Source organism: Hippocampus zosterae, chromosome 9 (assembly GCF_025434085.1).
Source record: "Hippocampus zosterae strain Florida chromosome 9, ASM2543408v3, whole genome shotgun sequence".
In the NCBI taxonomy this organism is placed as follows: Eukaryota; Metazoa; Chordata; class Actinopteri; order Syngnathiformes; family Syngnathidae; genus Hippocampus; species Hippocampus zosterae.
The window spans coordinates 2,521,960-2,765,752 of NC_067459.1; the positions used below are offsets into that span (position 1 = coordinate 2,521,960).

Sequence of the window (243,793 nt, forward strand, 5' to 3'; positions counted from 1 at the left end):
GCGCAGAACCCTCAAGCTTCCTGGCCTCTGGTAGAAGCCCCGAGCTGAATGAGGGATGGACACCACCCGAGGGGTGGGGGGGGGGGGTTGAGACGAGGAATTTTATATGTATGTATACTGTACATATAGATATGTATAAAGATCTATCCATCCATCCATCCATCTATCTATCTATCTATCTATCTATCTATCTATCTATCTATCTATCTATCTATCTATCTATCTATCTATCTATCTATCTATCTATCTATCTATCTATCTATCTATCTATCTATCTATCTATCTATCTATCTATCTATCTATCTATCTATCTATCTATCTATCTATCTATCTATCTATCTATCTATCTATCTATCTATCTATCTATCTATCTATCTATCTATCTATCTATATTCGAGCTGTCAAACGATTAAATTATTTAATCTAATTAAAAACACACCTGTCATAATTAACTCAAATTAACTCATAATTAATCGTTTTGTGTAGACATCATTTCGGATAACTACACTTGGTTCGATGACAACACTGGAGACGTTTTTTTTCAGTGTGGTCGCTAGGTCGCGACCAATGTACTGCTGATCTCTCGACGTGCCTTAGCGCACCGTCGCTGTCAGATGAACACAGAGAAGCTCCACACCCATTATTTATATGGACACGGAACACGGTAACCTTCCACACAAAATAGTTCCAAACAAGTAACCATTGTGTCAGTGGCATACATCGTACTCAACAGGCTACTTGCTCTTTATTCACCAGAGGCTCATCAACCTACTCTCTTATTTCTCTCCCGAAACAGTGTCTTCTCCCGCTTGGTGTACCTTAGCCTTCTTCGCTTCGTACAATTTCTGTACATAGCTCGTAATGGAGGGTCTCGCTGGCAATCCGTTGTGGAGTCGTTAGACGCAATGCGAATGATTTCAGCTTGAGTCTGGCTGTGGACAATGTTGACAGGCTTGCATGCAGTAGCCACACATTTAACTATGGCTTCTGCAAATTTGTTGTTCGTCGTGTTATCCATTTTCTTCGCTTTGAAATGATCCATAGCTGTCTGTCTAGGCATGCTTGCACATTAACTAATTCAGTACCAGCCAATTCTGTACCAAGTCTGAAAAGACGTTTAAAAACGTCTTTGGAAGTGAATGAGTTAAGTGGTATTTCAGACTCAACGTGCGATGATGATAGACTCAGTTTACGACTGCAAAACATACAGGTAACTTTGGTCTTGTCAGTGGAACAATCTGGCAGCTTTTTAAAAGCAAACTTTCCATTCATAAACTCTTTAAGTATCCGTTTTCGGTGTCTCACGCTGCCGTGGCTGGCAAAACAGACATGGCATGGATTTCTGCAGCTCGCTTGTTGTTTTGTTGTTCTATATAGTACTTATGTAACTCTTAGTTTGTTTGACCACAAATCTGAAATCAAGGATGAGGTTATTTGAGTCCATTGTTTCTCCCCAATCATCAAACCTTTACTTCTCTGTCAATATCAAAATACGGATTGAACAAACACTACTTCTGTAACGACAAGGGGACGTGACGTGGTCACATGTGTCTCGTTGGCCAGATTTCTGCAAATCGCCAGTGTTTACTTTCATTTATTTGAAACCGGCAACTATGGTGCCTTCACTGACTGTTGGAAGTCGTAACTTTTCAGTAGTGCTTCGCTTGTATTGTGACGCATTGAGTTCAAAGAAAGGATAAGAAAGACTTGGCAATTAGAATAATTTCACAACACGGTCACAAGTAAGGTATAATGGGTAATAATACGTAGATTGCATTATATGTTGAGCCGAGAACAAGCAGCACTGAATGCAGCGAGATTGCCCTCCCCTAAAAAAAGAAAAAAAACCTCTCGCCTTCAGAAAAGCCAGAGGCGCTGTTTACAGCTTGAAGCCGCTCACTTGCTGCGGACTGGACTCCAATGGGGGGCAACTAGCCATCTCAACCGAGATGATATGGAACTTACATTCATGTTAAATTTTATGAGCACCTCCCCCGACGGGTATTTGCGTATACTGTGCTACCGACAATTGGATTGTTGACAAGCACTCTGCAAGTCCAAACTGGTCGAGAGTGGAATTTCTGAACTCCAACTTAGATGGATAACGTTCACTGAGCCTCCTATGAGCACCGGCTTCTGATAGGTTGGATTATATTATTCGGGAAAACGGGCAACTCCACAATACCACACCGAGGAGTAGGAAAGTATCTTTTGGAGAGGCGGAGGGCATAGCTGGACACGTAAAGGTGAGTGCCAGTGAACTAACCTTGAGGCTCGCTCAAAACTGAGTTCCGACGTGCATGTATGTTTAATGAAATCGCTGTACGTAAGTGTCATGTTGTGACTAATACCCTCCCGCAAATTTAATTCTTTTAAATACAGCTTCCTGAGACGTTGACCTGCGTGGCGCTAATTAAACTTTAAATCATGTAAATGTTGCGTTTGAAGACTCTCCCTAAGCAGTATAAAGGTCTGTCGAGTCTTGCTAACGCCAAGTTAGCCTGCGGCAGCGAAAAATTTGCCAGAGCTGCTTCTTTGAAGTCGGCTAAGTTTTACTCGACTACTTCATCGGCGACGTCGCCCCAGGCCAGCTTGACTCTGTTATTCAGGCTAAAATATAACAACTACAGCATGTGTTTCTATTTTACATATGCATGGCATCCCGTCTAAATTCTTAAAAAGTAACACATAACTCAGTAAATAATGGCTGTGACCATTGCAAGGCGGTCATTGGTGTGGCGTGAATGGTAGGCTACAGCAATTTTGATTCATGTTGATGCATAACCTCGGTGTTTCAAGTCTCTTGAAAGTTCCCACTGTAGTGGGATTGTACAGCTACTATAAATCTCTGGAGTATCACCTACTCACTGTGCAGTGTCTTCCGAAAACCTCAGCCATCTGTTACCATGGTCTCCCTCATGGAATTGGTGCCTTAGTATGACCCGGAAATGAGATGGAATATCCCCTCAGTGGTGATCATTTCATATTTTCTTTGGGAAACTTTAATTTGTGTCCACATCTGCCCCCTTGAAACTTGTCTTTGGATTGACCGTGCGTTATAATATATATAAATTGCAGATAATGGATATCTATTGATATAACAGCATTTCATATATATTATAGTTTCTAGTTTAAGTTTATGGACAATGTGTACTTTAATCTGAAATAATACACGATTGATCACCAAATTTAGCAGAAAGATCATTTCAGTCTGGAGCCAACCTGTCATAAGATCTCCTGTTGCTACTGGGGGAATGCTGTACAATTCCTGGCAAAAAATTATGAACTCGCCAGTACAGTGCACTCCGCTTAATAGAACACCATTGGGCCGAAGCGCTTCTGTTGTACTAAGCGGGGTTTCTATTAACCGGAGACACTTTATTAGGTACACCTTCAGACACGTCAACGACCAAGTTATGCACGCAGAAAACCCCCTGCTGACGAGTTAGAAGAGATATTTCGACTGTGGACGTCCATAGCTTTAATCAAACAACAACTTTAATCAACTTCAGTCAAACATCTCAAATCACGAGAAAAATTTCGTTACTTTTGTCTGGAAACAGGAGTCCGTAATTTTGCGGTTGACTTCCCTCTCAATGCGCTGGATAAGAGGGAAGTCCTGGAAACCGCAGGCGTACCTTCTGAGAATCCGGCAATGGATCGTATCGTCTGAGTATGTCCTTCTTATCCGCAGGTGATAGCCCTCGTCTCTTGAATGAAGTTGAAGCCATTGTGACGTGCGTGTGTCTATGTGTGGAGTGACGCGTGCTACCTGTTACTGTATACGGCTAGAACTACCGCGTTTTCTCGCGATAGTGGTACAGTATCGCGATAGCTACACTTCGTCTCTCTCTCGTCTCTTGAATGAAGTTGAAGCCATTGTGACGTGCGTGTGTCTATGTGTGGAGTGACGCGTGCTACCTGTTACTGTATACGGCTAGAACTACCGCGTTTTCTCGCGATAGTGGTACAGTATCGCAATAGCTACACTTCGAAAACCACTAGTTTACAATGTTCATTGCTTACGACCTGTTCTATTAAGCGGAGATCTGTTCTACTAAGCGGAGTATCTTTATAGGAAATTGCATTAGGCAAATCTGTTCCAGAGCCTTTTGCTCTATTAAGCGGATTACTCTATTAACCGGTGTTCTATTAAGCGGAGTGCACTGTATTAGTGGATGTTCATTCAGTTTGCTTACATATGTAGTGGAGGAAAAAGCAGATCACAGAAATGACACAAAACTAAAGTTATTCAAAATGGCAACTTTCCATCTTTAAGCATGAAATCAAGAAAAAAGTGGTATTTAGTAATAGTTACTTTTTGTGATTAAGCAGAGGGGGAAAATATAGAATCGGCCAGTTATCTTAGGCAAACATGGTATTTCCTTCCACTGCTATGTGGATGACTGTCAGATTTATGTCACACTTTAAGGCCACTTTTAACCTCTCCGGAGGAAATCAAGACCTGGATGGCACCAAATTTCTTAAATTTCAATGAAAAGCAGACCCAAGTGATGGTGTTTGGTCTTAGTGGCCATTGAACATTCCATCTTGCGGACTTAGGCCCCCTGGCTCCTGATCTGAAGCCAACAGTCTTGAACTTGACAGTAATTTTAAATTGGACTGACAAATTGGTGCCGTTGTTAAATCCAGCTTCTTTCATTTTAGGCAGCTGGCTAAAGCCCCTCCTTTCTCAGGGGCCCTTTGAAACAACAATTCATGCCTTCGTCACATTTCGTCCAGATTACTGAAATGCACTTTTCTTTTGAGTCAGCCAATCCTCCACGAACCGTTTCCAGTTGGTCCAGAATGCTACTGCTCACCTCTTGACTGGTACTCGTAAGAGGGGGCACATAACTACACTGGCATCCGTTCATTAGCTTCCTATACAAAATTCCCAATTTATCTTTACATTTCTTCAAGAAATTAATACTAAATCTGTCTGGACCTGGAGCACTATTTCTTTGCAGATTGTTCATAGCTGCCGTTATTTACGACACAGTCAGTGGTGAATTAAGAGTTGCAGTATCCTCTGATTTAATAGATAATAAAATGATTTAATGTGAAAATGACTCTATCATTGTCGTCATATAAGGTTTTGGAACAAATCACCACCAAATGTCAGCATGGAGGCATTTGATCACGTAGGTCGTTTTAACAATTTGCTCATGAATATTGAGCTGTCAAAATTGGGGGCGTAAATATTAACCAATAAATCAAACAAATCAATAAAATTATATGATATAGTAACCTGGAGACAATAACATATCTGCCATCTTTTTCAGAAATCACATTTAAGCCTTTATTCCCAAATATTTTCAATTTCACACCCCTGAACCGGTTGTCAGCCATTTGCATTCTATTGAGATATATATGTGATTATCGGGATATAAAATTACCGATAGTGCGATATAAGCATTTTGTCCATATCATACACTTGTAGGTGACTTTATAACTTGATAATTCATCAGTTGCCTCAATTTCCAGTATTGAAGTGATCATCATTCAGAGGTAGTAAACAATGGTAAAGGGTGACACAAAATAAAGACTTAAATCTGGGGTGTAGTTCATCATGTTATTCGTACACGATGATGTTATGTCTTTGAGATTTCGAAAGACACTTGACCCAGGGTTGGAATGTTGTCAGTATGGTTTGTATATTTTTACCATAACAGACTCTGTGTGTTTGGAGTAGAGATTAACTCAAAATATTTGAAAAGAATCAAACTGTAGCTCAGTATTAAGATGAGATTTCTTGTTTCCATGAAGTTATAATGCTCACTTATTTGGGTGTGTGTGTGTGTGGGGGGGGGGGGATTTGTCATTTAACTTAATGAGCTGCTGGAAACATTTGGTAATTGAACCTTTCATCCTTGCCCATCTTCCAAACAAACAGGTGTGTTTTAACAAATGCCATCACTTGCTTTGTATCCACTATGACATTCATATTGACAGTGTTGTAATGACCAAGTGAGGAGATGTCAAGGACGGACAAGGCTGGTAATGCTCTTCATCGCTTAAGTGTGGTAACACAGCTTCATGAGGGCGTAAAAGCTCGGTTATTCCTCTTTTGACAACTGTAAATCTGAATGAAAAAAGATCCAGTTTAATGCTGGTTTCCTGTAATAAATTGTGATTCTCCGGATCAGTGTTGTCTAGATACCAAAATTCTCACTTCGATACCAATCCTCTTTATAGCCTTAATTTGTATTTAAACCCACGATCATAACTGAATTGGAAACTAATGAGCCTGGAATTTGCTTAAATTTATCTTGACCATTGATAATGCTTCCAGAACAATGTTCTTGTGATGATTGTAATGTCCCTTTTTTATTTATTATTATTATTTTTTAACAAAATACCATTTTCATTCTTTAACAAATGAATACCAACAAATTTCCACACTCTACCTACAGTGAATCAGAAGGCTCACTTATGTTCTGGACCTGCTTTTCCTAAATTTGTTTCCTAAATTTGTTTATGTTGAGCGCGTGCGTTGTTTGCCGTGTTGTCTGTCAACAACATTGAATCATGGCGGCGGCCGTGATCTCCGACGACAGTTTAAATCGTGTTTTCTGTGTTCCATTCGCATGCTTGCACCGTATTGTTAAGAAAATAGCATTCATTGATGTATCGAAAAAATTCAGCGAACTATTTGATGAACACCATGGGCCGAGTATAAACCACGTGAAAATAGCACAGTGTCAATGCGCCAACGGTGCATTCTATGACATTAATGATATGGATATGTCGGTGTTTCAAGTTTTAAATACTTTACCTGACCTAAGATCGATTCGATTTAGATGTATAGAAAAAAAACACAAGAAACAGTGGCAAACACAGAAAGCGTAGATGTATTCGATGTCATGATGAACGCAGCACATTCAGAAAAGTAGAAGAACTAAGAATTTCAGAAGAAAACTCCCAAGGTAGGTGGGTCTACAACGTGTGACTTGACAGTTTTCGAGTTCTGAAACGGTCAGAATGTTTTATGTTTTATGGTTATTTTGTTTACATTTTTGATGAAAAAAATTAAAAGAAAGAAAGAAAAAGAAAACTTTGTCCTAGCTACTGACCCTATGCTTAAATTTCATGTTATATCTTCTTAGTTTGGCCTAAAACAGCCCACCATTTTTTGTGTGTATGTTTAATGAACAGCTAAACTTTACCTGCAGTATTTGTTGTACGTGCGCTACACAAAAGTATCTTATGCGTAATCTTTCTGGTATATTGTGCAACAAATTTTGTAGATCTAGATTCAAGTGTAGCAGGATAAAATTTTACATTTTAAATTGGTCAGAATTGCTTCAAAAGTGATCTGATCTTTTTCTTTCTCTTTTCTGTTGGAACAAGCATACTATAGAGCAGAGGTTGGGAACCTTTTTGACTAAGCCATGAAAGCAAACTATTTGGAAATGTATTTCAGTGAGAGCCATATGTATGTGTATATATATACAGTACTTCACACACACAAACTGTATTTTAAAAATAAATTCAAGAAAATGTCAGTATAATACACCTCTGAATGTATACCTTTCAACAATTCTGTTTTAATACTCACCATTAATGTGAATTGTTTTCCGTTCTTCACGATTGCGAAAGATCCAGCAATACTAGCGGGATTATAGTCAACTTGTCGAGTCTATACGTGTAGTTGCTGCTGGTGGCTCGCTTGGACTCTGCTCAGTAGCTTGCACGCTTGCTTTCTGCTCTCTCTCGTAGTGTGTTTTGATGTGAACGTAGCATGCCGCTTTACATTCATTCATTCATTTCATCGATGGTATTTTGTCATTGCAAATTAGACACACCATAGAACTTGTGCCCTCCACAAAGGCGAATCCTTCGGTCCATTCGTCCTAAAGTGTATCACACTCGTCATCTTTTTTCTTTTCGCCATCTCATTCGTTGAAGGATTAGCTTTGAGCTAATGACTGAGCGGGCTGATTCATTATTAATGTTGCCACGGCAACGGCTGATGTAGGCCAGTATCATCCAATTAAAATTGCCCCTGCCAACTACAGGACATGACCAGTGAAAAAAGTCAATGGATGTATTAAAGAAGGAGGAATATTTTGTTTTACCTGAGAGACAGATGCAATCATCAAAAGAACCATAAATGGCTCGCAAGGCATAGGTTCCCGACCCATGCTTTAGAGCTTCCATTTTATGCTATTGTCGTAAAAGTCTGCGGAGGGAATATTTTCTGCAACCATTCATTGTCTGTTGAAGTGGGCCATCAGACCAAATGAGATCAAAATAGCTACTACAGTATTTGGAAATGTCGCACCATGTGAACTGTGATCTGCCCAGCAGGGGTCTTGAGCTACTCTGCTACTATTGCCAGATTAAATACTCAATTTAATTATGTCACCAAGCATTAAGTCACTAACCTTATCAGTATGGCCTGCCTACTTAATGGGGCTCTGTAAACCAACAGATGCAACAAGATTAGGGACAATATGCTGCTGGTGCAAACCCTGATATGAGGTACACTCTCCTCCAAAACTATTGGAACATTGAGACCATTTTTTTCTATTATTGTTGATTGAAAATATTGGATTTGACATCAAAATATGACTTATCTCTCTCACACACATTAAATTGTGTATGTGTGTGTGTGAGTGTATCTATCTATCTATCTACATATAGTGTGTGTGTGTGTGTGTGTGTGTCTAGTGTCTTACTCGTCGTTACTTTTTCTTCTTTTAATAAATGATAAGAAAGCACCAATGTATTTATTTTAAGCTAAAATATATCCCTTTTTTGATGCAAACATCAAAGACAAGCAAAAACAATGGTAAGAATATGTGTAGTACATGTCTTCCACCCCAATCCTATCCATACATAAGGCCGCGGTGGCTGCAGCCATTTTGAATCATGTGATGGAGTTCATATTTTTTGAAATCTTTGAATTTCTCTATGTTCGAAAGTCATCATAAGCCATCCATCCATCCATCCATCCATTATCTCAACCGCTTATCCTCATGAATGTCGCAGGCATGTTGGAGTCTATTCCAGCCGTCTTTGGGGAGTCAGCGGGGTACACTCTGAACTGCGTGTAAGCCAATCGCAGGGCACACAAAGACAAACAACCACACACTCTAAATTTTAAGTAGGATTATTGGAGATTGAGAGTTTTCCTAATGCCTTCTTCTTATAAAATCTCAATTCTGAAATGCAAAACGGTATTTTTAAGCTCTGTCACACAATTCCAGCACTCATTTGTAGTTCAGAGAAACGAGTTACCGTATTACCGTATTTTCACGACCATATGGCGCACCGTATTGTTGGGCGCAGTCTCAGCTCGGGGCTGTGGTGAGTCGTCATTTTCATGCACTTTGAATTTGCATTGTATCGTATTTTGAAGGCATTAAACATGACCATCGCGATATGAGTGTTGCGGACAGATTTGATGCTCCTTGTGTTTATTATTATATTTCGAAAACGCCACAGTTTTCATGCAGCCCATAGCATATTATTTTGTTGTATTATTTCCGCCACACGTGCCGGTCCCTGAAAATATTGTCTGACATAAACCGGTCCGTGGGGCAAAAAAGGTTGGGGACCCCTGTTTCAGAACACTTAATGCATAGCTGTTTTAGGTAGCGTACCATTCCACAACTGTAGCGTGCACATAACACACTAGCATGGTTCCCTGAGTGCTTGTTGTCCTCCCCGCCCCCCAGTTTAATGGTAGTGTAACAATGCCCTCCCCGATTAGTTGGTTTAATAGAGACCAGCGAGGTGGAATAATGGCAAAACATTTCTGCCGAGAACTGGCTTTTATAAAGGGCTTTTGTCTATCACGCGCTACCATTACAATACCCTCGTTCCCAAGAACGACAAGACTGACAGATTCACATACTTCTCACTGAACTTGTGTTCCATTGTCTAATGAACCTCCTTGTAGACATAATAGTCTTCACTGGTATACTCTGCATGTTACACTATTACGTATAGTGTAATATATTAAAAATACGTTTCACTGGTGATTTGTTTTTTGGATTGGCAGTTACACGTTAATGTGCGTTGGTCTGGAGTTCTTGTGTCCCCTGCCTTGTACCCGCCGAGAGTGTCAAGGTCCTTTTGTTATGTTTCTGTTGGAGAGTAGCCTGAATAGAGCAGCAAACCGGAGAGGAGGATTTGGAGATGGGGGAGAGGGAGGGGACAGAGGGGGTCTTGCTGGTGTTGAGAGGTGAAGGCATTCCTCAGAGTGAAAATGACTGTGTTTAAATGCACAGAGTCATCCAGTTACTGATAAAGTTTGATCTCATCACTTTTCTTCCCACTTGTCTTTGATGTCTCACTTTACAGTACATGGACTGAACTATCTGCCTCTGAATGGTAGGTGGCAACAATGCTCCTTTCACCTGGCTTAGCTGTGTTTTTTTTTAACAAGGAAGAAGTTGCTGCAGCTGAGGTCTTTGTGGTCCCCACTTGCTTATTGGTCCAATGGTTCATTGGATGATGTCACAATTATTTAAATCTCGCGTGTTTTTAAAAAATAATCTACCGTATTTTCCGCACTAAAAGACGCACTGGATTATGAGGCGCACCTTCAATGAATGGCTGTTTTGTAAATTTTTTTCATACATTGGACGCTTCACATTATAAGGCGCAATTTACAATGTCTCCACGAGATGGTGCTATGCTCCTTCCATTCAACTCGAGGCACCCGTTCAACTTGAGAGGCGTTCATGACCGCCTCTGAAAAATGTAAATTTCCTGTTACTGTACTTAAATGAAACTACGAAAATTGAAAATAATGCATCAAAATGGAAAATCAAGCGAGGAAATCACAAAATAAATTCTATATCCCCCCTACAGAATTTATTTTGTGATTTCCTCACCTGATTTTCTTCGTGGTTTCATTGAAGTAATAATTTATTTACATTTTTCGGAGGCGGGCATGAATGCCTCTCGAGTGGAACGAAAGAAGGCACGGAGACGGACAAAGACGTACAGTACCTGTATTTGTTGCGACTGTAAAAACCATTAATAAAGTCTGCGTTTAAAAAATAATAAAACCACAGCTCTCCTTTTTTCAACAAATACAGATAAGTCTTTGTCGGTCTCCATGCCTTCTCTTATTCCGTTCAACTCGAGAGGTGTTGCTGACCGCCTCCAAAAACGCGTTGGCATTTCCTTGATCATAGTGCCACAACTACTACGATCAGATGTCAGGAGTAGTTATTTATTCCTTTGTTGTGTATTCACAAATGATGAAATCACAATATAAACTCTGGAGAAGTGGCTATAGAATTTTGTGATGTGCTCGCATGCTTTTCAGTTTTATTGTATTATTTTCAATTTTCGTAGTTTCATTGAAGTAATCATTAGTTTACGTTTTTCGGAGGCGGTCTTGAATGCCTCTTGAGTCGGACGGAAGAAGGCACGTAGACAGACAAAGATGTACCTGTATTTGTTGAGACTGTTTTAAAAAATGAACACCACAGCTCTCCTTTTTTCAGAGCTGCAACAAAACGTATTTAATAAAGCAGCGACACAGTTCACTGAACCAACAGCAAGTTATAACATTGGAAGCATGTCTCTAGGAAGTAGCCATCGTGGAGTCGATGTACAGTAATCCCTCGTTTATCGCGATTAATGGGGACCAAAACCAACCGCGATAAACGAAAATCCACGAAGTAGCGTCCAATTAACATAAACGGGTAAAAACATTTTTTTTTTCAAATTCCACAAACGGTCCGCGAGAAGCTGCAAAACAACAGCGAGTCACATAGAGCAACATATACAGTACTGTACTCCATATATGTAAAAAAAAAAAAATATATATATATATATATATATATATATATATATATATATATATTAACGTTTGAAAAAATCCGCGATGCACTGAACTGAACCCGTGATAAACGAACCGCGAATTTGCGAGGGATCACTGTATTACCGTAATGACCATACAAAAGACGCACCTGATTTTAAGGCGCTCGGTTAGCTATTAAGAAAATTTAAGACTTTTTGGTGCGCCGGAAAATACGGTCTTTATTTTTAATTATTATTTTTTTTAAAGATTTGTCCTGACTCATAGTTTTGGTGGTGCTCAGAAGCAAAAAATAAATAAATTGCTGTTTCAGTCAAACCTTTACTCTATTTTACAACAATAGTCTACCCATCCGGGGCGGCCTGGTGGTCAAGTGGTTAGCGTGGTCAAGTGGTGAGCCACGACCTCACAGTGCAGAGGTCGTGGGTTTGATCCCGGCTCTGGCCTTCCTTTTGTGGAGTTTTCTCCCCGTACCTCTGTGGGTTTTCTCTGGGTACTCACGTTTCCTCCCACATTAAAAAAAGATGCATGGCAGCCTGATTGGACACTCAACTCAACTCGACTTTTCATTCATCATCAACCGCAATTTCATTCTCTTTGACCATTGGCTTCATTCTGATTGGAGTACAAGGCTCCATGGAAACCATGACTGATATAAAGCTTCAGTCTGAGCTCAGTTTCACTCGTTTCAAATGATCTGTTCAGCAATTTCATTGGTCATATGTGATTAGACTATGGATAAATGTATTAAAGGCATGAAAAACGTTAAAAATACGTAAATTAACCGTGTCTTATTTAAAACCGCAGAGTTGAAAGCATTAGAACAAAGTAGTAGCTTGTATTCTGGAAATTATGGTATCTCTTGGTGCAAACATGATAAGTTTAGGAAATTTAGATGATATGCAAATGGTTCTTTGGCTTATAGTCAAATTTAGCATGTGCGCCTTAGTCAATACTGATGTATTGTAATCTTCATGAATGATAGGAGAAACATCAAATGTGAAGCTTAGTTTTTCGCCGAGTCTGTTTGACGTTTCATAGTGTTTAGACAAACATGAAAAGCAACATGGTATGATGACTTTTACTGTATATGGACAGCTTGTTGCTAGGTGATGCTGTTGGAAAAAAATGGAGAATTGCTTCACTAGAAACAACCATCTTGTTCAAGAATGCCGCCTAAATTGAGTCTCTTGAAGCACATGGGAAAAGAGGACCTTTATGCTGGGAAAAGCGGTTGCTATGTAACACACAATGTGAATGTTAAGGCATGTTAAAAGTTCAGGACCTTGGCTGAGTGCTGCGAGGAGTGCACAAGTGTAGCATGGTGTTCTCAGATATGTGAAGCTACCACGCTAGAGGCATGCAAGTAATAGAGTATTGCGAAATAATGCCCTTTGAAATCATGCAGTGGGGAATGGTATGGTCACATTAACAAGAAATGGTTCTTTGTTACTAAGATCCACAATGAGTGAGTCACGGCTTGAAAGAACAGCACTCATGAAGACTAAAATATGAAAGTAATATGCAATCGATGCACCATAAATCAAACTTTGCAGGAAAATCCAAAAAGTCAGTTTTACCACAATTTCAATCTTTTAGTTCAATAATATTCAGTATGGTAGTTCAGTACAATCATGATTTGAAATTGCATACATATTGCTGTTTCCATTTTTAATTCTGGTCAATACCATGTCACATCCTTTACTATGCATGGACCCTTATTAGCAAGCAGAGAGAGAGTGAGTTAATCTAGTTGCCACTTGTGCTCTGTCTAACTACTGTGAAGGATGTAAATAGAGAAAAACACATCCTGTGCTTGTTTTCCATTCAGGAAAACTGTGAATACACCCTGAAGTGCGGTATTCCGAACTTTAGCCTTTGAGTAGTAGACAAAGTTCGGTCATGGGTCCTCAAGTACAAACTGCCACGTGGTGCTTGAGTTGACAAAAAGTAATTTAAAGCAGTGGTCCCCAAGCCCCGGGCCGCGGACCGGTACCGGTCCGTGGGTCATTTGATACTCGGCCGCACCGAAAGAATAAATAACTTGCATTACTTCCGTTTTATTGATGTCACAATCTGAAAGATGTTTAATTTTGGAAAATTACCCGATTCTCTGTTACATCTGTCTCCAGTACAGTAAATATTCCCATCTCCGGAATTCTATGAAAAGGAATGTCTTTCACCCGTAATAAAAACCTATGCATTAACATTTTGACTATGATATAACGTGTTACCGGAACTTACATAAGTGGAAATTCCACTAGCCGTAACCTGGATGGAGGCGTAATGCCGCCAGAGCTTAAATAAACGCAACGCCCACCTGATGCGACGGAAAAGACAAGATGCTGAGACACGTTTTCACTTCGCGTTTTTCGATCATCAGATTCGAAACGACGACGTGGAAGTGAGTTTTTATTGGCGTGCGTTTTACTGTAATTGTGAATGATTTTAACTTTATTCACTTACGTCTCGTAGATAGCGGCACCGGCGTCATAAGCAGAACCCACTCGACATGACAAAAGAAACGTGTTCGCTTTGCCGTTTTCATTCATCCGATCCGAAACGACGACGTCTAAGTGAGTTTTTATTGGTGAGCTTTTTATTGTAATTGTGAATGATTTTAACTTTATTCACTTACGTCTCGTAGATAGCGGCACCGGCTTAAAAAGCAGCGCCTACTCGACACGACGAAAGCAAAGTGTTCGCTTCGCCGTTTTCATTCATCCGGTCCGAAACGACGACGTGTGAGTTTTTATTTGCGTGCGTTTTACTCTGATATAAATTACCAAAATAAGATGTCTTTCCTTTGTTTTGGTCTAAATAAGCATTAGGAAAATGTTGAAATTTAATGAACATATCTTTTACAAAACATTTCATGAAGTACCTTAGATTTCCTTAGACCAGGGGTCGGCAACCCAAAATGTTGAAAGAGCCATATTGGACAAAAAAAGACCAACAAAAAAACAAATATGTCTGGAGCCGCAAAAACAATAAAAGCCCTATATAAAACTTACAATGAAGGAAACACATGCTGTATGTGTGTAGGAGACTAGACTGTCTCAGAATTGTTTGTTATTCATTGCTTTGTGTGTTCACAAACGTCCCCATAGAATTTATTTTGTGATTTCTTTGCTTGATTTTTTTTGTTTTGGTGCATTGTTTTCGCTTTTCTTGGTGTCAGTGAAGTGATCATGAATTTCCGTTTTTCGGAGGCACGGAAATCGGACGTAGATGTGTCTGTTTGTCGAGACTATTGAAAGCATAAATAAAGTGTACGTTTTAAAAAACACCCAGCTCCCCTTTTTCGGAGCTGCAACATGTATCTATATCGATTTGAGCGATATTAGCCTACTATCTAATCTTTTTCCATTTTCAAACATTTTTTATAAAGCTCTAGGGAACCACTAGATGTCGCTAAAGAGCCGCATGCGGCTCTGGAGCCTTGGGTTACCGACGGGGGCCTTAAACAAATGTGCAATTTACTTTTATCATTCCCACTGATTGTACAAAGGAACAAAACTTTAACAAATAATATGGTATTGAAAAATATAGTAATGCGTTTTAAGATTAAACGAGATTTATAAACAAAGGAATTTTAAAACCATTTACACATGTGCATATAAAATCTAAATTTAATCCCTGCCTACACCTTACAAACTAAGGAGAGTGCTATTAAATTTGTAAAGACGAAAGTATTCACATGTCCTTGAGAGCGTCTGCTGTTGTCTTCCTCTCTGTTCAAAACAATGTTGTCTTCTAATCTGATCAAAATAGTGTGTCCCCTAGCTAATACTCCATGAATTGCACCTTATTAAAAATCTTAATTCTGTGTCTTTTATGCATTTTTTTTCACATTTAAATGATTCTGCGGGCTTTTTCGAACCTCATTGGGGGTCGGTTCCGGCCCACGGGCCGTATGTTTGATTCTAATGCCTTAAAAACTGAATTCATACAGTACATATTATCAATATTTGTTGCGTTAGATCAGGGGTCACCAATTGCCCACTATTTCTTATGATAGAAGAGGGGGGGGCGGGTACACTCCTCACCATGAGTGTAGGAGATAAAGATTTTAAAACGTAATGTTGCGCTTCTAACCAATTGCAGTCCAGTCTCACCCCGGATTCACTTCCGGGGTGAGAGGACGCTGGCGTGCATGTCGCCGCTTCTCATTCCAAAACGTTTCCAATCTTTACAAAGCACAGATTTTTCTTCTGATTTTTCCTTGCCCTTCTGTTTTTGGACTGTTTGGACTGTGATTGATGTAGCAAATCATAGCTTCACCTGGTCAACCAAACCCAAATCGTAACTTAGTCCATGGGCTAACGCCGCTAGCTTAAACTTACCGGCTGTCACCGCACCGGCATTTCTCCCTCGTCATGGCGCGGCACAACTTCGCCGCCTTTGGGTTATTTCTGATACTCCTGACGTTCTGCCATCATTCAGCGACCGGACTACTCCATTATTCTGTCGCGGATCTTCTCCGGATCCGGAGGATTGCACTGGAGCCTCCACCGCCGGAACTGCACTATCATTCTGACATCGCTCGCCTGCCTCGACGTCGCTACATTCACCGCGGGTCGCGTAGACATGTTGACTGCAAAAATGCTGGCTCAATCAACTCGACCTGGTCCACTTCTCGACGTCCTCCCAGGAACCGCGGCCGCAACACCACCGACTATGCAGTAGCCCGCCTGGCTAGGTCGGCTAACGGCACTGCCGCCGTCAAACACGACACCTCCGTTGTCAACTTTGGACTGCTGAACATCCGCTCACTTACGAACAAGGGACACCTCATTCAAGATGTACTCGCCGAACGCAAACTTGACTTCCTCGTTTTAACAGAAACCTGGCAACAAACAAACGAGTTCGCTGCTCTGAATGACTCCACTCCTCCCGGCTTTGTTTACATCTGCCGCCGCCGCGGCAACGGCCGTGGAGGAGGGCTCGCGGTAATCCACCGCGAGAAGTGGAAAGTCTTACCAGTCTCCGTTCCTGCATCAAGCTCTTTTGAATGCATGGTGTTTAAACTCCCTGGACCCACGCCAACCATCATTGCCACAGTTTACCGCCCCCCAAAGCCGCATAGTGATTTCATCAATGAATTTTCCAGTTTAATCACACACTTATCCACTAAGGGTGTGGAAAATAATCGATATTAATCGATACATCGATGCGCACGTCCGCGATCCGAGTGCATCGGCTCATTCACTGGGTACGACGCAATTGACGGGTGAAATCGCGATTCATCACGATGCATTGATGGGTATCGGTGAAATCGCGATTCATCACGATGCATTGATGGGTATCGGTAAAATCCGATTCAATCGCCGTTTTATTCATGTTAAACGTCACATATCTGCCCTTTCCTAGGCGCAATGAATGCACCATCATTGCTTTGCGTTTTGTGTTGAATACGGACGGTAGCCGTGCGTCACATACAGTCCAGTACACAACTAGCAAAACACTATGGAAGTTGGCGCACGCAGCAGCAAGGAAACTACTATATTTAATGCAGCCGCAATATTCAAATCTTATGTTTGGAAATACTACGGCTTCGAAAAGAAAGACGGAAAGCTTGATAGAACCTCCGTAATTTGCAAGGAATGTCGTACTAAGAAGCCATACAACGGCAGCACCACAAATATGCAGACCCACTTAAACCGATGGCACCAGATCACCGACAAGTTTCCCTCCCGCTTCCCCGCCCAGTTCCTCGTCGGACATCGGAGAAACTCTTGGTAAACCAGGTCAGGATCAGAAAAAAATTGCCTCTTATTTTGGGAGTCCCCTTGCAACTCACTGTGACCGCGCAATGGCTATAACTAAGGCCACTGCTTATTTCATATGCAAAGACCTCCAGCCTTAGCGTGGTGGACAACGAGGGTTTCAGACATCTCGTGCACGTTTTGGAACCCAGGTATAAAATACCAGACAGGTCTGTGTTCACTTACAAACATATTCCCGATGTGTACAACAAAGTGAGAAGTGAGATTACTGTGTCGCTGAACAGTGCGCAAAGAGTTGCACTTACAGTGGATGGGTGGACATCTTGCGCTAGAGATTCATATACATATATATATTATTATTATATTTCATATAAGACACTCAGTGAGAATAGTCTGTTTGTGTTTACACTATAGCAACAGCTGTGAGTCTCAGGTGCCAAATTGTTTACATTTTCTTTGCACAAAACCCAATTGTGAAAGGGCTTAAATAAGTTGTTTTACAAGTTCTACTCTTTATAAGGAATAAAGTGGTATCCTTTTTGTAATACCATACTGAATTCCATCTTTTTAAAAGCTTTTTTTCTTTGCTTATTTGCATCATGTTTAATTGCACAATATCGCAACAAATTGCATTGTATCGTATCGGATCGCATTGATTTGAACTTAATGTGTATCGAATCGTATCGCATCGTGACGACGGTGAAACGTATCGCATCGTATCGCCAGAAAATTCCACGTATCGTTTAAGTATCGCATCGCTGGCAGTGGATCGTGATGTGTATCGAATCGTCCTCAGTGCTGAGATTCACATCCCTATTATCCACTCTCTCGCCAAATTTAATTTTGCTGGGAGATTTCAATATTCACATGGACAACCCCGACCTGCCACTCACAAGAGACTTCACATCCTACCTGGAGAGTCTCGCGATACACTGTCTCACTGACTTCCCCACCCACATCAAAGGCCACACATTGGACTTGGTTTGCTGCTCCGGCCTCTCCCCCTCCAAGCCCACTGCTGATGTTTTTCCTGAAACCGATAATTTTCTCCTCACTTTTAACACCGTACTCCGTCTCTCTACGATCAAAACCTCCCGCCTCATTTCTTTTCGTAATATCAAAAATATCAACATTGACACCTTCTGCTCCATGATCGACCGTTCCCCGCCTCCAGACGCCCTTTCAAACCCGGATGACCTCACCGCCCACTACAACCCCTGAAAACCAGGACTGCTTCATTCTCTACATCTGCCCCCTGGTTTACACCCGCTCTTCGATCATTGAAATAAAAAAAACACCAACTTGAGCGACTCTATAAGAAAACCGGTCTCACCATCCATAAGGACATGTACACTACCCATATCACTAAATACAAGGACCAAATTGCACAAACCAAATCCAGCTACTACTCTGGCCTCATCCTCTCCAACGAAGGAAATTCAAGATCTCTCTTCTCCGTCATGAACAAAATCCTCCGGCCACCAAACTCTCTCCCCCTCCACCTGTACTCCACAGCAACCTGCAACTCCATAATGGAACACTTAACCACAAAATCCTCAAGATCCATCACCAACTCCATCACAACCTGCCTGCTCCCCCCCATCTGAAACTTCTTCTCCTTGTCATTTTTTCTCCAGTTTTGTTCTACCAACGACTGCTGAATTATCCGACCTCATACTCAAATCCAAGCCCACCACTTGCCAGCTTGATCCCCTCCCTTCATCCCTTGTTAAATCCTGCCTTCCTTCTGTGCTTCCTCACATGTCTGCTATTATCCACTCCTCACTCTCTTCTGGTATTGTCCCATCACTCCTCAAAACCGCTGCTATTACCCCCACACTGAAAAAACATGGGTCTGACCCCAACAACTTCAATAGCCTCCACCCCATCTCCAACCTTCCATTTATCTCAAAAATCCTTGAAAAAACTGTTGCTGCTCAACTCCACTCCCACCTGTCCCTTCACTCTCTCTATGAACCCTTTCAGTCCGGTTTCCACCCCCGCCACAGCACAGAGACTGCCCTAATCCGTATTGTAAATGATCTCCTCATAGCATCTGACTCCGGTTTAGTCTCCATCCTCATCCTCTTAGACTTGAGCGTTGCCTTTGACACAATCTCTCACCCTATCCTCCTCAATAGACTCTCCTCCATTGGTCTCTCCCACACTCCCCTCAGTTGGTTCCACTCCTACCTCACTGGCCGCACACAGTTTGTCCAGCTCAAATCATTCACCTCAAAGGCCTCCCCAGTCACCACAGGTGTACCACAGGGATCTGTCCTAGGTCCACTTCTCTTCATCATCTACCTCCTACCTCTTGGCCATATCCTCCGCAAATTTAACATCCACTTTCACTGCTTTGCTGATGACACCCAGCTCTACGTCTCCTGCAAGCCAAACTCCATACTCCCACCCCCCTCCCTCACCTCTTGCCTCTCCGAACTCAAAACATGGTTCACAACAAACTTTCTTAAATTAAATGCTAATAAAATTGAAGTCCTCCTTCTTGGCACCAAATCCACTTTATCCAAAGTAAACAGTTTTTCCTTCAACATTGACAGTTCCCTCGTGTCTCCCTCCCCTCAGGTTAAGAGTCTGGGTGTCATCCTGGATAGTATGCTCACCTTCCATTCACATATCAACACCATCACCCGCACTGCTTATTTCCACCTCCGCAATATTACCAGACTTCGCCCTTCCCTCACCCCCCGCACCACTGCTATTCTTGTCCACAGTCTTGTCACATCGCGCCTTGATTACTGCAACGCTCTCCTCTTCGGTCTACCTCAAAAGTCCCTTCATAAAATCCAGCTGGTTCAGAACGTTTTCCCACCAGCACATCACCCCCGTTCTCCAACAGCTCCACTGGGTCCCTGTTCAACATCGAATCAACTACAAACTGCTTCTATATACATATATGGCCATCCACAACCTGGCCCGTCCTTACCTATCTGACCTTCTCCAGGTGCATATCCCCTCTCGCTCCCTCAGATCCTCGTCCTCCCTCCGCCCGTCAGTGCCCCCTGCCCGACTGATCACCATGGGAGCCAGAGCCTTCAGTCACGCTGCTCCAAAGCTCTGGAACAACCTACCTCCGGACCTCCAAAACTGCACACCTCTTTCCACTTTCAAGTCTCGACTAAAAACACACCTGTTCAGAATTGCCTACAACACATAGCTCTTCCATTTCCTATGTTTTTATGATTTTATGTCCTGTTTTTATATAACATGTCGTTTACAAATTTTTACATTGTATTTTCTTATTGTTTGTACAGTGTCCTTGGGTGGCATGAAAGGCGCTTTTAAATAAAATGCATTATTCTTATTATTATCACCTCCAGTTGCCTTTCCTTGGTTCTTTCCAGGAATACAATATGCAATTTTTTTCCCCCTCAGTCATAATTTATCTTTAAACGTTGTCTTCTTGCCATATTTAATTTTCTTGTTTAGCCTATAATGCTTGAATGCAGAGTGTAGTTTGGACTTAAGTTCTAAATGAGTGACATACTTCACACACTTGTTCCAAACTTCTCTGTTTGCTGTCAGTTTGTCTTGTTGACAATGGCCTGGTCTTGTATCCCAGTTGTCAAAATTAGTCACCCATGGCTACCGTATTTTCATGACCATTCGCGCACATTATTGTTGGGCGCAGTCTCAGTAACGGGTGCTATTTCTGTGTTTGACACATACACAAAATGCACTGTATTATTGGGCGCAGCCGGCATGGTAAAACATACGCCAGCTTAAACATACGGCATACATGGACGCACGCTAAAAACACGTTAGCTTGAAGCATACGGTAGCATGCATGCGCTAAAACATACCAGGTATGTTAGCTTAAGCCTTAAAGCATGCGGTAGCAGCAGTGGCGGGCCGTGCATTTTAACCTTAGGCCTTCAGTGAAGGCCAAAGGTTAGGAACAAATACTAACTAAAATGTCACCCAAATTACGCTTTGTGATCTTAAACAAGTCTGTCCAATAAATTGCGTTATGTCGCAGTTTCATACAAGACACCAACCAAACAATAACAAAACAAATTCTTAAAAATAAAGTAAACGGATCATTAGCATTTTCAAAATTGGCGATACAACGGCAAATAACTGAAAATGTTGAGCAGCTGAGATTGAACGAACTTTCAGGCACGAAGGTGACTACAATACACCATTATGAATTGCAAGTGAGCAGATTTATTTGATACATTTTTGTATCTTTGTCATTATATTTCGTTACCATTAATTTAATACTAACGAAATAAAATGACAAGAAGAAATGTAAAATAGAATTTATTTACTCACCAATGTAGTGCCTGTTCACTGAGCTGCACATCTACTTGAGTGTCATCAAATGTTTATAAACGCACTGTAGTTTGTAAGTGCCCAGCCGTGCTCTGATGGTTCCTTGCTGCCTTGGTAAAACAATCCAGTGTGGCTCCAAACACCAAATCGGTCAGTTGCAAGCAATCAGCATTCCCAGCAGTACAATTTGCAGCGTTTCTCAGAGGCAGTGAGCCACGGGTCCCGTTCATTATTGCTCGTCTGAAAATGACGGACAAACCCTTTTCCTTGCTGGGTCAGGCTAGCTAGCGCAGGAGTTGGGCGAACTCTTCGCACAATATCCAGCTTGTGGAAGGTCCGTCTTGAAAATTGTGTGGAAAGTAGTTCAGCAACCAGATCAACGTCTTCTTCTTCAGACGTTTTGGGTTAAAATTCAGTGATAGCTCCCTCTAGCAGGCGCTAATCCAATCACTGAACACGCACGTCCAGTCTCGACGTAAGGCATTCTAGCTGGCCCTGGTGCGCAGACTTGTGATCTGATTGGCTATTGCAACCTGACTGTGCCCATTCATTTACAGCGCACAGGGGCCTACTCTGTTTAATCTGAAAGCCCCGAGCAAATTTAATTTACCTGGCAACACAAGCTATCTGAAATATGATTGGTTAAAAACTCTACCATAATAAATAAGTAGAGCTGTCAGTTTAGCACGTTTTTATTGGCATTAATTTAAATGAATTTTAACTGGGTTAATTTTTTTCTCACGAGATTAACGCGGCACATGTCACATTGTAAAATGGCTAAATGAAGTACAACCGAACTCAGTTTTGCCTCCGTTGCCTTTTTAAAAACGTGTTTTTAGTGTGCGTGCATGCATGCTTTATGTTTAAGCTGGCGTATGTTTTACCACGCCTGGCTGCGCCCAATAATACAGTGCGTTTTGTGTATGTGTCAAACACAGAAATAGAACCCGTTACTGAGACTGTGCCCAACAATACGGTGTGCCGAATGGTCGTGAAAATACGGTACTCTGTTATTGGTCAGTCCACACATGCGGGTGCTATTTTTACGAATGATTAAGCAATCTAAAGTGTGGAAAATTGATTGCTTTCTTTGATGATGCAATGGTAATGGCTGAGCAAATTTGGCCTTCCCGCCTTCTGAAAATGTGATGATTTTGAGGATACAAGGAGTCTTCCCAATGCCAGCGCAATTTTTTTACATTGTTTTGTTGGTTCATTGCAAACTACTTTACTGTTTTAACATTATACTATATAATGTACTTGTAAGGTAATTGTAATGCAATCTTCATTTTCTATGTCCAACGGGTTTGTTGCCTCCCGTGGTTTCTTTTATGAAAAGGTTCTAAACACCGGATGTGACAAACCGGATGTTGCCTAATGTCCAAAAACTGCCATCAATAGTCACCAATATGTATGTTGACTTCTTTACTTATCCTCACACAATGATCAACCTCTGAAAATATATGAAAATGATCACCCAAGTATTATGAATTTTATGAAGATGGCATACACTACAAAGATAATGAGAGAAGCCCTTTGTCCATAAAATGCAAACTACTGGGGAGATCATCGTGATGTTTTTAGAGGTTGTTGTGTGCATAAGTGGAGATGTCTTCAATCATTTTGTTGACCTTCACTGAAAGAGAAAGCGAACCAAAGACAGCAACAACACAGAGCCAAGCTATATGTGGATTTTTAAATGAACTCAGTCACTGCTTTCACTATGACCTTATCTGTTTGTGCTCACAAGAGTGTGAGATTTGGCACAACTGTGAGAGCTAGGGTGAGATTTTACGGCTATTCAAAGTTGAGACTATGTTTAGCAGTCGTTAGTTCTCTATTTAACAGAATGTTAAGAATCTACAGACTGTAACTCATGTTTGTATCTCTTTCTGACAGCATTCATATAAAGTAACCTTCAGTTCTTCTCCTTGAAAAGATAAAATGTGTGACCAACTTCACAAACTATCAGAACCAGCACTCATTTTATCATGTCTGTCTGTTTGTTTTTTTTGTTTCAGTTCTGGCTGGGGTGAAGGGTGTTTCCCTCCAGCTGGGGCACCTGTTCTATGTCATCATTAGCTTTGTATTTAAGGACTCTGACTCCTGTCACTCTTTGTTGGAATTACTGACCTTGTTTGCTGTTCATGCCCAAGTGTTGTTTTCTAGATCTCTCGATCTTGCCATAGTCGTCGTCTTGTGATGGGTCCATGAGGTTTCATGAAGCGTGTTGACGCAATGACACACTGTGTTGATACTGTGTTGATCCTGTGTCACTGACCACTGACACCCCCTGGACTTTAAAAATCTCTGCAGGCAACCCACTTGACAGACTGAACTGACTGATTTGATGGTGACATGTATACAATATCATTCACATCTATGTATTCATATTGTATTATTCAATATGTTTGAATAATGTGCAAATTATGTGAATGAGGATACTTGTGGGCTTTGTCTTCACACATTTTTATTCAGAAAATTAAGTTGCCTCAGTGTTTTGAATTTGATTCTGTTGCGTTTCTTGCATGCTATTTCCCCTGCTGTGGAAAACACATGCTCACATGGCACTGATGATGCCGGCGTACAGAGGAACTCCTTTGCGAGGTGGCAGAGGTTTGGAAAAGTAGTGTGTTTCTTCCAATATAACATCAGTTTTTGACTGCATACAATATTCCCCTTTGCTAGGTATCACTGGACTTCAGATATAGCATCTGCTGTTGCACTTCTTCCCAGTCTCCCCACCTCATTATCCAAATGCTACCACAGGTCATCTGAAAAACAAAACCCAACAAAATAGGCATTTAGAACAGTTTCCAAAAGCAAACTAATAATGATGAGTAACATGCCAGATGTAGTTGCAGAGGGCTGTGATGATGGTCCGGCCTGGGCTTCGATTGTGCGTCCAATGACATGCACGCACTCAGACCGCAGTCTGGATATGGCCTCCGGGCACATGGAGGAACTGCGGAATCCAAGTGATTTGAATCTGGGATCTAGAAGTGTTGCTAAGGTTAACACACTCATAGATTCCAGACTGGAAGCAGTGACTCAACGATTCAGGTGTTTGTGGATTTGTATGGCTGCCTGTGTGTGCAAGGTTGAAGCGTGACGCTCAAGTTCATGATAAAGCATTTTCATCATCAAGATGACCTTTTGTCAGAGATTTTCTCGGACAAAGTTAAAGAAAGGACTCGGCACACAGGAAAATTGTCTTCAATATCGGCGGGAGCGGACCTCTGAGAGCGAACGACGGTTGTTGCTCCGCGATCACACTCGGCTCCCTCTCCGCCGGTTCGAACTTTTATTGCAAAATACAAGAAAGACCCTGCCCCAGAGATTAGCATACCGCACCCCCCGGTCCGGCCCCTCGGTAGTGATCTGATCTACCCGAATACACAAGTCACAGACTTGGCTGATGACTAATGTCCACCTGGGCGCGACAGCTGTTCCCAAACTGTCTTTTGGTATTCAACAACTCTTTCTTCCCAATTTGTTTATTCCCACTCTGTGATTGAATCTAGCCTTCGCCCCCCTTGCTTTGACGTGATTACTCAAGAAAAAGGCCCTCCGCCCAAACGGCCGACACCTCTGCGCTGAGTACCGTATTTTCACGACTATAAGGCGCCATTAAAAGTCTTAAATTTTCTCCAAAATGGACAGGACGCCTTATGGTGCGGAGCGTCCTTTATATGCGCTGAGTTCCAAAATCTGACTGACAGCCGACACGCTGTTTATATAGAGAAAAGGCGGAAGTGACTGTGGCCAGGCATGCGGGAGAGAAGTCGGCCAATCAGGGAAGGGTGGGCGTGTATATATACATATATGGAGAGAGAGAGAGGGAGAGAGAGAGTACAGGCAAGCTAGTCCGCCAATGGTGAAGGGTGGGCGTCTAAGTGGACGCCTCAAGCCAGTACCAACACTTGTATAGAGTGTGGCAATGTGCATTGTTGAAAAAAAACAACTCCGGTTTTGGTTTCTAAGAACCCCTGAAAATAAATTCGACAAAAAGACACGCCTACGAAGCTCAGTTCAAACTTAAAGCCACCGGTTATGCTTTTGGCATGCGTGCCCATCTCACAGCAGCGGTGAAAAAACAAGTCAAGCAAATGAACTCTGAGCTTGCCGTTATTCCCGGAGGCTTGACTAAAGAACTCCAACCGCTGGACATTGGCATCAACCGGGCGTTCAAAGTAAAGTTGCAAACGGCATGGGAACAATGGATGATCGATGGCAAACACAACTTTACAAAGAGTGAGAGGCAGCGCTTGGCGAGTTACGCCACAATACGCAACAACGAGAGGGAACGCGGCGTTTTTGATGGATTACGATACTTGCACAATTGTTCAATTCTTTCTACACACACACGCGCTGCCACCATGTTTCGCTCTGTTCTTTACTTTCAAATGTGGGAAAGCTTCACACGAGAGAAATGTTGACTTTGCTGTTGCTACTCCTTCTTTCCGCTCGGCAATGCGTAGCAACTCACACTAGCATGTGATGCATTCAATGACAACTGAGATGTGCAGTCCTCTGCTTCTGATACAGAGGATGAGGACTTTGATGGATTTCTGGGTGATGATTGATCGAAAAACGTGAGAACATTGTACGATGGCTAAATAAAATACACCCGAACTCAGTTCTGCTTTCGTTGCCTTTTTAAAAACGTGTTTTTATCTTATCTGTATGTCTTGGCATGCTACCGTATGCTTCAAGCTAACGTGTTAGAGTGCGCGCATGCATGCCGTATGTTTAAGCTGGTGTATGTTTTACCACTGTAAAACTGCGGCTATTCGTACGATGCGTCCTGTGTATGTGTAAAATACAGAAATGTCACGCATTAATGAGACTGCGGCCATTAGTACGATGCGTCGAATAGTCGTGAAAATACGGTATATCCAGGTATGCCCAAATTAACCGAAACTTTAAACATGATACAATTTTGCTCATAGATTCTTCTAACATTCCCACCTCTGTATCATAATTAAAGTTTTGTCAAACGCCCAGGTGACATTGATATGCAATTGCACGGTTGGGAGGAAAAACTGTCCTGAGGGGAAGCGGGTGGTGGTGTAACAAGATCAGGAAAGAATACCCTTCCCGGGCAATGGCTATACATTCAATGAAATCAAAATCTAATCTAAACACACATTAGATAAAAAGTAAAACCTAACAACTACTAACTAACCAATGAATATCAAAATCTAACCTAAACACATAGTAGATGAAAACCAAAACCTAACCTAAACACACAGTAAACGGAACTCGAAAACACACAGTAAATGAAAATCAAAACTATACTAACTACTAGATACAAGGTAAGCCAACCCAAGACATCAAACATTCACATCTGCAATGCCTTTCTGTGAAGTCATCATACGGGCTTACATAAGGTTACAGTAAATCAATCACCAAAGTCAGTGTTAAAATAGTCTTCGTCAGACTCCGTGTGCACCTGTTGGTACTCCGACATGGCCACAGTCAGCTGAGCCGCCACTTCACTTTGATAGCATCCGTGAATTTGGTGCACAACCTCTGACCAGCGGGATCGCATAAGCGACAGGAAAACAGGAAGAGAAAAATATACCAACAATTGTCTCCTGCCTCCCGACGTCGAATCCCATGAGACAAGTCACTCCTTTCGTGGGCCTGTGTGCCCACCGTGACTTCTCTTAGGCCCATGAGGATGACGCCGGTGCCGATGATGCTGATGATGCATAGGCAACGCTTGACTGCCCTTTCTGTGGTCTTCCTTGAGAGGGGTGTGTTTACCACGGAAAACCCTCTCTCCCACTGTGGTCTTTCGGCGGCACGCAAGATCAGCGCACTTGGACTTAGGTGCTGATTCTCCTTCTTGGGACTGGCGTCGCTAGGCCCCTCAACCTCAAACCGAAGGAACTTGCCCCGCGAATGGTGGATCCAGACGTGGCGTCCTTCGATCTTGACCGCAGTTTTTGTTGCTGCAATCACTTGAGAGGGGCCATTCCAGTGTTCACTGTCCCAGAGAAGTCTTTTCAGCACCTTGAGGAAATTCTGTTCACCACTCCGGACCTGGCGAGTCTGTGGAGCAGAACACCCTGGCAAGTCATTGTGCCTATGCATCTCTTTCTGATCAAATTGTGTTTTAGTCTCTCTCAATGAGCCTGGCTTTGACAGTTCCGTTAGTGCACTCCACAAATCCAGTCGATTGCGGGTGGTACGCAGTGTTGCTTCAAATCAGTGTCCAACAATTCGCCCAATGCTTTCACGACGGTTCCCGAATCATCGCGAGCGCTCGAAGACAGTTCAACCCATTTTGAAAACACATAAACAATGACAAGACGGTATCGTTTCCCTTATGTTTTGTTCAAGCAGATTGCACAATGTCTACAAAAAAATTTTGGGTGAAAAATGCATAATCCTATGTGTATGATAATATTGGTGCACCTGTGCTATCATCGCTATCATCCCCCCTGTTGACACATGTGCCAAGCCATGTGTCAACCTCGCGGCACACTCAACGCTCCCTTATTTGTCCAATATTTTTGTTCTGTGTGAGGTGCTAAAATTTGTCTTAATTTCAAATCATCCTGTGTTGTGTTCTGTGCCTCTATTGTTAGTACGTCACGTGTCACTGCAATTTGTCAGCTGAAATGAACGGCCGGAGTAGTCATCACTTCCCAATTGATGGATTGACGCACCCAGCCATCCTGTGTTTCCTCGCACCCCGGATTGGCGGGGGAGGGGCTCCACAGGTGGTTTGGAACGGAACTCGCAAGGTTATTCATGTTTTTCCACTCACATTGCTCTGGTTTGCCGAGCGGTATGAAAATGTGTTGCCCTTGTGAGTTGAGGTCCTGGTGTCTGCTTACGTCTTAGTCACGTGCAGGTTGTTCGCCGTTTGCACGTTACCTCCTGGCTAGTGATGGGTCCATGAGGCCTCATGAGGCGTGTCGACACACTGACACACTGTGTTGATACTGTGCTGATACTGTGTCACTGACCACTGCCACCTGCTGGACCTTCAAGATCCCTGCATCCAACCCACTCAACAGACTTTACTGACTGATAATTTTTTTGTATATTGAACATATAAAATATACAATTCGGTAATAAATTGGCAAAAAGTGAAGGTAAGATATAAAAAAAGGAAAATAAAATAGTCATCATCGCAAATATGTGTTCAAAGGAGTAGAAAGAAGTAAAAAAACCCTAGAGTCCTACCCCTTCTTATATATGAATTGATCATTTTTCAAAATAGAAAAGAAAGTCTACATATCAACAAATGCTTTTACCCTTATGTATGCTGTACTTATACATTTTTACAACTTTAGGTTTGTATATACAGTACATACTCATTGGAGCACAAGTATATGTCGATTTTCTCATATTCATAATGGATGCTACATTTCATTAATATATTAAATAATCTCATCAATGTATTCCTGATGTATTGCTATATTTCATGGGTGTATCGAATTTATTAGCTTAATTCTGATTTGTGTAGTTGTCTTGTACTACTCTCAAATTCATTTTTAATCTCAGCAAGAGAGTTACTCATTTTACTGGTCCGTTTCAGAATCATTCCACAGATTTACACCTATTACAGATACACTCCTTTGCGTGATGTTTGTTCGTGTTTTGGATTTTTCTGTATAGGTTAGTACCCCTTAAATTATGACAACTTTCTCGAATTTTAAAAAGCTTCTGGATGTTTTGGCAAAGGAGGTTATTGTGTGCTTTGTACATTAATTGGGCGATTTTGAAGTCAACCATTTCATGAGATTTCATTGTTTAATTTGATAAACAGTGGATTTGTGGGTTCCGTCTATTTGGAGCCAGTGATTGTTCTGATTGCTTTGTATTGTAGTTTTAAAACAGTGTTTTACTGGCATTTCCCCATATTTCCACACAATAGGTCAAATATGGAAGTAATAAAAGTGTGTACAAGGATTTCTTATTCAGCACATCCTTAGTTTTGGGAGGATCCCTATGGTTTGGGATATTTTTCTTTTATTATCCATTATGTAGCTGCCAGCACGGTTTTGCATCTACAACTGTTCCAAGACATTTTCATAAGGTCATTCATCGATTTGATGAAGTGTATACAATATCATTCACATCCATGCATTCATTTTGCAACATTCAATGTGTTCAAATAATGTGAAGATCATTTGAATGAGGATGCTTGTGGGCTTTGATTTCACATTTTTATTGAGAAAAATAAGATGCTCCAATGTTTTAAACTTCAGCCTGTTGCGTCTTTTACAAGCAATTTCTCCTGCTGTGAAGAACACACGCTCACAAGGGACGGATGTGGCTGGCGTACAAAGGAACTCCTTTGCGAGGTGGGAGAGGTTTGGGAAAGAAGTGTGTTGGTCCTTCCAGTACAGCTGCTTCCTGGAACCTTGATTGTCAAACATGGAGTGGAGAGTCAACCAATAATTACTGATTGTCAATTAATCATCAACATAGCAACCGTGAAAAGATGAGTAAACGTTTGTATACCTGGCGTAATACCGGGTGTATCGCGAACTTCATTCTCATGCTTGGCCCGATAATGCCTCAGCATGGTGGAGGTGCTTCTGTTGGCGAATTGACTTGGCAAATTCGACATTTCACCTGTAATGAAATGTTGGCGAATTGACTTGGCAAATTCGACATTTCACCTGTAATGAAATGTGAATTAGAAGTAACTAAGAGTTATCTTGAAATGTATTCGGATTAGAATGGTACAACACGTCAATAATCTGAGAGGCACTCGGCGAGTGCCTCTCGCCGAGAGGGTCTCGGCGACAGAAGGCGATTTGAATAAATAAATAAATAATACCTTATTCTCCAGGACATCAAAATGGTCCCACACGGCGGATGATTTGCGTCTCTGCTCCATAATCGGCAAGGAAGGCAAGGCACGAACACGAAGTCTGCACTGACACGAGCTTCGACAAGCGAGCGTGAGTGAGGTCTGGCTTGTTTCGGCAGGTGTTCCTTATAAACACTGTGTGGCGGGCTTTTGCTGCGTCAACGCCCTCTGCACTGAGTCGACGCCCCCTGGACTAAGTGGCGCAGCCTGTACTGTGCCAAGCAGCCGATGCAGTCTAAACTGCACCGGTGCAGTTCACGTGTCAATTAGCAGCCTGGACTGTGTCAACGCAGCCGATGTGTCAATTAGCAGCCTGGACTGTGTCAACACAGTCGATGTGTCAATTAGCAGCCTGGACTGTGTCAACGCAGCCGGTGTGTCAATTAGAAGCCTGGACTGTGTCAACGCAGTTCACGTGTCAATCACGTGACGTAATGAGCCAGCACATGCATCGACACGTGGTTTGCTCTGTGAGCCCGGCGCATGTGTCAATGCATCGGTGTCGCTGGACCCATCACTACTCCTGGCTGTAATTTGCTACCTGCCAATCGAACTAGACATTCGGAACTCCGAGTTACGTCATCGTTCGGTAAATCGAGTGTCCAAAAATAGCGAGCATCATCTTGACTATTCCCCATGCGGGCTTCAACCTGGCCCTTGTGATTCACGATGGTGTAAATCTCGAGTTGCGTTTGAGCATCCCGTCCTAATAAATTATGTGGACAGCGAGAATTTAGCACGGCTTCGACGAGTGCCTTCCGATTTGGGTCTGTGGGGGAAGTAATGGTTACTGTTTGCGATAACGTCAGGGGCTGCACGGAGCCATGTGCTCCTTTCATGTGAATTTTGCCATCGCTTGGCTTCACAGTATCGCGATCCCAACGACCGAGAACAGTGATATCGGCACCCGTGTCAACAAGGAAGACTGTCGGGATTCCTTCGACCAACAACGTCATTTCCGGTTTAGTTATGGACGAGGTTTGACATCTCAGCAGGTAGTTCTCTGTGTCGAAAACATGGTTGCTACCGGCTAAGATGTCACCCTCGTCCTCACTTGAGGCGGGCGATTCAAACAAAGGCGCAGAGGCCTTTATCGCTGTCATAGCTACCTCCTCTTTTTTATTCTGTATTGTCTGTAAATCCTCCTCATCTGATGAGGAGGTCCCCGTGCTACTATCACGCTCCCGCACGCGCCTGCCTCCCTGAGGTGGGTCAAATTTCGTCCGGTATAAGCTCTTTTCCGGGGCTACGCCGGAGCTAATTTGCACGTGTGAACGCTCTACTGGGGCAGCCCCGGCGCAGCACCGGACAAAATCTTGCCGTGTGAACAGCCCTCTTGATTTCAACCCTATTTGCGTCATGGGTCATTTTTCCCCGAAGACCACCTTTATACTTTTTTTTGTACAACTTCCATGGAATAAAAAAAAAATTTCAAATTTTCTGCAGTTGGGCACAATCTAGGAAAAGTCATATTCCGTGACGGGTCATTTTGACCCGAGGACAACAGGAGGGTTAGAGGGCCGGATCAAATGTGCCGTAGTTTTTGGAGTCCTGGTCTATTGGATGCGATCATGTTTGATGCTGCATCACTCACAAGACATTTTACTTTGTTGGTTATGGCCCAGTCCTCCATCATGCCCCTTTTGACCTGGGCCAAATTGTCTGAAGTGTGATTCTGTGGAAGGTATTGTACTTCCAACACTGATGAACACAACTGCATATTCACATTGATGTAGTGACAGGTAACTAACCTGTCACGACATTACGATGCCAAGTAAGCCTCCATGTTCACAGAGGTCCACATGTCACTGCCACAGCTTGTTGTACTTCCATTTTGACTTTTTCCCATTCCTCTTGGTATTAGTTGCCCACCATTTTTTGATGGTCTGAAATATTAAACGAAAGGAAATAATACATTTAAATTAGAGGCGATTAATCTCATCCACATCATCTACTACTTTATGGAACTTTCACACAGACCTTTCTTATCAGCAAAACATATGAGAGTTCAAGGACCTGAATCAGTTCCTTGAACCCTTCACTCTCCACAATGCTGGGGGTCTGGCAGTCCTTGACAATTAAGTTCATAAATACCTCATCGAGCAACTGCTTCCTGGAAGCTTGATTGTCAAACATGAAGTGGAAAGTAAACCAATAATGATTACAGATTGCCAATTAATTATCAACAAACCAACTGTGAAAAGGTAAGAGAATGGCTGTATACCTGTCTTTATCCTTGGTGTATCGGGAATGTCATTCTCATGCCTCAGCATGAGGAGGTGTTTTTGTTGGTAAATAATTCTGTATGGCAAATTCGTCATTTCACCTGCAATAAAATATGTGAACGGTAAACCAAGAGTTACCTTGAAATAATTTGAATTAGAATGGAACAAGAAAAGTAAAAAAAATCTGACAGACAAAGACATGAATAAATACCTTTTTCTCCAAAAGAAGATCAAAATAGTCCCACGCGGCTGCCACTTTGCGTTTCCCCTGGAGCTGCTCCATAATATGCATGTACTTCCACAAGCAAGGGTGAGGTTTGGCTTGTTTCGGTGGGCGTATCGCGTTGACAGATGTACTTCCTTGTAACACAGTTTGGCGGGTTTTTGCGGAGTTGACGCCTCATGAACTGCTTCGACGCAGTTCATGCATCGGTCACGTGATTGTCTTAAAGCAGTACGCGCACTGACGCTCTGTTAGCTCAGCGCGTGCCTCGACGCATCGGTGTTGCGAGACCCATCACTATCGTTCTTGCTCGCTTCCTTCCTCATTTTGGAAGGTACTGTATAGTAATTTGATTTTGCTTTTGTTTGTCATGTGAATTGGACTCTTGTCATCTTATTTGTATTCTCGGTGTTCCATTACCTTCCCCTTTGCAATCGCCTTTTGTTGATCCTCGTTTTTCCCTGGATCCTCGTGACCAGCATTTTCTGTTTTGCATGTTGTTGATTTTGAGTTTTTGGGATCCGAAACATTATTCGGTTTGAACCTGACGGAATAATGTGACCATAATGGATCCGCAGATTCAGACAGATTTTGGAATGCTTTGGCCAACCAAGGACGACTGGTGGGTCGGCAGGGAACTGTGTGTGCGACACGGTCGCACTGCTGGCTCACAGGTTTCAAGAATTAGGCTAGAATTAGGCTAGAATTAGGCTAGTGCATTGAGCAGTTGGGCACTCAAGGGACACCCCCCCCCCCCCTTGGAATCTCGAACTGTCGTGTTGGGGAACTACCAACTACGATCATTTTCTGGGAACCAAAATTACCCCTTCACGCTATGGAGGTGACCCTGGACTTTGTGGGCAATTTAGTCACATGTACTCTTTGATTTTCGAGCAGGAACCAGGGTCACCGTGAACTGTCGGCCATAGTATTGGCACTCCAGGAATGGCATCACCCAGTTCAACTTCACATTAACCAATCACCAAGGATCTCGTAATAAAAAGACTGATGCTCTCTCCTGACTTCATGATCCAACAGTGGATGAGACCAGGACTGAAGCCATTCTTCCTGGCCATTGCATCATGATCATGATGATCATGGTCATCACTGGGAGATCAAGCAGTGAATCAAGGAGGCTTTTAAAGAAACATCTGTTCCTGAGGGTTGTCCCGAGGGCCGTTTATTAGTTCCAACGGCGTTCTGAGATGTTAAAATGGGGGGCATGCTTCTAAAGTGGCATGCCATCATAGAGGAAACGGCACAATCGTCACGAAAAATCAATGCTTCTGCTGGCCCGATTATCAAGGAGGCTGTCAAGAACTTGTTCAGCCTGTATGTGTGGCAAAACTTCACGACTGCTTCGGCCATTGCCTGGTCACTTATTTATTTGAATTTTATTAGTGGACTTACTGTGTCGCAAGGAAAATTTGTTATACTTGCCGTTGTGGACCAATTTTCCAAAATGACTCATTTCTTGGCCCTCTCCAAGCTCCTATCATTGTTAGACAGCGCTCAGCTGCTCAAACGTGTGTGTGTTCCGACTCCAGTGTATATCTTGGGACATTGTCTCCGATCGTGGGCCTCAGTCTCATATGTGGAAGAGATTTTACAGAGCTATGGGAGCCACGGCCAGCCTCTCGTCAGGCTATCATCTGCAGTCTAATGGCTAATGTGAAAGGGTCAACCAAGACCTGGAGACGGTCCCCCGGTGTGTCAGCTTTCATCAGCCTGCTACATGGGCCAGTCACCTGCCATGGGTTGAATACGCCCACACCGTCGCCTTGTCTGTCACATGTTGGGCCCCGTTTATGGCTGCATAACGTTACCAACACCCACTATTTCCTTCCCAAGAAGGTCAGGTAGACATCCTGTCCATTCAACTTCACTTGAAGTAAGCCTATCGTGTTTGAAGGGAGAACAGAGCAGCGTTATCGACCACTGCCGAACGCAATAAGTGAATTACAGAATGTTGACGATGTCCTGCATCAAGTCAAGTCGAGTCACGTCAACAGTATTTATAGAGCACTTTCAAACAGCCATCACTGCATACAAAGTGCTGTACATGGAGCGATTTAACATACACAATAAACAGTAAGACGAAATGGTAATAAAGGCGGTAGAAAGCACCAAGCAGTAAAATCATGCTGAGTCGAACGCCAAAGAATACAAGTGGGTTTTGAGGAGGGCTTTAAAGATGGGCAGCGAGGAGGCTTGTCGAATGTTCAGTGGGAGGTCATTCCAGAGAGAGGGACCACCAACAGAAAAGGCTCGATCCCCTCTGAGCCTCAGTTTAGTTCTTGGTACTTCTAACAAAGACTGGTCCACAGACCTGAGGCGCCGGGCAGGTGTGTAGGGGCGGATGAGCTCAGAGAGGTAAGGTGGCGCGAGATTATTTAGAGATTTGAAAACAAAGAGGAAGATCTTGAAAATAACTCTAAAATGAATGGGGAGCCAATGACGGGATGCCAGAGTAGGAGTTATATGCTCCCTCTTACGAGTACCAGTCAAGAGGCGAGCAGCGGCATTCTGGACCAGCTGAAGGCGCTTAATGGAGGACTGGCAGACTCCAAAGTACTGGGCATTACAGTAATCGAGCCGGGATGTGACAAAGGCATGGATTACTGTCTCAAAGTGTTCATGTGAGAGGAAAGGTTTTATTTTGGCCAGCTAAGGTGAAAGAAGCTGGATTTAACAACGGCACCAATTTGCCGATCGAGTTTGAAATCACTGTCCAGTTCAAGGCCCAAGTTTGAGACCGTTGATTTCAAATAAGGAGACAGGGGGCCCAAGTCTACAGGATGGAATGTACAAGGGCCACTGGGAGCAAACAATATCACCTCTGTCTTATTTTCGTTGAATTTCAAGAAATTTTGTGCCATCCAGGTTTTGATTTCTTCCAGACAGGATAGGAGTGGCCTTAATGAGAAGGCGTCTTTCTTGCTCAGTGGGACATAGATCTGGCAGTCATCTGCATAGCAGTGGAAGGGAATACCATGTTTGCTTAAGATGGAACCCAATGTCCATCAGAGTATCGCCCTGAACATAAGGTATTGCTTTCCATGCAGGATCTGCATCTGGCAGGCAACTCGCGTAAGTTTGGACCTAGGTCATCAGACCTTTCAAGGTGGAGGCTATTGTGAACCCGGTTTCTGCCAAACTCTGCCTTACACCCATTCACAAGATCCATCTTGTATTCCATGTGACACTGCTCAAGACCGCGGAGTCCAGTCCACTGGCGCCTCCATTGACCCCTCGACCTCCTCCTTGTATTGTTGACGGCGATCCTGTGTACACTGTCTGAGAGATTTTGGATTCCAGACGTTGACACAGAGGTGTGAAGTATCTGGTTGACTGGTAAGGCCACCGTCCGGAAGAGTATCAATAGGGGCCCCACTCCTGGATCTTGGATCCTAATCTGTGAGATCCATTCTGCTGATCCGTCCAAACCGGATCGGTAGTCAGCCAGGAGGCGTCCGTTGAGGGTGCAGTTGGGGTGAAGGGCGTTTCCCTTCTGCCGGCGCACTTAATGAGAGAAGCCCTTTGTCCGTAAAACTTACTGGGGCGATCATTGTGATGTTTTTAGAGGTTGATGTGGGGATAGATCGAAATGTCTCCAAACATTTTGTTGACATTCACTGAAAAAGAATCAAAGACAGCAATAACATAGCCAAACCATATGTGGATTGGAATACATTTTTAAATGGACAAGGGAGCTGCTTCCACCATGACCTTATCTGTTTGTGCTCACACTAGTGTGAGATTTGGCAGAACTATGAGAGCTTTGGTGGGATTTCACAGCTATTCAAATTTGAGACTGTTTAAAAGTAGTTACCTTCTCCTTCGTTAAAGAGAATGCGAATAATTTACTTGTTTGTTTTGTACTTGTTGTATAGGTATTTCTCCATTGCAGTATTTTATAAAGTAACCTTCAGTTCTTCTCCTTGAATGGATAAAATGTGACACCAATTTTAAAAACTATAAATACTGTTGACTTGACTTGACTATCAGAAGCAACAGTCATATTGTCGTCTGTGTGTGTGTGTGTGTGTGTCTAGGGTGTGGAAAATAATCGATATTAATCGATAAATCAATGCGCACGTGCGCGATGCGAGTCCATCGGCTCATTCACTGGGTACGACGCGATTGAAGGGTGAAATCGAGATTCATCACGATGCATTGGTGGGTATCGGTAAAATCCGATTCAAGCACCGTTTTATTCATGTTAAACGTCACCTATCTGCCCTTTCCTAGGCGCAATGAATGCACCATCATTGTTTTGCGTTTTGTGTTGAATACGGACGGTAGCCGTGCGTCACATATAGTCCAGTACACAACTAGCGAAACACTATGGAAGTTCGCGCAAGCAGCAGCGAGGAAACTACTGTATTTAATGCTTCCGCAACATTCAGAGCTTATGTTTGGAAATACTACGGCTTTGAAAAGAAAGACGGAAAGATTGATAAAAGCTCCGTAATTTGCAAAGAATGTCACACTACGAAGCCATACAACGGCAGCACCACAAATATGCAGACCACTTAAAACAATGGCACCACATCACCGACAAGTTTCCCGCCCCCTCCCCGCGCCTCCCCGTCCAGTTCCTCGTTGGACACCGGAGAAACTCTTGGCAAACCAGGTCAGGATCAGAAAAAAATCGCCTCTTATTTTGGGGGTCCCCTTGCAGCTCACTGTGACCGCGCAAGGAAAAACTATATATGGATGACTCTTTTGGACATTTCATTTTGACACTCAGTGAGAGTGGTCTGTGTATGCTACAATACACACAGCAGCTTTGAGGCTGTGACTGCCACATTCTTTCAATTGTATTTTTTTTCCTGTCCTATGGAGATGGATATTTCATATAAAACACTCAGTGAGTAGTCTGTTTGTGTTTACACTACAGCAACAGCTGTGAGTCTCAGGTGCCAAATTGTTTACATTTTCTTTGCACAAAACCCAATTGTGAATGGGCTTAAATAAGTAGTTTTACACGTTCTACTGTTTATAAGGAATAAAGTGGTCTACTTTTTGCAATACCATACTGAATTCCATCTTTTTTAAAACTTTTTTTCTTTGCGTATTTGCATCATGTTTAATTGCACAATATCACAACAAATTGCACTGTATCGTATCGGATCGCATTGATTTGAACTAAATGTGTATCGCGTCGTATCACATCGTGAAGACGGTGAAACGTATTGCATCGTGTCGCCAGAAAATCCCATGTATCGTTTAAGTATCGCATCGCTGGTAGTGCATCGAGATGTGTATCGACTCGTCCTCAGTGCTGAGATTCACATCCCTTGTGTGTGTGTGTGTGTGTGTGTGTGTGTGTTTTAGCTCCAGCTGGGGTGAAGGGCGTTTCCGTCCAGCTGGCGCACCTGTTCCCTGTCATCATTACCCTTGTATTGAAGGACTCTTGACATTTGTCACTTTTTGTTGGATTATTAGGGCGGCCCGGTAGTCCAGTGTTTAGCACGTCGACTTCACAGTGCAGAGGTACTGGGTTCAATTCAAGCTCCGGCCTCCCTGTGTGGAGTTTGCATGTTCTGCCCGGGCCTGCGTGGGTTTTCTCCAGGTAATCCGGTTTCCTCCCACATTCCAAAAACATACATGGCAGGCTGATTGAACACTCGAGAATTGTCCCTAGGTGTGAGTGTGGGCGTGGATGGTTGTTTGTGTCTGTGTGCCCTCCAATTGGCTGGCAACTGATTCAGGGTGTCCCCCGGCAACTGCCTCAAGACTGCTGGGATAGGCTCCAGCACCCCCCGCGACCCTTGTGAAGATGAAGCGGTTCGGAAGATGAACGAATGTTGGATTATTGACCTCATTTGCCGTTCATGCTCAAGTGTTGTTTTCTCGACCTCTCGATCTTGTCATCATCGTTCTTCCATTAATTCCATGTTTTGTAAGTATAGTCATTGTTCAGTCATTTGATCATCTCTGCATTTCTGGGATCCGAAACATTATTTGGGTCGTTTCGAACTTGCCACATAAATATGAGTTAAATACCTTAATTGTGTTGCAGCTCAATATGAATAAAATCCAATCTCACTTTAGTCCCAAGGGTGGTATTGATTTTCCACAATGACTTCCTGAACTTACATGCCCGAGGGAGGTAATCAAATGGCACTGGCCTTATTTTTTTATGTCATTGTCATGCATACATTATAAGCAATTTGTGTTTTCCAAAACATTTGTTCAAATGTTAAGGTTTAAAAGCTTTAAAATTGCAAATGCATAATGTGTTGTTAAACTGCATCAATGTGTAGTGAACAAGGCAGCTGTGAAGAAATGAGGTCCTTTTATTGTGGCTCACAGGTGTGATCAGCAAAAGAAGGAAACAATCCTCTTAGAAAATTGCAATTCATCTTACCATGATTCCGTTTATCCGTTTTACAGAAATCAAACATTTCAAGTGATGTGTCCTCGATGATGTTTAAGGATAATAGTTAATCCAGTTACTGTTAATGCACATTGGTTTTTGACAAAGTTTATTTGTATATACTGTATGTACACAGTCGAAAACCGAATTGTTCGAAAACCGAAACCATGTTTCCCATTGGAATACATTTTTTAAAAATCCATTCCATGTTTAAAAAAAAAAAAATTTAAACCACTTTTTTTTTTTTTTTTTTTTTTACAATTCCACACCAAAAACTGTACACATGTAATAAGAGAGCAGGTAATATGTAAAATACTGTACAAACAAACTGTAATATGTTTTAGTTTCACCAATTTTAACATCAACATAGTAACATAAAAATTGAAGGAACATCTCTTTCGGTCATGGGGCGTGCGCCTATCCCAGCTGTCATCGGGCAGTAGGCGGGGCACAATCGCAGGGCACACAAAATCTTAGAAATTTTTTTTTAGACATTTTTAACGTGTCGAAAAAAAAACACTTCTTATTCTTACAGTTCAGTACCTGTGGTAGCAGGGAGGAAGGTTAATTATTGGAAGGAGAATTCTCTTCTGTATCTTCGGGTAAGTCGACTCTAGCAATTTTCTTCAGTTGGGGAGAGTGCCACAGGTTGTTCCTTCCTTTTTGTAAAGAATTTCTCGAGTGTAACTTGTTTCTGCCTTCTTTTGAGAACTTTCCGAAAGTGTCTCATAACAATGTCATTAAATGCATACACAGCTCTACTGCTTGCGGCTTTATCTGGATGATACAGGTCCACAAAGTTTTGGATATCATTCCATTTTGCACAAATTTCTTTGATGCTAGCAGTATAGGCATCCTTCTTTCCCCATCCTCATCAGAAGACATCTAATTCAGTGTCTTCTTCTGCACTTCCTGAAGGTGCAGAAATTCTTCTGTCCTGAGCTCGTCACAATGTTCGGCGATTAGTTCCTCGACATCACTGATGTCCATCTCCAAACCGAGAGTTTGCCCCATATTCACAATTTCATTAATCAGTTGCCTATCCTCTTGCGATTCGTCCTCGACATCAGCAGCTGTGCTGGCATAGGTTGCTAACACTGCCCTTCAGATTCACGTCCAGAAACACAATCGGGCCACAATTTCCTCCATGCGGAGTTCAGAGTCCTATTTGACACTTGGTTCCAGCCTTTGTCGATGAGGGTGATGCAGTGATAGATATTGAAATGATGCTTCCATAAATCTCAAAGGGTTAGCCGAGTGTCACTAGTCACCTCTAAGCATCGTTGGAATAGGAATATTGTGTACAGCTTCTTGAAATTGGAAATTACTTGCTGGTCCATCGGTTGAAGCAGTGGTGTCGTATTTGGAGGAAGAAACTTGATTTTGATTAAATCAAAATCTGTTAAGTCATCCTCCAAACCTGGAGGGTGGGCAGGTGCATTATCGCCGCTCCACGCCGTGGTCTGCGGATCGGCCGCCGCTTCTGCCGTTGTCTCTGCGTGGCCGGCGGGAGGATGACCAAAAGGAGGTGATGCCCCAACGAGATCCGTGGCGGAAACACCTCCGGGGAAGGACGAGGGGTGACGCCCTGGAAGCGGTGCAGCGCAGGCGGGGAGCCCGACCACCGGAAGCAGAGCCCAAGAAGCCCCGCCACCGAGCACCAGTCACGGCAGTCCCCCCACGGGCAGACAAAGGAGCGACAGGACGGTTCACAGCAACACAGGCCCCGTAGACCCCCACCACGGAGGCAGAGGGGTGGAGAAGGCACCGGGTCCCGCCCGATAGCCGAACAGGCAGGACGCCGCGACAGCGCAACCGAGGACAACCGTGCGACGACCGACGGTCCAAAACTACAACGAATAGGAGTGTAGGGTTTCTCCCATCACGAGGGTAAACCGTAGAAATGACAGTAAACCGTAAAAAAAGGCTAAAAAAGAAAAAATGCGGTTGAGCAGCAGCAGCCCGACACGCCAGCGTTCACTCAACCCGAAAGTACCCCGGAAGAGTCATTTTATTTATTTGAGTAGCGAGTCATGTTCACATGACCAGATCTCAAATTCCACCATGCCAAAAGCAATCTGCCCTTTTTCTGCACATCTCTGGATAATTCCTACCCTGCTCCTCTGGCATCACCTGCCTCTCAGAGGCTTCCACACCCTACTGTTTGCTGTCCCACTGCCCAGCTACCAAACACTTGCGACTCCTCTATTATGAGGCACTCCTAACATACTTAAGATTTAAATTACCGTATTTTCACGACTGTAAGGCGCCATTAAAAGTCTTACATTTTCTCCATAATGGACAGGACGCCTTATGGTGCGGAGCGTCTTTTGTATGTGCTGAGTTCCAAAATCTGACTGACAGCCGACATGCTGTTTATACAGAGAAAAGGCGGAAGTGACTGTGGCCAGGCATGCGGGAAAGAAGTCAGCCAATCAGGGAAGGGTGGGCGTGTATATATACATATATGGAGAGGGAGAGAAAGAGAGAGAGAAGTCAGACGTGAGAAAGGCCAGGCATGCTGGGGAGCAGTCCGCCATTGGGTGAAGGGTGGGCGTGTAAGTGGACGCTAAAGGGACGCCGCAAGCAGGTACCAACACCTGTATAGAGTGTGGCAATGTGCATTGTTGCAAAACAACTCCGGTTTTGGTTTCTAAGAACCCCCGAAAATAAATTCGACAAAGAGACACGCCTATGAAGCTCAGTTCAAACTTCAAGCCGTCGGTTATGCTTTTGGCATGCGTGCCCATCTCACATCAGCGGTGAAAAACCAAGTCAAGCAAATGAACTCTGAGCTTGCCGTTATTCCCGGAGGCTTGACTAAAGAACTCCAACCGCTGGACATCGGCACCAACCGGGCGTTCAAAGTAAAGTTGCGAACGGCATGGGAACAATGGATGATCGATGGCAAACACAACTTTACAAAGAGTGAGAGGCAGCGCTGGGCGAGTTACACCACAATTTGCAAATGGATTGTGGCTGCTTGGACGAACGTGTCTGCTTGCACTGTTGTTCGAGTTTTTGGCATCATTTCTGTGGACCCGCCTGGCAATGAGAGTGACTCTGACAACGAGAGGGAACGCAGCGTTTTTGATGGATTGCACAATTGTTCAATTCTTTCTACACACACACGCGCTGCCACCATGTTTCGCTCTGCTCTTTACTTTCAAATGTGGGAAAGCTTCACACGAGAGAAATGTTGACTTTGCTGTTGCTGCTCCTTCTTTCCGCTCGGCAATGCGTAGCAACTCACACTTTAGCATGTGATGCGTTCAATGACAACTGGGATGTGCAGTCCTCTGCTTCTGATACAGAGGATGAGGACTTTGATGGATTTCTGGGTGATGATTGATCAAAAAACGTGAGAAAATTGTACGATGGCTAAAATAAAATACACCCAAACTCAGTTCTGCTTTCGTTGCCTTTTTAAAAACGTGTTTTTAGCTTGTATGTCTTGGCATGCTACCGTATGCTTCAAGCTAACGTGTTAGCGTGCGCGCATGCATGCCGTATGTTTAAGCTGGCGTATGTTTTACTACTGTAAAACTGCGCCCATTAATACAGTGCGGTTTGTCTATGTTGCATTCTGGGACTTCCGGGTAGAGTGAACGCTGGCGCATTTTGGCTGCCGCTGCTCTCCCACAAACTTTTGTGTTTTACGGTGTTTTTACGCTCGATTGTCTTACTGTTTCGCATGGAATCACGATCATCATCTCACAGTCATTCCACCCAGCCCCCATTCACGCCTGCCTTGCACTCTCAACTATCTTCGACTGTTTCGTCCCGGCGTCTCGGCATCCTACCTGTCAACCTGTCGCTCCTCCATCGACCTGTCAAGGGTCTGCTCCAGTACTCGTTGGCCGAGCTCCTTCGGCTCCGCTTCCAATGGCTGGACCCTCCTCCTGCTCTACACCGGCTCCCGGACATCGTTCGCTTTACTTCCCGGAAATATATTCATCGTGGGTCTCGTCGGGGCTTCTCCCTCAACCGATCCAACACCATCATCTCCTTCTGGTCTTCCTCCCGTCGGCCATCCAGAAACGCCGGCCGATCCATCGACCATCGTGCGTTAGCCGGCTTGGCTAGGTCGGCTAACGGCCCCCGCAGCAGCGAGACTGCCGCCGTCAACTTTGGGCTACTTAACATCCGTTCGCTTACTGAGAAGGGTAATCTCATTCAAGATATCCTCACGGACCGTAAGCTTGACATTCTTTGCTTGAATGAAACCTGGCAAACTCCCGGGGACTTCTCACAGTTGAACGATTCCACTCCCCCGGGATTTGTTTACATTTCCAAGCCCCGCGATTCTGGTCGCGGAGGAGGTCTCGCGATAGTATACCGCGAGAAGTGGAAAGTACTTTCGGTTTCTCTCCCGCCACTTTCCTCTTTTGAATGCCTTGCCTGTCAAATATCCGGACCCATCCCCACGATTATTGCCACAGTGTACCGCTCCCCCAAACCCCACCGCAACTTTTTAAATGAAGTGTCTACTGTCCTCACTCATCTCTCCTCTCCTCTCTGTCACCAAATGTAATAATCCTGGGAGATTTTAATATACATATGGACAACACTGCTCTTCCTCTCACCATTGACTTCACTTCTTCAATTAACAGTCTTGGTTTTGATCAATTTGTAGATTTTCCCACACACATCAAAGGTCACACCCTGGATCTGATCTGCTGCTCTGGTATTTCCCCCTCCAACTGTACTGCTGATGAACTTCCAATAACTGACCACTTCCTTATCTCATTCAACATTACACTCCAGCTCTCAACTGCCAAATCACCCCGGACCATTGTTTACCGTAATATTAAAGACATTAACATTGACGCTCTCCCTGCATGGCTGACCACCCTGACTCCGGACATTGACTCCACTCCTGATGATTTGGTTTTCCAATATAACTCTGGTCTCACCAGCATCCTCAATACGCTCGCCCCTGTCAAGTTCCGCTCTGTCCTTTTTACTCGGTCTGCCCCTTGGTTCACACCTCATCTACGTTCCTTGAAATCCCAAACCCGGCAGCTTGATAGACTTTATAGGAAAACCGGCCTCACTGCTCACAAGGACATCTATGCAGCTCAGCTATCCCTCTACAAGGATTCCATCTCTCAAGCAAAATCACATTACTACTCCGGACTCATCCGCTCCAATGCTGGAAATACTAAAACTCTCTTTTCCCTTTGGAACAGAATCACTCAACCTCCTGACTCCCTACCACCTCACTTTTACTCTGGTGACACCTGCAATGCACTTCTCTTTTTCAATGAAAAAATCAACAGAATCCACCAGCATCTGGGCTCCTCTGTACCTTTCCCCTCATCTGACCCTCTCACCCCTTGCAAACTGTTCTCTTCTTTTGAACTCCCCCATCTCTCATTAATTTCAGACCTCATCATTAAATCCAAGACTTCCTCCTGTCAGCTCGATCCCCTCCCCACAGTTCTGGTTAAATCCTGCCTACCCTCTCTGCTTCCCTTCATCTCAGCCATTATCCATTCCTCTCTGTCGACTGGATTTGTTCCTGTGCTCTTCAAAACTGCAGCTGTCACCCCGATCCTGAAAAAAACTGGTTCAGATCCCAATGACTTAAATAACCTACGCCCCATTTCTCATCTTCCCTTCATCTCGAAAATTCTGGAGAAAACTGTTGCCTCTCAGCTCCACTACCGCCTCACCGACAATAGTCTTTATGAACAATTCCAGTCCGGCTTCCGTCCCCGTCACAGTACTGAAACAGGCCGCATAAAAATCACAAATGATCTTCTCATGGCAGCAGACTCTGGCCTTATCTCCATCCTCATCCTCCTTGACCTGAGTGCAGCCTTCGACACAATCTCTCACCCCATCCTCCTCAATAGACTCTCTACCATAGGCATCACCAACACCCCTCTACATTGGTTCCACTCATATCTCACTGGCCGCTCTCAGTTCATTCAACTTGATTCTTTTACTTCACAATCCCTCCCCGTTTCTTCTGGTGTTCCCCAGGGTTCTGTCCTCGGTCTGCTCCTCTTCATTGTCTACCTCCTTCCACTCTGAAACATTTTCCGCAAATTTGGCTTACACTTTCACTGCTTTGCGGATGACACCCAGCTCTATCTCTCCAGCAAACCCGACGCTTCTCTCCCACCCTCCCACTCTAAACAAAGCCGACAGTTTCTCCCTCACAATTGATAATGCCACTATATCTCCTTCCCCCCAGGTGAAGAGTCTGGGTGTCATCCTTGACAGTTCACTATCCTTTCACGCCCACATCAATAACATTACCCCGTCCGCTCATTTCCACCTTCGCAATATAAACCGTCTCCGTCCCTCACTCACTCCGCACACCACCGCTATCCTTGTTCACAGTCTCGTCACTTCCCGTATTGACTACTGCAACTCACTCCTCTTCGGTGTCCATCAAAAATTCCTCCATAAACTTCAACTTGTTCAGAATTCAGCAGCCCGGATCATCACGAGAACCCCTTCCTTCCATTATATCACCCCCATCCTCCGACAGCTCCACTGGCTTCCTGTCAAACTTAGAATCAACTTCAAAATACTTCTCTATACTTTCAAAGCCATCCATAAACTTGCGCCCCCCTATCTGTCAGATCTTCTTCAAATCTCCATTCCCTCTCGCTCACTCAGGTCCTCATCCTCCATCCACCTTTTTCTACCCTCTGCCCGTCTCAGTACAATGGAGTGCAGAGCCTTCAGTCGCTTTGCCCCCAAACTCTGGAACTCACTTCCTCCCAACATTCGTAATATTGACTCTCTTTCCTTATTCAAAACCCAGCTCAAAACCCACCTATTCACACTTGCCTACCCACCTTAAATCTTTCTTTCTTTTTATTATTTTATCAGTGTTTTACTATTGGTCTTGGCTGTACAGTGTCCTTGAGTGTTGTGAAAGGCGCTTACAAATGTGATGTATTATTATTATAAAATACAGAAATGTCACCCAATGAGACTGCGCCCAACCGTACGGTGCGTCGAATAGTCGTGAAAATACGGTACCCCTAAGAGTTATTTTTAAGCATCCTATAGTCTCTTGAATTGTACTATGGTATTATTATTGTTTTATACATATACTAGCTGGTTCGCCGCCCTCCGGGCGGCTCATCAGCTAGTTCCTGTGGAAGGCTGGTAAGGTGGGCCTTCGGCCCACAAAAGCGTTGTTGCTTGGTTCAACTTTTTGTTCATCTTCATTGCTTATCGCGAAAATAAAGAGATGTTTAGCTCTACTAAATAACTAACAATTTCATTGCAATGGTTGTGGGTAGACAACATTTTTTCGCTAAGATGCCCACGCGATCGTAGTGAGCCACTGCCTGGGCGGCGCGCAACAGCGCGGTGAAGTAGGTACGTTTTGAAAAGGGAAGGACAGACCGCGTGTGGGACGACGCGCAATATATATATAATATATATATATATATATATATATATATATAATATAAATTCTCATCTCACCCCTCGGGTGGTGTCCGTCCCTCATTCAGCTTGGGTCCTCTACCAGAGGCCAGGAAGCTTGATGGTTCTGCGCAGTATCCTTGCTGTTCCCAGCACTGCACATTTCTGGACTGAGATGTCCGATGTTGTTCCCGGGATCTGTTGCAACCACTCATCTAGTTTGGGGGTCACTGCCCCGAGTGCTCCGACCACCAGAGGCACGACTGTCACCTTTACCTTCCAGGCTCTCTCCAGCCCCCTCCGTGAGTCGTCAACTTACCGTGGTGGAGGGGTTTGTGTGTCCCAATGATCCTAGGAGCTAAGTTGCCTGGGGCTTTATGCCTCTGGCAGGGTCACCCATGGCAAACCCATGGCCCCTCACCCATGGTTCTAGGTGAGGGGCCAGACAAAGCACGGCTCAAAGACCCCTGATGGAGATTAAAATAAATGGATCTAAGTTTCCCTTGCCCGGACGCGGGTCACCGGGGCCCCCCTCTGGAGCCAGGCCTGGAGGTGGGGCTCGTTGGCAAGCGCCTGGTGGCCGGGCCTACACCCATGGGGCCCGGCCCGGGCACAGCCCGAAGAGGCAACGTGGGTCCCCCTTCCCATGGGCTCACCACCCATGGGAGGGGCCAAAGGGGTCGGGTGCAATGTGAGCTGGGCGGCAGCCAAAGGCGGGGACCCTGGCGGTCCGATCCTCGGCTGCAGAAGCTAGCTCTTGGGACATGGAATGTGATCTCTCTGGCAGGGAAGGAGCCTGAGCTGGTGTGTGAGGCAGAGAATTTCCGACTGGATATAGTCGGACTTGCCTCCACACACAGCCTGGGTTCTGGTACCAGTTTCTCTCGAGAGGGGTTGGACTCTCTTCCACTCTGGAGTTGCTCACGGTGAAAGGCGAAGAGCAGGTGTGGGCATACTCATTGCCCCACGGCTCAGTGCCTGTACATTGTGGTTCACACCGGTAGACGAGAGGGTTGCCTCCCTCCGCCTTCGGGTGGGTGGACGGGTCCTGACTGTTGTTTGTGCATATGCACCAAACAGCAGCTCAGCATACCCACCCTTTTTGGAGTCCTTGGAGGGTGTGCCGGAGAGTACTCCTGCTGGGGACTCCCTTGTTCTGCTGGGGGACTTCAATGCTCACGTGGGCAATGACAGTGAGACCTGGAGGGGCGTGATTGGGAGGAACGGCCCCCCCGATCAGAACCCGAGTGGTGTTTTGTTATTGGACTTCTGTGACACCCTAGGCCGCAGTTCGATGATCGACTTTATAGTTGTATCATCGGATTTGCGGCCGCATGTTCTGGACACTCGGGTGAAGAGAGGGGCGGAGCTGTCAACTGATCACCACCTGGTGGTGAGTAGGCTCCGATGGTGGGGGAAGATGCCAGTCCGTCCTGGCAGACCCAAACGTATTGTGAGGGTTTGTTGGGAGCGTCTGGCGGAATCCCCTGTCAGAAGGAGTTTCAACTCCCACTTTCGACAGAGCTTTTCCCATGTTCCGGGGGAGGTGGGGGACATTGAGCCCGAGTGGACCATGTTCCGTGCCTCTATTGTTGAGGCGGCCAATCTGAGTTGTGGCCGTAAAGTGCTTGGTGCCTGTCGTGGCGGCAACCCCCGTACTTGCTGGTGGACACCAGCAGTAAGGGATGCCGTCAAGCTGAAGAAGGAGTCCTATAGAGCCTTTATTGCCTGTGGGACCCCAGAGGCAGCTGACGGGTATCGACTGGCCAAGCGGAACGCAGCTTCGGTGGTCGCTGAGGCAAAAACCCGAGCGTGGGAAGAGTTCGGTGAGGCCATGGAAGCCGACTTCCGGACGGCTTCGAGGAAATTCTGGTCCACGATCCGACGTCTCAGGAGGGGGAAGCAGTGCACCACTAACACTGTGTACAGTGGGGATGGGGCGCTGCTGACTTCGACTCGGGACGTTGTGAACCGGTGGGCAGAGTACTTTGAAGACCTCCTCAACTCCACCAACACGCCTTCCTTAGAGGAAGCAGAGCCTGGGGACTCTGAGGTGGGCTCTCCTATCTCTGTGGTTGAAGTCACCTATGTGGTTAACAAGCTCCTCGGTGGCAAGGCCCCAGGGGTGGATGAGATCCGCCCGGAGTTCCTCAAGGCTCTGGATGTTGTGGGCCTGTCCTGGTTGACACGCCTCTGCAACATCGTGTGGTCAACAGGGAGAGTGCCTCTGGATTGGCAAACCGGGGTGGTAGTCCCTCTTTTTAAAAAGGGGGACCGGAGGGTGTGTTCTAACTACAGAGGGATCACACTCGTCAGCCTCCCTGGTAAGGTCTATTCAGGGGTGCTGGAGAGGAGGGTCCGTCGGGAAGTCGAGCCTCAGATTGAGGAGGAGCAGTGTGGTTTTCGTCCCGGCCGTGGAACAGTGGACCAGCTCTACACCCTTAGCAGGGTCCTTGGGGTATGTGGGAATTCGCCCAACCAGTCTACATGTGTTTTGTGGACTTGGAGAAGGCTTTTGATCGTGTCCCTCGGGGAGTTCTGTGGGGGGTGCTTCGTGGGTATGGGGTACCGAACCCCCTGATACGGGCTGTTCGGTCACTATACCACCGATGTCAGAGTTTGGTTCGCATTGCCGCCAGTAAGTCGGAATCGTTTCCAGTGGGGGCAGGACTCCGCCAAGGCTGCCATTTGTCGCCGATTCTGTTCATAACTTTCATGGACAGAATTTCTAGGCGCAGCCGAAGCGTCGAGGGGGTCCGTTTTGGGGGCCTCAGTATTGCATCCCTGCTTTTTGCAGATGATGTGGTGCTGTTGGCTCCTTCAAACGGGGCTCTCCAACTCTCACTGGAGCGTTTCGCAGCCGAGTGTGAAGCGGTTGGGATGAAAATCAGCATCTCCAAATCTGAAACCATGGTCCTCAGTCGGAAAAGGGTGGAGTGCCCCCTCCGGGTCGGGGAGGAGATCTTGCCCCAAGTGGAGGAGTTCAAGTATGTTGGGGTCTTGTTCACGAGTGGGGGCAGGAGGGAGCGGGAGATCGACAGGCGGATCGGTGCAGCGTCTGCTGTGATGCGGACGTTGTATCGGTCTGTCGTGGTGAAGAAGGAGCTGAGCCAAAGGGCGAAGCTCTCAATTTACCGGTCGATCTACGTCCCAACCCTCATCTATGGTCACGCACTATGGGTCGTGACCGAAAGAACGAGATCCCGGATACAAGCGGCCGAAATGAGTTTTCTCCGCAGGGTGTCCGGGCTCTCCCTTAGAGATGAGGTGAGAAGCTCGGTCATCCGGGAGGGGCTCAGAGTCGAGCCGCTTCTCCTCCACATCGAGAGTAGCCAGATGAGGTGGCTCGGACATCTAATTAGGATGCCTCCTGGATGCCTCCCTGGTGAGGCATGTCCCACTGGCAGGAGACCCCGAGGACGACCCAGGACACGCTGGAGAGACTGTCACCCAGCTGGCATGGGAACGCCTCCGATCCGTCAGGAAGAGCTCGAAGAAGTGGCTGGGGAGAGGGAAGTCTGGGCTTCCCTCCTAAAGCTGCTGCCCCCGCGACCCGACCCGCGACGGTGAAAAATGGATGGATGGACATTCAATGTATTTATCCTCAATATTAATTTGATGCTAATATTCTATCTATCCATCAGTCAATCAATCAAACTTTATTCTTATAGCACGTTTCATACATAAAAATGCAACTCAAAGTGCTGTACAGTTAAAACATTTAAAAAGTACAACATAAAAAGAGGACCCCCTCACAGCAACATTCACAAATATATCACATCGCCAGATGAGGTGGCTTGGGCATCTGATTCGGATGCCTCCTGAGCCCCTCCCTGGTGAGGTGTTCCAGGCATGTCCCACTGGGAGGAGACCCCGAGGAATACCCAGAACACGCTGGAGAGACTATGTCACCCAGCTGGCCTGGGAACGTCTCGGGATCCCCCGGGGAGAGCTGGAAGAAGTAGCTAGGGAGAGGGAAGTCTGGGCTTCCCTGCTAAGAGCTGTTGCCCCCGCGACCCGGCCCCGGATAAGCGCTAGATGATGGATGGATGATGGATGGATTGATGGATAATTTTAGCTTGGTGTTTGATTGGTCTTGTGCCAAAAACAATTAACTTCGATTTTTTTTCAGATAAGTAACAATTTATTTCTGTCGAACCAGTTTTTTAATTTGTTTAATTCTTTTTCTTCGGTTGTCAGGAGCTGTTTCAGATTTATTCCAGAACAGTAGAAAGTTGTATCATCAGCAAATAGGACACATTTAAATAGTTTTGAGACCTTGCATATCTCATTTATATACAAGATGACAGACAAGTGACAGACAAATACTGTATGTAGCGACGCCACTCGAGCGAAGCGCGCCTCAGCAGTCGATAGTCTGCTGTTCTCTGCTGTGTGTGCCGTGTGCGTCAGCTAAGCTTAGCTGTTATTTCGGCGAGGCTAGCTTTTTGTTGTCGTAGATCAAAGCGTATTTGATTTGTGACGTCGGTTGCTTGGTTGAAACCAAAATACGTGCTCGTGCGTACATGTTCAGCAGAGAGCAGCGGACTTTCGACTGCTGAGGCGCACTTTGCTAGAGTGGTGTCCCTACAAATATTCCGGGACAATGCTATTTTCTAGTGGCGTGGCTGGAGAAGCCGGAGTTCCGTGTTTGCTGAGTGTGCAAAAAGGGTATCTCCGTGAGAGGTAAAACTTGTCATAGCCTCCTAGTCAAGTCAAATGCATTGAGGCACACAGCAAAACAGAATAAAATTGATCGCCAAAAACTTGCAAAAGAGTTTGAGGAGAAACTAAGTCACTGCCCGCGATTCCTAATTGTCATATCAGTTTCAGATTTGTCATTATAAAACATGTCTGATCATTGAAGGTGATATAAAGGAAAACAATAGGGTTGGACCATTTGGGATTTAGACTTCTGACATGCATTTCAGTATATCGGTATACTGGATACTGCTAAGATGGGCAATCAGTACTGTTAGTGAAACCAGATTTTTCTAAACCCTGTCCAGGTGACCCATATGACCATTAGCTGTGTTCTTAGAGTTGTGTTTATTCGAAAATAAATTAAAGTTTTATATTTAATTTTTTCTTTGTGTGTTTTATTTGAGAATTAATTGAAACGTTTTTTTTTCATTTTCCTACCTGTGATAAAGGTAGCAAAGTGAAAGTTTGACATACAGTATGTCAAATAAAGGGTTAAGTGATTGCCCCTAAAGATAAGATAAGATAAGATATCCTTTATTCGTCCCACACCGTCTTATCTTAAAATAAAGATGTGCCCTTCCTTTGGCAACAATTATTTGAACACCAGCTCAGTGATATGTGGCTTTTTGTTCAGCCCGTGTATTAAATTTATTTAATTAAATCCACCGTGAATCCCCCGCTGAATGGAGAAAAAGTCCTTAAAAAATGGCCGAATTGGTCCACAAAAGCCATTAAAAGGTCCATAAATAAAAAGCAAGTGGAAGAGTGGGAACCCTGTCTTATACGCAGGAGGTGATTGCTCATCAATCAGCTGCAGGTGTGGGAGCACCCTCCGGCCGAGCCAGGTAATTAAAGGGAAAAAAATCACAGAAGGTCCCTGGAAGTGGACTCTCCAAAATAAGAGCACAGAAGGAAGACGGTCTGTGATGATACATCACACAAATTCTCTCACCTTAAATGAGGTACAATATAAAAAAAATGTATGGATGGATGCATGTGTTTTAGCATCGGAAAATACAGAATTGTGTTCTTTAAAAAATCAGGAGAGCACAGAGCTATAGAATGTGTACTTAATACAAAAACATAAAAACATAACTGGTGTAATTTTCTAATGTCTTCGCGCATCACAGAATGAGCACAAAAATCTGCGAATAGGTTAGTTTTTCAGCCATTAGCTGAGGATGGCATCCAGAGAAAAAAAGATGAAAAAAATCAATCATGTTTTCGTATATGATGTTTATATTTTATTGATTGTATCAGCTTTAGTGTGGCAGTGGGAGCAGTGTGACACAGATAGTGATAGACGTGATTGACCATGACAATAAATGAACAGTCAGCAGGATAAAGCTCTGGTAGTACTAATTGCTTCTACAGACTGGAGAATATATGGCTGTCAGTATTGTTCTGCCGTGGTTAAACCAAGTAATTTTAGCCTTGGATAGCAATGTTAATTTCCATGAACCTGTACATGGCATTTCCCGTTGTTAATGTTAAAATGAGGCGAATGGATGTTATGCTAATAATCATGGCAGTGACACTGTGTTCCAAGTATTTTGAATGAACGTTTAAGTATGATAAACAGCTTGAAGCAAGAGTTAACCATATGCTCACATTGTTGGTCCTGTGGTCAGGGAAATATGCACATAAACCACACATTTGTTTAAGACGCAGTTGTTAATGCTCGGTAAAAAGTTGAGGTCTTAACTTTACGGCACATTTTGCTGTTTTTCCACAATAACATGGAGGCTGGATGGGCCTGGCAAACTCTGACCCGAGGACCCGCTCGGTTCTTTAAACCAGTGTCAGAGATTTTCTCGGACAAAGTTAAAGAAACGACTTGGCACACAGGAAAATTGTCTTCAATATCGGCGGAAGCGGATCTCTGAGAGCGAACGACGGTTAGTTGCTCCGTGATCACACTCAAAGTCCCATCTCCGCGAGTTCGACATTTTATTGTATTTATTTTATTGACATTTTATTGTAACATATACAAGAAGAACACTGCCCCCGATATTTGCATGCCGCACCCCCGGTCCGGCCCTCGGTAGTGATTGGTTACCTGTTTTTCAAACTTGAACCATCAGTACATTGGCGCCTTTTCTGTCTGGTCTACATCTAATTAACATGTTGCAGACTTTGCGGATGGCCAATGTCGCTTGGGCGCGACGGGTGTTCTCAACTCGTCTTTTGTTGCTCATCCGCTGTTCCCGAATTATTCATTCCCCTTTTGTGACCGAGTTTCGCCTTCTCCCGTGTACGTCACCTGTATTGACGTGCTAATTGTGGACTTCAACAGCCCTCCGGCTTTGTGCACAGGAATTTGGGAGTGCTGGATACGCACCCAAACGTTTAGATGTGCCCAGATTAAATGAATCTTTAAACATGATACAATTTAGCTCATAGTAAAGTTCCCCAGTTTGGGACAAATAAAGCATATCTTAATCTTAGATTCCTCTAACAACCAGCCCACAGAACATTTAAAAATCGGGGTCACCATCATGGTGCCTACACACACCATCTTCCCCCAAAGGGTCTTATCAGTCACCGGCGGACGTATTCTCATCAACATTGCTCACCAGTGATGGTAGATTATGAATACTTTGCAATGTTGTAGAAGTGATCATTTAAATACAGGGTTGCACAATACACTGAGAAAAGTAATACTTTGCCGTAAAAAATGACACGGTTCAGCATCACTTGTATTTCAAGAGTGCTTTAACAGAGTCGGGCAGCAGTCTGTGTAGCTGCAGAGACGGTCCTCTCAGTGGTGGGCAGCATGGAGTGCGATGTGGGAACATTTTGATTACACAACAGTCAGTCCGGGCAAGCCGAAACAGAGTACAAATTAAGCCTGATATAAAGCTGTGTGAACCAGACGAGGTAATGCCTCTAACAGTGTGACCAAAACTCCTGCTAAATGACATCAAAGACTTGAAACAGCAGCAAGTCACATCATGACTTTTCAGAACATATGTTGGAGTGACAATAAAATGTTTTTTTTTTTTTTACTGATCGTATTACAAAAAGTACATCAAATACTCTAACAATGAAACAAACAATTACATTGCTAAAAATGAATGTCTACACTTTACACTAACATAAGTAGCACACTATTAAATACTGAATTTTGCTGAATGTGGGAGTAAGCACGTTGCATGAATCTGTGAACAATCGAAACGAACGGTTTGGCAAGTTTTCACAAACTATCCTACCTCTTGTTCTGTGACTTAGATGTACTTAAATGGTCACAATCACATATTTTTATTGGTTCAAAACTGAGTTTTGCTATGCTATTTTTTTGTCAATGTCACAGATATAACGGATTATCGGTTAAAATGAATGTTCCATCGCTGCTGTTAGCGTTTTGGTCGCCACTTCACACCAACGAATGAAGCTGGCTGGGTTGCCAGATTTCTTTTTTGCTTTCTTTCCATAAAGGCATCAATCAAGGTGTGTTAAAATGCAGATTTTCAACTGTGAACAAGATGATTTGTCAAGTCATGTAGTTGAAGTCTAAGTCGAGTAGCTTTGATACCACGTCCCAAGTCAAGTCATTGCCAAGGTTTTGGCAAGGAAGTCGCAAGTCCTAAAAATAGCAACTCGAGTCAAGTCAAATGACTCGAGCGGCCCATCTCTTTTAGCATAAATAACGCGTTTAGACAGCTTACCTTCAAATAAAAGTTTCCACTTGTTGCATTCAATGACGCAAGCAAAAATGTTTGTAGCTCAGTACCACGAACTGCACATTTTCATTGGTCAGTCATTATTCTGTACATTTGTATGTAAAACACACTTTCATATCATGTTGTAACTGTATGGTTTATTATGGGAGAAATCAAATGCACCCAAATCTCTTTTTGAATGTTCCCTGTCTCTGCTTTGTTAGCTCAATGAAAGCATTAAAGGACAAAAGCGAACATGTGTATCTACACAGTAAGACAAGGTGACTTTCTTGGCGCGAGGGATCCATGCTCGCGGCAAGCGGGACGATATCAAATTGTGTCCTTTCAGTGTCCTCTCCCTCTTATCTGTCAGGAACTGAATGAGCCATGTCCACATTTTACATAACCTTGACAAATGAGACGGACAAATGACGATTCTGGACCTTCGTTTTATTTTTGTTGTTCTTTTCAAAGTCACCTTATTTGTCTTGTTTTTCTAATAGATGGAGCATGATACACGATCACGGCTTTACTTTTTTTTTTTTACATTTTACTAGATAATGCTTTCTATTTTTCCTTTCTTATTCACTAAATGGATGGATAAACACAAGATGGTCCCTGCCTTCGAGATAATGGACCCGGGCACACCTTGGTGTTTTTAATTTTCTGACATTGCAATAGCATTCTTAGAGCCATATAAGTTGATCTGGCAATTATTAGACTTTCTTGTGGTTATGTGCGCTTTTTACACGGTGAAATGGAATGTACATTCAATAAATAGATGTGTGACCAACTGGGGCAGGGACAATTGATTTCAATACAACAGAGTAGGAAATGAAGTGATCCTGGATGTTCAATTTCACACCCCTGTCACAGGGCTACGCAATTCCCTTTCACACCTCTGATACGGCTCTGGGAATACCCCCAGAGCTGAGAAATTGTGTCGCATAATTCCGTGGTGGTGCGTTTTACAAAGTACAGGAACTGTGTGGTTGTCAGTGTCTATGATTATCTGGTAAATAAGAGTGAACAGTGGCCTTTTTGTTTGAGTCTCAGGGTGTTCGCATTGAATTCAGCTAAATCCATCCATCCATTTTCCAATGCACTTCTCCTTACGAGGGTGGCAGGCATGGCAGCAGCCTATCCCAGCTGTCTTCGGGCAGCAGGGGTCACACCTTGAACTGGTTGCCAGCCAATTGCAGCATGCAGATTTTTTTTCTTCTCACAAGAAGTTATGTTTAAATTTGTACCATAAATGCTAATTATAGCTAATAATTACAGTATATCCATCCATCCATTTCCAAAAGCGCTTGGAGACTGGGGTGCCCATTACGTCGATCCTGATCTTCCGGTAGATCTAAGACGGGTCCCAAGTAGATCCGAGGAGTGTCGAGGAGAAAAAAACCAAACAACCATTTGTTTTTTTTTTGTGTTAATGTACGCTGCTCCCTAATCATCCTATCAGTCTCATTTTCACCCCCCCCCCCAAAAAATAATTAAAAAATAAAATAAAGCTGGTAAATCTTGAATTTACGATGGCGCGTGATTACATCATAGGAAGTTGTTAGCGCTCAGCAGTCTGCAATTGCAGCTTTTACATTTTACTACATAATGCTTTCTATTTTTCCTTTCTTATTCACTAAATGGATGGATAAACACAAGATGGTCCCTGCCATCAAAGAATAGGAATCTAGGAGGGTCCAGGGTAGCACTTTAAAACGGTACGTGTGAGCTATGATAGTTGCAAAAGACAGGCTGCAAAAGTGCATTGCGTGCCTCAGTTTCAGGCTGATTCTCATCGTGTGTGTGTGTGTGTGTGTGTGTGTGTGTGCGTGTGTGCATGTGTGCGTGTGTGCGTGTGTGCGTGTGTGCGTGTGTGCGTGTGTGCGCGTGCGCGTGCGCGTGCTGGTAAGGGTAGATCCCAGGAGGTTAATTGATCAAAAAGTAGATCTTCGGTCCAAAAAGTGTGGGCACCCCTGGTCTAAGATGACTTTACGGGATACATGGTGGATTGGTCGGCAGTCAATCACAGAGCACATAGATAGCACATAGCATCAAATAACTCCCGTATTTTCCAGACTATAAGTGGCAGTGTCAGAGATTTTCTCGGACAAAGTTAAAGAAATGACTCGGCACACAGGAAAATTGTCTTCAATATTGGCGGGAGCGTATCTCTGAGAGCGAACGACGGTTTATTTGCTCCGATGATCACACACTCGAGCTCCCTTACTGCCAATTCAGACTTTTATTGTAACATACAAGGAAAACACTGCCCCCGAATTTTTGCATACCGCACCCCCGGTCCGGCCCCTCGGTAGTGATTGGTTACCTGTTTTAAACATTGAACCACCTGGTTTACATCGATTTAACATGTTACATACATACATACATACATGCTGATGTTGCAGACTTTGGGGATGCCCAATGTCGCCTGGGCGTGACGGGTGTTCTCAACTCGTCTTTTGTTGCTCAACCCCCGTTCCCGAATTATTCATTCCCCTTTTGTGACCGAATTTCGCCCGCTCCCCTGTGATCCCACCTGCATTGACGTGCTAATTGTGGACTTCAACAGCCCTCCGGCCAGGTGGCCGGCGCCTTTGTGCACAGGCATTTGGGGAGTTAGATGTGCCCAAATTAAATGAAACTTTAAACATGATACACTTTTGCTCATAGATTCCTCTCACAGGCAGTTTTTTCAGTTAGGATTTATACTCTGGAGCGACTTGTGTGAAATTATTAACACATTATTGTATTATTATTTAGTATTTTTGTACAGTGATCCGTCACTATTGTGCGGTTTGTTTATCGCGGCTTCAGTGCATCGCAGATTTTTTCAAACATATTCATAAAAAAAAACATATACGTGTAGTAAGTACTGTATATGTTGCTCTTTGTGACTCGCTGTTGTTTTGCTGACTTTCGCAGCTTCTCGCGGACTTAAAAAAAAAATTGTGTACATGTACATGTATTTTCTTATTCATAAACTAACCTAACTTATACATGTTTAAATCTATTAGTATACAGCATAAAGTCTTGTTAATTACTTCAAAATGTACTTCTACATGCATGTATACCATTAAATTTGGCCTTTTAAATATTATGTACATGTACCTATATGGAGGGGGGGTCGCTACTTCGTGGATTTTCGTTTATCACGGGTGGTTTTGGTCCCCATTAACCGCGATAAACAAGGGATTACTGTATTTCACTTGTTGTTTTCACATGAAACCGCAACAGGGTGCTTTAGGTCTGTGCTGATAATTTCAACATTGGCGGTAACTTCAAATAATACTACCTGTACTGAAGAAAATGACTGAGAAGGGCTGAAGAAAAATGGCTAAAAAAAACATTATATCATGCAGATTGCAAGCTGCAAGTCGTGAAATATGCAGCTGAAAATGGTAATCGAGCAGTAGAAAGAAAGTTTCGACCATCCTGTAATGATTCAGAAAGGCTGAAATAATTGGAACTGCAACTGACGATGACTGACATAAACGACGTAGAAGAGAAAGCGCCACATTTTCTACCTTTGGAGCTGGCGGAGTTGTTTAAAAGTGAGACAAAGAATGAAGATTCCATAGCATTTAGTTATTTGGAGTGACACAAATGTTTTAATCAATTTTTTGTGTGTTCTTAATATTATAGTAATCGGAATAACTCTTAACTCTTATGTGAACATACCAGGCACATTCTCAGTTCATTGTTGATGCGTCACATAATGATAGCATATCCTACACTTATTCAGCCTGTTGTTCTCTATTTTATTTTAATTTTAAATTGTCTTTCAAGATGACATCTTTCATCTCAAACTGCTTAAAAGAACAAGGAGGGAAAAGTGGTTAGGATTGCACGACTGTCTGTTTTATGTTGTGTTGTGTTTATTATTTTACTTTATGTTAACTGTTTTGTAAAGCGCTTTGTTATAGCTACAGCTGTTGTGAAAGCGCTATATAAATCAGGATGTATTGTATTTCTGTTCTTGGTGTTGGATTTTATATTTAGATTTTATTTAATACATTTCCCTCAAAAATTGTGACTAAAATATGTTTTAATTTCTTTATTATGCATTTTATGGCTGGTGCAACTTATACTCAGGATACTAATGTTCACATTCAAACTTAATGTTCTTCGGTTAACCTGAGATGCATGTTTTTAGAGAGTCGGAGCTGGCCGGTTAGCTAGGGAAAATCCATGCAAGTATGGAGAAAACAATGCAAAAAAACAAACCTCAAATCTCACAAACGTGACACAGATATGAAGTACTAACCACTTAATACTTTGCCAACCCAAATTATTCCCTACCATCGAATATTGAATGAAGAGCCAGTAGAATCATCTCTTGGTGGAAAGATGGCTGCTAACAGCAGGAACCACCCTCTGTCACATACTGGACACTCGTGTTTTTTATCGAGCTTGGATGAGTCATAAATCAAGCGTATATGTTCTACCTCCCCCCTTTTTTAATCAGATGTGCATCTGGCTTGGATTGGATTGGTTTCTCTGGGAATAGATTTAGACGATCATGTGATGCAGAAGGAGGGGTGAGCACGATTATCTCGTCTGTTTTATAGCACAATCAGTCAAATGGATTTTCACTTGGAACGGACGTGTATGAAAGGGACAACCTAAATTTTTGGTGACAATGGAACAATAATGACCAGAGTACATGATGCATTTTGTCACTTCAAAATGTTGGTGGAATCAGATTCAAAAATGTAAACCGTGGGAAAAAAAAAAAAACTTGACAAGTGGGATTGAATGGGTTGACAACAAACATGCAAATTACCAGTGTAAGATCAACTACATCTGGCTGAGTCCAAGTGGCGCCTTCCAAGCTTGAAGGCTGCTCTTCATCTGAAATCCTCCTTTCTTCCTGTGTCAAAAACATGAAAACACATTAATGAAATGAATGAAGCAAATTAAATATTATGATGAGAAACAACAAATAAAACGGCAATCTTGTCACAAGGGCCTAAGCAGCTGTGGTGAGATGGAAATGTTAGATTCAGAGTAAGGTCTTCATTTTAAAATAAAACCTGGTCTGTATTTTAAAATAAACGGCTAATCTCTTTATTGTTTTTCGATGTAAAACACACACACGCACACACACACACACACGCACACACTTTCATGAATAACACCATTTACATTATTTCTAATCACTCAATACTAGTTTTAGATCTGATAATGGTGGATGGAAAGGATCAATTGTACATGTCTTTCTCATAAAGATAATAAAACACAACTTTCAAATGTTGTATAGAAAAAAAAAATCCAGGCATTAAAATGAATGGGGCCTTTTTTGATGTTGATGTTGTATTTCTGGAAAAAAGTAAATGATATACTGTACCTTAATTTTCCAGACTATAGAATGTACCTGATTATGAGCCGCACCCACTACATTTTGAAAGGAAAAAACATTTTGTACACACTTAAGCTGCACCTGTCTATAAGCCTCAGATGCCCACATTGTAACATGAGATATTTACAAAGAGAGTTGGTACGTAGGCGGCCGTGAGAAATATCTTTATACAGTGATACAGCTATTTCGCGGTTAGTTTATCGCGGATTCGGTGCATCGCAGATTTTTTCAAACATATTCATTAAAAAAAATCATACATGGAGTGCAGTACTGTATATGTTGATCTATGTGACTCGCTGTTGTTTTGCAGCTCACGTGGGCTATTTGCGGACTTTTTGCGGACTTAATTTTTTTTTTTTTACCTGTATATTTTAATTGGTTGCTACGTCGCGGATTTTCGTTAATCGCGCGTGGTGTTGGTCCCCATTAACCACGATAAACAATGGATTACTGTATAGGCCGCTTCATTAAATAAGCCACAGAGTTGAAAGCATGTGACAAAAGTCGCGGTTTATAGTCTGGAAATTATTTTGTGTGTGTGTGTGTGTGTGTGTGTGTGTGTGTGTGTGTGTGTGTGTGTGCGTGTGTGTGTGTGTGTGTGTATGTGTGTGTGTGTGTGTGTGTGTGTGTGTGTGTGTGTATATGTGTGTTAGAGCTGTCAAATGATTAAAATATTTATTCTAATTAAAAATGCGACTGTCATAATTAACTCAAATGAACTAAAAAATTAATCGTGATTACTCACAATTTTATCATTTCTGAATTTCCTTTTACATTTTTTGTCCTATTTTTCCCCATTTTAAAGTTCTCATCAACATGGAATCACGAATCAGTTTTCTAAGTGCCAAATGCAAATATTTACTGAAATAACAATTTAGATTTTCAATTTTACATGAACATTTTTCACTTGGAGCAGTTATTCACACAATCTCTCACACAATATTACTGTCCCATCAACAACAGTGAAAAAAATAATTTGTCACACAACAGCTGCTTAACTGCTTTTTTTATGAAATCAAAACAGAGCAATATAACATTATAAAGTGCACATCTAAGGTAAACTAGTACTCAACCTATAGTGGATATAGTGGAACGAGACACCGGACACCAGTATTCATTATGTGCGCTGTATTCAAAACTGCCGGCCGTACAAACAAGCGCACGCTCTTCCCCCGTGCTGCTGGGGCAAACCATTCTGAAAGAGGGGGGTTTCACTCCCCCTAACAGTCAGGCAATGTTGATTGTGTTGGTCCTTCTTGCGCGGAAGTCTCTCTTCGGTTTTGTGTAGACCTCATTTCGGATGACTACACTTGGTTCGATGACAACACTGGAGATGTTTTATTTTCGCTAGGTTACTACCACTGCAGCACACTGTCACTGTCAGACGAACACAGAGAAGCTCAGAACACTGTAACCTTCCACACAAAATAGTTCCAAACAATTAACAATCGCGTCAGTAGCATACATCGTGTACCTGTATGATACAGAGAGAGAGAAGAACAGGTAACTTTGGTCTTGTCAGTGGAGCAATCTGGCAACTTTTTAAAAGTTAACTTTCCATTCATAAACTCTTTAAGTATCCGTTTTTGGTGCCGTGGCTGGTAAAACAGACATGGGCGTGGACTTCTGCAGCGCTGTTGTTGTTTTGTTTCTAGTGTATTTATAGATGAACGTAACATTCGCTTGTGACGTGTGCCGCATTCAATCTCGCGAGAAAGTTTTTAATCCCGTTAAAATTAATTTAAATTAATGCCAATAAAAACGCGCTAAACTGACAGTTATATATATATATATATATATATATATATATATATATATATATATATATATATATATATATATATATATATATATATATATATAAAATCTTGGGATCTTCAGCGGAAGATCCTTCACGCAAATGCTGACCTCATACAATGATGAGAGATGATAAAACGAATGACATGCCGGCTCAGACGTCGCTCGGCCAAACAAGGTCTGCGTCAGGTGCTGGCGAACCAGAGCACCTTGATGAAAAATGGGCTACTGGAACAAAGCGGAGATGGGCGAGATGCGATAACATGGGTCTGTTGGAATGCTACTACTCAAGCAACCCTAGTCAGAGGGGTTACATGCAGAGAATGTGCGCTAAATGGTCACTTCGAAACCCACAGTCACGGTTGACCACGAAACAACTCGCAGCTCAGTGTTCAAACATCCACAAATGGCAACTGCTGTCACAACTTGAGATTGATGAGGCACAACGCAGGTTCCATGGTGAAGGGCCCCAGCATGCCAGATCAGAGGTGGAGGTCATACCAGAGATTAGGAGGCCAGCCCCAATAAATGAAATGCTGAGCGAGGCACCAACTGACCTGAAAGCTAAGATCATGTTGAGAATGAAAGCTGGGCAACCTAGAAACCGATTACATCGGCTATGTGAAGTACCACCTGAACGCCTCATGGAAAGTGTGAATGCAGCACTGAGGGCGATCCCGACTGTAACCAATGAGCCAATGAAACCAATGAGCTGATATACGCCTCAGCATCAGTGATCCAAGAGATGCTTGGCTATAAGAGCAACCATGGAAGCCATAAGATACGTTACCCACCATGGAAAAGACAGTTGGAGGCTAAGATCAAGGCGGCTTGGAAAGATGTGAGTCAATTGACGGAGACCCAGAGAGGTGTGATGAAAAGGCAGATACCCAAGAGGTACATCCAGATGACCATAACTGAAGCACTCGAAACTGCCAAACAAAGGCTGCAAGCCTTGTCCAGCTGCCTAAAGCGGTACACAAAAGAGAATGAGGCCAGACGAATAAACAGGCTGTTCGCAACACAACCTGCGAAAGTGTACGCTCAGTGGCAGGGTCCTAACCACAGAGCTGACCCACCAAGACTGGAAACTGAAAGGTACTGGAAAGGCATATGGGAGAAGGTTGCACATAACAGCAGTGCACAATGGCTGGTGACCCTGAGAGAGGAGCACAGCAACGTCCCTGAACAGAACCCATACATATACATACCATAACAGTGGCAGACATACAGGAAAGAGTCTCAGATATGAAGAACTGGACAGCACCAGGTCCGGACTTGGTCCACACCTACTGGCTAAAGAAACTCGCAGCACTCCATGAGCGCCTAGCAGCACAAATGAACCAGCTGCTGAGGGATAGGACTCACCCAGGATGGCTAACCAAGGGGCGTACGATCCTAATCATGAAGGATCCCTCAAAGGGTGCAGTCCCATCCAACTATCGGCCAATAACCTGTCTCTCCACAACATGGAAGCTCATGTGAGGCATCATTGCGGCTAAGATAAGTGAACACTTGGATCAATACATGAGAGAAGCACAGAAGGACATTGGTAGAGATACCAAAGGAGTCAAACATCAGCTCCTGGTTGACAGAACAGTCGCACAAGACATACCAAGTCCCGACATACCAACCTGTGCGCAGCCTGGATTGATTACATAAAAGCCTATGACTCGATGCCACATACATGGATCACTGAATGTTTGGAGGACCCTAAGAGCCTTCGTTGCGAACCCGATGAGGATGTGGAAAACCACACTTGAAGCCAATGGCAAGCCACTTACCCAAGTGTCCATCAAATGTGGCATATACCAAGGTGATGCAGAGGAAAGCCGTTGTAGTGGATGTAGCGCTCCCAAGTGATGGAAACATCAGAAACAAGGAACATGAGAAACTCGAGAAATACCAAGGGCTCAGAGAGGAGCTGGAAAGAGCCTGGAAGGTAAAGGTGACAGTCGTGCCTGTGGTGGTCGGAGCACTCCGGGCAGTGACCCCCAAACTAGATGAGTGGTTGCAACAGATCCCGGGAACAACATCGGTCATCTCAGTCCAGAAATGTGCGGTGCTGGGAACAGCAAGGATACTGCGCATAACCCTCAAGCTTCCTGGCCTCTGGTAGAGGACCCGAGCTGAATGAGGGACGGACACCACCCGAGGGGTGAGACAAGGATTTTTATTTTTTTTAAATACACAAATTTTTTCTATTTCCCCGAACACTTTGTCCTAATTATGTGGTGGTCTTAATAATGAACATTGGAAAACACTTCAAACTCATGTAAATTAATTGAGATGTAGCATTTTGGGTTGGCTTCAAATCCTGGGATATATTTGCCATAACAGCTTTAACAAAAAATCCTCGCTAGTGTTGCTCATCAACTAATTAATTATTCCTGCCTTCAAGCCAGATGGAAGCTGACCTCCAAGGTCCGGTGACTCAGACTGTGCGTAAATGCGGATGATGCTCTGTGTGTGTGTGTGTGTGTGTGTGTGTGTGTGTGTGTGTGTGTGTGTGTTGGGTGGGTGTGAGTGTGGTCATGTGTGTGTGCCTACTGTCTGTCCGTGCGTAGCAAGTCGTGGATTAGTGACTCTTGTGCTGTCTGGGACCGAATGACGAATGGACCTATTCAAGTGGATATATTGTATTTGATTGGAGGTATGGAAACAGAAACAGGGCTACTGGACATGGCAAATTAAAATGCAGGGCACATAAAAACGTGCCATGCATTCCCTTTGATTGTAATTTGTTCAGCCACGTAAAAACAAGTGAGCTCCATACTGAATATTAGTGTGGTATGACCTAAAATAGATACAAGAGTATTTTTCACAATTTAAAAAAAAATGCAATTTTTTTTCCCCGTTGGTGATCAGGTGCTTGCTCCATTTTTCTACTTGCTGAGAGAGAGGACTTATTTTAGTACAATATTTTACATTCATGATGAGTAAATATAATCAAATAATGGTACAGTGGTCCATATCCATACGCGTCGCAGACAGGTTTCCATTGGATCAGAAATTTTTTGTTTTCCAAAGAGGGCCACTCACAATTCTATTGAAGTGAGGAGTCTAAAGGCAAAGACAATTGCAGTCAAAATATAGAACTTTTACGGTCTCGATTTCACGAACCTCTTCTCTGAAACTCATAAACACACACACACACACACACCCATATATATATGTATATAAAAAGGAGTGTAAATTGGAAGTCATTATGCTTTTGCTTCAAGCCCAGGTGCATTACAATGTAGTCAGGTAGATATAAAAATAAAAAAGTGGAACAGTTTGTTTTGGATTTAAGGTCAATTCAATGAGAGCAAATAGTGAAACGAACTCAACTGAACAGCTTCCAAAGGCAACTTACAATATAAACAGGACTGCAAAAAAAACAACAACAAAAAAACAGTTTTGCCGTGGTTCTAAAAAAAGCATCAAATGTTACCTGGTTGGTGCTTGTTTTTTTTCCAGACCCACCGACCTCATGAATCAACTTCATTCAACAACACCTGGGCAAATTAGGGGGACTTTCTCGTTTGGTACATACTGCAGTGCAGTCAAGCATGCTGCCACAGCGATTGATCATGCTACACATTACAAAACATGGTGAGGTCCTACTTTGAAATAAAAACCTATAATATTAATAATAATATTGTACATTAACATCAATACATTAGGCTTTGATTTTTTTCACAGCAGTTGTGACGGCTGGCTAGACTCAGAATTTTCAAATGGAGGCTGGCCTAACCGCAGTCATGCTGGTGGCTGAGTTTCAAAACGCTTGGTATGCAAATGCAGAGTGACACAATTGATGTGGGTGCATGCTCTGATATCTCTGCACCTGTGCATCACTCATTCACAAGCTTGGTAATAAATTACAAAAGGTGTGAAACTTGCATCAGTGAAAGCCTAGGTACATTCCACGTGTAGCCAAGTAAATCCAAAATGAAAACTTGAATTGCTTTGAGGCCTATGTAAACATTCAAACAAATAAAACCGTAAAACAATTGCATGGGAGCATCTCGCTTGTGTTGACCACAAAAGTTCGTCGAAACAGAGTGTGTCACCAAGGGGAGTCAAAAATTACAACTGGTTCATGAAGCAAATTTGAAGCTTCATTATTTATAAATAAACTCTTAGATTTAATTGTGCTCCGTAGGTCTGTAATGTAGGATGAGTATATATGATTCACTTCCCCATATTGTTGTTCAGTCAGCCACATTATGGCAGCTGTGTTTGCATATAATTCCACAGTGAAAGTATTTTCCATCAAATCAAGCTTTTCTGACAATCTTCTTGTGTGCAGTTTGCTGGAGATGACAAATAACGATAAACACAATGGACTCATTTCTCTTGTTGTCACGGTCCATATTGTCATATCGGCCAGCTCTTGTGTGAACCGATACTGTATATTGGCTAAGCATGACAATGAACTGCAGTATTTATCTCAACCGTGTTAAAGCCCATATACAAAGGAACATATCTACACTCACTATTATTCAAGTGTTTCATCTGATGGTCTTGCTTTATTGTAAAATCACTTGGGTGATATAAACTTCTCTCAACTAGCTGCACACTGTATAACATTGAAGAATAAAATTTCCATAGGTTAACATACATTTCCTGTGAAGGTACTCAACTTACTGTATCAAGACACATTAAGACAAAAGAATAAAGTCAACTAATATGTGATTAAATCTGACAGGCTTTTGTTATCTATATTTTTAACATTGTATTGTGTCTGTATTTCATAGTTTGGGTGTTATTACTTTGTTATTGTGCTGTTTCTGTCAAATTAAAGCCTTTGAGTTACTTAAACCTGTTATTTTATGACTGCACTCCAGCTGAAAATAACATAACCACAACCACAACATTTCAAGCACTATGCCCATGCTACAAGCAACACACGCTGATGTTATTCCGTCAATTTTTTGCCACGGCTGAAACTTGTAATCTTCATTTTGTTTCTCAAAAAAGCTGTCCAGCAAAATTCTCATTTTCATTTCAGTCATTCAGCACATATGATTAAAAAGCCCAATTTCTCTTGGCTCATTTTTAAGAACAAGAATGGAAAATGTGAGCTTGTGAGGGTGCAATGTACCATATTTTCCGCACTAAAAGGCACACCTTAAAAGCCTTCAATTTTCTTAAAAGCTCACAGTGCACCTTAAAATCCGATGCACCTTGTGTATGGTTATTACGGTAATATGTCAACCCCAAAATGTCTCCTTGCAAGAGACATGCTTACAACGCAGAGTTCAAATGTAAGAGTTACGCAGTCGAACGCGGAAATACAGCACCGGCAAGAGAGTTCAATGTTCACGAGTCAATGTGATCATTTGCTGTTGGTTAAGTGAACTGTGTTGCTGCTTTATTAAATAAGTGTTACTGACATTTGATCGTTCTTTAGCAACACCACTCAACAGCTAAGCTATTTTAGCTGTTGTCATTTGTTCAAAGCTTCTTTGATCTGGATTGTGGATTGCGTAGGCGCTGATTGGTTGAACCATGTGCGTACGTGCTCTCGCTCGCACAGCAGAGAGCAGCGGACTATAGACTGTTGAGGCGCACGTCACTCGAGTGGCATTGCTACAGTTCTGTTGGCATTTACTTGAGCGTAGCTCCATCGAATGGATGCATTGTAGATTGCGTCTTATAGTGCGGTGCGTCCAATTTAGGAAAAACAATTCCAAAATGGGCCATTCATTGAAGGTGCGCCTCATAATCCAGTGCGCCTTTTAGTGTGGAAAATACGGTACGGTATTTTACTGCCACAAACAAGAAAACCGACATTGTGGCAAGTGGCATTGAAAAGCAGATTTAAAGAACAGAACCACAAATGTAAGCTTATTAAAGGCGTACTCACACACGTCGTCTGAACCGTGCTTGAGCCCACTAGACACCTCAAAACCATTATGTTAGGCTTGTAGGACTGTCAGGGGCGTCACTAGGTTTTATGGACAGAGGGGCCTTAACCCCCAGGAAATGTGCAGGTTGTGAACAAATGCAGTGTGCGAGCACATTTCGCAAAAGAGCGAACAAAGACTGATAATACTGTGTAAAAGTTTAAAATAAACTGATTTGATCTTTTATCCATCCATTTTCTGAACCGCTTTATCCTCACAAGGGTTGCAGGGCATGCTGGAGCCGATCCCAGTTATCTTCGGGCAGTAGGCGGGGGACACCCTGAACTGTTTTCTAGCCAATCGCACGGCACACAGAGACGAACAACCATCCGCACTCACAGCTAGAGACAATTTAGCGTGGTCAATCACCTGCATGTTTTTGGAATGGGGGAGGAAACCTGAGCACCCGGAGAAAACCCACACAGAACATGCAAACTCCACACAGGGAGGCCGGAGCTGGAAAGTCAACAGAGTACTAGTTTATTTACTTAGATGTGCACTTTATAATGTTACATTGCTCTGTTTTGATTCCATAAAAAGAGCTGTCAAAGCAGCTGTTGTGTGACAAAATATTTTTTTCAATGTTGTTGATGGACAGTAATATTGAGTGAGAGATTATGTGTGAATAACTGCTCCAAGTGAAAAATGTCAGTGTAAAATTGAAAATTGAAATTATTTCAGTAAATATTTGCATTTTGCACATATAAAACTGATTCATGATTCCATGTTGATGAGAGCATTAAAATGGGAAAAAATGGGACAAAAAACTATAAAGGCAAATTCAGAAACGATAAAAAATGCGTGAGTAATCACGATTAATTTTGAGTGAATTTGAGTTAATTATGACAGTTGCATTTTTAATTCGATTAAATATTTTAATAGTTTGACAGCTCTAATATATACGTAGATCTTCTTATTTTATATATATATTGCGCGTCGTCCCGCACGCGGTCTGTCCTTCCGTTTGTCCCTTTTCAAAACGTACCTACTTCACCGCGCCGCGGCGCGCCGCCACTGCGCCGCTCAGGCAGTGGCTCACGACGATCGCGCGGGCATCTTAGCGAAAAAATGTTGTCTACCAACAAGCATTGCAATGAAATTGTTAGTTATTTAGTAGAGCTAAACATCTCTTTATTTTCGCGATAAGCAATGAAGATGAACAAAAAGTTGAACCAAGCAACAACACTTTTGTGGGCCGAAGGCCCACTTTACCAGCCTTCCGCAGGAACTAGCTGATGAGCCGCCCGGAGGGCGGCGAACCACCACCTTACCAGCCTTCCGCAGGAACTAGCTGATGAGCCGCCCGGAGGCCGGCGAACCAGCTAGTACAGTATAATACCGAGAGAAAACCCACGCAGGCACAGGGAGAAACTCATGCAAACTTCACACAGGAAGGTTGGAGTTGGGATCGAACCCACAACCTCTGCACTGTGAGGCCAATGCGCTAACCACTGGACCCCTGGGCCGCCTAGATCTGCTTTTAATACAGTATTTGTTGCATTTAAATAAATAAAAAATACACTTTGTTACACATGCATGCAAAACTGGGGCAAAAAAGGGCCCACTGTATTGTCACAAAGTTAGCCATTGTCCATCACTTTCAATTAAAAAAGTCAAGAGAAGAATTTACCCCCCACCCACCTTAAGGCTGGGCTCTGGTGACGAGTGAGCGTCCGCCCACGGCATCATGCATGGATGCTTTTTTGGGGGGTTAGAGGGAGGACTGGTGAAATGCAAGAACGGAAGCACCTTAAAATGACAAGGATGGTGAGGGACGGAGGACCATTTCTATTTGAATAAGGACGGAGGGACGATGACAGAAGGGCACCCAGGTCACGGACAGTGGACCGGCAAAGTAGGGTCAAGTGCCCATCTCGTGAAAACTTTCTAGAACACATCTGTCAGGTTGGTCCAATTTGACACTCAGGAATAACCAAAAGGAGGAGACAGGAGACTCGATTCTGGTACCAGGAGGGAACGAGGAGAAGCGTTCGGTTTCAGTTCTTGGCACGTAACCCTAACGATCTCCCCCTTCACCTCCTCATTTATTGGGAAAGCTACTACATAGGTGTGTCCAACCTATTGTTTGACTATGTGTGTGTATGTGAGTGCAATTTACGTACATGTGTGCAAATGTCACATAAACATCACGTTGCAGCTGGTGTTGATGTCTCCATTCACTGTTCACCCTTGCTCACTGTTTAGTCTTAACAGTTATCTCTTCCCAACCACGTCCTCGGAAAGGTGGTTGCGACCCTAACCTTTCACACAGTACAGCAAGCAAAAGTGATCATATAATGAAGAATATATAATGATTATAGATGTGAGTAAATAATAAACGATATGTCTTTATTGAAAGCATAAGCGTTCTTCATTGCAGGCAAAGCCAACTAATGATTGCAAGCATAAGCGTTCTTCTTTGCAAGCAAAATCAAACTATACTGACAGGCAGAAGCATTCTTCATTGCGAGCATAAAATGACGACACGAGAATCAACCGAATAATACGTGAATGTATGATTACTAAAAAATAATAAATCCAACAACATCCATCCTTCATTTTCTTTTTCTCTCTTTTCTGCTTTTAATCACCCTATTTGCTCATAAGACAAGTAATAGTGTTGTGAGGGCGTAGGCTTATTTATGACCGGGCTAACAGTGGCGCAAATGAAGCCAACGGGGACCAGTTTGCCATAAATATGTGAGCAACCGCTGCACGCAAGGTAGCACAGAATTCATGGACTGGATTCCAGTTAATCTGGACGTTTTCTCTCTTGAGTAAATGGAACGAATTTGATAACAACAAAGGCTCGTTACCTTAAGACCAGGGGTGTCAAACATACGGCCCACGGGCCGGAACTGGCCCCCAATGAGGTTCGACCAGGCACTCAGGATTATTTAAAAGTGAAAATATGCATATAATACAAGGAATAAATATTTTTAATAAAGTGCAATTCATGGAGTACACAGGGGGACACACTGTTTTGATCAGAGTAGAAGACAACAGACTGAATTTTTAGTAATAAGATAACTTTCTTTCTTTCTATAACTCGGTGGTGGCCTCGGCCATCCATTATGGCATTGTCTGCTGGTCAGGCAGCATCTCAGCCCGGGACATAAAGAGACTGGAGCGACTGGTCAGGAAGGCCAGTTCTGTCCTGTGCTGCTCCCTTGACACTCTGGAGGAGGTGGGCAACAGAAGGATGATAACTAAGCTAAAAGCTATGATGGACAGTCCTTCCCACCCCCTCCAGCCCGCCCTGACAGCACTTGGTAGCTCCTTCAGCCAGAGACTGTTACACCCGCGCTGCAAGAAGGAGAGATACCTTTATTCGTCCCACACTGGGGACGAATAACGCTCGTTCCTACCGACTGCTGTCAGGCTGCTGAATAAGAATAACAACAATAATTAATAATAAAAAAACGTAAATGATGTGAAGGACAATTGTAAATAGCACTGCGATTTATCCATTTTGTATTTATAATGCACTTAATTGAACGGTGTTTGTTGTTGTTTTTTTTTCTTCTTTCTTCTTTCTACCTACATTCTTGCTGCTGGAGGCTGTAAATTTCCCCAGTGTGGGACAAATAAAGGATATCTTAATTCTTAAGAACACTCCCAACGAACAGATTGTATGACAACACATGGCAAAGGATGTCCTGAAGAATTTCCCATCAATTTCTGGTCATATTGAGGAGAATAATGATGAATTAATAATTTTCCAGCCACTTTATTTGCTACTTTTTGAAAGCATAAATACATACATGAATTAGTTTAAAAAATAATAATTCACTGATGAAAGTCCTCCGGATTTTCCCGGAATTCCGGATTTTCAAATTTTAATGAGAATTGAGGAAAAATTGCCTAAAATTAACCCGGATATTAGTTGACAACATTGAACGAAAACGCGTTTGAGTTCGTTGTTTTGCTTTCACTTGCGTAGCCGTGTTGAGGCACTAACACCAGTAATAGTAAAGATATTTTCGTTTCTTTATAAACACGCTTGCTAAACCCCAGTGGAACGAATAAAAAACGCCATGGACAAGACAGTTGTTGTCGTAAAAAATATATTTGGACAAAAAGGGAAACGCACAGATTGGCAGAAAAACGTGTCCGTCCGACTTCGAGTGTCGTCTTGGCTAGCTTAGCTTAGCTGTTGTCGTATGTCGTGTTGCCTGGCTTGCGTCAGCGCTGATTGGTTGAAATCAAAAGACGCTCTTGCGTACATGTACGCGCTGACGCACGCACAGCAGAGAGCAGCGGACTGTCTAATGCTGAGGCGCGCTTTGCTCGAGTGGCGTCGCCACAACAATAATACCCTTGGCGCATTCTCATGGCCTCGCCATATCTCAGAGATTTCAAAATTTCGGTGAGAACGGAAGCGACAAAGGGTGCACACAAAAGGAAGATTAATCATTGAATGTCTAGTATTTGAATAACATTTTATGCAAACGTCATCGTTTGCACAAAACGACGCCTGCGTCATCGGCCAGGCGTGTGTGTGCGTGACACACACATATATATTAAAAAAAAAATCCTCATCTCACCCCTCGGGTGGTGTCCGTCCCTCGTTCAGCTCGGGTCCTCTACCAGAGGCCAGGAAGCTTGAGGGTTCTGCGCAGTATCCTTGCTGTTCCCAGCACTGCACATTTCTGGACTGAGATGTCCGATGTTGTTCCCGGGATCTGTTGCAACCACTCATCTAGTTTGGGGGTCACTGTCCCGAGTGCTCCGACCACCACAGGCACGACTGTCACCTTTACCTTCCAGGCTCTCTCCAGCTCCTCTCTGAGCCCTTGGTATTTCTCGAGTTTCTCATGTTCCTTGTTCCTGATGTTTCCATCACTTGGGACCGCTACATCCACTACAACGGCTTTCCTCTGCCCTTTATCTATGATCACGATATCTGGTTGGTTCGCCATTACCATCTTGTCAGTCTGGATCTGGAAGTCCCACAGGATCTTCGCTCTGTCATTCTCCACCACCTTCGGAGGTGTTTCCCATTTTGACCTTGGGGTTTCCAGTCCATACCTCGCACAGATGTTTTGGTAGACTATGCCAGCCACCTTCACATTGCAGAGGTACCATGTTCGATTCCAGCTCCGGCCTCCCTGTGTGGAGTTTGCATGTTCTCCCCGGGCCTGCGTGGGTTTTCTCCGGGTGCTCCGGTTTCCTCCCACATTCCAAAAACATGCGTGGCAGGCTGATTGAACACTCTAAATTGTCCCTAGGTGTGAGTGTGAGTGCGAATGGTTGTTCGTTTCTGTGTGCCCTGCGATCGGCTGGCAACCGATTCAAGGTGTCCCCCGCCTACTGCCCGAAGACAGGTGGGATATATATACACACACTTTTATTCATCTTCCGAACCGCTTGATCCTCAATAGGGTCGCGGGGGGTGCTGAAGCAGACGTGCTAACCACTGGACTACCGGGCCGCCATATAGAAAGCTGGTTTGCCACCCTCCGGGCGGCTCATCAACTAGTTCCTGCGGAAGGCTGGTAAGGTGGGCCTTCGGCCCACAAAAGTGTTGTTGCTTGGTTCAACTTTTTGTTCATCTTCATTGCTTATCGCAAAAATAAAGAGATGTTTAGCTCTACTAAATAACTAACAATTTCATTGCAATGCTTGTGGGTAGACAACATTTTTTCGCTAAGATGCCCGCGCGATCGTAGTGAGCCACTGCCTGAGCGGCGGAGTGGCGGCGCGCAGCGGCGCTGTGAAGTAGGTACGTTTTGAAAAGGGACAGACGGAAGGACAGACCGCGTGCGGGACGACGCGCAATATATATATAGATATATATTTTTTCCCCGCAGAATTTTCAGGAAAGTCCACTTTCATCTCTAATCATTAAAAAAATCAAATAAATAATTTTGGGGAATATTTTAATAAAATAGTCCACTTGTAACTGCTCTGATGCAAAAAGGGACACACACCTGCATGCTTAATATGCGTATTGTCATGGTTTCTCTTACCAGTACCTCTATTCTTGATCATGCACAATACTGTACAAATGAACAGAATGGTGAAGAATAATCCACAGGCAAAAAAGTGCACAGCATGATTCAAATAATTTTGCAATAATAGCTACAATTCTCTTCACCAGATGTTGCCCATGAAGATGATTTGTTTTTTTAAAGGAAGTTAGCTGGAAATGTTTGGGTTGACTAAGATAATTTTAATGAAAGTACCACAATGTTTGGAAAATCTCAATTTTCTGCCTTGCCCTTCTGCTTAATAGAAAATATATGGGTGGAAGGGAAGAATCTAAATTGGCAACTAAAGTACAATGGAATCTCAGATTAAGAATTTAATTTGTTCCGTGAACCCATTCTCTCATAAAAATGGTTGCAAATTGAGGCAATGTTTCCCACGGAAACAAAGGGAAATACAATTAATCCGTTCCAGCCACACAATAACGTTGTATTTAAATTATTTAGATTGTTGTGTGGTTAAAAATGTAATTATGCTCAAAAAAGGGGAAAAAGGTGACGACTGTGGGTTTGCGAGCTGTTTCATGTCTTATCCTTTTTAGCGACAGTCATGTTTACGTCCATTGTGGGTACTGCTAGCTCTAAATGGCCACCACCTCACACAAAGCAGCTCTAATTTTTGCGTTGAATCGTGGGATGTGGCGGCCATCCTAACACAAAAAAACAAAGATACCTGAAGCGTGGAGCCAGTGATGTTTATGCACGGCAAGAAAAAGCACAAGGTTCTGAGCCTTTCATCACTCTGTTAAAAGAAATAGTGTGTAACCAAAGGTAATTTGATATTGCAAAAAATTGTTCATAAACCTGGTCATTTAGAAGGACAGCGCCCAGATTTGGACTCACAACTTCAAAGTGTGAGACAAATGTTCTAACCATTTGTCTACCATGTCCACCGTGCTGCCCCGCTGATAAAATACTAAAACACGATTGACATTGATGCGCGAGCATGTTATGTGTCACGTGTGTAATTTGGGTAGTGTGGCACATTTCAAGGGTACATAAATAATTGCATCCGAATGTTAACTTCCACGGGACATCGTGTCGTCGTCTGATAAGTGGCAAAATAAAAGCTCTCCCTCAGCAGCGTTATTATGGAATGCCATTCAATGAGGTGTTTGAAAGAAGCGTTTCTGTGTCATGGTAAGTGAGGAGAACGGGAATTGTGGCTTCTGAGACTTGTATTTTTTCTCCATCAATTGACACTAACCCTGATTAATAAACAGCCTGACGTGTGTCCTTCAGCATCTTTCCCCACTGTAGACAGCGAAGGTGATTCTATTTCTAATTGTCTATGGAGCATAGACACAGAAACCTGGAAAAAAACTAAAAATCTACGCTAATGGTCTTGCAAATATGAGTTCTTTGTCCCCAGTTGCATATCAAAGAGCAGATGTTAACATCAGTATGTTCTTTATTTGATATTTGCTCTTTCATTTCAAATCCATCATGTTATTTTGTGAGGCATGTTTGTTGAACCATGTGTGCCGCAAGTTGCAGTTTCACATGGCTTGCTGACAAAGGCCAGTCCAAACCATGATGGCAAGTCCACCTTCAGGGTGGCCCACTTTGGCAGAGCAGGTTTTTTGTTGGACATTAGTAATAGATTCAGACAGTGTCACAGTTCTCATGCTGCATTAAACTGATAGGTCGCTCGCTCTAGTTATCCCAGAGTTAAATTGGATTATGTGATACACACTGTGAACTTTCACAGATTTTTAAAAATGTATCCACAGAGACAAAACAAGTGCACTTGGAAAACTCGGAGTCAAACACCTGTGTCCTGTAGCTGGCGTTATTTATGGATCTATTTTCACCAATGAAAAAATACTGGACGCTTGATCGTAAGCCAGTTAGGTTTAGGCATCATTATCGTAACATATTATGCTGTGCAAACAAACGACTGTATTTTCACGACTATAAAACGTAAATTTTCTCCAAGATGGACGGGGCGCCTATTAATGCAGGGCGCTCTGTGTGTGCACAGAGTTCCAACATCTGTAAGTGTTGTGTGACTTCGATGAGGGGTCCGCTTGACTGACTGATGTTGTGCCAAGACATTGCTTATATATAGGAAAGGCGGACATGACTGAGGACAGCATGTGGACGTCAATTGTGATTTCAATAATCAAGATAATTGTAACTATAATTTTTCTACAAATACATTTATTCTACAAAACACAGAAATACAAAGTGATTTTTAAACGTACATAAAACTAACTGAAGACCCATAATCTCAATATTCCGTACACAAGCACCCTTGGCCAACCCTCACACCCTCAAAGCCATGGAGAGCAGTGTTGAGGATGTGATCGATGGCATAGTTGAATAAGGTTGGCGAGAGCGCGCAGCCTTGTCGGACGCCCGACCGCACCTCGAAGGCTTTTGATTCGCTGCCGTAGGCCCGCACTCGGACTCGGGTTGACCGGTAGTGTCCCTGGATGAGCCGAAGCAGTTTCACAGAGATCCCGTCAGCCTTCATGATCATACACAACACACCCCGGTGAACTGAATCAAATGCCGCGGCAAAGTCGATGAAGCACACGACTGTTGGTTGTTGGTAGGCCCATCGTTTCTCCAGGCTGCGACGCAGGCTCAAGATCTGGTCTACACATCCCCTTCCGGGGCGAAAGCCACGCTGAGTTGGGCGAGTCCGGTGGTCACGTGCGATCTGGAAGCGTTTCAGCAGAAGGACGACGAATGCTTTTGCAGCCACATCTGTAGTTGGTGCACAGCTTCTTGTCTCCCTTCTCGAAAAGGGGTATTAACACTGCTTCGCTCCAGTCATCCGGGATGGTCTCGGACGTCCACAGACGCGATGAAGCCACGCGTCACATTCCGAAAATATGCGTGGCAGGTTAATGTAACACTCTAAATTGTCCCAATGTGTGAGTGTGAGCGTGGATGGTTGTTTGTCTATGTGTGCCCTGCGATTGGCTAGTTTAGGGTGTCCTCCGCCTACTGCCTGAACACAGCCGGGATAAGTTCCAACATGTGACACTCGTGAGGATAAGTGAATTAGAAAATAAATGGCTGGATGAATAATTAGGCATGTTTTAAAATCTAGCATGCATTTTGGATTTCACTATTAGTTTTCTTGCCCCAGCCTCTCATAACATGTGAGTCTGAAGCCGCCTAGCTTCCCACCACTAATTCTAATTGTAACTTTGCTTTGATGCTGCCATTTGTTGATTGCCTTTCTTCACCCAGGGAAACAAAATATTTTTCATTCCCTGCATTGCTAACCCTCTCCCTCCCTCCCTACTATTTGAAGCTGAACGATCATCTCTACCTATTATTCACTTACTAATTTCAACAGATTAATAATGTACTGACGGAAGCCTCGCTGGCATTATGCACTTGCGGCTTTTGCGAGCACCACAAAGCATTCACACCCAGCCATACACCATTGTGAGTGACACTGGAGGCAAGGTGGGTGAAGTGTCCTGCCCAAGGCCACGGCGATGCATGTCGGACAGAGCGGGGAACAGCCATCCCTTTGTTATTGGACAGTCACAGCCTCCCTTGAATTTAGTGCAATATGTAATACCTAGTCACGTAGTAGCACTAGCTAATAGTAAATGTTTGCTCTGGGTGGGTACTGGGTAGCAAAACATGCCCAATGGTTTGTTGGCAAGCAGTAGCCTGTGATTCACATTACAAGCCCAGTTTGGTGGACTTTGGGTCACATTTGAAATTCGACTATAGTGAAATCTTAATTTATCCATATGCAACATTTTTAGGTAACACAAATTATTTTTGGACAGTTTTGTTATCTTACATCTGTGGCCCTCAAACATTTTTGCAACCAAGTTAGGATGCACACTTTACTTTCAATAAAAATAAGTGATGACACAGCATTGAAATTTTGACTTTTTGTACCATTACAATAGTGAAGGTAACTGGCAGTAGTATCACATCTTCCATATCTACACATGGCTCTTTAATTTATTTGCATTGCAGGCCTACTTACTGTAGAAGTGATTATTTTCAACGGGCATATATGCAGTTGAAAGAGCTCGCACTATACCTTTAGTATAACATTTTAATATAAGATTCGAATCATTTTGCCCTTAAGAAAAATGTCTCAATATACACGTCTCATGGCACAGTCTCCTCTCCTCTCTCAATATTTGCAAAATAATAACAAATGGAAACGGCATAAATTGCATCTTCATTTTGCACATTTTCACTAAATGTGCTTAAACATCTGGAAACATTTGGCTGGACCCCCCATTACAGTCAGAGAGTCTGAGTCCCCCCTATACTTTTGCTCATTTTTGACAAAATGCGCATTATATAATATAGGCCACTTTTTCTTTTTGTTTGTTTGTTTGTTTGTTTGTTTATTGAACATAAAACAGTATATATATATATATATATATATACTGTATATATATATATATATATATATATATATATATATTACAGTAATAATTTGACAGAAAATAAGGTAGATAAAAAAGTAAAAAGAAAGAAATCAGTCTTCATTCAACACAGTTATGTTCAAGGGAGTAGGATGAAGTAAAAAACTTATCTAGCCCTACCCCGTTATGTGTTTATATCTACTAAATCATTTTTATATCAATCAGAAAAGAAAAAGGTTTCTTTTTAATTTTGTTACAGTGGTCTGACATCTTAAGTTTGTTTACTCATATTTATCACTAAAGCATTTTAATATTAATATTCAGCATCATCTAATCTAATGAGTGTGAATTTGAGAAAATTCTTACATTTAGATAAAGTCCTAAAAGATAAAGTCCTACAAATCCTTCTTGAGGATTATTTAACAAGTGAAGCATTTCAACACTTTTATAGTAATTGATAATGCAATACCATGAATTGATGCTATATATTATATAGGTTACATTTTTAGCCATTATTTATACTCTCATAATGTTGACAACAAACGTTTTATCCCTGTAACATTTTATCCCTTTTTTGTGACATACCTACATTGCACAACTTCTTATAACCTCAGTTATGATACTGGTTTGGCCACCGTGTCCATGTCTGATGTTGCTCACTGTGGTCCAAGGAATGCTCAGTGACTTTTTGTGAATGCTCAGACGCATGGAAAATTAGAGGGAACATTGATGGCAACTCCTTGTTCGAAAGAGGAGAGCTGGCACCCATCTACTGTCGAAGAGAGGATGAGTGTGAGAGGGCCTCCCAGGTCAAAAGCAATCTGCCACATCGATTGATTTCGAGTTCACTTGGATTTTAAAATAGTTTTCCTATGTGATGGAAGTAGATCATCTACATTGAAGATCCCGTGATTTTCAATGTAGTACTGTATCGACTTTGAAAATCATGGGATGCTATAAGTGCATCGCACCTGAAGTATCTTGTTTTGAATGTTCTTACCTTCATACTTAATACTTCATACTGTAAAAAGTAGCTACCCACTTCAAAGAGTAAAAACTATGAGACACAAAGTTCAATGACAAGTAAAAATGATGATAGCAGCTACCCAGTAACTAACAACTACATTGTAAAATTTATCGTATTTTCAGCACTGTAGGCGCACCAAAAAGTTTTCAATTTTCTTAAAAGCTCACAGCGCCTTAAAACCGGTGCACCTTGTATATGGTTATTGCGGTAATACGTCGACCCCAAAATGGCTCCTTGCTGTAGACATCCTTACAATGGTATAACTTGCTGTTGGTTTAGTGAACTGTCGGTGCTTTATTAATTTAAATAAGTTTTTTTTTTGCAGCTCCAAAAAAAAGGAGAGCTGTGGTGTTGTTTTTTTAAAACACACACTTTTTTTAATGGTTTCAACAAATACAGGTACGTCTTTGTCTGTTTCCGTGGCTTCTCCACTTCCGTTAGACTCGAGAGGCGTTCATGACCGCCTCCGAAAAAAGTAAATTAACGATTCCTTCAATTGAAAATAATGCATGAACACAGAAAATCAAGCGAGGAAATCACAAAATAAAATTCTAAATAAATAAAATTCACAAAATAAATTCTACAGCCGTAAATTCGTTTGTAAGTACACAACAAAGGAATAAATAAACACTTCTTAGACAGTCCAGTCTCCTACATATAATGGCATCTGATCGTTCTGTTGGAGCTACGGTCAAGGAAATGCCAAGGGGGGCTATACAATTTCTTTTGTGATTTCCTCGCATGATTTTCTGTTTTGATGCATCATTTTAAATTTTCGTAATTTCAATGAAGTAATCGTTAATTTACGTTTTTTGGAAGCTGTCATGAATGCCTCTCGAGTCGAACAAAATGAGTGTAGCTCCATCTAGTGGATGCATTTTAGATTGCGTTTTATAATCCAGTGTGTCCAATATGTGAAAAATTCATTCATTCATTCATTTTCCGAGCCGCTTGATCCTCACTAGGGTCGCGGGGGGTGCTGGAGCCTATCCCAGCTGTCTCCGGGCAGTAGGCGGGGGACACCCTGAATCGGTTGCCAGCCAATCGCAGGGCACACAGAAACGAACAACCAGTCGCACTCACACTCACACCTAGGGACAATTTAGAGTGTTCAATCAGCCTGCCATGCATGTTTTTGGAATGTTGGAGGAAACCGGAGCACCCGGAGAAAACCCACGCAGGCCCGGGGAGAACATGCAAACTCCACACAGGGAGGCCGGAGCTGGAATCGAACCCGGTACCTCTGCACTGTGAAGCCGACGTGCTAACCACTGGACTACCGGGCCGCCTATATGAAAAATATATTTTTTAAATATCCCATTCATTGAAGCGCACTCATAATCCAGTGCGCCTTTTAGTGCGAAAAATACGGTATGCATTTTCCAGGACTAAATTATAAACTTGCAACAGCATGTCAAATCAGCAATCATCACTGCTCTTATGTGTGTTTGAGAATGAGATGTGAAGGGGGTAAATGTTTTCATCCTTCATTCATTTTAAACAACTTGAATCATTTTTGTTTGTTCTGTAAACTGTTGGATGAAAATGCTGAACTTGAGTGTGACGAATGACTGGTTCACTGCCTACAACAACCATCCAGACTGGGGGCAACAAAATGCCCACCAGTCTGGAGCAAAGCCTAACAAGTCCTGCAACAGCAGGCTTGTGTCTATAATTGGCTCTTTACGTGTGGTGGGCCGTGCCGGAGTCAGCGAGACAGAGCAGACCGATGTCAAAGGTTGTGTTTGTATAATTTGCCTCTGAATAAATGCTGCTGCCCACTGAATCTCCCAGTGGGACAGTGAAGCCATTTAACAGCTATAGCGTCACTGATGTCCATCCATCCATCCATCTTCTACCGCTTATCCGGGGCCGGGTCGCGGGGGCAACAGCTTTAGCAGGGAAGCCCAGACGTCCCTCTCCCTAGCTACTTCTTCCAGCTGTCCCCGGGGGATCTCGAGACGTTCCCAGGCCAGCTGGGTGACATAGTCTCTCCAGCGTGTCCTGGGTCTTCCTCGGGGTCTCCTCCCAGTGGGACATGCCCGGAACACCTCAACAGGGAGGCGCTCAGGAGGCATCCGAATCAGATGCCCAAGCCACCTCATCTGGCTCCTCTCGATGTGGAGGAGAAGCGGCTCGACTCTGAGCCCCTCCCGGATGACCGAGCTTCTCACCTTATCTCTAAGGGAGAGCCCGGACACCCTGCGGAGAAAACTCATTTCGGCCGCTTGTATCCGGGATCTCGTTCTTTCGGTCACGACCCATAGCTCGTGACCATAGATGAGGGTTGGAACGTAGATCGACCGGTAAATTGAGAGCTTCGCCCTTTGGCTCAGCTCCTTCTTCACCACGACAGACCGATACAACGTCCGCATCACAGCAGACGCTGCACCGATCCGCCTGTCGATCTCTCGCTCCCTCCTGCCCTCACTCGTGAACAAGACCCCAAGATACTTAAACTCCTCCACTTGGGGCAAGATCTCCCCCCCGACCCGGAGGGGGCACTCCACCCTTTTCCGACTGAGGACCATGGTTTCAGATTTGGAGGCGCTGATTTTCATCCCAACCGCTTCACACTCGGCTGCGAAACGCTCCAGTGAGAGTTGGAGAGCCCTGTTTGAAGGAGCCAACAGCACCACATCATCTGCAAAAAGCAGGGATGCAATACTGAGGCCCCCAAAACGGACCCCCTCAACGCTTCGGCTGCGCCTAGAGATTCTGTCCATGAAGGTTATGAAAAGAATCGGTGACAAAGGGCAGCCTTGGCGGAGTCCTACCCTCACTGGAAACGATTCTGACTTACTGCCGGCAATGCGAACCAAACTCTGACATCGGTGGTATAGTGACCGAACAGCCCGTATCAGGGGGTTCGGTACTCCATACCCACGAAGCACCCCCCACAGAACTCCCCAAGGGACACGGTCAAACGCCTTCTCCAAGTCCACAAAACACATGTAGACTGGTTGGGCGAATTCCCACATACCCTCGAGAACCCTGCTAAGGGTGTAGAGCTGGTCCACTGTTCCACGGCCGGGACGAAAACCACACTGCTCCTCCTCAATCTGAGGCTCGACTTCCTGACGGACCCTCCTCTCCAGCACCCCTGAATAGACCTTACCAGGGAGGCTGAGGAGTGTGATCCCTCTGTAGTTGGAACACACCCTCCGGTCCCCCTTTTTAAAAAGAGGGACTACCACCCCGGTCTGCCAATCCAGAGGCACTCTCCCCGTTGACCACGCGATGTTGCAGAGGCGTGTCAACCAGGACAGCCCCACAACATCCAGAACCTTGAGGAACTCTGGGCGGATCTCATCCACCCCTGGGGCCTTGCCACCGAGGAGCTTTTTAACCACATCGGTGACTTCAACCACAGAGATAGGAGAGCCCACCTCAGAGTCCCCAGGCTCTGCTTCCTCCAAGGAAGGCATGTTGGTGGAGTTGAGGAGGTCTTCGAAGTACTCTGCCCACCGGTTCACAACGTCCCAAGTCGAAGTCAGCAGCGCCCCATCCCCACTGTACACAGTGTTAGTGGTGCACTGCTTCCCCCTCCTGAGACGTCGGATGGTGGACCAGAATTTCCTCGAAGCCGTCCGGAAGTCGGCTTCCATGGCCTCACCGAACTCTTCCCATGCTCGGGTTTTTGCCTCGGCGACCACCGAAGCTGCGTTCCGCTTGGCCAGTCGGTACCCGTCAGCTGCCTCTGGGGTCCCACAGGCCATAAAGGCTCGATAAGACTCCTTCTTCAGCTTGACGGCATCCCTTACTGCTGGTGTCCACCAGCGAGTACGAGGGTTGCCGCCACGACAGGCACCAGCCACCTTACGGCCACAACTCAGATTGGCCGCCTCAACAATAGAGGCACGGAACATGGTCCACTCGGACTCAATGTCCCCCGTCTCCCCCGGAACATGGGATAAGCTCTGTCGGAGGTGGGAGTTGAAACTCCTTCTGACAGGGGATTCCGCCAGACGCTCCCAACAAACCCTCACAATACGTTTGGGTCTGCCAGGACGGACCGGTATCTTCCCCCACCATCGGAGCCTACTCACCACCAGGTGGTGATCAGTTGACAGCTCCGCCCCTCTCTTCACCCGAGTGTCCAGAACATGCGGCCGCAAATCCGATGACACGACCACAAGGTCGATCATCGAACTACGGCCTAGGGTGTCCTGGTGCCAAGTGCACATGTGGACACCCTTATGTTTGAACAAGGTGTTCGTTATGGACAGTCCGTGACGAGCACAGAAGTCCAATAACAAAACACCACTCGAGTTCTGATCGGGGGGGCCGTTCCTCCCAATCACGCCCCTCCAGGTCTCACTGTCATTGCCCACGTGAGCATTGAAGTCCCCCAGTAGAACAAGGGAGTCCCCAGCAGGAGTACTCTCCAGCACACCCTCCAAGGACTCCAAAAAGGGTGGGTATGCTGAGCTGCTGTTTGGTGCATATGCACAAACAACAGTCAGGACCCGTCCCCCCACCCGCAGGCGGAGGGATGCAACCCTCTCGTCCACCGGTGTGAACCCCAATGTACAGGCACTGATCCGGGGGGCAATAAGTATGCCCACACCTGCTCTGCGCCTCTCACCGTGAGCAACTCCAGAGTGAAAGAGAGTCCAACCCCTCTCGAGAGGACTGGTACCAGAACCTAGGCTGTGTGTGGAGGCAAGTCCGACTATATCCAGTCGGAACTTCTCTGCCTCACACACCAGTTCGGGCTCCTTCCCTGCCAGAGAGGTGACATTCCATGTCCCAAGAGCTAGCTTCTGCAGCTGACGATCGGACCGCCAGGGTCCCCGCCTTTGGCTGCCGCCCAGCTTGCATTGCACCCGACCCCTTTGACCCCTCCCACGGGTGGTGAGACCATGAGAAGGGGGACCCACGTTGTCTCTTCGGGCTGAGCCCGGCCGGGCCCCATGAGCGTCACTGATGTTTACTCCGAAAATCAAAGCCCTTTAATCATGTTATAAAAACATTAGTTTCTCTAGCTCAATGTTATGTTGGAATAGATCAAGGCCTGGATGTAAAGTATATCCTCCTCCTTGTCTCACGATCTTACATGAAAAACTATCTTAATAATTAGGAAATGGCCTCTTATTCGACAGACCCTCAAGTTATCAAACACACTCTAGTGCAGGGGTCACCAAATGTTTTAAAATGTAATTAATACATCAAGTCTAAAATATCACCTCAACGCAATACACACTGTTGATATCACCAAATCATTCAACAACCAGTTGGGCAAGGCTTGGACAAACTACGACGGTTGCAACGTGTGGGACAACTATAGATCTTGGGCAACAGAAGTTAACAAATGCCAAAGTGAATAGGTAATAACTGTAGGTTGATTAATGTTTGTATTTAATAGGCCATTTAATAGGCCACATAATGAAGTTATACCACAATACATTTTAAGTTATTCTGTACAAAATTATAACACACTAGTGATTGGAAAGCAAAGCTTCAAATTTGCTTCATGAGCCATTTTTTTTACTCCTCTCAGTGGCACTGTTGGTAAATGGTTTAAGAAATGGCATATGTCCGTGTACTTTCAGCCCAGTTTTAAACGGAGTGCCGTCTAGAGGAGTCAAAAAATAAAACTGGTTCATGAAGCAAAGTTGAAGCTTCATTTTTCCATCATTACAACTTAGACTAGGCAAGATATCTTTATCATATTCAAATCAAGATATGTACATTCAAGAATATAGAAATGAGGACAATATCAGTCACGAGACCTTGCCACGCTTGTGTTCCATGTAAATCTCAGTTAAACCCACCACATTCCTCCTTCCAAGTTTGGCTTTGATCAACAGTTAAAACCAGCAGATGACAATCATCTTGCAAAGGTTGAGAGGGAAGAGCTGTTACTGAGACAGCACACAAGCAATAAATCCACTTACGTCTTCGCTGTCCAGTAAATACGGACGGTACACATGCAGTGTGTTTTTGAACATTACATAACTATAAATATAATTTCAAAATTTACCAGTGGATGAAAGAAGCAGAGCTTGAAAAATGTATGACCAGCCCACGCCTCGCCTGTCCGTTCATTTGTTCTTGCCAATGAGGGGTGGGTTGCGTATTATTTTGGTATCAATGCATGTCTTTGTTGACTGCCACCACCTTTTTGTGGATTAATAAAAAGTCATTACTTGTAACATGTAACATATTCCATAGGAACCCTCAGAACACGATCCAGGCATTGTTCATATCACTGGGGGTCCACACATCACATCGCCATGTAATGCATCACTGTGCGGGTGCGATTTGGTTGACTTAGTTTTTTTTCAAGCCACACAACACAAATATAGACAAGTCTAAATAAGAGGCATAAAAATGATGTCTCTAATATAAATTGATTAAAAAATAAACCAAGATGACCTCTGCAATTGGCTGGCACCGAGTTCAGGGTGTATCCCGCCGACTGCCCGATATCAGCTAAATTTCAACACGCCCGCGACCTTTGCAAGGATGAAGCGCTTTATACAGGGTGGCCCACTTAAAAGTAGCCCGGATTTTTTTTTAAATTAAAATATTTTTTTAATTTTTTTCAAAACATGTATTTAATTACGTGAATGTTACAAGTGACCCAAGTCTTTCCAAAACCTGTTTTTATTACCGGGACATTGAGTCCGAGTGGACCATGTTCCGTGCCTCTATTTTTTGAGGCGGCCAATCTGAGTTGTGGCCGTAAGGTGGTTGGTGGTTGGTCCTTAACTCCACCCACACGCCTTCCTCGGAGGAAGCAGAGTCTGAGGATCCTGAGGTGGGCTCCCCTATCTCTGTGGTTGAAGTCACTGATGTGGTTAAAAAGCTACTCGGTGGCGAGGGCCCCGGGGGTGGATGACATCCGCCCGGAGTTCCTCAAGGCTCTGGATGTTGTGGGGGTGTCCTGGTTGACACGCCTCTGCAACATCGCGTGGTCAACGGGGAGAGTGCCTCTGGATTGGCAGACCGGGGTTGTAGTCCCTCTTTTTGAAAAGGGAGACCGGAGGGTGTGTTCCAACTACAGAGGGATCACACTCCTCAGCCTCCCTGGTAAGGTCTATTCAGGGGTGCTGGAGAGGAGGGTCCATCAGGAAGTCGAGCCTCAGAATGAGGAGGAGCAGTGTGGTTTTCGTCCCAGCCGTGGAACAGTGGACCAGCTCTACACCATTAGCAGGGTTCTCGAGGGGACGTGGGAACTTGCCCAACCAGTCTATATGTGTTTTGTGGACTTGGAGAAGGCATTTGTCCCTCGGGGAGTTCTGTGGGGGGTGCTTCGTGGGTATGGGGTACCGAACCCCCTGATACGGGCTGTTCGGTCACTAAACCACCGATGTCAGAGTTTGGTTCGCATTGCCGGCAGTAAGTCGGAATCGTTTCCAGTGAGGGTAGGACTCCGCCAAGGCTGCCCTTTGTCGCCGATTCTGTTCATAACCTTTATGGACAGAATTTCTAGGCACAGCCGAAGCGTTGAGGGGCTCCGTTTTGGTGGCCTCAGTATTGCATCCCTGCTTTTTGCAGATGATGTGGTGCTGTTGTCTCCTTCAAACAGGGCTCTCCAACTCTCACTGGAGCGTTTTGCAGCCAAGTGTCAAGCGGCTGGGATGAAAATCAGCACCTCCAAATCTGAAACCATGGTCCTCAGTCGGAAAAGGGTGGAGTGCTCTCTCCGGGTCGGGGAGGAGATCTTGACCCAAGTGGAGGAGTTTAAGTATGTTGGGGTCTTGTTCACAAGTGAGGGCAGGAGGGAGCGAGAGATCGACAGGCGGATCGGTGCAGCGTCTGCTGTGATGCGGACGTTGTATCGGTCTGTCGTGGTGAAGAAGGAGCTGAGCGAAAGGGTGAAGCTCTCAATTTACCGGTCGATCTACGTCCCAACCCTCATCTATGGTCACGAGCTATGGGTCGTGACCGAAAGAACGAGACCCCGGATACAAGCGGCCGAAATGAGTTTTCTCCGCAGGGTGTCCGGGCTCTCCCTTAGAGAAAAGGTGAGAAGATCGGTCATCCAGGAGGGGCTCGGAGTAGAGCCGCTTCTCCTCCACATCGAGAGTAGCCAGATGAGGTGGCTCAGACATCTAATTAGGATGCCTCCTGGACGCCTCCCTGGTGAGGCATGTCCCACTGGCAGGAGACCCCGAGGACGACCCAGGACACGCTGGAGAGACTGTCACCCAGCTGGCATGGGAACGCCTCCGATCCGTCAGGAAGAGCTCGAAGAAGTGGCTGGGGAGAGGGAAGTCTGGGCTTCCCTCCTAAAGCTGCTGCCCCCGCGACCCGACCCGCGACGGTGAAAAATGGATGGATGGACATTCAATGTATTTATCCTCAATATTAATTTGATGCTAATATTCTATCTATCCATCAGTCAATCAATCAAACTTTATTCTTATAGCACGTTTCATACATAAAAATGCAACTCAAAGTGCTGTACAGTTAAAACATTTAAAAACATACAAACACAAACATAAAAAGAGGACCCCCTCACAGCAACATTCACAAATATATCACATCGCGCGCTTAAACACACACACACACACACACCCTCATGATCCTGATCTTAAAAAAGACATGGCAAGGCACAAAGAAACCATATAAGGAAAAAAGCACCCAAGGGGGCCTGATCCACGCAGAGTGACAAGAACCATACCTCCCAACATGGAGGCCCGCCAAGAGAAAACACTGGCTATTTTCAAACAAACAAACAAACAAACATTTAAATAAATAAATAAAAACCAATCATATTTAAGTCAGTATATAAATAAGTTCTATAAATAATCAATTCTTGGCCACTCCTCCCGGCTGACGTACATACCATCTCCTGTTTAGATGTATGTGGAGCCATCCATCCATCCATCCATTTTCGAATCTGCTTATCCCCACGAGGGTTGCGGGCATCCTGGAGCCTGTCCCAGCTGTCTTGGGGCAGCAGACGGGGGACACCCTGAACCGGTTGGCAGCCAATCGCAGAGTACACATAGACAAACAACCATCCGTGCTCACATTCACACCTAGGCACAATATAGAGTGTTTCATTAACCTGCCATGCATGTTTTTGGAATGTGGGAGGAAAACTGGAGTACCTGGAGAAAACCCACTGGAGAAAACCCACTGTGGTGCCCCTTAATAAATCTATTCAAGAAAATACAAATAATTATTCTGCTGCCCACACTTTTCTTTTTGCAAATAGTGTTAACTTTGTGATATTTTTGAGTGATGCTGGGAATTTTTGCCCGTGCCTGTTTATTGGTGACTTCAATTTGAAGGTGTTTTTTCGGACATATTTTCTTTCGGCAAAATCACACTGAAACGTTCCCCAGAACAAGGCAATTTGTTTTATACACGTGAAACTAAATTCCTCTGGATCAAATTTTCAACATTCTTGATGCGCGGTAATTGGCCACCCTCAAACCAGGCTCCTTTTTGTTGTTGGGGGAGAGTGGTTCAGGATGTTGGGTGAATGGGGGTAGAAGCAAGTAATGTGACATAGCGACCATTGGTGAAGGAAAAAAGTTGTGTAAGTTCAAGCGAGGCATGAGACCGACTGTATGCTACAAAAAGGGCCGTGGCTGTAGATGCACAGACTACTGCTGTTACAGCCGTCTTAAAATACACCTGGGAATTTTAACTTTTCTAGTACCGGTATATCATGCAACATTATTTTTAAATGGTCGCTCCCCAACATTCCAAAGAAATCGGTGTCCTATTACTGTTGAACTAGTTTTAGAACAGGCCACTCATATGGTCCTTTGGAGCAAAATGCTGTCCACAGGCACCATGTTGGTGACCATACTTTAGTATCTACAAGTAAGTTTAAGTTATTCAAGATACTTGGTACAGATTTGTGTTGCAGTCCCACAATTTTGTTAGTTTTCAACTGACATCCGAAAGTAAATCTCTATACAGAAGAGTCAATTGTAACGTTCAAGCCTCGGTGGAAGTTCAGGGGCAACAAAATCAAGCACCTTAAGTCGAGTTGCCACTAAATTTCAAGCAAGTCAAGTCATTATTCAGATTTCACAAAATTTTATTGCCAGGGTCCACTTCATGAAAATTAAAACAGATAATGATGGCTCCATGTTTTTATTTTCTGACTTTACAGGTACATACATATTGCCAAATTAAATCCATCATTCCATTTTCTAATCCGCTTATCCTCACGAGGGTCACAGGCGTGGAGCCCATCGCAGCTGCCTTCGGGCAGTAGGCGGGGCATACACTGAACTGGTTGCCAGACAATCGAAGGGCACACATAAATGAACAACCATTCACACCCACAATCATCACCTAGGGACAATTTAGAGTGTTCCATTAATCTACCATGCATATTTTTGGAATGTGGGAGGAAACTGAGAAAACCCACGCAGGCTCAGGGACAACATGCAAATTCCACAAAGGAAGGCCGCAGCTGCAATCGATCCCTGCACCTCTGCACTGTGAGGCCGATGTGCTAAGTGGTCGACCACCGGGCCGCCCCAAATGTAACATTAGCTAATTTTTACATACAGAATTATGTTAGTTTTATCAGATTTTTTAAAACATTTTTATTTTATGCCTTGTGACTGAGCATGAGAAATAGTTTTAGTGTTTTATGGTTTTTATTGCTTTTTATTTATTGTTTCACCTGGCTTTGTTTTTGTTTGTCTGATTTGATTACTTGCTACCTGCTGTTATTTGTCCCATTCAACATCTATTCCGACCTCGCTCATATGGTAACATGTAATTACTTCAGCTGAATCAAATTTCATTGACTACGATGGGGAAAAAAGTTTCACTTAAAAGTTGAGTTATTTCTGGGATCCAGATATCTGTTCTCCCTCGTGACCAAGAGCAGTAGCCAGGGTTTTTTCTTTGGCCCATCAACTTTATCAACCATGGTGACTTCCTTTTACCCATCCAGTTCCTCTGCATTACAGGTGAACCAACTCTACAACCTTCACCCTGTAGAAACTGGATTTTTTTTTTCTGTAGCAGGTCTTTGCCATTGGCCAGATTAATGCAGTGATTATGGGGAGCACAGTGCATCAACTGCTGCGCCATGCTCACCAGAAAAAAATGTTCAAAGCCAACAACATAGTCCATAATGCTTTGCGTGCTGCTTTGTATTTCTGGTGGCATCTGCCTCTTGCCTATCTAAACCATTCATTCAGTCATTCATTTTCCGAACCACTTGAACTGCTAATAGATATGAAAATGACACATCTAAATATAAATAGCCATGCGTCCTTTGGTGAACAGAGTTGATGACAAGCATAGAGTTATACAGCTACTGTAGCCTTGAAGCCGGATCCAAAGGTTATTCATAGACACCGTAATTATAGCATTATGGCAAAATGTTACCACTAAGTTTTTCCAACTGGAGATTCACGGTATTTTAAGCAGTGACTTTAATTATATGCCTTATGTATTAATGTGATTTAAGTTATGTAAAAAGTTCATGTAAAATGGATAGTAAGATTTGCATAGCTCGCTCATTGCTTGTGTGCGTATGCGCACGTGTTTTACTATATATGTGTCCGGTAATGGGTTGAATCGCGGGGGGTTTGCTGCTTGAAAAGTCGATCTTCGGGCAAAAAACGTTGGGCACTCCTGTTGAAAAAGCCATATTTTTTACTGTTACACCCGCGCTGCAAGAAGGAGAGCTACCGCCACTCGTTCCTACCAACTGCTGTCAGGCTGCTGAGTAAACGTGTGAAAACCTGGAACCATTGTAAATAGCACAGCCACCTTATGTATGCATAAGATGCATACATGCAATTTATATTTATATTGTAGTCTATACTGTGTACAGTTCTTTTTCTGAAACATGTCTTTATTTTGTGCATGCAATGCTTTTTTTCCCTTTTCCAACCCCTCCCCACAAATTTGCTGCTGTAGACATTCCCACACAATTCCCCAGTGTGGGTCAAATAAAGGTTATCTTATCTTATATTGCCTTATGTTAGATTTCTGTTAATAGTCATATAATGATCTTTGTTTCGATTATTATTATGATTATTATTGCATATTGTCAGGTTGAAAGTTATTGTGTATTACGGGCATTGGAATGACCATGCCTCCTATGTGATGCTGATGGTATGGTAGGCCTGTGCTGTGAATCAGGTCACTGATCAGGTAATTGTTCAGGCATGTGTATGCGGGCGGGGTACCAGGAAGAGTTTTGTTTGACAGACGGGGTGATCATATAGTCTTTTTGACCACAGACCTTTCCCTGCATACATTTGTTTTTTTGTAGATTGTTGTCCATTAGATTATTGTTTGGAATTGTGCATCCCGATTTGGATTTATACAATTAAGGCACAATAAAATTTAGAAAGATTGAAATCTACGTTGGTGGAATTATTGTGGGAAGTGTGCTTTCACGAGCCACCTAAAATAAATGTGGTGGGCCAGATGTGGCCGTAGGGCCTTGAGTTATACAAGTGAGCTAAAGCAACTGAAAATGTTCCTGAATTTGTAAGTGATTGCGGTGGTTTTTTTTGTTTTTTTTTAGATATTTCTTTGGAGACGTGAAAGAGTAAATTAAAAAAACATTGATCACAAACTGAATATACCCAACCCTAAGGAGTCAGGTTATTTTTTTTGGGGGGGGGGGGGGCTTGGACTCTGAAATTAAAGACCTTTTTTATATTGTATCCTAGCAACGGGTGAAGATCTTTTCCTGGGACCAACTCACTGGAGGGTACTTAAAGCCCATTTGGATTGACACTACTTTTTGGGGGCTTTCTTTACATGCAAAAAAAGGATGTAGTAAGTTTGTGACAGGAATTTAAATGGGAATACGATTCCCATGGCCTCATGTGGTCTGCAATGATTTAAAAAGTATTTCAGTTAATGAGTCCAAACTTAATAGCATGATTTTTTTCTGCCAGAACTCAGACTTGAAGTCACCTTTCATCAAAAAATAATTTTTATCAAGGTTGTCTTTATCTGTGTGTTTCAGATTATGTCTGCAACAACTGCTGGAAGGTTAAGAAGTGAAATGCCTCTGTAGCAACAAAGGAAGCAAATGGTGAGTTGTCAAAATGTTTATCACATGGTGTTTTTCTTGAGGGTGACATGAAAACATTGTACGGGATTTTTTTTTTTGTCAATGTTATGAATTCTAGATATTAAGTGAGCGGTATAGTACGGTATAGTATACGGTATAGTGTTGCGTATGGGTTCGGTTTGTGCAGTTCCTCCAGGCCACTTGCTCATGTTTCAAAAGGCTGTATCATTTCCCTTGCTCTACAAGTGAATCCACATATAGGGAAAGTAAGTTCTTGTTTCATTAATGTTTACAAGTTGCAAAGGAAACGTAAAGACTGATGCCAGCTACAATTATCTTTTTTTTATTGGATATAAGTTACAGTCTGTTAAAAGTTTGCTCTTTCTTTTTTCTTTTCTTTTTTTTTTCAATTAGATCTGCTGCCATGCCACCGTGGGTGATATGTCGTCTTCCAGTGAAAGCAGTTCGACCACTGCTCTTTCTTGTGCTACTAGTGACTGGCTGGGGCCTTAACTCTAAGCCTGCTTTTGTTGTACAAGGAACAGACTCACCATCTATCTTTTATCCCACCTTTATATGGAACGACACCGAATTTGAGCACTTGGCCTTGCATCCTCACCCCAATGTGGGTCGAGTTTACGTCGGGGCTCGTGACAACTTGTTTCAGTTGGACAAGTTTCTGCAGCTCGAACTCCAGGATCACACTGGACCAGTCAAAGACAGCAGAGAGTGCTTGCCTCCTGTCACAGAAAGTAACTGCCCTCAAGCAAGGCCCACCAGCAACCACAACAAGCTCTTGCTGATTAACCCATACTCAATGGAACTCATTACTTGTGGCAGTGTCAACCAAGGTATCTGCCAAAAACGAAGTCTTGATTCTGTCAACAAGGTGCTGTTCTCCACTGAGACGCCAGTGGATACCCAATACGTGGCGGCTAATCACCCCAACGTTAGTACTGTTGGCCTCATCGTTCAATCTCATCCGCACAGGCAGCCGGTTCTTTTTGTAGGGCGAGGCTACACAAGCAGCCACCCGCCTATCGCCACACGAAACCTGGACCAGGAACCCATATTTTCTTATGAGGAAACTGCAAAGTTGGCTGTGGCTGGTCGCCTCTCTGAATATGACCATCATTTTGTCTCATCCTTCGCCCACCATCATCATGTGTACTTCCTCTTCTACAGGCGAGACCTGAAGTCAAAATCACGCGAATACCGCACCTACATCTCTCGTGTATGTTTGGACGATCAAGCCTATTATTCGTATGTGGAGGTGCCCCTGACGTGTCGTTCCCGGGCAGGAAAAAATTACAATCTCCTTCAAGCGGTCCAGCTGGCATTCTCCAAAGATGTCACTGTAAGTCAAGGGTCTGAGATTGTTCTTGGTGTTTTTTCCACTCGGCTGGCTTCTTCAAATCGACCCAGTGAAGACTCTGCCCTGTGCATGTTTAACCTGGAAGATGTGGACCGCAGGATTAACTCCACCAGAGACCTGTGTTACACAAAGATGGGCAGAGAGTCTGGAATGGAGGCAGCCTACATTGAATATGAAGTCAAATCCAAATGTGTCAACCTGCTAGAGGTGAGTTAACCAAACAAAAAATACATTTAAAAAGCATCGTGTCATCATGCTCTCGATTGCTGAGATGTAATCTGCCATTCTTCTTTTTTTTCTTCTTCTTCTTCTTATAAATGTGTGTTTGTGTGCGCGTGTGTGGGTGTGTGTGCGTGCATGTGCATGTATGTATCTATAGTACAACATAGGAATGCCGACCGTATGGTATAATCTTCTTCACTTTTGTAATTCATATCGTATTATTTTAGATTGTAGGTTTCCCTCATCACTACTTAGGGAATTGTGGATGATCGATGCAGATCACATTCGTTCTCAGAGTTAGTCACACTACATTGCTATATTGCACTCCAAAATAGTTACAGTACAGTATTCTACAAACATCACCACTCATTGGGACCCACTTCTCAAGGTGAACCAGTTTTTAATTCCCATACCAAGTTCGAGGTGCATTATACCAGATTTAATGATCCCCTACCAACATAAACACTGCAGCCAACATTGTCCGAGCGGAATGAGCTCCTGCCTTCCTGCATGTTATTACTTTATTATATATTATATGTTGCATGCAAAGCGTTAGTGTCAAAAATATTTATGTTGTGAATGATGCTGTGAGACAGGTGTTTCATTTTAATGCGATTGGACTTGTTTTAAGGGGCCCGGTGATCGAGTAGTTAGCGTGTCGACCACACAATGCAGAGGTCGTGGGTTTGATCCCGGCTCCGACCTTCCTGTGTGGAGTTGGCATGTCTTCCCGTGCCTGCGTGGGTTTTCCCGGGTACTCTGGCTTCCTCCCACATTCCAAAAAATGTGCATGGCGGGCTGATTGACCACTCTAAATTGTCCCTCGGTGTGAGCGTGAGCGCGGCTGGTTGTTCGTCTGTATGTGCCCTACAGCCAGTTCAGCGTGTCCCTCGCCTACTGCCCCAAGAAAGCTGGGATAGGCTCCGGCACCCCCGTGCCCCTTGTGAGGATAAAGCGGATCATAAAATGGAAGGATAAATGGATGTACAGTACTTGTATTAAATGTTGTGCAACTGCACTGCACCATACTGTGAGGTGCGGTACTATCTTGGTACCTTTTACTTTGCTTCATGCAAGGGACAAACGTGTAGAAACGCCAGTTGCAGAAGGCTCGTGGCATGGTGAAAATGTAGTAAAACCTTAAACTGTGACCTTTCCCCATGAAGTTTAATCCAAAAGTACTGTCCTTAATTTTCATGGAGCGCGATCTCTGGTAAACACAGTGAAATATGAGCTAATGAAGTTGCAAAAGTTGGGTCAGGTTAACTGTGGACTCCTTTTGTTTGTGAATCAGCAATTGCACTTGCTACTAAGTGTCCCAAGCAACTACTGAGAGGTGTCTGAATTCAATTTACCTTTTCACTGCTGCGATGAAATTACTACTTCATGCCGGATGAGCATCTTTGTCTGAATTGCACACCTTACGCTGTTCCTCTGTTCTCACATTATTGTGACGTAGATCAGCACTGGCAAGCAGCCCCCTACAAAAATGCTGGAGGGAAGATGTCAGTGTAATTGCATATAAATGCTGAATCAATCTGAGCGTTGTAACTGACTTTGGGAGCAATGTCAAACAAGACTAGACAAGGACTGATAAATCCAAACCAGACACACAACGGCTTGTAAGAATGATAATCAGCAACACTGACGCTAACGCATTGTGAGGAACATATTATCAAGTAAGAACTGCTGCAGTATTTCAGTAGTGTACTCTGTTCGGTGTTTTTTTTCTCAGTATGAAACATTATTCTTCTGTATTATTACGTATCTATGACAGCAGGTCCTTGGTTAACAATGGCTCCAACAAGACATTTCAAGCTTGTGAAAAGCATGCATCGATTTTATTTGTAGACGATGCTCGAACTGTTTTTCATACTAATATTTATCGTGGTCATGACTACCTCTGGCTGTGGTAGTGTAGACATATTACAGTGGGCGCCAACTTACGACTGCAAAATTTGTGCCGCAGTGCCAAAGGAGCAGAATGTTGTTGTACATTAAGGAGACCCTCTGTTTACTGTTTAAACAGAAAGCCATGTGACAATTGGGAATAGATCAAGTACAGAATGGATGAATAGTGTGTTTTGAAAAAAAGTCAGTGTTAAGGTGCTGAGACAGCTATTGTTGAGCTGGAACACACAATTCTAGAGTGGTTAAATTCTAATTTAATAGGGCCCTCGTCCCTGAGCAGTTTACGCAAAGACAGTTTCTTGCGTGAGAGTTGATCCCTTGACTAAACCTTTTGGAACATGCTTTGTTTTTGAAGATCAGGTGTTTAAACTTACATTAAACATGGCCAAAGTGCCTCCTCAGAAGTCCCATCTCTTGTGGTTAGAAGTGGTATTATTGGCAGAATGCACATTGTAGCTTGCATGACAGTTGTCAGCATGTGCCACGACTGTCTAATCTGCCATCAGATGACTGAATCACACGAAACCAGAATTTATGCTTTCAGCCAAACTGAAAACCATGTATTCATAGTTGTCTGTAATAAATATTCATGATTTGCTTGAAGCTGCCATTCTTCAAATGCAGTCTTTACTGTATGTGCTTTCATAGTTTCTCCCAACAACGTTCCCCCATATAATAAATAAAATAGGCTCAATCAGTCTTCTTCACAAGTGATGAAATCAATTCCCACGAAAGACCCAAAAGAACTGACATTCTTAAATTGCACTTGAATTATTGATTGAACTAACTTTAGCATCCGTTCTACATTTGTGTTGGGATAAAACATTCATAATGCTAAAATGTTATGAATCCATTTTAGTTCAAGCATCAGTGAAACATTGGTTAAAATCACAGTCAATCAAAGAGATTGTCACTGCAGTTACAAAGGTTATAAAGAATAAGGAGCATTGAGCAGATAGGTTGACTCGAGTAAAAACAAGAGAAATAATTGCCTGTAGTCTGATTGTAATGTTCACCAGTGGACAGGTAACTTAACACCGTGTCGGGGGGGAAAAAAATGAAAATCATTTTTTGCAGGTCTCAACCTTTCGCATTTTTGGAGCACATATAAACAACAAAAAGTTGAGGAGTTTCAGCTTTTTCGGGTCAAGTTTCAGGTTCTTCAAGTTCAAGTTTTATCACTTTTATCTCTGAACTCTTGATCAGATGGAACGGTTCAATGTTTTAGTACAGTACCATTATGCATTGAGAGAGTCCCATATTTCGAATTCTGAACCGGTCTACTTATTCAATTGCATATGATAATAACACAAACAACAACATATACATACAATTATAAACAAATGCTGCAAAAATTAAAATAATTCAGTAGTAGGCCTGAGGATTTTGGAAATTCATGGTAACTGTTTTTCGGTTCCGTCGGATTACTCAATGGGAAACCACGGTAACTAATGTTGGGTTCCGTAAACGTTCATCATGGGAACCCATTTTTCCATTTTGACTGATATTCATAATCAATAATTCTGAAGCTCAAAAGTATAATGTTTCAAGTGTAAATTTTTGAAATCTATGCATTAACATTGAACATTACATCAGCAGCTGTGTACTCCAGGTTTATTCAAAAAAATAAATGGTGCACTCATGTGGCATCATCAGAGTATTTTTTCCAATCTCACACTGCAAAGATTAATTTACTGGTAATCATTAATACAGGTAAGTATTGATGTGGCTTGACATCCTCTTTCCAAGACGATGCATGTGTAATCTACTATCAATTTGACGAAAGAATTTAACACACGTCATCATGAGTTCTACCAACAGTTAACATTAGCATTACTACACCTTGTGATATTTTTTCCTTAAGTTACCGTGCTACAACCAGTAAATGATAGAATAACCAATAGTGTTTCATAATATTTTTCATAACGATTAGCCTACAAATCGAATGACCAACTTGCCTCGTAATCGTGCTTCTTCGTCGTATCTTGCTCTTGTGTTCTGTGCATACATCCCAGGTGAGTTTAGTGATACGCCCTTTGGACGATTCATTCGAAAAATCAGACTGGCATTCCGATTTCTTAAATGTCGTAATTAGTCGACCTTTGTGAGTTTTTTTCGCGGTCATCTCAAACTTTCATCTGCGCGATTCCTCAGTTTGCGAACTAAAATACCACCCCGCATGCACACATAACGTTATCTGTTGCGCCTCCCCCAAGCCTCCCAACACTGAAAACAAAACAAAACGAAAGTAAATTAGAAGAAAGACACTCACACACCACACCACACCACAAAAACACATACAGGCACAGTGAAATCGCGTTGATCACATAGTCAACTCGTGTGCGGTGACTTTTATGGTTAAAATGACACAACGGAAACGACACGCTACCGGTAACGATTGTTACCGTGAAATCCTCAGGCTTGCCGTATTTTTTTGTTTTTGTTTTGTTTGTTTGTTTTGACTGAGAAATTTCCTTGCGTCCCAAAAACGCACATTATTTGGAACTGTTTGTCCTGTGGGAAAATTATGCGTCTAGGACACGGGACGCAGAGGTAACGAGAGTGTCACGTTCTGCCTGAAGCGATAACAGATCGCTCCGTGCAGAACAAGGAAGTAAAGGGTTGGATCCCCAAAAGCAGACAACGAAAAATCTTGTCAAACAAAAAAGTGTCTTTAATGACAAAAAACAGAAAGAGCCCGACAGGGAAAAACGGTAACAAAAAACGCTGATCAAATAAGGACCAGGAGTAACAAAGAAGGAAAAAACAACTGAAAACGCTCGCGGAAAACAAAACAAGAGGAGGGCCTGAATTGGCGAAAATACGATAAGTACAAATCTTAGAGTCTAAACGCGAATCACAAGAGTATCGGCCGTAAGGCAAGAAGGCAACGAGTCAATAACAAATAGCGAAATAGAGCACGAGAGAATATGGCACGGCGTGGAATTCTCCGGCAGTGAATGAGCTGCCAGAGCCACTTTAAAAAGGCCTGATAATCACCCTGGAATTAAGAGCAGGTGTGCAGTAGGCAGAGGGAAAAAACCCGCCACCTGCTGGCAGGCACGGAACGTGACAGAGAGTAGTTCAACAGCAAACACTGTATTTGATCCATTAAGCTACCAATACATTTCTTAGTTTTCCTGCTTAAAGCAACAAAAATCAAGAATGCATCAGTGCCGGATGGCGTGTCTCCCTGGCTGAAAGTCTGCACTGAACAGCTCGCTCCAATCTTCCTGCAGATCTTTAAGAGGTCCTTGCAGCAGCTGCAAACGCTCCTCCGTTATCCCAGTTCCCAAGAAATACTCAATATCGGGACTGAACAACTACAGCCCTTTAGCTCTGTGGTCATGAAGTGCTTTTAACACCTTGTGGTGGACCACCTAAAGAACGTCATTGGACCCCTGCTGTACCTCCTGCCATTTGCAATCCAAGCAAAAAGTTTGGTGGGTGATGCAGTCAACATGGTGCTGCACTTCATCCTGGAAAAGCCAGACGAAGCAGGGACCTACATGAGGATCCTGCCAGTGGAGCTATGAGAGGGATGTTAACCTCAAAGCGTAAAGCACACTTGAGGTTGCGGGCCAAAGGATAAACATTTATTGAAAAAACAAACTTTTTGTGAACATGAATATGTTTTCAAACAGATGGGATATAATATTGGAACAGTCCAGTAAATTAGCTAACTGTAATTAAAGTCAACATGTACTCAGTTTCCCACCGGTTTTGGAAGGCTCTGTTATCAGCATGGACTTTTCTCTTGGACCTTTTTGCGTAGCTACTAATACTGAATAATATGATGTTGATTTTGTTCACCCGGAAGAGTAGTACAAAAGCACTTCGACCGATGTTTGCCTCTACCACCAGTTCTGTGGTGCCTCATTTATCGAGCTGATTATGTTCCAAAAATAACCCGAGGTAGGTGGAATCCACAATGAAGGATTTCTTTCCTTTTTTTTTTTAACAATTATTATACTATATATTTGAAGCCCCTCTCCGTGAGCCGTCACCTTACTGTGGTGGAGGGGTTTGTGTGTCCCAATGATCCTAGGAGCTAAGTTGTCTGGGGCTTTATGCCCCTGGCAGGGTCACCCATGGCAAACAGGTCCTAGGTGAGGGACCAGACAAAGCACGACTCACAAAAGCCCCTTATGAAAAATAAAATCGATGGTACTCAGTTTCCCTTGCCCGGACGCGGGTCACCGGGCCCCCCCTCTGGAGCCAGGCCTGGAGGTGGGGCTCGTTGGCGAGCGCCTGGTGGCCGGGGCCGGGCCTACACCCATGGGGCCCGGCCGGGCTCAGCCCGAAGAGACAACGTGGGTCCCCCTTCTCATGGTCTCACCACCCGTGGGAGGGGTCAAAGGGGTCGGGTGCAATGCGAGCTGGGCGGCAGCCAAAGGCGGGGACCCTGGCGGTCCGATCCTCGGCTGCAGAAGCTGGCTCTTGGGACATGGAATGTCACCTCTCTGGCAGCCCGAACTGGTGTGTGAGGCAGAGAAGTTCCGACTGGATATAGTCGGACTTGCCTCCACACACAGCCTAGGTTCTGGTACCAGTCCTCTCGAGAGGGGTTGGACTCTCTTTCACTCTGGAGTTGCTCACGGTGAGAGGCGCAGAGCAGGTGTGGGCATACTTATTGCCCCCCGGCTCAGTGCCTGTACATTGGGGTTCACACCGGTGGACGAGAGGGTTGCATCCCTCCGCCTGCGGGTGGGGGGACGGGTCCTGACTGTTGTTTGTGCATATGCACCAAAAAGCAGCTCAGCATACCCACCCTTTTTGGAGTCCTTGGAGGGTGTGCTGGAGAGTACTCCTGCTGGGGACTCCCTTGTTCTACTGGGGTACTTCAATGCTCACGTGGGCAATGACAGTGAGACCTGGAGGGGCGTGATTGGGAGGAACGGCCCCCCCGATCAGAACTCGAGTGGTGTTTTGTTATTGGACTTCTGTGCTCGTCACGGACTGTCCATAACGAACACCTTGTTCAAACATAAGGGTGTCCACATGTGCACTTGGCACCAGGACACCCTAGGCCGTAGTTCGATGATCGACCTTGTGGTCGTGTCATCGGATTTGCGGCCGCATGTTCTGGACACTCGGGTGAAGAGAGGGGCGGAGCTGTCAACTGATCACCACCTGGTGGTGAGTAGGCTCCGATGGTGGGGGAAGATGCCGGTCCGTCCTGGCAGACCCAAACGTATTGTGAGGGTTTGTTGGGAGCGTCTGGCGGAATCCCCTGTCAGAAGGAATTTCAACTCCCACCTCCGACAGAGCTTTTCCCATGTTCCGGGGGAGACGGGGGACATTGAGTCCGAGTGGACCATGTTCCGTGCCTCAATTGTTGAGGCGGCCAATCTGAGTTGTGGCCGTAAGGTGGTTGGTGCCTGTCGTGGCGGCAACCCTCGTACTCGCTGGTGGACACCAGCAGTAAGGGATGCTGTCAAGCTGAAGAAGGAGTCTTATCGAGCCTTTATGGCCTGTGGGACCCCAGAGGCAGCTGACGGGTACCGACTGGCCAAGCGGAACGCAGCTTCGGTGGTCGCCGAGGCAAAAACCCGAGCATGGGAAGAGTTCGGTGAGGCCATGGAAGCCGACTTCCGGACGGCTTCGAGGAAATTCTGGTCCACCATCCGACGTCTCAGGAGGGGGAAGCAGTGCACCACTAACACTGTGTACAGTGGGGATGGGGCGCTGCTGACTTCGACTAGGGACGTTGTGAACCGGTGGGCAGAGTACTTCGAAGACCTCCTCAACTCCACCAACATGCCTTCCTTGGAGGAAGCAGAGCCTGGGGACTCTGAGGTGGGCTCTCCTATCTCTGTGGTTGAAGTCACCGATGTGGTTAAAAAGCTCCTCGGTGGCAAGGCCCCAGGGGTGGATGAGATCCGCCCAGAGTTCCTCAAGGTTCTGGATGTTGTGGGGCTGTCCTGGTTGACACGCCTCTGCAACATCGCGTGGTCAACGGGGAGAGTGCCTCTGGATTGGCAGACCGGGGTGGTAGTCCCTCTTTTTAAAAAGGGGGACCGGAGGGTGTGTTCCAACTACAGAGGGATCACACTCCTCAGCCTCCCTGGTAAGGTCTATTCAGGGGTGCTGGAGAGGAGGGTCCGTCAGGAAGTCGAGCCTCAGATTGAGGAGGAGCAGTGTGGTTTTCGTCCCGGCCGTGGAACAGTGGACCAGCTCTACACCCTTAGCAGGGTTCTCGAGGGTATGTGGGAATTCGCCCAACCAGTCTACATGTGTTTTGTGGACTTGGAGAAGGCGTTTGACCGTGTCCCTCGGGGAGTTCTGTGGGGGGTGCTTCGTGGGTATGGAGTACCGAACCCCCTGATACGGGCTGTTCGGTCACTATACCACCGATGTCAGAGTTTGGTTCGCATTGCCGGCAGTAAGTCGGAATCGTTTCCAGTGAGGGTAGGACTCCGCCAAGGCTGCCCTTTGTCACCGATTCTGTTCATAACCTTCATGGACAGAATCTCTAGGCGCAGCCGAAGCGTTGAGGGGGTCCGTTTTGGTGGCCTCAGTATTGCATCCCTGCTTTTTGCAGATGATGTGGTGCTGTTGGCTCCTTCAAACAGGGCTCTCCAACTCTCACTGGAGTGTTTCGCAGCCGAGTGTGAAGCGGTTGGGATGAAAATCAGCACCTCCAAATCTGAAACCATGGTCCTCAGTCGGAAAAGGGTGGAGTGCCCCCTCCGGGTCGGGGGGGAGATCTTGCCCCAAGTGGAGGAGTTTAAGTATCTTGGGGTCTTGTTCACGAGTGAGGGCAGGAGGGAGCGAGAGATCGACAGGCGGATCGGTGCAGCGTCTGCTGTGATGCGGACGTTGTATCGGTCTGTCATGGTGAAGAAGGAGCTGAGCCAAAGGGCGAAGCTCTCAATTTACCGGTCGATCTACGTTCCAACCCTCATCTATGGTCACGAGCTATGGGTCGTGACCGAAAGAACGAGATCCCGGATACAAGCGGCCGAAATGAGTTTTCTCAGCAGGGTGTCCGGGCTCTCCCTTCGAGATAAGGTGAGAAGCTCGGTCATCCGGGAGGGGCTCAGAGTCGAGCCGCTTCTCCTCCACATCGAGAGGAGCCAGATGAGGTGGCTTGGGCATCTGATTCGGATGCCTCCTGAGCGCCTCCCTGGTGAGGTGTTCCCGGCATGTCCCACCGGGAGGAGACCCCGAGGAAGACCCAGGACACGCTGGAGAGACTATGTCACCCAGCTGGCCTGGGAACGTCTCGGGATCCCCCGGGGAGAGCTGGAAGAAGTAGCTAGGGAGAGGGACGTCTGGGCTTCCCTGCTAAAGCTGTTGTCCCCGCGACCCGGTCCCGGATAAGCGGTAGAAGATGGATGGATGGATTTGAAGCCTGCAACCCTAACCATGAACATTTTCTCACATTTCTCTTTTATTTATGTTGTGTGTTGTGTTTCTTAATTTACTTTGTCAGTGGTTCTCAATTATTTTCTGTCATGCCATCCCAAGGAAGAGGAAACAAAATACTTAAAGCCTTAACAACCACTCACTGGGGAAAATCCAAAGAAACTATACTCACCACATACAAAGCAACCACACTCACACGCCTCGAATACGCAAACACTATATGGTCACCAACACTATCGGACACAAACAAGACAAAACTCCAGACCACACAGAACACAGCACTCAGAATAGCAACAGGATGCACACAAGACACAAACATACAACACTTGCATGAGGAAACAAAAACTCTCCCACTGAACACCCATCTAAAAACGCATCGCAAATCAGACAAAAAGCCCAACACCCAACCCACCCACTACACCCACTCACTCAACAACCACCACCACCCAGACAAAAGAAACAAACAATCTTCCACAACAACAACTACACACACAACAAAGACACAGCACCACAGGACACCAACAACGACACCATAAAACAGAACATGAAAGACATACACACCCACTTTGTACAAACACACTTGGACACCAGACAACACAACAAAGTAATACATGCACCAGCACCAGAAATAGACCCATCAGAGCAAGACCTACCACACAGAACCAGACAACTCCTAGCACAACTCCGAACCAACAAATCACCAGCCCTCCACTCCTACCTACACAACATTACACCGGACACACACCCAACACCACTCTGTGCGCTATGCGGCAGGCAAGTGCACGACACACAACACCTGTTCACCTGCACAAACATACCCACCACACTGACTCCGGAGGACCTCTGGCGAAACCCAAGCGGAGTGGCGGCCCTGCTCGCCCGCTGGGCGGAGGAGGGGGGTCTGGGGATCCGGGAGACGGAGTGAGGGCCCAGTCCCCCAATGTCGGGGCACGGGTGGGGTCGACAACAACAACAACAACAGGAAAACAACCCCCCCCCCTCGCACGGCTATAAATAGTATCATTTGTCTATAAAATTGTTATGAGTACACCTTTGTATAACACTGTATCCTTATGAACGTATAAGAGAATAAAAAAAGAAAGAAATATGGAACAACTTTCAACAAAGAATAGCTTTAGTAACTGGAACAGAAAATACTTAAAGTGCATCTGAAATTCAAAAATAACATTGAATCCTTAATTTAACAATAAATATTTTTTGACTGACCATTTCAAACCATACGATACTGAAAAATAAAATGACAAACTCAATAACTAATAATTCATTCAAACTAATCACCAACATGATATCAGAGCACAATATTTAAAAAAAAACTTTAACCAGCAAAACAAAATTATATAAAAGAATGTGTGCTTTTTTTTTAATCAAAGATGATGTCTGGATTAATGGCTGGAGCACATTTTGCAATGCACAGCTTTTCGAAGCGAGGTTTGAAGCAGAACACAGCAACTCTCGGCCCCTGCTCAACGTGTAGGGACCTGTATTTTAGTTTCCTGAAGTAGCAGTCACAAAGCGGCATGATTGTTGGCAGTATTCGGCACGTTTTCGCTGAAAAAAACTCAAGCAGCTTATCAGCGTGATTGGGGTGTAATGTCTTTAAGTGACGCTTTAATTTATTTGGCTTCATGCTGTCCGCTACTGTTTTGAAACACTTCTGATACTCAATTTGAATGAATATCAAGTTTTATAAAGGATCGTCGGAGATAGGCACTCAGAAATAACGACAAGACACTTCTGGCTACCAACAATAGGCACTTTATTGGTCCCACACAGAAATGATAACACAGTTCAAACAAGTTGTATGAAGCTAAAGAACTCTTACCGTGTGCCAGTAGGGTGGAGAGCCAACACCCTCAGCAGAGTGAGCTTCAATACGAGCTAGGCGTTTGTACGGAAACCCATAGCGGACTCTGCTGAGGAGCATCGCTCCCCTCCTTTTATAATCAAGTGGCATTGATCTCAATCAAGTTTTAACAATTCAAACAAAGCAGACTATGAAGTCGCAGGCTAAATAGTTTATCTCTGAAGTCGTCAAAGCAGGCTCCAGAGTCCATCTCTGAAATTGCTTAGGCAAGCAAGTCACCAAGTCATGCAATCATCTCAAAGCAGTTTTTTCACTGAGAAGAAATACATTGATTAAAGAAAACATCACAAAATATCTTAATATACCAGCTACCAAATTTTTTTCGACAAAGTAAGCACATCGATCTTCCCTCGTCTGTCACCGAAGGCACATTGAAATCCAAGCTTTACATACGCCTCGTCATAGTTCCTCCCTGAGAATGCTCACTGCGCAAACTCTGCCAATGAGAGCGCCACTGCCCCCTAACATAGTGGAGGTGCACCTGCAAGTTATAATAGGACAGTAAAAAAATAAAAAAGCATGTTCCTGGAGGTCAAACGCAGCCCCCCCCCCTCCCTATTTGAGAAACACTGCTTTATGTTAACTGTTTTGTAAAGCGCTTTGTTACAGCTGCAGCTGTTGTGAAAGCGCAATATAAATCAGGATGTATTGTATTGTATTTAAACATGCTCAAACTTAAAATATTTGCAAGATAAACAAAATAAACGGTGTAACTATTCATTATTATTATTATTATTGTTATTATTATTATTATTATTATTATTATTATTTTGTACAGGAGACATTGAATGGAGGAGATGGATTCAAATTGGCTCATGGTACCTTAGTCAATCACGATGCAGAATTGTATGCTGTAAAACACAGGTGTCAAACTCAACGCCCAGGGGCCAGATCCAGCCTGCCACCTCATTATATGTGGCCCGCAAAAGCAAATCAAACATGTCAACTTCCATGATGCTCGCTAAAATCTGTACCAAAATTTAAAATTCTCACCTGTAATAACTAAGCACAATATTGTCAGCATTTTCTTGTTACCAAACCCATCATGACAGTAACTTAAACAAAAGTTGAGTGAACTTTATTCTTGATTTCTTCATATGATTTCAGTCATAACAGCCCTCCAAGGGAAATGGAACCTAAAATATGGCCACGACAAAAATGAGTTTGACACCCCTACAGTGTAAAAAACAGCTTGCACAATTACACAGTAAAAAATACAGGCAGTCAATTATGACACAATGCGGGTTGTGAAGCAGTGAAAAGCTGCAACGACACTTTACACATGCACTACTCAGTGAACCGACACTAACGTTAATGAGTGGCAACGGGTACGTTACAGAACATCACAAAACACTGGCAACAAAATATTGTTTTGACACCAGGCTGTCACTAATCCTAACAATCTGTTTGCATTCACATGAGTCTGAGTGACACTCCTTACTGGACATTGACCCCCACAGCTGAACAAAATCACATGTACTAAACTTCCCTCCTGTCCAAATGTATATACACGAGTCAATGGTTAAGACACTTAAATAATAAAGACTGACATAGTTCTCTTCAGAATAGATCACTTTCTGGCCTTTTCTACAGGATTAGTCATTTTTATGTCATCGGAGCTTCACTATGTACCATTCGAGAATCTGAGGTTGCAGTTACCAATTAAAACACCACTTAATTTGCTCATGCCCGTTGGGCTGAGTCCATGCTGATTTCGAAGAAAATTGCTGTGTGGGCGGGAAGTGGTCCCATGGGCCAAGAGTCTGACATGTCTGATTTTCAGCTTCCTAATGGGTGACAAGATCATCCACATGCAACATCAGACACACTCAGTCCCCTAAGTATAAGATAAGATAAGATAAGATAAGATAAGATAAGATAAGATAAGATAAGATAAGATAAGATATCCTTTATTCGTCCCACAATGGGGAAATTTACAGCCTCCAGCAGCAAGAATGTATGTAGAAAGAAGAAAGGAGAAAGAGAAAAAAAAACAACAAACATCTTTCAATTGAATACAATATGAACACAAATGGATACAAATTATTATTATTATTATGATTGTTATTTTTTATTCATCAGCCTGACAGCAGTCGGTAGGAACGAGCGTCGGTATCTCTCCTTCTTGCAGCGCGGGTGTAACAGTCTCTGGCTGAAGGAGCTACCAAGTGCTGTCAGGGCGGGCTGGAGGGGGTGGGAGGGACTGGCCATCATAGCTTTGAGCTTAGTTAGCATCCTTCTGTTGCCCACCTCCTCCAGAGTGTCAAGGGAGCAACCCAGGACAGAACTGGCCTTCCTGACCAGTCGCTCCAGTCTCTTCCTGTCCCGGGCCGAGATGCTGCCTGACCAGCAGACAATGCCATCATGGATGGCCGAGGCCACCACCGAGTTATAGAACGTCTTAAGGAGTGACCCCTGAAACCCAAAAGACCTCAGTTTCCTGAGTAGGAAGAGTCGGCTCTGTCCTTTCCTAATCAGGGTGTCCGTGTTTGTAGACCAGTCCAGTTTGTCGTTGAGAAGAACACCAAGGTACTTGTAGGAGGTCACCCTCTCTATGTCCATACCCTGGATGTTCATCGTTGCTGGTGAGGACTTTTTCCTGCAGAAATCCACAACCAACTCCTTAGTTTTCCTAGGGTTGATCTGGAGGAGATTCTGCTGGCACCAATCCACAAAGTCCTTTGTCAGTCCCCTGTACCCTGTAAATACTAAGTATTTATCTCCTCCTCAATTCATCCAGATGTCAAACTCCTGAAATTTGGAGACAGCATCCTAGTCATCAGCCTCATCGACGAAGGTCATAAGTCTGCATAGCTACAGGAAGTTAAGTGGCTGCTACACTGATGCTGTGACTAACACATCCTCTGGAGCTGAACACCACAAAGACGGTGGAGATTATTGTGGACGTACTTTGCCATAGCCGCCCTCTGTCAAATGTCAAAACCTTCAATTTCCTCGTAATTACCTTCTGTCAGGACCTCAACCGAGGCTAACATCAACACCATCCCGAAAATGGCCCAGGAGAGGATGTACTTCTTGCGGCTGCCGAGCATGTACAACCCACAATCGGTGCTGTTGAGGCAATTTGATACAGCAATCACTAAGTCCCGTGTTCATCCATCACAATCTAGTTTGGTGCTGCCACAATGAAGAAAATCCAACTGCATCAGACAGTTATGTTATGAATGCCGAGAAGATCATCAGTACCCTCTCCCCACCCTTGAGGACATACACGCTGTTAGAACTAAGGCAAGGTCAGGCACAATTCTCCTGGTTACCACTTCTTCCGGCTCTCTTTCTCAGATAGTCGCTATGGAACTATGCAACTCTAAAACAACATTCCAATAGCAACGTTCATCTTTCCATTCAACCAGTTGACGCATGATTCCATAGTTGCATTTTTACAAAATGTTTGCACATTTTTCCACATCCCCGTTGTGACAGTATTGTTGTATTCATTATTGTACAGGTGTCTTCGGCACTGCATTATTTGCATAACTTTGGTTGATGAATATTCAATTTTATTGGACGCTTAAAGCGCTGTCTGCATATTTGCACAATTGTTGCTGTGTCAGAGATATACCCGTTTAAAGTTTAAACAGAAGAACATGCGCTAAACACACAACATGTCTGGACAGGCCCAAATTAAATGGAACTTTAAACATGATATAATTTTGTTCATAGATTCCTCTAATGTGCTGTGTCAGAATTAGTGCACCACAGGTTACTTTAAATTGTGTCACTATTCTCTTCATCATCTGCACGACTGTCATTGGATCATATTTACTACTCTAATACTGGTCATTCTATATCGCTTGACGACTCTGCGCCTCTTTTGCACAACTGTCAGGGTTCGCTACTACCGCACAAATGGTACATGTCATTGATTAACAACGCTCTGTAATTATAATTGATAGTTGCTGTAACACTGTGAGTGGCCCAATTTAATTGTGTGTTACTAACATACCAATAAAGATGATTCTGGTTCTGGATAAAGTTAAAATTACGATAGACAGACCTCTTCATCATACTGTTGACATTTTGGTATATTACAAGTTCTTTTGTGCCTTGCCTGGTTCACATCAGACCTATTACAGAAGAGCGAACACCAATCTGTATTGGATTGGACTTAGTTTTGCTGACTGCTGAATTTGATTAGCTCTCAAAGAAGTCAATATACGAGGGGTTCACATTATCCCCCCCCCCCCCCCCGACCCCCAATGTGTGTCCTCTAAATACATTAAAAAAAAATTGTGTGATATTGGTAGAAGCGACTGTTGTGATTTTGAAATAAATTGCATCTTATTTTAGGACCAATATTATGCAGAAATCCAAGTGTTTCCAAAGGGTTCATTTGCTTTTTCTTGAAACTGTACATGTTCTGTGAGCCATTATTTAATGTAACCCCTGAGTGACTGTCGATATTCTCTCGTTTAGAACACGCTCGAAAGGTACCCTTGTGGCTCTGATCACACACCCAGTCCCATGGGTAGTCGGATTGCTGTGGAATCTGAAACCATCTTGGACAGCCCCTCCGCTCGACTGACAGCTGTTGCAGTGAGCATGAGGGCAGGACATACGATTGCATTCTTGGGAGACTCTAAAGGGAACCTGCACAAGGTAACCCTTCACACAAACACAGCTTAGCCCTTAACACAGGGGTCGCGAACCTATGGCTCGCGAGACATATATGGCTCTTTTGATGATTGCATCTGCCTCGCAGATAAAACAAAATATTCTCACTTGTTTAATCTATCCATCAATTTCTCACTGCTCATTTCCTGTTCGGGACTGCAGTTGGCTCCAGGAGCAATTTTGATTGGATAACACTGGCCTATGTTGCCGTTCCTTGGGCAAGATCCTTCACGCTAATGCCTACCTCATACAATGATGAGAGACAATAAAATGAATGACATGCCGGCTCAGACGTTGCCCGGCCAAACAAGGTCTGCGTCAGGTGCTGGGGAACCAGAGCACCTTGATGTACAATGGGCTACTGGAAGAAAGCGGAGATGGGCGTGATGCAATAACATGGCTCTTTTGGAATGCTACTACTCAAGCAACCCTAGTCAGAGGGCATACATGCAGAGGATGTGTGCTAAATGGTTACTTCGAAACCCACAGTCACAGTTGACCACGAAACAACTAGTAGCTCAGTGTTCCAACATCTGGGCGGCCCGGTAGTCCAATGGTTAGCACGTCGGCTTCGCAGTGCAGAGGTACCGGGTTCGATTCCAGCTCCGGCCTCCCTCTGTGGAGTTTGCATGTTCTCCCCGGGCCTGCGTGGGTTTTCTTCGGGTGCTCCGGTTTCCTCCCACATTCCAAAAACATGCATGGCAGGCTGATTGGGCACTCTAAATTGTCCCTCGGTGTGAGTGTGGGCGTGGATGGTTGTTTGTCTATGTGTGCCCTGCGATTGGCTGGAAACTGATTCAGGGTGTCCGCCGCCTTCTGCCCGAACACGGCTGGGATAGGCTCCAGCACCCCCTGCGACCCTAGTGAGGTTCAAGCGGTTCGGAAAATGGATGGATGGATGCATATATATATACATATATCACTGAAATACATTTCCAAATATTTTGCCTGTCTGGCTCCCGTAGTCAAAAAGGTTCCCGACCCCTGCCTTAACATTTTGACATCAACACATTCGTAGTTTCCTGGAGAACCACAATTCAAATACAGAATAGCATCCTGTATTCAGTCCCTAATTTTGTATCTTTGTGGGTTCTTTGCTCACATACTAAATCAAACCAGACACATTTCATAATTCATTACCGCTCTCTTTTCATGCCACCCGTCAAGGATTTAAAATAGCCACCATTTTGGGTGTCCAAGCAGAAGCTTATGTTGAAATTGCCTTAGCAATATCAGGGGCACATAATTTAGTGGCTTGACTAACTCAGATCATGTCAATCCCTGGCTATCCATTCATTGTCTTCCTCTTATCTGGAGTTGATTCGTGGGAGCAGTAGCTTAAGCAGGGAAGTTCAGATGCCTTTCTCACCAGCCACTCTGTCCAGCTTTTCCTGGGGAATCCCAAGCTGTTCGAGGCCAGCCAAGAGACATAAGGGGTGTTCACACGGCAAGATTTGGTCCGGTGCTACGCCGGGGCTGCCCCAGTAGAGCGATCACACGTGCGAATTAGCTCCGGCGTAGCCCCGGAAAACGGCTTACACCAGAGCAAATTTGATCCACCTCAGGGAGGTGGTTTAAAAATTTGCTCCGGAGCAAATGCTCGTTTGCGAAGCAGCACCGATGTAAATTTGCACGTATGAAAGCAACTAGGTTAAATTTGCTCCAGAGCAGGTGTTTGTTTGTTTGTTTTTTTCTTCTTTCTTCTTTCTACCTACATTCTTGCTGCTGGAGGCTGTAAGTTTCCCCAGTGTGGGATAAATAAAGGATATCTTAAATGCTTGTGAAGAGTATGTATGGCGAAAATGCGTTGCTTTTGTATTCTGTCGGACTTCCGTCATGTGTTTGTTTAATAACGACACAAGACTTGGCTGGTAACATCTTTCCTTTTGGAGGAAAATGGACTGTCTCAGAGTTGTTTGTGTAGTTTGTTCCTTTGTTGTGTGTTCACAACCCCCGTGCCCCATATAATTTATTTTGTGATTTCCTCTCTTGATTTTCTGTTTGGCGCATTACGCGTTTGCTTTTCTGAGTGTGATTGAAGTCATCGTTGGTTTACGTTTTCGGGGGCGGTGACTCTCGAGCAGAAGGCACGGAGACCGAGAAGGAGAAGGACGTTCCTGTCCAGTAGTCGCTTGAGTTGTATACGTTTTAAAAAGAACCAACACAACAGCTCATTTGTTTTCTGTCGTTTTGCTCCGTGGCAGAAACTGCCATGTGAACGCAAGTGGGGCTGCACCGACGCTGTGCCGGTGCTGACATGCTCAGCGGCTTTGTACGTGTGAACGCTCCACACAATTTGCTGCGGTGTAAAATATATCGCAACAAAATACATCGGTGCAGCGCCGGAGCAAATGTGTGCCGTGTGAACACTCCTATAGTCTCCCCAGTGTGTCCTGGGTCGTCACCAGCGCCTCCTCCCGGTGAGAAATGCCCGGGAACACCTCACCAGGGAGCAATGTTCCCTCTAAGTTGCGCACATGTGCAATCGCACAATTTTCTCAGCCCCTTAGCGCACCCGCAAATGTCTTGCAGCGCATCCCAAAAGTAAAAGTCAAACCTTAGTTGTAGCGGTATTTATCATTTTCATATTTGCCTCATAAAAAAAATTATAGAAAAGTTGATCTGGCACATGTGGTTGACAGAGCGGGAAAGAAAAATGAGTGAGAAAAGACAGAAAAAGGTGAATGTGTGGGAGCCTTTCACATTGAAACGCTCACCGGTGTCATGTACTCCTTGCCCTGCGGCTCGAAGATACCCACTTAGTTCATTTGACCTTTGTCCTACTGTGCTGTACCTTATTAATATAACATTTCCCCTGCAGAGAGCTTGGTCTCAGTGTCCTGTTGTGGCTTGTTCATTTCCATCGTGACAAGTGTTGCAGGATACAGTTATGTTTGTTACATTTGTTGCTTGGAATATTAATAATCACAAAAAAAAACAATTAAACTGGTGAAATTGTTGCTCGGAATATTAATAATCACAAAAAAAATTTAAACTGGTGAAATTGTGCAGACGGGTTGAAAACACATAAAACTAGTAACTAGTAATGTGTTTGACAGCACGTCAATTGGAGACGCGGCATTATCGAGCATTCACGCTGTCCATTCGCCCTTTCACCAATCCCCTCATAACCAACCGGGGAAAAGCACCCCAATGCTCAATCTTTCATCTATAACTGCTTCAGACAACAAAGTGTATGCAGGAAATTGGTTAAGAGTGCACAATTGTCTATGTCTCGTGTTGTTTTTGTATTATTTTGTCTTTCTTGTTAACTTTTCTTTAGATAGCGGCGCGGACACCCGCAGCGCCTCATCCTGTTTTATGTTGAGAGGGAAGAAATTTCATCTGTGCTGGATGTTACACATACAGTACGTTTGACAATAACGTTTATCCCATCCAATCCAAGAAAATACCTCTGCACAAGCGAAGCACACTCGGCTCAGGGACTTTGTGTGAATGCTCACAAGCATGGAAAATTAGAGGGAACATTGCCAAGGGGTTGTTCAAGAGGCATCCAAACTAAATAACCGACCTGGTTATCTGGTTCTCTCAATGGGGAAGAGCAGTCGCTCGACCCTGAGGCCCTCCCGCATGACGGAGCGTCTCACTCACTCTTGAAAGGAGGGCCGGACACCCTGTGGAGGAAATTTATTTCGGCCACTTGTTTCCATGATCTTGTTCTTAAAGTCATGACCCACAGCTCGCGACCATAGTTGTGGGTAGGAATTTTGAAGATGATGATTTTCATCCCAATCATTGTCACTATCAATTCAACCCCTGGCTATCTGATTCAAAATGTTAATTGTCCATGACCGTTAAGAATTGTAAATTGTCAATTTCCGTGCTTATGTGATTGGCTGGCGGCCAGTTCATGCTGTACACCGCCTAGCGCCCAGTGACAGCTGTAAAAAACTCCGGCATGTCCTCGACCGTTGCAAGAATTTGTGCAGTTCAGAGAATGAATGGAAGGATGATTTTTTTTATGTTATGCATTCTTAAAATAATTAGATTTCAATCTTCAGGGAAATATTTTTCAGCGTTTGCTGGGAGCACCAAGTTCCAGTGTTCCCTTGCAATAGGAGATGCTCTTATTTTCCTCAAATCAATCAAGTTTGTCTGTCTGTTAAACATTTTTCTCAAGGTATTCAACTACAAAACTAATCCAGCTCTTTCAGTTATGACGACGACATTTTTGGTGCCTAGCTCATGTGAATCTCCTCTGGAATTAGGTCAGTTCAGTTTGCCGTAAACTCGATTTAAACAGGGCATGTATGCTTAGTGTGTTTCTGGGTTCAGAGAGAGTTCAGAGTGAGGCAAAAGGAGACGAAAGGAAAGTCATGTTGCGGATCTACGAGTGGAACATCTTGAAACAAAACAATGCTACATAATCATTTCCATAATGACAAAATCTCAACTTGTTTCCATTTTGATGAATATAAAGATTATGTGACTTGGGCCTGAAAGCCATTCTCACACTGAGTAGAGCAGTGATGCTTTTGAAACCCCTTAACTAGGTCTGTAAATGACATTTTTTTAGCATGGCTGCCGACACATGGCTCTTTGTGGTGTGTGGTTGAGAGCCTGGGGCCGAGTAGCAGTCGTACAATGGCACCCATTCACAGATCATGACACGATTACATCACTCAGAGGTTGCAAAGTACCCATTCCTCAACATGGCCAGCCAACAGAGCTCCACACTCTGGTTGTGCACACCCATAGTTGACTGGTGGCGAGATACACTTCAGAACACAAAGCCACATTCATAATGGTGTGAAAACTGCAGAACCTAGCAATGTCATGGATTTTTTTTAGACAGTCCATGACGTCTCACTACCAGAGTGGCAATTCCAATTATTTGCAGTCATGAATAATTAGCAATAGTCCAAGTTTTTGGTTTGAGTCCCAATCCAAAACCTTGGCAAAGCATTAAGAAAAAAAGAGCATACATAGAAATATATACACATCCATCCATCCATCCATCTTCTACGCCTATCCATGGCCGGGTCGCGGGGGCAACAGGTTTAGCAGGGAAGCCCAGACTTCCCTCTCCCAAGCTACTTCTTCCAGCTCTCCCCAGGGGATCTCGAGGCGTTCCCAGGCCAGCTGGGTGATATAGTCTCTCCAGCGTGTCCTACGTCTTCCTCGGGGTCTCCTCCCGGTGGGGCATGCCCAGAACACCTGACCAGGGAGGCATCCGAATCAGATACCCAAGCCACCTCATCTGGCTCCTCTCGATATGGAGGAGAAGCGGCTTGACTCTGAGCGCCTCCTGGATGACCGAGCTTCTCACCTTATCTAGAGCCCGGAAAAATTCATTTCGGCCGCTTCTATCAGGGATCTTGTTCTTTCGGTCACGACCCATAGCTCGTGACCATAGATGAGGGTTCGAACATAGATCGACCGGTAAATTGAGAGCTTAGCCCTTTGGCTCAGCTCCTTCTTCACCACGACAGACCGATACAACGTCCGCATCACAGCAGACACTGCACCAATCCGCCTGTCGATCTCCCGCTCCCTCCTGCCCTCACTCGTGAACAAGACTCCAAGATACTTGAACTCCTCCACTTGGGGCAAGATCTCTTCCCCGACCCGGAGGGGGCACTCCACCCTTTTCCGACTGAGGACCATGGTTTCAGATTTGGAGGTGCTGATCTTCATCCCAACCGATTCACACTCGGCTGCGAAACGTTCCAGTGAGAGTTGGAGAGCCTTGTTTGAAGGAGCCAACAGCACCACATCATCTTCAAAAAGCAGGGATGCAATACTGAGGCCCCCAAAACGGACCCCCTCAACGCTTCGGCTGCGCCTAGAAATTCTGTCCATAAAAGTTATGAACAGAATCGGCGACAAAGGGCAGCCTTGGCAGAGTCCTACCCTCACTGGAAACGATTTCGACTTACTGCCGGCAATGCGAACCAAACTCTGACATCAGTGGTATAGTGACCGAACAGCCCGTATCAGGGGGTTCGGTACCCCATACCCTCGAAGCACCCCCCACAGAACTCCCCGAGGGACACGGTCAAACGCCTTCTCCAAGTCCACAAAACTCATGTAGACTGGTTGGGCGAATTCCCACATACCCTCGAGGACCCTGCTAAGGGTGTAGAGCTGGTCCACTGTTCCACGGCCGGGACGAAAACCACACTGCTCCTCCTCAATCTGAGGCTCGACTTCCTGACGGACCCTCCTCTCCAGCACCCCTGAATAGACCTTACCAGGGAGGCTGAGGAGTGTGATCCCTCTGTAGTTGGAAAACACACTCCGGTCCCCCTTTTTAAAAAGAGGGACTACCACCCCGGTCTGCCAATCCAGAGGCACTCTCCCTGTTGACCATGCGATGTTGCAGAGGCGTGTCAACCAGGACAGCCCCACAACATCCAGAGCCTTGAGGAACTCCGGGCGGATCTCATCCACCACTGGGGCCTTGCCACCGAGGAGCTTTTTAACCACATCGGTGACTTCATCCACAGAGATAGGAGAGCCCACCTCAGAGTCCCTGGGCTCTGCTTCCTCCAAGGAAGACGTGTTGGTGGATTTGAGGACGTCTTCGAAGTACTCTGCCGGTTCATAACGTCCCGAGTCGAAGTCAGCAGCGCCCCACCCTCACTGTACACAGTGTTAGAGGTGCACTGCTTCCCCCTCCTGAGACGTCGTATGGTGGACCAGAATTTCCTCGAAGCCATCCGGAAGTCGGCTTCCATGGCCTCACCAAACTCTTCCCACGCTCGGGTTTTTGCCTCGGCGACCACCGAAGCTGCGTTCTGCATGGCCAGTCGATACCCGTCAGCTGCCTCTGGGGTCCCACAGGCCATAAAGGCTCGATAGGACTCCTTCTTCAGCTTGACGGCATCCCTTACTGCTGGTGTCCACCAGCGAGTACGGGGGTTGCCGCCACGACTGGCACCAACCACCTTACGGCCACAACTCAGATTGGCCGCCTCATCAATAGAGGCACGGAACATGGTCCACTCGGGCTCAATGTCCCCCACCTCCCCCGGAACATGGGAAAAGCTCTGTCGAAGGTGGGAGTTGAAACTCCTTCTTACAGGGGATTCCGCCAGACGCTCCCAACAAACCCTCACAATACGTTTGGGTCTGCCAGGACGGACTGGCATCTTACCCCACCATCGGAGCCGACTCACCACCAGGTGGTGATCAGTTGACAGCTCCGCCCCTCTCTTCACCCGAGTGTCCAGAACATGCGGCCGCAAATTCGATGATACAACTACAAAGTCGATCATCGAACTGCGGCCTAGGGTGTCCTGGTGCCAAGTGCACATATGGACAGCCTTATGTTTGAACAAGGTGTTCGTTATGGACAAGCCGTGGCGAGCACAGAAGTCCAATAAAAAAACACCACTCGAGTTCTGATCGGGGGGGCCGTTCCTCCCAATCACACCCCTCCAGGTCTCACTGTCATTGCCCACGTGAGCATTGAAGTCCCCCAACAGAACAAGGGAGTCCCCAGCAGGAGTAATCTCCAGCACACCCTCCAAGGACTCCAAAAAGGGTGGGTATGCTGAGCTGCTGTTTGGTGCATATGCACAAACAACAGTCAGGACACGTCCACCCACCCGAAGGCGGAGGGAGGCAACCCTCTCGTCTACCGGTGTGAACCCCAATGTCACGGAGGAGTGTAGCAGTTCCAAATGATGGAAACATCAGAAAGAAGCAACATGAGAAACTCGAGAAATACCAAGGGCTCAGAGAGGAGCTGGAGAGAGCCTGGAAGGTAAAGGTGACAGTCGTGCCTTTGGTGGTCGGAGCACTCGGGGCAGTGACCCCCAAACTAGATGAGTGGTTGCAACAGATCCCGGGAACAACATCGGACATCTCAGTCCAGAAATGTGCCGTGCTGGGAACAGCAAGGATACTGCGCAGATCCCTCAAGCTTCCTGGCCTCTGGTAGAGGACCCGAGCTGAATGAGGGACGGACACCACCCGAGGGGTGAGAGGAGGATTTTTATTTTTATTAGAGCTGTCAAAGGATAAAAAGATTTAATCTAATTAAACGCAACTGTCATAATTAACTCAAATTAACTAAAAATTAATCGTGATTACTCATGCATTTTTATCGTTTCTGAATTTCCTTTTAGATTTTTTTGTCCTATTTTTCCCCATTTTAATGCTCTCATCAACATGGAATCATGAATCAGTTTTCTCTGTGCAAAATGCAAATGTTTACTGAAATAACAATTTTGATTTTCAATTTTACATGAACATTTTTCACTTGGAGCAGTTATTCAGACATCTCTCACAACATTATTGTCCATCAACAACAGTGAAAAAAATATTTTGTCACACAGCTGCTTTCACAGCTCTTTTTATGGAATCAAAACAGAGCAATATAACATTATAAAGTGCAGATCTATAAACTACAGTGAAACTCCTCTAGAACGAAAGCTACGTGAGTGAAAATACCCCTTATGTGAAAAAATCTTCATGCATTCACAGAATTCCCATTCTCCTGCCCCCCATCCGACGAAAACCCCCCTGTTGCGTTATACGAAATAATTTTCTCTGCTCTAGCCTCGCGAAGACATTCACTACAACGAAGTCTTGTCCAATAGTGACCTCTACTGGTTCATTCGGAAACGGCAACAGCAACCACGACACTGGTTTACAAAGTGAACGATGTTTATTTCGCTCACAGCTGTGAGTTTCCTGGACTCAACATACTCATAGCTGCTCTGCCATTGGCTTACCGAGCATCATCCTGGCCTCCGATTGGCCAAGAGGGACCTCACTGTGTATGTGTGTAGAAACTGAAGCTAGATCCACCCACCCGAAGGCGGAGGGAGGCAACCCTCTCGTCTACCGGTGTGAACCCCAATGTCACGGAGGAGTGTAGCAGTTCCAAATGATGGAAACATCAGAAAGAAGCAACATGAGAAACTCGAGAAATACCAAGGGCTCAGAGAGGAGCTGGAGAGAGCCTGGAAGGTAAAGGTGACAGTCGTGCCTTTGGTGGTCGGAGCACTCGGGGCAGTGACCCCCAAACTAGATGAGTGGTTGCAACAGATCCCGGGAACAACATCGGACATCTCAGTCCAGAAATGTGCCGTGCTGGGAACAGCAAGGATACTGCGCAGATCCCTCAAGCTTCCTGGCCTCTGGTAGAGGACCCGAGCTGAATGAGGGACGGACACCACCCGAGGGGTGAGAGGAGGATTTTTATTTTTATTAGAGCTGTCAAAGGATAAAAAGATTTAATCTAATTAAACGCAACTGTCATAATTAACTCAAATTAACTAAAAATTAATCGTGATTACTCATGCATTTTTATCGTTTCTGAATTTCCTTTTAGATTTTTTTGTCCTATTTTTCCCCATTTTAATGCTCTCATCAACATGGAATCATGAATCAGTTTTCTCTGTGCAAAATGCAAATGTTTACTGAAATAACAATTTTGATTTTCAATTTTACATGAACATTTTTCACTTGGAGCAGTTATTCAGACATCTCTCACAACATTATTGTCCATCAACAACAGTGAAAAAAATATTTTGTCACACAGCTGCTTTCACAGCTCTTTTTATGGAATCAAAACAGAGCAATATAACATTATAAAGTGCAGATCTATAAACTACAGTGAAACTCCTCTAGAACGAAAGCTACGTGAGTGAAAATACCCCTTATGTGAAAAAATCTTCATGCATTCACAGAATTCCCATTCTCCTGCCCCCCATCCGACGAAAACCCCCCTGTTGCGTTATACGAAATAATTTTCTCTGCTCTAGCCTCGCGAAGACATTCACTACAACGAAGTCTTGTCCAATAGTGACCTCTACTGGTTCATTCGGAAACGGCAACAGCAACCACGACACTGGTTTACAAAGTGAACGATGTTTATTTCGCTCACAGCTGTGAGTTTCCTGGACTCAACATACTCATAGCTGCTCTGCCATTGGCTTACCGAGCATCATCCTGGCCTCCGATTGGCCAAGAGGGACCTCACTGTGTATGTGTGTAGAAACTGAAGCTAGATCCGTAGCATCTGATTAGCTGCTCACAGTTAATTGCTTATGGCCCAACGGACATTCAAATAAACAAACGTTTCCTCGAACACTTTCCTTGTTATCATGCTAAAAACACCCACATGACGCTTCGTATTCCTCGATGGCCATAGTTAGCTCTCGAAGGCTAAAAAACTGACTGGAGCGCTTCTCTCTTATTAGCGCTCCAGTTAGCGTAAGGTTTTTAGCCTTCGAGAGCTAACTATGGCCATCGAGGACTACGAAGCGTCCCATGGCTCGACAGACATTCAAATAAACGGACGTTTCCTTGAATGCTTTATTGTTTGTTTTGTTTATTTATTGAACATAAAACATATACCTTAATAATTTGTCAGAAAATAAGGTAGATAAAATAGTAAAAAGAAAGAAATCAGTCATCATTCAACACAGTCATTATATTCAAGGGACTAGGAAGAAGTAAAAAACGTATCTAGTCCTTCCCCGTTATGTGTTTATATCTAATAAATCATTTTTATATCAATCAGAAAAGAAAAAAAGTAAGAAGAAAGAAGTCTCCATTAAGGCTCATACTTTACCCTTAACCGTGATATTTTTACAACTTTTGGTTTGTATCGGGATTATATACATCCACACCCTGGCACTCTTGTGTCAATTTTCTCTTGTATTCATAAAGGATATTTCAATACCTTTCTCTATTTATCAACTTAGTTCTGATTTATCATTATATTTAATGTTTAGAATTGATCATTTTAACTCTGATTGAGGGCGGCCCGGTAGTCCATTGGTTAGCACGCCGACTTCACAGTGCAGAGGTATCGGGTTCGATTCCAGCTCCGGCCTCCCTGTGTGGAGTTTGCATGTTCTCCCCGGGCCTGCGTGGGTTTTGTCCGGGTGCTCCGGTTTCCTCCCACATTCCAAAAACATGCATGGCAGGCTGATTGGGCGCTCTAAATTGTCCCTCGGTGTGAGTGTGGGCGTGGATGGTTGTTTGTCTCTGTGTGCCCTGCGATTGGCTGGCAACTGATGCAGGGTGTCCCCCGCCTACTGCCCGAAGACGGCTGGGATAGGCTCCAGCACCCCCCGCGACCCTAGTGTAGGATCAAGCGGTTTGGAAAATGGATGGATGGATGAACTCTGATTGATGTTGGTTGTTTGTACTATTTTTTTGAATTTGTTTTTGAACTCGGCAAGCGATTTACTCATTTTCAGGTCCGTTTCGAGATTATTCCACGGATTAACACCTTTGATAGATACACTTCTTTGCTTGATGTTTTTTCTTGTTTTGAGTTTTTTTGAATAAGTTGGTACCACTTAAATCATAGCTGCTTTCTCGAATTTCGAAAAACTTCTGTTTTGTTTTCGCTAGTTGTGTACTGGACTGTATGTGACGCACGGCTACCGTCCGTATTCAACACAAAACGTAAAACAATGATGGTGCATTCAATGCACCTAGGAAAGGGCAGATACGTGACGTTTAACATGAATAAAACAGTGCTTGAATCGGATTTTACCGATACCCACCAATTCATCGTGATGAATCTCGATTTCACCCGTCAATCGCGTCGTACCCAGTGAATGAGCCGATGCACTCGCATCGCACACATGCACATTGATGTATCGATTAATATCGATTATTTTCCACACCCTTAGTACACATACGTTTGTGTGTGTGGGTGTGTGGGTGCTTACATCTGAGGTCAAATTTGTTACAGTGAAAAACCTCCTGTTGTGAAAAAAATCTTGCTGCAAACATGATTTCGTTGTTGAGGAGTTTCACTGTAGTACTCAGTCTTTAGTGGATTTAAGCCATGGTTGCATACTTTGTTTCAAGTTTGCTTTGAACACAGCAGTCAGGCTATGTTGGTCCTTCTTGCGCGGAAGTCTCTTACGGTTTTGTGTAGACATAATTTCGGATGACTACACTTGGTTCGATGACAACACTGGAGACGTTTTATTTTCAGTGTGGTTGCTCGGTCGCGACCACTGCACCGCTGAGCTCTCGACGTGCCTCAGTGCACCGTCGCTGGCAGACAAACACAGAGAAGCTCCACCCCCATTATTTATAGGGACATGCAACACACTAACCTTCCACACAAAATAGTTCCAAACAAGTAACAATCGCGTCAGTGGCATACTTCGAACTCAACGTCATGCCTGCTCTTTATTCACCAGAGGCTTATCAACCTTATCTCTTATTTTTGTCCCGAAACGGTGTCTTCTCCCGCTTGGTGTATCTTAGCCTTCTCCGCTACGTACAATTTCTGTTCATAGCTTGTAATGGAGGCTCTCGCTGGCAATTCGTAGTGTAGTCGTTAGATGCAATGCAAATGATTTCAACTTGAGTCTGGCTGTGGAGAATGTTGACAGGCTTGCATGCAGTAGCCATACATTTAGCTATGGCTTCAGCAAATTTGTTCTTCGTCGTGTTATCCATTTTCTTGTGCTTGTGCTTCAATGTGCTTGGCCATTAAGTGGTATTTCAGACTTGACATGTGATGATGATAGCTCAGTTTACTACTGCAAAACATCCAGGTAACTTTGGTCTTGTCAGTGGAACTATCTGGCAACTTGTTCAAAGTAAACTTTCCATTTATAAACTCTTTAAGTATCCGTATTTGGTGTCTCGCGCTGCCGTGGCTAGGGAAAAAACATGTATGTGGACCTGTGCAGCACGATTGTTGTTTTGTTTCTGGTTTATTTATAGAGCAACGTAACATCCACTGTGACATGTGCCGCGTTAATCTCGAGAAAAAAATTAATCACGTTAAAATTAATGCCAATAATAATGTGCTAAACTGACAGCTCTAATATATCCTAATATATATATATATATATATATATATATATATATATATATATATACAGGTATATGTATATGTCATCATTACTCCTAGTCTAAATGTAAGAAACCAAACAACAGAAACCTACCAAGTGGAACCGAACAAAATGACAAGTCACAGCAGTCAAACCCAGAAGCATATTACGGAAATTTCTAATTTAAACATTCCAGTGCAGTTGGACAGACATGACATGGCAACTATGCAAAAAATAATTATAATAAAAAGTCAAGACACCACTGTGATTGCAAGACTTGTTTCATCTGCCGAATGCGAACAGCAACTGTGATTGCGATGCAGCGAACATAATGCGCTATGGACCCAAGAAAAAACAGACAAAGTAGGCGAGCATGATTTAACTTCCAGGTTGAATGAACGCTTGCGCATTTGGCTGCCGCAGCTTTCTAACTTTTGTGTTTTTACTGTGTTTTTACGCTCGACAGTTTTCCTGTTCTCGCACGGAATTACTGTTTTCATACGACAATCATTCCACTCCAGCCCCCAATCGACTCTTGCTTCATACCCTCAACCATTTTCGACTGTTTTCATCCCGGCGTCTCAGCGTCCTACCTGCTCCGCTCTCGGACCAGGCCCTGTGCCATCTCCGCTCCGTTGTGCCCCGTGATCGGGGTCAGCAGGGCCTGTGTCTGGGTTCTACGGTTGTGGACCACCATGTCGCTCCTCCATCGACCTGTTGAGGGTCTGCTCCAGTATTCGGTGGCTGAGCTCCTCAAGCTCCGCTTCTAATGGCTGGGCCCTCCTCCTGCTCTACATCTGCTCCCGGACATCGCTCGCTTTCCTTCCTGGAAATACACCACCGTGGGTCTTGTTGGGGCTTCTGCCTCAACCGATCCAACAGCATAACCTCCTTCTGGTCATCCTCCCGTCGCCCACCCAGAAACGCAGGCTGGTCTGTCGACCATCGGGTGTTAGCCGGTCTGGCTGGGTCGGCTAACGGTCCTCGAAACAGCGACACTGCCGACCTCAACTTCGGGCTACTCAACATCCGCTCACTTACAGGGAAGGGTAATCTTATCCAAGATATCCTCGCTGCCCGTAAATTTGACATTCTTTGTTTGAACGAGAACTGGCAAACTCCTGGCAACTTTTCACAACTCAACGACTCAACTCCCCCGGAATTTGTTTACATGTCCAAGCTCTGGTGGCGGAGGTGGTCTTGCGATATCATATCGCGAGAAGTGGAAAGTACTTCCAGTCTCTCTTCCTTCACTCTCCTCATTTGAATGTCTTGCCTGACAAATATCTGGACCCACTCCCACGATTATTGCCATAGTCTACCGCTCCCCCAAACCTCATAGTGACTTTTTAAATGAACTGAAACCTCACCCATCTTTCCTCTTTATCTCCAAATATAATAATTCTGGGAGATTTTAATATACACATGGACAATCCTGCCCTTCCTCTTACCGTTGTCTTCACCTCTTCACTTGGCAGTTTTGGTTTCCATCAGTTTGTAGACTTTCCCACACACATCAAAGGTCACACCTTGGACCTGATTTGCTGCTCTGGTCTTAGCCCCTCCACCTATACTGCTGATGAACTTCCAATAACGGACCACTTCCTCATCTCATTTAACATTATCCTCCAACTCTCAGTCGCCAAATCACCCCGTATCATGACCTACCATAATATTAAAGATATTAGCATCGATTGTCTCACTTCACGGATCGCCACCCTGACTCTGGACACAGACTCCACTCCTAACGATTTGGCTTCCCAATATAACTCTGGTCTAATCAATATCCTCAATATGCTCGCTCTTGTCAAGTCCCGCTCTGTCTTTTTTACCCGGTCCAACGCCGGAAATACGAAGCTTCTCTTCTCCCTCTGGAACAGAATCACTCAACCCCCTGTCTCTCTACCACCTAACTTTTATTCCTCTGACACTTGCAACGCTCTCATCCTATTTTTCATTGAAAAAACTCAACAAAATCCACCAGCACCTGAGCTCTTCTCTATCACTCCCCCCTCTGCCAACTGTTATCCTCTTTTGAACTCCCCCATCGCTCATTAATCTCAGATCTCATTATCAAATCCAAGACTTCCTCCTGTCAGCTAGATCCCCTCCCCACAGGTCTGGTCAAATCTTGCTTGCCATCTCTGCTTCCATTCATTTCAGCCATTATTCATTCCTCTCTGTCCTCTGGAATTTTTCCTAACCCCTTCAAAATCGAAGCTGTGACCCCAATCCTGAAAAAACCCAGTTCAGATCCCAATTACTTCAATAACCTACGCCCCATCTCTCACCTTCCTTTCATCTCAAAAATTCTTGAAAAAATTGTTGCCTCTCAGCTCCATTCCCACCTAACCTGCAATAGTCTTTATGAACAATTCCAGTCCGGGTTCCGTCCCCGTCACAATACAGAAACAGCTCTCATAAAAATCAGAAATGATCTCTTCATGGCAGCAGACTCTGGCTTAATCTCCATCCTCATCCTCCTTGAGTGCAGCTTTCGACACCATTTCGCACTCCATTCTCCTTAATAGACTCTCCACCATAGGCATCACCCACACCCCCCTAAATCGGTTCCATTCATATCTCATTGGCCGCTCTCAGTTCATCCAACTCAATTCCTTCACTTCACAATCCCTCCCTGTCACTTCTGGTGTTCCCCAGGGTTCTGTCCTGGGTCCCCTCCTTTTCATTATCTACCTTCTTCTGCCATGCAATATTTTTCGCAAATTTGGTCTTCACTTTCACTGCTTCGCGGATGACACCCAGCTGTACCTCTTCAGCAAATCCGATGCCTCCCTCGCACCCTCCTCCCTCTCTCACTGTCTCTCAGAAATCAAATCTTGGTTCACCCATAACTTCTTCAAGCTAAACAGAAACAAAACAGAACTCCTCCTCATCGGTACCATATCCACTCTATGCAAAGCCGACAATTTTTTCCTCACAATTGATAACTGCACTGTATCTCCTTCCCCTCAGGTCAAGAGCCTAGGTGTCATCCTCGACAGCTCACTATCTTTCCACTCCCACATCCATTTTATTACCCAGTCCGCATATTTCCACCTCCGTTAACATCAACCGTCTCCGTCCCTCTCTCACTCCTCACACTACTGATATCCTTGTTCACAGCCTCGTCACCTCCCGCATCGACTCGTGCAATTCACTTCTTTTCGGCGTCCATCTCAAATTTTTCCATAAACTTCAACTTCAACTTTTTCAGAATTCAGCAGTCCGGATCATTACGAGAACCCCCTTCTTCCCCCATTTCCCACACACACCATTTCCCACACACACACACCTCTACCAGAAACCACTCTACCTACCCCCCCACCCTCTTTTTCTCCACTACAGATCCACGAACAGGACGTGAGACGGCTCTTCAAGCAGCAAAAGATCAAGAAAGCTCCGGGGCCCGACAAAGTGTCCCCCTCCTTCCTGAAAGTCTGCGCTGACCAGCTGGCTCCGGTCTTCACACAGATCTTCAACAGATCCCTGGAGCTGTGTGAGGTCACATCCTGCTTCAAACAGTCTACCATCATCCCAGTTCCCAAGAAATCGGCAACATCGGAACTGAACGACTATAAGCCTGTCGCCCTGACGTCTGTGGTCATGAAGTCCTTTGAACGCCTTGTGCTGAATCACCTAAAAAACGTCACTGGACCCCTGCTGGACCCTCTCCAGTTTGCCTACCGGGCAAACAGGTCTGTGGAAGACGCAGTCAACCTAGGTCTGCACTACATCCTCAAGCACCTCGACAGCACAGGGACCTACGCAAGGATTCTGTTTGTGGATTTCAGCTCTGCGTTCAACACCATCATCCCGGAACTCCTCACCCCCAAACTACTCCACCTCGGTGTGTCCCCTGCGATCTGCCAGTGGATCCTCAGCTTCCTGACGGGACGGACACAACAGGTGAGACTGGGAGCAACAACATCATCAATACGCACCACCAGCACTGGAGCCCCACAGGGATGTGTCCTCTCGCCACTGCTCTTCTCTCTCTACACAAACGATTGCACCTCAACAGATCCAGCTGTCAAACTCATAAAGTTCGCAGACGACACCACGGTCATCGGTCTCATCAAAGACGGCGACGAGTCTGCGTACCGCCAACAAGTGGAGCAGCTGGAGCTCTGGTGCGGCCGACACAACCTCGGGCTGAACACGCTCAAGACTGTAGAGATGATCGTGGACTTCAGGAAACATTCTTCTCCTCAGTTGCCCCTCACACTATCCAACTGCCATGTGTCAACCGTCGAGACCTTCAAGTTCCTGGGAATCACAGTGTCCCAGGACATGAAGTGGGAAGTCAACACCATCTCCATCCTGAAAAGGGCCCGGCAGCGGATGTACTTCCTGAGGCTGCTGAGGAAGCATGGCTTGCCACAGGAGGTGCTACGACAGTTCTACACGGCAGTCATCGAATCAATCCTGTGTTCTTCCATCACGGTTTGGTTTGGGGCCGCCACAAAAAAGGATAAAATCCGACTTCAACGGACAGTTAGGACGGCAGAAAAAATCGTTGGCACCGCCCTACCCACTCTTGAGGACTTGCACACTGCAAGAATCAAGACAAGGGCACGGAAAATCCTCCTGGATCCCCCGCACCCTGCCCACCACCTTTTTCAGCCACTCCCCTCAGGCAGACGCTACAGATCCCTGCGCACCAAATCCAGTAGACACTTAAACAGCTTCTTCCCTCTAGCCATTAACTCCTTAAACAGTCACTGACATAGTCACTCTTCTTGCACCACAAAATGGTACTACAAAACTAGTGGTTACTCTAAAATGGTTCAATGATTTTCTTGTTTACGATGATACTAGTGCAGCGTGTTATACCGGAGACAAATTCCTTGTGTGTTCTACATACTTGGCCAATAAAGATGATTCTGATTCTGATTATGATTCTGATTCTTCCGTCACATCACCCCCCATCCTCCGACAGCTCTACTGGCTGCCTGTTCAACATAGAATCAGTTTCAAAATACTTCTTTATAGATCTTCAGATCTCCATTCCTTCTCGCTCACTCAGGTCTTCATCCTCCCTCCACCTCTCTATACCCTCGGCCTGTCTCAGCACAATGGGGTGCAGAGCCTTCAGCCGCTCTGCCCCCAAACTCTGGAACTCATTCCACCCAATATTTGTAACATTGATTCTCTTCCCACATTCAAAACCCACCTATTCAGACTTGCTTATTCCACTTAAATGTATCTCTTTTTTATTTATAATTTTATCTGTGGTTTTATTGTTTGCTCTTGCCTGTAAAGTGTCCTTGGTGTTGTGAAAGGCGCTTTTCAAATAAAATGTATTATTATTATTATTATTAAAAGATAACTCTACAGATCTGACAAAGACAAGTGGACACAAACATAGCTCACCATTGGGGCAATGCTCATGACGAAGTAAGTGATTTTCAAACGAAACAAACTGCGATGCCGATTTCTCTACATCGAATGAATGGTCACTTGTCAGTGGCAGCCCCGCCCCTCTTAAAGCCCCAGGTAAATCCAACACCTCCCACTTACCGTATTTTCACGACTACAAGGTGCCATTAAAAGTCTTAAACTTTCTCCAAAATGGACAGGACGCCTTATGATGCGAAGCGTCTTGTGTATGTGCTGAGTTCCAAAACCTGACTGACAGCCGACACGGTGTTTATATAGAGAAAAGGCGGAAGTGACTGTGGACAGGCATGCGGCAAAGAAGTCGGCCAATCAGTGAAGGGTGGGCGTGTATAAATACATATATGGAGGGAGAGAGAGAAAAGGCAGACGTGAGTGAGGACAGGCGTGCGGCGAAGAAGTCCGCCAATGAGTGAAGGGTGGGCGTGTAAGTGGATGATCAAGGGACGCCCCAAGCAGGTACCAACTCTATATAGAGTGTGACTATGTGCATTGTTGCAAAACAACTCCGGTTTTGGTTTCTAAGAACCCCCGAAAATAAATTCTACAAAGAGACACGCCTACGAAGCTCAGTTCAAACTTCAAGCCATCGCTTATGATTTTGGCATGCGTGCCCATCTCACAGCAGCGGTGAAAAACCAAGTTAAGCAAATGAACTCTGAGCTTGCCGTTATTCCCCGAGGCTTGACTAAAGAACTCCAACCGCTGGACATCGGCATCAACCGAGCGTTCAAAGTAAAGTTGCGACCGGGCGTTCAAAGTAAAGTTGCGAACGGCATGGGAACAATGGATGATCGATGGCATACACAACTTTACAAAGAGTGAGAGGCAGCGCTGGGCGAGTTACGCCACAATTTGCGAATGGATTGTGGCTGCTTGGACGAATGTGTCTGTTTGCACTGTTGTTAGAGTTTTTGGCAAAGCCGGCATCATTTCTGTGGAGCCACATGGCAATGAGTGTGACTCTGGCAACGAGAGGGAACACGGCGTTTTTGATGGATTACCGGTACTTGCACAATTCAATTCTGATACAGAGGATGAGGACTTTGATGGATTTCTGGGTGATGATTGATCGAAAAACGTGAGTACACTGTACGATGGCTAAATAAAATACAACGGAACTCAGTTTTGCTTCTGTTGCCTTTTTAAAAACATGTTTTTAGCTTGTATCTGTATGTCTTGGCATGCTACCGTATGTTTCAAGCTAACGTGTTTTTAGCGTGCGCGCATGCATGCCGTATGTTTAAGCTGGCGTATGTTTTACCACTTTAAAACTGCGTCCAATAATACAGTGTGTTTTGTCTATGGGTAAAATACAGAGATAGCACCCATTAATGAGACTGCGCCCAACCATACGGGGCGCCGAATGGTCGTGAAAATACGGTAAGTTCCTGAGTTCCAGGTAATTTACACCAACACATAATCAAAAGGCCCCACTCGGTGACAGTGAGTGAACAGTTCATCAGCATTATAATTATGTTATCGTTTGTTTGTTTGTTTGTGAAACAGTCAAGTTTAGAACTAACCCCAGGTGAGAGAATCTGTTGCTCCATTCAAACTCATAAGGGCTCTTTTTATCAGTTTTACAGCAGCTTCTGCCGCTCCATTTCGGTGGGGCGCATCAGTGGGGTGGAAGCCAGTCCGTTACGTTCTTGGATGTTATGTCCTCAACAGATGACGTCTGAACACAGGTTTTGGAGTTCTTTTAGGGCGGGTTCAGCTGCGATGAAATTTGTCCCTTTGTCGGACCATAGCTTGCATGGGTGGCCCTTGAGAGCAACAAAGCAGGAGTAGGCCAGCTGAAAACTTCCTGATGATTGGTCATCGCATACATCGGCATGGACTGCCCTCAAAGCCATGCAACAGAAAACTATTCCCCAGACTTTCTTCCTTGCTTTCCCCTTGACTCTACGTCTTTGACTTCATCAGGGCCAAACAGATCCAGGGTTGTATACTCAAAAGGGCCTGCCCTTTGTGTGCACTCTAACGGGAGGTCACTCATCATTTGCTGGCAGACTCTAGCTCTTGCTTTCGGCAGTGGATACAGTCATTTATTACTCTCCTGATGACTCGATGGCCCTATATGATCCAGGCTCTATTCCGAGTGTCTAGGAGAGTTGTTGTGACCCTCTCGTAGTTCTTCTCATGAGCCTCTTGGGCTCGTAATGTGGCCAGTCTTGTATGCACAGGGAACAGAGGAAGGAAACGTTTGCTTTTATTCCAGGACTGAATGTGTCCTCCACAGCGTAGGAGTCGTGTGCCCTCATCGGTCCGGACCATGAGTCGGTCAATAGTTGTATCCTGGAACTCAGATCCATCCTGGGCTTCAAGTGCGAAGCATTGAAGCCCAAGGTTCTGCTCTCTCAACAGCTGTAACACTGGGTTTAGGGTTCTATTGACAGTGGCTTGGTGGCTGCCTCCTAACTAGTCCTCCACCATCCAACGAGTCCAGGCAACCGTCCCACACAGCTTTGCAAAGGAGCTGAATCTGACAGGCCCAATGAGGCGCACAAGGTCCACGACCCGCACCCGTGGGATAGAAAGAGGTGGAGTGGTCCCCGGTCTACCAAGCTCAGTAGTCTTTCATCAAACGTTTCCTTTTCTTTTCCTGATGCCTGTGACCACGGCGGAGAATGCGCATTTTTAAAGCCTCTTGATGCTCTCGTCAGCGACCGTGGAAGCGACTTCAAGTCAAGTCAACTGTATTTATAGAGCACTTACAAACAGCCATCGCTGCATACAAAGTGCTGTACATGGAGCAATTTAACATATACAATAAACAGTAAAACAAATCGGTAATAAAGACGGTAGAAAGCACCAAACAGTAAAACCAAGAACAAATCTAAGTCATGCTGAGTCGAATGCCAAAGAATACAAGTGAGTTTTGAGGAGGGTTTTGAAGATGGGCAGCGAGGAGGCTTCACTTGCAGTCTTCACCGGCCGCTTACTTTCAGGCCACATCAGGAGTTGAGGCCCCGTCTGCCACTCCCAGTCCTCGTCCAACTCCTCAGCAGTCGCTCTCCTTGTGAGGATATCAGCGATGTTAAAGCATCCTTGAACCCACTTCCAAGCGTTCACTGGGCCAGCTTTCTGAATTTCTCCGATTTGGTTTGCCAAGAAGGTTTGGCATCGATAGCTGTCCTTTTGGATTGCACCAAGGATCGTCTGGCTGTCTACTAAGTGTACCCAATGATTGACTGGGATGCGGCAGTGCCTCTCAAAGTATTTCTACAAGCAAGTAGCGATTACTGTACCGCACAGTTCCTCCTTAACCCCATCTCTCTTCTGGTCGAGAGGATTAAGCTTGGCCTTTGACTCCACCAGCCTCATGATGACCTTACCAGGCTCGGTTTCCAAGCAAAGATTAAGTATGGCTCCGTAAGTGGCTTAACTCCCATCAGAGGATGTAATCCCATCTGGGGGGACCTAAGGCTACAGTGGGTGTGAGGCTTCGGTCGTACCTTATTTGGCCGAGCCTTACATACTCCTCGAATAGTCTAACAGCTGCCTCCCGGTCTTGGTGACAGCGGGTCATCATCCCATGTGTCTTTCATTGGACAATCTTTTCTTGCTTCTTGAAATTATTCTCTTACAAGGATTACCCCTTTCTGTTTTGCAAGGGAGACCAGACCGATAGGGTCATTGAGGCTGGCGATTTGGCCAAGAAGCAAACGCCGGCTCAGCGGGTTAGGAGTGCTGCTCCTGACCTCCTCCTCTCTTAAGAGTAGCCCAGTCCTCATCTTCTCCCTTTTCTTTGAGAAGTTGATAGTAGCAAGGCTGCGGAGCTTGTCTGGCTCTGGCTCATACCCAACGCCAAGGGCTTTACTGTCCTCCTCTTGCAGCTGATTTGGGAGAATGAGAATTGTTGGAGTGCTTGGACAGCCAGACTGGGGACCCTGGGCTTCTCCCCTCGCACTTTGGCCAGAGATGAACATCACATCCTGTTAGCTTAGCTAGCATCCTCCTGTTGCCCCCCTCCTCCAGAGTGTCCAGGGAGCAGCCAGGACAGAACTGGCCCTCCTGACCAGTCGGTCCAGTCTCTCTCTGTCCCAGCCTGAGATGCTGCCTGACCAGCAGATATGCCATAATGGTTGGCTGAAGCCACCACAATCATAGAAGGTCTTAAGGAGTGACCGCTGACCCCCAAAATACCTAGGTTTTCTGAGTAGGAAGATTAACAAGATCCCTTCCTGATCAGAGCGTCTGTGTTGGTAGACCAGTCTAGTTTATTATTGAAAAGAACACCCAGGTACTTGTAGGAGGTCACCCTCTCTACGTCCGTACTCTGGATCTGGATGTTCATTGGTGAAGATGAGGACCATTTCCTGCAGAAATCAACAACCAACTCCTTAGTTTTCCCGGGGTTGATCTGGAGGTGATTCTGCAGGCACCAGTCCACGAAGTCCTCCATCAGTCCCCTGTACTTCCGATCATCTCCTTCTGTAATGAGACCGACGAACGCGGAGTCGTCAGAGAACTTCTGAAGGTGGCAGGTTGGAGTCATGTAGCTGAAGTCCAAGGTGTAGAGAGTGAACAGGAATGGAGCCAGAACAGTTCCCTCCAGCGCCCTCGGTGCTGCAGAGAAGCCGGTCCGACTCACAGTTATGTGCCCTGACGTACTGTGGCTAGTACTGTGAGGTAAACTGTAATCCATGATATGAGGTGGTGGTCCACTCCGGCGTGCTGCAGTTTGTCCCCCAATAGGTTAGGCTGGATGGTGTTGAAGGCACTGGAGAAATCAAAGAACGTGATCCTCACAGTGCTAGGTAGATGATTGTGTCCTCCACGCCGATGCCTGGCTGGTGGGAAACTGCAGTGGATCCAAGGCGAGCTCACGAGCGGTGGCGGGTAGGCGAGGACAATCTCTCTAGCGTCTTTATCAGGTAAAATGTCAGCGCCACCGGTCTGTAGCTATTGAGCTCCTTCGGGTGTGGGGTCTTGAGCACTGGGGCCAGGAATGAAGTTTTCCACAACTGTGGAACTCTTCCCAGCTTCAGGCTCAGGTTGAACATGTGCTGGACAATGTCAGAGCAGGTCTTGAGAATCCCCAGGAGACAGACTGGGGGTTGGAGATGCGGTGTTGGTTTAGAACACAATACATTCTGATGTGCGGAGTGCGTTATATAAATGTATTTTCGTGTATTTTTAATTGATGCAAAAAAAAATACCCCCCAAAATAGTAATTGATTGAATGGCCCAAAAAAGCATTACTATAGAATGAGGGATTACTCTGTTTGATACATTTGATTTATCTAATGCTAAACAATAACTGTACATCGTTATTTAAAGGCTCGTGAGGGCTAAAATGACAAGTCCACGTAGCGACGTAGTGTTTGAGTACCGTATTTTCACGACTATAAGGCGCCATTAAAAGTCTTAAATTTTCTCCAAAATGGACAGTACGCCTTATGGTGCGGAGCGTCCTTTATATGCGCTGAGTTCCAAAATCTGACTGACAGCCGACATGCTGTTTATATAGAGAAAAGGCGGAAGTGACTGTGGCCAGGCATGCGGCCAATCAGGGAAGGGTGGGCGTGTATATATACATATATGGAGAGGGAGAGAGAGAAAGAGAGGGAGAGAGAGGACAGGCAAGCTAGTCCGCCAATGGTGAAGGGTGGGCGTGTAAGTGGCGCGGTACGCCTCAAGCCAGTACCAACACTTGTATAGAGTGTGGAAATGTGCATTGTTGCAAAACAACGCCGGTTTTGGTTTCTAAGAACCCCTGAAAATAAATTCGACAAAAAGACACGCCTACGAAGCTCAGTTCAAACTTAAAGCCACCGGTTATGCTTTTGGCATGCGTGCCCATCTCACAGCAGCGGTGAAAAAAAAAGTCAAGCCAATGAACTCTGAGCTTGCCGTTATTCCCGGGGGCTTGACTAAAGAACTCCAACCGCTGGACATTGGCGTCAACCGGGCGTTCAAAGTAAAGTTGCAAACGGCATGGGAACAATGGATGATCGGTGGCAAACACAACTTTACAAAGAGTGAGAGGCAGCGCTTCGCGAGTTACGCCACAATACGCAACAACGAGAGGGAACGCGGCGTTTTTGATGGATTACGGTACTTGCACAATTGTTCAATTCTTTCTACACACACACGCGCTGCCACCATGTTTCGCTCTGTTCTTTACTTTCAAATGTGGGAAAGCTTCACACGAGGGAAATGTTGACTTTGCTGTTGCTACTCCTTCTTTCCGCTCGGCAATGCGTAGCAACTCACACTAGCATGTGATGCATTCAATGACAACTGAGATGTGCAGTCCTCTGCTTCTGCTACAGACGATGAGGACTTTGATGGATTTCTGGGTGATGATTGATCGATAAACGTGAGAACATTGTACGATGGCTAAATAAAATACACCCGAACTCAGTTCTGCTTTCGTTGCCTTTTTAAAAACGTGTTTTTATCTTATCTGTATGTCTTGGCATGCTACCGAATGCTTCAAGCTAACGTGTTAGAGTGCGCGCATGCATGCCGTATGTTTAAGCTGGCATATGTTTTACCACTGTAAAACTGCGCCCATTCGTACGATGCGTCCTGTGTATGTGTAAAATACAGAAATGTCACCCATTAATGAGACTGCGGCCATTAGTACGATGCGTCGAATAGTCGTGAAAATACGGTACATACATGACTTCTCCAAGAAGTGACGCTCTTGATTTATGACGCCGTTAAATACAGCCAGTGAGGAACGAGCTTGCTTGTCACCATATAATTTACCGGGACACTCATTAAACTTCTATTTGAAGTTATGTTGTTTGGTCACATCACAATCGCTAACCTGTTTCTCACACTCTCAGCTCTCCCAACTCTTTGAGGATGTCATTTAGCAAGGAGGCTTCTTTATATCAGGCAAGGCAGATGTATTTAGGAGCATCTTTTGACTTGCTTCTCCCTCCAAGCTATGAAATCAAACCCACCCCTATGTCTCTGCCTGCAGGAAAGGTGTGCGCAGCAAAGGAGACGTGTTTGTACATTTGAAATATGTTGTAGCTTTGTCACCTTTAAATGTTCCGAAAATAATAAAAAGTATCTTTTTCACCCGATACGAATCACCTGAAATCACGTGATCGACCAACCATTTTCGATCACGTGATTGGATTGGGACAACCCTCGTAGGTCGACAGATAGCTTCCTGTCAGATAAAAATCATGTGGTGTGATTGGCCGATGCTCCAGATAATACAAGCACGATATGAGATTATCCTTGCGTCAAAGAGAGAAAAATAAAGGCTTCATCACACTGTGTTTTTTGTTTGTTTGTTTTTCTTCAGGTCAGCCCAGTGCAAAATGTTGCAAGGTTTTTTTTTTTTTTTTTTAATGTGGTTTGTGATGACAATGTTCTTTATAACTCCAAACCAGGGGTGGCCAACCCGCGGCTCGTGAGCCGCATGCAGCTCCTTGGTTGGTTCAATGTGGTTCCCGGGCTTTCACACGACAAGCCTTGAAAACGCCTCGGCAGTGGTGATGCCATTCATCAATCATATCATATCATATCATCAATACCGTTACTTGATTGACATAGAGAGAAACCAATCAGATGACTGCATCACCGCTCATGCGCAGACAATGGCGCTAAGCGCTCAGATAATCAGCGAATTACCTCAGATTTTAAGGCAGGGGTGCCTAATACGTCGATCAGACACGACCAGGAGCCAGCGAACTGGTCCCAAGTCGACCGCAAGGGGTGGGAGAAGGAAATGGGTGGGGGAAAAAAATAGTTTGTTCGTATCTTGAGCGTTAGTTCATTTTCGGCCCGTTCCGACTGTTGCTCATCGTGGTGGGCGTGTGTGCGTGCGTGTGTGTGTGTGTGTGTGGGTTTGCACACGCACATGCACGATCGGGTCGTTCGTTGTAAGTTGGTCGCTTCAAAAGTCGATCCTTAGCCAAAAAAGTGTGTGTGTGTGTGTGTGCGTGCGTGCGCGAATGATGTATGTGTGCGCGCGCACGAGGAAGGGTATGTTGCAGCTCTTTGTAGTAACACATTTAAAAAATTGGCTCTTCGTCTCTGACTGGTTGGCCACCTCTGCTCTAAACCCTTTATTCATTCATTCATCTTCCGAGCCGCTTGATCCTCACTAGGGTCGCGGGGGTGCTGGAGCCTATCCCAGCTGTCTTCGGGGAGTAGGCGGGGGACACCCTGAATCGGTTGCCAGCCAATCGCAGGGCACACAGAAACGAACAACCATTCACACTCACACCTAGGGACAATTTAGAGTGTTCAATCAGCCTGCCACGCATGTTTTTGGAATGTGGGAGGAAACCGGAGCACCCGGAGAAAACCCACGCAGGCCCGGGGAGAACATGCAAACTCCACACAGGGAGGTCGGAGCTGGAATCGAACCCGGTACCTCTGCACTGTGAAGCCGACGTGCTAACCACTGGACTACCGGGCCGCATTAAACCCTTTATTGTTTTATTATTGTTTGCCAACAAAATTTTCTTCAAGTCAAACTTTTGGTGTAGCAGCAGTTAATGGGATTTAAACTAAATGGATGGACAGTTATAGAGGACTGGATTGTTTGAAAAGTTGAGATCAAAGAGTGACTAATTCCAAACTGACTTTAAATCCTTTACATATCCACATACCTGAAGAATCAATCAACTTGCATGACACAATGAATAGGATAACACCGCGCCTGCATCTCTGCCATAGTAATCAAACGCCGACTATCTGTCACACACAAGCGTGCGCACAAAATTGCCTGAGGGTTCATGTAGAATTCCTCCTGACCTGCACTGGATTTGATTTGGAATCCATTAGAAAGATTGCTATTTGACTGTCTTACAATTTTTTTTAGGTGGAACAAAACTGATTTGCACATGATAGAAATATCTTTTAAAGGCTGATGTGAAGCAGTCTGTCACACTTCCCTCCTGTATTGGCCCACAAAGCTTTAGGTTTTAACTTACAGCTGAATTTTGACACCACATCTCATTCTGTAGTTTAGTTCATAATTATTCATACAATGGGCGGCATTTAGCTTCCCATGGCTAGTTGTAACAAATGCATTTTCACTCTTGTGGGAAAAATCTGGTGTTTATGTTATAAAGATGTTTGTTGTAAGCAAAATTGGCAAATGGAAAATGAATTACGTGAAATCGGGACTCTGAGATGTGAACGTTATCGGGGTGAAAAAGTGAAAGTGGCACGTTGAAAACAGGTTTGACTGTTTTTGAGGTTTAATATATTTCATTTTTCATATTGTTTATTTTTCTTCTTATTCTTACTGTTAATAAATGAATTTATATATAAATTCATTATTTATTAGCTTTCATGTTTTTCCATCTGATGTCATTCATATAATTTAGAATGGAGAATTATTTAGAACGGAAGACTTGAGCAATAGTGAGTAAGGCTCAATATTGGTTGCAAAACATTTGCTTGCATTAAGTACAGTACATTAAGTCTGTGTCCAAATAACAACACCAAAGCATTTGCATTTTCTTTGTTGATGATTGTCCAGGCATTCATCACAGCCTCTTCCAGTCATTGTTTCATCAAGGGGTTGTGCTATTGTGCCATTCAGTATCTATGTCCTGCACTGAAGTCCGTCCTTTGTTGTTCCGAGGTCATTTCTTACAAATGAGTGGTTAGCTTCACCTAGTGAAGCATCTAATCTTTGTTCATGTTCATGAACTCTGTGTCCACTGGTCTTAGTTGTTGATGTCACTAACAGTTGTTTTAGGTTCTTTCTATGCAGCACTCATTATGTGTATGATCAGCTTCCTTTTGTTTTCCCTGGTATTCCATCTTGATGCCGTTGAACATCAGTGGCTCCTTTCTTTTTCAGGGGATTCTAAACGGTTGTCCTGGCTATAGCCATTTTAATGGCATGGCTGTGATTGTTTTTTTTCTCAGCTTGGCAACTGCTTGCTGTTCAAGTTCTCAAGTTTACCTGTCGGTTTTTCTTGTAACTGGGACCGATCGTGACAAATACAGGCCAATTATGGTGATATGCTGTGAGCATTTTTACTCAACCAGACACTGTGGAAACATGCATGAAAACAGACAATCGTGCAACTTTTTCCTACTCAATATTCTTTTGCAAATTGAAGTAAATAGAAAGTAGTAGTAAGAAGTAAAAAATGACCGAACGTGCAGATAAACTCGCAGATCAGGGAAGCGAGATAGATTATGTTCTGACTTTGCCTCAAATCTGTCACAGCAGTCACATACACAGACATTTTGGGGGCCAAAAATGGCATCCATGTGAGAGTTCCCAGGTGAAAACCACAGCTGTCCAAAAAGAAAACAAAGACTCGTCTCACATTTGCCAAAAGACATCTTGATCATTTTCAAAATCTTTGGAAAAACATTCTTTGAACTGATGAGTCAAAGTTTTTGGAAGATGGCCTGGGGCTGCCTGGCTTCCGCAGGACCAAGACAATGTGCTGTGATTGATGGGATTCTGAATTCTGTTGTCTACTGGAAAATCTGTGGGCCAATGTTCCTCCACAGCGATGTGAAAAACTGATCACCAATTATCGCAAATGCTTGATTTCAAATGCAAGGGTAACAAAATGCATACATCATGGGGGGCTGAGAGTTGCTTTCTTGGACCAGTTTGCCTCAGATGACACTGCTGGAGGCATAAAGTCCTTCACACCTTGGTTCAAAGGATCATTGGGACAAACAAACACTTCCACCACAATACATTGACAGCTCAGGGTTGAGCATTCAACAAATCATATATTTCAGATTTGCTCAGGATATGAGTAACGTAATAACTGTAGCTTTAGGAAGTTGATGTGGTCCTGCACCTCACACATAGTCGATGTGCATTTGCATTCCTCAGGTGTTCCTGGGGCCAAACGGTGAAGTGGAGGAATACGCCATAAGTTCCATTCATCACAACACAGCCATCAGTTCAGACCTCGTCTTGGATGAAGAGGAGCAGCATCTCTTCATCATGACCCATAACATGGTAAAAACATACAGTATGTTGTTGCAATATTCTATTTTTCAGATCTCCCTTGCCTCTTTAGCAAGACTAAGCCCAAAGAGAAAACCTTTGTGTGGGATGCTTTGTTTTCTAATTCAAATATCCCCTTTCTCCTTTGGCAGCCTATTGTTGTCCTATCCTCATTACCTTTTCTTATTTTTCTTATTTAAAGTGTCTGTAATTCAAGCATGTTTCTTGGGAGCCTATGATGGATGCTTTGCGTAGCTAAACTTAGAAGTGTTGTTCTGATTACAGCTGCAAAAGAGACCAGTAGCTGAATGCAAGCAGCACCCTGACTGTCACTCCTGCCTGCAGGCCCATGATCCCTACTGTGGCTGGTGTGTTCTAGAGGGAAGGTAAGATGCACTACAGCAAACGTGACTAAAACAGTTCATTGACCAAATACAGTTCGCGAGCTACTGACCGATCGATGTATCGGGCACGCCGGGTTAGACTATTGAGTCTCTTTCTCAGACAATCACTTCGAAAAAATAATCTTACAATTAACCGAGTCAGCCCAAAAAATGTAGACACATCAGTAAAATGAAAACATGCCTCAATATTTCAATACCAAATTTATTCAGGCATCACAAAATTAATACAAGTCAGCTTTAGCCTCGACCATACCAAAAGGTGCTCAAAATGATTGCCATTAATTTCAAAATATTTAAGTACACGGTGAATTAGTGCTAGGGTGATGTTGGCCAAAGTGTCCAATATTTTACTGATGTGTGTATGCACTATTTTGGCTGACTTGTATGGATAAATGCAAGGTAATTTACAGAGGAGTTTTCCATATAAAACTACATTCAGAACACTTGGCAGTGTTGCCCAAAAATGAAATACAGCCCTGGCCTTTTCCACACAGATGTGTTTTGCAGTCAGAGTGTCGGCTCGGGAAACACCATGGCCAGTGGCTTTGGAGCTTTGACATGGAACAGCAGTGTCTGGCTATCCAAGCACTCAACCCATCAAACATCAGCAAGGAAGAAACCAGGACAGTAAGTGTGCAGATGAAAGGCGAGATAAAAATGCTGTTCAATAAATCCAAGTGATAATGCATTTTGAATTTTACGATGATAAAGTCATAAGATTACATAGCAAATTGAAATGTGTGTTTTTTTTTATAATTCTGATTTGATGTAGCAAACCCAGGAAAAAAGAGAGTCTCTTAGTTCTTTCTTTGCAAAAGAGACAAACTGCTCAGTGGCCTTCTTTAATTTCTTGTTAAATTTTACATTGTGTCCATTAGATGAATACGACTTTGCCTGCTTTCTTCTGCTTGGCGGCAGCGCTCATAGACATTCAAACTCCTCTTGTCAGGGAACTCGACTCAACTTGTTCCGAATCATACCCCTCCAAGTTTCACTGTCATTGCCCATATCAGTATTAAAGTCCCCCAGTAGAATGAGGGACTTCCTTGTGCCAGCGCTCTTCTGCACTCCCTCCAGCATTCGCTCCAATGACTCTAAAAAGAGTGGGTACTCTGAACTGCTGTTTGGTGCAGAGGCACAAACAAACAGTCAAGGAGGCTACCGTCTCATCCACCAGAGTACAATTTACAACCACCAATACAAGGGGCAATAACAATGCCTTCACCTGCTCAGGCTTCACCCCTCTCAACGGGACGGGTATCAGAGCCCAAGTGGTGTGTCAAGGCGAACTACCGTATTTTCCGGACTATAAGTCATAGTTTTTTTCATAGTTTGGCCGGGGGTGCAACTTATACACTGGAGCCACTCGTGTGAAATGATTAATTTTCACATTAATCCACAAGAGGGTACTCTAGGCCTGTGTTGATATGTTCCACATTGGTGGTAAATGATTAAAAAAACCTGACGATGACTCTCACGTAAGCGACGTAGAAGAGGAAGTGCCGCATTTTCTACCTCCGGGGTTGGCGGAGTTGTTTATAAGTGACACAGAGGAGGAAGATTTTGTTGGAATTAGTGATTTGGAGTGACACTGATGGTTTGGTTAACTTTTTAGCATGTTCTTTATGCTACAGTTATCGGAATAACTCTTAATGTTATGTGAACATGCCAGGCACATTCTCAGTTTGTTGTTGATGCGTCATGTAACGTCAGCGTGTTGTGCACTTATTCAGCCTGTTGTTCTCTATTTTAGTTTTAAAGTGCCTTTCAAGATCACAGTTCGGTTCTTGATGTTGGAATTTATGAAATAGATTTCCCCCAAAAATGTGACTTATACTCCAGTGTGACTTATATACATTTCTTTCTTCTTTATTAGCATTTTATGGCTGGTGCGACTTATAATCAGGAGCGACTTATAGTCCGGAAAAGATGGTATAGACAATGTCGAGTCAGAACTTCTCAACCTCACACACCTGCTGGTGCTCTTTCCCTGACAGAGTGTTGACATTTCAAGTCCCTAGAGCCAAGATCCCAGCTCTCTTTCAGCCCCTATCTCACCGAGCAGCAAACATTTGCGAAGGTAGGGAATGTTGCATTCCCGTCAGAGTTGGTTCAAACATTGGCCAAACGGTCGCTCGATGTTCGCCAGACGTTCGCGTGTACTTTTCTCGCCATGAGGACATTTTGACATTCATTTGTCAGCTTTGTTGTTTCAAATGGTAGGTGGTGTTGAACATAAATGGATGATGATACGAGGTACTTCAAAGGTGATTAATACTTGACCTATTCTCTCCATAGGTGTCTTTGTCAGTTCCGGGGCTTCCGGTGTTAGAAAAGGCTGAGTCCTATTCCTGTTTCTTCCAAGAGATCCACATCCCTGCCACGGTTACTGGAAGTGTGGTCACCTGTCGCTCTCCACACACCAGCCAAGTACCTATGGTACCTGCTGGACAGGGTGAGAGTTTTTTTTTTTGTGCATGTGTAAAACCCGTCTGTTGGAATCGGGATTTTCAATTAAAGCAGGTCACAATTGTGTTTCATTATTGGTTTGAACTAGGGCTGACCCAGGTACTCGTTTTAGAGTATCCATTACCAAGAATGCCTTTTTGCAGAGTACAATCATGAAACGAATACAGCTTATCATATCCATACTCGTGCCCATTGGGTAACTCCTCATGTATTCATTCTTCACACTCTGTGATTGGCCAGTCCCACACAGTGACCCCCCCCCCCCCCCCCACCCTATACAGATTTGCTGCAGAAAGAAGAGCCATCCATGCCTCGCTCTTTTACACACATAAAATGACTGATGATCCCACGGCACTTGCCTGGCTTGTCTCCAGTTCCTGTTGCTCAAATCAGGACTCAGTTTTACTCAGCTCATCTCTATTTCAGTTTGGAAGATATTTTGAGTTAGTTGGATGATATTTTAAGTTAGCGGTGCATTTGACAAGATAGAGCTGTAAATGGCTCGTTATGCCTCGGTCACTGCCTGTTTTTTTTGTTTTATGTTGTTTTTTTTAACCCCCATCCACTCACTTCTAATTTGGCTGGTGACATAAATACATTTGGAAAGATTTGCTAATGCGACTGAACAAGGCGAGGTGCCTTTGCGAAAAATGTAAATGTTCATCTGGTCTCACAGTTAAAAATTCTAACATTAAAAGAGACTTTGATGCCACATGCGTTGTAAAAAGCCACAAAGGTAAAAACCAAAATGCTGTCAAATTAGGCAAGTATCATGATGACATTCCTCAGAATTGGTATTCCCTTGCATGCGTTGCTTACCATTCAGATTTGATGCAGCTGAATACAAGCGCAGCATATCAAGAAGATATCAACAAATGCATGAATGCTTTTCTTTAGTCTAGAAACAAATGATAAAATAGGGTTAAAAAGATTTTGGTCTCTTTATAAACATATTGGCTAGACCCCGGTGAACGAAAAAAGACGTCGTGGACAAGACAGCTATTATTTGTCGTAAAATATGTATTTGGACAAAAAAAGGAAAAAAACTGATTACGAAAGAGCGTGTCCATCTGACCTCCAGCGTTGTGTCGTCTCAACTCACTAGCTTAGCTGTTGTCAAAGCTCTTTGATGTGTAACGTCCGTTGCGTCAGCACTGATTGGTTGAAGCCAAAAGACGCGCGTGCGTACACGTCCCTTCTGATGCACGTACAGCGGAAAGCAGCGAAATATCGTCTGCTGAGTCGCGCTTCACTCGAGTGGTGTCGATACAAGTCCCACAATGGGGAATATTTGCAAAATTTCAGCAATAATATAGGAAATTAAAAATTAGCTAATTAGAAAGCAATATAGGAAATTAAAAATCAGTTAATTAGAAGACCGAAAATGCAAGAGAAGATTTCATCAAGCCCATAAGTATTTCACTATTTTTTGTTTTGACAGTTGCGATTTGTGAATGCAGATGGTGTACAATGTCGCTGTCCTTTTAAATAGCTCAATTAAAATGCAGTTTTGAAACAGTGATTTTATTGAGGGCGGAAATCAAACTATTCGAAGCTACCTCAGGTGAAGACGAAATCGCTTGGCTGTGAATGGTTGTCTCTCAATAATGTGCCCTGCGATTGTCTGCCAACCAGTTCAGACTATACTCTGCCTTTCACTTTGAGTCAAGTGTGATATGCTCCATCCCACCTGTGACCCGTGTGATGACAAGCAGTATAGAAACTGAATGGATGGATTCACAGCACTGCAGATCGTCTCTGATCATGCATACAACTTGTGCCAGTGGTCTGTTTTTTTTCCCTCCACTGTATTTACGAGAAGATTCTTTTCAAACCATTGAATGATTTTGACATTTATATCATGAGACTGAACTGGCCTATGCATTTATCCTAATTTTCTCTGATGGTAATTGTTTTGGGAAAGCCCATCTTTGTTCTCAATGCTCCAAAATGTAACTTAACAGTGTAATTGGAAGAATCCTGCACCCCTCTCTTGAGACTTTCTGAAGCAGACTTAATCAACCAACTTATGTTAACTTTTTCAATGTTCTTCCTCTGATTTTTGGTCCTCACAGATTTTGTCACAGTCCTCTTGTCTCTTCGTTTTGGCAACGTCACGGTTGCAGAAAGGGATTTCACCTTTTATGACTGCATGGCTGTGAAGCAGCTTTCCGGGAGTATGCTGTGAGTACAATAACCGAATACTGTAATCATTTTTTTGCCTCAACTCTCCTTGATTCATTTCGTGTATATGGGATTTGCAAACAAACTTTACTCCCTGGGGCGGTATAACTGAAAAGTATACCACATATAAATATTTCATATGAGTTGATATCAATATATCCATCCATCCATCCATCATCTACCGCTTATCCGGGGCCGGGTCGCGGGGGCAACAGCTTTAGCAGGGAAGCCCAGACTTCCCTCTCCCTAGCTACTTCTTCCAGCTCTCCCCGGGGGATTCCGAGGCGTTCCCAAGCCAGCTGGGTGACGTAGTCTCTCCAGCGTGTCCTGGGTCTTCCTTGGGGTCTCCTCCCGGTGGGACATGCCCGGAACACCTCACCAGGGAGGCGCTCAGGAGGCATCCGAATCAGATGCCCAAGCCACCTCATCTGGCTCCTCTCGATGTGGAGGAGAAGCGGCTCGACTCTGAGCCCCTCCCGGATGACCGAGCTCCTCACCTTATCTCTAAGGGAGAGCCCGGACACCCTGCGGAGAAAACTCATTTCGGCCGCTTGTATCCGGGATCTCGTTCTTTCGGTCACGACCCATAGCTCGTGGCCATAGATGAGGGTTGGGACGTAGATCGACCGGTAAATTGAGAGCTTCGCCCTTTGGCTCAGCTCCTTCTTCACCACGACAGACCGATACAACGTCCGCATCACAGCAGACGCTGCACCGATCCGCCTGTCGATCTCTCGCTCCCTCCTGCCCTCACTCGTGAACAAGACCCCAAGATACTTAAACTCCTCCACTTGGGGTAATATCTCCTCCCCGACCCGGAGGGGGCAATCAACCCTTTTCCGACTGAGGACCATGATTTCAGATTTGGAGGTGCTGATTTTCATCCCAACCGCTTCACACTCGGCTGCGAAACGCTCCAGTGAGAGTTGTAGAGCCCAATTTGAAGGAGCCAACAGCACCACATCATCTGCAAAAAGCAGGGATGTAATACTGAGGCCCCCAAAACAGACTCCCTCAACGCTTCGGCTGCGCCTAGAAATTCTGTCCATAAAGGTTATGAACAGAATCGGCGACAAAGGGCAGCCTTGGCGGAGTCCTACCCCCACTGGAAACGGTTCTGACTTACTGCCGGCAATGCGAACCAAACTCTGACATCGGTGGTATAGTGACCGAACAGCCCGTATCAGGGGGTTCGGTACGCCATACCCACGAAGCACCCCCCACAGAACTCCCCGAGGGACACGGTCAAACGCCTTCTCCAAGTCCACAAAACACATGTAGACTGGTTGGGCGAATTCCCACATACCCTCAAGGACCCTGCTAAGGGTGTAGAGCTGGTCCACTGTTCCACGGCCGGGACGAAAACCACACTGCTCCTCCTCAATCTGAGGCTCGACTTCCTGACGGACCCTCCTCTCCAGCACCCCTGAATAGACCTTACCAGGGAGGCTGAGGAGTGTGATCCCTCTGTAGTTGGAACACACCCTCCGGTCCCCCTTTTTAAAAAGAGGGACTACCACCCCGGTCTGCCAATCCAGAGGCACTCTCCCTGTTGACCACGCAATGTTGTAGAGGCGTGTCAACCAGGACAGCCCCACAACATCCAGAGCCTTGAGGAACTCCGGGCGGATCTCATCCACCCCTGGGGCCTTGCCACCGAGGAGCTTTTTAACCACATCGGTGACTTCAACCACAGAGATAGGAGAGCCCACCTCAGAGTCCCCAGGCTCTGCTTCCTCAAAGGAAGGCGTGTTGGTGGAGTTGAGGAGGTCTTCGAAGTACTCTGCCCACCGGTTCACAACGTCCCGAGTCGAAGTCAGCAGCGCCCCATCCCCACTGTACACAGTGTTAGTGGTGCACTGCTTCCCCCTCCTGAGACGTCGGATGGTGGACCAGAATTTCCTCGAAGCCGTCCGGAAGTCGGCTTCCATGGCCTCACCGAACTCTTCCCACGCTCGGGTTTTTGCCTCGGCGACCACCGAAGCCGCGGTCCGCTTGGCCAGTCGATACCCGTCAGCTGCCTCTGGGGTCCCACAGGCCATAAAGGCTCGGTAGGACTCCTTCTTCAGCTTGACGGCATCCCTTACTGCTGGTGTCCACCAGCGAGTACGAGGATTGCCGCCACGACAGGCACCAACCACCTTACGGCCACAACTCAGATTGGCCGCCTCAACAATAGAGGCACTGAACATGGTCCACTCGGACTCAATGTCCCCCGTCTCCCCCGGAACATGGGAAAAGCTCTGTCGGAGGTGGGAGTTGAAACTCCTTCTGACAGGGGATTCCGCCAGACGCTCCCAACAAACCCTCACTATACGTTTGGGTCTGCCAGGACGGACCGGCATCTTCCCCCACCATCGGAGCCTACTCACCACCAGGTGGTGATCAGTTGACAGCTCCGCCCCTCTCTTCACCCGAGTGTCCAGAACATGCGGCCGCAAATCCGATGATACAACTACAAAGTCGATCATCGAACTGCGGCCTAGGGTGACCTGGTGCCAAGTGCACATATGGACACCCTTATGTTTGAACAAGGTGTTCGTTATGGACAATCCGTGGCGAGCACAGAAGTCCAATAACAAAACACCACTCGGGTTTTGATCGGGGGGGCCGTTCCTCCCAATCACGCCCCTCCAGGTATCACTGTCATTGCCCACGTGAGCATTGAAGTCCCCCAGCAGAACAATGGAGTCCCCAGCAGGAGTACTCTCCAGCACACCCTCCAAGGACTCCAAAAAGGGTGGGTATGCTGAGCTGCTGTTTGGTGCATATGCACAAACAACAGTCAGGACCCGTCCACCCACCCGAAGGCGGAGGGAGGCAACCCTCTCGTCTACCGGTGTGAACCCCAATGTACAGGCACTGAGCCGGGGGGCAATGAGTATGCCCACACCTGCTCTGCGCCTCTCACCGTGAGCAACTCCAGAGTGGAAGAGAGTCCAACCCCTCTCGAGAGAACTGGTACCAGAACCCAGGCTGTGTGTGGAGGCAAGTCCGACTATATCCAGTAGGAAATTCTCTGCCTCACACACCAGCTCGGGCTCCTTCCCTGCCAGAGAGGTGACATTCCATGTCCCAAGAGCTAGCTTCTGCAGCCGAGGATCGGACCGCCAGGGTCCCCGCCTTTGGCTGCCGCCCAGCTCACATTGCACCCGACCCCTTTGGCCCCTCTCATGGGTGGTGAGCCCATGGGAAGGGGACCCACGTTGCCTCTTCGGGCTGTGCCCGGCCGGGCCCCATGGGTGTAAGCCCGGCCACCAGGCGCCTGCCAACGAGCCCCACCTCCAGGCCTGGCTCCAGAGGGGGGCCCCGGTGACCCGCGTCCGGGCAAGGGAAACCTAGATCCATTTATTTTTGTCGTCATTGGGGTCTTTTGAGCCGTGCTTTGTCTGGCCCCTCACCTAGAACCTGTTTGCCATGGGTGATATCAATATATATTGAAATGTATTTATTTTTACAATTGGAAATCAGGAAGGCCGTGATCGTGTAGTGGTTAGTTTCCTGCGTTGTGGCCAGAGCAATCCTGGTTCGAACCCTGGTCATGGCATGTGCAAAGACCATACTTGACTTCTGGCCCGGTGACCCAGTGGTTAACGCGTCGACCTCACCGTGCAGAGGGTTCGATTCCGGCTCCGGCCTTCCTGTGTGGAGTTTGCATGTTCACTCCGAGCCTGCGTGGGTTTTCTCCGGGTTCTTCGGTTTCCTCCAACATTCTAAAAACATGCATGGCAGGCTAATTGAATACTCCAAATTGTCCCGAGGTGTGAGTGTGAGTGTGGATGGTTGTTCGTCTCTGTGTGCCCTGCAATTGGCTGGCAACCGGTTCAGGGTGTCCCCCGCCTACTGCCCGAAGATGGCTGGGATGGGCTCCAGCACCCCCGCGACCCTTTGAGAAAAAAGCGGATCAAAAAATGGATGGATGGATGGTTCAATGGAAATAAGGACCTGGAGGAAAAAAAGGCTGAATTTAGATCATTTTTAAAAAATGAAATACAACACAATTACAAAGCAGCCAAATAAACTGATCAATATAAAGGTTAAATAATCGTGTTTTTTAAACATAATGTGCTCTGTAAGGCTAGTCTTAAAAATGTTTTGCAATGATTTTTTTTAACCTGTTTTAAATAAGAAAAACTGTTTTTGTGTATGTTGTAATGTCAGTGGTGTAACCTCTGGGCCAGCAAGGCCTTCTCTGCTGGCCTAAACATTCATACAATAACAAATTTAATTCGTGTTATTTTATATTCATAAATATGTAAACAAAATTATTCTCTGTATTCTTTACGTCATATTATTTACACTTAGTCATTATTTTAAATAACATTGAAAGCCACTCGATAAAATAACTTATTTATTATGGTAGAGATGGTATGGTAAATTAAACTTGCACGGGGCCTTCAGATTAAACAGAGCAGGCCCCTGTGCGCTGTAAATGAACGGCCACAGTCAGGTTGCAATAGCCAATCAGATCACGAGTCTGCGCACCGGGGCTGGCTAGAATGCCTTACGTTGATGGTTTTAAATGCTCCTGCAATGAAGTGCTCCTTGACGAGCAGTGGCGTTCTGTGCATTTCAACCTTCGGCCTTCAGTGACGTCACATACTGTACATTAACACAATATAGATAAGATAAGATAAGATATCCTTTATTCGTCCCACAGACTAGTCAGGCAGCACTTAATTTCAGGAGCATTTAAAACCCATCAAGTATCCATTCACAATTAAGAGCAGGAAACTAAATTTACAGATATTGTCAAAAATAAAAAGATTTAAAAAATATTAAATAAAATGCCACCCAAATTACGCTGTGTGATCATAAACCAGTCTGTCCAATAAATTGCGCAATGTCGCAGTTTCATATAAGACACCAACCACACAATAACAAAACAAACTATTCTTTGAAAATAAAATTAACAGATCATTTGCATTTTGAGATTAGGCTATACAACAGCAAATAACTGAAAATGTTGAGCAGCTGAGATTGAACGAATTTTAGTGCACGAAGCTGACTACAATGCGCCATTATAAATTGCAGGTGAGCTGGTTTATTTGATACATTGTTGTATCTTTGTCATTTTATTTCGTTACCATTAATACGAACTAAATAAAATAACAAGTTGAAATGTAAAATAAAATTCTTTTACTCACCAATGTAGTGCCTGTTCACTGAGCTGCAGACCTACGCGAGTGTCCCCAAACGTTTTTAAACGCACCGTAGCTTGTAAGTGCCCAGCCGTGCTCTGATGTTTCCTTGCTGCCTTGGGAAAACAACTTAAATGGGTAAATCCAGTGGAAGTTCTGTCTTGAAAATTTTGTGGAAAGTAGTCCTGCAACCAGATGAAAGTCTTCTCCTTCGGCCATTTTGGGTCAAAATGCAGCAACAGCTCCCTCTACCAGGCGCTAATCCAATCACCGAACACGCACGTCCAGTGTCGACGTAAGCCCTCTAGCTGGCCCTGGTACGCAGACTCGTGATCTGATTGGCTATTGCAAGTTGATTGTGCCCGTTCATTTACAGCGCACAGGGGCCTGCTCTGTTTAATCTGAAGGCCCCGAGCAAGTTTAATTTACCTGGCAACACAAGCTATCTGAAATATGATTGGTTAAAAACTCTACCATAATAAATAAGTTATTTATCTTCCTCCTTCGACACTTCTCAAGTGATTCAAACCATTCTGACTTTAAAATAAATTCCCTCTTTGACCATTTCTAGACTGATTCAAATCGTGTTGTGCTGTTCCATCATGTGGACAACTTGTACTGCCACTTTTATGGGTTTACGTTAGAAAATGGAAGATCGCTTAACGGTTTCCACTGTTCATCTGCTCCATGTAATCCAATGCCTCTTAAGTATTTTCTGTTACACCGTCCTAGAATGAAAAAAATATCATCCCCCAACTCTCCGCCGTGACTATGAATAGTATCATTATACATATAAATTGTTGTACGTGCCTAACCATGGTACCCTTGTTAACATTAAAGAAAACAAAAAGAAATATAAGTCTACTTACTACAAAGCAAAACTTGATTAACATTCTCTGCGCTGGTTTTCTCCGGGTACTCCGGTGTCCTCCCACATTCCAAAAACATGCATGGCAGGCTAATGGAACACTCTAAATTGTCCCTCGGTATGAGTGTGAGTGCAAATGGTTATTCGTCTGTGTTCCCTGCAATTGACTGGCAACCAGTACAGGGTGTGCCCCGCCCTCTGTCCGAAGACAGCTGCGATCGGCTCCAGCACGCCCCAGGAACCTTATGAGGTTAAGCGGATTAGTACATGAATGGATGGATAGTCTCTCTCCGCCCTCTTTTGATTCCCATTGAATATGTTTCTGTGGTGCCTTTTAAGGGTTTGTTCACTGCAATTCATACCTGTCACGTTGTGCCCGGAGCGATAGAACGATCGCTCCGTGCACAACAAAATAAGGAAGAGGATACCCGAAATAGCAGACAGAAAGATGTTTGTCAAAGAACAAAAGGAGTCTTTAATATGAACACAAAATAACCCGACAGGGAGAATAACAAAAAGCGCCGGTCAAAATAGGGACCAGGGATTAAATAAAAGGACAACAGAAAATGCTTGCGGAAAAAGATAGCAAGGAGGGTCAGATTAGACAATGAAGATAAATTTATTTCGAAAGACGAACAACGACGTGTAATAACAGCCACAAGGCTAAGAGGCAATGAATCAAATGCAAGTAGAAATAGGGCGAGAGAAATTTTGGCACGGCGTGGAATTCTCCGGCAGTAAGTCCACTGCCAGAGCGCACAAATAAAGCCAGTGTAAGTAGTCCTTAATGGGTGACAGGTGTGTAGGATGGCAACAGGGCCTGCCCCCTGCTGGCAAACACGGGACGTGACAATACCGTATTTCCTGATCTGTGCCAAATGTGCATATGTTCACAACAGCAAAAAAAAGCCTGACTTAGAGCTAACACACCCTGCACACACGCCAACAATGTGAGATATGCTTGCACAAAAGCATGTTCTACATATGCATTACAACATGACATATCTGTGCTTTGTGCCCTTTCCATTTTCAGTTGTCGTGGTTGTGTTCTGAGCCGGTGGGGTTGTAATTGGTGTGTTCACCAGCACACATGTACCCACAACCCCACCTGTAAGGAGGGCGTGATCATCTATAATCAGCATGTAAGTTACAGCATGGTACCAAGTATCAGAATTGTAAAGCAGTAAGGAAAGAACATCACCCCAATTGTTTTCATTGCCATCTTTAATTCTTTATTTTTTACTTTTTAATTTTTTTTTAATCTTCTGTTAGAAGTGGAGAAATATTGTACGCAAGTTTGGTCAGCAGGATGTTAGGGAATGATAAGGTGTGTGAGAGGAGGAGAAAATTACGTTGTGATCTGCCTTGAGTGTAGGCGGTAGGTAGAAGAGAACCTAGAAGTGCACCGAAGAGTCGAAAAATGAAGGTCAGTCACAACAAGAGAGTTATGTGTGTGAATGAAAGGGAGGTCTGAATGTCACTCAAAGAAACATGGACTATATTTTAAGTGTATGAATGAAATAGAGGTCAGTCGAAAGGTGAAGTTACAAAGGAGAGGAGTTAAAGCACTTGGGATCAACTTTTCAGAGCAATGGAGATTGTGCCCTCAAGAGTGGTCAGGAATGCTTTACAGCAGGGTTCGGGAACCTTTTTGACTAAGAGAGCCATAAAAGTAAAATATTTGGAAATGTTTTTCAGTGAGAGCCATATATATATATATATATATATATATATATATATATATATATATATATATATATATATATATATATATATATATATATATATATATAAAATAAGCCTCTGAATGTATTTTTTTAAAATAATTTTGTGGTAATACTCACCATCAATGTCAATGGTTTTCCATTCCTCACGATTGCTAAAAATCCAGCAAAACTATCGGAATGAAAGTCATCTTGCCGGGTCCATACGCAAAGTTACTGCTGGCTAGCTTGCACACTTCTCAGTAGCTTGCACGCTTCCTTTCGGTTGTCTCTTGCACAGTGTTTTAATGCGAACGTAGCATGGGGCGTGTCAAAGTGCCGCTCTGCATTCGACCATTTCATCGATGGTATTTTGTCATTGCAAATCAGACACACCGCAAAACCCGTTCTATCCACAAAGGTGAATCCTTCAGTCCATTCGTCCCGAAGTTTACCAAACTCGTCATCTTTTTTTCTTTTCGCCATCTTATTCGCTAAGGATTAGCTTTGAGCTAATGGTCGAGCGGGTTGATTCAAAAGGGGACGTATACCTGTTTCCACAGCAACGGCAATGTTGGCCAGTATCATCCAAATGGCTCCTGGAAACAAGCAGTGAAAAATCGATGGATGGATGCATTAATAAACAAACGAGAATTAAAGAAAATAATAATAATCTACGAGCCAGATTCAATCATCAAAAGAGCCATATATGGCTTGTGAGCCATAGGTTCCCGACCCTTGCTTTACAGGATGGTAGTGCGGCTCGCCATGTATGGTTTGGAGACAGGATCAATGACCAGAAAACATGAGACAGAGTTGAAGATGTTGAGATTCACTTTGGAAGTGGTGAAGATGGAAAAGCTCAGGAATGAGCATCAGAGCGAAACAGAGTGAAAACGAGAGCAGCCAGTTTGTACTCGTTCGAAGAGTTTGGACATGCAGAGGAGGGGCAATGGTTACATATGAAAGGATGCTGAAAATGAAGCTGCCGGATAGTGGCAAACAGTTTGGCCAACGAAGAGATTGAAAGTATGTATGTGGTGAGGGAAGACTTGTGGAAACTGGAGTTAGAGGAGAAGCTGCAGAAGACAGGCAGAGATGGGAGTAAGCCAAAAGCAAAAGAAGAGGATAAACTATAAACTGAAGTAGGCAGATTCGAGTTATCTGTGTGTTTAGTTTGTTCAATTTTTGTTATTTGTTGTTTTGTCTGTTGGTTTTATTTTTGTCTCATTTTCTCTCCATTGTCCTAACCTCCCCCCACAACCCCCCTACCAACCAATCCACCGCAGTTTACATTGCCCACCTCAGCTCCTGCCACGACCAAAACTCGAAAAGTTTTCACAACTCCCACGCCCACAACCACCACAACCACGATGGCCACAGCCACTGTGACACCCACCACAGTTATAACGACAACAGCAGTAACAACTCTTGCCACAACCTTTACGGCTCCTGTTGCTGCACTGACCACTCAGATGCCAACCTCTCCACTAGCAACTATCACCTCACACCCCATTGTCCCTCAGATGATGACCACAGGCACCACACCTCAGCCTTCGAGTCCTGTGGCAAGAACCAAACCCAAGCCGATTACATTTCCACCCCGGGACACAACTACCCGAGAGGAAGAAGCTCCAGATGCAGATGAGATGATGTCCATCACACATACAGACCTGGAGAGTGCTGATGTTACGCCAAGTGCAGAATTATTGCCAGTGACTGTTGATGAGGATCTAAAGCCCAGAATTCCTCTGGTCATCCCACCTCCTGACTCTGACTTGGAGGTGATGACAGAGTCGACCCACACTGACACCCAGGAACTTGGCGGGACACTAAGATGGGTGGAACCACTCACCCCAACATCATCTGGCTACCCGCTGCCTACGCCCTTTCCAATGGGCGAACCGACGAACTCTGAATCTTCCGTCTCACTGGATCTGACCCCAGCCCCAACCCCAGTACCACCCCAAGACTCTCAAACTCAGTCTCAAAGCAGGGACAGCAATCCTGATGTGCTCCGGCCACAGGAGGAAAATGGCATCCCCGCTGATGGGACTGTCCTTGCAGAAAACGACACTGCAACTTTTTCAGCTGCCACCGTGCTTTCAGGTGATGGTGAAGTTGAGAATGCATCCCCAGTTTATCCCCACTTGGTGGATACCGAACTGGACTACCAATATGATCCTGCTGACAGCTTCCTCCCGGTGAGTTGAGACACTGTCGCCCAGCTCTCAGTTGTATTACTCCAAATCTTAATTGGGCCCCAACAGCCACCCCCTTTCTCAGCTCCCGATTGGACTTTGTCCTTCAACTGTAGGACTTTGTAAATCATCCTTTCGATCATTTCTTAATCTTTTGACACCTCTTTTTATTTTTTTTGTGAGTTTTTACAATTTATTGACAGATTAAGTTTGGCCTGATTGTTTCTCCGATGTTTGTTTGTGTATTTTACTGTTATGTTACTGATATGTTATGAATTAATAGGAGTATAAGTATTTATTTATTTATTTATTTGGGGATGCGGGTAGTTATGCTTCCACCAGCATGCCTTCCTTGGAGGAAGCAGAGGCCGGGGACTCTGAGGTGGGCTCTCCTATCTCTGTGGTCGAAGTCACCGATGTGGTTAAAAAGCTCCTCGGTGGCACGGCCCCAGGGGTGAATGAGATCAGCCCGGAGTTACTCAAGGCTCTGGATGTTGTGGGGTTGTCCTGGTTGACACGCCTCTGCAACATCGCGTGGTCAACAGGGAGAGTGCCTCTGGATTGGCAGACCAGGGTGGTAGTCCCTCTTTTTTAAAAGGGGGACCGGAGTGTGTTTTCCAACTACAGAGGGATCACACTCCTCAGCCTCCCTGGTAAGGTCTATTCAGGGGTGCTGGAGAGGAGGGTCCATCAGGAAGTCGAGCCTCAGATTGAGGAGGAGCAGTGTGGTTTTCGTCCCGGCCGTGGAACAGTGGACCAGCTCTACACCCTTAGCAGGGTCCTCGAGGGTATGTGGGAATTCGCCCAACCAGTCTACATGTGTTTTGTGGACTTGGAGAAGGCGTTTGACCGTGTCCCTCTGGGAGTTCTGTGGGGGGTGCTTCGAGGGTATGGGGTACCGAACCCCCTGATACGGGCTGTTCGGTCACTATACCACTGATGTCAGAGTTTGGTTCGCATTGCCGGCAGTAAGTCGGAATCGTTTCCAGTGAGGCTAGGACTCCGCCAAGGCTGCCCTTTGTCGCCGATTCTGTTCATCACCTTTATGGACAGAATTTCTAGGCGTAGCCAAAGCGTTGAGGGGGTCCGTTTTGGTGGCCTTAGTATTGCATCTCTGCTTTTTGCAGATGATGTGGTACTGTTGGCTCCTTCAAGCAGGGCTCTCCAACTCTCACTGGAGCGTTTCGCAGCCGAGTGTGAAGCGGTTGGGATGAAAATCAGCACCATAAAATCTGATACAATGGTCCCCAGTCGGAAAAGGGTGGACTGCCCCCTGCGGGTCGGGGAGGAGATCTTGCCCCAAGTGGTGGAGTTTAAGTATTTTGGGGTTTTGTTCACGAGTGAGGGCAGGAGAGAGCGAGAGATCGACAGGCGGATCGGTGCATCGTCTGCTGTGATGCGGACTTTGTATCGGTCTGTCGTGGTAAAGAAGGAGATGAGCCAAAGGGCGAAGCTCTCAATTTACCGGTCGATCTCCATTCCAACCCTCATCTATGGTCATGAGCTATGGGTCGTGACCGAAAGAACGAGATCCTGGATACAAGCAGGCGAAATGAGCTTTCTCCGCAGGGTATCCGGGCTCTCCCTTAGAGATAAGGTGAGAAGCTCGGTCATCCAGGAGGGGCTCAGAGTCAAACCGCTTCTCCTCCACATCGAGAGGAGCCAGATGAGGTGGCTTGGGCGTCTGATCCAGATGCCTCCTGAACGCCTCCCTGGTGAGGTGCTCCGGGCATGTCCTACCGGGAGGAGACCCCGAGGATGACCCAGGACACGCTGGAGAGACTGTGTCACCCAGCTGGCCTGGGAACGCCTCGGGAACCCCCGGGGAGAGTTGGAATAAGTCGCTAGGGAGAGGGAAGTCTGGGGTTCCCTGCTAAAGCTGCTGCTCCCGCGACCCGGCCCCGGATAAGCAATAGAAGATGGATGGTAGTTATGCTTTGATCAACTGACGTGCAAGACCCAAGGAATTAGTGTTTTTGTGGATGTGCCTGTTTTGAGAAACAGGGGGATGAGGGATCCTATGTCAGCTGGGGTTCTTCAGCTTGCCCTTGTGTGGAGAAGGTCCAGGGTTCATCATTGCTCCCTGTCAGAGTGGAGAGGAAAATCACTCTACTTGCCCGCAACCTACATCTATATCAGGTACCACAGAACTAACACACTCACATGCATGTGCCCACGTGTACTTGCACACACACACACACACACACACACACACACATACACACACACACACACACACACACACATACACACACATACAAACATGCACAATCTCTGCAGTCTCTATCAAGCAGGATTACCCTTGCCAGTAATCCTTCACCGAAACTTCTTTTGTTTCTGCAGGATACAGAGATGGACTATCAGTGTGTGTTGGTCATTGAAGGGAAAACTGTGGTGGTGGATGCCTATGTGGAGACTGATGACATGAATCCATTCAAATTTGACATCACCTGTCAACTCCACCAGGTTTGTTGTTAAATCATGGATATAAAAAGTCTAGACACTCTTATTGAACTGCCAGGTTTTTGAGACATGAATAAATAAGACCAAGATAAATCATTTCAATTTTTTTTCCACCTTTAAAATGAACGACTGCGATTGGCTGGCAACCGGTTACGGATGTCCCCCGCCTCGGTTGGGATAGGCTGTAGCACCCCCCGCAACCCTTGTGAGGATAAAGCGGATCAGAAAATGGATGGCTGGCTGGATGGATAGATAAAATTAACTATAATCCTTCAGAATTTATGTTTAACGCTTGAAGTTTAATCACTAGTCACTTCTTTCTTGCATGTAGTCTTTTGAATCATCAATATACTTTTCAACTTTGAATGCCTGCTTTGCCTGGTTATGCCGGACATTTCGCAGCGCCACAGAGCGCAGGTCCACTGACCTGAGGCACTTAGCAGGTACATACGGGTGAAGAAGCTCAGATCGTTCATCTCGGACGACACCGCGTAAAGATTTGAAAACAAATAAAAGAATGTTAAAAATAACTCGAAATTTTACAGAGAACCTGTGAAGGGATGCCAAAGTTGGATTTACAGTATGTGCTCCCTCCTATGAGCAGCACCAGTTAGAAGACAAGCAGCAGCTTGTCATTTTGGAACAACTGGAGACACTTGAGAGAGGACTGGCTGACTCCAAATTAAAGTGAATTATGATAATGTAGTAGGATGTAGCATTGTTGACTAGTTTATGGTCATAGTTAAGAAAACTATTTCTTGCTAGAAGGCCTTTTCCATGGAAGTATTGTCCCCGTTCTGTACAACGGTAAAATTAAAGTCTTCAGACTGAAGCATATACCACACTACATTGCGTTTCTGGTTCATATTACACTGGAATATGAGCTTGAAGCAATGTCGTCCATCCCTACTTAAAGTGTGTGTGTTGGCTAAATGTAGCTGGGTTTGGATTTTTTTTTCTTTTGTAAGTTAAGGCTTCTATAGCCAGTTTTCTTTCCTTTGATGCTGTGGAAGCTCCTCTGCGGACCATATCTTGTGGTCTCAGATGTGGTCACAAAAACGGAAGGAAATGTCAACTTGAAGAGCTGCATTTTATTTAGGGTTAATCAGAGGCACTTTAAGACAATATTATATTAGAAAGTACCTATTTACAGAGGTTTAACCACATTGTATTTTTTTGCCATAATGACTATAATTTTTTTCTTTCCTCAAGTATCAGTAGTAGTTATGCTTTTTGATATCTAGCCATATAATGTGGAATAATAACAGAAGACAAAATAAAATGTATTTCCGCGATCCTGTGATTTCCGAGTTCCTTCAATTCATTACATTTTTTTAGAACCTCAATCAATACCTGGACATTTTTTTCCAGTTGCTTTCTTCTCCCCAACGACATTAGCAAAGTCCTTTGTTATTCTGATTTTCATTTACCCTAATGCTTTTGCAACCATAGCCACAGAGAAGCCAGTCCAAACCCTTTTGACTACCTTTATTACAGTTAATGAAAGACTGACTCTAACAAATAAATCCTGGTACCTGTAATTGTGATCACAAATCACTGGAGTCTGGTGTACCACCCGCTTGTGTAACACTCCAGAAAAATGCATGAGTTCAGTTCCACATGCATGGGATCCATATCAACAAAGATTTACGACTATGCCTTTCACCCAATGCAGATCCTCGGAAAATGCCAGCAGTGACCATAACCCCTGAAGATTGTTGTCTCATTTGGCTTCGGCTTGCTATCACAGACATTTTGTGATCATTAAAACCTTGGGATTGATTAAGTTTATGTTGAACATATAAAATAAATCCCAAACTAGATTTTAGGTGCTAATTATATGTGTCCCAGGCCAAATGGTCATTATGGATTCCCTTAGAGGACCGTTATAACTGTGAACACCATATAAATGTACAAAACCTCAACATATTATTCCATATTACAAAGTTGTCTCCTCACTAGATTTTTATACAGTAGTGGTGCAATGATCCATTTTTTCGGACCAATATGATACGTATCGGTATCGGACTTAATGGTTTGACACAAAGTGATATATTGCTTTTTTAAAATGATACAATTCAACATGATAAAGGTGATTTTGATACAATATTTCAATACGGTAACAAATCTTCTGAAAAGAAACCTATACTAATTGCTTAACTCCAAGTAAACACAATAGAATGCTGTGCACTTCGAGAGTATTCGTTTGCTTCAGTTGTATTGTACTAATAGTCAATGAAACTTAATGTAACTATCAACGGATATGGTGTAACGGCTTCTGCAAATAACCATTTGCAACACTGCTTGAGCAAAGAGCATGGATGTAAACAACTTTGCACACTACTAGGGCTGCAACTGCCATTTATTTCAACAATCACTTAATGAGTGAATAATTTTTTGTAGATTATTTAGTTTGGGTTTTTTGTTTTTTTTTTATTTTTTATTTGCACTCCTTTAAATATCTTCTGTATTTTTAAATTGACAGGATAGAGACGTGCACAAACAGGATGTTGCATGAACATCCTGGAGGTTGTAAATAATGAGTTTTTTTAGTTTTTTAGTTCTGTGATTATGTTGATATCAAAAACCTTGATCATTTGTCACGGATCACCGCGCGCACGTGCAAATGTATGCCACACACTGCCTGCCAAATAACACTTATTTCAGAACAGTAACACATAAGCCTATTCATTCAATTATGACCATCGCTCTAGTAAGTGCAATAAAATTTTATTTATATAGTACATTTCAACACAGCTTCGTCCAACCAAGGGCAAAAAACAAAACGCATCTGACTTTTGTTGCTGACCGCATATGTCCCAACGTGACGTTGTGTGCTTGGTTACGTTAGCATCCGTCCTATCTGCTATTGGGTTCTGCCACCATGGTTTTTTCTGCAGTGGATTTTCTTTGTGGTTGGCTGCGCACATTTGCTTGTAACGTCCTTGTGCCCTCTTCCAGCTTTGTAGCATGTTGCATTTCATTATAAAGATAAGAAAAACTTTATTAGTCTCACAATGGAGAAAGGCTAACGCTGCCGTGTTTCGCGAACAAGTTGCCTTAATGTCCCGCAATAACTACCGCCAAATATGTCAGTTTTTTTAAACAAATTTTGCTAGCTTGTAGGTTTAATATAACCGTTATGCGACTGAGCTTTGAAACGCGTGCGGTCCGTCATAATCGGCGGTAACAGAGAGAATCTGGTCACTTTTGAAAATGTACAATTTTTCAACCTCAAATAACAAACAGGAAGCACTGTAAGAGAAGTACGGTCATTTTTAAAAAATCTTTCAGATATGCAGCTCGATACTGCTCCGCTGTCCTGTGGTTAGAACCACCACTGTAGTAGAACTTGCAAGTAATTTTTTACTGTAATGTAGGAGGGAAATGAACTTTACTTGTTCTCATCTACATTCAAGGGGATCTCATGGAGTTGTGCTGTAGTAAAATAGTACGTGTTTTTCAAAGACCATACATCATGTTCACTACATTTTGTCCAAAATGGGTGTGTATTCCCTTTTCCTTTGTGCAAATAAGAGGCATTTATTTGGCACTCCCAGGTTTATCTTATCATGAAACTGACAAAACAATGGTTTAAATAATGAGTGTCTGCCACCCCCTGTAAAAACATTAATAAAATAAAAAAAAATCACCCTTCAAAAGCATTCTTTTTTTGTCTGTACTCAGCTATTATACGGTCCTGATTGTTAGGGAGGGGCCAGCCAGGCAGCCTCCTGAGCCAGGGTGCTCTGCACCTCACACTTGACTCATCAGCTCATCACCCACCTGTTGCCTATCTGCTCGTTTGGACTGGTACAAATTGACTCACAGACCATTCCCCAGTGCAAGTTTGTGCCGTCACCACACCAGTGGACTCTGTTGCCGTCTCTTGCAGCTTCTTGTTCCTTGTGCTGGGGACATTTCCTTGTGGAATCCACGTGCTTCTCCCTGAGTGATTTTGTGAAGACTCTTAAATAAACTACGCCAAGTGTTGGCTTCCACGAAACCTGCCTGTTGTCGTGCTATTGGGGTCACATCCAAACCCGAACACTGATTTGTTCATTTTTCCCCGAAAAAAAGTGTTATCCGCATTGTAATTTGTTAGATTGGGATGCCTTGTGTTCAGACATTTTTTTTTAATTTTAATGAAGTTATTTTATCTTGCTAACAGTTTCGGCAGTTATAACTTTCACTGCTTACCAAGTATCATGACGGCCCGTCACTGTATTCGCCCCAAAACGGGTTCAGACAAGGAACAAGGAAATGGTCGTCAATAAAAATAAATATGTTTAACCCACACTGTCATACTTTGTATAAAAGTGGGTTCTCTAGGCATATCTTTTTTGCTACAGGGCCTTTTCACAACACTCTGACCTCAGAGAAACTCGGTGAATATCGGAGATGATCGGCGCATATGTGGCACCTTCTTTTTCCTTCGTTTTTGTGAGGTCACAAAAGAGGGTTTGGTCTCATGTCAAGCTGCAATTGACTTGTTTACAGGCTATATCTTGGCATTGTCACTCCTCCGAGATATGAGACCAAGCCCTCTTAGAATTGGAAAACTCCTTTAATCCTGTGAACACACAGTCAGAATCAGAATCAGAATCATCTTTATTGGCCAAGTATGTAGAACACACAAGGAATTTGTCTCCGGTATAACACGCTGCACTAGTATCATCGTAAACAACAAAATCATTGAACCATTTTAGAGTAACCACTAGTTTTGAAGTACCATTTTGTGGTGCAAGAAGAGTGACTGTCAGTGACTGTTTAAGGAGTTAATGGCGAGAGGGAAGAAGCTGTTTAAGTGTCTACTGGATTTGGTGCGCATGGATCTGTAGCGTCTGCCTGAGGGGAGTGGCTGAAAAAGGTGGTGGGCAGGGTGCGGGGGATCCAGGAGGATTTTCCGTGCCCTTGTCTTGATTCTTGCAGTGTGCAAGTCCTCAAGAGTGGGTAGGGCGGTGCCAACGATTTTTTCTGCCGTCCTAACTGTCCGTTGAAGTCGGATTTTGTCCTTTTTTGTGGCGGCCCCAAACCAAACCGTGATGGAAGAACACAGGATTGATTCGATGACTGCAGTGTATAACTGTCGTAGCACCTCCTGTGGCAGGCCATGCTTCCTCAGCAGCCTCAGGAAGTACATCCGCTGCCGGGCCCTTTTCAGGATGGAGGTGGTGTTGACTTCCCACTTCATGTCCTGGGAGACTGTGATTCCCAGGAACTTGAAGGTCTCGACGGTTGACACAGGGCAGTTGGATAGTGTGAGGGGCAACTGAGGAGAAGAATGTTTCCTGAAGTCCACGATCATCTCTACAGTTTTGAGCGTGTTCAGCCCGAGGTTGTGTCGGCCGCACCAAAGCTCCAGGTGCTCCACTTGTTGGCGGTACGCAGACTCGTCGCCGTCTTTGATCAGACCGATGACCGTGGTGTCGTCTGCGAACTTTATGAGTTTGACAGCTGGATCTGTTGAGGTGCAATCGTTTGTGTAGAGAGAGAAGAGCAGTGGCGAGAGGACACATCCCTGTGGGGCACCAGTGCTGGTAGTGCGTATTGATGATGTTGTTTCTCCCAGTCTCACCTGTTGTGTCCGTCCCGTCAGGAAGCTGAGGATCCACTGGCAGATCGTAGGGGACACACCGAGGTGGAGTAGTTTGGGGGTGAGGAGTTCCGGGATGATGGTATTGAACGCAGAGCTGAAATCCACAAACAGAATCCTTGCGTAGGTCCCTGTGCTGTCGAGGTGCTCGAGGATGTAGTGCAGACCTATGTTGACTGCGTCTTCCACAGACCTGTTTGCCCGGTAGGCAAACTGGAGAGGGTCCAGCAGGGGTCCAGTGACGTTCTTTAGGTGATTCAGCACAAGGCGTTCAAAGGACTTCATGACCACAGACGTCAGGGTGACAGGCCTGTAGTCGTTCAGTTCCGATGTTGCCGATTTCTTGGGAACTGGGATGATGGTAGACTGTTTGAAGCAGGATGGGACCTCACACAGCTCCAGGGATCTGTTGAAGATTTGTGTGAAGACCGGAGCCAGCTGGTCAGCGCAGACTTTCAGGCAGGAGGGGGACACTTTGTCGGGCCCCGGAGCTTTCTTGATCTTTTGCTGCTTGAAGAGCCGTCTCACGTCCTGTTCGTGGATCTGTAGTGGAGAAAAAGAGGGTGGGGGGCTAGGTAGAGTGGTTTCTGGTAGAGGTGGGTGTGTGTGGGAAATGGGGGTGTCCTTTTCAAATCGGCAGAAAAACATGTTTAGTTCATTAGCAAGACCCTTATTGTTCACTGTTTGGGGGGATGGCATTCTATAGTTAGTGATTGCTTTCAGGCCATTCCATACAGATGCAGAGTTGTTAGCAGAGAACTGGTTTTTCAGCCTCTCTGCATAGCTTCTCTTTGCGATGTTAATTTCCTTTGTCAATTGGTTTCGGGCATGTTTGTACAGTGCCCGATCTCCACTTCTAAATGCGGCCTCTTTCTCTTTCCTGAGTTGCCTGAGTTTGGGAGTAAACCATGGCTTGTTATTGTTGAAGGAGCAGAACGACTTCGTTGGTACACACATGTCCTCACAGAAACTGATGTATGATGTTACAGTGTCTGTGTATTCATCCAGTGTGCCCGTTGAAGTTTCAAAGACGCCCCAATCAGTGCAGTCTAAGCATTCTTGTAGAGCTAGCTTTGCTTCATCTGTCCATTTTTTCACAGTCTTAACAACCGGTTTAACACATTTGAGTTTCTGTCTGTATGTAGGTATTAAGTGGATTAAATTGTGGTCAGAAAGACCCAATGCTGCGCGGGCGACCGATCGGTATGCATTTTTGATTGTTGTATAGCAGTGATCTAGAATGTTGCCTTCTCTGGTGAAACAGTCTATGTGCTGCTTATATCTGGGAAGTTCACGGTTAAGATGTGTTCTATTAAAATCGCCCAAAATGATCAGGGGTGACTGGGTATTTTAGTTCGAGTTTGTTTACTTGTTCGGCTAGCGTTTGTATCGCCGTGTTAGGGTTAGCTTGTGGCGCAATGTAAACACCGACTAGTAAAAAGGAGGTGAACTCACGTGGCGAGTAGAATGGCTTGCAGTTTAAAGACAGCGACTCCAGGTCCGGGATGCAGTGTGCGTCGAGCTTCGTGACATCAGTGCACCATTCTTCGTTGATATAGAAGCAAATCCCACCACCTTTCGATTTCCCCGATAGCTCCGTGTCGCGGTCGGGTCGGAGAAGGCGGAAGCCGGGTAGATGTAGCGCGGGATCTGGATGGCGGTCACTGAGCCAGGTTTCAGTGAAGCAGAGCGCAGCAGAACGTGCAAATGTTTTGTTGGTCTTTGTGAGGAGAAGAAGTTCATCCATCTTGTTTGGCAGAGATCGTAGATTAGCAAGATGGATCGATGGGAGCGGGGTTCGAAATCCGCGCTGCCTGAGCTTGACGAGCACGCCGGCTCGCTTCCCCCTCCTCCGGCGGCGTCTCCATGCTCCGTACAGCGCAGCCGCTCCGCTCGCGATTAGCTCCGAAAAACCTTGTGGATTTTCGTGTGCTGGTGAAAAAAGACCGAGCGTAGACTCCCCAATGCGCAGCAACTTTTCCCTCGTGTAAGTAAGCCGCTCAGGGTCGCCAAAAACAACGAAAATGACAAAAACAGGGATAATACTAGGGAGCGTGTGACCGAGGCTGCCATACCTGTCGGCGCCTGACCAGGGTTAACGGCTAAAATAAGGACTAAAGGAGTACAATTGACATTGGCTCTTAAATGTATTGACAGCATAAAGCTCGTTAGCCCATAAAAATAAAAAAATTGACCGTGTCATTGTTTAACCTGCGGAGTTTCAAGCGGGAGAAAAAACTAACTGCTGAAATTACTGTATGTTAACAAAACTCTTTTGAAGCGATTTGGTGGAGGGAATATTTTGTAAAATCTGTTCAAATTTCAGAAAAAGATTGAGCCCATTTAGCAAGGGACATGAAGTCGACCAGGGTTGTCCAAACTTTTTTGACCGAAGATCTACGTTTCGATCAACCAACCTCCCATGATCGACCCGTTACTGCACACGCGCGTACACACGCACGCCCAAACACATGCCATGGTGAGCAATAGCCTGACGCATGTGACGCACTTAGGCAGCCTGTTAATGATCGTCGCTTACGCGTACCGTTTTACAATGCTTCTCTCGGCCCTCCAGATTCTCATTCTTTGCCCGTCCCCTCTGTGAATTGTTCAAAACTAACTCTGAATGACAATAATGATAACGATAAAACTATAGAGCAACAACTGTGATCACAAGCTGCACTGCAGAGTGCTGAGTGCTAACAACTTCCGGTGACGCAGTCACGTGTCACAGTAGGTTAAAAATGACATGCTTTATTATATTTTCTTTTTTAAATATTTTTTGTGAAAGTGAGACTGATAGAATGATTAGGGTGCAGTGTGCATTAACACAAAAAATATATTACGAACATGCACAGAGACACAAATGTTGTTTGTTTGGGGGGTGGGGGGGTTCCCTCGATACCCATCGGATCGACTTGGGACCAGTCCTTGATCTACTGGTCGATCACGATCGACGTAATGGGAACCCCTGAAGTAGACACACTATTTGGTTTTCGTGGGAACCCTTAAAGTGATGTCACGGAATAGATCTGGTCCCTGGACCTTGAATTTAACCCTTGTGCTCGTCCTAAAACTATGTTGCTTTTCTAGTACACATATTCTGCTCCCGTGGAGGAATATCAAGCCATGGTGTATGTGAAGAGGAGGGACACATTTCATGTTGACAGCTCTCCTGATCTCTATGGTAATTTGTTGTCCTCTTTTCTATTGTCTTCGCACAATCTCTATATGGCATAAACTTTTAACAGTGACCCAAAAGTCCATGACCGCCACTCTTGTGTGCTTGTCAATGTTCAGTGACTCTGTACAACTGCTCGGTGGGCCGCACTGACTGCAGTCACTGCCACACAGCAGACCACAAGTATGGTTGTGTGTGGTGTGGAAATGCACAGGCCAGTTGTTTATATTCTGGTGTATGTGTTGAACCTGTGCAGCAGACATGCCCTGCTCCGGTCATTCATTCTGTGAGTACTTCCATTTATTTCCTTACAGTTTACAAATTTTTGCAACATTTGATGATCCATGTTCTGTCAATTTTTGAAGTAACAATGATTATTTGATTTAAACAATCTTTCCATTCTACTTCCTTCAGATTGAGCCACTTTCCGGCTTGCTTGAAGGTGGCACTCTGGTGACCATAACAGGCTCCAACCTGGGCCAAAAAGCAGAAGATATCCTCAATTCTGTGTCAGTGGCTGGTGTGCCCTGCATAGTCGTAACCAGTCTCTATGAAGTGTCCTCCAGGTACAAAAGTGTTCAGTGAATGATTGGTTCATTTTGTGTGTATTCAGTCTTTTAAAATGAAGAGGAAACTCAAGAAATAAGGGGGGTCTCTGATTGATATGAACATGTGCGGATACGAGACACCGTTTTAAACTAGTATGGGCTAATTTGTGTGAATAGCAGAATTCGCAACACAACAAGGAGGTCAACACATTGTGTTGCATACAGTTGCATGCTACGCTGTACCATCACAATATGGGTCTGTGAATAACCTTTAACAGCTAAAAATAGTTTGGGGTATGTTTTTTTATTTAATTTTTTTATTGATAGCGCATTTACCAAATTTCAGTGGCCATACATTGCCTTTCATGGGAATGTCGCCCCCGCCAACAGCCTCGTAGGCTCGTGGGTTAGCCGGACTGCTCCAGCTTGCTGGTGTATTAATGCTTCTCTTCATATCTGTGCAGGAGAATCTCAAAGTCGAAACATGACATTTGTATTGTAGCTTACATTAATCACCTCACAACTCAGGGATAAGACACCACACAGAGGGACCTACTGTTGTGTTACCTCTGTCTATTCACAAAGCAACATGCAATGAACGCCTAGCACGGATATAGAAATTGTAATATTTTCAATGTACTTGGTTGTGAATGTTTACTGAATGCACATCTGTCGATTTTGTACAGAGTACACATGGTTTACCGGATGCGCAGCCATATGTCACTTTATTTATTGTATTACCCGAGGAGATAATGGTTATAGAAACTAAGGGTGTGGAAAATAATCGATATTAATCGATACATCGATGCGCACGTGCGCGATCCGAGTGCATCGGCTCATTCACTGGGTACGACGCGATTGACGGGTGAAATCGCGATTCATCACGATGCATTGATGGGTATCGGTAAAATCCGATTCAAGCGCCGTTTTATTCATGTTAAACGTCACATGTCTGCCCTTTCCTAGGCGCAATGAATGCACCATCATTGCTTTGCGTTTTGTGTTGAATACGGACGGTAGCCGTGCGTCACATACAGTCCAGTACACAACTAGCGAAACATTATGGAAGTTAGCGCACGCAGCAGCAAGGAAACTACTATATTTAATGCAGCCGCAACATTCAAATCTTATGTTTGGAAATACTACGGCTTCGAAAAGAAAGACGGAAAGCTTGATAAAACCTCCGTAATTTGCAAGGAATGTCGCACTAAGAAGCCATACAACGGCAGCACCACAAATATGCAGACCCACTTAAACCGATGGCACCAGATCACCGACAAGTTACCCTCCCGCTTCCCCGCCCAGTTCCTCGTCGGACACCGGAGAAACTCTTGGTAAACCAGGTCAGGATCAGAAAAAAATTGCCTCTTATTTTGGGAGTCCCCTTGCAACTCACTGTGACCGCGCAATTGCTATAACTAAGGCCACTGCTTATTTCATATGCAAAGACCTCCAGCCTTAGCGTGGTGGACAACAAGGGTTTCAGACAGCTCGTGCACGTTTTGGAACCCAGGTATAAAATACCAGACAGGTCTGTGTTCACTTACAAACATATTCCCGATGTGTACAACAAAGTGAGAAGTGAGATTACTGTGTCGCTGAACAGTGGATGGGTGGACATCTTGCGCTATAGATTTATATACATATATATATTATTATTATATTTCATATAAGACACTCAGTGAGAATAGTCTGTTTGTGTTTACACTATAGCAACAGCTGTGAGTCTCAGGTGCCAAATTGTTTACATTTTCTTTGCACAAAACCCAATTGTGAAAGGGCTTAAATAAGTTGTTTTACAAGTTCTACTCTTTATAAGGAATAAAGTAGCATCCTTTTTGTAATACCATACTGAATTCCATCTTTTTAAAAGCTTTTTTTCTTTGCTTATTTGCATCATGTTTAATTGCACAATATCGCAACAAATTGCATTGTATCGTATCGGATCGCATTGATTTGAACTTAATGTGTATCGAATCGTATCGCATCGTGACGACGGTGAAACGTATCGCATCGTATCGCCAGAAAATTCCATGTATCGTTTAAGTATCGCATCGCTGGCAGTGGATCGTGATGTGTATCGAATCGACCTCAGTGCTGAGATTCACATCCCTAATAGAAACGTGAAGTTTGTTTTTTGTTTCTGTAGTTCAGTTGAACTATAAGTACTAGAAATGTCGTGATATAAAAAAAATAAATAAATCTGACTCCGACGGCATTAAGGCATAATCTGAATCCCCTTCAAGAGCTGAGGTGCACATGTACAGCTGGTTGGCCATCTTAAATCACTAACTATGGCAACAACACTAGGACAAAGTACAAAAGTTATCCCTGCACAATCTGAAGTACACATTCTTAAAAAGCTAATGTAATAACCATGAAAAAATTCATAAAACGTTGTCTTCCTCCGGTAGGATGGTTAGGTGGGTGGGTCGGTACATGGATGGATGCATAAAATGGATAGACCGACAGAGAGGGGGACTTGACCCTATTTTTCCGGTCCGTCCTCAGTCTGCAACCTGGGCACCATTTTGTCATCGCCCCTCTGTCCTTATTCATAAAATAATTGTCCTCCGTCCTTACATTCCAAACGTCCACACATGACACCATGGGAGAGAGGCTTACAGCAGATGTTTCATAATTCATTAACATTATTTAAAGCCAGTGGCGGGCCGTCCATTTCAACCATCGGCCTTCAGTGACGTCACATACATTAACACAATATAGGCTCGTCAAGCAGCACTTTATTTGAGGAGCATTTAAAACCATCAAGTATGCATTCACAATTAAGAGCAGGAAACTAAATTTACTGATTTTGTCAAAAATAAAAAGATGATATAAAAAATACTAAATAAAATGCCACCCAAATTACGCTGTTTGATCTTAAACAAGTCTGTCCAATAAATTGCGCAATGTCGCAGTTTCATATAAGACACCAACCAAATAATAACAAAACAAACTATTCTTTGAAAATAAAATAAACAGATAATTTGCATTTTGATAATCGGCTATACAACAGCAAATAACTGACGATGTTGAGCAGCTGAGATTGAATGAACTTTAGTGCACAAAGGTGACTATAATGCGGCATTATAAATTGCAGGTGGGCAGATTTATTCGATACATTTTTGTACCTTTGTCATTTTATTTTGTTACCATGAATTTAATACGAATGAAATAAAATGACAAGAAGAAATTTAAAATAAAATTCATTTACTCACCAATGTAGTGCCTCTTCACTGAGCTGCACATCTACGCGAGTGTCCCAAAACGTTTTTAAGCGCACCGTAGTTTGTAAGTGCCCAGCCGTGATCTGATGTTTCCTTGCTGCCTTGGTAAAACAACTTACAGTATTTTCACGACTATAAGGCGCCATTAAAAGTCTTAAATTTTCTCCAAAATGGACAGGATGCCTTATGATGCGGAGCGTCTTTAGTATGCGCTGAGTTCCAAAATCTGGCTGTCAGCCGACACGCTGTTTATATAGAGAAAAGGCGGAAGTGACTGTGGACAGGCATGCGGCAAAGAAGTCGGCCAATCAGGGAAGGGTGGGCGTGTATATATACATATATGGAGAGAGAGAGAGAGAGAGAGAGAGAGAGAGAGAGAGAGAGAGAGAGAGAGAGAGAGAGAGAGAGAGAGAGAGAGAGAGAGAGAGAGAGAGAGAGAGAGAGAGAGAGAGAGAGAGAGAGAGAGAGAGAGAGAGAGAGAGAGAGAGAGAGAGAGAGAGAGAGAGAGAGAGAGAGAGAGAGAGAGAGAGAGAGAGAGAGAGAGAGAGAGAGAGAGAGAGAGAGAGAGAGAGAGAGAGAGAGCAGATGTGAAAGAGGAAAGGTATGCAGCAGTCCGCTCCGCTAATGGGTGAAGTGTGGGTGTGTAAGTGGACGCTAAAGGGTCACCCCAAGCAGGTACCAACACCTGTATAGAGTGTGGCAATGTGCATTGTTGCAAAACAACTTCGGTTTTGGTTTCTAAGAACCCCCGAAAATAAATTCTACAAAGAGACACGCCTACGAAGCTCAGTTCAAACTTCAAGCCATCGGTTATGCTTTTGGCATGCGTGCCCATCTCACAGCAGCGGTGAAAAACCAAGTCAAGCAAATGAACTCTGAGCTTGCCGTTATTCCCGGAGGCTTGACTAAAGAACTCCAACCGCTGGACATCGGCATCAACCGGGCGTTCAAAGTAAAGTTGCGACCGGACGTTCAAAGTAAAGTTGCGAACGGCATAAAAACAATGAATAATCGATGGCAAACACAACTTTACAAAGAGTGAGAGGCAGCGCTGGGCGAGTTACGCCACAATTTTCGAATGGATTGTGGCTGCTTGAACGAACGTGTCTGCTTGCACTGTTGTTCGAGTTTTTGGCAAAGCCGGCACATTTCTGTGGAGACACATGGCAATGAGAGTGACTCTGACAATGAGAGGGAACACGGCGTTTTTGATGGATTACCGGTACTTGCACAATTGTTCGATTCTGATACAGAGGATGAGGACTTTGGATTTCTGGGTGATGATTGATCGAAAAACGTGAGTACATTGTACGATGGCTAAATAAAATACAATGGAACTCAGTTTTGCTTCCATTGCCTTTTTAAAAACGTGTTTTTAGCTTGTATCTCTATGTCTTGGCATGCTACCGTATGCTTCAAGCTAACGTGTTTTTAGCGTGCGCGCATACATGCCGTATGTTTAAGCTGGCGTATGTTTTACCACTTTAAAACTGCGGCCAATAATATAGTGCGTTTTGTCTATGTGTAAAATACAGAAATAACACCCATTAATGAGATTGCGCCCAACCATACGGTGCGGCGAATGGTCATGAAAATACGGTAAATGGGTAAATCCAGTGTGGCTCCAAACACCAAATCGGTCCGTTGCAAGCAATCGGCATTCCCGGCAGTACAATTTGCAGCGTTTCTCAGAGGCTGTGAGCAACGGGTACCGTTCATAATTGCTCGTCTGAAAATGACAGACAAACCCTTTTCCTTGCTGGGACAGGCTAGCTAGCGCAGGACTTGGCCGACCTCTTCGCACAATATCCAGCGTGGAATGTCCGTCTTGAAAATTGTGTGGAAGGTAGTTCCGCAACCAGATCAACGTCTTCTCCTTCAGGCATTTTGGGTTAAAATGCAGTGATAGATCTAGCAGGCGCTAATCCCATCACCGAACGCGCATGTCCAGTCTCGACGTAAGGCAGTCTAGCTGGCCCCGGTGCACAGACTCATGATCTGATTGGCTATTGCAACCTGACTGTGCCCGTTCACTTATAGCGCACAGCGGCCTGCGTTGTTTAATCTGAAGGCCACGAGCAAGTTTAATTTACCTGGCAACACAAGCTAGCTTAAATATGATTGGTTAAAAACTCTACCATCATAAATCAGTTATTTATCAAGTGGCTTTCAATGTTATTTAAAAGAACATTGAAAGCCACTTGACTAAGTGGAAATAATATGATGTTAAGAATACAAATAATAATTTTGTGTACATATTTAGGCGGCCCGGTAGTCCAGTGGTTAGCACGTCGGCTTCACAGTGCAGAGGTACCGGGTTCGATTCCAGCTCCGGCCTCCCTGTGTGGAGTTTGCATGTTCTCCCCGGGCCTGCGTGGGTTTTCTCCGGGTGCTCCGGTTTCCTCCCACATTCCAAAAACATGCATGGTAGGCTGATTGGACGCTCTAAATTGTCCCTAGGTGTGAATGTGAGCGTGGATGGTTGTTCGTCTCTGTGTGCCCTGCGATTGGCTGGCAACTGATCCAGGGTGTCCCCCGCCTGCTGCCCGAAGACGGCTGGGATAGGCTCCAGCACCCCCCGCGACCCTAGTGAGGATTAAGCGGTCCAGAAAATGGATGGATGGATGTACATATTTATAAAAATAAAATAACAAAATAAATGTATGTTATTCTATGAATGTTTAGGCCAGCAGAGAAGGCCTTGCTGGCCCTGAGTGTTCGCCACTGTTTAAAGCTCATTAGCTGTGTTCTGCTCCCTTCTGCTTCTCCTCCCCAAACTGCCCTTTGGAAGTGGGGTACCCTATTGAAAATGTTCCCCTTGAGGAAGATATCTTTCATAGATATTATGTAATCATTTACGAGTGCATAAGACTATGCAGGCATCATCCACCGTATGTATTTTGTCCAAGTATCATTGCAATAGTTAGCGGATCAAAGATGGCTGACCTGCTGCGCATTCGCCAGCAAATCATGCAGCGGACTCAGATGGTGCCTTGACAGATGGGTCAACTTGCATGATTTGTCACATTATATTTTAGAAAGCTATCCTGGGTCAGGTGTGTAAGGGTTTGTTTAGTGATGATATTTCAAGTTGGAAAACCTTGAAATTATATGATGTGAGGAGGAAACACCTGGTAAAAACACTTGACTTTTGCTCTTCAGGTAAATTTCAGTGCCTGTACTAATTTACTTGAGGATGTTTTTTTTTTTTTTTTTTTAACCAATGTTGTTTTTACACAAGTAATTGTACTTGCACTCAAATACAAAACTACAAGTCCCCTTTTCCCATCTTTGATGATTCTGTCTTGCAGGATTGTTTGCAGAACTAAAGCTAGTAAAGGAGAGAAGTTGGGACATGTGTCTGTTGAAGTGAGCGGTGGAGAGTTTGGCGTGTCCAAACAAATGTTCAGCTTTCAGGTAATGAGAATTTTTTTTTTTAATGTACAGCAAATGCTCTGTTTAATGCATCCCTGCCGAGTCATAGGCAGGGACCAATCCCCTGTCCTTGGTCAAAGAATTTCCCCAAAATTACTTGGCTATTTTTTGGGTGGGGTAACTGGAGAAACTAGGGACCTTCTACAACGGCACTGATTATATATTATATATTCAAATGGGTGATGAAATCAGTCAATGCTGAGCTCATTCTTTTTTGAAAACTAGAATAATAATCATTTTTCCATATCATGTCTGAACCTCCAGGATCCATTTGTGATGGGAGTGTTGCCTGAAAGAGGTCCAAAAGCTGGTGGAACAACTCTGACAATCATTGGCCGAAACCTTTTGACAGGTCGTCCTTCTAACCTCTCCGTCTCCGTGGGTGGAGTGCCCTGTGACATGTGAGTGGTTTAAAAAGTTCTTAGTGATGCAGGGTTTGACATTAACGGTGGCCCGATTGCCTGAAGTTCAATCATGGTGGTGCGACTGGGGCACCAATACAGTTTTTTAGGGCCCGACCAATGAATTGGCCAATTATTATTACGTTCAAGTATTCTAACTATTTACAACAATTACAGGGTTCTCATGTTAACCTAATTAGCTAACGAGCAGAATATCAATAGTGCATTTATCAGGCATGAAGTTAAATCATGGTGGGGTGACTGGGGCACCAGTACAAATTTTTAGGGCCTGACCAATGAATTGGCCAATTATTCTTGTATTCAAGTCTACTAACCATTTACAATAGTTGCAGGGTTCTCATGTTTGCCTAATAAGCTAATGAGCAGAATATCAACGGTGCATTTATCATTCTGACATGCAATGTTCCCTCTAAGGTGCATGCATGAGCAATTGTGCACTTTTCTCACCCTATTAGTGCACACGTTGACAACGGCACACACAACGCACACATGACATTTCTACACTCATTCCTTAATTTCCACCTCACTCTAATATTAATCTACAAACAGGACACCACACTATTCCCACTCCCATTACAGTTTCAGCCGTGCGACCAAGAGTGCGTGCTTAGTTGTTCTACGGTAGTTTGATTGACACACATTCGCTCACACTCACCAGAGATGATGCGCAGACTGCTCCATTCAGGAAGTCCAATTATTGACATAGTTAAAGAGCCCCTTGAATGAGGCTCTATCGTGCATTTCAAAAGTCAGGTGGCTCGGAAGTTTTGTGTTTTACTAAATGTTGTATGTGTTCCATTGCTTAATGATTGGACAATGTGGGACCACAGTCATACAGATTGGCTTCCTTAATTATGCTTAAAATAACTTTTGTGTGAATATAAAAGTCACAAACATGGGCCAATCTAGTTAATTTTGATTCAATGATATGTTCTATTTTGATATAAAGGAGATTTGAATTCATACATACATACATACATACATACATACATACATACATACATACATACATTACATACATTACATACATTACATACATACATACATACATACATACATACATACATAACTTATGATCACAAGTTTTGGACAGGTGTCATACTGGTTTAGCCGCTGTGTGCATGTCTGATGTTCCTCACCGGGGTCCAAGGAATGCTTAGGGAAGTTTGTGTGTATCCTCAGACGCATGGAAAATGAGAGGGAATATTGATGACATGTATCAAATTATATTAGATTACAAGGCTACTGATACCGTATTTCCACCATCATGATAGGAATTGACCTCAATGTCATCATTTTACACACAACCACAAATCATTTAAAAAAAACAACAAGTGCATCATAATTACGATGGTTAAATATGACACATTCAACCCCTAATAACACAGAAACGTGACAAGGATTAACATCCTTATAGGTTCCGTCTATCAATCTAATATCTAATTTGTTTATTCTAACAAGGGTTGCGGGCATGCTTGAGCCTGTCCCAGCTGTCTTAAAGAAATAAAAATCAAGAATGCATGTTCTGTACTTGTAGCAGACATTTGTTGTTGACAAAAAAATTTAAGTGAAGTAAAAATCAGTCTAGAAATGACTGAGTTATGATTTATTTAATTTAACCTCAAATATTTCCTAAAAATTTACCTGATCCAACTGTCTTTTCTTTCATTTGAATATTTTCAACTGTCAAATTTTTTTGAATGATATATATATAAAAAAAATGCACATACATGGGGACCGACTAAAAAAGGTGTTTAAAAATATATTTACAGGGCCAGTGCTAGCTCTGGCAGAACCCTGTTGAGCCACCACCCAAAAAGGCTTAATGTAGAACCCCCGTTATAGTTGCTAATTACTTTCCCCCAAAAATAATTGAATTTGAAATTGAACTTGATTAATTAATAATTCACAATGCGATACCAGAGAAAGTAATTCTTCCGTTACTTGTTTGAAAAAAATAAAATATGTCGTAATTTTTTTGGTAGGGGTTTAGACGGGTACTTTATTCAGTATATTTATTTTACTTTAAACTACAGGGTGTCACGACTCGGACAAGCTGAGTTAAGTCTGGATCCCCAAAACGTAAACGTAAACAAGGTCTCCGTAACAAAAATAGGTTTTAATGCTTATAATCGCACTGACAAAGAGGTAACATAAAGCGCTGATCAAAACAAGGACCAGAGAGAACATAAACGAATAACAAAAAGCGCTTGCACAAAAGGCAATGGAGAAAATTAATGACCACCAATACAAACTAAAACAATACACGCGAACGTAAAGCCAAATCACAAAACCAAAATCGTACTTACAAAAAGCAGGTGCACCGAAATTGCAAAACTCGAAACACGACGAGGTCAATAGCAAAATAGTCCATGAGCAGCGAGAATAGCAATACCAGAAACAATACTCCGACACTGGTGCAGTGCAGAAGAGACCTTAAATACAGAGTTCACAAATTATAGATTGGCAGCAGGTGCGTGCCGAAGTCCGCTAATGCCACCTGCTGGCCAGACCAAAACAGGATCATGACACAGGGTGTCCATAAAGTTTCTTTACCATTTCAAATGTGTATTAAAAATCCAATTGATTAGATATTTTACTCAAATTTGTTGTATTGTATTCAGCGTTTATTAAAGGGTTTTTTTTACCTCTTTTAATACAGTTTGACATAGGCACCATTCGTTGCATGGAGCACATCAAGACGGTACTCGATTTCTTGCCCAGTTCGCTGTAGCATAGCCTCATCAATTGTGGCAATGGCATCACTAGTGCTTTGCTTTCAGGTCATAATGTCCCTTATCTTTGTTCGATATGACATATCTTTAACATAACCCCATAGAAACAAGTCCAGGGGAGTCATATCTGGTAAACTTAGCGGCCAAGGAATGGGCCCATCTCTCCCAATACACCGATCTGGAAATGTTTGATTGACGAACCCACGAACATGCATCCCCCAATGTGGTGGTGCACCATCTTGCTGAAAAATGATGGTTGGTTGAAGGTCATTCACTTGTGATGCCACATATTCAGTTAAAAGGCCATGGTAAACATTTGCAGAAATTGATGTCTCGTTGAAGAAAAATGGACCAATTATTCGATTGCACATGATCCCACACCACAAATGCAATGTCCTAAAAAAACTTGAATAAACACTGAATACAATAGAACAAATCTGAATAAAATATCTAATCAATTGCATTTGTAATACATTTTTGAAATGGTAAAGACACTTTATGGACACCCTGTATAACCTGTAGAAATACTATCGCCACCCCAAATAAAGTGTTTTCTTCACTACGGTTGTACTACTAAAAGTTTTAGCAGTAGGTGCTTTAAATTCAATGTCATAGTGTAAAAAAAAAATGGTCACAGCTTCCAGACAATGGTAACATTGGAAACGTGCAGCCAGAAATGATCAGTTTACATTCACTCTGATCCCTATATTAGGCTAATATGACGATATTTCCCATTGTTCTTAGACATGGAAACAAGAAGTAGTTCTCGTTCCGGCCTGACGCAATCATGGACACCTTCTCGCGTCTGGAAGCGGATGAGAATGCAAACATAATTGGAAGGAATTTGATTTCCAGATGAACAACTGAAAGCCAACATCCATCCACAAATAAGGCACATTAATTTTTGGGAAAGTTGAAGGATTTTGAGTGCACCATAGTGTCCGATAATACAGTAGAATACCCATTGCTTAAAAAAAAAAAACAACAACAACAATGTACCGTATTTTCCGCACTATAAGGCGCACCTAAAAGCGTTACATTTTCTCAAAAGCCAACAGTGGGCCCTATAATCCGCCGAATATAAAGAGACTGGACCTCGCTTTACATTCCCCAATGAGCTCTTTCCCTGTTAGTGTTCCTATACCATCTAGTGGTGATTATTAGCAGGAACCAATTGTAACCTAAGAGGATTCTGCCCGAAACTAATTGACATATGCATTGGCCAACACACACCCAAACAGACAATTACTTTGTGAGCTCTGCGCAGCTATTATGAAATGAAAATAATACCAAAGCAAAGTTAACTACTGAGTCAATGGAGGAAGAAGGAGACAAGCAAGACTTCTGAGGATATTTAGCCCCTTGTGTACGTGAGCACACGAGGCTTGTGTGCCTTTTTGTTGAATCAATTGTCTTTATCACCTTTGTCTTTTATTTATTGTTTTGTAATGCCATTTGTATTTATATGTTTCATATCCATGTTTGTGACCAGTTCCACTGGCTTTGTTACAGCTGCAGCAGTTTTGAAGGCTCTGTATAAATAAAGCTGTATTATATTGTATTGTATTATATTCCAGTAGCATAGCACCATCCAGTGGATCCATCGCACAACCGCAGCCACATTGTAGCTTCTATCTGCCTTATAATTCAGTGCGCTCTATATATGAAAGCAGTTTTAAAATAGGCCAAACTGCACCTTATAATCCGAAGCGCTTTATAGTGGAGATAATACGGTACATATAATACTTATAATATTGTTGCTCCCATATTGTATGTGAGGCAAACACAAATATGCAGTTGTAAAATGGTGACTATTACTGGTTCTGCAGTTGTGAGAATCAATCGAGTGTCCTGTGTATCTCCTCCTCAGGGTGTCAGAGGTTCAAAGCTCCAGTCTTCAATGTGTGACAGGTAGCAGCAACAAGACTGGAAATCATCAGGTCACTTTGCATTATGGCCGCAGCCTACGCTACCTTCACAGCTCATCTTACTACTACACTCACAACCCCAATATCACCCACTCAAAGCCAGCTAAGAGCTTCCTCAGGTACGTCCAAAAATAAGTCATTCGTCGCTCTTCTTTAACTGTTTCCCCTGATAAGCTGCTCATTTCTGTCATTTGAAGAGATGGGAATTTTACATTATCGTTCTCCTGTTTAGTGGTGGTCGACTGATCTATGTGTGGGGCCACAACCTGGACGTAGTGCAAGAACCCCAGATGGTTGTGACTGTGTCACCCGACGATTCTATCCAGAAAAATAGGAGTAGAGGAAGGAAAAAGCGCAGAAGCAGTTCTACCAAAATGTTTCCTGGCCCATTTTGTCCTGGAGATATGCTGTGCTCTGTCAAACAGGTGTGTGTGTGTGTGTGTGTGTGTGTGTGTGTGTGTGTGTGTGTGTGTGTGTGTGTGTGTGTGTGTGTGTGTACGTGTGTGTGTGTGCGCGCGTGTGCGTGTGCGTGTGCGCGTGCGTGTGCGCGCGCGCGTGTGTGTGTATAGACACATGCATGCGCCTTTGCGAGCAAAATGTGGCAGTAATTATTTTTTTTATTTTATTTTTTCGTTGTATCAGTTTGCAGAACATTGTGAGGTAAATTCCTCTTCCCTCATCCTGTGCCGATCCCCTATGGTGGACTCGTCAGTTTGGGGGTCTAAGGTCACTGTGGAGTTTCTTCTTGACAACCTGCGCTTTGATGTCAGCACTGTGAACCCACAAGCCTTCAGTTATGAGCCCAACCCTGTCCTGCACCCGCTAAATCAGCAGGACCCTCTGAAAGCATATCGCTACAATCCTGGCAGCTTCATCCAGCTTGAGGTCAGATAACTTGAAGTTAAATATAAAGAGATACTGTCACTATTTATTCATAGCAAGCTATTTGTGACAATATATAGTATGCCAGGTAACTTACTGCTGATAGCTGTTTGCGTGAGCTGAAGTCAGACGTCAAACTGGTACAACTTTGATCCTTTTTTTTTCCACTGATAGTAATTGCTTTGCACGTGACCAAATTCACACATAATCAAGTTTTGCTAATTAAAAATTTGACAGACAAGTTGTTTGGGATGCAAATCGTTCTGAAAATCTCACAATGATCTTCTCAGTATTAAGGCCACGGTATGATATTATTGTAAAACTAATCAGAGCTTCAGCGGAAGGAATGAGTACAGAAAGATTTATGATGACCAAGATCTGTCTCCTCCACTTTCACCGCACAAGGTGACAAAATCTCACATAAAACAGAGGCTGCATTACTTATGTTAAACTAAATTACTGATGCGTTTGAAATTACATAGGACAAACTGGGCCATCGGAATTTGTACATTTGGATAGGATTTCTAGTCACCCCTCTGCCTGATATCAGATCCCCAACTCACCAGGGCAGAGGAATCTGACAAGGTCCACATAGAATTCATGGCATCTGCTCTCGCATAAACACCATAGTGGCACATTTTGCTGTATTTTTGTAAGACCGGGAATCGCTGGGACTATGCAACTTTGGGGGTATGGTGTTACACGCTCTCAATTCTGATTCTCTGTGGCACTTAAACACTGTTGCCATGGGTGCGCCTCTCCTCACACTGTAAAGAATTCGGTCTTTGCTCAAGAGGAAAGAGAGAAAAAAATTTTGGAGATTTTTTTTCACCGTAGGATTTAATTATCATGTAGAATGTACTCAACACTGGCTGAATTGAAATGTACTCAAAAATATCTGTCAAATTAGATTTTTCTGTCTTCTTTTAAAAGACAATGCCTCATTTTTTTGTGTGGGGTTGGCAGCAATAGCGAAGTTCTATTTTTTTGTTTACATTAATTATTGATATAAATGTGTTGTTTATATTTGAGTTCATACACAATTGGGTGATTGGCATTCGCAACAAATAACGATTTCCTCATGGATTATGAATGTTGATCAGGTAGCCATTTTTTCAATAGTTGTTGTTTAGCCATTATTTTAAATAAGAATCCTACAGTGGCTTCTTAGTCTCTCTCTCTCTCTCTCTCTCTCTCTCGCTCTCTCTCTTTTTTTTTTCTCTCTCAATTATTTATTTATTTTTTTAAGCTTGACCCACAAGAACCCCAACCCCTAGCACAAAAAGCCCATTTGCACCCGATTACAATTAATGTGTTTCTTAGGGAGAAAATCTCGACCTGGCCATCAGCAAGGAAGAGGTGGTTGTGTTAATCGGGGAAGGTGTGTGTGCTGTCAAGACACTTACTCGAAACCATCTGTATTGTGAACCGCCACCTCATCAGCCTGCATCCGGAACTAATGGCAAGAAACGCGAGGGTTCGGACAACCTGCCCGAATTCACCGTGAGTCCTCCATAAATCCTTTGATCATACATCAAATTCTTTTGAAAATCAAAGCTCCTGTCAAGCAACAATATTTCATGTAATTTGCCTCTTATGGTATCATTAATGTTTTACGTTTGCCAGGTCCATATGGGAAACTTAAACTTCTCCCTGGGTAAGGTTCAGTATGACGATCTCAGCCTGGCCACCTTTCCCCTGGAGGCTCAGATTGGAGTCGGAGTCGGGACATCCATTGTGGCACTCATTGTCCTTATCATCGTACTTGTTTACAGGTTTGTCGTTGAATTGGTAGAAAGCAGCTGTAACATATGTAGCACTGTACAAATGAGAGAGCTTGAGTCCCCGTTTTTATGACTGACTTGTGACTTTACCTGACAAAAACTTAAGACAACTCCATTTGGATTTGAGAGTTTTAGAAATCGGACTTGACTTCACTTGAGACATGACAGACTTGAATGCTCAGGAGTTGACAATGCGTCCACTGTGCTCGCAAATTCTCCCATTTTTTTTAATCTGTGCTGGTTAAAAATTTTATCCAGGGAAGGCATTGCAAGCTTTGTGGCTGTCTGGCAGACTTCACACCGAAGACGGAACGCGCGTCAGGTTAAACCCTTCCTGGAGAAATTAAATAAATAAATGCCTAAATCTGGATGTGGACTTTGACAGCAAGTGTGAAAAACTTGTGTCAACAAGCCGCAAATTATACTCTCATTAAACTACAAAATGATTCTGAATTGAAGCGCATTATCTTTCGTTATACTTACAGGTGAAATAAATTGGCCAATAAAATCCCTCATTGGAACTTATTGGTCTCTAATGCCGAAGACTAGATAAAACTGCACTAATGCAGTAACTTGACCGATCATGGGACTTGACTTGTGCGATAACCTGTGACTAGACTTGCTCAAGATAAAGTCATCCAGGACTTGCTTGAGACTTACAGGTGGAGACTTGATACTTGAGCCACAGATGTGACTTTTTTTTATTATTGGTACGTACTGTAGCATGCAGCAATATCTAAGAGGCATCCATCCATCCATCCATCCATCATCTACCGCTTATCCGGGGCCGGGTCGCGGGGGCAACAGCTTTAGCAGGGAAGCCCAGACTTCCCTCTCCCTAGCTACTTCTTCCAGCTCTCCCCGGGGGATCCCGAGTCGTTCCCAGGCAAGCTGGGTGACATAGTCTCTCCAGCGTGTCCTGGGTCTTCCTCGGGGTCTCCTCCCGGTGGGACATGACCGGAACACCTCACCGGGGAGGCGCTCAGGAGGCATCCGAATCAGATGCCCAAGCCACCTCATCTGGCTCCTCTCGATGTGGAGGAGAAGCGGCTCGACTCTGAGCCCCTCCCGGATGACTGAGCTTCTCACCTTATCTCTAAGGGAGAGCCCGGACACCCTGCGGAGAAAACTCATTTCAGCCGCTTGTATCCGGGATCTCGTTCTTTCGGTCACGACCCATAGCTCGTGACCATAGGTGAGGGTTGGGACGTAGATCGACCGGTAAATTGAGAGCTTCGCCCTTTGGCTCAGCTCCTTCTTCACCACGACAGACCGATACAACGTCCGCATCACAGCAGACGCTGCACCGATCCGCCTGTCGATCTCCCGCTCCCTCCTACCCCCACTCGTGAACAAGAGCCCAAGATACTTGAACTCCTCCACTTGGGGTAAGATCTCCTCCCCGACCCGGAGGGGGCACTCCACCCTTTTCCGACTGAGGACCATGGTTTCAGATTTGGAGGTGCTGATTTTCATCCCAACCGCTTCACACTCGGCTGCGAAACGCTCCAGTGAGAGTTGGAGAGCCCAGTTTGAAGGAGCCAACAGCACCACATCATCTGCAAAAAGCAGGGATGTAATACTGAAGCCCCCAAAACGGACCCCCTCAACGCTTCGGCTGCGCCTAGAAATTCTGTCCATAAAGGTTATGAACAGAATCGGCGACAAAGGGCAGCCTTGGCGGAGTCCTACCCTCACTGGAAACGATTCCGACTTACTGCCGGCAATGCGAACCAAACTCTGACATCGGTGGTATAGTGACCGAACAGCCCGTATCAGGGGGTTCGGTACCCCATACCCACGAAGCACCCCCCACAGAACTCCCCGAGGGACACGGTCAAACGCCTTCTCCAAGTCCACAAAACACATGTAGACTGGTTGGGCGAATTCCCACATACCCTCAAGGATCCTGCTACGGGTGTAGAGCTGGTCCACTGTTCCACGGCCGGGATGAAAACCACACTGCTCCTCCTCAATCTGAGGCTCGACTTCCTGACGGACCCTCCTCTCCAGCACCCCTGAATAGACCTTACCAGGGAGGCTGAGGAGTGTGATCCCTCTGTAGTTGGAACACACCCTCCGGTCCCCCTTTTTAAAAAGAGGGACTACCACCCCGGTCTGCCAATCCAGAGGCACTCTCCCTGTTGACCACGCGATGTTGCAGAGGCGTGTCAACCAGGACAGCCCCACAACATCCAGAGCCTTGAGGAACTCCGGGCGGATCTCATCCACCCCTGGGGCCTTGCCACCGAGGAGCTTTTTAACAACATCGGTGACTTCAACCACAGAGATAGGAGAGCCCACCTCAGAGTCCCCAGGCTCTGCTTCCTCCAAGGAAGGCGTGTTGGTGGAGTTGAGGAGGTCTTCGAAGTACCCTGCCCACCGGTTCACAACGTCCCGAGTCGAAGTCAGCAGCGCCCCATCCCCACTGTACACAGTGTTAGTGGTGCACTGCTTCCCCCTCCTGAGACGTCGGATGGTGGACCAGAATTTCCTCGAAGCCGTCCGGAAGTCGGCTTCCATGGCCTCACCGAACTCTTCCCACGCTCGGGTTTTTGCCTCGGCGACCACCGAAGCCGTGGTCCGCTTGGCCAGTCGATACCCGTCAGCTGCCTCTGGGGTCCCACAGGCCAAAAGGCTCGATAGGACTCCTTCAGCTTGACGGCATCCCTTACTGCTGGTGTCCACCAGCGAGTACGGGGATTGCCGCCACGACAGGCACCAACCACCTTACGGCCACAACTCAGATTGGCCGCCTCAACAATAGAGGCACGGAACATGGTCCACTCGGGCTCAATGTCCCCCGCCTCCCCCGGAACATGGGAAAAGCTCTGTCCGAGGTGGGAGTTGAAACTCCTTCTGACAGGGGATTCCGCCAGACGCTCCCAACAAACCCTCACTATACGTTTGGGTCTGCCAGGACGGACCGGCATCTTCCCCCACCACCGGAGCCTACTCACCACCAGGTGGTGATCAGTTGACAGCTCCGCCCCTCTCTTCACACGAGTGTCCAGAACATGCGGCCGCAAATCCGATGATACAACTACAAAGTCGATCATCGAACTGTGGCCTAAGGTGTCCTGGTGCCAAGTGCACATATGGACACCCTTATGTTTGAACAAGGTGTTCGTTATGGACAATCCGTGACGAGCACAGAAGTCCAATAACAAAACACCACTCAGGTTTTGATCGGGGGGGCCGTTCCTCCCAATCACGCCCCTCCAGGTATCACTGTCATTGCCCACGTGAGCTTTGAAGTCCCCCAGCAGAACAATGGAGTCCCCAGCAGGAGTACTCTCCAGCACACCCTCCAAGGACTCCAAAAAGGGTGGGTATGCTGAGCTGCTGTTTGGTGCATATGCACAAACAACAGTCAGGACCCGTCCACCCACCCGAAGGCGGAGGGAGGCAACCCTCTCGTCTACCGGTGTGAACCCCAATGTACAGGCACTGAGCCGGGGGGCAATAAGTATGCCCACACCTGCTCTGCGCCTCTCACCGTGAGCAACTCCAGAGTGGAAGAGAGTCCAACCCCTCTCGAGAGAACTGGTACCAGAATCCAGGCTGTGTGTGGAGTCCGACTATATCCAGTCGGAAATTCTCTGCCTCACATACTTGCTCGGGCTCCTTCCCTGCCAGAGAGGTGACATTCCATGTCCCAAGAGCTAGCTTCTGCAGCCGAGGATCGGACCGCCAGGGTCCCCGCCTTTGGCTGCCGCCCAGCTCACATTGCACCCGACCCCTTTGGCCCCTCTCATGGGTGGTGAGCCCATGGGAAGGGGGACCCACGTTGCCTCTTCGGGCTGTGCCCGGCCGGGCCCCATGGGTGTAAGCCTGCCAACGAGCCCCACCTCCAGGCCTGGCTCCAGAGGGGGGCCCCGGTGACCCGCGTCTGGGCAAGGGAAACTGAGATCCATTAATTTTACTCATCATAAGGGGTCTTTTGAGCCGTGCTTTGTCTGGCCCCTCACCTAGAACCTGTTTGCCATGGGTGACCCTGCCAGGGGCATAAAGCCCCAGACAACTTAGCTTCTAGGATCATTGGGACACACAAACCCCTCCACCACGGTAAGGTGACGACTCACGGAGGGGTCTAAGAGGCATGTCATTCAGTTTCCCAGATGTAAGCAACACAGTGATTTTCTTTCACATTTCAGTGATTTTTCTATATTTACGGGTTATGATTTAAAGTGTTATTTAAAAATCATTTATACGAAACTTTTGCCATCTAATCATCATGCAGTCCTAAGTCATTTGTTTTGATTGAGCTTTAACCCTGAGCAATTTGTTCCATACGCTGAAGTGTACCATCTCCAGTCAACTTGACGAGAGTTCTATAATTAGATGGAAACCTACATCATCCTCTTGTCGTCTTTCTCTGTCAGGAGAAAGAGCAAGCAGGCTTTAAGAGACTACAAAAAGGTTCAGATTCAACTTGAAAACCTTGAAACCAGTGTGAGGGACCGTTGCAAGAAGGAGTTCACAGGTAAGGAAGAGAATGGTGACTACTGTATTGTGTTTTGCACTGGGAAACGTACAGTGTTGCCCAGTGCAAACATCATTCACACCACTGCTAAAAAGCAGATTGATTTATTTTTTGCTGCAATCGCTGATGCACTTTTCAGCTGTTTATTGAGCAGCAAGTACAGTAAAACACCTAAACATAATGAGTACACGAATGCATCTGAAATCTGTTTAAAAAGTTATTTGAATTGATTTAAATGTGTCTAAAGCGTGTGAAAGGTATAAAATTATTGAATAAATATTATCCCTGTTGCAGACACAGTACCATATTTCCCGTACTATAAGGCGCACCTAAAAGCATTCAATTTTCTCAAAACCCAAAAGGGCGCCCTATAATCTGATGCGCCTTATATATGGATCGATGTTCTGATCGTATTGTATTCATTTTTAGCGTAGCTCCAAATACTGGATGCATAATGCATAATTGTAGCTTCCATTCTATGCACCTTATAATACGGTACACACCTTATATGAAAAAAGTTTTAAAGTAGGCCATTCATTGAAGGTTCACCTTATCCTCCAAAACGCCTTATAGTGTGGAAAATACGGTATTCATTTATAGCGGGTGAGCCTGGAAGGTGTTCCACACGATGTCCAGCAGTTCGTTGTAGTGTTGTAGTGAAGACCACAACAACTGAGAGCAAGATATTATCGAGACAGGAGAGCATTGAGTCCGAGACAAGACCAACACCGTTTGTGGGTCGAGACCGAGAGAAGAAAAAAAAAAAGAACAAAATGACCGATAGCTTTTCTTTTCATTACATTGTCAGCAGAAACAATTTCTGCATGCGTCGGAGGCTGAGAACGAGTAAAAATGCCTTCCATTGAGAGACCAAAACTCAATTATACAATTTCGGGATTTAATTTTCGGTCCTTCATCTCTACCCAATGTACATATTGTAGATAAAATCTGCCAAGAAATATGGTCTGATCTTTCACTCCTGCACGCTTATCCTGACCCAGACTTGATGACAGAGATGATGGATATGTCAAGTGACCTCGTTGGCTCTGGCATCCCATTCCTTGATTACCGGATGTACGCCGAACGCATTTTCTTCCCTGGCCACCGGGAGTCACCACTGAGGCGAGACCTGGACGTTCAGGAGTGTCGCAGACAGACAGTGGAGCAGGGTCTGGTCCAACTATCTAACCTCCTCAACAGTAAACTCTTCCTGACCAAGGTACTGGAGGCCACATTTCTAGTTCTACATTGAGCAAACTTTGTTTCATCAAATGTTGAAATAACCTTTCTCCCAAAAGTTCATTCATACCCTGGAAAGCCAGCGGACTTTCTCTCCCCGAGATCGTGCCTATGTTGCCTCTTTACTCACGGTAGCGCTGCACGGCAAACTGGAATACTTCACTGATATCCTGAAAACCCTCTTGAACGACCTTGTGGAGCAGTACGTGGCCAAGAACCCCAAACTGATGCTGCGGAGGTAAGGGGAGTGAGAAGGAGGTTGTCAATTCAAGTCGTCATTCACATAAGCGTTTCTAACTTTATTTTATCTTTGACAGAACCGAGACAGTAGTGGAGAAGCTGCTGACCAACTGGATGTCCATCTGTCTCTATAATTTCCTCAGAGTCAGTCAAAGTCTTGATTTTTGAACTTAGGACGCAGAGTAGTACACGAATTTTGTAGCGCCAAAACTGAGCAATTAAAAGCAATTCATACGTGGTCAAAAATCCTCACTTTGTAAATGATTGTGACTGCGCGCACACACATTGCCACAAGGTCATTTGAGTGGACAAAAACAAACAAAATAACAAAACTAACATTAAAAAAACATTGTTATTAATAAAACAAAATGAAAATAAAATTGTCAAAAAAAAACAAAACTACATAAAACAAACTACTACAGCGAAATTGTTATTCGTTTTCATCAATTAACCCTTGTGTGCTCCAAATTAAAAAGGACATAAGTTACGCATTTTACAATTTTTGTAATGATGTATTTTGTGTTATAAAAACATTCTTTTTTTTTTTTCAAACACTTCTGTGCTATCCATACATATATAGTTTTTATTAGTTCTTTGGGATTTTTTTATTCTTTATTTTTTGCAAAAGGGAAAAAAAAATTGTGTCTGGAGGTCCCAACCAAGCCCTACTAACAATCCCGACCGGACGTGTTCATGTAAAATGCATTGGTTTGAAGCATCCTGCAAAAAGGCAAACTCATTTGCGATCCTCTGGCGCCACCTAAAAGTTGCACAATTGGAATGACCTCAACCCAACAATGTGGCATGCTTACGTCTGTCCAAGCGAAAACAAAGCGATTGACGTAAAAATCGCGTGAAATGCATGTATACAAATTAGGTTTACGATGCATTCAAAAAATATGAATTATAATGGGTCTCTATGGTGCAAAATATGTAAATTGTGAAGATTAAGGTATCAAAACCTTTTTTTATTGCTGCAATGCCTGAGAATTATCAGCCGGTGACGTCATGAAATTTAGGCCATTTTAGAACCCCTCCATAAGTTTCAGCTCTCTCGTGTTTTTCTGAATGCCTTTGCCTTTGATTCAAATACATCATTTTACATTTATCGCAAGCGGTGCACTACGAGGGTTTATAATAAATGAGCTTTCAGCATTCATTTTAGATTTCTTTTTAGTTCTGTATTGCTGTATAGCCGTACAGAAGAGGGAACGTCAAAAAGTTGTTTGAGAGTTGTACTTTACTTTATTATACAATACTTAGTGACTGAAAAAAAACATCTAAAACTTATGAAGACTACTGTATTTTCCACACGAAAAGGTGCACTGGATTATGAGGGGCACCTTCAATGAATGGCCTATTTTGTAATTTTTTTTCTTATCTTGGACCGCATTATAAGACCCAATCTACACAATCTACAATGTATCCACTAGATGGAGCACTACACACTACACTACACCCAGATTTATATAGTGAGGATCAGATGTCAATAAAACTTACTTAATAAAGCAGTGACACAGTTCACTTAACCAACAGCAAGTTATAACATTGACTCGTTAACGTTGAACTCTCTTGCCGCTATTCTATTTCCGTATTCAACTGCGAAACCGATCGCCTTAAGTTTTAACTCTGCGTTGTAAGCACGTCTCTAGCAGGAGCCATTTTGGGGTTGACATATTACCGTAATGACTATACACAAGGTGCGCCTGATTTTAAGTCGCGCTGTGAGCTTTTAAGAAAGTGGAAGGCTTTTAGGTGCGCCTTTTAGAGCGGCAAATATGGTAAACTAAAACTAAAGCATTTCCCAAAAAATAAAATTAACAAACCTGCTTTAAAAGTGAATTAAAGGTAACTCTAATTTAAAAAAGGAAAGTCAAAGCCAAATAAAATATAACTGGAATGAAAAATCCTAAAGTATTTGTACTCTGGGTCATTGTATGTTGCCATACAGAGTTACGCTGTCTTGAACATTGTTTTGCACAGTACTAACAAAAAAAAAAACTCCTGTAGCTGTGTTCTCTTCCAGCCGATGATTGTTAAATGACAGAATGGTAGTAACAACCAATTACTATCTCCACTAAGCAATGCAAGTGGGACAATTACGTTACACTGGTATTGTTGTTTGCGCGTGTTTGCACTTGACGGAGTGTTCTTAATCAAAAACATTTTTGAATGAGACAGCCAATGATGTGTCTTTGTGTTTACAGGACTCTGCAGGGGAGTGTCTTTACATGCTTTTCAAGGCTATAAAACACCAGGTGGACAAAGGACCGGTTGATGCTGTCACGGGCAAAGCCAAATACACACTCAATGACAACCGCCTGTTACGAGAAGACGTGGAGTACAAGACCTTGGTGAGCAGGAACCGTACAATTTCATGTTTCTTTTTAAGATGACCTCAATGGGCATGCCTGTCGTAATGTGATGCATTTCAACTTTTTTTTCTCTTCTTTTTTTCTGTTTTTGCAGACACTTAATGTGCTGGTGCAGGGTGGTGGAGTGAATGAGTGCCAGCCACTACCTTCGAAAGTGTTGGACTGTGACACCATCACGCAGGTGAAAGAGAAGCTACTGGAACAGGTGTACAAAGGCACCTCTTTTTCTTACCGACCACATACAGACTCATTGGACCTGGGTGAGAATACACTGCTTTATTTGTGCATACTCTGCATTCTGAATGTGTTCCAAAATGTACAGCAGTTAAGTTTGTTCCCTATTATATTTACCTTTCAGCCTTCAGAAATGCTCACAAATTCTTTGTGGGATGCATTTTGAGTTGTCTTCACGTGTTGTAGCACGTGTGGTGTGACATACTCAATGATTGGTCATTTGGTGTCTGAGACGCTTCATGACAATGAAAGTCTGGCATGTCAGAATTTTTCTTCGTCTTGTTGCATATTGTGCCATCCCCTGTGTCGTTCTGCCATTGGCATTGACCAATTGTGAAACGGAGTGAAACGTCCATCACTGCCAGAGCAGCACACTGTAGCTCCCTTTTCTCCCGAGATGTCTCGCAGGACACAAGTGTGGGTCTGTGCCGGTGTTACGGTTCATTTGGCTTCCAGATTAACTGGCTATGGTTTCCAGCTGTGGTCATTGCATCAGTATTAGTCAGTAATCTTTTTATTCCTGTGTGCAGATTTTCAACCAAATGTGAAACACAGCAGGCCCTTTGCTACTCAGCTGCAAAAAAATTGTAAACACTGCTATAATATTTAACAACAAAAAATGGTTGGAGCAGCACTTAAACCTGTGACACAAAGTGCAGTGATGGCTTCAAGACAGCCATTTGAAACAATCGACCATGAGTGAAAGTGAACTGCTAAATGTGCGTGCCATTACCAGCTAGTTTGAAATACAGCTACACTACTCACAAAAAGTTTGGGATATTTGGCTTTTGGGTTGAAATTCAGGACAATCCTAAAATGGATTCAAACCTTTACCGGTTAGTGATGGGAGTTCCGGCTCTTTTTAGAGAGCCGGTTCTTTTGGCTCGGCTCACTAAAAAGAGCCCAAATGGCTCCTCAGTTTTTTTGTTGCTTACATTAATTTACAACCAAAAATAATGTAAAATAATGTGTAAAATGAATTACTGATGAAAAATATACATTATATCAAATATTTATGATTTATATGGCTTTATTTATATTCTTCTGAACATACTCAACATGGACTGCTACAAAAAATAAATTACAAAGTACAAAACCAAAGACCCATCTCAAAACAAGGTCAACAAAAAGTTCCAATCTCTTATTGTGTATATTTATAAGCTTTTAACTATTTACAGTAAAACAATATAAGTAAGCTTTGATTACTGCGTTTCCAATCCTTTTTCTCATCTTTCCACTTTCCACTGTGTTGTTTTTTCTCTGTAGCGCTATGGAGCTCTCTCTCGTCTCCCTGTCTCTCCTATTCGTGTGCTGCTCACAGTGTGCTGCTGTGTGTGTCTCTAACTCCTCCCACTTCTCTTCACTGCAGCGTGTGTGTGTGTGTGTGTGTGTGTGTGTGTGTGTGTGTGTGTATGTGTGTGTGTGTGTGTGTGTGTGTGTGTGTGTGTGTGTGTGTGTGTGTGTGTGTGTGTGTGTGAGACCCTCCCCTTCCTCTTCTACCACGGATCTTGACCAATCACGTGCTGCTTTAACCGAAGAGGGGGAGGGGGGAACAGGAGGAAAAAAAGTCGGGTTCCGTCGGTCACTTCAAAGAGCGTGAGAGTGAGTGTGGATGGTTGTTTGTCTATGTGTGCCCTGCAATTGACTGGCAACCAGTTCAGGGTGTCCCCTGCCTACTGCCCGAAGAGAGATAGGATAGGCTCCAGCACGGTTCATAAAATGAATGGATGAATGGATTAGTGAATCATCTAGTCACTACATGATTCACTATTTGTGTCAAATAGCAATTCATCCATCCATCCATCCATCTTCCTAACCGCTCGATCCTCACTAGGGTCGCGGGGGGTGCTGGAGCCCATCCCAGCCGTCTCCGGGCAGTAGGCGGGGGACACCCTGAATTGGTTGCCAGCCAATCGCAGGGCACACAGAGACGAACAACCATTCGCACCCACACTCACACCTAGGGACAATTTAGAGTGTTCAATCAGCCTGCCATGCATATTTTTGGAATGTGGGAGGAAACCGGAGCACCCGGAGAAAACCCACGCAGGCCCGGGGAGAACATGCAAACTCCACACAGGGAGGCCGGAGCTGGAATCGAACCCGGTACCTCTGCACTGTGAAGCCCACGTGCTAACCACTGGACTACCGGGCCGCTCAAATAGCAATTGAACAGGTATATTTAATTGTAAATTTCTTATCTTATAATCGACGCCGCTGTTCGCAGGGCATCAAACCAGACTGGCCCTGGGAGTATCAAATACTTAGACAAATAACACTCACTGAAATGCGTGGATGGGAAGATATTTTCTCCAATCTAAATCATTCTTCAAAAACCACTGATTTAAACTATGTAATTTTTTTCCACACTTTTTTTTCCTTTTCATTAAAAATAAATTTGCAAATCTGCATGTGTTGACAGCGAACCTCATCAAGTGACTGGTTTCCCAGAACATTGATACAGTCTCAAAGGGTGTACTCTCACAGAGATTGCCACTTTCCCTCCTGATCATCTATGCTGGCTCATACTTTTCTGTGCACCATTTATGTTTCAGCCTGTTTAAATGTACCATAATTTCTTTATCAAGTGTTGCATTTCTTTTTGAATATTTCGGTTAGTGCTGTTAAGTGATTTAAAAAAATGTGAGATTAATTCATTATGATCTGGAATTAAATGATCTAATTACAAAAATCTATATTTTGATCTGGGGCGGTGATTAGCGCGTCAACCTCACAGTGCAGAGGTACCAGGTCCAATCCCAGCTCAGGCCTCCCTGTGTGCAGTTTGCATGTTCTCCCCGGGCCTGCATGGGTTTTCTCTGGGTACTCCGGTTTCCTCCCATATTCCCAAAACATGCATGGCAGGCTGATTGAACAGTCTAAATTGTCCCTAGGTGTGGTATGAGCCCGAATGGTTGTTCGTCTCTGTGTGCCCTGCGATTGGTTGGCAACCGGTTCAGGATGTCCCCCGCCTACTGCTCGAAGACAGCTGAGATAGGCTCCAGCACCCCTCATGACCCTTGAGGATAAAGCGGATCGGAAAATGAATGAATGAATGATATATTTTAATCTCATCTAAAAATTGCTGAAAAAAACATTTTCATTTTAAATTCATTACATTATTGAGGCAGATCAAAAGATTGACATCACAAATAAAGAGTGGCATTATAAAGTATTTTATTGTTTTTAAATAGACTTGAACAAATGCAGTCCTAGCCATTTACTTTGTGCCTTATTTGAGACGCATCCCAAATCCTACCTACAACCTTTAGTTTTGACCCCCAGAGGGAATATCACTATTTTGTTTGTTTTTGTTCATCTCCGAATAATTACAAAAATAAAATAGGACCATAAAAAAGTGCTTAGGTTAACATGTGAGAAAAACAGTGAGAACACTTTGCTGAGCAATACAAGTACTCAACAATGAACTTGCTTCAGACAATAAAAAATAAATAAAACAGATCCTTAAATCACAGTGCTGTAAGTTAGCACTTCAGAAATAACGCTGTTCATTCGTGATAAGTCCTGAAACACCAATTCTTCGATGCACGTGCGGAGCTTACAGAGCAATACCGAGCACGTGACCAATACATGAACTGCGTCGACTTATACCAATACATGAACTGCGTCGACTTAATCCAGGGGGCATCGATGCCGCAAAAGCCCGCCAAATTGTGTTTATAAGGAAGTGCGTCGAGCGACATGATGCCGCCTGCTGAAACAAGCCAGATCTCACCCTCGCTCGCTTGTCGTAGTACGTGCATATATATTATGGAGCAGCTCCCGGGGAAACGCAAATTGTCTGCCGTGTGGGACCATTTTGATCTCCTTTTGGAGAATAAGGTATTTATTCAAATCTCCTTGTCTCACCAAGTGCCTCTCAGATTATTGACATGTCTTGTTCTATTCTTATTCAAATCCATTTCAAGGTAACTCTTAGTTTACATTCACATATTTCATTGCAGGTGAAATGTCGAATTTGCCATTGTCGAATTTGACAGAAACATCATATACCAATAAAAGCACCTCTGCAACTACATCTGGCATGTTACTCATCATTTTTCGTTTGTTTTTTGGAAACTGTTCTAAATGCCAATTTTATTAGGTTTCGTTTTTTAGATGACCTGTGGCAACATTTGGATGATGAAGTAGGGAGACTGGGAAGAAGTTCAACAGCAGATGCTATATCTGAGGTCCAGCGATACATGGCAGAGGGGAATATTGCACACAGTCAAGACCCGCTGTTATATTGGAGGAACCAACACATTGCTTTTCCAAACCTCTCCCACCTCGCAAAAGAGTTCCTTTGTACGCCGGCATTATCAGTACCATGTGAGATTGTGTTCGCCACAGTAGGGGGAATAGCATGCAAGAAACGCAACAGACTCAAATAATTTTTTTCTGAATAAAGATTTTTGCCCACAAGCATATTCATTCACATAATTTTCACTTGATTCAAACATAATGAATAATGTCAATGATATTGGATACACTTCGTCATCAAATCACTCAGTTCAGTCTGTCAAGTGGGTTGCCTGCAGAGATTTTGAAAGTCCAGCAAGTGTCAGTGATCAGCGACACAGTATCAACATAGTGTGTCATTGTGTCATCACGCTTCATGACGCCTCATGGACCCATCACTACTGTTCATCATTACAAAATAAAGTGCTGAGATAAACATCAATCACTTCTCGTAGGCCACAGTGGACACAGCAGCTATGCTGACTTCATCCCTCGTACACGGGGTGTTCTCCTTGAGTTTAGTTTGGTGAAGAGCTTTGCTATGGCTAGCTAAATTGCTAAGGCTTTCGGTGCTAACGTTAGCTGTGGATGCACTCGCGACTGGGTGCTTTTCATTAATGTGGGAGGCTAAACTTGGGCTGCTTCGTTGGTGAGCAAACTCCTTACAAATTAGTCACAACAATACTTTTATCAATCCGTCAGGGCGTTTTTAAAAAGTAAATTTTCCATTCATTATGCTGAGAACTTTCGCATGCTCCTCCATTTTCACCTCTCCTCTCCCCACCACTGCTTACTTAACGCGCCAAACTCTGATGGGAGCCAATCAGCTTATGCTAAACAAGCCCTAACATAATGACAGCCAATCAATGTCCGCTTTAGGCTGTGACTGAGAATTGTTTCCCCACCCTCAACACCTTGAACACAGGAAGCTAACACATAAAAAGTGATATTATAAAAAGGCAACCCACCTACAGAAACAAGAAAATTAGAAATTAAGATTAACGCAATTAAAAAACATGACGCGCGAAATATGACTGTAATTAATTATTCGCAATTAACGTGATAAATTGACACCTATAATTTTGGTACAGTATATGAATTATTTACACATTTGTGTGTGTGTGCACAGTTGCATGTGACCAAATGTTTTTTTCTTTTTCTTTCTTTCTTTGCTGCATTTTTATGTCAGAAATAACAAGTACATCACTGTAATAGATACTAAAATAACTTTTTGTACAAATATTTGAAGCATAATTTACGATCGTATTCTGGGCTGTTTGTCTTACTGTTTAGAGTGGAGGTCTGGTGTTGCCGGTCATCTCATCCTGTCAGATGAAGACTTAACATCCGTGATCCAAGGCAATTGGAAACGTCTCAACACCCTGCAACACTACAAGGTCAGTTCTTGCACCCAAATATGCTTCATCGCAAGTGAGAACACGAGCTAATTTGTGGTAAAGTGATAAACATGAATACCAACATTATATTTTGTGCTGTACTACAGGTCCCAGATGGTGCAACAGTAGCTCTTGTCCCTCGGCACACGAAACACATCCACCATGACAACCACGACTATGTGGCTGGAGAGAGTGAGTGAGCTCTGTAGTCCAAATTGACCTCCGTGTGTGTGTGTGTGTGTGTGTGTGTGTGTGTGTGTGTGTGTGTGTGTGTGTGTGTGTGTGTGTGTGTGTGTGTGTGTGCGCGTGTGTGCGTGCGCGCGCGCGCGCGTGCTAACCTGTCATGTAGGTTTTGATGCCTCCTCGAGTCAAGTGAACCAACTTTATTGTCAAATATGCTCTATGTGAAACATGCAAAACAGATGAAATTTCTTTCCTCTCAACCACAGTGTAAACACAGGAGAGAGAGGAGCCGCTGCGGGTACCCGCGCAGCCATCAACAGAACAGTTAACATAAAATGACAAAATAATACAAACACATAAGACAGACAGTCACGCGATCTTAACCACTTTTCCGCATACGCTTTGTTGTTTGAAGCAGTTCTAGATGAAAGAGGAGAGAATCAAAGTGTCCTTTCACCAGTGGATTAAAGACGTAATGTTGGGCACACGTCTGCTACAAGCTAAATTTGAAAGCAAACAAGAAGCTCTAGCATCCATTGACGAAAAAGAGATTGGCTCACTTCTCCTGTCCCATGTAAATCCGCTTCAATTCCAAGCGGCGATTCGCCTCACAGTTCCACATACGCATCGGCGCTCTGTGCTGACGCTCCTTTCTTCTCATTGTCGACTCCGCCATCCATCCATCCATCCATCGATCCATCCATCCATCCATCCAGTCACAGACTGTCCAACGGCACCGACATTTCCGCTGAACAAAGTGAGGCTGTGAAAAATGCTGCCCATTTCAGGCACAAAAAACACAAGTGCAGGCTCTATTTCTAGCTCACTTGCGAAGAAGTCAGACATTTTTGTAAATTATATAATTTCCACATTTCTTATTCTTAATCACTAATGCAAATATGCATTACTTTAATATAATAGAGCAAATATGCTGCAAACTACTGTCCCAAAACACAAGTCATTTCAAACTATTACCCTTACAAATTGTCTTGTTTGATTTTTTTTGGGGGGGGGGAAGCACAGAAATGCATTAGTGCATTCACAACGAGAGAAGATGTTCCATTACTTACCCATGAGAATTTAGCTTCTCCCCAACAAACAAAGCCATTTGTCGGACATTGTTTTTTTGTACTCTTTCTACAACTTCTAAATAGGGACAAGATGGTGCCAAAGCTTAGTCGTAATTTTTGTCAAGGAAGTATATTGAATTGAGATTTCCTGACTGACAAGTGCCTTTACATGTTGGGGAGAAGCAAAATTCTTAAATTGAATTTATGGAGCATCTTCTCTGAATGTGTGGGAAAAAACTATTATTTGAAACATTTTCACTGTGACAGAAACGCCGATGTTGGAGGATGCAGATGAAGGCGGTGTAAGACTCTGGCATCTGGTGAAGGCCAACGAAGAGCCTGAGCTGCCCAAACATCGTAGGGGCAGTCTGAGGGAACGAGAGCGGGCCAAGGCCATACCAGAGATCTACCTGACTCGCCTGCTTTCCATGAAGGTACACACAGGCTGCTGCACAAATCTTACAGGGGTTCCATAAATGTATGTCTGCTTTCTGGTGTTAACATTTCTCTATTTAAATAATGCACAAGAGCAGTAAGTTATTTTATGCTAGAACAGGGGTTCCTATGTCTGGTCCTCGAGAACCCCGATTCGGCCCATTTTAGATGTCTCAGCATTGGAATCATCTTTGTTGGCTAAGAATGTAAAACACACAGGAAATGTATCCCCGGTAGTATGAGCTACACCAGTATTGGAGTAACAAGCAACTAGGATAAAGAAAGACATGCCATATAAAGTACCGTATTTTCACGACTATTCGACGCACCGTACTAATGGCCGCAGTTTTACAGTGGTAAAACATACGCCAGCTTAAACATACGGCATGCATGCGCGCACTCTAACACGTTAGCTTGAAGCATACGGTAGGATGCCAAGACATACAGATAAGCTAAAAACACATTTTTAAAAAGGCAACGAAAGCAGAACTGAGTTCGGGTGTATTTTATTTATCCATCGTACAATGTTCTCACGTTTTTCGATCAATCATCACCCAGAAATCCATCAAAGTCCTCATCCTCTGTATCAAAAGCAGAGGACTGCACATCTCAGTTGTCATTGAATGCATCACATGCTAGTGTGAGTTGCTACGCATTGCCGAGCGGAAAGGAGTAGCAACAGCAAAGTCAACATTTCTCTCGTGTGAAGCTTTCCCACATTTGAAAGTAAAGAACAGAGCGAAACATGGTGGCAGCGCGTGTGTGTGTAGAAAAAATTGAACAATTGTGCAAGTACCGTATCCATCAAAAACGCAGCGTTCCCTCTCGTTGTTGCGTATTGTGGCGTAACTCGCCAAGCGCTGCCTCTCACTCTTTGTAAAGTTGTGTTTGCCACCGATCATCCATTGTTCCCATGCCGTTTGCAACTTTACTTTGAACGCCCGGTTGATGCCAATGTCCAGCGGTTGGAGTTCTTTAGTCAAGCCTCCGGGAATAACGGCAAGCTCAGAGTTCATTTGCTTGACTTGTTTTTTCACCGCTGCTGTGAGATGGGCACGCATGCCAAAAGCATAACCGGTGGCTTTAAGTTTGAACTGAGCTTCGTAGGCGTGTCTTTTTGTCGAATTTATTTTCAGGGGTTCTTAGAAACCAAAACCGGAGTTGTTTTGCAACAATGCACATTGCCACACTCTATACAAGTGTTGGTACTGGCTTGAGGCGTCCCTTTAGCGTTCACTTACACGCCCACCCTTCACCATTGGCGGACTAGCTTGCCTGTCCTCTCTATCCCTCTCTCTTTCTCTCTCCCTCTCCATATATGTATATATACACGCCCACCCTTCCCTGATTGGCCGATTTCTTTCCCGCATGCCTGGCCACAGTCACTTCCGCCTTTTCTCTATATAAACAGCGTGTCGGCTGTCAGTCAGATTTTGGAACTCAGCGCATATAAAGGACGCTCCGCACCATAAGGCATCCTGTCCATTTTGGAGAAAATTTAAGACTTTTAATGGCGCCTTATAGTCGTGAAAATACGGTATAGAAAGACTCTCCATAATGTACAATTGTGCAGTAGTACCACCCAATGACATCTGCGCGATAATGTGGACAGTCATCAAGCAGAGATAAAGTGATCAGTGGTGCGGTACTTCTCATACAATGACGGTTGTGCAGTTGATGTAGAAAATCGTTGCACAATTTTTTAAGTGACCTGTGGCATTAATTCTAGTTCAACGTTGGTTGTGCAGAAAAGTACTTGAGCGCTTTAAAGCAGCTGTCCCCAACTTTTTTTGCCCCACGTACCAATTTATTGTCAGACAATATTGTCAGGGATCTGCCTTTAAGGTGTGGATAAATACAACAAAATAATATGATGTGACCTGTATGAAAACAAAGGTGTTTTCTAAACACAATAAAAAACCACGAACCATAGTCCGAGGAACGTCATATCTGTCCGCAACACTCTCTGGTCCCTATGGTAATGTTTAAACGTGCCTTCAAAATAAGAAACTCCGCATATACTCTACAAAGTGCATGAAAAATACAACTCACCATCGCCCCACATTATGCAGAGTGGCCTTGGTGCATGGGAATCTCACGTTGAGATAAATCCGTATGTTAAGTAGGACTCCTGATAATGTACATAAAATGCAGCCCTCTTTTTCTTGAAAGTCGTAGGCTCCTCTTCTGTCTCCTGGCCTTTTCCCCTTCTCAAAGAAATTTCCAAAGACCATTGTTTTTTTTACTCATTTTGCTCGCTCCTGGGTTTCTTTTTAGCAGTAACCAGGTGGCCGAGAAGCTCACCTTAACCTGCGTCACGTGTAACATACTTTAGACGGATTTCACAGAAAATCCAGTATTTTTTCAAAATTAAACATCTTTCAGATTCTGAAATTAATAAAACGGGAGTAATGTTTCTCATTTATTCTTTCTCTGTGGCCCGGTAATAAATGACCCATGGACCAGTACCGGTACATGGCCAGGGGTTTGGTGACCGCTGCGTTAAAGTGTCTAGTGCTGTGGAATATTGATCAACGACAATGATCACTACGGTCATACTGTCCTTCAAGGGTGTGCAAAAATGAAAAGATGCAAAGTGCCACTATAGAATTTGAGTCAATTGTTTCGAGAGTTAATGGCGATATAGAAGAAGCAATTTGAATGTCTGCTGGTTTTGGTGTGCATGGTTCAGTAGTTCATCAGTAAGCTTTGCAGAAGCCCGATAATGGTCCTCATCATTTGAATCAGATGTATTGGAGGAGGGACACATCTAAAACAGACTGAATAGGGATCTCAAGGACCAGAGTTGGGCATCCGATCAGGTCAGGACAAATTGTCCTTTAAAATGATAGGCACAACAAAGTTTTTCAGAAATATAAAATCACAGTCATGATATTTCCACGCTTAAAGGACAATTATCCAGATAGACATTAAAGACCAAGTGTGAAGTAAAGTTGGCCAACCATGTTTTTGAGTAATATCAATGACTGAACAATTATAAGTATATTTCCGTTATTTTTTTTTAACGCAATCCTTCCAGATTCTTTGTTTAACCCGTAGCAACGCCCTTGACAACAAAAATGCTTTTCTTCGGCAATCTTCGGAAATAACGATACATAGAGAGATGCGAGGGAAGTCCTTCCATTGAACAGCATTGTTGCATTGCTTGTTGGTAAGATGCCACTGCGGTGTGTGGCGATGTGTTGTTCGCAATTGACAGAAAAGTTGTGCCAGTGGCCAAAGGATAGCAGGGCACTTAAATGGGCATCTTTTATTCGCACGAAGCGAATGAATTTCACGCTATCATCGACGAGTGTTCTCTGCCATCTCCACTTCAAAGATGACTGCTTTCTCAACCGGTCTGCTTATGATCAAGGATTTGCAAAAAAGTAAGTGTGATTTTTGGATAGATGATGATGATTTTGTCAAAGCATAGCTGCCAACTCTTGCGGAATGAACAGTAGAAGATAGCAACGTTAGCTAAAAGCTAACTCGAGAAGCTAGCAACGTTGAACAGAAGTTAGCGACGTTAGTTTTTGGCTCGAGGCAAACGAGCTGATGATTTTTTCAAAGCATAGCTGCCAACTCTTGTGGAATGAACAGTAGGCGGAAGCGACGTTAGCCGAAAGGTAACTCAAGAAGCTAGCAACGTTGAACAGGAGAAGCTAGCTATAGCGACGTTAGTTTTCGGCTTGAGGCAAACCCGATCGATTATATTCATATCAGCGATGAGTAATAATGGCAGTCAGACAAATTGTTCTGGAAGTACATTTCAATAGGTTGGCAGCGCTGCTTTGTTGATGAATGAACATGACACGTCCTCTTGGAAAACTGTGCGACTTGCCCAGAGGCAGTGAGCTGCTTTGTAGATTATATGCGGCATAATTACATGCCAATTATTTTAGTGTCATGACGCGTATTAAACGCATCCTTTAGAGTAGCGAGACTGGGGGAATGGAGCTGGAGGGCCTGAAAAGATGCCGTTCGGAGTTGGAAGGCTTCAATGCAAAAGTTGTCGTTACCAACAGGCATCGCCAGCGCCAGTTGGGGAAATGGATCAGGGAGAATTGGACCCAAGTCATCCATTATTATGATTCTTGGCACATTGTTAAAGGTTAGTGTATTTCAATGTTTATAAATACGCTAGTTTGGGGATTAGGTCATATAACATGCACGTGACTTCACGAGTTTTCATATTAAATATACAGGTATGTGCAAGAAACTGGACTCCTTGGCCAAAAAGAAGAGCATGTCGATCCTGAAGGATTGGGTACAAAGTTTGAAGTGCCATTTGTACTGGTGTGCACTTTCCTCCCAGCACCGGAGGAAAAGAAGCAGAAGTGGCTGGCATGTGTGGACCACCTGCAGAACGTGCACGATAGTTGTTTAAATCCTCCAATTACTAGAGAAAAGGCATGGCTATTACCAGGTTTTGGGTTTTTTGTTAGATTTTGCCTGCTAGTTAACCCTAAAAAATAGAAATATTGTCATACCTACCAAAGTAAATGTCGCAGTGGTGGAACTCCTGACAAAGACCATGTTTGTCAACAATGTCATGAAGATGTCTCACATCGGACAGACCAGTGGCGTGGAAGCTTTTCACAGTGTACTGAATCACCTTGCCCCAAAGATGTACCACTTCTCGTACAATGGAATGAAAAGCAGGTGTGTTAAAGAAAACTGATATGCATGAAATGTAGAACTTTGAGATATAAAGTTATTTCATCAAAATGTGATTATTTTTTTTAATAAGATAAGGCATTTTTTTCTTCTATTGCAGAATAATTCTTGCTGCTATGCAATATAATAAAAATGCTGGCAGATGACAGAAAGTGACAAAGGAAGGAATACACTCCTACTGTATATTTATCCCAAATATACTAGTGGTGGGTATTCTCTGAGAAAGATACTGGTGGATGCAACTTATGATAAGTTATGAAATAAAAAGTAATTCCAGACAGATGCATTACATACTGAGTATGTCATCTACCCATATGTCGTCTAAATATTTATCATCCCAATATGTTTTTTTTGTTTTTTTGTAGACTATGTGAATGACTGACTGTCAGAGGTGATGAAACTGACTGCCATTCAAAATAAGTACAGAACTGGTGATGTGTGTGTCGACCCGCAATTTCTGACAACAGCACTGAACAGACCAGACCGGACAAGTCAACCTTTATTGCCGAGCACCAGACTAGATTGCAAAAGAAATTAAAAAAATTACATTCCTTGTATTCAATTGTCTTCATTTGTTTATTTTTATTCCAGTATTTTGTTATGAGAGACGACATGTCCACATTAACCACTCTAAAAACAGTCCAAATCACAGTTCTGGAACATTTCTCTGTGAAACACTAGAAACCCTTTAAATACAGCTGACTCTTGTCCTGGTGGTGGAAAATGTGCCCTGACACAAGACACGGTGCATGCTGGGAGCACAACACAGTTGTCCTGACCAAGAAACTTCTAGCATGTTTGTTGTTGTTTTTTTTTTTCTCTTCTTCTTTCTACATACATTCTTGCTGCTGGAGGCTGTAAATTTCCCCATTGTGGGACAAATAAAGGATATCTTATCTTATCTTATCTTGTGTCCTTGTTTATGATTATACTAATGCAGCGTGTTATACCAGAGACAAATTCCTTGTGTCTTCTACATACTTGGCCAACAAAGACGATTTTGATTCTATACCCATCAATCAAAAATTCCGTTGTTTATGAAAACATTTGAAATAATCCAAGTATATGGATGGAATACTGTACAAATTTTTAAAAATTCATTCCAAAAATCTCTCAAGTACAAGTCAAAAAATTATTTGATAAAATGAATGCTCAAGTACCGAGTAGGCTAACTGCTTGAACATGAAGTCTGATTTTTCTTTTTTAAACAATGTCATCAGATAGACAAAAACATAAAATTATGTGCACATGCCTGGATCTTCAAATCATAAAAGTAATACCAGCCTATATTTTACCAATCTTGATAGGTCTTGTCTCCATTCCATGCCAGGTCGTCTGTTTGCTTTCTGATTAGCGTCTGGCTCGTACATTTAAGGTCCAACATGTAAAATTCCAACCTCCTCTTCTTCATCCAACTCTTCAAAAACTTAGATATCTTCACTTGCGCTTGATCGATCGCTTGTATCGCTGTTTGAATCATTGTTTGAAATGCTTTGCATGTGGCCGAATGGAGCTCTGCCATCGCTGTTCTCCATGTGAGTTCCTCATGTTCTTCTGGGTTCCGCCCCTTTCAGGCTGGAACTTCGGAAAATCGATTATTTTGTCAAATATACAACATCTACATTTTTTCATGCTTTATTTGGTGGACAATATTTAAGTACTTTCATTGTGACCCTATTGGGCATTTCATGAAATTACTTCACACTTGGCCTTTAAGGGAATATTGTAAAATAAAGAAATATGTCAGAAACAATTTTGCAAAACATGTGTGAAATGATTGTGTCCCTTTTCCTTTCCTTTGTGGTTGTCAGGGGACGCTGCAGAAATTTGTAGACGATTTGTTTACAGTTATCCTCAGCACCAGTCGACCCGTCCCACTGGCTGTCAAATACTTCTTTGACTTGCTGGATGACCAAGCTGGTCAGCACAGTATTTTTGACCCAGAGACGATACACATTTGGAAGACCAACAGGTGCAGTATAGAGACAGGACCAAGACTACTGAGTCTGCCTTTAACAAATATCCAAAGGCTGTTGCAGCCCTTTGATCTAAAACTAGTCTAAAATGGGTTTGTTAGAAATAACCGGCCAGTGTAACTTGTTGAATGCAAATGTATCCTATGTAATTCTAGTCTCCCACTGCGTTTCTGGATCAACATTGTGAAAAATCCCCAGTTCATATTTGACGTGCAAGCCTCAGACCATGTGGATGCAGTGCTGTCGGTCATCGCTCAGACCTTCATGGACTCCTGCACCATTGCTGAGCACAAACTGGGACGGGTAAGCAAAGGAAATTCCCAAACAACAACAACAAAAAATGATGTGGCTTTTCATCCGATAATGTATTTCGCAATTGAAAAGTTAGTCCTCAAAGAAGTTAGAACGGTCAATTCTGGGGTCCGACATGAATTCAATGTTAATGGCACTGCCTTTTTACACAGGATTCTCCTATCAACAAGTTGCTGTATGCTAGAGATATCCCCCGTTACAAACAGATGGTAGAAAGGTATGATCACATTTCCTTTACGACCGAAAAATGTCCTTTTGGTACAAAGTCTGTTCGAGTGCACATGAAGCAGCTTTGAACCTCTGTCAACCAACGTAACGTTATTGCAGATACTATGCTGACATCAGGCAGACCATCTCTGCCAGCGACCAGGAGATGAACTCTGCTCTGGCTGAACTCTCAAGGGTGAGTGCAGGGATCGGTTCTATTCGAAATGCAGTATGTTCTAGAAACAGACCATCACTGTAAAAAAATGCTTATAATAATAATAATGATAATACATTTTATTTATAAGCGCCTTTCAAAACACTCAAGGACCCTTTATAATCAAGAACAAAAACAATAAAACCACAGATAAAATTATAAATAATAAAAGAAGAGATTAAATTAAATTGTGTATGCGATTTTGAATAGGTGGGTTTTTAGATGGGATTTTAATGTGGGAAGGGACTCAATATTACGGATGTTGGGTGAGTTCCAGAGTTTGGGGGCAGAGCGGCTGAAAGCTCTGCACTCCATTGTGCTGAGACGGGCAGAGGGTACACAGAGGTGGAGGGAGTATGAGGACCTGAGGGAATGAGAGGGAACGGAAATTTGAAGATCAGACAGATAGGGTGGCGTATGGATGGCTTTAACTGTTTCGAGAAGTATTTTGTAATTGATTCTAAGTTTGACAGGGAGCTAGTGGATCTGTTGGTTGGGGTGAGGGTGATGTGATCAAAGGAGGGGGTTCTAGTGATGATCCGGGCTGAAGAATTCTGGACCAGTTGAAGTTTCTGGATGAGTTTGTGATGGACACCGAAAATAAGTGAATTGCAGTAATCAATATGGGAGGTGACGAGACTGTGGACAAGCATAGCGGTGGTGTGAGGGGTGAAAGAGAAACGGAGACGATAGATATTACGGAGGTGTAAATATGCGGACCGGGTTATGTTATTGATGTGGAAGTGGAAAGATCGGTATCTGGGTGTTATCGAGGGTGACACCCAGGCTCTTAACCTGAAGGGAGGGGGAGACAGTGGAGCTATCAATTGTGAGGGAGAAACTGTCGGCTTTGTGTATGGTGGATTTGGTACAGACGAGCAGGAGTTCTGTTTTATCAGCTGTTCAGTTTGAGGAAGTTATGGTTGAACCAAGAGTGGATTTCTGAGAGGCAATATGAGAGGCAGGAGGGTGTGAGGGAGGCATCGGGTTTGCTGGAGAGGTACAGCTGGGTGTCATCCGTGAAGCAGTGAAAGTGTATACCAAAATTACGGAAAATATTGCCAAGGGGAGAAGGTAGATAATGAAGAGGAGGGGTCCTAGGACAGAGCCCTGGGGCACACCAGAAGAGACAGGGAATGACTCTGAGGTGAAAGAGTTGAGTTGGATGAACTGAGAGCGTCCAGTGAGACAAGCATGAAACCAGCGTAGGGGGGTGTGGGTGATGCCTATGGTGGAGGGTCTATTAAAGGGGATGTTTGAGAAATGGAGCCAAAAGCTGTGCTCAGGTCGAGGAGGATGAGGATGGAGGTTAAACCGGAGTCTGCTGCCATGAGAAGGTTGTTAGTGATTTTTATGAGGGCTATTTCTGGACTGCAACGGAGACTGGAATTGTTCGTACAGATTGTTATAAGTGAGGTGGGAGTGAAGTTGAGAGGCAACAATTTTTCAAGAATTTTGGAGGAAGGTGAGAATGGGCTGTAGGTTTTTGAAATCATTTGGATCTGAACCAGTTTTTTTTCAGGATTAGAGTGACAGCTGCAATTTTTAAGGGGACAGGAACAATTCCAATGGACAATAAAGAATAAATGATGACTGAGAAGCAGCGAGGATTTGACCAGGACTCTGGGGAGGGGGTCTATCTGACAGGATTTGTATTTGGATTTGATAATGAAGTCTGACATTATTGAGGGATGGGGGAGTTCAAAAGAGGATAATTATTATCCAGACGCTCCCCGACTTACGAACATTCGAGTTACGAACAAGGTACATACGAACATTTTTGCGGGTATGTCGAAAAATGTTCGGACAGAGATGCTGTAAGTTAGATTTTGTATTGCGCGCCTTTGTCAGAGAAGTGCTTCTTTCCACCGCTAATACCGACGTGAGGCGCTGTGAGAGGAGGAGGAGGAGGAGGAGGAGGAGGATGAAACGCCTGTCCCCATGAAGAAATTCGAGATGGAACTCTTCGCCCAGGGGTTTTCGCTCGTATATAAAGCCATCACACTCTTCGAGCAGCAAGACCCAAATATTGAACGTTACACAAAGGTTTCAAATCAAATGAATGATGCCATACAGTGCTACTGCATCATTTATGATGAGAAAAAGAAGAAAACTGCAATCGTCGTTAGATCGCTTCTTTCGGCCAGTTTCTACTACACCCTACAAGGAAGATACTCGTCAACCCTTATCTTCTTCTCCTGGACCCTCAACTTCTTCCTTCATTGATGTTATGGAGGAGGAAGTAACTCTTGAAGCCCATTCCAGCCACGACGAAGTCCCTCTCGGCCCCATGATATAAAATCCTCCTCATCCTTCTCCCCCTCCATCATCTCCTTAAGCCTTCGAGTACATCTTCCAAAAGTAAGTTAAACTTCATTTTATTATAGTTATATAAACCTTAAACATACTTATTTAAGCCTTAACATACATTCCATACAAAAAAAGCAACTTATGAACGAAATCACCTTACGAACGATCGTTCGGAACATATCTCGTTCGTAAGTTGGGGAGCGTCTGTAATTGTACAGCTGCAACAAACATACTTGTACCAAAAACCAGGCTATAAATATAACCCAAAACAAGTCGAAAGGGAATCAATCCAAGTTTTTGGGTTATTTATTTCACCCACAAAGTTGTGGCAAGTCACTAAACCACAAAACAAGTCATTTTGGAGAGCTTTGTACAAAACAACCCAATATTTGGGTTATTTCATTCGGACCCACCTTATTGGGTTATATTAATTTATTTGACCCACTTTTTGGGGATATGTGAATAACCCAAAAAGTTACATTGGTCCCTTTTTGAACCAATTAGGGTTATTTTTTACGTATGTGTTGCCATAAAGATGAAACTCGGTTTACATGACTTTCTGAATATATTCATCTATCCATCCATCCATCCATCCATATATTCATCATTTGTTTATTTTTACCAGTAGTTTAATGAGCAGTCAAATTTGCATTTTACCACTTTGCATGAACATTTCTGATTCTGTGGTCTTCCTACAGAGTAATGTATTTCTCTCTACCATTACGGTGATGTGTGATGGTATATAAAAAAATTTAAAAACACTGAGTTGAAATCGAATAAAGTCTCACGATACAATGTTCAACTTTGGGTGAGGTAGATCCATATGAAATTAAGATGCTACTTAAAAACACAAGATGTCCATTTCTCTTTTATGATTTGGATTGACTGCTAATATGACTTTTGTTGCAGAACTATTCGGGAGAACTGAACTACTTGGTTGCACTGCATGAGCTCTACAAGTACATCAATAAGTACTATGACCAGGTACGTAATGCGCGATCTATCAGTCCATCAGTCGGATATGTGCATGATGATGTGTATGAGGATAGCCATGTGGCCTATGAGTGTTAGGATTGAGCCCAATGAACTCCAGCAAAAAGTGGCTGGGGAAGCCTGTTTGCAAAACAAGGAACAAAGAATGTCAACAATCTTGCTTGGTCAACACCGCTCAGACTGGTGAACGCATTCAGTCAAGGCCGAGCAACAAGCGACATGAGCTGACAAGGGTCCCACATGTCCTGAAAAACCTTGAAAACGATTGATCAGTTTTCCACCCATTGAAAACACATGGAAAATGAGGGAAAAAAAGGAAAAACCGCTGGAAAACCTGTCCTCAAATTATTTTTCCTCCCTCTGCTTATCATTGTGTTGTCGGTGAACGCAGATTGGTTTAAACCAGTGTTTCTCAAATAGTGGGGCGTGCCCCATTAGGGGGGGTGCGAGGCTCCGTCAAGGGGGGGCACGTTTGACTTCGGTGAACATGCTTTTTTATTTTTTTACTGTCCTAAAATAACGTGCAGTTGCACCTCCACTACGTTTGGGGGCAGTGGCGCTGTCATTGGCAGAGTTTGCGCAGGGAGGAAATATGACGAAGCGTATGTAGCGCTTGGTTTCGATGTGACTGCGGTGCCAGACAAAGAAAGATCGATGTGCTTACTGTGTCTAAAAATTTGGGTAGCGGACAGCATGAAGCCAAATAAATTAAGGCGTCACTTAGACATTACACCCCAATCACACTGATCAGCTGCTTGAGTTTTTGTCAGCGAAAACGTGCCGAATATTGCAACAATCATCCCGCTTTGTGATTGCTACTTCAGTAAACTAAAATACAGGTCCCGGCTACATGTTGAGCAGGAGCCGAGAGTTGCTGTGTCCTGCTTCAAACCTCGCTTCGAAAAGCTGTGCATTGCAAAACGTGCTCATTGATAGTAGACAAATTATACTATTTATATTTATGCGTGTCACGTTTCGGTTTTGCGGTCTGGGCAGCAGGTGGCATGAGCGGACTTTCTGGCGCACCTGGTGCCAATCTGTAATTAATAGATTCTGTATTTAAGGACTACTCGTCATACACCTGTTGTGGGAGTATTGTCAATGGCCCTCTTCCTCAACTGGCGGACCGCGATCCACGACCGGACCGCCGACCTCCTCTGTCCGGACCGCCACCTCCTCTGTCCAGGCCTCCTCTGTCCGGACCCTCGGCAAATTGTATAAAATAATAAATTATAAATTGATTTTTACGTTATACATTTTCTATTTTTGGACTATAATCTGCACATTACCGCGATCGCTTGTTAAAATTATCCGTTGTATTATTTGCGTGCACGAAAAGATGTATTGCAGAGGACGCAGCAGCGCGACTCTGTGTGTGTATAATGTTTGACGAACTGGAGACGGGGGCATGTCGGCGATAACGATGCGCTGATTGGCTCCTCTGAACTTAAGGTGTGCCCATACATCAGCGTCACGCATTCAAAATGGATGATTGTGTCAGGAAACAGACGCATGCGCGACACCACAGTGTGCTCACAGCTTCAGCACAGGAGAGCCACACACATCGCGGGACGTTTCGATTGTGTGCAGTTTTGCTCCCGTCTACCCGGGGATCTTTGCAGCTGTTTAACAGCAGAACACCGCAACATGTTAAATGAACATCCCAATGGATTAGTGGAAGAACAGCACTGCACATTCCTGTGCTCCCTTGTGTCAGTATTTAAAATGGTTCTTAACTCCTCTTCTGATATATTTTTCAATGACTTCAGAGGGGATGTGAAAAAGGGGCGGCCCGGTAGTCCAGTGGTTAGCACGTCGGCTTCACGGTGCAGAGATACCGGGTTCGATTCCAGCTCCGGCCTCCCTGTGTGGAGTTTGCATGTTCTCCCCGGGCCTGCGTGGGTTTTCTCCGGGTGCTCCGGTTTCCTCCCACATTCCAAAAACATGCGTGGCAGGCTGATTGAACACTCTAAATTGTCCCGAGGTGTGAGTGTGAGTGTGAATGGTTGTTCGTCTCTGTGTGCCCTGCGATTGGCTGGCAACCGATTCAGGGTGTCCCCCGCCTACTGCCCGGAGACAGCTGGGATAGGCTCCAGCACCCCCCGCGACCCTAGTGAGGATCAAGCGGTTAGGAAGATGAATGAATGAATGTGAAAAAGGGAATTGTACAAATGAAAATAATATTTTTGTTTTCATTTTTAGTATTTATTTTGGTAAAATGAGTATTTTGTTTTGCTTTTGTTAAATTAAGGGAAAAAAGACAACTGCTGTTTAACAAAGTTAAACTAAAAAATGTCTTATTTCCCTAAAAGGGCTATTTCTATTATTAAGCAGGCACAACTTAACAAAATAAAAGAGTTCCTCTGCCTCAACACAATACCTCTCATTAATTGGTGTGTACTGGCAAAGTGAATAATTGTTATTTTCATGCACCCCATTATTGGTTGGTTGTGAGGAGTGTTGATTTGTATAAGCTTGACCATACTAAATGGGCATATAGCCCTGCTCCCCATGACCACTGTGCATGGAACCGGACCTTGGTCTTATAAAAAAAAAAAAAAAAGTGGACCGACAGCTTGGACTGTGCCAAGCAGCAGATGCAGTCTAAACTGCACCGGTGCAGTTCATGTGTCACTTAGCAGCCTGGACTGTGTCAACGCAGCCGATGTGTCAATTAGCAGCTTGGACTGTGTCAACGCAGCCGATGCAGTCTAAACTGCGCCGGTGCATTTCACATGTCAATTAGCAGCCTGGACTGTGTCAACGCAGCCGATGTGTCAATTAGCAGCCTGGACTGTGTCAACGCAGCCGATGCAGTCTAAACTGCGCCGGTGCAGTTCATGTGTCAATCACGTGACGTAATGAAGCGGCACATGCACCGACACGTGGTTTGCTCTGTGATCCCGGCGCATGCATCAACAAAGAATGAATGAATGAATGAAACACATTGAATGATACAATATGAATGCATGGATGTGAATGATATTGTCAAGAGTCAATGTCATCTTTATTGTCAAATATGCTTTATGTATGACATGCAGCATAGATGAAATTTCTTTCTCTCAATCCTCAGTGCATACATGCATGTAAACATGCTGTGCATTAAACACACGCAGCTAAGAAAGGATAGCAGCTACACTATATAAAAAAAGACATGTAATCTGAACAGTATAGACCAGGGTAAGGCAACATCAATGTCTACATGGTTTTATGAGAATTTTCAATGGGCTCCATGCAGTCACTGGGTGGCGCCATATGTATAAGAGAATATAATCATATACTGTAGCTCAGGGGTGCCCATTAGGTAGATCCTGATCTACCGGTAGATCTAAGACAGGTCCCAAGTAGAGTGTCGAGAAGAAAAAAAACAAACAACCATTTGTGTGTCTTTGTCCATGTTAGTAATATATTTTTTGTGTTAATATACACTGCACCCTAATCATCTTATCAGTCTCATTTTCACTATATTTTTCAAATAAAATAAAGCAGGAGAAAAAAAACCCAACATTTGTGTGTACATGTTAGTAATATACCTTTTTATGTGAATGTACACTGCACCCTAATCATCATATCACTCTCATTTTCACAAAAAAATATTTGAAAAATAAAATAAAACAGGCGGCCCGGTAGTCCAGTGGTTAGCACGTCGGCTTCACAGTGCAGAGGTACCGGGTTCGATTCCAGCTCCGGCCTCCCTGTGTGGAGTTTGCATGTTCTCCCCGGGCCTGCGTGGGTTTTCTCCGGGTGCTGCGGTTTCCTCCCACATTCCAAAAACATGCGTGGCAGGCTGATTGAACACTCTAAATTGTCCCTAGGTGTGAGTGTGAGCGTGGATGGTTGTTCGTTTCTGTGTGCCCTGCGATTGGCTGGCAACCGATTCAGGGTGTCCCCCGCCTACTGCCCGGAGACAGCTGGGATAGGCTCCAGCACCCCCCGCGACCCTGGTGAGGATCAAGCGGTTAGGAAGATGAATGAATGAATGAAAAAATAAAACAGGTAAATCTTAAATACGGTTCCGCGTGATTACCTCACCGGAAGTTGTTAGCGCTCAGCAGTTTGCAATTGCAGCTTGTGATCAGACCTGTTGTGCTCTATCTTTTATCGTCATGATTCTCATTAAGAGTTTGCTTCTTGTACAATTCACCGAGGGCACGAGCAAAGAATTGAAATCTAGGAGGGCCCAGGGAAGCACTTTAAAACGGTACGTGTGAGATACGATAGTTAATAGGCTGAAAAAGTGCGTGGCATGCCTCTGTTTCAGGCTGTTTCTCATCATGGCGTGTGTGTGTGTGCGTGTGTGTGTGTGTGTGTGTGCGTGTGTGTGTGCGCACGCGTGTGTGTGTGTGTGTGTGTGTGCGCGCGTGTGTGTGTTTGTGCGCATGCGCGCCGTTAAGGGTAGATCCCGGGAGGTTAGTTGATCAAAAAGTAATGGGCTAACTAATGGGCACCCCTGCACTATAGGGTCACAGATAATTTTCTTGAAAAGGAACGTAGAGTCGAATTCACGTGTCAATAAACCGAAACATTTTATGATGTAGGCTGAAATTGAGCTTCCCCTCCTTGACAGACCAGCATCCGCCACTGGTTTGCGCCTATAGAGAAGGCCTTGAAGTCCCTGACGGAACGCCATGTATGTTGTGGTGACTTGACTCACACTGTATCAGTGTATAGTCCTGGAAAATAATTTCAACAAACGAGTGGGAACGCTAATGACACTACTGTATATGAGTTACAAACAATAGTGATGGCTCCGTTTAGTGGAGTCCCTGCAATGTGGCTGTGTTCCACTTCACAGGCATTTGGTGTGTAACATTAGAGTGTAAATATGGTGGGTTACATATTTCTAACTTTCTTGTTTCAAAGTCACAATGAGCCTATTTTCCCCACAACCTCACCACACATTTTCTTATTTGCCCACAGATAATCACGGCACTGGAGGAGGACACCACAGCCCAGAAGATGCAGCTTGGTTACAGGCTACAGCAAATTGCTGCCGCCGTCGAGAATAAGGTCACAGACTTGTGACAGGAAACTCCCACCAGTGCTATGATGAACAGCGGAGGAGGAGTACATTGCTGGTTGAACTGAAACACGTGAGCACTGAAGATTTTTTTTGGACTGACTGCCTGTTTTTGAATCAACTTCACAATTTTGTTTTTAAGCAGCTGAATATCAAGACTGCTGAAGTTGAGCGCCTAAATCCTTTTATATTATACGTGTGTGGGACAATGTATTGTCGATTTTGGCTTATTGTAAGAAGATGACAATTCCCTGGACAAATAAAGATGGGCTATACAATTCACACGATTCAGGCCTGCCGTCATGGTCATGTTAATTCATTTTATTAGCTTGTTGCTGCTGTGCAGTCCCAAAAAAAAGGTGTGTATGTCTGGGATTGCTTAATATGTGTGAACAGTGATCCCTTGTTGTTTTAGCTGGTTGTCAATCATCCTGTACTGTTTTTTTTTTTTTTGTCCAACTGATCACAGTCATCAATGTTGTGTGGTGGTCAAAATAGCTGTAGAAAACCCTTTCTGTCCTCCTTAAGTCATTTTTTTAAATTAGGAACTCTTTGTCACATTTTTTAAAATAATTTCCTTACAACTCATTGCATGCAAATTTTCCAAGTCCTGCTTTCTACCTCAACCTGCTGCGCTAACAAGGTTTTATTTTAGTGTACCAGCTTTGAGTGTATTTTACGCACAGAACAGAGTGATACATACTCAACATTGTGGTTTAAATGAACATGTTTCCAATTTGTTTTGGTGACAGTACAAGAGATTGGAATGAAATCCGGCTTGCTGGAGTGTTTTTGGTTACTTTTAACATGAAAGTGTTGTTTTTACCCTTATTTTGTTTCACATGTTTTAGGCCTGCTGATTCAAATTGATGTTCCTCAAGTGCACAGTGAATTTATCTTCAGGATTGGTGTAAACGTAAACATTGAAGTGTCATTTAAGGTTCTGTCATATATTGTTTCACATTCCTTCTCATTGTAGCAGATTAAATCTTTCCCTTTTTTTAACCCTGTGCTGCTGAAACTTAGTTGGTGAAGGTGTACATTGTTGGTTTTATGTGCCATTTTGGGATAGAAACCTTGTATTAGATACAACGTTTTGAATTGAAGCTTATGTGTTGACTGGGACGCTAGTTCTTGGGTCTCGAGCTTCTAAATCTGTTCTGCTTTTGATTGGGGCAGAGTCAAGTCATGATCTTTTTGTGGTGTTTTTAATGTAAGTAACAAAGGGGTAAAAGTGAGGTATGTTTAGGATAATTGATGCTGTGCCCGTGTGGCACTTTACCTTCTAAATATTGATGGGTGGTTCTGTAGTTAGGTGAACTTGATTCATAAGGCATTGTAGCAATGGACTAACTGTTGGGTATTGGTAACACTAGATGCACCATCAAATTTGCATTAGATTTTGTAATATCTAAAAAGCATTTTAGATATTACAGATGCATTTTACTGTCAAAAGTATACTCACTACTTAGTGTTTAAACAGAACGAAACCTTTCAACACTAACTGTCTTCTGACTGTTCCCTCGTGAAGAGCTGCACATGCAGCCAGGTGATTTACAGAAGCACTTTAGTGGCTCGTATTCTGTTCAAGAAAAAGTCAATTTAAATTTCGATAAAGGATTGGCAATGATGCAAATCGGCTCTCAGAGGGAGAAATGTAACTAAGTTTGGAGATGTAGAGCAGGCTCTGCAAGGAGCAATTTTAAATAGTTTCTAATTTTGTGTGTTAATATCACTGTACATATTGTTTTCAAATATTACTGTAGTGATTTAACCTGTTAATTGAGAGCAAGTGCAAATTCAAACAGATGATGAAGTAATAAAATATTCTTGATTTTGTGGCCATTGTGCTTTTTTAAAAAAAATGTGTGTGTGTGTGTGTGTGTGTGTGTGTGTGTGTGTGTGTGTGTGTGTGTGTGTGTGTGTGTGTGTGTGTGTGTGTGTGTGTGTGTGTGTGTGTGTGTGTGTGTGTGTGTGTGTGTGTGTGTGTGTGTGTGTGTGTGTGTGTGTGTGTGTGTGTGTGTGTGTGTTGTCGAGAGGAGGGAACAGTTGTGGCAGGTGCTCTGGGACTTTGAGAAGTTTTTCGCCGCCAGTGGGAATGAGCTGGGCCTCACTAACTTTTTGAGAATATGGAATGGACACCAGAATGCAAGACCAGTAAAGATAAGACCCTGACGCTTGCCTCTGGCCCAGCAGGAGGACGCAGATAAGGAGGTCCATACCATGCTGGAAGCGACTACAGTCCACTCAATAAAGTGACAAGCAAGGACGGCTATCCGCTTCTGCGGATAGACAAGGCATTGGATCTGGTCTCACAGTCCATGTGGTTCTCATCGCTCAATCTGCGCAATGTTTCCCCTACACCGCTGAGTAGACTTTGCAATAGTGATGTGTCGTTCGGGGCGGCCCGGTAGTCCAGTGGTTAGCACGTTAGCTTCACAGTGCAGAGGTACCGGGTTCGATTCCAGCTCCGGCCTCCCTGTGGGGAGTTTGCATGTTCTCCCCGGGCCTGCGTGGGTTTTCTCCGGGTGCTCCGGTTTCCTCCCACATTCCAAAAACATGCATGGCAGGCTGATTGGACGTTCTAAATTGTCCCTAGGTGTGAGTGTGGGCGTGGATGGTTGTTCGTCTCTGTGTGCCCTGCGATTGGCTGGCAACCGGTTCAGGGTGTCCCCCGCCTACTGCCCGGTGACAGTTGGGATAGGCTCCAGCACCCCCCGCGACCCTACTGAGGATCAAGCGGTTCGGAAAATGGATGGATGGATGTATCGTTCGCGAACGAGCCGGCTCCGAGAGCCGCACACACACACGCGCGCGCTGCAGTTTAGAGAAGGGGGAGGGGTTAGAGAAGAGACACACACAGCAGCACACTGAGCAGCACGCGAACAAGACAGACGAGGAGACGAGAGAGCTAGTTAGTGAAAAAAAACAGTGGAAAGTGGAAAGGTGAGAAAATGGAAAGGAAACGCAGTGAAATATGGACTCATTTCAATTTAATTGATAGTTCAAAGGCAGCGTGTAGACTGTGCAAGATTAAAATATCCCAAAACAGAACACAATTGATGAGGAACTGGGTAAAATGATTGCAAGGGATTTTCATCCATTTTGTGTTGGCTGTGTGTTGTTGCAACATCTGTCCCCTCAGAGAGAATCTTCTCCAAAACAGGGCAAATATTAACAGAGAGGAGAAAGAGGATCAACCCCTCAAAGCTGAGGCACTTTTTCTTCATGCCAATCTTCGCTATAGACAAGCTAAAACCTTTACCTGGATGCTGCTTTTTTTCTTTTTGTTTTACAAATTTTAATTTATAATTTATTGTGTGGTTTTCAAAGCTTACTTATGTTGTTTTACTGTAAATAGTTAAAAGATTATAAATATACACATTCAGAGATTGGAACTATTTGACGACCTTGTTTTGAGATGGGTTGAGTATGTTCAGAAGAATATAAATAAAGCCATATAAATAATAAAAATTTGATATAATGTCTATTTTTTGCATTGGTACTTCATTTTACACATAATATTACGTTATTTTTGGTGTTAAATTAATTTAAGCAACAAAAAAACTGAGGAGCCATTTGGGAGCCGAAAGAGCCGGCTCTTTTTAGGGAGTCGATCCAAAAGAGCCGGCTCTCTAAAAGGAGCCGGAATTCCCATCACTAGTTAAGGGGTGTCTCAATCGATCTATCTTCTATATATCGCACATATATTGCGCGTCGTCCCGCACGCGGTCTGTCCTTCCGTCTGTCCCTTTTCAAAACGTACCGACTTCACCGCGCGCCGCCACTGCGCGCCGCCACTGCGCGCCGCCACTGCGCGCCGCCACTGCGCGCCGCCACTGCGCGCCGCCACTGCGCGCCGCCACTGCGCGCCGCCACTGCGCGCCGCCACTGCGCGCCGCCACTGCGCGCCGCCACTGCGCGCCGCTCAGGCAGTGGCTCACTACGATCGTGCGGGCATCTTAGCGAAAAAATGTTGTCTACCCACAAGCATTGCAATGAAATTGTTAGTTATTTAGTAGAGCTAAACATCTCTTTATTTTCGCGATAAGCAATGAAGATGAACAAAAAGTTGAACCAAGCAACAACACTTTTGTGGGCCGAAGGCCCACCTTACCAGCCTTCCGCAGGAACTAGCTGATGAGCCGCCCGGAGGGCGGCGAACCACCACCTTACCAGCCTTCCGCAGGAACTAGCTGATGAGCCGCCCGGAGGGCGGCGAACCAAAAGCCGAGGTAAAATAAATCGGGCTCCATCTTCATGTTGATGGGAGCCATGCCTCCATTCTTTGAACCATATGCGACAACGACACGATTGCGGCGCATGCGCAGAAGGTCGCTAACGACGATAAAGTACACTAGGAGAAAATACGCAGGTTACTTTAGAGGGCTAATGTGGTTTTCACTTATCCATGGAAATTAAATACCTGCAAAGTATAACGTGTGTAATACTTCAATACATACGCTTGAAAAAACATTTTTGGCACGTCGCCAGTGTGTCTACCTTGGTCAAATCCGCAAAGCATTGTGGGTAATATGCCTCGGCTGAGGAGTCGTGGATGCTGGGCGTGCTCAACATAAGTGTGGAACAAGGGCGCAGAAGATACGAGGCGATAGAGCACTTTTGAGAGTTGGGGCAAAGTCGTAGCTTCTGCGTGAACGCATAAGTGAAGGGCACAAGGTTGGATCTGTGGGTACTTGGATTCGGCCTTTCAAGTTTTGACTCTGAGTCTCTTCGAGCTGGTAAGTCATATTTCAGGGGATAACGCTAGCGGCTAAATGCTAACGCCATCTCATTTCTGATCAATCAACAAGGAATTAATCTTTAACTTAGGACATCTGTCAGAGATGCTTTGTCGGTGATGTTTCTAATACTTGATTTACTATCACAACTGTCCTCGAATTATCATGGCGCATCAGGAAGCAAATCTTTGCGAAGACGATGCAATGTCCCATCTTTAGCAGCGATCCCTTTTTTACACGCACGTTAAGCGTTTTAGACTCCCATGTCTAAGCGTATGTCAGTCACAGTCTGAAAATAGAATGAAATTCACAATATTTTTTAGACAGTTATTTTGCCGTGACCAACGTGACCGTGAACGGCTCTGATTGGTCAATTGCCATAGCGAGGAATTTGCAATGTTTATGTGTATCGGCTTTCTGCGTTACGGACATGTCAAAATCTGGCAAACAGCCGCTGCCCAGGCACCAGCGTTTGGCAAAAAAAAGCTTTGATTTCCATGGTCGCCTTGAAAATTTTAGGATGAAACACCCACAGTTTCAAGAAAATTTGATAAAGTCTTAGAGCTTTTAAAAAATGTATCCTTTATCAAAGTCCAAAAATGTGTCCAAACCTGAAAGAATATTCAAGTCAAGTCAACAGTATTTATAGAGCACTTTCAAACAGCCATCGCTGCATACAAAGTGCTGTACATGGATCAATTTAACATGCACAATAAACAGTTAGACAAATTGGTAATAAAGGCGGTAGAAAGCACCAAATAGTAAAACCAGGAACAAATCTAAGTCATGCTGCGTCGAATGCCAAAGAATTACAAGTGAGTTGAAAAAATTCACAACTTCCTTTTCGCTTTAGCATATAGCTCAATGGACTTTTTTGTCAGTCTTGGGCTATTAAATACACCTCCAAAATGTAATTGATCTAGATGACGTTCAACTCGTGCTGCTTCGCTAAAAATATTTAGCGGGTGTTGTTGAGCAACCATCTAAAATCACACAGTAACCTGATAAAATATTGATGCTGAGTTTCATGATTTTTCCTGTGTGTTTAGACCTTTTAAAGTGTGTGTGTGGGGGGGGGGGGGTGTTCTGAAGAACAGCGCAGTGCCATGGTAAATTGGAATTGGAATGGTGAATGGATTTCACGGTAATGATCATTTCCGGTAGCGTGTCGTTTCTGTGGGATCATTTTTACGGCACCGAAAATTTGTTTCCCATAACAATCACCGCGCACGAGTTGACTGTTACGTGATCGAATCGCTCCTGTGTGATCAACACGATGTATTTGTGCCTACGTGTGTTTTTGAGGTGTGGTGTGTGAGTGTTTTTCTTCTCATTTACTTTCGTGGGGTTTTTTTTTCAGCGGTGGGGGGGGCGGAACAGTTAACGTGTGCGCATTAAGGGTGTGGAAAATAATCGATACATCGATGCGCACGTGCGCGATGCGAGTGCATCGGCTCATTCACTGGGTACGACGCGATTGACGGGTGAAATCGAGATTCATCACGATGCATTGGTGGGTATTATGGATGTGAATCTCAGCACTGAGGACGATTCGATACACATCTCGATGCACTACCAGCGATGCGATACTTAAACGATACATGGAATTTTCTGGCGACACGATGGGATACGTTTCACCGTCTTCACGATGTGATACGACGCGATACACATTTAGTTCAAATCAATGCGATCCGATACGATACAGTGCAATTTGTTATGATATTGTGCAATTAAACATGATACATATACGCAAATAAAAAAAGTTTTAAAAAAGATGGAATTCAGTATGGTATTGCAAAAAGTCGACCACTTTATTCCTTATAAACAGTAGAACGTGTAAACAACTTATTTAAGCCCTTTCACAATTGGGTTTTGTGCAAAGAAAATGTAAACAATTTGGCACCTGAGACTCGCAGCTGTTGCTGTCTTGTAAACACAAACAGACTACTCACTGAGTGTCTTATATGAAATATCCATCTCCGTTGGACAGAAAAAAAAATACAATTGAAACAATGTGGCAGTCACAGCCTCAAAACTGCTGTGTGTATTGGAGCGTACACAGACAACTCTCACTGAGTGTCAAAATGAAATGTCCAAAAGAGTCATCCATATATAGTTTTTCCTTGCGCGGTCACAGTGAGCTGCAAGGGCACCCCCAAAATAAGAGGCAATTTTTTTTCTGATCCTGACCTGGTTTGCCAAGAGTTTCTCCGGTGTCCAACGAGGAACTGGACTGGGAGGCGGGGGGAAACTTGTCGGTGATGTGGTGCCATCGTTTTAAGCGGTCTGCATATTAGTGGTGCTGCCGTTGTATGGCTTCGTAGTGCGACATTCTTTGCAAATTACGGAGCTTTTATCAATATTTCCGTCTTTCTTTTCGAAGCCGTAGTATTTCCAAAAATAAGATCTGAATGTTGCGTAAGCGTTAAATACAGTAGTTTCCTCGTTGCTGCTTGCGCGAACTTCCATAGTGTTTGGCTAGTTGTGTACTGGACTGTATGTGACGCACGGCCACCGTCCGTATTCAACACAAAACGCAAAACAATAATGGTGCATTCATTGCGCCTAGGAAAGGGCAGATAGGTAACGTTTAACATGAATAAAACGGCGCATGAATCGGATTTTACCGATATCCACCAATGCATCGTGATGAATCGCGATTTCACCCGCCAATCGCGTCGTACCCAATGAATGAGCCGACGCACTCGCATCGCGCACGTGCGCATCAATGTATCGATTAATATCAATTATTTTCCACACCCTTAGTGGGTATCGGTAAAATCCGATTCAAGCGTACAGTATAGGCTCGTCAAGCGGCACTTAATTTCAGGAGCATTTAAAACCGTCAAGTATGCATTCACAATTCAGAGCAGGAAACTAAATTTATAGATATTGTCAAAAATAAAAAGATGATTTAAAAATACTAAAAGTGCCACCCAAATTATGCTGTGTGATCTTAAACAGGTCTGTCCAATAAATTGAACAATGTCGCAGATTCATATAAGACACCAACCAAACAACAGCAAAACAAACTATTCTTTGAAAATAAAGTAAACAGATCATTTGCATTCTGATAATCGGCTATACAACAGCAAATAACTGACGATTTGAGCAGGTGAGATTGTGCACGAAGGTGACTACAATGCGCCATTATAAATTGCAGGTGAGCAGATTTATTTGATACTTTATTTTTTAAAATTTTTCCAGTGTAAGGTCCATCTTGAAAATTGTGTGGAAAGTAGTCCTGCAACCAGATCGAGGTCTTCTGCATTGGCCATTTTGGGTCAAAATGCAGTGATAGCTCCCTCTCCCAGGCGCTAATCCAATCACCGAACGCGCAGGTCCAGTATCGACGTAAGCCCTTCTAGCTGGCCCTGGTACGCAGACTCGTGATCTGATTGGCTATTGCAAGTTGACTGTGCCCATTCATTTACAGCGCACAGGGGCTTGGTCTGTTTAATCTGAAGGCCCAGAGCAAATTTAATTTACCTGGCAACACAAGCTAGCTGAAATATGATTGGTTAAAAACTCTACCATAATAAATAAGTTATCAAGTGGCTTTCAATGTTATTTAAAATAACATTGAAAGCCACTCGACTAAGTGGAAATAATATGATGTAAATAATACAGAGAATAATTTTGTTTACATATTTATGAAAATAAAATCATGAATTTAATTTGTTGTTGTATGAATGTTTAGGCCAGCAGAGAAGGCCTTGCTGGCCCTGAGGGTCCGCCACTGGTCTATAGATAGTATTACGGTCATTTTTTAAAAGATTTATCACATGATTTTAATCATTCAATTCCTATTACATTACATGCTTTTGTGTGAATAAAAGCGGAGAGTAGCCATTGATATTATGTTCATTTACATAAATTGCACACACACATAATCATGTTAACAGATTCAGAATTACTTGTGGCCCACGGTATGTAGCCAGATTTTGTGGTATACTGTATTCACGATCCATATGAGGACAATAAAAGTGTTAAACAACATATTTTGATCAATTTATTGAATAAACCTGGAATACACATCTGTTGATGTAATGGTCATTGTTAATGCATATTTTGGAAACATTTACTCTTTAAATATTATACTTTTGAGTGTCAGAATTCCTGATGATGAATATCAGTCAAAATAGAAAAATGGGTTCCCATGATGAACGTTTACAGAACCCAAAATTAGTTATCGTGGTTTCCCATTGGGTAATCCAACGGAACCGAAAAATAGATTCTGTTCATTTCTGAAAACCTCAGGCCTGATGAGGTAAATCTGATCAACCCGTTGAGAAAAACCTCAGAGAGTAAAATATACCGTATTTTCCGCACTATAAGGCGCACCCAAAAGCATTACATTTTCTCAAAAGCCAACAGTGCATATAATCGGATGCACTTTATAATTGGATACACCTTATATATGGATCGATATCCTGATTTCATGGATGTAGAATTTTAAATGTTCTATCAAGCGCATTGTTACAGCTGCAGTGGTTGTGAAAGCTCCATATAAATAAAGCTGTATTATATTCCTTTAGCATACCGCCATCTAGTGGATCTATATTGCAACCGCAGCCACTTTTGTAGCTTCTATTCTATTCCCCTTATAATGCATTGCACTCAATGTGTGAAAACAGGCCATTCATTGAAGGTGCACCTCATACTCCAAAACACCTTGTAGTGCGGAAAATACAGTATTTTCTTCAGCCCATAGGGGATGCTGCCATTACAATAAAAATATGGTTGAAGAAGTATTCCTTCCGGCCTGGACCTTCATCAAATGGGGGAAATTTGGAGAACAGAGTTCAAGTTACAGCAAAGTTTATTGTCGCAGTGAATCATCAGACTTTGTGGCACCGTAATGGCCACGCCTTTTGCTGAAAAGTTATCATATTTAGGGTAAGGCAACATCAATGTCTACATGGTTTTATGAGAATTTTCAATGGGCTCCATGCAGTCACTGGGTGGCGCCATATGTATAAGAGAATATAATCATATACTGTAGCTCAGGGGTGCCCATTAGGTAGATCCTGATCTACCGGTAGATCTAAGACAGGTCCCAAGTAGATCCGAGGAGTGTCAAGGAGAAAAAACAAACAACCATTTGTGTGTCTTTGTACATGTTAATAATATATTTTTTGTGTTAATGTACACTGCACCCTAATCATCTTATCAGTCTCATTTTCACCAAAAAAATATTTTAAAATAAAATAAAGCAGGTAAATCTTGAATTTACGGTGGCGCGTGATTACATCACTGGAAGTTGTTAGCAGTCTGGAATTGCCGCTTGTGATCAGAGCTGTTGCACTCTATCTTTTATCGTCATTATTCTCATTCAGGGTTTGCTTCGTGTACAATTCACCGAGGGCACGAGCAAAGAATAGGAATCTAGGAAGGCCCAGGGAAGCACTTTAAAACGGTACGTGTGAGCTACGATAGTTAACAAGCTGCAAAAGGCCGTCGCATGCCTCTGTTTCAGGCTGTTTCTCATCAGGGCGTGCGAGTGCGTGTGCGTGTGCGTGCGCGCGTGCCGGTAAGGGTAGATCCCGGGAGGTTAGTTGATCGAAAAGTAGATCTTCGATCCAAAAAGTTTGAGCACCCCTGCTGTAGATGTCTTCAGGTCACAACAAGTAATATGCCTGTTTAATTTGGGAGTTTTGGAGATGTGCAGGGGAGTCTTCCTTTGTGGCGAAATAAATATTACAATACAGTACATGCTGATTTATATAGCGCTTTCACAACAGTGGCAGCTGTAACAAAGCGCTTAAAAAAACAGTTTACATAAAGTAAAATAATAAACACAATACATAACATAAAACACTGATAGTCCTGCAGTCCACGCCACTTTTTCATCACACGCTTTGTTGTTTGAAGCAGTTTGAGATGAAAGTGGAGAGAATCAAAGTGTCCTTTAACCAGTGGATCATGCTCAAAATGTTAAACGCAAATGTTGATGCCCCGCCTCCGTCGTTGTTGGTACTGTTGTTCCAGATGTTAAGATGGTATAGGCGAAGGTTGAAGTCAATCCGATGAATCCTCTAGAACAGGGGTGGCCAACGCGCGGCACGCGGCTCGCATGCGACTCTGGCTGACTCAATGCGGCTCTCGGGCTTTCAAATGACAAGCGTTGAAAACGCCTCGGCGGTGGCGCTGCCATTCAAACAATGGAGCTAAATACACAGAACTTCCAACATCAGCCTATCATCAATCCTGTTAATTGATTGACATACAGGGCAACCAATCAGATAACAACTGAATCACCGCTCATTCGCAAACAGCGGTGCTCAGTGCTAAGCTAGTCAGTGAATTACCTCAGATTTTAAGGCAGTGGTTCCCAATACGTCAATCGCAATAGACCAGGAGCCAGCAGACTGGTCCCAAGTCCAGCACAAGCGTTTCGAGGAGGAAATGGGGGCGAAAAAAAATTCGATTTCATTCATGTTCGGTGACGTTCCGGCTGTCGCTCAACTCGGCGTGCGTGCTTGCGTATGCACACGTCTGCGTGGTTGGGTCTCCGCGTGTGTGCGTGCGTGTGTATATGCTTGCATATGCGCGATCTTGTCGATCGCGGGAAGTTAGTTGCTACAATAGTCGATCTTCGGTCAAATATATAGCAAGCTGACGCAAGTAGCCACTGCAGTGTGTGTGTGTGTGTGTGTGTGTGTGTTTTCCGAAGTTTTCAGAAAAGTCCACTTTCATCTCTGATTATTCTATTTAAAGCCTTGTGGGCTGCGGTATTTCTCTTCGTAATTACGCAAATGCGTATCAATATCTCTCTTTGTCTGGCCTCTGATTCTGTGTTTCAGCGTAATTTCGTTGTGCAAATGCATTTATCGTGCTCAACAAAATATGGAGATTATTTTAACCTAAAGAAATCGTTGCATTTTTTTCTGCGGGGGTTAAGCGGGGGGCTGCTTCCGCGGCCTCACCCGGAGGCGGAGCGCCTGCGTCAGCGGCATGGACGCAGAGGCAAACCCCCGCCTATTCATTGGCCAGCGGTTTATAAGACGGTGCGCCGCATATAATTATAAAATTGATTTTTCTTCATAAATCTGAGCAAGTGGCTCTTAATTAGGTGCGGTCTGTAGCCCGGAATTTACGGTAATTCAATAATTTGCAAATCATGTTCAATCTCTCTTTAATAGAATACACTACAAAGACAAAATATTTAAAGTTCAAATTGAGAAACTTTGTTTTTAGACAACAATTATTAACTTGGCATTTCCCATATTCCCCCCACCCCCTAAAAAGATGGGACAGGATCATGTTTGCCACTGTGTTACATAACCTTTTCTTTTAACGATATTGAATACATTTTTGGGAAGATTGACCCTGGTGTTGAGTGTTTTGATTTTTTTCTGTTTTCCGTTTGCAGTTAATTATGGAGCCATCAAGGCAAACATGCCCCCCAGACTCTATTTGCCAGGATGTGAACCCTGTATTTTTTCAACAACTTCGGGATCTGGATATTCCAGAAGAGGCAGCTGAACAGGTGCAACAAGACACTTACTTCACATCTTTTGTGCGCGTTTGCTGTCCTAACTTTTGGGAACTTGTAAAACTCAAGACTACATTTGAAAGTCTTATCTTGGCCTTGATTCCCATAAATCTTTGTCTAGTCTTGGTCTGGGACTGGCTGGACTCTGGATTTTCCATTTAGACTCTTTGAAACCATCATTCATCTCCTATTTCTTCAACTTTATTAATTTGGTAATTGGAGAAGCACTTGCTAAAACAACACATGCCTTCAATTCGGATGTTATGAGGCCCCCACCAACAACGTCATGACTGCAACCAACAAGGAGGTTTTTTTTCATAGACAGGGCATTATTATAATACCACACATGCATGTTGAAGACAAAATTGTTCAATCTTCATCTTTCTAAAATGCTACCAGGTTAAATCTTTATTGTTAAATACATGCGGCCCGGTAGTCCAGTGGTTAGCACGTCGGCTTCACAGTGCAGAGGTACCGGGTTCGATTCCAGCTCCGGCCTCCCTGTGTGGAGTTTGCATGTTCTCCCCGGGCCTGCGTAGGTTTTCTCCGGGTGCTCCGGTTTCCTCCCACATTCCAAAAATATGCGTGGCAGGCTGATTGAACACTCTAAATTGTCCCTAGGTGTGAGTGTGAGCGCGGATGGTTGTTCGTCTCTGCGTGCCCTGCGATTGGCTGGCAACCGATTCAGGGTGTCCCCCGCCTACTGCCCGGAGACGGCTGGGATGGGCTCCAGCACCCCCCGCGACCCTAGTGAGGATCAAGCGGTACGGAAGATGAATGAATGAATGTTAAATACATACGAGCTCTGATTTTTTGTGGGTTTTGGATGCAAAAAAAAGAATTCTGATTTACCGTATTTTCCGCACTAAAAGGTGCACCTAAAAGTCTTCCATTTTCTTAAAAGCTCACAGCGCGCCTTAAAATCCGGTACTCCTTATGTATGGTCATTACAGTAATATGTCAAGCCCAAAATGGCTCTTTGCTGGAGATATGCAATAGAACACGGAAATAGAACAGCGGAAAAGAGTTCAATGTTAACAAGTCAATGTAATAACTTGCTGTTGGTTCAGTGAACTGTGTCGCTGCTTTATTAAACAAGTTTTGTTGCAGCTCCGAAAAAAAGGAGATCCGTGGTGTTGTTTTTTTTAAACACACACTTTATTAATGGTTTTCACAGTCTCAACAAATACAGGTACGTCTTTGTCCGTCCGTTTCTGTGCCTTCTCTTCTTCCATTCGACTCGAGAGGCGTTCATGACCGCCTCCGAAAAACATAAATTAACGATTACTTCAATGAAACTACGAAAATTGAAAATAATCCATCAAAACAGAAAATCAAGCGAGGAAATCACAAAATTCTATATCCCGCCCTACAGAATTTTTGTGATTTTCTCGTTTGTGAATACATAAAGGAATACAGTGAAACTCCTCTACAACGAAATCATGTTTGCAGCAAGAAATTTTTCATAACAGGGTTTTTCACTGTAGCAAATTTGATCTCGGATGTAAGCACACACACAAACGTAAGTTTACATGCGCACACAAATGTATGTGTAATCTATTTTTATTCCAATAGTGCATAAGTATGAGCACACACTTATTTGACACTTCATATTGTCAGTGTAGAAAGGGGAAAGAAATTGTGAAATGTACGATCAGCATTCACTTTCACTTACATCAATTTCTTGGATAATGTATTTTATTTTGTTTGCTTCGTCTTTCATGTTGATCACTTTTACCCTCTCTTCCAGCATCAGAGCTCTGTCTTAACTGCTTGACATCAAAAGGTCCGTTTTGTAGCCATTTTAGCAATGCAACGTCCATCCTCGTCTGAACATCGTTCACTCCGTAAACCAGTGTGGTGATTGCTGTTGCCGTTTCCGAACGAACCAATAGAGGTCGCTGTTGGATAAGACTTCGTTGTAGTGAATGTCATCGCGAGGCTGGAGCAGAGAAAATGATATCGTATAACGCAACAGGGGAGTTTTCGTCGTATGGGGGCAGGAGAATGGGAATTGTGTTAATGATTTTTTTCACATATGGGAGTATTTTCGCACATGTAGGTTTCGTTCTAGAAGAGTTTCACTGTAAATAAACACTTCTGAGGCAGTCCAGTCTCCTACATTTTACTGACGTATGATCCTTCTGTTGCATTTCCTTGATCGTAGCTCCATCTAGTGGATGCTTTGTAGATTGCGTTTTACAACCGCTGCGTCCAATATATGAAGAAAAAAAAGACAAAATAGGCCATTCATTGAATATGCGCCTAATAATCCAGTGCCGCTTTTAGTGTGGAAAATACGGTAAAATTTTTGCAAGTAGATTTGCAGACAATCCTCATAATAGTTTAACAGTTTTATTTTAGATTATTTTTTTACATTTGATTTCTGTGGTTTATGTCTCAAAAGCTTGGTCTTTGTCTCTCCAAAGTCTCGAATGGTGTGGTCTTTAGAACACTAGGGACTATGCCTTGATTGGTCAGTGAGTGGATAACCTTAAACCTTTCACAGTTTTCATCCATTTTGATATGTTATCAAAGATGGTTGACATCACATTGGTATAGGGCTGGGAAAGCGTTGACCAAGTCAACCTAGAACAGGGGTGCCCAAACTTTTTGGATCGAAGATCTACTTTTCGATCAACTAACCTCACGGGATCTACCCTTACGGCGCGCGCACGCACACACACACACAAATTTAAGATTTACCTGCTTTATTTTATTTTTTAAATATTTTTTTTTTTGAAAATGAGACTGATTAGTGTGCAGTGTATATTAACACAAAAAATATATTACTAACGTGTACAAAGACACACAAATGGTCATTTGTTTTTTTTCTTCTCGACACTCCTCTGATCTACTTGGGACCTGTCTTAGATCTACCGGTAGATCAGGATCTACCTAATGGGCACCCATGACCTAGAACAATGGTCAACACTTATTTTTTCCTCCCCCATTTCCGGGCTTTCTTTTTCTTTTTTTCACGCAGACGTTGACAGAGGCCATATGTAATAACTCCATTGTATGCTGTCTCATCCAATCACGATTTTTTTCACTGTGTTTTAGTACCCTCTATTGGTCGGAAGTTAACATTGCAGCCTGTGCATTTTTCCACAATTCTAGGTTTGTGATACTTTTGAGATTGGATGCCCATCCTGATGCATTCCACTCATTTTAATGTAGGTAGTGCCTTGGAATTAGGGTTCATCATACCCATTAGGATGTGAATGTCGTGACTGGGATTTGCGGGAGATGGTGATTACTTGCGTAATATAATGTTTGTGACAGCACTACTATGGATGATCTTTTCTGCTTCCACATTCCCATTTCACTGATTGTTTTTAATGCCGATACGGTGATTGTAATTATTTTTTTCTCTCTCCTCATTTCTAGGCACTTCTGCATACTGGGAATGTGTCTGCTGAGGAGGCGGCCATGTACTACTTCAACAAACTGGAGAATGAGGTGCCCTTAACCTAGGCTTAGTCTCAACAGGTATACATTGGCTCATTGACCGGATGAGTTTGTCCATAGCCAAATCTCAGTGTCTCGTGTGTGTCCTCGACAGGAGGCCGATCGGGACCTAATGTACAAAATGGTGTTTGTGGTCAACATGGACCTTGCTATGGGGGTTGGAAAGGTACATTTGATGCTGCTCTTGGTGATTTGCATATCATCCTTGTCGGGATGACATCATATGTCAAAATTAAGACAATGTGATTCTGTCATTTTTACACATTTGTGAGTTTGAAATAGCTTGCTGTCTTTGAAAAGGCAATATTAATGTCTCAAAAACCGTGCTTTTTGGGAGGGGGGTGTCCGTGAAAAGGGATGGAGATGCAAGGATTCTGCCGGATGCCAGCAATATGGATGTAAAATACTTTCTTAATGTGTGTGCTTCTGACCAACTACAACCAACAATCAATTCAACTACAAACCCCAATTCCAAAGAAGTTTGGACGCCGTGGAAAATGTAAATAAAAGCAGAGTGATTTGCAAATCCCTTTAAAGCTATATTCAATTGAAAGTACCACAAAGACAGAATATTCATATTCAAACTGGATGAGTGTCACTTTTCTTTTGCAAAAACACTATCATGTTGAATTTGATACCTTCAAAAAAGCTGGGATGGGCCACTAGAAGATTGGGAAAGTTGAGGAATGCTAAAGAAATAAAAACACCTGTTTGGAACACTTCACAGGTGAACAGGTTCATGAGCGGGAGTAAAAGGAGCATTCACAAAGGTCTCAGTTATTCACAGCAAATATGGAGTGAGGTTCACCACTTTGTGAACAACTGCATGTGCAAACAGTTAAAAAACAAATTTTCACAACATGCAATTGCAAGGAATTGAATGATTTCATCTTCTACGGTCCATAATACGATCAAAAACTCAGAGAATCAGGAGAAATCCCACAACATAAGTGGCAAGAAACTTCGATCCATTTATTTTAATCTTCATCAGGGGTCTTTGAGCCGTGCTTTGTCTGGCCCCTCACCTAGAACCTGTTTGCCATGGGTGACCCTGCCAGGGGCATAAAAGCCCCAGACAACTTAGCTCCTAGGATCTTTGGGACACACAAACCCCTCCACCACGGTAAGGTGACGACTCACGGAGGGGTGACCATGGGGCTCGTTGGCAAGCGCCTGGTGGCCGGGCCTACACCCATGGGGCCCGGCCGGGCACAGCCCGAAGAGGCGACGTGGGTCCCCCTTCCCATGGGCTCACCACCCATGAGAGGGGCCAAAGGGGTCGGGTGCAATGTGAGCTGGGCGGCAGCCAAAGGCGGGGACCCTGGCGGTCCGATCCTCGGCTGCAGAAACTAGCTCTTGGGATATGGAATGTCACCTCTCTGGCAGGGAAGCAGCCCGAGCTGGTGTGTGAGGCAGAGAATTTCCGACAGGATATAGTCGGACTTGCCCCCACACACAGCCTGGGTTCTGGTACCAGTTCTCTCGAGAGGGGTTGGACTCTCTTCCACTCTGGAGTTGCTCACGGTGAAAGGCGCAGAGCAGGTGTGGGCATACTCATTGCCCCACGGCTCAGTGCCTGTACATTGGGGTTCACACCGGTAGACGAGAGGGTTGCCTCCCTCCGCCTTCGGGTGGGGGGACGGGTCCTGACTGTTGTTTGTGCCTATGCACCAAACAGCAGCTCAGCATACCCACCCTTTTTGGAGTCCTTGCAGGGTGTGCTGGAGAGTACTCCTGCTGGGGACTCCCTTGTTCTGCTGGGGGACTTCAATGCTCACGTGGGCAATGACAGTGAGACCTGGAGGGGCGTGATTGAGAGGAACGGCCCCCCCGATCAGAACTCGAGTGGTGTTTTGTTATTGGACTTCTGTGCTTGTCACGGAATGTCCATAACGAACATCTTGTTCAAACATAAGGGTGTCCATATGTGCACTTGGAACCAGGACACCCTAGGCCGCAGTTCGATGATCGACTTCGTAGTTGTATCATCGGATTTGCGGCCGCATGTTCTGGACACTCGGGTGAAGAGAGGGGCGGAGCTGTCAACTGATCACCACCTGGTGGTGAGTAGGCTCCGATGGTGGGGGAAGATGCCGGTCCGTCCTGGCAGACCCAAACGTATTGTGAGGGTTTGTTGGGAGCGTCTGGCGGAATCCCGTCGGAAGGAGTTTCAACTCCCACCTCCGACAGAGCTTTTCCCATGTTCCGGGGGAGGCGGGGGACATTGAGCCCGAGTGGACCATGTTCCGTGCCTCTATTGTTGAGGCGGCCAATCTGAGTTGTGGCCATAAGGTGGTTGGTGCCTGTCGTGGCGGCAACCCCCGTACTCGCTGGTGGACACCACCAGTAAGGGATGCCGTCAAGCTGAAGAAGGAGTCCTATCGAGCCTTTATGGCCTGTGGGACCCCAGAGGCAGCTGACGGCTATCGACTGGCCAAGCGGAACGCAGCTTCGGTGGTCGCCGAGGCAAAAACCCGAGCAGTGCACCACTAACACTGTGTACAGTGGGGATGGGGCGCTGCTGACTTCGACTCGGGACGTTGTGAACCGGTGGGCAGAGTACTTCGAAGACCTCCTCAACTCCACCAACACGCCTTCCTTAGAGGAAGCAGAGCCTGGGGACTCTGAGGTGGGCTCTCCTATCTCTGTGGCTGAAGTCACCGATGTGGTTAAAAAGCTCCTCGGTGGCAAGGCCCCAGGGGTGGATGAGATCCGCCCGGAGTTCCTCAAGGCTCTGGATGTTGTGGGGCTGTCCTGGTTGACACGCCTCTTCAACATCGCATGGTCAACAGGGAGAGTGCCTCTGGATTGGCAGACCGGGGTGGTAGTCCCTCTTTTTAAAAAGGGGGACCGGAGGGTGTGTTCCAACTACAGAGGGATCACACTCCTCAGCCTCCCTGGTAAGGTCTATTCAGGGGTGCTGGAGAGGAGGGTCCGTCAGGAAGTCGAGCCTCAGATTGAGGAGGAGCAGTGTGGTTTTCGTCCCTGCCGTGGAACAGTGGACCAGCTCTACACCCTTAGCAGGGTTCTCGAGGGTATGTGGGAATTCGCCCAACCAGTCTACATGTGTTTTGTGGACTTGGAGAAGGCGTTTGACCATGTCCCTCTGGGAGTTCTGTGGGGGGTGCTTCGAGGGTATGGGGTACCGAACCCCCTGATACGGGCTGTTCGGTCACTATACCACCGATGTCAGAGTTTGGTTCGCATTGCCGGCAGTAAGTCGGAATCGTTTCCAGTGGGGGTAGGACTCCGCCATGGCTGCCCTTTGTCGCCGATTCTGTTCATAACTTTTATGGACAGAATTTCTAGGCGCAGCCGAAGCGTTGAGGGGGTCCGTTTTGGGGGCCTCAGTATTGCATCCCTGCTTTTTGCAGATGATGTGGTGCTGTTGGCTCCTTCAAACAGGGCTCTCCAACTCTCACTGGAGCGTTTCGCAGCCGAGTGTGAAGCGGTTGGGATGAAAATCAGCACCTCCAAATCTGAAACCATGGTCGTCAGTCGGAAAAGGGTGGAGTGCCCCCCCCCGGGTCGGGGAGGAGATCTTGCCCCAAGTGGAGGAGTTCCAGTATCTTGGGGTCTTGTTCACGAGTGGGGGCAGGAGGGAGCGGGAGATCGACAGGCGGATCGGTGCAGCGTCTGCTGCGATGCGGACGTTGTATCGGTCTGTCATGGTGAAGAAGGAGCTGAGCCAAAGGGCGAAGCTCTCAATTTACCGGTCGATCTACGTCCCAACCCTCATCTATGCTCACGAGCTATGGGTCGTGACCGAAAGAACGAGACCCCGGATACAAGCGGCTGAAATGAGTTTTCTCCGCAGGGTGTCCGGGCTCTCCCTTAGAGATAAGGTGAGAAGCTCGGTCATCCGGGAGGGGCTCAGAGTCGAGCCGCTTCTCCTCCACATCGAGAGGAGCCAGATGAGGTGGCTTGGGCATCTGATTCAGATGCCTCCTGAGCGCCTCCCTTGTGAGGTGTTCCGGGCATGTCCCACCGGGAGGACACCCCGGGGAAGACCCAGGACACGCTGGAGAGACTATGTCACCCAGCTGGCCTGGGAACGTCTCGGGATCCCCCGGGGAGAGCTGGAAGAAGTAGCTCGGGAGAGGGAAGTCTGACCTTCCCTGCTAAAGCTGTTGCCCCCGCGACCCGGCCCCGGATAAGCGGTAGATGATGGATGGATGGATGGATGGATAAGTGGCAAGACCAACAACAGAGATTGAACGCCTGTGAAATTTGTTCCCTCAGGTGGCACTGCATTAAAAATCTGCATCATTGTGTTCAGGATATTGCCACATTTTGGGTTCAGAAACCACTGTTAGTTAAAATAGTTTGTCGCTACATCGAGAGATGCAAGTTGAAACGCGGCCATGCTAGTGATTATTTTACAATTTGAGCCCAGCGAGTCCCAGGGACTTGCTGATCAGAAAAGTATGAGTCCCATTTATGCATTTAGAGTCCCAAATTTCGAATTCTGAAATGGTCTACTTATTCAATTGCATATGATGATAACACAAACACCAAATATATATATATATATATATATATATATATATATATATATATATCCTCATCTCACCCCTCGGGTGGTGTCCGTCCCTCATTCAGCTCGGGTACTCTACCAGAGGCCAGGAAGCTTGAGGGTTCTGCGCAGTGTCCTTGCTGTTCCCAGCACTGCACATTTCTGGACTTAGATGTCCGATGTTGTTCCCGGGACCTGTTGCAACCACTCATCTAGTTTGGGGGTCACTGCCCCGAGTGCTCCGACCACCACAGGCACAACTGTCACCTTTACCTTCCAGGCTCTCTCCAGCTCTTCTCTGAGCCCTTGGTATTTCTCGAGTTTCTCGTGTTCCTTCTTCCTGATGTTTCCATCACTTGGGACCGCTACATCCACTACAACGGCTTTCCTCTGCCCTTTATCTATGATCACGATATTTGGTTGGTTCGCCATTACCATCTTGTCAGTCTGGATCTGGAAGTCCCACAGGATCTTCGCTCTGTCATTCTCCACCACCTTCTGAGGCGTTTCCCATTTTGACCTTGGGGTTTCTAGTCCATACTCCGCACAGATGTTTCGGTAGACTATGCCAGCCACCTGGTGATGGCGTTCCATGTAGGCTTTCCCTGCCAGCATCTTACACCCTGCAGTTATGTGTTGGATCGTCTCAGGTGCCTCTTTGCACAACCTACATTTTGGGTCTTGTCTGGTGTGGTATATCTGGGCCTCAATGGCTCTGGTGCTCAGGGCCTGCTTCTGAGCAGCCAGGATGAGTGCCTCTGTGCTGTCCTTCAGGCCAGCCCTCTCTAGCCACTGATAGGACTTCTTGAGATCAGCCACTTCAGTTATGGTCCGGTGGTACATCCCGTGTAGGGGCTTGTCCTCCCATGATGGTCCCTCTTCCAGCGCCTCATCTTCTGTTCCCCATTGTCTGAGACATTCTCTGAGTACGTCATCCGTTGGAGCCTTCTCCTTGATGTATTCATGGAGCTTGGATGTTTCATCCTGGACAGTGGCTCTCACACTCACTAGTCCCCGCCTCCTTCCTTTCGGCTTGCGTACAGTCTCAGGGTGCTGGATTTGGAATGGAACCCTCCATGCATGGTTAGGAGCTTTCGGGTCTTAACATCCGTGGTCTGAATCTTCCTTTGGCCACCTTATTGTTCCTGCAGGGTATCTGATCACTGGCAGGGCATAGCTGTTTATTGCCCGGGTCTTATTATTGCCATTGAGCTGGCTTCTTAGGACTTGCCTCACTCGCTGGAGGTATTTGGCCGTAGCCGCTTTCCTTGTTGCCAGTTAGAGGTTGCCATTGGCTTGTGGTATACCGAGGTACTTGTAGCTGTCTTCAATGTCTGCTATTGTTCCTTCAGGGAGTGAGACCCCTTCAGTGCGGACTACCTTTCCTCTCTTAGTCACCATCCGACTGCATTTCTCAAGCCCGAATGACATCCCAGTGTCGCTGCTGTAGATCCTGGTTGTGTGGATCAGGGAGTCTATGTCCCCTTCACTCTTAGCATACAGCTTTGTCTCATCCATGTAGAGGAGGTGACTTGTAGCTCCATTTCTGAGGCGGTATCCATAGCCTGTCTTGGTGATTACTTGGCTTAGGGGTTTCTGTCCTATGCAGAACAGCAGTGGGGAAAGTGCATCACCTTGGTATATGCCACATTTGATGGACACTTGGGTAAGTGGCTTGCCATTGGCTTCAAGTGTGGTTTTCCACATCCTCATCAAGTTCGCAACGAAGGCTCTTAGGGTCCTGTTCACCTTATACAACTCCAACCATTCAGTGATCCATCTGCTTCGCTCATGAATTGATCTATGTATCCACTTATCTTAGCCGCAATGATGCCTGGCATGAGCTTCCATGTTGTGGAGAGACAGGTTATTGGCCGATAGTTGGATGGGACTGCACCCTTTGACGGATCCTTCATGATCAGGATCGTTCGCCCTTCGGTTCATTCAGTAGCTGGTTCATTTGTGCTGCTAGGCGCTCATGGAGTGCTGCGAGTTTCTTTAGCCAGTAGGTGTGGACCACGTCCGGGCCTGGTGCTGTCCAGTTCTTAATATCTGAGACTCTTTCCTGTATCTCTGCCACTGTTATGGTAACTGGTTTCTGTTCAGGGAGGTTGCTGTGCTCCTCTCTCAGGTTCACCAGCCATTGTGCACTGCTGTTATGTGCAACCTCCTTCTCCCATATGCCTTTCCAGTCAATCAACTTTAGCTGCTTCCTCTGTGACATCTCCGCAATAAACTTTCGTAACACTTGTTACACAACTTGGCAATTGTCTGCATCCCGCGAGGTGAAGGCTAATCTCGCCGATCTTGTCTCGCGAGAACGGAAATCTCGTCACGCCAGATCAAAACAACAATGGCGGCGATGGTCAAACTCCGATCGTTCCTGGAAAAAAAGATTTACTGTTGTTTTTTTTGTTTGTTTTTTCTTTTTTTTTTGCTTCCCAAAAACGCACATTATTTGGAACTGTGCATCCCGCGGGAATATTATGCCTCCAGAACGCGGGACGCAGAGGTAACGAGATGACTGCATGCAAAGTGAAAGCTGTATATCAACAAAAACCACAAGCGCCGCCGGCTTCTTTGGCCCTGAGATCATCTGAGATGGACTGATGCAAAGTGCAAAAGTGTGCTGTGGCCCACATTTCAAATTGTTTTTGGAAATTACGGATTTCATATCCTGGCCAAAGAGGAAAAGAACCATTCAGGTTATCAGCACACAGTTCAAAAGCCAGAATCTCTGACAGTATGACGTGAAAGTAATTTGCCTATCTGTGAAGACACCATTAATGCTGAATGGTACAAACAAGATTTGGAGCAAATTTTGCTCTTATCCAATCAACTTGTTTGTCAGTGATGTCCCTGCTTATTTCAGTAATACAATTCTAAGCCGCATTCTGCCCATTACAGCAGCACGGCTTCGTAGTCCAAGACTGCGAGTACGGGACTCGCATGCCAGCAGTCCAGACTGTCTCACATTATGAACTGAAAAATGCAACCAAGAACACCTCGGACCAGTGAGCAACTGAAACTGTTCATCAAGCAAGAATGGGAAACTCCACTGTGACCTCAGATCCCAAATGCTTATTGAGTATTCTTAAGAGGAAGGGTGATGAAACATACCCAAAGCCCAGCTTTTATAGAACGTGTTGCAGGCATCAAATTCAAAACAAGTGAATATTTGACCCAAAAAAAAGGTATCAGTTTGAACGTTAAACATCTTGTTTGGCGTGAATTCAATTAAATATAGTTTGAAAAGGATTTGCAAATAATTGTAATTTGTTTTCATTTGCGTTTTACACAACATCCCAACTTGATTGGTATTGGATTTTCTATCTAGTATGATTCGTTGGAAAAGTGATACATTCAACAATCTTTACAATGTCAAGTGTAAAGAAAATCTCAAATGTAATCGAACAGGAGGTAGCTGCTGTTCTCAATTGAGTGGAATGAATAATATGATGTTAAACATCTCCAAAAAGAAACGTATGCTTATTGGAAGTAAACGGCATCGAAGAAAAAAAAAATGCACGCATGTGCGTGTTTGCGTGCCTGTGCGGTAATGGATCAATCGCAGAAGGTTGGTTAGTTGAAAACCGATGCCCAAGCCACATTATTTGTTTGTTTGTTTGTTTGTTTATTGTTTATTGAACATAAAACATATACAGTAATAATTTGACAGAAAATAAGGTAGATAAAAAAGTAAAAGAAAGAAATCAGTCTTCATTCAACACAGTTATGTTCAAGGGAGTAGGATGAAGTAAAAAAACTTATCTAGTCCTACCCCGTTATGTGTTTATATCTACTAAATCATTTTTATATCAATCAGAAAAGAAAAAGTAATAAGAAGTCTCCATTAAGGCTCATACTTTACCCTTAACCGTGATATTTTCACAACTTTTGGTTTGTATCGAGATTATATACATCCTCACCCTGGCACTCTTGTGTCAATTTTCTCTTGTATTCATAATGGATATTGCAATACCTTTCTCTATTTATCAACTTAGTTCTGATTTATCATTATATTTAATGTTTAGTATTTATCATTTTAACTCTAATTGGTGTAGGTTGTTTGTACTATTTTTTTGAATTTGTTTTTGAACTCAGCAAGCGATTTACTCATTTTTAGGTCCGTTTCGAGATTGTTCCACAGATTAACACCTTTGCTAGATACACTTCTTTGCTTGATGTTTGTTCTTGTTTTGAGTTTTTTGAATAAGTTGGTACCTCTTAATTCATAGTTGCTTTCTCGAATTTCAAAAAACTTCTGAATGTTTTGGCAGAGCAGGTTATTGTGTGCTTTGTACATTAATTGGGCGATTTTAAAGTCAACCAGGTCATAAAATTTCATCGTATTTAATTTAATAAATAGTGGATTTGTGGGTTCCGTATATTTTGATCTATTAATAATTCGAATTGCTTTTTTTTGTAGTTTGAGAATAGGGAGTGTGTTTGTTTTGCAGGCATTTCCCCATATTTCCACACAATAGGTCATGTATGGTAATAATAATGAAGTATATAATGTGTACAAGGATCTCTTATTTAGCACTTCCTTGGTTTTGCAGAGGATCCCTACGGTCTTGGCTATTTTTCTTTTTACGTTATCGATATGTGGTTTCCAACATAGTTTTGAGTCTATTACTAATCCGAGAAACTTGGTTTCATACGCTCTTTCTATTTCAATTGAGTTTACCATAATTTTAGCTTGGTGTTTGATTGGTCTTGTGCCAAAAACAATTGACTTCGATTTTTTCAGGTTAAGTGACAATTTATTTCTGTCGAACCAGTTTTTTAATTTGTTTAATTCGTTTTCTACGGTTGTCAGGAGCTGTTTCAGATTTATTCCAGAACAGTAGAAAGTTGTATCATCAGCAAATAGGACACATTTAAATAGTTTTGAGACCTTGCAGATATCATTTATATATAAGATGAATAGTTTTGGACCAAGCACTGACCCCTGAGGTACTCCGTGAGTGATTTTCAGTTGATTTGTCTTGATTGATTGGTCTTACTTAAAGGCATCGATGGAGCGTTGGGTTCTTAGTCTTATTTCTTTATATATAGTTATATGAGTTGTTGATTTAGCTTTTCTATCGAAATAATTATGAAAAACTGCAAAAACAGGCAGGTGGTCACTTATGTCATTAATGAGAAGTCCACTTTCCATTTTATGATCAATCTTATTTATAAATATGTTATCTATTAATGTGGCCGTGTCAACTGTTATTCTGCTAGGTTTCAGGATTACTGGGAAAAAGCTGTTGCTGTACATAGTATTTATGAAGTCAGTTGTTTTTTTGTGTCTATTTGGGTTTAATAAGTCAATGTTAAAGTCACCACATATTATTCGTGTTTTCTTATCGTTGTAATAACTGAGCATATCTGTTAGTTTTTTATTGAATGTATCAATACATGTTCCTAGTGTCCTATAGATGCAACTTATGATGATATTTGATGCCTTTTTATTGTGTATTTCAATGGTTAGACATTCCATTAGGTTTTCTATTGTGTTTGTCAATCTCTCGATTTTACTGCATTTAAGTGCTTTGTCTACATATATTGCAACCCCCCCTCCTTTTTTGTTTTCTCTGAGTTGCAAACATTTCATAACCTTCTATTTCCATTTCAGTTGTTTTATCTTCATCAAGCCAAGTTTCTGATATGGCAATTATTTTAAATTTATTGAATTTAGTCAGGTATTCTTTAATTTTTGTGAAGTTTTTATAGAGACTTCTACTGTTTAAGTGTATTACCGAAAGTGCATTTTCCAATTTTATATTAGTGTTGAATTGTTCATCCAGGTAATAGTCAGAGTTTGTTACCCGTTGTTTGTTGTTGAAGAAGTTATTGTCTGGGTCCAAATTGTTCTCGGGATCGAATGGCTTATAGTCAATATCTTCAAAGGGTTGGAAGTTCATGTTTTTGGGATGTGAATTTCCCGCTCCCACACGGTCGTCGATGGCTCCCTCACGGCCGTCGTTGGTTCCCTCGCTGTCGTCGCTCGCTCTCTCACCGTCATCACTGGGTCCCTCGTGGTCACTGGCTCCCTCGCGGTCGTCGCCGACTCCCTCACGCTCGCCGGCTGGCTGCCTCCCGGCTCTCTCACGCACGCTGGCTGGTTGTCTCCCGGCTGCCTCAGGCTCGCCGTCTCCCGGCTCCCTCGCGGTCACTGGCTCCCCTGCAGTCGTCGCTGGTTTCCTCTCGGTCGTCTCTCGCTCCCTTGCGGTCGTCGTTGGCTCTCTCACGGTGGTCGCAGGCTGGTTCTCTCCAGGCTTCCTCACGGTCGCTGGCTTCCCTGCAATCGTCGCTGGCTTCCTCGCGGTCATCACTGGCTCCCTCACGGTCGGTCGTCGCTGGCTGCCTCGCGGTCGGTCGGTCTTGAAAAAGTTATTGTCCGGGTCCAAGTTGTTCTCAGGGTCAAACCTCTTGTGGTCTGTAGGGTTGGAGGTCATCAAAGGGTTGGAAGGGTCATCAAAGGATTCGAAGTCCATGTTTTTTGGTATGTGAATTTCCTGCTTCAGTAGGGTCAGAGTTTTTATTGTCGGGTGGTGAAAAATTCTCAGTATGCTGCTTGATGGTGTTGAACTCGAGCCTGTTGTGTTGGAGTACTGGTGCGGGGGTGGACAATAAGTTTGTTATGTCTTAAGTAGGCAGTTTCCCCTCTGTCACGTGCAGCTTTTAATTTTGGGAGGAGCTCTTTTCTTTTTTGTCGTACGGCATCTGTAAAGTCTTCGTTAATGTAGATGTTGGAGCCTTTTAAATATTTTGCATTTTGTAGGATCCTTGATCTGTCCTTGTATCTTAGAAATTTCACCACAACTGGCCTTGGTCGAGGTCTTCCAGGGTCTTGTCTTCCTGTGCGGTGAGCTCTCTCCACCTCAATTTGCCCCTGTATCAGCAGTTTCTCCTTAAGGATTTTTTGAACTTTTTCCTCTGTTTCAGTCCACGTTTCTCCCGGTTTTTCCTCAATTCCATCAATAACTAAGTTGTTTCTTCTTGACTGTCCTTCCAAGTAGTCCACCTTGTCCGTTAATACAAGCATGCCGTCACATACTTTGTAGAATTCCGTTTGCATGTCTTTGGAATGGCCAGTTTGACAGATTAGATTTTTTTTAATGTCGTCTACCTCTTTTTGGGTAAAGTTGATGCTGGTTTTTATTTCTTGGACTTCCCTGGTAAAAGTGTCAAGTCGTGAGTTTGTTGAGTCTATTATCATCTTGACAAATCCTTTGAAATTTTCCTGTTGTTGTTGCAAGAGCGCCGTAAAAAGTTCTTTTTGTTGCTGGAGTAATTCATTTACTTGAGTGAGGGTCAGGGAATCCTCTTCCTGCTTTGTGTCTTGCTTCTGTTTGGGTGGCATTTTGTCGGGTCTCGTTGCTAGCCGGTTGTATGCTAGTTTGTGACGTGTCCAGTAGGCTTGCTGCTGGGTGTTTCTAACGAGGCAAGTGGGTTTACCGGCTTCCTCACGCTCGCTGGCGTTTGGTTGGTTGGTCTCTGGTCGTGGGTTCCAGCTGCGTAGCGACTTTTCGCAGTTAGCTTCCGTGCTAACGTCCGCGGTTAGCTTCCGTGCTAACCAGCTAGCGTTTCGTCCAGCCCCCTCTTCACGTCGCCAATTTCTACACACGCACTGCCACCGTGTTTCGCTCTGTTCTTTACTTTCAAATGTGGGAATGCTTCACACGAGAGAAATGTTGACTTATGGATGTCATTTGCAGTGCTGTTGAATTGTACTGCATTATTCTAACAACTGATTGTTGTTTTATTTATTTATTTTTATCTCTTTTTATTTTACTTCACACTCTACAGTTCTGCACCACTGCAAAATGCAACCAAAATAACACATTTTGCTTTAAACTTACCTTGTATTTAGGTGGCGCTTGCAACGTGAACTAAAGCAATCTGAGTTGTCAGTATGTTTGAACATTTTGTGCAGATCGCGGCTCAGGTTGGACATGCTGCTGTGGGCTTGTACCAGGCTCTGCAGGATAAAAACAGCTGGAGGGAGATGGCCTGGAAGTGGGACCATAGTGGGTAAGACCTACAAAATCAGATTCATGATCTCACACGTCAGTGTTTATGTCTGCGAATTCTATACATATTTTAAGGCCAAAAGGACTTCAAACTTTAGAGAATACTGTGGAAAAGTCTAAATGCCCCTAAACAATTTGGGTGGAGTGTAAACTCTCCAAATGCATCCATTGAATAGCTCGCAGCTGGACTGCCGTGGTTGGCTTTGGGGTCGTTTTTCCTCTCATCCGAGCAGGCCTCAATTCATCCTCATATAGGGCTGGGAAAAAAAGGATTTGCCCTCTTTCCAAATTCTTACTGTTTTTGCAGTTTCCCCTCTTCATTGTTTAAGCTCATCAAACAAATATGAATGTCAGACAAAGAAACCCCAAGAAAACATGAAATGCTGTTTTTAAATAGTGATTTCTGACCCTGTGTGAAAAAAGTGCTTGCCGCCTAAACCTGATCACGCCTTGGACCACGGCTCGCTTGCAACAGCCAAAATCAAGCGTATTCTATTACTGTCAGTGATTCATTAATATCACTGTGGAGATGTTTTCTTTACACCATTGTGGAATTGCTTTAATTCTGCTACAATGGAGGGGTTTTGAGCATGAGCAGTCTTTTTAAGGTCATGCCACAGCATTTCAGTCTGATTCAAGCCCGGACTTTGACTCGGCTACTCTAAAACCTTCATTCAATTTTTTTCCCTCTTCTTCGGTTATTCAGAGTTGTGCTGATCGTGTATTTTGGGGCATTGTCCTGAACCCAAGTGCGCTTCAGCTTGGGGTCACAAATAGATGGTAGAAAATATTCATTTTGCATTTGCATTTTGAAGCACATCTACTACGGTGCCTCAGAGAGACCACACTTGAGCAGAGGAACAAGCAACCGGTCATCCCAAAGTCTCCTATTCCCTCAAGTGCATGGTATCAAGATTCTCTTCTCACTTGAAGAATGTAAATTCCTATTCATTGTCAAAAACCGGTTTACTAACAAACACTACGCTATGGCATCCATCATTGGTCAGACAACCAGTAAACACCAATGAGCCAAATGACAAAATCCCTGAAAGTCTGAAGATTGTTTTGAAATGAGTGTTAAAATTATTTCAAAAGCACCATAAAATGGTGAAAACAAGAAATATGTTTTGATTCATGAAAAAGCGATGGACAAAGAAGTATTTGGGCCAGATTTCAAGTTTCTGACTGTTTGAGCAGGTATTCGAGAACATTGGTCCACATTTTAGGAGCCTAGGGCAAAAAAGTACATCTTTGCTACGAGCCAATATTTTGTTAGTTCCATCTAATCTAATCTAAGATGTATGTATTTATTTATTTATTTTATACAGAGCCAAGAAGATTGTGGTTCGGGGTACCAGTGTGGCTCATCTTTTAGAGCTTCAGGCCCAGGCCTTGAGTCTCAATTTGCCCACTTACCTGGTCCAGGATGCTGGGCTTACTCATGTGAGCAAAACATATGGGCGTACATGCGAGATTGCTGATGATTTTTCAAATCTTTCTTGCACACGACTGGGTTCACTGTGAAGATAATCACGAATCCACACTTTAAAAAAGCTCAACTTGTCTTTGGTTAGGTGGCATCTGGTTCCCGAACTGTCCTGGCTGTCATGGGTGAGGAGGACATTGTGAACAATGTCACTGGCAGTCTGAAGCTGCTTTGATGGGCTCAAGACCACGTCAGGAAGTAAAGCATCTGCGATGCTCGAAAGGATCAAGTTGAGCGCCCCATTTAAGAAGCAAGTGTGTAACCTTTAAACACAAACAAGCAGAGTCCCCTGATGTTTGTTTCATTGAACTCTGTGCAGGTATATGGCTTGCTTTGCTGAGCATTGTGATCTGAAGATAGGAAGGATTACTTCCTTAACAGTTAACTGTGCTCAAGGTTTTCAGTTTTTGTTTTGCAAGTGTTACTCCCATTCCAAATAATGAAAACTATCACTATTTGATTGGGCTTTAAGTTTAAATCGATTTCGTAATTTTGGTTCTTCCCAGCTATTTTTCCCAGCGTGGTTATATTTTGTATTCCTCTTATGGTAATATGTCCAATTACTGTTTTATTTTGTAATATGCATATTAAGTTTGCCAATTAAAGAAAATGTTTTCGTCATCCCTAACGGAATTCATTTTTATGTTAACGTGCATGGACTGGGACTGGTCTTCCCAGCTATTTTATGAGAGGCTTAAATATGAAACTCTCTTGCATGCTATTTATCCACAAAAAGATGCTTGAAGACAGATGTGTTGTCATGTTGCGAGAGAGCCCGAATGAGCGGGCCAGAGTGCCCGAGCAACAGCGAGAGAGCCCGAGTGACGGCAAGAGAGCTTGAGCATAGGCGAGAGAGCCCGGGTGACGGCGAGAGAGTCTGGGTGACTGCGTGAGTGAGAGAGCCCAGGCAAGAGAGCCTAATTGAGAGCGAGCGACGGCAAGATAGCCTGAGCGAGCGACGGCGGGAGAGCGAGTGTGAGAGAGCCCAGGCAGGAGAGCCCAGGCGAGAGCCTGAGCGAGTGTGAGCGAGGGCGAGAGAGTGAGCCATGGCAAAATGATAATGGACTCAAGTAACACATTGTGGACACATTGTATGACTATTTAACAAAGTATACAGTATACAGTTTCTATAGAAGGAAGTTGATGACGTTAAAATAAGTCATACTAACAATTGCAAACAATCTACTGGTTTTAACTGATGAAACAGACTATATCGAAGGCCAATGAAAGAGAAACTATTTGGTTATAGTTGGAGTGCAGGAAACACCAGGAGAGTGATGGACAGACACCAAAGAAAAAATAAGGACGCTCTTGAAGAAAAAGAGTCAGGTGCAGGAAAAGATCGAGGTGGAGGGAACACACCGGACAGGGAAACCTTTGACCTTAACTTTGAAAAATATAAAGGTAAAACAGGGGTCTTACAAAGAGCCAAGTATCTCAAGGGCTCAAATGGATACGTGAATGAGAACCTTACAGAAGCCATCTGACAGAAACTGCTGGAATAGGCTTCAGCACAGCCCGCGACCCTTGTGAGGATAAGCGGGTCAGAAAATGGATGGATGGAAGAAATTACACCTAGAACGCAGCGTGTAATTACTGTCTTAAAGGTGAATCTAGAAAATCAAGAGCAGGCTGAGATTTACTCAAATGAAGATCCAATTCTCGCAGACCAAGCATTTTTGTCACTTTTCACTTCACTGTGAGACAAACACTGTCCATCAAGTTAAGTGACCAGGAAGCGTCAAGGCTTCTCTTAGCCTTGGATGACACGTGGCGTAGAGAATGCCTGTTAAAAGATAAACTTGTCGTTCAAATGTTTTCTGAATTTAAGAACAAAAGATGTTGAACTTAATTATCCGAAATATAAAAATAAACCAGTAAATATGATAAGAACAAGCAACAGACAACATGACCATACACGTTGAGAACAGAACAGGAGTAACACACAAGAAATGGGGAGAATATTACATTTTATAATAAATAACGACTTTAAGAAAATGTATTTTCAAGAATGTTTCTGTCAGAGATTTTCTCGGACAAAGTTAAAGAAATGACTCGACACGGAAAAATTGTCTTCAATATCGGCAGGA

The 243,793-nt window shown here is 44.1% G+C and overlaps 3 protein-coding genes and 3 long non-coding RNA genes across 9 annotated transcripts; 5 read left to right on the plus strand and 1 right to left on the minus strand.

Annotated features, from left to right (window-relative positions):
• Positions 1-1,861: 1,861 nt before the first annotated feature.
• plxnb1b (plexin b1b) lies at positions 1,862-213,806 on the plus strand. 2 transcript variants are annotated; one of them, XM_052074990.1, is made up of 38 exons: positions 1,862-2,246; positions 92,618-92,686; positions 93,080-94,247; positions 109,867-110,049; positions 139,060-139,188; positions 139,462-139,562; positions 140,075-140,207; positions 141,879-142,035; positions 144,125-144,233; positions 151,276-151,384; positions 153,235-154,149; positions 156,151-156,285; positions 156,490-156,612; positions 165,299-165,392; positions 165,506-165,672; positions 165,801-165,952; positions 172,476-172,581; positions 172,864-173,000; positions 177,627-177,803; positions 177,917-178,109; positions 178,327-178,569; positions 179,890-180,069; positions 180,193-180,341; positions 184,736-184,836; positions 185,838-186,055; positions 186,135-186,313; positions 186,393-186,459; positions 188,523-188,669; positions 188,785-188,950; positions 194,460-194,563; positions 194,671-194,755; positions 196,084-196,250; positions 202,743-202,903; positions 203,063-203,210; positions 203,372-203,436; positions 203,547-203,622; positions 206,860-206,934; positions 211,864-213,806. In XM_052074990.1, exons 3-38 carry the CDS (start codon positions 93,090-93,092, stop codon positions 211,966-211,968), a joined length of 6,714 nt encoding a protein of 2,237 aa, XP_051930950.1. In that variant the 5' UTR covers positions 1,862-2,246; positions 92,618-92,686; positions 93,080-93,089; the 3' UTR covers positions 211,969-213,806. The 2 variants fall into 2 exon arrangements, with proteins under 2 accessions (XP_051930950.1, XP_051930951.1); XM_052074991.1 differs by lacking the exon at positions 153,235-154,149.
• LOC127607199 (uncharacterized) lies at positions 29,998-31,178 on the minus strand. The gene is made up of 3 exons (XR_007964006.1): positions 30,623-31,178; positions 30,301-30,414; positions 29,998-30,199 (listed from the first exon to the last, which is right to left on the minus strand). It is a non-coding gene; the product is annotated as an uncharacterized LOC127607199 (long non-coding RNA).
• On the plus strand, positions 48,099-103,313 carry LOC127607102 (uncharacterized). 2 transcript variants are annotated; one of them, XR_007963991.1, is made up of 2 exons: positions 48,099-50,153; positions 103,188-103,313. XR_007963991.1 is itself a non-coding variant. In XM_052075196.1 (2 exons), the coding sequence occupies exon 1, from the start codon at positions 48,181-48,183 to the stop codon at positions 49,465-49,467; it is 1,287 nt and encodes a 428-aa protein (XP_051931156.1). In that variant the 5' UTR covers positions 48,099-48,180; the 3' UTR covers positions 49,468-49,503; positions 87,015-87,198. The 2 variants fall into 2 exon arrangements, 1 of the variants encoding a protein (XP_051931156.1); XM_052075196.1 differs by lacking the exon at positions 103,188-103,313 and adding an exon at positions 87,015-87,198 and having other exon boundaries at positions 48,099-49,503.
• LOC127607197 (uncharacterized) lies at positions 197,706-202,233 on the plus strand. Its single transcript, XR_007964004.1, has 4 exons — positions 197,706-199,640; positions 200,188-200,365; positions 200,460-200,916; positions 201,032-202,233. It is a non-coding gene; the product is annotated as an uncharacterized LOC127607197 (long non-coding RNA).
• Positions 213,807-216,473: 2,667 nt separating the features above from the next.
• On the plus strand, positions 216,474-242,326 carry si:dkey-19e4.5 (UBA_like_SF and PTH2 domain-containing protein). Of its 2 annotated transcripts, XM_052075313.1 has the most exons (7): positions 216,475-216,705; positions 224,081-224,197; positions 227,594-227,665; positions 227,769-227,840; positions 240,121-240,218; positions 241,546-241,660; positions 241,792-242,326. In XM_052075313.1, exons 2-7 carry the CDS (start codon positions 224,087-224,089, stop codon positions 241,876-241,878), a joined length of 555 nt encoding a protein of 184 aa, XP_051931273.1. In that variant the 5' UTR covers positions 216,475-216,705; positions 224,081-224,086; the 3' UTR covers positions 241,879-242,326. The 2 variants fall into 2 exon arrangements, with proteins under 2 accessions (XP_051931274.1, XP_051931273.1); XM_052075314.1 differs by lacking the exon at positions 227,769-227,840 and having other exon boundaries at positions 216,474-216,705.
• LOC127607203 (uncharacterized) lies at positions 224,204-226,533 on the plus strand. The gene is made up of 2 exons (XR_007964011.1): positions 224,204-224,602; positions 224,977-226,533. It is a non-coding gene; the product is annotated as an uncharacterized LOC127607203 (long non-coding RNA).
• Positions 242,327-243,793: the final 1,467 nt, after the last annotated feature.

Coding starts and splice junctions, on each gene's coding strand:
- plxnb1b (XM_052074990.1), top strand. CDS start 93,090: ATGCCACCGTGGGTGATATGTCGTCTTCCAGTGAAAGCAGTTCGACCA. Junction 144,234..151,275: donor CAGCTTTCCGGGAGTATGCT/GTGAGTACAATA, acceptor TTCCATTTTCAG/TTGTCGTGGTTGTGTTCTGA. Junction 203,211..203,371: donor CTGAGCACAAACTGGGACGG/GTAAGCAAAGGA, acceptor CTTTTTACACAG/GATTCTCCTATCAACAAGTT.
- LOC127607102 (XM_052075196.1), top strand. CDS start 48,181: ATGATCGACTTTATAGTTGTATCATCGGATTTGCGGCCGCATGTTCTG.
- si:dkey-19e4.5 (XM_052075313.1), top strand. CDS start 224,087: ATGGAGCCATCAAGGCAAACATGCCCCCCAGACTCTATTTGCCAGGAT. Junction 224,198..227,593: donor CAGAAGAGGCAGCTGAACAG/GTGCAACAAGAC, acceptor CCTCATTTCTAG/GCACTTCTGCATACTGGGAA. Junction 240,219..241,545: donor TGGAAGTGGGACCATAGTGG/GTAAGACCTACA, acceptor TATTTTATACAG/AGCCAAGAAGATTGTGGTTC.